The 243,793-nt window shown below is 41.8% G+C and overlaps 5 protein-coding genes and 2 long non-coding RNA genes across 18 annotated transcripts; 1 reads left to right on the plus strand and 6 right to left on the minus strand.

Moving 5' to 3' along the window:
• Positions 1–21,885: 21,885 nt before the first annotated feature.
• il1rap (interleukin 1 receptor accessory protein) lies at positions 21,886–69,388 on the minus strand. Of its 2 annotated transcripts, none has more exons than XM_084019947.1 (12): positions 68,838–69,388; positions 64,093–64,181; positions 40,210–40,405; positions 39,829–39,912; positions 37,482–37,689; positions 37,137–37,305; positions 36,897–36,968; positions 33,044–33,173; positions 32,692–32,840; positions 31,684–31,827; positions 27,621–27,764; positions 21,886–22,654 (listed from the first exon to the last, which is right to left on the minus strand). In XM_084019947.1, coding segments are annotated over exons 1-12 (2,121 nt in total). In that variant the 5' UTR covers positions 68,840–69,388; the 3' UTR covers positions 21,886–21,920. The 2 variants fall into 2 exon arrangements, with proteins under 2 accessions (XP_083876073.1, XP_083876074.1); XM_084019948.1 differs by lacking the exon at positions 21,886–22,654 and adding an exon at positions 23,606–26,496 and having other exon boundaries at positions 68,838–69,380.
• A 10,245-nt stretch (positions 69,389–79,633) lies between these two features.
• Positions 79,634–142,991, minus strand: LOC311020128 (fibroblast growth factor 12-like). Of its 3 annotated transcripts, none has more exons than XM_084020001.1 (5): positions 113,128–113,359; positions 87,806–87,913; positions 84,569–84,672; positions 82,080–82,278; positions 79,634–81,141 (listed from the first exon to the last, which is right to left on the minus strand). In XM_084020001.1, the coding sequence occupies exons 1-5, from the start codon at positions 113,231–113,233 to the stop codon at positions 80,993–80,995; spliced, it is 666 nt and encodes a 221-aa protein (XP_083876127.1). In that variant the 5' UTR covers positions 113,234–113,359; the 3' UTR covers positions 79,634–80,992. The 3 variants fall into 3 exon arrangements, with proteins under 3 accessions (XP_083876127.1, XP_083876129.1, XP_083876128.1); XM_084020003.1 differs by lacking the exon at positions 113,128–113,359 and adding an exon at positions 100,469–100,732; XM_084020002.1 differs by lacking the exon at positions 113,128–113,359 and adding an exon at positions 142,952–142,991 and having other exon boundaries at positions 80,811–81,141.
• Positions 132,531–132,868, minus strand: LOC311019960. The gene is made up of 2 exons (XR_014597848.1): positions 132,653–132,868; positions 132,531–132,621 (listed from the first exon to the last, which is right to left on the minus strand). It is a non-coding gene; the product is annotated as an uncharacterized lncRNA (long non-coding RNA).
• A 4,954-nt stretch (positions 142,992–147,945) lies between the features above and the next one.
• LOC311019810 (nucleotidyltransferase MB21D2) lies at positions 147,946–159,361 on the minus strand. The gene is made up of 2 exons (XM_084019407.1): positions 159,053–159,361; positions 147,946–155,332 (listed from the first exon to the last, which is right to left on the minus strand). The coding sequence occupies exons 1-2, from the start codon at positions 159,294–159,296 to the stop codon at positions 154,068–154,070; spliced, it is 1,509 nt and encodes a 502-aa protein (XP_083875533.1). The 5' UTR covers positions 159,297–159,361; the 3' UTR covers positions 147,946–154,067.
• Positions 159,362–160,480: 1,119 nt separating this feature from the next.
• Positions 160,481–213,415, minus strand: LOC311020099 (exocyst complex component 3-like protein 2). Of its 2 annotated transcripts, none has more exons than XM_084019936.1 (15): positions 213,052–213,415; positions 191,998–192,495; positions 191,077–191,315; positions 171,299–171,576; positions 170,884–171,150; positions 170,564–170,682; positions 170,070–170,184; positions 167,868–167,978; positions 166,568–166,668; positions 166,036–166,152; positions 165,494–165,629; positions 164,835–164,957; positions 164,359–164,514; positions 164,000–164,121; positions 160,481–163,626 (listed from the first exon to the last, which is right to left on the minus strand). In XM_084019936.1, the coding sequence occupies exons 2-15, from the start codon at positions 192,465–192,467 to the stop codon at positions 163,311–163,313; spliced, it is 2,670 nt and encodes an 889-aa protein (XP_083876062.1). In that variant the 5' UTR covers positions 192,468–192,495; positions 213,052–213,415; the 3' UTR covers positions 160,481–163,310. The 2 variants fall into 2 exon arrangements, with proteins under 2 accessions (XP_083876062.1, XP_083876061.1); XM_084019935.1 differs by lacking the exon at positions 213,052–213,415 and adding an exon at positions 206,458–206,596.
• On the plus strand, positions 205,198–207,491 carry LOC311020143. Its single transcript, XR_014597877.1, has 3 exons — positions 205,198–205,332; positions 206,439–206,981; positions 207,423–207,491. It is a non-coding gene; the product is annotated as an uncharacterized lncRNA (long non-coding RNA).
• A 1,414-nt stretch (positions 213,416–214,829) lies between the features above and the next one.
• Positions 214,830–243,561, minus strand: LOC311020080 (papilin-like). Of its 8 annotated transcripts, XM_084019889.1 has the most exons (46): positions 243,164–243,561; positions 242,989–243,039; positions 242,419–242,592; positions 240,065–240,271; positions 239,458–239,484; positions 239,283–239,315; positions 239,159–239,191; positions 238,024–238,041; positions 237,459–237,677; positions 236,854–236,880; positions 236,675–236,707; positions 236,551–236,583; positions 235,416–235,433; positions 234,851–235,069; positions 234,245–234,271; positions 234,068–234,100; positions 233,944–233,976; positions 232,870–232,887; positions 232,305–232,523; positions 231,713–231,739; positions 231,538–231,570; positions 231,414–231,446; positions 230,955–230,972; positions 230,390–230,608; positions 229,797–229,823; positions 229,622–229,654; positions 229,498–229,530; positions 228,354–228,371; positions 227,789–228,007; positions 227,194–227,220; positions 227,019–227,051; positions 226,895–226,927; positions 225,751–225,768; positions 225,186–225,404; positions 224,591–224,617; positions 224,416–224,448; positions 224,292–224,324; positions 223,149–223,166; positions 222,584–222,802; positions 221,688–221,714; positions 221,552–221,584; positions 221,428–221,460; positions 220,912–220,965; positions 219,076–219,093; positions 218,518–218,735; positions 214,830–215,603 (listed from the first exon to the last, which is right to left on the minus strand). In XM_084019889.1, the coding sequence occupies exons 3-46, from the start codon at positions 242,573–242,575 to the stop codon at positions 215,580–215,582; spliced, it is 3,081 nt and encodes a 1,026-aa protein (XP_083876015.1). In that variant the 5' UTR covers positions 242,576–242,592; positions 242,989–243,039; positions 243,164–243,561; the 3' UTR covers positions 214,830–215,579. The 8 variants fall into 8 exon arrangements, with proteins under 8 accessions (XP_083876015.1, XP_083876016.1, XP_083876017.1 ...); XM_084019890.1 differs by lacking the exon at positions 239,458–239,484; XM_084019891.1 differs by lacking the exon at positions 236,854–236,880.
• Between the last annotated feature and the right edge of the window lie 232 nt (positions 243,562–243,793).

Raw genomic sequence — 243,793 nt, forward strand, 5'->3', positions numbered from 1 at the left:
TAAAACAAGCAATGAAAAAAACACTAATTCAAGATTAAATTACTCAAAATTAGAATTTAAGTCTCTTTACTAATTTAAGAAATTACACCTTAATCTGGGATTGATAATGAGCATAAAAGTAGTTAAAATAAGACATAATTTCTTAAAACAGCATAACAAATATAAAAGTGATGTCTTAAATCAAGATACCAAAACTTTCTCAGTTTTTTTTTTTTTTTTTTTTATGGCTGGAGTACCATGCAAGCCTTTTTTATTTTTATTATGAGAGAGACAGTGGGGAAGGGGAGATAGAGGGGGAAGACATGCACGAAGGAGATTGCCGGGCCGGGAGTCGAACCACTGATCTCCGCGTCGAGGCTGAGCCTCCGTACATGGGGCGGCTGCCTTATCCACTGCGCCACCGACCGCCCCAGTTAATTTTTTTTATTAACTTTGCAATACAATTGCTCAATTCAACATCCAAAAAAAAAAGGGCACTTCTGCATTCCAGATCCATCATAATCAAACAGATTGAAAAGCCAGTTTTGATTTGAACCTCACTATCAAAATAATAATACATCAGTTATTGTAGCAGCATAGCAACTAAACATCATGTTGCAGCTGGTTTGCAGCATAATATCCCATATGGTTTTCAATCTCACCAAGCAACTGTCCTGTAATGAAAATGAAAATATTAATAATAAACTTTTGTCCTTGTTTCATGGCATTCTTGAATTGAGATGTTGTGCAAATGGTCTTACTCTTAAAATAAGGCAAATAATCTTGGTGCCCCGCTGGGTTTGATCGTAAAACATTTTTATACTCTTTTTCTGGTTCATTCTAGCTCAAAATTAGCTGGAATATCTTATCAAGAAAAAGTAAGGCATACTTTTCTTAAAATGAGATATTTTTTCTAATGCAAAACTTGCTTGACAAGATTAATATTCTTTTTGGACAAAAAATAAGACTTATTTTCTTGATACAAGGCTTTTTTTACTTTCTTGAAATTCCATTTTTGCAGTGTACCTAAGTTGATTGTGTTGTTTCTGGTTGGTCAGCAGGTAAATATCAATAAAATAAATACACAAATAAATAAACACAGGGGATTGCCAAGCGGACAGCACAGGAGCCAGAGAGGCCATTAAGAAATACCAAATAGAAGGGTTAAGGGTTCCAATATCACTCGTGAACACACGGGAACTTCACGTCACTCTGATAAACTTGATTTAAAGACTTAAAATTCACACACGGGAACTTCACGTCACTCTGATAAACTTGATTTAAAGACTAAAGGCTGGATTATGCTTCCGTGTCGACACAACGCAAGGGGGCTTGCGGACCCCTTACGTCCTTGCGGACCCCCCTTACGTCAACGCAAGGGCCTGATGTGTGCCTCCCAAAAATCCTAGACGCGCGTCGAGGCGACGCAACAGCAACGCAACACCAACGCAGCGGCATCGGCTGTGATTGGTCCGCTAACTACATCCGCTGGAGACCGCTATCCGGTTTCCACTCATAAACTCCGCCATTTAAACTTTTAAAAGGCTACTTTTATTGTTTTCACCTCGTTTTATTGTTTGCACATTGTCGCTTTTGCACAAAGAAATAAAACACCAAGTTCTGAAAAATTGTGGACGTTTAAAGCCGGAAAGTAAACAAATACGCTATAACGAGGCTACGACGATATACGCCAAGAGTCTCGGTCGGTTGGTCAGTCTTTACAAAAACCAACGCGCCCTTTCCCGGTGTGGCATTGAATTGCATTTCGACACGTAAACCCAACGCAGAACCATCACGGTCTCCCAGCAACTGCGTGGCCGTTGCGTCGCCGTTGCGTTATCACTACGCGGAAGCATAATCAGGGCTTTAGAATTCACACACTGGAACTAGGAAAAGTGCCTTCTAAAAGGATCCCATAGCTACTCTGGCTCCACCACCACCGAGGCTGGCTACACGAAGGGGAGGGGGGCAAACAAAGAAATAAAGAAAATGGCAAAAAAGAAACCACTCTAGCCTGTGATGTACAATGCACTCTCACTACAATAACAGTTACGATCAACAGGCTAGAGGAAAACAAACGTACATTTACGCTATGAGCAACACCACAATCATACCGTGTAGAGAACAGTAACCGACAGCCAGTTGTAGCTTAACACATCTAAAAACAAACACACAATCAGCATGGGTTAGTCACATTTCATTGTCAATACGAGTCAGGATTCTAGTTGCAGTCAATAAACATTTATCAGGGCAAGGAGAACGTGAGCTACACAACTATGGACATAAATGAAGACATACCTGTCATACACAACACAGTTGGGGAAGGTACTCCACTGCAGCCACCGTAGACAGCGGGTGCTGTACCTGTTAATGGTTACGTGAACACGGGCTCGTAAGTGCTAGACCGCCACGATTGGTCAGCGTCTGCTCCCCCCACACACATGCTAAGCATTTCATGACGGCACTCGCATCGTCACTTCCCCACACCAGCGCCAGCAATAGAGTGACAACGAAACCGGAGTAAGGTCCCCAGGTGTCTATATATAAGCCTGCCCTTATGACATTCAGGTGGCCTACTAGATGCCCACTCCATCCCCCCAATTAGTGACGTGATTGGCACTGGAAGAGAGCGTGCAGAAAGAAGAAACTAAAGCACCCTAATCCTAACCTGATGCACAGGCTACAGTTGTATGAGTAAGGCCGAGGTGTTATCCTTTTACTACCTGAATCATAGACACAGTACACATTTATGTATGGGATACAACTAGGTTCGGGTAACCTACACCTAGCCCGATCATTCATTCAGTGCCATTTAAGTCCTGTGTGATCTGTACACCTTCCGGGTAAGCATACATGAACAAGTCATGTATTGCCCTGCTTACACTTGGCTTGGCTCTCCCGCGCTGGCACTACCTGTCAATTCAGGTGCGGCTATCTAAATACATAAATTACTAGCTAATTGATGAGGGGCTGTTAGACAGCATTTGGGACACTAAACTTAGCTATACTATTACAACTAGTCAAGAACTACAGTCTAGGTAAAACTAGATCAGCTGACACTGAACCCCATGCTGAGTTCCACAGCAGTGAAGTCACCAGTGTGCCCTAGATATGTAATGAAGTTCACTCTATTAAACAAAACCTTCCTTAACACATTACATTGAGCTCTGACAGAAATGGTGGCCATCTTGAAAATGGTCGCCATCTTGAATTTTTGAGTGGCACACACCTTTTTCCATGAGAATGTTCCTTTACGAACATTTGTACGTCTTGATAATAGCATCACCTTTTGATGAAGTGAAGTAAGGATTTAAGAGAAATGGCGGCCATCTTGAAAAAATGGTTGTCATCTTGATTTTTTTCAGAAACAAGCACTGTTCTCCAAAAAACATTCTTAAGAGAGTATTTTCACAAAATGTTATGCCTACATCACAGTTTGAAAGATCGGCTTAATGAGCATTTGACCCGCCATTTCGAATCTTTGGGTGGCTAACGACTTTTTCCCAAAAAGTGACCCTTGAGAGAGTATCTGTACCAAATGTCATGCTTTTATACCAAAATGAACGATTCTCTTGAAATTTGCAATTAATCTGCTGAATTATAAAGCTGGGACACAGCAGCAGCTCCCTCTTCTGGTGTCTGCAGGTATTCAATAACGAGCATCATCTCTCAAAATGCCTCAACAAGATAATAGATTATAGCAGGTAGGTGATGAACATCTGCTCCAGTCGCAAAAACTCGCCGACTGTGCGAATGCATTAGTCAATAGTGGTTTTAATATGACTGCTCCATCTTTTTTTTTTTTTTAAAGATTATTTTTTTTGGCTAGAGTGCCATGCAAGCCTTTTTATTGTTTTTTGTAGAGAGAGACAGTGTGGAAAGGGGAGATAGGGGGAAGACATGCGCGAAAGAGATCGCCGGGCCGGAAGTCGAACCCCTGATCTCCGCGCCGAGGCCGAGCCTCCGTACATGGGGCGGCTGCCTTATCCACTTCGCCACCTACCGCCCCGACTGCTCCATCTTAAGACCACTACTAGATCTGATTGATTCAATGAATGTCATTAGTGTGCTAATAGCTCAGTGGAAGAGTAACTGCCCCATGTACTGAGGCTCACTGCAGCGGTTGTAGATTTGAATCCGCCCTGCAGCCCTCTTTTAAATGATGTTGTCCCGCTCACTTTCATGCTGCCCCCCACAATAGAAGGCCAACAATATAACTTTAAACAAATGAATGTTTTACTGAGATGTATTTTCATGCTATATTTGATATGTTGCTGTTTTCATGCTAAAAGCTGAGGACCCCCCCTCCAAATTGTTGGGAGACCCACCCCTCACCAAAGAATATTAAGATGCTGGTATCAGTGCATCCCTATTCATATTGCTTATATGACACGTCCGATACTACCACGCCGATACTTTACGGCAGCGTCATCAGGTAGGCGGCGGAGCAGGAGCATTGGCAGCTGTGACGTGATCCATAGATAGCTGTAGCGGCATCTAATGCTCTCTGTTGCTAATGTCGGGGCTAACTGCTAGATTCACAGCTGTAACGCGTTACACACTCTTTCTTTAAAGGTACAATATGTAAGAAATCTAAAGCAACTGGCCGTAAAATCATCCTAATATGTCATAGAGACTCAGGAATAATGATCATATAACATACTGAACTCACCAACAACAACAGTACAGCCAAAATATTCGCATTTAAAAAAATCTTTTGTGGACCGCAAATCATGTTTATGTTTTGAAAACATGTTTTGGCACGTTGCGCCACCCACTGGCGTCTACAAATCATTGCAGTCAGTAGAGTCTCAGCTGCCGAGCAACCACGGGTTGCCAGTTTCGACTGAGCTACAATGGCGCAACAAAACCCAAAAGAGCTCGTTATGATTCACAAAAACGCCAAGATAAAAACCGAGGCAAAGCGAGGGTCTATAGGGGATGCATTTGAACGGTGGAGACAGTAGAAAGCTGAGAGGAAATTGAAATCGGATGCAGGATTGGCTACTCTTCTTCTTGACAGGTAAATTGAGCTTGGCTAACTAAGTTAGCATCATAGCTTGACGGGGATGGACATTTCGAATACTTTGAACTGTCGAGTAACAATGTTATTAATTTCGATCCCCCTCCCATCCGCCCCCCATCAGCCTCCCCGCGGCATCCGAGCGCTCTTTCCCAGCCTTGCGCAGGTTGAAAACCTGGCTGCGCAACACTAGGAAGCAGGAAAGACTTACGCATTACGTTAATCATAACTCTACACTATGTTAATTGATCGCTGTTGTTAGCTGTTGTTGTGAGCTGGACACCGACTCACGGAGCGGTTCCCGGGCGGTCAGAGCGCGGACCCCGGCACACCGAGGATCAACAGCTGAGAGGCGGCAGCGCTGAGGCGGAGGCTCCGCTTTTATGTCCGCGTCATAACGCTTTTGGTGCGTGTTTAAAACAGTAGGTTTACTTCAAAACGCGAGCATCAGACGCTGTCAGAGCATTTATGAACAGTGTTTCAGAGCTCCTCCTAAATGTCTCAAAGTAGGCTTTCAGGTAATTTTGCGGCATAACAGCGCCTTCCGGGTAAATAAGACGTAGCCTACGGCAAAATCTGGAATAAAAAATGTCACTGTTATTTAATCCCCGAATCCCATTCATTAACACAATATCTAATATCAGTTAACGAGTCGTTTTCCGGTTTTACAACAAATAACGGGATACGAGTCATTTTACAGTCGGATTTCAGCAACGTAGCCTACACGGACCGTTTATCCACTTAATCATTGTGTGCGTCTCTTCCCTGGCCGCCGTCCAGCTTGCTGAAGGAGGATACACCAACAGCTCTGGCAACCTCGAGTCTGGAGGGGAGGGGGTGGAGGGGGAGGCGGATACGACTCGCCGCAGTGTTTTGAATTTGAGTGTCGTACCGTTTTTGGCCACATTCTTACATATGGCGCCTTTAAGTGCTGCTGACTTCATACTCACCGTCATGCTCTCTCTCTCACTCTCTCTTTCTCTCTTTCAAAGTAATTATAAGAACTGTTATGGCATTATTAAGTACGCATATTGGTACTTGGCATCGGCAAGTACCCAAATCTAAGTTCTTGTTCTTGGTCTGAACAAAAGTGGTATCGGGGCAAACGAACAAAACATAACAAGAAACAAATGCTTAGTCCACCTTTCACCATAAAAGTCCTCAGCTAGGGTCAAGCATGCTGAAATAAGATATTATATTTAGCTCACCTTGATTCTCTGAAGTTTCTTCTGTGTTCTGTTCTGTTCACAGTAATCACTATTGGTATGTCACACCTGGTTTGTAGAGGGTGAGGACCAGACAATATGATGCAATCCATGGGGCAACCAGCTCTTAACTCACACATGACAGCAGCCATTGGGCCAGCTCGCAGGCCCAACACACCAAACCTTGCCCTTTCCCCTGGGAGATCAAGGTTCAATTCCCGGCATCAACAAACCCTGATGTAGTAGCCCCAAAGTCAGTGTAACAATTTGATTTTTTCATCAGTTAAGGCTTGGCCTCTGACATCAAAGACCTTTCTTTATCACTGAACTTTTGTGCAGCTTCACAACTTGACTAAGCCAGTAAGCAGGGTACAGCAGCCATGGGATGAGGCAGATCATGGAAAAGTATGAGGAGGAGACCAGTGGTGGACAGTAACGGAGTAAATTTACTTAAGTACTGTACTTAAGTACATATCCAGAGGATTTGTACTTTACTTGAGTGTTAGATTTCTTTGGTACTTTAGTTAATTTTAAGTTAAGTTAATTTCTAAAAAGGCTGAAAAGTACTTGTTACTTTCAGGTCTGGTCTTTTTGTTTTCTTTCTTTTTTTTAAGTACTATTGGACACAAGCTGTTTGTCAAAGAAGGAAACCTATCACAGTGCATGCTCTCCACTGGGATCTACGTAAAAGCGGAAATACGTAATCCCTCCCCATAAGGATACATGGGGAGACAGAGTTTGTTGTGCTCCTATATTGTCCTTCCTGTAAAGACAAGTGACCTCAACATTGAGTTATTGAAAGCAGAGATGTAGTTTTTTGTAAAACAATGATTCTCAACCAGTGGTGTGGGGACAACATTGGTCTTTGAGGGGGTTCCAGTTCCCAATGATAGAGAGTTAGTTGGACGGTGCAGGTTCATTTGATTACATCTTCAATGATTGTTAATAAACATCTGCATCTGCAACATCTGCTGTAGTCCTGTGATCCCATTCATTTTATTTGAAATTTACTATTACTCTTACTTTTACTTAAAGTAAATTTAAAAGCATGTACTTTTGGATACCTAAGTACCTTTAAAAGCAAGTACTTTTTTACTCTTACTCGAGTACCATGTCGACTGAGCTACTTTTACTTGTAACAGAGTAAATTTTGACCAGTAGTATTTGTACTCTTACTCAAGTACTGGGGTCGAGTACTCTGTCCATCTCTGGAGGAGACAAATACATGAGTAAAATTGTCTGTAAAATAAGTGTTTAATATTTTTCAAATTGTCTGTCACTAATCCACACATCACCTCAGTAGGCATTAACATGGTCACTCTGCATCAACCAGGCCTTGAACTCACAACTTCAAATTGTATCTCTAGATCACGTGACTTGTAACAAACTTTCAAAAGCCTTTGTCCAGTGAGTAGTATAGCTCACTTAGATGCCCCAGAAAGAGGGGTTATATCCTTGCTGTAGGGACCCAGGGTTCAATTCCCCTGGCTGCTTCTTTGCTGTGTGTCAATTTCCTCCTGAAGAAGGGGGTAGTGTAACTAAACTTTAAAAAATAAACACAATTATAGCTGCTGCGCAGCAATGGGTCGGGTCCGGACTATTTTTGGCAACTTTAGGCAATTCTGAGCAACTAACAGGAGAATAGGAAGGCAAGACAGTTGACATTATAATGTTCATTTTGCACCAGTTGAGGCTGAAATCCACAATTTCTGGAACCAAAGACCATTGTCTATCACACTGAGCTAATTGGCAAATGGCAACTCAACTGTGGCTTCACAAATTAAGTAAGCCATTCACTGTCGCGCAGGCAGATTTCAAACCACTGTAAAAAAAAAAATCAGTTTTTGGGTTAAAAATTCTGATATGTTTTTGTCAAACATCATCTACCATGACTCTAAAAATGTGTACATTTGTTTCACAAAGACTAGAAGGTATTTTGATGTATTACCATTATCAACCTTGCTGGGGTTTGAACCCACATCGTCTGGCACCAAGAACCAGCTCCTAGCCAACTGAGCTAATTGTCTGGAAGAGCAATCAGTAAGGTATGATATCTGTCAACATGGGAATTGAACCTGTGACCTAAAAGCAGAAGTTACACATTATACAGGCAGAGCTAAACAGTCTGACCAGACATGAAGGAGCTGTCAACCTGGCTGTGCGAGCGAGTGTGGCGAGTCAGAGGAGTCCCTGCTCTACACGTTCTGCTGGATAGCTCAGTGGGTAATGGTACAGACTTGAAATTGGAGGGTGGGGGTTAAAATCCCAGTCACAGCTAATCTTTGCCTGGGTCAACAAGATTGGCTGATGAAGGTCTTGCTTTCTTATAATTAATGGTTGTGAAAATAAATTGGTAACAGAACATTTCAGTTTCAGGACTGCCATTATTTGTATGTCTGATCAGAATGTGTAAGGTGATAGACTAGTATGGTGGACTTGATGACTCAACCCAGCTAGCAGGTTAGCTCAGTCACTATTGCCAGTGACTTTAGACTGGGTGGCAGGTGTTCAAATCGCAAGATGGGCAATTATGTTGCAGTTTGATCAACAGGATCTGGAGAAGAACAAATAAACAAAAAAATGGATATGAAAAGTATTTGTATCAGTAGTCACAAGGAATTGTATTTTGCACCATTATTGGTAAGTGTTATCAGGAAGTATGTTGGTTCCAGGTAGAACCTTAGCCCTTGTAAAATAACCCTATTGGAACCCTTTTTTCTAAGAGTGTAGTGTCATATGTTACTTTCATTGGTTTCAAAGTTGGCAGCTGCTCTTTTCAATGAGCGAGCCTGGGATTTTTTTAAAGGGATAGTTTAGAATTTTGGACATAAGAGCTATTTTCCAAGTGAGCCGGTGTGTTAGAGACGTCTGGAGACGTTTCCAAGAAATTTCATTCAGTTCTTCTAGTTGCCGAGTTCGCTTATGCTATGGCTAGCGCGAGTCAATGGTTCTTAGCTAGCCTGGCATTAAAAACATTCTTGCCCACTCCACAGTGCACCCGAGGCAAATCCATTGTAACGGCAGACTATCGATGTACATATGTGTTGATAGAATGTTTGAAATAAAACCAACCTTGCATTTTTAAGGATTTATGTCTCAGCAGCAGCGGCAGCAGCAGCGTGTCATACTTCCTAGTAAGCTATGGCAGCGGCGGTGTGATATCACCTAGCACTTATAAGTTACTGGTTCTATAATAGTTTGTTTACCTGCTGTCATTGCTACAGACGCAGAGTAGCCTGCAGTGCTAGTTTCTTCAATCTCACAGAAATGGCCACTTTTGGAGAATATACTGAAACTTTTGAAAACTCTGATGAGGAGTTTTTTTCCACCCAAACCCAACCGTACCTGTACGAGCCTGAATATACAGAGGAAGAATTGCGCGAGAGGGATGCTCAAAGGGCAGAACGTGAACGAGCATCTGTGGAGACCGAGATAGCCCCCGCTGGAGCTGAGAACCGGGACCGAACAAACGGAGACTGGTGGTGCCAGGAGGGAATCCCCCGCAACGCGTCCGAGGGTTTACGGGTCTACGGATGGAGCAGAGGTCCGGGTTCGCGGTGTGTAATTGTGGGTTCGCGTGGCCGTGGGCTGCCCGGTGTTTGCGTGAGGTCCAAGCGCTTTTCACCCAGGTCTGGGGGCATGAGGCCCGACAATTCGTCCCGGTTCGATTGCCTATTGACGGGCAGTATTTCGGGCAGTTTTACAATTTTGTGGGGCCGCTGACGAGCAATGCCTAGACTGACTCATAGTTTGTAAACTCCAACAGGTAGCTGCAGCGACGATGAGTTTAGGTGGATAAATTCAGATGTGGAGTATGATAGATCCATAGTCAAGTGCAATGCAATGAGGAAGCCGCAAATGCAAATAATCCACAGTTTCCATAAGAAGGACCGGGAAGTTGATAGAGACGTCATGCATCATTTCCAGTATTCCATGGAGCTCTAAGCCAGCAAAACACACAACCAAATTGGAAACCTTGTTAGCCAGCTGCCTACTGATACACAGACCAGTGCCGCTGGATTTCCTGAATTGTTTTGTTTTGTGTATCAGGATGAAATTTCGATTTGTGGAGAAACATGTCAGTCATGGCAGGTCATTTGGGGTTGTTTTTGAGCTGAAAAATGGATCGGATTCAGAGCAGATAAACGTGGTAGCAGAATGGCCAATCCCTGAGAACCTTAAGCAAGTCCAATGCTCTCTGGGATTCTTTTGTACAGTAGCTTCATTCGAGACTTCGGCAGAGTTGCTTCCCCCCATAACAATTTAACCTCCACCTCCATTAAGTTTTCTTGGTCTGGACCTGTTCACCTTTGTGTCACCCCAGTGTTTTTTTCTCTCCTCTCTCTCTCCAGATTCAGCCTTCCCCTTCCTTACCTCTCAGTGGATCACACCTGAATCCACTCCCAAACTAAGATAGAGCTCTTGTTGTGTGCCGTGAAGTGTACTCCTTTGTTGATGACAAGGTTTTTATTGGTCTTTGATTTGTGATTTAGCTTAATTTAATTTTGCCTGGCTTTAGGTTTACCTGCCTCTTCCTCTAAGAAGTTGGCTTTCTGTTTGAACCGCTGATCTTCTGTATATTATGAATAACTTCCTTGTTTTACTATACATCCCTATACATTTCACCCACTTCGTTTTCCTCTGGTTTATTTTATTTTGTCACTCCATATATCACCTGGATTCCTCTTGAGACGTAACACTCAGCAACCCTATACTGGGAAATTTAGTTTGTGGTCAGAGAAACTCAGCGACTCCAGCCCGATCCAGGTAGTGGCCCCCTAAATCGTTGCTTGTACCTGCCTGTCCATTTGCAGGTTCTGCAGTGGGCCCACACATCCCACCTCACCTGTGAGTATGTCTCTGCCTGTTCTGTCAGTGGCCAGGGGAAGTCATCCCATCAAGGTCAATGACACTTCAGCAATTCCTGCACAAATGCTTCACATTAAAGCCTTCCAAAGTCTGTCTCTTTACTAAGTACAATACTATAGTCTGTTTGTTTTTGGTTTAGTAAGCACACACACACACACACACACACACACACACACACACACACACACACACACACACACACACAATAACAAGCTGTTATTGATCCTTTGATGTTGCATGCACACATTGTAAGTGCTTTAATCAACCGCCATTTTCTTATTGATCTAAAGACACCACACACACACACACACACACACACACACACACACATAGAGCAGCAGCAGCAGCTATGAACAGAGATGATGGATGATGTTTGAAGAGCTTTGATTGATTACAGTTTGTAGCTCAGATCGTTTCTCTTAATGTTTTGTGTGTTTTTTTTTTTTATAATAACCATTATCAATAATGGTAAATTGATCAAATTTATTTTAACATACGTTTTTTTTACTATTAAGAAATTAAGAAATGAATCTATGAATGAAATTAAGGTTCACTAATTATGAGTAATGCTATAATTTATAGTTATTTTAACAGTTTATTGTTTCACACATTAGGAGATTTTTGAATGATAACCAGATGATTTGTAAAACATCTTGAAACATAACATGAAGATATTATGATTTAATTCATTTAAGTGGTCAGGGGACAAACACCATTTTTATATGTTTTTGGGTGGATGACTGCTGGCGGGCTTTCTAATGATTCACTGAGACTCCCTCTGTCTCTGTGTGCGTTTCCCGGAGTCCCTGTGCTTTCTCATCCTGCAGGTTTCCCTGGACCGTGGTTGAACCCAATCCTGACTGCACCACCGTGGTCCTGTTTGACGCTTACTCCTAGTATTATTATAGCAGATGAGTATTGATTAAAGAAATGGATTAAAATCTGCATCTCCGTTATTAACTCCTCCGGGAGCCATCTAAACGTGGCTGTGCCTGCCACCATGGAAGACAACTTGTAATATTACTACCAACCAGGGGCGCCCATCGCAGACAAAAGCCTGGCCACTCCGATTTGCCATGCAGAAAAATAAATAACATTTCCTGTGCCACCCAAATGTGAGCAATGGTCTCAGCCTGGTCACCCCTATACAAATGTTCTGGCTCCGCCACTGCTACCAAATACAAATGGAACCCAAGGGCCTGGTCTGCTCGAGATTTCTGGCTAGTTTGTTAAGGCCGTCTTTTCTTGCTGCTGTCACTCCTGGATGATATGGGAACTTTGAATTTCATTGACTTTGAAAATCATGTGTGTTCTAGTCCTACTCTATGTGTGAGTCCTGAGATGACTTCTGTTGGTATATGACACTATAAATCGAATGAAATTGCTTTTAAACCATTTAAAAACATTATTTAATATTACTGTAAAGTTGTTGATGAACAATACTTAGGAGAGTAGAGTTTAGCTCAGGAGGTAGAGCGGATGGCTGGCAACCACAAGACTGCCGGTTCGATTATATATATATACCCTTATTGCTCCTGACGAGCTGGCTGTCGCCCTGCGTGGTTGACTCCGCCGTCGGTGTGTGAATGGGTGAATGTCAGTCATTGTTGTAAAGCGCTTTGGAGAAAAGCTATATAAATGAGGCCATTTACCATTTCAATCAAATTTGTTTTATTTAACTTTTGGTTGACAAATTGTTGGTGTTAAAATCAAGTGTCAAAACACAGTGTCATAAAACCGTCACTGTGTCACTGCAGTAACATTGACTCTGAACTTGTTCGTCTAAACCCGGCGGTGACACTCTTCGTGTTAGTTCACCCCTCCCTCATCGTCCTACACACCCGACAGCTCCGGTCTCTCGTCTGTTACATCGTTCAGTTAGTAAATTAAGATCTGTGTACGTTAAGTCATGTATTCATATTGACATTTCTCTTCTTACACCTGTTTTTTATGCTTAGCCACCGTTACAATGCTATGTTGCTGCCACCACACTGTTAGCTAACGTTACTAAATAAGCCACCCTAATCGCAGACACCTTCGGTAACACTAGCTTATTCATGTCATTCACACTACAGAAAGGATCCAGCCTCTTGACATTACTGGAGAAAGTTGATGCAAGATGCATTTGTTTGTGGTGCATAATTTAAAATAAATGTGTTATAACAAAACATGGTCTTGTGATTTTCAAAGTAATGGTTTTCAAGTGTTACAAGTGATAACAAGAAAGGCTATGACTCGATACCACAATGCTTGGAACTGTACCAACAGGACACCAAGAGTCTTCATAAAGAACTCAATGATCACTAAGATGTGAAGTGAACGATATCAAGCTGATGACTCACTGATGCACATCCCCAGGATCTAGAGGCAAGATGATCACCACAGAAGGGGTTGAATTACCAGAAGGCAACACAGCAGATGTGCAGGACCTTTTCAAATATCTTGGACCTTGAAACCATGAAGAAGCCGCAGGAAGGTTAGCCAGTCCTCAGCCGGTCCTCGCTGGTATAAAGCCTGGCCAAAAGAAGAGAGAGAGGCCACTGATATCAAGCCAAGAAAGCTCCTCACCGTGCATGGAGGGTTTCACCCCAAGTGAATATCTCAGACAGAAGAAACCCGATGATTAGGAGGAGAAACAAGAGGGGGAACCATCATGGAAGGACAAGCCCCTGCACGGTATGTACTGCCTACAGATAGAAGAAGTAAGAGAATGTCCCACTCTGGCCACTTTCAAGAGCCACGCTAGGCGTGCCTTAGAGCTAATCAAACATGCAACCACCTCTAAACATAGTAATGAATTGTCCTGTTTTTTCTTTTTCTTTTTTTTCTTCTGTTTATTGCTGTTTTGTATAGCTAGTTTTACTATGTATGTCTTCTGTTTTTTCTGTACATCAACATCAACCTGCCTAATTTGGACTACAGATGGAAATTAGCGCCTGGGCTATAATCTGGCACATTTACGTGTACTTTTGTATATGTTCATTAATGTGCATTGTCCTGAAATTAAAAAAAATAAAAAAGTGGCTGATATGGAGAAATCATACCAGTGGTTAGAAAAGGCTGGTCTGAAGGACAGCACAGAAACACTAATCATGGCAGCACAAGATCAGTTGAGGCTGGGGTCTTCCACATCAGACAGGACCCCAGATGCAAGCCAGGGTCTACCACATCAGACAGGACCCCAGATACAAGCCAGGGTCTACCACACCAGACAGGACCCCAGATGCAGGCCGGGGTCTACCACACCAGACAGGACCCTAAGTGCAGGCCGGGGTCTACCACACCAGACAGGACCCTAATTGCAGGCAGGGGTCTACCACACCACACCTACTACTGCTCTGATTACGTGTATCATTTCTGTCATATGGATTGACTATGTTGGAATATTTTATTATCTTATTCTGTATACACAACATATATTGCACGTCTGTCCATCCTGGGAGACAGATCCTTCCTCAGTTGCTCCACCTGAGGTTACTTCCCCTTTTTTCACCTGTTAAAGGGTTCGATGGAGGGTCCAAGGAAAGACAATGTTATATAGCCTACTGTATTGTAAAACTCTCTGAGGCGAATTTCTGATTTGAGGCTTTATAAATAGAATTGAACTTTTCACCACCTGCTCAGAAATCGGTTCTAAATGTTTCCACACGATCATGAACCAAAGTCCTACAGAGACTGGTGGAGAACTACAATCTCAACAAGACATAAACGGACAATCCAGCTTCTGTAGCTAACAGTCCAACCAAGAGGACCAGTACAATCTCCCCCTAAATCCTTAAGTCCTGAACCCTCAGGGACTATCTGACATCACCTGAAAATGATTGAGAGAGGCTGCAAGGTCTTAAAATAATCAATAAATATGAACGGCACATCACTTTGTGTTGACATGTCACGTTGCCTTGATGACCCAAAAACACATTATTTACAATTAGGGTTATATTGCTACCTGATTTGAACATTTTCTGGGCTCTTTTCTCACCAAACGATTTAATTATTTTGTCAAAATGGCTTCAAAACGAAAAATTAAAATAACAGGTTGATGAAGAAAGCAGGTGTGTAATACAGCCTCTGCTTGCATTCCTCTGATTTCATCTTATATCTTACAGTCCCAGTGAAACAGAAGTCTTCTGTACTGTGAGTAAGCAGTGAAAAAGAATATTTGAGCCTTGTACATCTAGACCTCTCAGATCGTCTGCGACAGGTCTGCTCTGTGTCCCCAGAGTACCAAACATGGAGAGGCAGCCTTCAGTTCTTACGCACCACATATCTGGAACCAACTTCCAGAAAGCTGCAGGTCTGCTGCAAATCTCAGCTCTTTTAAATCAAGACTGAAGACTTTTCTGTTTGCCGCTGCCTTTCAGTAAACAATATCTGTGAACTTCTTATGCTGCACTGTATTTTCTATTCCTTGATATTCTTGTTTGTATTGATTTATTTTTATTTTATTTTATTATTATTCAATTTTAAACTTTATTTTATTATTGGCATGTTTTAATGCTTTTTTTTCCTCCAATGCTTTTCTGTAATGCATTTTAATTTTGCCTTAATTTTCTTTTAATTCTTCTACTTTTTTCACTTTATTGTATGACATGTTATGATGTGAAGCACTTTGAGACTGCCTTGTGTATGAAATGTGCTTTACAAATAAAGTTGCCTTGCCTTGCCTTGCCTTGCCTTACAGTAGAGGGATCTAAATAAAATCCTTTGCATTTGACTGGACCGCTAAGACTGGCTTAGAATGTGGGATCGATGGATGTCAAATAATTATTGAAATTGGTTAGTACAAGCTTATGTAAGCACATGTCATCCATCCATCCATTGTGCTGTCATTGGGCAAAGGCAGGGTACACCCTGGACAGGACACCAGTCTATCACAGGGCCGAAATGTAGACACAAACAACCATTCACACTCACATTCACACCTACGGGCAATTTAGAGTTATCAATGAACCTATCCCCATCCTGCATGTCTTTGGACTGTGGGAGGAAGCTGGAGAACCCGGAGAGAACCCACGCGTACACGGGGAGAACATGCAAACTCCGACCTGGGAATCGAACCTGGGACCCTCTCGCTGTGAGGCGACAGTGCTACCCACAGTGGGTAGCCCGGCTAAGAAGGCATTTCTCCTGTCATCTCAACTTTAATGTTAATATTTCTGTGTTCATTTAATATATCAGTCTGAACACACGTGTCGTCCTCTTTGTTGACCTTTTTTTTATATTATCCCTCCAGTCTTCCACTGATAACCTCCTGTTGAACGTCACAACGAAATTAATTGTGGGTAATTCCCTCAGGCATGTCTGTATTTATGATTATTTGATACATGTTTTAAATGTTAGTTCTCTTTTTTCTTTTTATCTTTACTCTCACTTTTATTCTCATTAGCATACACTCAATGTGGCAGATAAAACCTTTGAATCATGAATATGAAAGACCAAAGCGTAAACATTATTTTATGATTAGACATCAGTCATTCTGGGTTTTTTTTTTTTTTTTTTTTTAAGTGAGTAACGCAGGTTTTCTGTTGATTCATGTGTTCCGTCTCTGATGAATAAATACACACTGTAAATAGTTAAGTAACATGAATGTAACTGTATGGTATGATCTAATGTCCTCACAGAGACAGAGGAACAGACACACACTCAGAGTTGAGTAGACAAACGGTGACACCTGCTGACTCATTCAGTCACCGTCATGTTCCTGTCACATGTCACACACTAACTCTGGGTTTAGATTCCTAAGTGATCCTAAGGTGGTTCACTTCTTATCAGGGTAGGTCACCATGGTAACTGGTGCAGCTGTAACTGACCTGCTCTGGATACTGAGTTGATATCCACCATTCTCGACCGGCAATTAACCCTGCGGAATCACAGTTGTCAGGGTAGTAAAACCAAATCACCAAAAGATAGCCTAGGTATGTTGACTTTGTAGTACCACTGGTAGAGTCTGAACCTCCTGCATCGTTTGTTAACAGTCTGTCATCATCGGCAGGGATCAGCAGGAGGAAAAAATCAAATGCTCCCTCACAGTCAATAAAAAAGAAGCCTTAAGAACCTCCACGTCAACACCATAAAATCAGGTTCACAGCTTTAAATGAAATATCTACTTACATTTGTCGATTGGTCTGTTTGTTACAGAGTCACCATCCCAACCTGTGATCTAATTTTGCAGTGGATTGTGGGATACGCTTCACACTGGAAGGAAGTAAACAAGGGAGTGAGTTACTGTTCTGGATTTAACAGTCATCAGCTCTTTGTTTATGTCATCAAACAAGACTGATTCATTATTAATTATATATTCATATCATGATTTATATTAGTAATATAGTGTCATGTTTGTCTTTGTATCCATTGAGCTGCATTGCTTTACAAACACTCATCTGTTTTAACTGCTAAAAATAATGTTCTGCTCATTTAGTCACATAAGCAAAAATGTCTCATATTATAGTATATTTATTTTCTTCATGAATGCTGATTCTTTACCTAATTTTATGTGTTTTTTAATATTTATTTTTTTTTCTTCATTAAATTGGGATAAACTCCCTGACCACAATCAAAGTAGCATCAGTTGTTCAGACATGAGATCAGGAGGGCGCCGTTTTTGGAGCCAGGCGCCGCAGTTGTCCTCCACCGATTGCAAGACCCAGAGCATGATGGGAAACGCCTGGCCGTCGCCTCATCTAAGAGCTGATTGGCTCCAAATGTTACATTAAACACTGCATTTAGTAGAAAATTGAAAATGTATGTGTATTTCTAATATTCAACACTAGATTATTACTTTTATTATATTGTGGAACATCTGCAGGAAGTGCAGATTAAACAGAGCGGAACAGACAGGCTGTCAATCCGCAAATGGACTCACCTGTGACATGTTGACCAGCGGCCGGTCCAGGATCCCCCTCAACTTTGACCCACGAGACTCTCGAGCATCCCGAGAGACATTCAAGAAATACTGACTGTAATTTATATTTTTGCGGTTTTACGTAGCTCCATTAACAGTATGTACACACAAAACGGTCCAAATTTAACAAGGTTCAATAAATATATCATTGGTCTGTACAAAATATTAAATACATAGTTAGTATTACATAATACATTTTACAATTTAAAAAACGGTACAAGAAAACAATATTAAGCAATATAGAGAGGAGACAACTGAGTCTGATTATTGATCAAACAAAATCACAGAGAAATATTTTAGGTAAATTATAAATTTGTACTGTTAATGTATTTAAGCATACATATATTTTTTTTAATGACATGATGTAACGTAGGGGCAGGATTTTATAAGCATTTTGCTTCTGTCTGCTCCTTCTCAATGTATTACATTACTGAATTAATTTGATTTATGTTTGTATTTCTTTTTCTTTTACAGTATATTGAATCCTTGAGATAAAACTAAATAAATAAGTAAATATTAATTTATTTTTATTATCAATATTTATAATCGTGGTGCCATATTGATAACATCCTTGATTAAAAAAAATCCCAAATTTGTTTTGGAGTCCACCAATCTCTTCTTGTGAATGTGGAATTTCCCCAAAAGTAAAATTACCAGCACAAATAATATAAATTTTCTCATTACCTTCAAAACATAGAATATGTATTTGATTGTATATGTATTTTTCCTGAAATGTAATTGTTACCTTTTTTCCTTTCTTAAATAATGTTGGACACACTTGAGACTTGCCTTGACAACATGGTTCAACTGTTAAATCACTGAAAATCTGGTAACAGTTATTATTGCATGACTGATGTTACTCTGTGTAACATTAGCCTGAATCAATTTAAAGGCTAAATACAGTTGTTTACCTTTAAAGGAAAGTTTTCATTGTGGGTTTTTCCATATTGCATTGCAATATTTAAGGGATCACACAGAACCAAAAGAGACTTGACTTAAAAAAAAATGACTTGTGTTTCCTCCCAAGATTTTGTGTAAGGTGGATTCACTGTGAGAAACCTGAAATACAAATCTGTATTTATCAAAAACTTCAGAGCAGACGTCAGGCAGCATATTTTCTAATCAGACTAGAAAATGATTTTGAAAAAGGATATATCTCACTTAGATTTTTCAGTCACATTTTTTTTTTAATAGTTTTGTTGTTGTAAAAATACTGCTACAAGTAAAAGTCCTGCATTGGAAATTCTACTTGAATACAAGAAGCCGTACACAAGTAAAATGCATTTAAATTATTAAAAGTAGGCAGGTGAGTTGTCATGAAATCCTGATCATACCTGCTCCCCAGAGGATGAACCATGTGTTAAGACCGTGAAACTGGATGCCAAGATGGCATCTATTCAGTCCAATGAGAATAGCCCAGTGCATAGCCTACCCCAAATAAATGTTTCTGTCGTCCTTGTTTACTTCCGGGGTATGTGGCCCTCTGTTTCTGCCACTGGACGCGTCCACAAGTTCCTGCTTGACAAAGGTCTTTAAGCCAATTTTCCCACCTCGAGGACATTTTTACAAGAATAAAACCTACCTCAAAAAATCAATCAGTATTGATGTTTGCAGTTCGAGGCGTCCTCTACGATGATATATGAGAAAAAATTCTTTTTAGGCTGCAATGGGGTTATTTGCTGCAATACCAGGAGTAGCCAGGCTGAGCAGTGGCGCTGTGACCAGTTGTTATTGTACTGTACATCCATGAGATGAACCCTTCACATTTAAATGACATGACCTTTCCTCTAGCACCACACTCACGACATTAGATCAATCACCAGGATGGCTGTAATTAAGGATTCTGCATGAGTTTATTTCTGGATGAATTTGAAATAATAATATTATTATATCTTAGTGAGCTGCATGGTAGTGTGGTCGCCTTACAGCGAGAGGGTCCCCGGTTCGATTCTCAGGTTGGGTTTGTGTTCCTTCCTTTGTGGAGTTTGCACGTTCTCCCCGTGTCAGTGTGGGTTCATTCCAGGTACTCCAGCTTCCTCCCACAGTTCAAAGTCCTGTCTGTCTCTACATGTCAGCCCTGTGATAGACTGGTTACCCGTCTGTCTCTATATGTCAGCCCTCTGATAGACTGATTACCTGTCTGTCTCTACATGTCAGCCCTGTGATAGACTGGTTACCTGTCTGTCTCTAATGTCAGCCCTGTGATAGACTGGTTACCTGTCCAGAGTGTACTCTGCCTTCGCGCAATGTTAGCTGGGATAGGCGACCCTGAATACAGGATAAGTGGTAGACAATGGATGGATTATATCTTAGCTTTATATTCCAAAGGAATAGCAGCAATCTGAAAAATACATACAAAGATTCAGGCTACGCAATATTTTGTCTTTTATGACATGACTTCATGTTAGTCCCTGACCAATCAAAGTTTGCCGTCTTCCACAACATGCATGATGTCATCCAAAAGAAGAACCAACTTCCAGGAACAAGAATGTAAACAACGAGAGAAGAACAGTTCCACCAGCAGCACCAACATCATTCCCCCTACGCTTTGCCATGATGACAGCTGAGTGCCAACTGAAGAGAGCTCTGCGCTCCTATTGGTCAATGTCACAGAAGGTGGATCACTCAACTGTATAGTTTTTGTTCCGCTTTTCCTTTAACCTGTACATCATTTGCACATTATTATCACAATACCTCATTTCTATTTAACTCAAAACAAAACAGCAGCATATTTTGCACACAGCCTGATGTATATTGTATATAATATGTTAGTTATACTGTAGTTTTCTGGTATATTTATATATATATTGTGATGTGTAAATGCACTGTATATTTACATTTGCTGGCAACTGGCTGCTGTAACCAAATCATTTCTCAGTTTGGGATTAATAAAGTCCATATGTCCGGTCATCTGTCTGTTCATCCATCCACTAAGACTAAACTTAATGAGATAAAATGATGGATTGTCATCTACTGGGCTATAAGCAGCTCATATTGTGTAGCCTGAACCCACCACTGGAATCTAGCCTCAGTTAATCAAAGGCTCAGTTTGGTTTTAGCTTCAGGGTGCAGCTTCTGGGACATTGGGTGCAGTCGAATAGTCTTTTTTGCTTAGGAAGGTTTCTAACTGAAGAAGTGACCCGGAAGTAAACAAGTGGCCGCCATGATAAGAGCTGTTCGAATTCTCTAAATGCAAAGGAAAGGAGCTCCAATGCTTCCTTTCAGAGCTCCTTTAGCATAGGATGCAACGGACCTTCCTATACGAAAGGAAAGGAGATTACGCCGACCCACAATTCTTTGCGAGAGCAACATTTAAAGTGCCACACACCTCGGCCGTTCATGAAAACAAACAATATGCCTATTTGCATATTTAACAATTACTTTAAAGCAGACATATAGTAATTGGAATAGTGATGATAAATGTGTGGACAGTGATAATTGAATGGTATTTTTTTTAATTATTATTTCAATCATGTTACAAATGTTTGACAAAAACGAAACTAAAACCACAAATGAAACGTAAATAAAGCAACAGGAAGGAGGAGCTGCTGGACCTGAAGCCGGTCAGTGAACCAGCTGCTTATAAAACCAACATGGGGAGAAGTGGACGATGCGCTTTTTGTAGTCCATTATTGTAGTTTCTCCAGCGCAGACGCACGTCAATCGCCGGTGCCAATCATCAGCTGTCAATCATCAGCGGCCGCGTTATAATGACGTAGTTTAGTGAAAGTCTGGTCGGATTCTCTGAGCACCGCGGTCGACTTTTCCTAAGTCCTTTTGAGTTCTCCTATCGCCTTTCCTTAACCCCGTGACGTTTTCCCCAGAGGTCAAGGAATAGGAGTTAGGAATAGGAGTTAGGACCTTATTTTTTGACTATTCGACTGCACCCACTGTAGCTGATTAGTGCTCTTTTAACATCAAGCCCTGCCCTCTTTTCCTTTCTTCACTCAGACCTGGGTCCAATCATCTGCTGGCAGGTGGGGAGGGCGGAGTCAGGGGCAAAGTCTGAGACAGGCTCGTGGTTGGAGTCTGGCATTGGAGTAGGTTCTGTTTCAGGGACAGGGTCTGAACGAGTCTCACTTCTTTCGTGTGACAACTGCTGCATCTCTGTTTGTACTGTTAGCCCCACCCCCCTGCCCTCCACCTGACCAACAAACCCAGCACACCCGGAGCAGCTGGTTCTGTGCTGAGACAAGCCCCCCCTGCTCTTCACTCTGTCCCTTCCTCTGGGTGGGGCCAGCCTGTTTCTGCGGTTATGACTTGCTCTCTCTGTCCAGTTGTGGTTCTGGATCCATTGGACTCTCTGCAGCGCTAGGGCGGCGAGGTCCGAATGGGATGAGGTGCTGTCAATCAACCTCCTGCCCAGAGCGAGTGGCCTGACAGGCAGCGCCAGCCTCAGTCTCAGCCAGAAGCGTGATTGCCGCGGTTCCGATCGACTCCCTCGCCACGTCACGATGGTGGCGGCGGCCTGTCGGAGCTGCGCCGCCTCCACACATGGCAGTTTACTGATGGAGCGATAAACTATAGCCACGACGGAGGCCTGGTGGCCATGTCGGAGGTACAGACTCAAACGACACTCCAGGAGGCTGAAGCTCTTTTCTGCCAGGAAGTTGGGGCTGAGGATGAGTAGGAGGCGGCGGCTTCGCTGCATCGAGTGCAGGATGGCCTCTGATAGGTCTGACAAAAGACAAACAGGAAGTCAGGAAGAGCTAAGAGAGGAAACACACCATATACAGTGTACTAATGGCCTTTTTTCCAGAGTGAAACAGTATACTTATGTTATTGTTCTCTTTCTCATGTGGAATGGGCCTTCTATTACTAGTACTACTACGACTACGTCAGCTTCCCTTGAATAAGCATACGAGATATCTTCCACCTGGCAGAATGTACTTGTTAAATTTTGACCAATGTGGCCATGGCTAGTTGTAACATTAAACAAATACAATATTAACTGTGATATGACTGAATAAACTTATTTCAAAGGGATTAACTGTTTTCTACTGAAAAATAATTTAGGGTATTTATATCTGGTCTGCTGGTGAAAGAGGTTCAGATGAGGTTAGAGGAGTCACCCCCTAATGGCCAGTAGAGAGAATGCAAATTTAAGGCACTTCTGGGTTGGCTTCACTTTTTTAAACTGGAGGTTGCCACCTTGGAGTAAGTAGTTATTATTAATAATATTAATAATACCTAATAACAGCACATAGATTCTTCACTTGAATCATCTCATTCGTCCCAAACACAGCTAGTGATCCACTGACTCTTTGTCAAACACTAACAGGACATGTTAGCATGCTATTGTCCATATCATTGAAATATAATAATAAAATGGACAATTACAATATTTACATTATAAGAAAATGGTGATTGTTGTTAGTTGTTATGGTGACAACACAGATGGGATGGGGAATGTGTTGTTGCATCTCAAATGAATGTGAATTTTATGGACAAGGAAGTTGAGTTTTAGACATCTGGAGACTGTGAGCTCATGTAAAACTTCTGTACAAATTATATTTTCATCCATATGTGCATTATGATTTCAACTACATGCATGTGTGTATCAGTGGAAATGGGAGTCATGAAAAGAAAAACATTAGAATGAATGATGAAGGTGACAAATCATTAGATTAACAATTCATTTATTTGAAAAAAATATAGATGAAATACTGAAAACAGCTAAAAACAACATTCAGAGCATAAAAAAGTGCAGGATGCATTCTCCCATTACAATCATGTTATTAAGTGTTAAAGATGATATATTATACATATACAGAACTAATACAATTGGAAAACAGAGATGAATAAAAAAAATACTTGACTGTTACTTTAAAATGTTGCAATTACTCTGAACACTTTCTAAGTTTTACTCTGTAAATACCTTGTTGAATAATATTTCAAACATTGCAGTACGGACATGTAACATTTTATAGCTGCGGTGTTTATAAAGGATATTGCATATTATTGAAAATCTCCCTCTACGTAGATGACACCCAACCTTATCTGTGTTTACTTGGTTTTAAATGGAGACCCCAAGATATCCTCAAGAAAAAAAAATATAACAAAAGTTAAGCAACCACCACAGCTGAGTGTTGAAGTGTATTAAAATGCAGTTCATATAATGGCCACTAGGTATTGCTGATAGAAAAACATATCTGATTGTACTGAGGTGAATGAGACAACCAACTTTTCTACCATAGAATTATTTTTATTTTTTTTGTCTTCAGAAAAATAGGTCCATTAAATTCTGGACCAAGGAATTGGAGATATCGAATGAATGACCATGTGATGTTTTACTCTCGCAAACCTAATTAATTTGCTCTTTTGTAATTTGAATAACTCTCCTAAAAATAAATAATAAAATAAACATTGCGAGACAGGGCATGGTTTGGTGGAGGTCTGTGCTCTCAAGAGTGGCCTTCTAGAAGCGTCTATGATGAGATATCTCATGATATGATGATTCGTTTCACCCTTAGCTGTTATATGATATACAACAAATACTGATAATATATGCTACTGTTCTCGGTGGACAAGTACAACTGAGGTCATCTAGATGAATCTGAGTTCTTTGAAAGGTTTGTCTTACTTCAGATCAGTGCACTTCACCTCATAAATGTGTAAGAAGATGTATATATTGACAGGTGTCTCAGACCATCAGCTGCTGTGTTTGGTTGCTTTTTCTAGAAAAAAAGTAAGAGGTAAACAAACAGAAACAACCAAACCAGACTTCTAAAACAATGTTCTGTAATCTGGACAAACACTACAGTAAATATAAAATACCCTGTGGTAATAATGGATAGTGTGCAGATTAAATGAATGATGTGATATATGGGGATGATGCTGATAATGAGAGGACGACTAACACCGAAGCTTGCTTCCTTCTCTTTGTCTCCAGAACTGCTGATGAATGTTTCTAAATGAAAGGTCGAATGTGAATGAAATGAAACAGACCGAAACAGACTACAGGACAAAGACTATATTGCCAAGAGTATTCACTCATCCATCCAAATAATTATATGAAAATATATGAAATAAAAATAATCAGGTGTTCCAATCACTTCCATGGCCACAGGTGAATAAAGCAAGCACCTAGGCATACAGACTGTTTCTACAAACATCTGTGAAAGAAGTCCAGTCCTGAAATTTCCTCGCTCCTAAATATTCCACAGTCAACTGTCAGTGGGATTATAACAAAGTGGAAGCGATTGGGAACGACAGCAATTTAGCCAAGAAGTGGTAGGCCACGTAAAATGATGGAGCGGGGTCAGCGGATGCTGAGGCACATAGTGCACAGAGGTCACCACCTTTCTGCAGAGTCAATCACTACAGACCTCCAGACTTCATGTGGCCTTCAGATTAGCTCAAGAACAGTGTAGAGAGCTTCATGGAATGGGTTTCCATGGTGATCAGCTGCATCCAAGCCATACATCAGCAAGTGCAATGCAAAGCATGGGATGCAGTGGTGTAAAGCACGCCGCCACTGGACTCTAGAGCAGTGGAGACGTTCTCTGGAGGGACCAATCACACTTCTCCGTCTGGCAATCTGGCGGTTGCCAGGACAACGGTACTTGTCTGACTGGGGATGACCCCTTCCTGTTCCAACATGACTGTGCACCAGTGCACAAAGCAAGGTCCATAAAGACATGGATGAGAGAGTTTGGTGTGGATGAACTTGACTGGCCTGCACAGAGTCCTGACCTCAACCAGATAGAACACCTTTGGGATGAATTAGAGTGGAGACTGAGAGGCAGGCCTTCCCTTCTAACATCAGTGTGTGACCTCACAAATACACTTCTGGAAGAATGGTCAAAGGTTCCCATAAACACACTCCTAAACCTTGTGAAAAGCCTTCCAGAAGAGTTGAAGCTGTTATAGCTGCAAAGGACCAACGTCATATTAAACCCTATGTATATTATATTAATAATGGGATGTCACTTAAGTTCATATGCGAGTCAAGGCATGTAAGCGAATACTTTTGGCACTATAGTGTATCTGTGGGCTCAGTCCGAACTAAGTGATATTATGTAACATGTCTGTCCAGCTCTGTCGACACTGAGACAGACGTTGTCCTGGCTATGTTGCAGAGTTGAGGACTTTCTGCGGGTCTTTGATGGTGTTGCTGATGAGGCCAGTTTGGGAGTTTGTGCTGTTCTGACTGTGCAGCCTCATCAGGGCCACCTCCTTACTGCTTCCCTCTCCCTCCCTGCTGTCGACCCTCCTCACAGGTAACTCCACCCTCAGCCTCTTCCAGAAGCGGGACGTCAGCTCCCTGGACTTGTCCCCCTGCCATCGGACCAGTGCCAGGGCCAAGCGGGCCCTCCTCAGCTCCCTCACCCAGCCCTGCCTCCTGACCGGCTTGTACTGGACCAGGATCACCCGCAGGTGCCCGCCACGGGCCATGCCGTCGATGCCCGCCTGCAACTCCAGCAGGGCCTGGGAGCCCCGGGAGGCGTAGCCCGGGCTAAGGACCACCAGGAGGCGCCGGCTACGAGCCACGAAACTCAGAGTCTCATCTGTGATGGCTGCAGGGGAGAGACGGGGTAAATGAAGGGAGGACGTGGCTTTCTTACAGGGAACAGCAGAAGGAGTAAAGGGAGGAGCAGCAGGAACAAGTACCAGAAGTAGAAGTAGAAGACAGTCCGAGTAATGTCCCATTGTATGTGGAAGAGCCTGCAGATAATCTGGATTAAGGTGCTGGATTTGATCAATCAGATTATTGGTGGAGCTCTCCCTTAATCTTAAATCAGGCATTTTTTAAAATGTACCCAGATGATTGATTTTGTAACTTCAAAATTACTTCAAATGTGTTTAGTATTGTTTTTTGGAGGTTAACGATGCATCAACCGCTCTTGGAAGAAACAAACAAACCAGCTCCTGAAAGGAATGAGTTCTGGACTTTTAAACCATTTTACAAAAAACAAACATGATTCATTTTGGAAAATTTGGAATGTCTTTTACAATTTCCTGGAGCATAATGACATTCGATGAACAGAATGAGGAACTAATCTGACCATTGTTGCTGTGATTATTATTATTATTATTCTAATCATCATGAAAATATATTTTTATTATTGTTTTTTATCATCTTATGTTTCATCTTTGCTTTTCTTGTTGCACATTATTATTTGCAATGTTCTGCAAGGTATTGCGCGTTATTTTGTTGATGCCCTCTCCATTATTGTCTCCCTTTTCATGAAAGACAATAAAGAGATGTTGAAAAGTATAAATATAAAATAATATAAAAACAAGTAACGTTCCAGATCTAAGATCAGCTCACGTTATTTAATGCAGACTAAACTGTCAACTGGAAGGAACTGTCTACTAAGAAGTCGAAGAGGTAGCAGCAACAACACTGAAGTGCAAATATCAAGAGTACTAGGAGTAATACTAGTAGTTGAAGTAGCAGCAGTAGTAGTAATACTGCTAATAGTAGTAGCAATGGTAGTAATAGTAGTAGTTGTTATAGTAGTAGTAGTAGTAGTAGAAGGAGCAGCTTATCAGTAGTAAGAGTTGTAGAGTGATTATTAGTAATCAACAGTAGTAGAAGTAGCAAGACTACTAGCAGTAATACTACTAGTAGTAGCAAGGAGTAGTATCACCAGTATCAGGAATTCTAGCAGTATAACCAGTACATGTGAGTACTCACTCCCTCCCGGCAGACTGTCTCTGTCAAAGATGCACACGGAGTACCCGAGCTCGTTCTCCAGCACGCTGCGCAGCGTCGACAGCACAAACTGCTCCTCCTCGCTGTTCCTCGCATACGAGATGTACACGTCATACTGCTTATCATCTACACACACACACACACACACACATACACACACACACACACACACACACAATTGATTATAGATAAGGAGACTTCCGTTATCTGCACAGGAAGCCAAGTCAGAACATTTGCGATGTAAATGTCAGAAAAACTCTGATCTGAACTCTGATCCGATGCGGAGGAAGAACATCGGTCAGGGTTTTAGTTTGAGTTTTAAACCATTCAGATCTCATTCAGATCTCACACAAAGGATTTCAAACGTGACAGTGTGTCCACGGAGACGCCAGCATCTGATTCAATCAAAGAATAACTCGTAAATATGGGTGAAAAATGTGAAGCCCCCAAAGTGGCTAAAGAGGATCAAATTATTAGACATGCATAATCATTTGTGTTCACTCATTTGTGTTCACATCCATTTGCGTGTGCACACAAGATGTAAATTTGCACTCACAAGATCATTTCTGTACACAAATTAAAAACCTCCATGCATAGGATAATTACTTATGCAAAGAAAGTGCTTTGAAAGCTTTCAAGCACAAGAGAATTATTCACTATGCTTCTATGCTACTCACAGCATAGAAAGATAATAATAATAAACTTATAGTATTCTCAAAGACTCACAAATCTCGAACCTCAGAGCGGATAATTTTCCTGCTACAAGGTTTGAAAACCAGTCTGGGAATCTTTGTCAGGTTATACATTTACACTACATTTACATTTAGCAGATGCTTTTGTCCAAAGAGACTTACAATAAGTACATTTGTCGAAAGAAAGAAACCACAACATATCATTGCCAATTATGTTATGGTTATGTGTTGTTTGTCTTTCAGTGTGAACAGCTTTGACATAAATGTTCTGGTGGCTCCACGGTGTCTTACTGTTTGAGGGAATGATCAATTAAATCTGGCAACGTGACGAACAAGTTACATAAGTTTAATAATCGAAATGCTCCGGCTGCAGCCAGACAGAAGGAATTTAGTGTCAGGACATAAAAAAACGACGTGGTGGAGGTGAGGCCGCAAAAACAAATCTGCAGTTTTATGACTTGGTTTTTCTGTCTGCTGGTGTGTTTTTCACATCGGAGGGTTCATCATGACACTGAATGATAATATAGAACAGAATGAGAGAAGACTACTGGGTTGTTACAAGTGACATTGTTAGGCCTATTTAAGGGGGCTGGAGCTACCCTAAATTGTTCCCAAGCCCCCCCAAATAATTTGGCTTTTTTATTGAGTTTGAGGATTAAAGCATCGTAGTCTGTAGAAAGAATATACTTTAGGAAGCAGTGTTGCGAGTAAGGCGTTACAAAAGTAATGCATTACTGTAATGCATTACGTTTTGCTGTAACGCGGTAATGTAAGGCATTACAACAAAAAAAAAACTAGTAATATTTTACTCGGTACAAATCTCAGTAACGCGCGTTACAATGCATTTTAAACCCAAAATCAATTGACTCTACATTCGCGATCGTGAGATGGGCATACGCTCCACTTTTGGAAAAGTGTGAAAGCCGGTCCGTGTAACTCTTACACTATGTTAATTAAGCGCTGTTGTTAGCAGGCTCCATGAGCTGGACACCGACTCACGGAGCGGCTCCCGGTCGGTCAGAGCGCAGCCGACCTGGCACACCGAGGATCAACAGCTGAGGGGTGGCGGCGAAAAGGCGGAGGCTCCGATTCTCCCCGTCGGTTTTGAACCGCTTCTATGTCCGCGTCATAACGCTTTAGGTGCGAGTTTAAAACAGTAGGTTTACTTCAAAACGCGAGCGTCAGACGCTGTCAGAGCGTTTATGAACAGTGTTTTAGAGCTCCCCTAAATGTCTCAGGTAGGCTTTCAGGTAATTTCGCAGCAGAAAAATGGCACTGTTATTTCATCCCCGAATCCCATTCATGAACACAATATCTAATATCAGTTAACGAGTCGTTTTCCGTTTTTTAAACGAATAACGGGATACGAGTCATTTTCCGTTCTTTTATTTTGAAGCGAAAAACATCACATCCTGCTGTGTAATGAGCTGCATTGAACACAAGAAGATCTATTGAGAACAAAAAATCCATATTTCCTTTTATTTTGGCGAAAAGTAATGCAAAAGTAATGTAAAGGTAGTGTAATGCCTTACAATTCAAAGACAGTAATATTTTAATGTAACTAATTACTTTGAAATTACAGTAACAAGTAATAAATAATGCATTACGCTTTTGAAGTAACTTGCCCAACACTGTGAGGAAGAAACATTTCTGTAAAACCAATTGTCTTTTTGTTTTTTTTCTACACACTGTATCCTCATTTTGTTGAAATTAACACAGAATAAATAAATACAAAATACAGTTATTTTATGTTATAACTGTCTTTAAAATCAGTCTTGGTTTATTCTACTTTATGACAGAAACATGACTGAGCAGAATCCCACTCTGATTGAGGGGCCGTCCAGACGAAGCCAAACAAACTTTTTTTCTCCGTTTTGCCTTGGCGTCGTTTCAAGAAATTCTGCGTCCAGACGAATCCACTGAAAACGACTCAGCGCGCTGTAGTACATATTCCAGGCCCTTATGCGGCGCTGTTTCTGCTACAAAAATGCAGAAGAAGAGACGGAGCATGACCGGATGTTTGCCGTTGCTGTGGCAACACGTGAGAGCTACGGCTAATCTCCGCCCGACCACCCGATCAATAAACACCCATAATATGACAATTTGGCCCGTATAAATAAAACCAACAATAAGCACCAACAGCCGTCACCCTAAGGACCTTGACGAGGCGTTGTCACACGTTGGGATGGATTATTTAAATAAATGCCTACATTCATGGGAAGTTAGCTAGCAGTTGTTTGTTAGCATCGTAATAAAGTAGCATATCTGCAACTTTTTTCCCGGAATATTGCCCCCCTCTCTCGGCTATGTTTTTTTTCATACAGTGGCCCTGATACCCCTGATAAGAAGTCAGGCTCGAGAGTCGAGGGGCAGGCCGATGACGTCAGCGTATTCGTTTTCGCCGTCTACACAAAAACGAACACGAAACGGAGGGGTGCCGTTTTTTTCTTTTGCACCCTGAGAGCTGGTTTCAAAAAAGTGCGTTTTCACGCCGCGAAAACGCCGGATTCCTATGGACGGCAGGGCGAAACGCACAAGACTTCTGCGTTTACGCACTGAAAACGTTTTCGTGTGGACAGGCCCTGAACCTACAGGACAGTAACTGGTGTAATTAAAGTCCATTCTTTAGACCTGCAGCTTATCTAATGGAGAGAGGAATTAGATACGCTATCACTTTAAGACACATTTACATAATCAGGTTCTAAGCATGCAGCTTTAATGTGTCTAAAAGTTAACATGACAGTAACTCTTGTTCAACACAAGAGAATGGAGGAAGACCTTGTCTGTTGCTTTTTATATGTTACTAGCTTCTCCTGGGGGCTAAGCCCCCTGTCTTTAAAGCCTAGTGACGTCCCTGGTTGTTGCTATTAGATGGACAGAAAACACATCTGCTTTCTCTATTAAGGGCTGTCTACTCTGCAACACGTTGCCAACTGGAATCAAATTAATTCCCGATATAAAACTGTTATATAACAACAAAAGTTAAGTGTTGGCTAAAAGAAAAACAAAGATCAAGTCTTCGTGTTCTGGTGTTATATTTAATAATATACAGGCATGATTATATTAGTGTCCTGTGTAATGTAGGTTTTATATCCCATTATGCGGATTATACATATGCATTTTATTAATGTGTAATTAATGTGTAAGTTTTAGCATGTTGATCATTTCTATAATTTTGTTGCTGATTATGATGTTCATGTACAAGCCCAACTAGGGGAGTTGAAAGAGTTGAAATTAGCAATAGCTGTAAATTCTCTGCACAGCACATCAGTTGCATTCTTTGTATTGGAACTTTGTTTAACTGTATCGTGTAATTCTATTCTATTCTATCCGGGGTGTCACCTGTCACTCACCTGTGTGTCTCTCATCTGTGCCGAACCAGGACCGGTAGAACAACAGCAGCTCCAGCCAGAAGATGTGATAAACCACGAAGAGGAGCAGCATGAGGACCAGAGTCACGCCGAAACCACAACCCAGCTCCACCAATGGCAGCGACACTGACACGGAACAAACACACTCAAATGTCAACAGCAGATACAGGAAGAACAGTAAGATAGGATAAAGGATATTTTATAAAAAGTGATCTTTGTCTGGGAAAGATGGTCTTTGCCTTCATTAAATCTTTTTAGTTCTTTAATACACCTTGCGGTGCAACCTGGACACATCAGAGATGGACCCAGGGTCATCAGGTCTTTCGGGTCTTAGCATCAGAAACCCTCAATTTGGGGTGATCAAGCCCCGACACACATGAACCCTCTTCATCCAGACCCAGCATGAAGACTTTTCAGAGGCTTCCAAGATTTTCCCAGAGTTTCTTGTGGCTCTTCTTCATTGCAGTCCACTTATGCCTAAGAGCCCCAACATTCCTGGCAGTCCTGCAAAGCCCCTGCAGCCCACTTTGATAGACTCACAGTGGGCCTTCTAACTCCTTCCCTCTGACAATCTGCCACCAGCTCAGCCTATTTTTCTCTCTTTCGATCTTGTGCCTCGTCCAAGAGACAGTAAGTTCCAACATCACCACTTGCTTTGCCCCGAGTGGCCATCAGGACGATGTTCTTGCAGGAGCCACCTGCATCCGGCACCAACGTTGCCGTGACCATAATGTCATGTATAAATGCACTGATCGGGGGTTGTCTGGTACCAGGACCTCTGTACGAATGACAACTGGCGGGAAAGAATGGTTTTGCAGGCAATGTGGTTCTCATTATGTTGTGTTCGGCTCCTGACAATTAAAACAAATTTAAATTCGTGTCCATGTACACAAATCACTAGATTTCCATTTTCATGAGACTGTTGCTATTCTAGTAACTGACTGAATATGTTCATATGCCGGTGCAGCAGAGCGGACGGGAAACTCTCACCCTCCTCCACCAGCTGAGCTCGGCGGGTATCGTCGCCCCTCTCGTTCCTCACAGAGCAGTTAAACTCCCTTTTCAGGTCTTCAGACTGGAAGTCCTGGATCAGCAGTACACTCTCCATCGTCCGGTCCCCATGGTCGTCCTTCACCTGCCTGCACACAAATCATACATCTCACTTTAAAACACAGACTGCCTGAATATTTAGTATCCCAAAATCCAGTATGTTTGAACATGATTTAGTGGACAATCATATTGTTTGACTGTTTGTTTGAGGTCAGTTCATGTTTAGGGACAGTTACAATTATCTACAAGACTTCTATTTAACAGATTACTGAGCAGAGCAGATGTATTCCACCTCTTGGTTTGGGAGAACCGTAGATGGTCGGCCTGTTTATCCAGCGTCTTTCCATCAACCGTCCACCAGATGTCCCATGAGGAGTTCAAGTAGGGGAACTGAGCTGTGCAGACAAGCCGAGCCTCCGTGTCTGAGAAAGAGGACAATAATACAGGAAAACTTCATTTAAAACAGATGACATCAGTAGAGCTGAACCTGAAAATTAGAGCTGGTATAAACATCATGATATGAGGAAAATCCTGTGTATTTAGTCTCATCAAATCATTAACACAAGCACAATCCTGAAACACTGGTCTGCTGCCACAAACACGTATGTCTTTTGTACTAATTTGCGCCTCTTTGCGGTCGTTGGTGTCTGTTTGTGTTTCCGTGTGTCACAGTCCTTACGAAATGAAGCTCTGGTCCAGGGGTCCCATGTGCCCGGTTCATGGACACTTCTGAATTTGGACAGGAGGCGCTCTAATGAATGTCCTACTACTATTCTGTTATAAAACAGACGAGTTAACATGATGTTCCACAGCTTTAGAAACGCTTGATCCTTTCGCTTTTGATCAGCAGACTGTTGTCAATGAGAATAATGCATCAAACAGTGAAGCTGATGAATGTTTAAATTGCAATCCTGCTGTTGACAAACTGCTTCTTCTATCTGCTTTCAAGGTCACATATTATACTGTTTTCATCAATTTCACACAGCTGTCAGAGTTCCAACAACACTGTATTCGATATGCATTGCCCCAAACCCATCTGTGGTCCTGAATTTCAGCTGTCTAAAAGTTGCTCAAATGAGCTCTACTGAGAACATGCTGCTTCTGTGTCTGCACCTTTAAATGCTAATGAGCTCCGTCTGTCATGCCTACCTGGAGAGGAGACGACGCCGCTTGCGCTACGCGGCAGCATGCGGCAATGTTTACGTGGATGTATCTGGAGCTATGGCTTGCCTATGTGGCTCAGGTGAAGTTGCTGGGGCCCATATTGTGGGGACAGATCCTTTTACTAGGGTCAGTGTCGAGGCAAAGCCAGCTTTGTACTGACCCTCGTTACTGAAGCAGCCCGATGTGAAGTGGTTAGCACACACATAGAAGCTAACACGGACCGTAGCCGTAACAATGAAACGCAAGAGACCAGACCCGGACCGCCGTGCACGGCGCTCTGTCGGACACACGCCCCCGGGTTCCGTCCGACCGGAGGCAGCAGAAGACGCACCAGAGCGCGTGAGACAGAGGGAGGAGTGTCTCCAGCTTCACCTGCACAGGGATTTATTCACGGAGCACCAGCCGGATCACCCAGTGCCATGACAGGTAAGTTGGGCTGCACTCTCCGTGCACGCTGTGGGTCCGTGCGCGCTGTCTGCCCGTGCTCTCCGTGCCGCTCTCGTGCGTGCTCTCAGTGCACGCTATGGGTCTGTCGGTCGCGCTCTCCCGCGCTGTCTGTCCGTGATGTTGGTCCACACTCTCCATGCTTGCTGTGGGTCTGCGCGTGCTGTGGGTGCGTGCGTGCTGTCGGTCAGTGTAGGTCCGTGCTGCTGTCAGGCTGGGCTGTCAGTCCTGCTGTCGGTCTGTCCATGCTCTCGTCAGCGCTCTACATGGATCTGTCTGCTTGCCGCTGTCTGTCCGCTTTCTCCGTCCGCGCTGTCGACTCTCAGCGCTGTGTTGCGAAACGCCGCCCTTTCGGATCCCCTATCATCATGCAGAGGAGTTCGGGCTTATGCAAATGACTCCATTTGTTACGTAACGAAAGGAGCTAAATCTGAACAGCCTGTAGGAGCACCGTTTTACCAGAGGGTGGGCTTCAGAGACCATGCAGGAATTGCTTGTTTTCCTCATCCTGGGAGTTGGCTCAGGGAGGACCAGTTTATAGGTGTAGAGACCAGAGAAAACCTGTTTTTCATAATATGGCCCCTTTCAAGAGTTTCCACCTTGATTTTTTTCTATGCTACAGTATATAAAGTGTCAATGAGAACTCTGATATAAATCTGATGTAATATAACATGTGACGTGTCTTTGATGACGAGTACATACTCGCTGTCAGTGGCTTGTTCTGTTTTATTGGATGAGCTCCCGCAGCCTCCACTCATCCTGTACGGGCAATTAACTTTGTGAATGTTGAAGCCCCTTTCGAGCTGCGTTCAGGAAAACCAATTTAAAAGACGTTGTTGGCAGGGAAGTTGCTGCCTCTCCATCACTGATGGATCTGCTTTATGTACTGGGAGTCCAGCTGAAGGTGGATGAGCTGACAGAGGTCCATAAAAACCCTGTAAACACGACCGGAGCACAGGCTATGAAGCTCCGGCTGCATTCACACTGTTTGAGCATCCACCTCTATCAAAAAAGCAGACTAAATATGGACGTAGTCTCCAAGAGGTCGCACATGGGTTTCTGAAAGGGTTGTGAAGCTCAGACTGGGCAACTCTGGTCATCGCCATTTTAGCAGCGACAACACAGTTGAACTCTCAAAATGGGCAAAGAGGGGAAGGAGCAGAGGAGAATGCTAGCAGCCAGGATCCAGCAGCTAACATCCAACAGCTAGCAACCAGCAGCTAACATCCAACAGCTAGCAACCAGCAGCTAGCATCCAACAGCTAGCAACCAGCAGCCAGGATCCAGTAGCTAGCATCAAACAGCTAGCAACCAGTAGCCAGGATCCATTAGCTAGCATCCAACAGCTAGCAACCAGCAGCCAGAATCCAGTAGCTAGCATCCAACAAATAGCAACCAGTAGCTAGCATACAGCAGCCAGAATCCAGCAGCCTGCGGCTAGCATCCAGTAGCTAGCAGCTAGCATCCAACAGCGAGCAACTAGCTTTTCTGAGACGAGGGCTGTATCCGAAACCGCATACAATACTGCTAGTACGTACTGATTTGGCCAAAATGTAGTATGCAGTATGCAGTATGCAAACAAAAGCAAAATCTGCAGTATGCGAAAAGTTCCCGGATGTCGTACTGATTCGGAGAATATTTCCAGTATGCATCCGACCAGTCTACTCTGCCTACTGTTTCCCACAATGCAATGCGCTGGAGCCTGGATAAATCGAGTAATGACGGAGCAAGAGAGCGTTTCCAGGGGAATACAAACGCCGAAGCTGGGACGAAAAAAAAAAAAAAAAAAAAGAAACGCCGGAGCAGTACGGCGTTTATATTTGTTTACATAAGTACAGTGCATAGGCTACTTGATTATTGTGACGAACGCTATATATAGGTACAATAGAAATCCAGGCTGTTGTACATATGAAATGAAAAAAAGTACTCTGTTAATTCAAACTTTTTTTTATTAATATTTGGTGATTTCTGTACATGCAGAGCTCCCGAGACTATACTGTATACTGTCCACTACAAACAGCGGTTAAGATAACTAGCTTGCTGTCTCCCCCGGGACGACAACGCATGTTGGCCGGCGGAACACCTCTGGAGACGGGCAGCTGCCTCTGAGACGACCCGCTCCTTCCGGAGCTTCACTTCCCCGAAAACATCGAGGCAAATTACTAAACAGCCGTCATTTGGGTAAACTAACCGCACATTGGGGATCTAAACGGTTACTTTCTCGCATGAAAAAATATTAAAATGTAATAAAGTGACATAATAACAGCGCTACAGCGGGAAATAAAACAGCTTTGCGCCTGTTTTACAACTGCTGCTGCCGGTCGCCACGAAATGCATTGTGGGAAACTTGCATACTACATACTTCGGTGTGAACGGCGTCGGTCTGCTGAAGTAGCATACTGAATCCCACATTCAGTACGCAGTATACAGTATATACTAACGCAGTATGTAGTAGGCAGTACGGTAGTAGGCAGTACGGTAGTATGCGGTTTCAAATACAGCCACAGTTGATGCAGTGGTGGTCATTGTTCACTCACCCTGTTTTAAGGTGAAGACCTGGTCTTTACCGGGGTGGAGGATGCTGGGTAGTTTAGGCAAATGAGGCGGATCTGAGAGAATAAAACAGTGTTACATCCATTAATGCAGCACTACTGTACTCATGGTAGTAATAGCAGTAGTAGTGGTAGTATAGGTAGTATTAGATGAGTACTATCAGTATTATCAGTAGTAGCAACAGTAGTACTAGTATTTTGTCAGTAGTACTGTGGTTGTCTCACAGACGCCGCTGACGTTGATGCTCCTGGTGAAGTTCAGTACTTTCCCTCTCCTCTCGTACTGGACCGTACAGAAATATAAACCCTGGTAATGACTCAACATGACGTGAACCTGCAGACGGACTCCTTTCTCCTGCCGGTCGGTGTTCCAGAATGGGTAGCGTTGGCACCTCTGAGACAAAGACACATGGGACAGACAGAGAGACGGGACAGCATTTTGTGATTTACATGTCTGTTGCTCCTGAGAGGTGAATAGACATGTCTAAAAATCCCAACCCTCACGTCCAACATGTCTTAGCTACTTGCTGTAACTATCTATTTAACCATTAGACACATGATTGGTCTCACATGGTACCAGGTGACCGTTGTCTTTCCCTCAGCCATCTTGCCCGCTTCTTGCAGGTCCGGACAGTCCAGCATCTTCCCGGTCTGGAAAGGGATGACCTCCTGGCTGGTTGCGACAGCAACTGGAGGCTCGCAGTCGGCGCTGCGGACCACCTCGTCAGGTCGCAACACCTTTAGGCCCATGGCGATCTTACTGCAGGATGACTTGTTACTAAGAAGACAGGAAAGAAACTAGTCAACTACAAATCTGCAGATCAAACCGCCATCAAGGACACCATTTTCAGCTTTCATCTCCAACATCTCCTGGAAAGCAGGGTCATGAATGTGTCTCAATCTGTTTTTCTGAGAAGGTAATCAGACAGGAAGCAGGATGTGACCCAACCACGCCGGAAAATAAAAGTAGGTCACGTCACTGCTGTTAGTAACAGTTGTGTTGTCAATAACCATCAGAGGCGCTTTACAGAAGTTGGTAATCTTCTGCTGCAGGAATATAAATCAAATGAAAAAGCAAATATGAGAATGAAGTATTTTTTCTTTTGCATTAGTAGAAAACCTCCTGCTGATCATCAGGCTGCATATCAGATAACATCTCTGGGAATTTTAGTTGGAACAGTAATGCACTCCCTGGCAGAGACTGAAGACGGATCTCCATTGAACATTAAAAGACTGACAGTGTGTGTGTGTGTGTGGGTGTGTGTGTGTCTTATTCATGTACTACATGAAGAGTGTCAGTTCAGACTGATTTCTCTGAGACACCTCTCAGTCACCCTGCAGCTTTCAGTTTCAGGACAGTGGAAGTTAAACTGGAACTTAACGGATGAAGGAAAATACTCTCATTGAAACTGTGTGTAAAAATCAAAACAAATCTGCCAATGCTAAAATCTGGCTGCCTACTGTTGGCACTAACGTGGAGTGTAAGCAGATAGTAGTGATCTGGATTAAACATGCAAAACGACTGCTCCTTTAAAAGTGTGTCGTTAGGGTTGCTGTTAGTTACGGCACGATGACGAACCAAAACAATGCAAGAAACAACATGAATATATCAAGTCAAGCGAGAAATGCGTGCATCACTGTATCTTGAAAGACGATCAGCATTGAGGTTATCTTCCTCCTGCCACTGACGTCCTGACGTTCCTGCATCAGAAATGGAGGAAACTAATGTTGCGTTTGTGGTCTCCCGCAGTCTACGATAGCAGCTCATTTAGTCCAGAGACCAGACCAGACTATGTGTAGAAATGTATGTGTAGAAACCAGAGACTGTCTGTGGGGCAAACAACAACACCGCTCCCATATCTATGTCTAGATGTCCGTATGTTGAGTGTTGATGGAGCAGCTACAATGTTAGCGTAGCCTAGCACCCATCAACCAGACTTCATTTAGAAAACAAGCATTTCAATGGTTGTGATTCTCGTGTTGGTGGAGAGTGTTGAAAGAATGTGACATGAAGCAAAGATACTCCGTTATCTTTACATCAAACAAACGTCTGCTCACTGACCCCCGAATGAAACAGACATAAACAACCAAAACATAAACATAGAATATGTTCACGTTCAGGAGAAGGGCTCCGCGATATATTGTTTCATATACCTTTAAAGAGAGCACACACTTGTTTATATATCTAGACTCCTTAAAGACAGAAAAAGTACAGGCATTTTCTGTATTTCCTATGTTGCAATATATTGCAGGAAAAAAAATGCAATGCCAGTTTTGTTCCAATATGGTGGAGCTCTACTCAGGAGCATTACAAAGTGAACAGCATAAAGCTTGGAACAGCCTAAAGATATATGATGTGATGAGAAATCAGGTTTCTCAAGCAAGTTTACCATCTGTGTTCACTGTAAATCAGACTGCAGCTGATGCAGAAGATGCTACACTGGTCACATGACTCATCATGCCCATTTGTCCCTGGACTTCGGCCAACACACTCACTAGCTGACTGAAGATGTGTGTTTGTGTTGGATCAGGTCCCCAAAGAACCCTGCACAGACCAGAACCCTGCAGCCATTAAAGCTCTTGTGACCTGCAGACCTCGAAATCTCAGGAAGTGGACCGATCCTGTTGGGTTTCACGTGCGCGTCTGGACCGCCGCCAGCTGATGGGTCAGATCTGAGCCTCCAAGCTGCACAGCAGATCTTTAGGACCCTCTCAGAGTCACTTTAGCTGATTAAGTGTTGGAAGCTGAGAGCAGCAAATGATTTTATCTGAAGGATCTGATTACTGAGCTGCTGCATGGACCTGACCAATGTTTCAAATCATAAATATCAGCATATCTTTAATATGAGAAGACACATTTATTTTCTAAAACAAGGTAAATGCTGAATATGAAGATTATTCACATTCAAACTCTTACCTCAGCATACAGATGTACTGTCCAGTGTCGGCGGCGGCGGCCGGCTGCAGCCACAGTCTGTCTCTGTCTCTGCTGAGCCGCGAGCTGCGGATGACAATCACATTAGACTCTGAACGGACGTAAACCAGATCCAATTAGAACAACATTAGAATGAAAGTCCTCTTAATTCTGGTGGCAGTAATCGAGCTGCTCGCCTCCACAACACCATGCATCCCGTCTGGAAGGGAAATCATTACGACGCACTTCATCAGTCAGCTACACTCAAAGTGTCTCAATTAGTTAGGATGAGTCCAGACTGCTTGTTAAAGGCGAGTCCATGTATCCCTCCATGATGGAGCACCTGAGGTAAAGAAGGGTTCGGATGAGAACTTGCTGGTGTACCTGTAGGGGATTGGCTGCTCCAGGTCTTGGCCCTCGGGGATGCGGTACCAAAAGAGGTTGTGTCCGGCGCTCTGCATGGACGTGTAGTTGTAGACAGAGGGATGAGAAAAAAGAGGGCAGGAGAGCCAACCGACCTGCCCCTCCAGGACCGACACTGCCCCCTCACTGGACTCCCCCCAGTCATAACACATGGGCTCTGAGGGACAGAGGTTCACAAGTTCAGCATCCGTCCGCTCAACATCTACTGAACCCAACTGTTTGTCAAGACAATAGTAAATAGTTCACTTCTATTTGTGTCCAGACTTAACAAACCAGACACGAGTAAAGGCGATGAGTGAAAACGTGGTGCTGCTGTTCTGAATTTCTTCATACCCTCATTATTTCATAATGACTGATTGGACAGAGAGGAGTGGAGGGACATCTGTCTCTCTCTCTGGCTCTGGTCCAGTCAGTCCAGCTGTGATTTAGTGGTTTTATGTGAGAATCAAACAGAGCTTAGTGGATGTTCTTCGTTAACTGGCCTTGTTAAAGGAACAACGTTATTACACTTCCGTCTCATTTAAAGGATTACAAGCAGATGCCAGCTGCTGCGTTAAAACACTCAAACTCATCTAGGCTGAGCACGACACACTTTAATAGAACATAATTCAGAGATGGAGGACTTTTATCTTTTTTTAAACCTCCTTTCTTCTTGCAGAAATTACCAAACAGTGCACAGTTGAAGAACATGTCAACAGACGTGCATTTATGAAGCTGAAGATACGTGGACGGTTTGCTGACCCTGACACTGACCCTTCATTTCCCACACTTGTGATTTATTTTTATCATCCTGGGAAAGACTCAGAATTCAATGGAACATCTACATCTGACTATTGACCTGTGGGCATCTCACCAGAGCTTTAGCTTAATTTGGCTCTGTTGATCTGACAGATCACATGTCCTGTTGTGTATCTTACCTCATGTATCTATTTTATCTATTGTTTAGTTTTTAGTTATTTATTTTTTTTGCTTTGTTTGTTCTTTTATAAATCTTCTCCTCGAGGGACTACAGGTGGAAAATAGCAATTTGCTACAACCTGGCATAATGCATCTTTTCTTGTTGTACAAGATTAATGTCTTATTGTGCATTGTCCCTGTCTTGAAATAAAAAAAATACAATAACGAAGCTGCCAGGGTTTGCCTTTTATATTGATTTTTGCACCATTCCCTAAGTTTACATGTTGTGTTGCCAAAAAACATATATTTCAACAGTTTACAGTTTAAAGTTTTGTTTGGTAAATAGTCATCTTAATGAATGATGGTTTTGACGTTTTACAACAGAACAGACAAATGCTGAATTTAGGAAAGTCATCTAGAAGGCAGAACATTAACAGTGTTTAGACTGTGCTGGTGATTCCTCCTGTGAATATGCTGAAGAAATTACACCGAGATTCCACTTTTGACCACAGATGGGAGGAAACAATGACACATAATAAATACAGTCACCTTATAACCAGGGGCCCGTTGCACAAAAATAGGATTAAGACATCCAGGATAAGTGACTGAGCTGAGCTCAATCGATCCAAAACAAGTCCAAGTAAGCGTCCAGGCTTAATTGGTTAAGACCAAGCCAGGATGAGCAGACACGGATTCATCAAGCCAGGTGAAACCAATCCTGGATAGGTGCGCGCTCACGGCTCCCTCAAATAGACCCCGCCGCCGATCACAGATTCACTGATTCACCATGGCAAATAGAGCGGCATACTTTTCCCCGCCGAAGGCAGAAATCCTCATGGAGGCATACGAGGAGGTCAGGTTGCTCTCACTCAGCTTTCGTACTGAAAAGTAAAGCACAATATTTTCGTATGCTTTCCTACGTATTACACAGAGCCGTGGTCACGTTATGCTGGTTATGAGAGAGCATCAGACGTAAATCTAGACCTAAACCTAACCATAACCCTTGGGGGGTTTAGCTCAGGAGGTATGGCGGGTTCACTGGCAACTGCAAGATTGCTGGTTCGATCCCCGGCTCCTCCTAGTTAGCATTTACCTAACCTTAACTCTAACCCTAACCAACGAAAGATCATATACATTCACTGAAGGAATAATATGAGAACAAAATGCAGTTTTTTTGCTAGGAATGTCATCAAAACATACTTTAATACTCTCCTCTAAAACAACGGGTTACAATATTATGACTTTATTCTCGTAAATTTATGACTTTATTCTCGAAGTCTGTGAATTTTTATTTTTTCTCTGTGGCTCTAATATTCCGTCATTTCATATATAGCCGTATAGTCTATGGGAAACTGTAAATTAATGATAGCAACATCATCTAAAATCATAATTTATCCAAAATGATTGAAATTAATGAACACAAATGTTTAAGTAATGACAGTCTAGTTATATGTTATAATGTGTAGTGGCAGTGGAATAACTATTGGTTTCCGTTTGTGCCGACTGAGATAAGGGATGAGATTAAATAGATCCTGGAATTTAGCCTGGTCTGGAGCAGGCTCACTCCACAGAATAAATCTCCATGGTAACTTATACCATAACATATCCTACTGCCCCCTATCTCGCTTTTGTGCAACCGGATCACGGATAAGTTGAACTAGGATAACCAAGATATCCCGGCTTAATCCCTTATCCTAGTTTTGTGCAATGGGCCCCAGGTGCTGGAAACATCCCTCATACAATTTTGCTATTTCACAATCAAATGGAAGTTTTACAAAACGTCTCAATAGTGCATAGATACAGATTGACCACGGTTGAGTATGAAACAAAACACGTTCCCTCTTCAGACTTGAGATTTCCAGGTCATAATAAAACCCATAAACAGTTATCAATATATAGATATACTGTTTTACTTATTTTTAAGTGAAAAAGATTCTGGCTGAGCAGAAAGACTGTTTACATGCAAGAATAATTCAAGCGTACAGTGTCTGCACATCTTTAGTGACAGTGCTCAATGGGGCAAAAGAGACTAGGAGAGAAGTCAACTACTTTTCCCAGAGAGCAGTGCTGTAAGAAACGTCAGTTTCCTAAACACTTTGGATACCTTTTTTTTTTAACAATCTCATTCTTCCGAATATCATAAACCCGTCAATGCAGAGCTCTTTTTTCAATGGTCTGCTGAGGCTCATAGGTACTGTGGTATTTATAACCTTTCCATATACCAATATATTTATAGGGAGAGGAGACAAAACACTTCTAGCTGATGAAAAAATTAAAAAAGAGAGAAAATCCTCACCTAGGCTAATTTCCTGCTAATTGATTGAATTGTCTAATGTTTTCAGCACCGAAGTATTTTCTTTGGTTAATCAATCAATCAATCAAATCAGAGACACACATACTCCGCCAGGTCTTCGATCACCTCATTTATAATGGATGAGCAAATTAGTTGGAGGACAAAGACGATGACTGTTCAATACGTTGTGATCATAATAGTGATGACTAATGTGTTCTTTACACACAGGCCTCAACGGCACAGACTCCCTAATCAGTGATATTGCTAGGTACACGTCCTTTGTCTGATGGTAAGGTATTTAAATTCCTAAAAGTTAGGATTTTTCCTCATTTGTTTAATTGAGGCATTAAGATCAATTCACAAAAGATGATTTTTTATTCCTCTTTAGCATAACTTAGGCATGGGGTGCCTAAACTTATGTTACTAGGGCTGTAACGATACACCAATCACGATTCGGTTTGTATCACGATTTGACCCACGGTTCGATACAAACCTCAATTTTTTTGTTAGTGGGGGGGTGTGATAAGAAGAGAGATTTTTTTTTTTTAATTAAACATTTTATTTATGTAACATTTCAATAACTTGCAACACTAGAAGTATAGAACAGTTGAAAACCTTTCTAAAGATTAAGAACAATATTATCGTCTCAAGTATGGTTATAAATATAAAATATAACATACAAATAAAATACTATAAAAATAGAACATTTTAAAATCTTTATAAACTGGACAGATTTGAACACTTAAGATTAAGAACAGTATTATGGTCTCAAGTAAGGTCTCAATAACATGAGCAAAAAAACTTGAACCCATCATTTTCCACCACCGAAAAGGGGCGCATGTCCAGAGCCATGAATGTTGCAATTGCCCGTGTAATCTTTTGAGCCCTGATTGACAGGCGCTCTCTTTCAAACAATCACGCGCACACTTCATGGCTGCACCTGATTGGACGATTGCTTTCACAGCTGTCCTGTCTGCTCCGGAGTTCACGCAGACCAACATGGCGGCTCGTTTGGAAACTTTCTCTTATTTTACGAATATAGTTCACCGAAAGGTGTTTCTGATAACAGTTTCAAGCGAGAAATAAGCTATGCAGTTGCTGAATCTGTCTTTATTTTAGATCAACAACATTCAGTTTAGAAGATTTTCGCGACCGTCCGCGAGCGTTCCCGAGGCGGCAAGTCGAGCCCGGCGCCTCTGATTAGCATAAAGTAGATTCACTTCAACTTTATGCAAATGAGGAGCGGCCAACTCGCGCGCCGTCTCTCGACATTCGCCGCGACGCTACCAGAATGCATTGCACGGCTTTTCACATAGACGATGAATGGGACGCGGGGAAACACCGCTGCCTGTGGACACGTACCTTGATAGTTGGAAGTTGTGTCGTGATTCTGCCTTCTCGCACCGCGAGACAGGTTCGTGGATCAGAGTGTCGCGATTTCAGTTTCGATACGTGTGTCGTTACAGCCCTAATATATACATATATATAGTAAGAAAGAAGGGACAGACACATTAGTTAACAGCAAAACTGAGGAAAGGTGGCTTGTTTTGGCTTCAGAGCCCAAAGTGATCCTGGTTCCTGGACCACTGAATCCTGGATTAATATAGGCTCTCTACACCTTCTGTACAGTGTGTGTGTGTGTGTGTGTGTGTGTGTGTGTGTGTGTGTGTGTGTGTTAGTAATTGCCCTGTCAGGTTTTCCTGCCCGGTGTATTAGTCTTTCTATTAAAATCCTCTCCAACATCTATCCACCTCCTTCTCCTCCTCCTTCACTATGCATCCATCCCAATCCCACCCCCACCCCTCCCATCCCCCCTTACCTCCTAACACACACAATATCCATCCATCTGTAACACACCGCTCCAATATTCAAAAGCAGGTTTTAATGCTGTATAAAAAGGCCACACGTGCTGTATGATAAACGTTTTGGATATTGAACTGAAAATATGAGACGCTGTAAACAAAAAATTGTAAGTGAACACTTTTACTGTCTTGTGTTTGTCTTGCAGTTTAAGACCTGAACATGCCATAATAATTCTCTACATGTACAACCGTCTCTCTCATGCTGGGTTCACACCAAACGTGAAGCACAAATTTTCACATGGTACAACTGCACAGTAAGTCAATGCAAGGACGCAAATTTCCCAAATTTGTGTTTGAGTTATAAACCAGAGACTGTGTATGGTATAAACAACAACGTTGCTGCTGTACTCATGTCTGGATGACGTTATTTTGAGTGTTCATAGCAGCAGCTACAATGTTAGCATAGCACCCATCAATCCGAACTCCAGTCAGAAAACAAGACCTACGACTTGTCACAGATCAGTAATCATCTGTTTATTGCAATTAAATCACAGCTAAATAATTAGTTTTTGTTTCATACAGCTGTGGTAAACCAGCCTACGTGAGTCTTGCTAAATCCACTGTTACCAGCTTGGTGAAATGCACTGAGCATCTCTGGATCATGTTATGAACTCAGAGAGGAGGCGATTGGTTTCCCAGCGTATCTGTGACTTCACAATACACATATACAAAGCAGCAACAGTGGCTATTTCAGCCATGACTGATGAAACGTTGATGGTGTCTACATGGAGGTAGACATCAATAATGTTGTCTGCCTGAACTAGCTCGCATGGTGTCCAGATATGGCGTCTAGATATAGTTGCGAGATATGTGTAGTGCCTTGAGTAGCTAGTTATCTAGAATGGCGCTATATAAATACCGGTCCATTTACCATATAGTTGCTAGTTATGGCTTCTATTGTTGCTAGATATGGTGTCTAGATATGGGGCCCTAGTTTCGTGGCGCAGTGCAAGGTGGCGCAGGGTGGTGGAGCCGGCGTAATGCAAGTTTCGACCAGCGCAGCCCTGCACACGGTCAGTTTGGCAGTTTGGTGGATCGCCTGCGCCAAGATGGGTGTGGCGGTGCAGCAGGGGGAGGCGTCACAGATTCAGCTTGGCGCAGCAGAAGTTTCGTGGCCAAAAGCCTCGCCAAGACTGCGCCGAAAGCCCACTAGCTCCAACCTAGTCTACTCTTGGCATAAAGCGAATTACAGCTGGCGGAGTGGCAGTTTGGCTGACCGGCGCGCAGTGCGTACACGTCACCAAGACCTCACAGGCAGGTTTCCACAGTTCCAGGCACATTTAAATGCAATAAATAATCACAACAAACCCGCCGTTCTGGTGTTGGACGGGGAATCCGGTGCAGCTGTGGAGTGCAGATGATGAAGACGGTGATGATGATGATGAATGGCCCGGCCAGCTCGTGCAATCACCGGGTTCTCGCCACCATTATGTCTACTGCTGTGTGCCCTGACCCTGTTTTGTGATAGACATGCCTAAAATGTGCCTAAAATTTCTATAGTGATATAATATCGGCATTATAATTATTATAACTATACGCACGCACAGCGCGTGATGAGCGTGGTGGGAGCGGCGGCGCTGCTTCTGTCATTGGGTTGTCAAGTTACGAAACTTGCACTGAACCTCGCCTGGCGCATTAAAGGTGAGGAGAGGAGCTCATTTGATTGGTGAAGATCTGAATCGGCTTTGTTAATCTTGCTCCACGCCTCGTCTCCTCCTCGTCTCCCACTCACGCCTTCTTCTCCTCCCTCTTTCCCACTTGCGTGGGTGGGAGTGACGGGAGGATCATATTCACAAAAGCCGACACTATGCTCCGATAGAACAACATAAATCATCCGGTTTTAGTGCCTCTATGTGCACGTAGAGCCTGTTGTTTGTTTTGCAAGAAATCAACAGATCCAGGCTCATCCTTTCAAATCAGCACGCAGGGCTGTGTTCGTGCACACACAGAGCCCCTCTTCCCTCGGGTCGTACCACCCACTATCACAGGGGGGAGGCAGAGGGAAGTAGCAATAATCTTCTAAAATAATTTTAGTGTGAAATTTTGTGTTTTTGTCGTTTTTAATGTGAAACTTTAAATGTTTGTATGCTGCCTTCTTGGCCAGGACTCTCTTGAAAAAGAGATTTTGAATCTCAATGAGAATATTCCTGGAAAAATAAAGGTTAATAAAAAAAAATAAATAAAAATAAAAATCTTCCAATTCCTCGGTTAAAAACCGAAACAAGGAGGTCCAAAACAACCAAGGACAAACACCGGTGGAAAAGAAGGAAAAAAAGAAAGATTGCGACGGTGCCTGTGATAAAACCAGAGTCAACATCGCACCGCGTTTCAAAGGTGGCATGATCTAAGGGATTTCAAAGGGCACGAAGTCGAGGGGAAGGAGCACGGTGGTCGTGGGGGAGGAGCGCGAGAGTTGTAAACACGTCACAAATCTGACAGAGTGCCCTTGATCTGCCGGACTTTCTATCTGCAGCACTACTTGGCTGTCATTATTGTGCAAAGATAAAAAAAAAAATCTCTTGTAGGCCATCCCTGAAAAAACTTGTAAAATGAAATAATAAATAATAATATGTAGCCCAGGTGTAAAAAAGCAGGGATTCAAATAAATTAGTTCCTAAATAAGTGCAGTAATAAATCCTTAAGATAGCTAAACTAAAAGTATATATATATATATATATATATATAAATAAATAAAATTTGTTATCAATTTAATCAGAAATCCCCCAGCCCTAGTGTCTAGATATGGTGTCTAGATATAGTGTAGCCTGTCAGCTTTGTTGCTCAGTTGTCCCAGTGATCTGTCCGGGTACTGCAACAGGAAAATCAAAGTTGGAGACATGGCATTTGCATTGTGCAATTTTTAACCCTGTGTTTTATATTTGCAGCAAACACAAGTGCAAGTTACCAGCTTAATGTAAAGCTACCAGACATTAAACACATCTAGATGTCCGGCCTGTATTACAGCAGTTTCCCCAAAGGACTCATTCAGGTTTCATCTCATTTCATTTCGACCCTCCCACTATCTGCTCCCCTCCTCACTCCACATCCTTCCATCCATCCTCCTCCAAACCCACCTGCCACTGTCCTCCCCCACCTCCCCCCAGACAGTGTTACAAATGACCTTCCTCTCTGCAGCCATCCATTCCTCGTCCTGCTGGGCAAGAGCTTCAGTTTTTAATTAACCCTGCCACTGCAGAGTTGCACCATATGAACAAGAGAGATATTTTACCTCTTATGCAGCACACAATGTGTAAGGTTTAAAAAGAAAGAAAAACAATATACACTGTAAATTCTCCACTACTATCACTACTACTACCATTACTACCACTACCACTATGACTACCTTCACTACGCATGGAAGGTTATGAAAATTTCATGTCACGATTATCCAAAATAATTCACAACATTTCCTGGTAATCATTGAAATATGATAAAAACACTTGGAACAATAGCAGTAAAACATACTGGTACATTCCATTTTGTGAAGAAACATTTTTATACTGAACATCCTTTTTAGTGAAAAACTATCAAATTATTATGAATCATGAGCATGCATAAATACTAAATACACTGTAAACCCGAACAGTTAAAGCTTGTTAAAGAAAATGGGTTCTGTTCACTCAAACATTTAAAAAAGTTAATTCACCTCTATTTTTCTGAGTCATTAAAACAGGTTTGTAATTTTAAGTTTAAAGTGCTCAACTACTTTAATTCATTTTGTCATTGTACTCAAATTGTTTTACAGTACTCCCTCTGACATCACGAACGTGTGTACGTGCTTATTCAGCGAGTCCGTTGAAAAGTCCGCCATTGCTGCTGCTCGCGGTGGAAGAGAAACGCGAGAAGATTGTAACTACACCTGTGAACAACTAAGTATATTTCCAATTTTAATCAGAACGTTGATACGTTGGAACATTTACCGTGGGACTGCCAGTGAAGATATGAGGGAATACGTGCTGTGGCATGAAGCAATTCTCTCAGCCTGACAAGCTAACTCTCGCCACTGTGCTGACCGCACTGACCGCCATTATATCGATCTTCTCTTTGGGCGCACTAATTTGGTGAGTAATGTTTTTTTTTTATTATTTAAAACCATATTGTTGTGTGGTTATTAGTTTCTGCATCAAATGCATTTAGTCTGTCAGCAGTTATTTCATGTAAGCTTCGAGGGGTGTGGCATGTGGACAGCAATAACAGGGTTCGACAATAACGGTTGCCCGATTGCCCGGGGCAAGTAAAAATAACCGGCGGGCAGGTAGAACCTGTTCAGACTTGCCCGGTCGGGCAAGCACAAACTCCGACAAATTCGTATCATCTGTCTGCTGCTGTGGCGGCGGCAGTTGCAGTGTGCTGCTTTTTTTTTTTTTTTTTTTTGTGTGTGCTTCGATTGGCTAATGGTACAGACACCAACTCCGGCAGCGACGCAACGGACCGTCGAACGCACCCGCGAGTGGGCAGTTCTGTGTTCAAGTTGGATCAATTGGATAGACGTCCTGCGAAGTGGGCGGGACTTGAGTTTTGCTCTGCCGTTTCCAACATGGCGGCCGGGCCACAAACGATCTCATTTTACAGTTAAACTACACGCTAAAGCATGTTTCTGAAAACATTTGAGGCGGGAAATCTGTAGTGCAGTAACAGAATCTGGATTCATATTTGATCAACACTGCCTAGTTTGATAGTTTGAACAAAGTTTCTGGAGCCGGCGGCACTGCGTTGGACGGACGGCATTTGCATAAAGTTCAATCCATCGAACTTTATGCAAATTCACGTACGGCGACAGGGCCGCCAATTCGACGTGCCGTATCCATCATGCGGAGCTCCTGCTCTACATAGACAATGAATGGGATCCGTTGACTTGACGTCTGCTGCCGGAGTTGGTGTGTCTGTACGAGCCTCTGTGCTGACGTGCTGACGTACCGACGCAGACGTACGGTGACGTTGTTTCACTTCCGCGGGAACGACAGCTATCGCAAACAAAATTTAGACAGCCATAGCAAGTCACTTCCTCACCTGGCCTGCGTACAGGCTAAAAAACACAGAAATGTTCCCGGACCGATGGACCGTTGTGTCCAAAGACTCTACCTGGAGAGCCACAACCAGATAAAAAAATGTCTAACGACAGCTTATCATGTCGCCAAAACGGAGCAGCCGTTCACGCAGTATGCATCTCTTCTAAATCTCCAGACGACAAATGGAGTGGACGTTGGGTCAAGATACAATGTCACAACATTTCTTTCATTGGTTGGAAGAGAGCAGGGAGAAGTTTCATATGAAATGTAATGACAAATGAAAAATAAAAACAGCTTTCTGACAGAAGAAGTGTTGTGTAGTGTCGTCTACAGTCAACAGATAATGGATTTTAGTAAGATATAAGTCTTGAAGAAAATTTGCACAACACCGCGGCGCCACAAAAAGAACCTCTTAGGCAGGGCAAGTAAGAATTTAGGCAGGGCAAGTAGATTTGAAAAGTACTTGCCCGACGGGCAAGTAGGAAAAAACCTTAACGTCGGACCCTGAATAATGTTTCATCATTGGTGGCTGAAATAAACATATTCCTGCTTTGTACATATTGTGGAAGTCCCAGACACACCGGGAAACTAAACGGCATCCTGCCTGAGTTTATAACTTTACCCGGGATCGGTGAATCTCATCGTGCTCTGAATAGCAATCCAGAGACCGGCTGGATGTTGTAATTTAACTGCAATAAACAGATAAAGAGTATGCCGAAGTAAAAACAATTGTTTAAAAAGTCAGAAGTCATGGTTTGTTAAGTTTATCCGCTCAGACGATAGCACATTACTTGTAAAATGCTTGTTTTGGCAATGGCTTTTGACTCGCTCAGAGCTAAACGAGGCCAACAACGCTGCTCTGTTAAAGTGGTGGTTCGGAGTAAAATGCACCCTAAGTAATTTCCACCATGACATCCAGCCAAACACCCCCTCGGAAGCATTTTTAGCGATGGTCAGCATTGGTCAAGATAGGGCGATCAGCCGAATGGCTTAGTACTAGCGCGATGGTGCATAGTGTATATCTCGTAAATTATCCCCACTAACAATGCATGGAATGTTACTAAACTTCTGCAGTAGTACACATAGGGTCTGTACTCACAAAACGAGGCATTTTAAAGTTTGTAAGTACATAAGGAGTTTATTTAAAAGAACACTTGCCTGATAGCTTCTACTAGTGCTGTGCGATATGGACAAAATTTTATATCCCGATATAGCTAATTTTATATCCCGATAACGATATATATCCCGATATAGTATTTTTTCTTAGAATTATATATATATATATATATATATATATATATATATATATATATATATAAATAAATCAATCACATCTCAGCACTATTTTTGATAACCATGTGAATGAAAGGCAAATGAATGGCACTTTCTTCTTTCCTTTTATTCGTGACTTTTTGCAACGAAAACTATTACAAGCTTTTATGTAAATATAAAAATATAAATATCTTGTTCAGGTTAGGATAGCCAGTAGGCCTCGCAGCTGGACCTATAAAAACCAATCAAGTGGACAAATACCATTCAAAATATCTGGTAGTGCAGTCATTTTCAAGTAATGCAATAAAGTGCAAAGAAATAAAATAAATACAATAACAATAACAAAGTGCTTGAAGTAACATTCAAGTATGCCTACTTTTTAACAAGTAAAATTACTAATAAATGAATTGTTTCAGAGGTTGAGATTTAGGAACACAAATGTCATTCCGACATTGAGTTGTGGTTTACACAGCGTATTAAATCACAACCGTAGTGTACGTTAACGATGCCCAATTTCCACTGCATGCGTCTCCGCTGCGGTGCGTCTCCGATCCGGCTTCGGTCCGCCGTCCGCTGTCCGCCGTCCGCCAATCCCCACAGGATGCGTTTGAGTCCGCCACGGCACAGTCCGTCGTTCGCGATAAATATGTAATCGCGCGCTGCAGTTAAAGATATGTGTAAACACAGCAACCAAGCGATACAAAGGTCATTGTTCCCAAGGAAGGAGTACAATACTTTTTTTGACGTAGTCAAGTGGTTTTATTAACGCAAGTGTTTTATTTTGAAAAGTTTTATTGTTGAGTATGTACCGAACTTCCTGTTTCGCTATATTTGCCCTGTGCTGAATTGCTGCACCGTGGTCCGGCATCCGCCAGAAATAGAAGTCCGTATTTGTTGCGGAGAGCTGCGGACTGCCAGAGCTGAGACGCAGCGGACACGCAGCGCAGCGGACCTGGTGGGGATTGACCCATAGACTAAAGTGAAACGTATCTGCTCCGCTGGCGTGGCGGAGACGCAACGCAGCGGAGACGCATGCAGTGGAAATGCGTGTAGCAACAGTGCTAAACAAGTAGCCTACACGTTAAAATTACGATATAAACGACAGAGGGTTATATCCTACGGTAGACATTTTTATATCGTACTACGATATATATCGTAATATCGCACAGCTCTAGCTTCTACTGCTAAAGCTACCGCTGTTGTGTAGACGGCACTTCCGTGTTTACCCAGCTTCTTCTTCTTCTTCGTTGGTGTTCACGAGTTTCACGCGAGAGTATGAAAAAGTTTCGCTTAATTTTTTTTTATAAATGCTTCCATTATCAGGTCGACAAGTGTTGACATGATAATACAAGCATTTATAAAAAATCAGTGAAACTTTTTCATACTCTGGCGTGAAACTCGCGTCACGGAAACAGCTGGGTAAACGGCGACTGCCATTAAACACCAAGTGGGGAAATTTACGAGATATACACTATGCACCATCGCGCTATTACTAAGCCATTTGGCTGATCGCCCTATCTTGACCAATGCTGACCATCGCTAAAAATGCTGTTTGGCTGGATGTCATGGTGGAAATTACCTAGGGTGCATTTTACTCCGCACCATCACTTTAACACTGAACATAACGTCGTCTCGGCATAAATACGGCTGCGACCTTGTTGTTTGTACCATGGACAGTTGGCTTGGTCTCTGTATGAAACGTACTATCTCACGGCGCCGGGAGACCACAGACCGCTATGCTGTGTTTGCCGCTGATTGGCTTCGCGTCAGAGCACGAATTGGGTTTTTTTTTGCAAATGTTACCACTAAATGTCGGCTAGACATGTCTGTGCATGTTTTAGGAGAGTTAGTTAGTCTTGTTAGTTTGCAAAGAGGTTTTAATGTTACATTAATTTCATGAAATAACATTACCATTGTGCTCTGTATTTTTGAAGGCAAGTTAACGATATAATGTAGGCTTGTAAAGTGTGGGAAATAACATGAAATAACATGATCACAGTCGGCGAAGTCGAATGTCCCCAGTCCGTACATTGTAAGGATTAAGGACTTAAACATTTGAAAATAATATTAAGTTTAAAAATAAATAAATTAAGGACTCTTCTCAATCCAAGAGAGCCTTTTGTTTATAGCTTTCTTTATTGATAAAAGGACATTTGGAAGATTTTTTTGTTTCTATCGATAGCTAAGGATTTTATCTGGTCACAGAGGTTAAAAGCATTCATGTTAATTAGCTTGCTTAACTAGTTTGGAATATAGCAAAGCTTCAGGAAGACATGCATTAGCTGCCTGCTCTCTGTCACACTTCATAATATGCCTGCAATGTTAGCTACATTTTAAGTGTTATATGCTTACAACCAGGGCTGTAAACTAGCGGTCGCCACTCGCCAAATGAAACTAAAATATTCCCCTGGCGACTTAATTTTGGAGGGATACATGCCACTGGGGCGGGTAAATGTTTGTCCCGATGGTCGTGCTCTCGCAATAAATTATGCATGATATAACAAAACATTGTAGTAGCTGTAAACTGATAAATTATGACGGTAGCAAACGTCAAGCTAAACCGGTGATTTGTTATGTGTCACACTGAAGTAGCTCCCCCGACGTCACCGCTGTAGAAAACAGTTCCCCCGTAGCAACGTAGCGTGCGCGTCACCGCTCTTTAAAAGTTTGGCGCAGTGAGTGAGACTCGAGCGCAGCAATGTGGCAGCATATTCCCGGTGTGACTGAACCAAAGAGGAAAAATACAGAGGAGATAGGGAGAGCTCAGTTAGAAGCAGACGGCCTGACTATATGGATGGTGGTGCAAAGAGGGTGTCTGAGAGAGTGTCTGCTGAAGACAGTGATGAGGAGTTCTGATTAGAGATGCATACTAGATCGGATTGGTCCCATCTGTAGTTCTGATGAGTAATTAATGAGTGTTTCCTTTGTCACAGTTTTGCACTGTTAAAGTTTTCAATTTGCAATGTTTGAGATGAAATGAATGAAATTCAATTAATAATATTAAAATGTATAATACTTTGGCCTCTTTTCTAAGCATGTACTGCTCTATAATACTGTTATCTCAATGAAAAGTACTGAAACAGATGTATATGCAACAAAAAGAGGTAATTTATTATTTGGCCAGTAAAAAATTAACTTGGCCGGTAGATTCTTTCATCTACCGGTCCCCTTGGCAGGTGAGCCAAAAAGTTAGTTTACAGCCCTGATCGGTGGGACCCGATGGGTAGGACACCTCCTACGCGCCCTGGACTACTTCCTGCAGGGCTTTCAGGGGATTGTCCAACATCTGGAACAGGTAGTGGCATTATTAATATATCAAAGGAATGTGTGACTGTGATGGTGTCTGTCGATGTTCTGATAAGTGTTTTTGAAAAGCTAGTAATTTTGTTGTATCTGTTTGTTCTTGATGTGTTTCAGATTCAGTCTTGTGATGCTGACAATGTCAGAGGAGTCCAACAGGCCAAAGCCAGGAAGTACTATTCTACTGCCAGGGAGGCTGTCTTCATCCGCTTCTGTGGATTCCTTCATGACACACTAACACACCTGAGCAGCCTGTCCGTCTCGCTCCAGAGGTCTACCATCACCATCACCGAGGCTCACAGCTGCTTGAGCGCAACACAGGCAGTCCTCAAGAAGTATAAAACCAGGTATGGTCATTTAAGAAGTAATAGGAAATAACTGACTCTGAACTTTATTAATAACAATGATTCCAACAAGAGAGGGGTAGAATGTGTGAATGTGTTGTACAATGATTCCAACAAGAGAGGGGTAGAATGTGTGAATGTGTTGTAAAGGTTTATTCTGATAGGATAGTAAAAATTTGCCTTTTTTTTCCACCAGAGAAGGGCCCATGCAGGCAGTGACAAAAGCTATGAGAGACAACAACAACAGCTATGAGGGAATTTCACTGACAAGCAGTGACAGCCAGACCCTCGTCGCCTCACGGGTTAAACTGCTTGACAGGCTAGTCGAGAGTATGACCAACAGGTTCCAGGATGTCAGTGTAGGTGTGCTGTGTGCCACTAAGCTCGTCAGCTTTGCCAACTGGCCAGAGTCAGGAGATGCAGCAGCAGGTGTTTTTAAATTAAGTACTACAGCACTTAAGTTCAGGGTCATGATGATTATATTTTAATTTTGAGAAATAAAACATGCATTATGCTTGTTGTAATGTAGACCTATGTGTACAACTCTTCTAGATTTTGGTGACACTGAAGTGGAGACACTGGTGAACCACTTCAGGCCTGTGCTGGAGACCTGTGGCATCCATGCTGAGAATGTGATGGACCAGTGGACTGTCTTGAAGTCCTTGATGTACCAAGAGCCACAGTTCCTGTCACACCCACACGTGTCCTGGGCCACTGTGAACAGGAGCCATCAGCACTCCTGCCCTGACCTGCTGGCTGTCATCGACCTGGTCCTGTCCCTTCCTGCCTCCACTGCGGACTGTGAAAGGGGTTTTAGCACCATGAAGATGGTGAAAAGTGATTGGAGGTCCAGCCTTCTGTCTGACACTCTGTCAGATCTTCTGATTCTTCAACTCTGCTCCCCAGACATAAAAGACTTTGATCCGAGCACAGCTATGATGCTGTGGCACGAGAGCTCAGTTAGAAGCAGACGGCCTGACTATATGGATGGTGGTGCAAAGAGGGTGTCTGAGATGGTGTCTGCTGAAGACAGTGATGAGGAGTTCTGATTAGAGATGCATACTGGATCGGATTGGTCCCATCTGTAGTTCTGATGATTAATTAATGAGTGTTTCCTTTGTCACTGTTTTCAATTTGCAATGTTTGAGATGAAATGAATGAAATTCAATTAATAATATTAAAATGTATTTCTAAATAATACGTTGGCCTCTTTTCTAAGCATGTACTGCTCTATAATACTGTTATCTTAACGAAAAGTACTGAAACAGATGTATATGCAACAAAAAGAGGCAATTTATTATTTGGCCGGTAAAAAATGTACTTGGCCGGTAGATTATTTCATCTACCGGTCCCCTTGGCAGGTGAGCCAAAAAGTTAGTTTACAGCCCTGCTTGTAGAGATTCTTGGCCAAGAAAACCAAAATGTCTAGGTGTTCCTCACTCAATCTAGAACGCCTTGGACTACAGATATTTCCAGATGTGCTGAAGACACGTTCTGATGCACAGCTTGATGCTGGAATGCACATATATTGTTGTGCAAACTGAGCCAGGATGGGAAGATCAGCCTCATGTTGACCCCACCAGGCTAGGGGGTCCAGTGCAGCACTTACATCTCTTAACTGTTCATAGTCAGTCATTTCACGGTTTAGTTTGTCTTTAGGTGTTGTCAGTGTGGATGAATCTTGTCCTGTTGAACTGTCTGCTCCCTTCTTTTCGGAGGTGATGGTGCAGAGCAGGCTTTTTAGATCACTTCTTTTTTTTTTTGCTACAGCACCTGCTGGTTGGTGCTCCGAGCCTGAGTCTTCTTGTTGCTCTGCTCTCTGCTCCTCTGGAAGCAGAACTGTGTGAGCTTTTAGGAGCAGTTCCTCTTTAACTTCTTCTTCCATTGCAACAAATGTGCTTTTAAATCTGGGGTCTAGGTAGGTGCAGATGTTCAGTGCCATCTTTATATTGTGCTCATCATATCTCTTTTCAAAGTCTTCTCTACATTTCTTCGTCATTTCCAGTGCCAGTGGACTGTCATTTCCCTCATCTTTCAGACAGGCTTTAATTTTCCACAGGAGTGGCAGGACTGATGAGAGAGTTGTTTCTTTCTCTCCACTAAGGGCATCTGTGAAATCACTGAGTGGAGCCACGACATCCCTCACTGTTTCCAAAGTTGTCATGTCTGTGTCTTTCGGCATCAGAAACCATTTTTTTCTGTCATCAGCTAAAACAGCAGAGACTGCTTGCTGCTGCTCACAAAAGCGTTCCACCATATCATAGGTGGATCCCCAGCGTGTAGGCTAATCATGAATTAGCTTGTGTTGTGGTAGCTTTAAAGAATTTTGTTTTTCCATCAGCTGCCTTGACATTTTATTCGATCTTGAGAAGCCTGGCACTGTCTTACATAGCCGGGACAGACAGCTCGCCACACGATCAATTTCTATAGCCTTTTTTACTGCCAAATGCAAATTGTGGCCAAAACAGGGAATCCAGAGGTGGTTGGAAAATGCCTTGCGGTTGTTTGTTGCATTGTCTGTTGTGATTCCAGACATTTTTGCCATATCAAGGCCCCAGGAGTCCATGATGACATCTTCCAGGACCTCTTTCAGAGTGTCTGCTGTGTGGTCAGACTGCAAAGCAGAGCATCCCATGCACCAGGACTGCATTTCCCAGGATGCTGTAATGAACTGCAGAGTTACAGCCATGTAGGAACTCACAGCTCTGCTTGTCCAGATGTCTGTAGTGCAGGAGAAGAATGGTTTGTCTGCCAGCTGTGCAGTAATTATTGACCTTGTCTCTTCATATATTTTTGGAATTTCGTTGTACGTGAAGAAATTCCTTGAGGGGAGGTATCGTTTGTCTAGCTGCTGAATGAGGTTTCTGAACCCAGCCTTTTCAACTGTATAAACTGGCACTTGGTCCATGCAGATGTATTCGGCGACTGCTCTGTTCAGCCTTTTAGCATCTTTTGAGTCTTTTGCATATTTTGTATGCTGCTCAAAAACAGCCCGAAGAGTAGGTTGCCTCTGAGTGGGGGCACTGGGTGGGGTCACTCTATCCGGACCAGAAGCACCAGACCTCTGCAGTGAAAAATAAAATTAAGGTGATACATTTGTCATACAAGCTGAGACCTTGATTAGGTTGAGATACACAACCTAAAAATATTTTCATTAGATATAGCCTGTCTTAAGTAGGACCAATGTCTTTGAATGTTATGTTACTAGTCTTTATAACATATTAAATGGCTAAATGTATATGTAAAAGTTAACAAACTTTTACATATACATACTTTATAAAGATCATGCATGCATTTTACAGCATGTACATGTATGGCAAAAAGTTTAAAAATCACTGTGAAAACATAAATATAATAATATAATATAAATATAATGATATAAATAAGCTTTCTTCCAGAGCTACTTTTGTTAAGAGTGAAGGGGGGTGGCGCTTGCTTTTAGCACTGAATGTGGCTTTTTTTCATGAGTAAATAACCCTGAGCGTTCCCTGAGCTCAGTTCCCTGAGCTCAGTGTGCAGGTCTGGCTGCTTGTCCTTGAGATGTTTTGCTAAGTTGGAGGTGTTTCCACCCTTAGCCAAGCACGTTTTCAAACACTGTTACATAGTGATGCATCGGCGTTAATTGCCTCGCCTTGCTCATTTGTTTCAAGGCCAAAGTACTGCCATATTGCACTTCGCGCCCCTGGTTTCGCCACAAGTTGCGGCGCGGTGACGGGTGCAGCAGCCATTCTCCTCTCCGTGCTCGTCTCTCCCTCTCTCTCTCTCCCCAAGCTTTCCTCCTGCTTCGTTTGTTGTCCACGCTGCTCGCTCGTTTGCTAGCTGTTTCTTCCGGCTTGCTTTTTTTTTTTCTTTTTTTCTCCCCAAGGTCCGGCTCACGTCCTCTCAGCTCTAGCTATAACGCGGTGACGTCACGTGGCAAGTTCGCTGCGCTGTTGCGGGCGCTGCCGGCGGCGCTGCAAGTACCGGCGGCGCTGCAAGTACCGGCCCCGTCCCAATGCAATATAGTACCGTTTTAAATGCCTCAGTACCCCGGTACCAAATTAGTACCGGTATACCGTGCAACCCTAGTGCGCCATCACTTTTCAGACCCCATACACAAGCCTCAAGTGTCACCTCTGTCCAAGTTTCCACACTGCCTCAAGTGGCAAAATACTTCATAGAGACAAATACAGATAGCCAAAATATATACAGTACATCAAAGGTCTCCATTAATGGCACAGAGTACGCAAATGGAATGTTTGTTTCTGCAGGCCACACTGGAGGACTTCCAAAATTCAGCAGGATTGAGCACATACTGCTCGTCAATAATTCTGTTTCCTTTCTTTGCAGGAGCTACGAGTGCTTGTACAGTCATTTAAGGTCATTTAAATTGACATTGTCAGATAACTTCTCTGTGCATCAGCTGTCACAGCTTAATGACACATTGGGCCCTAGTTTCGTAGACCAGGCGCAGTCAGCTTTCAGCGCACCTGCGCCGCGCTGACGGGGTGTGTCCGCCTGGACTTTGCAAGTTTCGTGCACCACGTAGGCTCGCGCAGGCACACCTCCCGTCACTCCCACCCGCGCAAGTGGGAAAGAGGGAGGAGAAGAAGGCGTGAGTGGGAGACGAGGAGGAGACGAGGCGTGGACTGGGATTAATACAGCCGATTCAGATCTTCACCAATCAAATGAGCTCCTCTCCTCACCTTTAATGCGTTAGGGGAGGTTCAGTGCAAGTTCCGTCACTTGACAACCCGATGACAGAAGCAGCGCCGCCTCTCCCACCACGCGCATCACGCGCTGTGCGCGCGTATCATAATAATAACAATGTCGATATTATAAAAAACAGGAGAGAGAGAGGGAGATGTTTTGGTCAGAGAGGCTGAATTTCCGTTACGCGTGCCATCCGCCTTTGAGCTGACGTCAGATGTGACGGGACAATCTATATAGATATAAATTCACGTGTTGATTCAATTAGTTGCATTAAATAGTGTTTGTTGTGATTATTTATTGCATTTAAATGTGCCTGGAACTGTGGAAACCTGCCTGTGAGGTCTCGGTGACGTGTGCGCACTGCGCGCAGTCAGCCAAACTTCCACTCCGCCAGCTGTGATTCGCATTGAATGAATGGACTTTATTTACGCCTTGCGCCTTGCGCCGAAAGTAGACCAGGTTGGAGCTGGCGAGCTTTCAGCGCAGTCTCGGCGAGGCTTTTTGCCACGAAACTTCCGCTACGCCAAGCTGAATCTGTGACGCCTCCCCCTGCTGCGCCGCCACACCCATCTTGGCGCAGGCGATCCACCAAACTGCCAAACTGACCGTGCGCAAGGCTGCGCGGGTCGAAAATTGCATTGCGCCGGCTCCGTCACCCTGCGCCGCCCTGCGCTGCGCCACGAAACTAGGGCCCATTAAGTCTCCCAGCATACCATATTGATGGGCATTTGATATTGACACAAAAAAGATGTATTTCTATCAGAGATGTAGAGGATTGACATGTTTTTGTGGGGACCTGTAGTCACATTGAGCGTCGTGAAGAAAGTTAACACGGATGTAATATCACAATCAATGTGCCATTAGTGACTCTGCCAAACATGACAAGCTAGAAAGACTGATTAACTGTTTGCATTTGAGGTTAATGATACTTAATTCGAAGCAATACTATTTTTCATCTAAAATTACTGAATTTGTTTTGAACAAATCCCAATGATTGTTCTTCATTTATTCATTCTCTTGCATAGGACATGGCAGCTCAAAATTTCCTACTTAATGTCCATACCTCCATGGACGATGTCAGGAAGATGACTTTATCTTCAAGCCCAGAATCTGTGGATGAGCTAAAAACAACGATAAAAGAAAAGTTTAAGCTAGACTTTGACTTTAGCCTATCATACCAAGATCCAGACTTTGACGGGCAGTTATGTTCCCTTGTAGACATTGACGAGCTTCCACAGAAGGCTGTACTAAAAGTTCTTAGGTCTGAGAGTGATGCCAGTTCAGTAGCATCAGATGACACAATAATATTGCCCCATGCCATGACTCCAGACAGGACTGAGAGATGGCCTGATGTTTTTCCAGTGCCCGTTTTTTCCTATGAGGTAGAACTCATACTTGGTGATGGAAATGTTACAGAGAAAACTCTTAAGTTATCTAGGGGACAAAAGCATGACATACTTGAGACCATAGCAGTCAAAATGCATAGCTTCAAAGCATTCCCCAATGATAATGACTTTTCACTGGTAGCCGAAGCCCTTGTCTCGAAGCATCCTTGTCTTAAAGGAGTCATCACCTGGAAATCGCAATTTCTCTTGTTAAAACATGCATATCTGTGTTTGACCTCAGTTGAAACTTGCCTGAAAGGCTGGAGTTTGAAAGTGGCGCCGTTTTTTCGCTTCTGCTCTTTTTCCGAACAGGAATAGCACACAAGGGTGTGCATTCCTAAAGCACGAGATTTTGATTCTGCGCCTTCGGTGACGTCACCGTGGCGGCTACTTGCATAAGCCCACCCCTCTTTCACCACCCAACCCCGCCCCGTCCGCTACCTGAAATCGCCGAAGCGCCGCCATTATGTTTTGGAGTCTGCATGCAGGCAAGCCCCCCCGGCTCTGTCCTTCCTGCGGCGAATCAACGCGCGCCTCATTACATATTATACAATGCACATCCGGACCAGTCAAAACCTCGCGCGTAATCTCGCGTGATAAAATCGCGGTACGAAAAAGGGTCAGAACAAGCTCAATGTTTGATTAAATTTTTTTTTTTTTTTCTAATAAGTTTTACGAATTGATCCAAAGCGATCCAAGGGGGGCTGGATACGTATAAAACCAGGTGATGACTCCTTTAAAGAGCCAGGATCTCGGACAGGATGGTATGGTTGGAAAAATAGTGAAAAGTGAAGATGGTGAAGATGGTGCAAGCCTTGAGCAATTGAGACTACAAATTGTAGATGATTCGTTGTTGCTGTGATGGGGAAAATTGATTTGAAAGCACCATTTTTTTTGCATTATGCTAAATGCTGAACTTGAAGCAACATTGAAGATAAACATGAGTTTTCAATTATATTTTTTATGGACATACACATTTGACCTCTAAAACAAATTACATTCATCAAAAGTGATTGCTTTTTTTTAGGGTTCTCTTTTAATGTCATCTGATATATCACTGATGCGTTTTTCAGCAAACAGATTCTTGAGAAAGCTTTGCCAATCTGGGTTAACAGTTCTCTTCTTGTCTTCAGGTGTCACAGTCTGATGAACCAAACATTGACAACCTACCGGTCGGGCTCCTGTTGGTCAGTGCCAATTCATCAGATGCCACATTCTTCTGCCCAGAGAGGACTGCGGTTGTGCTTGAGGGTAACATAGTTATGGATTTCCCCACATTTGCTGATGCATTTGTCATGCTTATTGCACTGATTTATGCCTTGCATCTAAGTTACCCAAAGGACTTGGCCAACACATTTGACTTTACCCAGAAAGTCTTGATGGGCCTGGAAGATGGGAAGTTGAAACCCAGGGTGCTGAGCCTTAAAAATGACCTGATGGAAGTGGAGTAATCTTAACATGTGAACAAAGCTAACAACTTTGGTCCTTTTTTTTTTACTTGACTTTTCATATTCATATGTGCTACTATCATTTTGGCATAACTATGGCAGGAGTCGGTTTGTTTTTTTATTTGTTTTTTTAACATCTTATAGATGTGTTGAGAAGTATTACTGTTCAACTTTAAATGTTTTATGCAGGGTTTTTATGGTATGGATGTGTATGGAAAACATTTTGCCACTGTGTATACTGCAATACCCATATCTTTGTTATTCAACTACGGTGTTCATAGGCCATGTTGAGTTGAGCAACAGAAGATTTTTTTTTTATCATTGTCCATTTCTAAATGTGATGCTTTAAGAAAGACTTTCCCCAGGCCAGTTTTTTTAGGTCTTGAACTATTTTTGAAATACTCTGTTACATGATTACACTGATGTCACTGTTTGAAGTTTTGTGGATAAGTGTTTTATGTGCCGAAGTGATTAGTTCAGTGATATAATGTCTATCCTGTTGAGCATGCACTGAGGATTTTGTCTGAATTGTCCACTTCTCAGGAGGCCATTTCTTTGAACTTAAAAAAAATTATGTTATCTGTTTAAAAAAAAAATGTAAGTACCCTAATACAATATTTAAGTTTACTACTTGACTTAATTTGTAGTGCTAAAACTAAATACCAAGTGAAAAGTACTTGATCAGGAATGTTTGTGTAACTTACACATTTAAGTTTGTATCACTTAAAATAACCTAGTTAGGACTACTTACTTTATAAGGTTTGTTTAACTTATAAAATTAATTTTGTGCATCTTAGATAACCTAGTTAGAACTACTTAATTTAGAGTGTTTTGTGTAACTTATATAATTGAGTAAGTGAACTTAAAATTGTAATCTGTTTCACCGAATTTTTGGAGTTATATTAACTTATCGGGTTTTACAGTGAACAATGTATTTTTGTGCAACTTATTGTGTCTTATATCGTGATATTATCCGCTATGGTCCTATCCCTGGACTCCTCTACTGCCACACTTGGTTCATGTGGAATTTTGACGACTGCGGTTTTTTGTTCAAAATGAAGAGAAACACTGTCCACATTCATATCTCAGCCTTTGCTCTTTTGTGCTTCTCGTGGGTGAGCTGTTTTTTTTCTTTGATTTATTTGTTTTTAATGTATTCTTCCATATATTGTTATCCTTATTATTAAGTGTTTTGCATCGGAATGTTTTGAAGGTGCATCTCTTTGTTTACTCTATTTTATATTATATTAAAGAAAGGAAAAAGCTAAAAAGAACTGGTGTCGTTGAGCCGTGTCCTCTAATGAGCACCAATCACAATGCGGCTGTCTCAGCCGTCGCCTACCTGACGCGTCTCTGGCCTGGCTGACAGCTGGTGTGATCCCGCCCACCACGATGAAGAGGAGGTTGAGGAGGGTGTAGACGAAGGTCGCCCTGCAGAGAAGGAGAATAGCAGTGGATGAGAGCAGTGGAACTCACATCTTTTACACCTTAAGTAAAAGTACTAATACCACAGTGAAGATATACTTTGTAGTGAAAATTTAAATTGTTACTTGAGTAAAATTATAAAAGTATCAGCATCAAATTATAGTTCAAGCTCTGAAAGTAAAAGTGCTCATTAAGACTAATCAATATTACAGTACTATGATTATTGATGGATTAATGTGTTAATCTCCAGTTGATTACTTATATGAAGACAGTTACTTTTTTTTAATTAAATGTTATGTTTAAATATGTTAATGAGGCATTAACTGAACCTAAAAAGTTTGTTTGTTTTGTCTGGAGTGTCTCCCCTTAATAGAAGAAAACTTATAGATGAAGAAGTACAAGAAAACAAATATATATATATATATATATATATATATATATATATATTGTTTATCATAAAGATCTTCTCTTTGTTCGGAGATACCAGCAGTTGGTGATTCACAGTTACGGGATGTCTGTTCTTGGCCAAACGTTTCAGCAAAAAACTACTTTTAAGGTTTTATCTACAAATATCTGGCCAGAATCCACATTTTGACACATTATGCTATAATAATAATAATGATAATAATAATAATAATAATAATAATAATAATAATAATAATAATAATAATAATAAAGATATTTAAAAACCAAACTAAATAGAAATCACAATAAACAAGAAAATAATTCATTGTAAAATAATCCAAAATGATTAATACAAAATTATTTTTTAATTTAATTATTTAAATGAATAAACAATTTGTATGTACTTATTTTTCTATTGGTGTGCATTTTTTTTTTTTTCACATAAACTTGGATTTTATTTTGACATTGATTTTTTGGAATGGCAAGTTGAGTCCTGGATATTACAGGACAACGTTTTGAATCATTCTCCTTCATGCAGGTGTGAGTGTTCCCGGAGCCTGTACTACGAAGCGAGTTCAACATACCCAGGGTATCTTTCAGAGATCCAGCTTAAGTAACCCTAACAAAGGCAATCGGAGATAAGCGGTCATACGAAGCTGGTTATCAACTCGTTAAGTCAACCCAGGGTTTACCTGTCCAGCTATGAGCGCGTGCACATGAAAGAGGCGGGGTTTGCAGCATTTGACCAATCACAAACATGGATCAGTCTATGGCAGCAGAGCGGCGTATTTCACGTACAAGGAGTGAACCATAATCTTACAGAAATACGAAGAAGTTAAACATATAATACAAGCAAAAAGCAACAGTTTCATCTGCCAAATGCAGAAAGGACAGCTGGCAAAAACTTGCCGTATTAATAGTATTAATAGTCGTATAATATGACTGCCCATCATAAGGCCACAAGTGGTAGAGTTACCACCCCATGTACTGAGGCTTCCTGTAGCGGTCCGAGGTTTGAATCCGTCCTGCGTTTTGCTTTTTTAAATCACGTCGTCCCTCTCTCGCCCCTTTAACTCTCAAGATGTCCTCCCGCAATAAAAAGCTGAAAAAAAAAACCTTTAAACAAAAGTTTTGCTGAGATGTATTGCGTGGTGTATGACAATATCAGCCTCATTCTTCCAGCTGCAAAACAGACTTGGAAGCAGATAAATACATATAAAAACATAATTCAAAGTGGTCAGTAGGCTGTACGCTGACACACAGAAGTCATGCCATCCGATGAGAATCTGGATCTCTCATATAAAACACCGTCAGGGAAAGCAAACGGGTTTTGCCGGTCTCTGAACACACTAGTTCTCCTCAGAGACCTGATCCACCGAGCTTCCTTATTTTATTTACCAAGATAGCTGATTGGTCAGTAGGTGGTGTTTTTTCTCCACGTTGATCTCTTATCAGGAACATAACCTGCTCCGGAGCAGGTTAGCTCTGCAGCGTAAGTTACCATGGCGATCTACCCCGGTAAGAAGTGAACCAGTAGGACGGAAAACCCAGAGTTAACGCTCAAGTTACCTCGCTAAGCACAAATTCTGCTTCCTAGTACAGGCCCCCAGTTGCATCAACATTTCCTTGTTCCTCTGAAAACACGGCAGCTGCATGTTAGTGAATGTACGCTCATTTTCTGCTCAGATCGGAGGTTTATGGTATGATGCAACGTCATCTTTATCACGTTAACCACGACGTTAAGAAATTAATGAGACGATGACTCCGAGACGCGTTGAGCTTCCTGCTGCAGAAGAACTTCTCTGAACGGTGTGACCGACCGAAGGAAGAGCCAACAGGAAGTTGTATTACACAAACAGTTTGTCGCAATAAACTAGAGTCGCCATAATCTCCTGAATGGAAATATCAAAACAGTCCAGATGAGACAGACAGCAGACCTCGTTTCAGTGTCTCACATCATCTTAGTGTCTCACATCATCTCAGTGTCTCACATCGTCTCAGTGTCTCACATCATCTCAGTGTCTCACATCGTCTCAGTGTCTCACATCATCTCAGTGTCTCATAGTGTCTCACATCGTCTCAGTGTCTCACAGCGTCTCAGACTCTCACATCATCTCAGTGTCTCACATCGTCTCAGACTCTCACATCATCTCAGTGTCTCACATCGTCTCAGACTCTCACATCATCTCAGTGTCTCACATTGTCTCACATCGTCTCAGTGTCTCACATCGTCTCAGTGTCTCACATCGTCTCACATCATCTCAGTGTCTCACATTGTCTTACAGTGTCTCACATCATCTCACAGTGTCTCAAATCGTCTCACACATTTCAGTATTTCCAAAGAAACATCTAGGGGAGGTGAAGGGAAGTTGGAAGAGACAGACGGAGAGACAACGTGTCACGCTGGAGGATCAGCTAGTGGATCCCAGGAGGGACATACAGAACCAGAGCTGCTGCACAACAGCATCCATCACACACACACACATACACACACGCACACACACACACAGCACACACACACGCACGCACACACACACAGTACACACACATGCACACACACGCACACACACACACACACACACGCGCACACACACACACGCACACACACACACGCACACACACACAGCACACACACACACACAGCACACACACACACACAGCACACACACATGCACACGCACACACGCATGCACACACACACACAGCACACACACACATGCACACACACGCACACACACGCACACCACACATGCACACGCAAAACACACACACACGCACAGCACACACACACATGCACACACACACACACGCACACCACACATGCACACGCAAAACACATGCACACGCAAAACAAACATGCACGGACGCACACTGCTGGACAAATGTAGCTCAATAACTCCTCCCATGTGTGTGTGTGTGTGTGTGTGTGTGTGTGTTTATTTAAGCATGTAATATGCTACAGGTACACAGATGATAATAACTACCCCAGCCCCTTGCCCCAGAGGATTCTGGGTAGTTCATCAGTCATTTGCAGGAGCTGCTTCACATAAAACAAAAAAACACTCAGCAGTTTCTCCTGCACTAAAAAACACCTTTCACATTTACAAACACAGTGAAGGATGCAAGATAATAGGACTTATATCACAGGTCCCCATCAAAAACACTGACAATAAGATGATCGTGGGGAATTTCCATTATCATTTTTAAATGTATTTCTCCTAGATTATTATTTCTGATCATAAATGTGGTGCTGAGGCTGGTTCCAGCTCCGTCCAGTGGTTCACATTCAGTTTTACATGTACGAACGTGAAATCACCAACGTGTTCACTCTCTGCTGGTTGTGAATGTTTCCGTCGGTTTCACAGTGGGAAAGAAACTAATAAAACCAGGAGGGTTGAGCATCCTGGTGGTCCGAGGGGGATTTAGGACTCTGAATATCTGAATGTCCCCATCTGATGAAGAATAGAAACACCTTTAGTAGAAATTTATTTTTCCATCACTGCAATATGTGATGCACGGTTGATGATGATGGCGACGATGATGATGATGATGGTGATGATGATGGCTGACTGCAGCGTTCCTGTGTTTCTGCTGATCCCTGCAGAATACTGAAACGGATGCGATTGACAATAATCTGATTATCAGACTGGATCGACTGCTGAACAGCCAGCCTGCCTTGTGTGGGGAAGATTCTACCTTCAAAAGTGTTCATTTCAAAATGCCTTCATCATCTCAACAAACTGAACCAAATATGTTTACAAATTTGAAGAGCTCTTACAAATCATATTATTATTGTCCATTCTGCTTATAAATCGCAACGCAAGCAACACTTTCCTCCAACAGAAGTAAACTTTTTGGTGACTAAGCGTCCGTCGTGGTGGATTTGTGAATATTGGATTGACTGAAGTTGTTACCCTGTTGATTTGAGCGCAGCGTGTGTATAAACCGAAACATAGAGTACTTCCAACGGATTGACCGCAACGTGTAGCCGTTCTCCCAGTTTGTAATACTGGTGACAATAACAGAGAAAACTGTAAAGTCGGAGGTTTTTCAATGGCAGTTCCTCACGCAGGAATCTATGCGAAAAACACGTTGTGGGTGTTCGGTCCTCGGGGTCCGTGTTCAAAGCGGTTTCAACCACAGAAGTGCCTCCGGTTGTCACAATCATCATGACTACCACAACAACACGGGCCGTGCCAGACTCCATGGTCAAAACGATTTAATTAGAGAATAAAAGACGGCAGCAGGTTGACTTACATTGGCAGCAGGTCTCGAAGGTCTGCCCGCTGTTAGCCGGTTCGGGATCGACCGGTGGAGGTTATACAGCTGGTGGGCGGGTCCAGGTTGGAGGATCGGGATATCCCGGGTCTTTACGCGTTTACTGCTGCCGTCTCTCTCTCTTTCTCTCTCTCACTGACACACACACACTGTCTCTCTCGGTTAGCACCGGCAGCAGCGGGGCTCTGATGATTAACGGCCCCGTGTCAGGGCTCGGTGGCCGCTGTAAATCTCCAGGAGTAGCGGCGCCGGCTCCGCCGTTGTCCGGGTAGTCTTCTAGCTGAGCGGTAACGAACCCCGGTTAAAGCCGCATATGAATTAGTTTAACTTTTAATTAGTTTAACTAATAAAATAATGTTGTCATGTGTCGCTACAGGAACCAAAACAGAGAAGTGAGAAACAGACAGAGAGACAGTCAGACAGACAGACTGAAGTTTAGACAAACGGACGGAAGCAGCGACACTTTCTGGTTTCAAATCTGTGTCAAACACGATAAAAGACCCGTTAAAGGCGGCCGTGAGCGCCGTTCGTCTGCGTGTATAGGAAGTAGAAGTTGAGTGTATTCCGGTTGACGCTCCTCCTCTTCAGACAGGTTGCGACATCGATTTCCCAACAGCACGAGACGTCCAATCACACCGGACGTATCAGGTCAGACTCAGTCACTTCAATACAAACATTTCAATCAAATACAAAATAAAACATATTCACACATTTAAATAATAAACACCAAAACCAAAAGTAGTCATTATGCAGAATAATATTTTATTGGATTGTAATTACAGGCACATTGCCAAAGGGATCAATACAGTTGTATCTTTATCCATAATAATAATACTAAAATGTTTTTGTTTGTTATTTTTTGTATTGTTAATCTGATACTATATAAATGAAACCCTTATGTCTATATAATGTTTATTTACATATTTCATAGAAACGTTAAATCTATTCCTGGTGTAATGTCTCCCCCTTGTGGCATCAGTTTGTAACTACAGGTGAAGAAAAGAGCAGAGACACCTGACACGCTGGAAGGTTATAATCAGTGCTGATATCTAGTGTACTATAATTTGATTAATTTCATACAAAAAACTCAGATGTAGTGTTTCCAGAGCTGTAAATAATTAATGACTACAAAATTCTCCATTCAGTTAAATTATAATTATTTGAATCTGCTCAAAAGATAGATTGCTTACTCTCACAAACAGATCAGAAAAGCTGGTCCATGCATTCATATCTAAACTAGATTTTTGTTATCCACTTTTTGCTGGACAAAACATTTAAACATGTTACTCCTATTTGAACTTCACTTCACTGACATGCTCACTGAATTCACACCCTCACTCTCCTCGCTATACCGAGATTCACTTCTAAAAATAACAACAATACATACTCGATTCAGTTTTTTTTTTTTACCACATTCATGTCATGTATTTGTCATATGTTATGTTTTTATATGTAATAACCTACTATCTTACATGTTCGTATCTATTGTGTTTTTAGCATGCATTATCTTTGCATATTATTTTCTACTTACTATCCTATAGCACATTGAGTGTACTTACTTACAATAATAATAATAATAATACATTTGGCGAAAGAAAGAAACCACAACATATCATTGCCGATAAAGTAAATAACACACAATAAAAGTCCTATAGCTACTTCACAATAAAAGTCCTAAAGCTGCTTCACAATAAAAGTCCCAAATCTGCTTCACAATAAAAGTCCTAAAGCTGCTTCACAATAAAAGTCCTAAAGCTGCTTCAAAATAAAAGTCCTAGAGCTGCTTCACAATAAAAGTCCTGAAGCTGCTTCACAATAAAAGATCTAAAGCTGGCCCACGGTAAGCCCTAAAAGAAGTCGTGCTAAAAGCAATGTCATGATAACAACACATGAAGCATTCAGGTGTCACATTGAGGATTATAATGTGAAGCAGCTGCAGAGATGATGTCTGGGATGCTGAATAGTTGATAACAGTAAGGTCTCAATACTAATTTGCATATTTCCAATGTCTTTAACACAATCTGGTTGGTGTGGGTCAGTTTGTCTGTCCAGTCATCCCAGTCTCCACAGAGACAGGAATAAAGACAGGTCTTTTTCTTGTCTTTCTTCCAGCTCTTCTTGTCTTTGTGATGTCATCTGAGGTTTGAGCATCGTTCTGCAGCAGCAGAGTCGTGTTTTTGTGTCGCTCCTCGTTCATATTGGATGAAGCTCTTAAGACACCGGAGCATTAGACAGAGTTGTGTGTAAAGTGAAAACCAGTTGCAGAGTGTATTTATACTACAGCCGAGTGGACGGACGCTCATGAGCTTGTAATCCGGACTTTGTTTTTTGCACTTCCCTTCAGGCATAACAGAGAGAAGAGAAACGAGACACAAACTCGTTATTCTAGTCTTCAAACAGGGATTTTATTTTGAAATTGACACTGAAGGGAACAATGAAAGAAAAGAACCAGGTTACCATTCTTCACAAATATCTATCAATTTAGTCGATTGTTGTTTATCTATTTCAGTGGATCACTATGCACATTTTTGTTCTTTCCATAAAACAGAACTTTACTGAATTAAATGTTAATAAGAAAGGAAAAGATGAAGGAGCTGCGCGCAGAAAGCTCCTAAAACTTTAATGACATTACATTTAAAGCTTCAGTTCTTCGTCAGGCAAACCATCATGTGACCTCTCTGATGTTATGTAGGGATCACTTACACTGAATATGTCAGACTTCTGAGACCTGACTTTAAATGTGCATCAATGTTAAAATATCCCTCTGCTAGATAAGCATAACATCACATAGAGCTGAATTTAAACTGATACATGTATTATACAAAAAAGGGAACACTTAATGGAAACCAAAAAAATCAACTCATTAAAGGTAGCCTACAATATGTAAGAAATCTAAAGCAACTGGCCGTAAAATCATCCTAATATGTCACAGAGACTCAGGAATAATGATCATATAACACACTGAACTCACCAACAACAACAGTACAGCCAAAATATTCGCATTTAAAAAAATATTTTGCGGACGGCAAATCATGTTTATGTTTTGAAAACATGTTTTGGCACGTGGCGCCACCCACTGGCGTCTACAAATCATTGCAGTCAGTAGAGTCTCAGCTGCCGAGCAACCACGGGTTGCCAGTTTCGACTGAGCTACAATGGCGCAACAAAACCCAAAAGAGCTCGTTATGATTCACAAAAATTCACTCCCATCCGCCCCCCATCAGCCTCCCCGCGGCATCCGAGCGCTCTTTCCCAGCCTTGCGCAGGTTGAAAACCTGGCTGCGCAACACTAGGAAGCAGGAAAGACTTACGCATTACGCTAATCATAACTCTACACTATGTTAATTAATCGCTGTTGTTAGCTGTTGTTGTGAGCTGGACACCGACTCACGGAGCGGCTCCCGGGCGGTCAGAGCGCGGACCCCGGCACACCGAGGATCAACAGCTGAGTGGCGGCGGCGCTGAGGCGGAGGCTCCGCTTTTATGTCCGCGTCATAACGCTTTTGGTGCGTGTTTAAAACAGTAGGTTTACTTCAAAACGCGAGCGTCAGACGCTGTCAGAGCGGTTATGAACAGTGTTTCAGAGCTCCCCCTAAATGTCTCAGAGTAGGCTTTCAGGTAATTTCGCGGCATAACAGCGCCTTCCGGGTAAATAAGACGTAGCCTACGGCAAAATCTGGAATAAAAAATGGCACTGTTATTTAATCCCCGAATCCCATTCATGAACACAATATCTAATATCAGTTAACGAGTCGTTTTCCGGTTTTACAACGAATAACGGGATACGAGTCATTTTTCCGTTTTTCGTTCTTTTATTTTGAAGCGAAAAACGGGAAACGACTCGTTATCCGTTTTGCGATTGTTGACTTCAGGAACCCAGGACCCACTGCACCAGGAGGAACCCAGGACCCATTGTACCTGGAGGAACCCAGGACCCATTGTACCTGGAGGAACCCAGGACCCACTGTTCCAGGAGGAACCCAGGACCCACTGTTCCAGGGGTAACCCAGGACCAGAGATGGACAGAGTACTCAACCCCAGTACTTGAGTAAGAGTACAAAAAGTACAAAGTCAAAATTTACTCCGTTACAAGTAAAAGTAGCTCAGTCGACATGGTACTCGAGTAAGAGTAAAAAAGTACTTGCTTTTAAAGGTACTTAAGTATCCAAAAGTACATGCTTTTAAATTTACTTTAAGTAAAAGTAAGAGTAAGAGTAAATTTCAAATAAAATGAATGGTTCTAGGCTTAACATAGTTAATAAATATTTGTTTAAAAAAGTCTTTGGGGGTTCATGTCTTCCTGCACCACCAGTAAATACCAACCACTGCTATGAGCTATACAGTCACACACGATAAGTAAAATATAATACAATACATATACCGTTAACTAGTATGACTAGATTAACATAATGTATCTTACAGTGTTATATTGCCAAGGAAACTGCACTGTCGTAGCTATGTTCGATGCTGCATCGAACATAGCTCTAACATTTTCTGAAAGTTCCTCCGGATCATTATCACACTCAGTCTGAGACTCAGCCATTGTCGCGGTTTTGTGTTGACAAACACAGTAGAGAGCGTGGCTACTTTGGCGGTATCCTTATGGGGAGGGATTAGGTATTTCCGCTTTTACGTAGATCCCAGTGGAGAGCATGCACTGTGATAGGTTTCCTTCTTTGACAAACACAGCTTGTGTCCAATAGTATTTTTAAAAAAAAGAAAGAAAAAAAAGAGCAGACCTGAAAGTAACGAGTACTTTTCAGCCTTTCTAGAAATTAACTCGAGTAAAAGTAAAAGTATTTGTCTTGGAAATGTATTGAAGTAAGAGTAATAAGTACCAAAGAAATCTAATACTCAAGTAAAGTACAAATCCTCTGGATATGTACTTAAGTACAGTACTTAAGTACATTTACTTGAAACTTTACGTTACTGTCCACCACTGCCCAGGACCCACTGTACCAGGAGGAACCCAGGATCCTCTCATGCCGGTCCCTAACAGCAGTCTGGGTATCCGTGTCCTTTCAACACGTTGCCGCAGGATGGACAGGTACGTTCTTTATGAGTGCCCTGGTTGATGCCAGCTGTGCCCCCGTCCCTCGCAGCTGGTCCAGGATTAAGATGCAGGTCTCCAGCAGAGCAGGAGTGAGACTCACGTACCCAGTACATTTCCACAAACATTGGCAGATTGGTTGATAGTCTTATGCTTAACAGGTGTTTATATTGTTGTTCCAGACTTTGTGAGGTAACGATATAGATTGTAATCCATGTGGTCATCGTCCATGTGGCAGATTGCCTCTGAAAGCGTACCGTAGTAGGGTAGTATTGCTGTCGCAGAGACAGATTTTGATAGCTGAAAGGCAGCGTAGCAGCACCTGTCTTACCGCACGCCGCCATGTCTTCTACTACTAAATGCCGTGATTGCGATTATTTTCTCTCGCTTTTACACCGGTCACATGTGCTCAGTGTGAACCTGCTCTTATCTGTGAAGAGAACGGGCTCCAGTGGTGGACCTGCCAATTGTGGTGTTCTCTGGCGAATGCCAATGGAGCTGCATGGTGCTGGGCTGTGAGACCAAGTCCCACTAGAGGACGTCAGGCCTCATGGAGTCTGTTTCTGTTTGGTCAGAAACATGGACACCAGTAGCCTGCAGGTGGTCATGTTGTAGTGCTCTGCCAGTGCTCCACCTGGTCCTCCTCCATTAAGTATCAGATACTGGTCCTGCTGCTGGGTTGATGCCCTTCTCCAGCCCTGTCTCCTGGGATCTCCTCCATGCTTGTGAGACTCCTTCTTGCAACCTCATGTATGGATGTGCCATCCTGGAGGAGCTGGACTACCTGTGAACATGATTGGGATGCAGGTACCAGCTCATGTTACAAGCAGTGACAAGACCACTAGCAGACCCAGAACTAGAGAAGAATCAGTCAGGAAGGAGAAGGAGAGAGCAACTGTCTGTGTCCATCACATCAACACCATTCCCTGGTAGGGAGTTGTCTTGCTTAGATATATTTATATATATATCCCTGAAGTTTAACTGACTTGGTGTTATACTGTGATGATGAAGTGTCTGCTTCATGTTTTTCAGCAGTGTTTACATACATCTATCTTATGAGGAAGCATTCAATTATTTGACAATAATTTAAAAAGTGATGCCTGTAACACCGATTATTTTGTTTAACAAAACCACATAGTTAGGTTTAGGAAATAGAGCTTGGTTGACAATAATTTGACTGACTAAGGAATTACGTGACTATTATAATATCTAACTATAATATAAGTCAGTATACAAAATGTTTAGTTTGACAAGGGAAACAAAATGGTCTGGTGGAATAAAATTCTATGTTTTTTCTTTGACCCATCAACCTCCATGTGTGGACAATTTCTCTCTGTATACTACGTTTGTTCTTTGACCCATAATGCAACACTCACATGCTGAATGAGTGTCAGTGTCAGACGCCAAGGTGCTCTGACAGATGCATTATGTAACGCCTCGGCAGTGATGGCAGGTTGCAGGATTCATGACCAAGACTTCAGACTTAATCATGACTATCCCACCGCTGATCGTCTCACAGCGTCCCACAAACCACGATGGCGATGGACAAAAACCAAGATGACGACTGCCAAAACCCAAGTTGGCATCAAACAAATAAAAAAGTCCAAGCATCCCACTCTGAACAATTGGATTGATATTTAAGATCAAATCCTTTAGGTCAAAAACATCAAATTTATCAGGAATATATGGAAAAAAACGGCGCGGACACTGGAGCTTTTCTATCATTTTTTATTTTTTCAATCATCTTTTTTTCATCCTGCTGCATATTTGCGATGACTGTTTTCTAGTATATGATGCGTTATATGACGGTGTCTCAGAAAAGGTGCAAACATCAGCAAACACAAAGAAAGACTGAGAGACCGGAGGCTCGACAGAGACGTTTCAACATGGTGTCATCCTCTCTGATCCACTGCCAGAGGGCTTCTGTCGCTTGGTAATGACATCATCATTTTGGCTCGGCGGACTTCACTATGCAACAGCGGCCGCCCGGCTCTCACTTCGTTTTTGGATACAGTGGCGGCGAGAGTCGAGCAGGTCGACTCTTCTGAACGTCTATGTGGTCCGAAATATTAAACGTGGTTTGTAAAAGTCAACCTGCTGTTCTCTCTTTAACTGCTGTCTACTCGACTTCTGAGGACACATTTAAATCCCGACGCTGCCTTCAGGTGATGTCATGTTGACCGGCAATCCAAGTTGCCACGTTCAGGTTATGCAGAAATGTCTGTAATTCCATGATTCTGACCATTAAATCAACAACTGTGTGGTTTAATGGTCAAAGTCTTAGTTCCGATATATCTTTAATATATCTAATTATGTTGTTAATCACTAAGAGCTTGTGGAATTATTCTGTCTGAATAAAGCTTGTGCTTAAATGATGTTCATCAGCAGAGAGATGAGAACAATAAGTTTGACGGGTTAATTAAAAAGTGACAAACTGATGGTCTCACTATCAGACTGTGTTCATCATCATCAAATCATATCAAAAATATTTTTTACATTATTGAAATTCAATGGCGTGATTTTCAAAAACGATTTGAATTTTTCACAGGTTTCACGTTTTCATAAAACATTTTAAAATGTTCACTTTTCTTAATTTAAACCTCAACAGAGGTATTTTTCCCCTCGTTGTTGGTATCTGACATTTTTTTCATCACAAAACTATATTTTGTGATGAAAAAAAATAAACACAATAAAATGACGATTGATTAAAAAGAAAAACTTGTTAACAGTTGCATTATAACAATTTACTTCATAGATTGAATATGGTGGGGTTTTTTTTCCATTAAACCAATTCCAATGATTTGGGATGCAAAAATTAAGTGTTTCCTTAAATTCCAAATTTGTAATTTCATTCTCTGATTTCTCCTTAAAAAAAAAAAAAAAAAAAAAGTTTATGTGATTTTCTGACATAACGTGAAGGCAGCACTGCTGTATTGACTTTACAACATGAAGTTCTGACCCTGAAGGAGGCGTAGAAGTAGACAAGATAGAAAATATTTCCACATTCCTGTCGAGTGTTTTGGTTTCACAAACATGAAAACAACACTCAGTAACATTTAAGGAGCCTTTGGACCGAGAGTTTCTGTTTGTCAATGATCCTTCGACCCCAAACCCGAAACTGGAAGACTTTCTCCGAGGCAGTACGGTGGATTGTGATTGGTTCATTCCTTTCCCTCAATCAATTCACTAACAACCAACAAAATCAGAACTCTCAAAAAGAAAAGACCCGCCTGCAGCAACTACTAAGAGTCGACCTTTGTAACTCCCCCCCCTCATTTCATCACCTTAAACTGAGTTCCAAATGGTGGCAGAAAAAGCAGCGTGTTCAATAATGGAGCATGCAAATAATGATTGTGATTACTTTTGAGTCCACATGCAAAAACTTAAAACTGTTATACTGTGTAACGTCACAAAAAAAAGAAAATAAATGGAATTAATAGCCTCTGATGTTTCTGTCTTTAATTCTGGAGGGTTTGTGTGTCGGCTGAGGAGAAGACCTAGTTTCCCAAAAATCATCTTTGCATAAATGTAAAATATTCACCGTTTTGCTTATTAACACACTGAACATATTTGATTTTATTCTTGTTTCACATAATAATAACTAATTTCAACATCTTATCAGTTAAACACTTTTTTCCCAGGTTTTTCTTGGTCATCCATAACACAAGATATGAATCTCACTCACAATACCATTCTTGATTTGAGACGCTGAGACGTGTCAAACTTTTACCTGATGACCGAAAAGTATGAAAAATGCTAAAATTACTTCTGATAAAATCATCACGGTTCAATTTCGGCAATTATTCTAAAGACATTACCATTATTACCATTAGTACGAAGGTAGTGATTATATAACTGTATGTGAACGCGTCTCATGAAACAGGAAGTGGAGGTCGACTGGTCATAAACTGGGAAACATTCAAGATGCTTTCAGGGAAACTGTGTAAATTGTGAGACGAGTTAAAGGTCTGAGATCAGGGAAGAAGAAATGTACTGCAGGTCTGATGGCTGGGCAGTGCGGTGACTCGTCTCGTCATCATTCTTTCACACAACTATTTACAGGAACAAACCAATAGAAAATCAATAGAAAAACGGATCAAAATCATCTGCAGGGACCGTTAAGTCAGCAGCAGTCTGTCCTGATGTCTAAAGTCATGCAAAAATAACGATGACTTGTTTTTGTGACATTTTGCGCTGAGACGAGGTTAAAGAGATACAGCTCACAGTTTTCAGGGCAGTGCTTTTTCATCTAAACCAGGGCAGTGTTATACACGTCACCAAATATCCTCCCCTCAGCCGACACCTGAACACAACACCAGAGCGGGAAGACGGAGAGGACGCTGATGGAGGATCAACACGTTTAATTTGGTTTTAGTTACATTCACATGTTGAGAATAATCTGCATGAGGTGATGCTGCGGGAACATCGTTAGGACTTCTTTACTTTAGAAACATCACTTTAACTTGAACGTCCAGTCTCTAAAAATAAACTAACGCTCACCGGCCTTCACTTAATCTCAGTCAATCATCATGTTTTGGTGATAACTTTTTTTCTATCACGATGTCAGCATCCTCTCGGGCTCAGAGTCAGAGAACATCCCGATTACCAGGTTTCTTCAACACATCACAGGGAGAAAGTCTGCAGACGTGTAGCAGCTTGTACAGGCTGCATGATGAATGCAACAGGAAACACCTTTACGGCACGTTACAGATATGAGGAGTCGGTCGCCTGCAGGCTGAAGAGTTCTCTTACGTTTGTTTCAATGATTGAATATTTGATTCGTGTGCAGATTTAAATGAAACATTGATCTGTCATTAATAAAAGGGAACCATTCACGTCGTCTGCTTGTAAAGCATTGTTCACATAAAATGTGCACAACCAACCCCCCCCCCCCATCCCTTTAAAATTAAAAGTGCACCAATCAGAGCGCAGCATGCCTGATTGCATCACAACAACATGTTGGTCTGCAGTACTGCAGAAACATAAAAAAAATGTACAATCGTGTTCAAAGAAGGACGAAGTGTGAACGCTTTGAATAAATGCTGAGTCATTTATCAGCAGATTAATATCCCTCAGCAGGTTCTAGCATATATCATGTCTCATAGACCTGGACAGACCAGATCCCAGAGCAGCTTCCTACTCAGACCGGATCATAGTTACACAACAGCTCTTAGTGTCTCCATTAATCATTCAAACCCCTCAAACATCTGCATGGGAGCACTTTTGAAAAAAAAAAAACCATCATGCAATATTTCTGTCCGCCGCTTCCCTCATAACGTCGTGAAACATTCAGACCCTGAACGCAGCACGACGACAGAACGAGGAGGCTTTTTCGTTCTGTTTTAGTCCTGAGTTCTTCACATTCCTGATCATCATCAGAGTTTACATCCAGCTGCTTCCCGCCAGAGATAATCCACCACATCAGTGCTTAGTCAACGTTTTTGATGTATCATCACTCGTCTCTTTCACTACGTTTTTAGAAAAAACTTCTGTCTTTAAAGTAGACTTATTCATTTATGGCAAAATAGTTTCACATCTGAATCACCTTTAATCAACATTATCTCTCAACAACTAAACTACCAGCAGCAGTGAGGGGTCATGGCGCACCCCCCCCCCCCCCCCCCCCCCCTTCACTCTCACGCTGCTCTCTCGCCAAAATAAAGAAAACAATAAAATAGGGATGCACTAAAACTGATGTGAATTATTGAGCTGATTCCAATCAAACAGCTGGATCAGTTATCATTCATTCAGTTCTATGTGTGTTATTATGTCAGCAGCAGGCCGGTCGCCCTCACGGCTGAAATGATGACAAACACCTCCCTTTTGGAGAGGTTTCATAGCAACCAGCTCTACAGTCACTGCCAAGTACAACAACACACGTAGTCAAGCAGCTTCATCAACAGATGGTCAGGGAATCTCTAAAGAATCAGCAAGGTGTTTGCACCTTCTAATAATCTTAATTGTTTCATATGGTAGCACTTTTCTAAAAATAGAAAAAACGTTGATCGCAATATTATATTATTTTCTGAATGCACTGAATGCAGTATAATTGTCCATTTACGTGTGAATTTATTCTAGAAACCAAACCTCTGGATGGATTATCTCAGTGAAGCAGATTTCAAGTGTTTTTTCAGAGAAAGTAACTGAAAATGTTTTTTTTTGTGTAAAAACCCGATAGATCGGTCTAAAGACAGGAATGTGAAGTTCATGCAGAGAAGTTTGTAGAAACAACGCAAGCTCTCAGGACTCTGCACCTGGGCATTTCTAGAAACCAGTGGGCTGAATTGAAATCACAAAACATGAACCGGATCACTTGCCAGACCTGCTCCTCCGGTCCCAGCGGAACAGGAAGTCTTTCAGCGGTCCTTCCTCTCTGAAGCTTTTTATCGGCAGTGTCAGCAACCAAAACCCCACGACTCAGCGAGAAACAAATAGGTTGTGGCGACTGAAGAACAGAAAACACTCTTCTCTCTGATTGGACAGAACAACACGCAGGAGGAGAAGAAGAAGAAGAAGAAGAAGAAGAAGAAGAAGAAGAAGAAGAAGAGGAAGAAGAAGAAGAAGAAGAAGAAGAAGAGGAAGAAGAAGAAGAAGAAGCGCAGCATGTTGAAAGTGCGAAAGTTTTTGCATTCATTAAGAAATGAAAGGAAGTGAAGTTTCTACATGGCTTAAAGCTTCAGAGTTCTCAGCGCACGCTCAGCTCGGAAAACATTTTTGTCACTGTGACGATGATGATGATGATTACAACGTGGCGATGAAGAAAAGGTGTGATAGCCTCCGGACGCCGTACCAGCAGGGCTTTTTGCATAAAATGTAAATCACCATCATCAACATCCTGATTTTTTTCATTTTCAAACACCCCCCCTTCCCCTCCCCCTTTAAATATTTCAACATGAGCAAGAAGATTTTTCCCGTTTTTATGATTTTTTTGTTTGTTTGTTTTTCTTTGTTTTCGTTGTTTTTTTTTTGTTATCGTCGTCATGGCGGGTTGTCGTTGGTGTGGTTGTAGTTGCTGAACAGAGAGGGAGTGTTAAAATGGGAGTTCGCCGCCTCCTCCTCCTCCTCCTGTGGGGGGCGCTGCAGGCTATGATCTGTCCTGCTCTGTGCAGTCCTCCTGCTGCTCTTCCTGCGGCTCCAGGCCCCTCCGCTCCTCGCTGTTCATCGTCGGGCTCCGCGACGACTTCAGCAGCTTCTCCTCGAGCTCGTGCAGCGACGGCTCCTTATACATGCAGACTGCAGGGGGGGAGGGGGAGGAAGAGGGGGGAGAGAGGGGGAGGAAGAGGGGGAGACGTCACTCAAGTAACATTACAACAGTCTGAGGTTAAAATACTAAAAACTAGAAACTAATCAACAAAGACGAGGCAAATGAGAACCATTTAGAAGAAAAGGGAGAGAGGTTAAAGGACGTGGAGGAAGAGGAGGAGATGGACAGATGGAGAGGAGGAAGGGGAAGGTAATTGTTGACAGATATTTTTAAATGAAGATGGGGGAGGAGGGGGAGACAGAGCAGCTGAAAGCAGAGACGGAGCTTCATGTTCCCTGTTAAACCTCCATCTGTGATATTAGAGCTTCAGCTTGTCCTCAGACTTCCTGCAGGACGACCTCTGCTGCTCCACCTCATCACCATCAACATGACCATCTTCCCGCGGTGAGTTCAGGTGCTGCAGCCAATCAACTCGCGGTGAGTTCAGGTGCTGCAGCCAATCAACTCGCGGTGAGTTCAGGTGCTGCAGCCAATCAACTCGCGGTGAGTTCAGGTACTGCAGCCAATCAACTCGCGGTGAGTTCAGGTGCTGCAGCCAATCAACTAGCGGTGAGTTCAGGTGCTGCAGCCAATCAACTCGCGGTGAGTTCAGGTGCTGCAGCCAATCAACTCGCGGTGAGTTCAGGTACTGCAGCCAATCAACTCGCGGTGAGTTCAGGTACTGCAGCCAATCAACTCGCGGTGAGTTCAGGTACTGCAGCAAATCAACTCGCGGTGAGTTCAGATGCTTGATTCTTTTCTGAAAGGAGGACTGTGATTGGTCTAACCGTAGTCACATATTCTTTCTACTTGTTAGCTCTCAGTAACTGTATTTGTCAGTTTTTTTCTCTCTCTTTTAATGCTAAGCTGTTTTGCAGTATTCAAGCTAAGCTAGGCTAACCAGGGACAGAGACAGTAGGCGTCTCACCTTCGATGGGTCTGGGGACGAAGTGTGAGCAGGGTTTGGTCTTCTTCACCCGGTTCCCCTTCATGATGACTCCGTCCTTGTTAAGACCCAGGAACCAGGCCCGGCCCGACTCATGCTGCCGGTACAGCGTGGACGAGTAGATGACGTAGTAGTTCTCAAACACCGACTCCTTGAACTTACACTCGGCTGTGAACACATCCTGACACGCACACACACCAAGAAAACGCCTCGTATTTTAATTTGAATACTTCACATGGTCCAATAAGTTTAAGAAAAGCAACTCCCATAGAGTATAATAGCAAACATGAATATAGTTATTTTCATTAGACTGGGAAACAGCTTGGTAGGAATATTGTGTTTTCCAGAATATTTCATGTGTGGAAACGTAGTGAGTGTTGCCTCACTGGAGAGAAATCAGCTGTTAGCACTGAAACTCACGTCCATGCAAACTTAAAAGGAAATTTGGCACATTGAACAGGTGTGTGTTTGTGTGTATGTGTGTGTGTGTGTGTGTGTGTGTGTGTGTGTGTGTGTGTGTGTGTGTGTGTGTGTGTGTGTGTGTGTGTGTGTGCACTCTGGATATAGCAGGTGCTCAAGGAGGAGCTGAGAGCCAATCAGAGCAGAACAAACCCACACAAAGCAGAGAACATGCTCTGACATTTAACATTCAGTTTAGGTTTTAAAGTATAAAAGAACAATCTAACAATGATAATGATGATGATATTCAGATGTCTTAAGCCACACATGACCATTGTGTTACGTCATAATCAAGACCTAATAAAAGATAGAATTGTGTTTAGTCAGAATCAGAATCAGAATTCCTTTATTGTCCCTCAACGGGGAAATTTGTTTGCCACAGCAGCTACAACGAGCAGGCTACACAAAAAAATGGCTGCCCTTCTGAGCATCTTGCTACGTTGACTTGGATGGGAATGTGCCTTCTACTCATTATTTATCATGTCATCACAACTTCCCATTCTTCCATTGTGCTACAGGGCCACCTCACTAGTCCAGGTCCTGTATGTTAACACTGGATTCAGAACATTTCATGGTTGTGGTCACATTTGAACCGTAGCTTCCTGTTAGCACAGATCTACTGTATCATCTCCATCATCACTCTCTCCCCCCATCACTCCATCTCATTCTCTATGCTGCGCACACGGCAACTGAAGAATTGCATTTTAAAGTTTTATGGAAGGAGAGGACATGATTTATGCATGAAGGATGGACTCGGTGAGGCGAAGCGGGGACTAGCAGTCTAAACTGCAGGCTGATCCTGTTCATTATTACCATTAATAACTATTATTGTTTGTTTCTAAACTGCACATTAAAATTGAGCAACCAATATGTGACGGTACTCATTCCAGGGTTGTTTTTTTTTATTATTTATAAAGTAAAAATGTTTGCTTAAGAAGCAGCACAATAATGCAATACAGGCGAACATGGTCTAATAATTATTCAATTGTAAAAATACCACTGCCCGCAACCCTGAATACAGATAAGCGGTAGAAAATGGATGGATGGATGGAATACCTCTGCAAACTGAAAATACTGATTTACAAATATCAAATATCTCAGTTACTAAAATCAATCAATCTGCATCAAGATGAATATCTTCCATCTTCTTTAACTTGAAAAGGTTTGTCACACACAGGTTTTCAGTTCCACTGTTAAAGTTTTCAGTTTAAAGTTTGTGATATGACATTGTAAATTAAATTGAATCATTAAATTGTTAAAGTTTTTAGTCTGCTTAGATGTAAAAAACCATCTAGCTGCTTCTAGTCCATCATCCATCCATCCATCCATTTTCTACCGCTTATCCTGTATTCAGGGTCGCGGGGGGGCTGGAGCCCATCCCAGCTGTCATTGGGCGAAGGCAGGGTACACCCTGGACAGGTCACCAGTCCATCGCAGGGCCGACATGTAGAGACAGACAACCATTCACACTCACATTCACACCTACGGGCAATTTAGAGTCTTCAATGAACCTATCCCCATCCTGCATGTCTTTGGACTGTGGGAGGAAGCCGGAGAACCCGGAGAGAACCCACGCTCACACGGGGAGAACATGCAATAGTCCTTCATCAGTTTATGGGAAAAGATTGCGTGGCTGCTTCACAGGAAAATCTCTTCAGCTGGTTCAGATAAACATTGTGTCACATGGGAAAGCTGCTGGCCACCTTCTTCACAGTTCAAGCCCCCCAATCCCAAACAAAGAGTCAACACTGCTTCACTACGAAGCAGCTGCAGTCTGGAGATGTATACGTTTAGGAGTTATCCTAGTTTTCATCTGGTTAACAAGAAATTACTGGATGTCTACATAATAAAACATTTATTTTCTAGTATATTCAAGTAGTTGCTTCCTGTTTTAGCACAAGATCCTAGAATCACACGTTGTATATTTTCTGGACTCTGCTTGCAGCTTGAGATGATTTCAAAGCCGGAGAACAAACTAAATGATTAACTGAAGAAAAGAGAGCTTTTCTTACTGATGTGTAGAGGAACCCCTCTGCGTTCATGGCCACGTAGAGTGCAGCCTTCACTCCCTGGATGGCCACAACCCTCAAACCTACTGGGATCAGGTTAAACAGAGCTGCAGGGCGAGAGACAGAGAGACAGCTAGTTATTTATTTAACCCCAAAACATATTCTTGTGTCAGAGATTGATTGAACAATAGCGACGATATAATCATATAAAACAACTGAGTAATAAATACAAAGTGTTTAAGAAGTAACACCCGTGCAAAATAGACCAGCAGTAAGAGTCATTTCAATTCAGTAAAATAAAAAAGTAAAGTCGAAGAAGTGAACTGCAACAACATAAGACTAAAAACAAATAAGAGTAAAATATGAAGTGAATTTGCTGTATAAATCAAATGGCTTTTTATTAATATCCATTTTGGAATCGTTTGTCACTTTCTGTTATTCATCATCCCTATTTTTTAATGATTTTTACATTAATTGTATTTCTTTTTTCTGTTTAATACCTGTGTTGTTTGTTTTTTGTATGTTATGCAATGAAAGGTACTATATCAATAAGTGTATTATTATTACTATTATACAGTTAGTTACTAAAAGATAAATGCAGTATAATAAGTAAACCAAAATAGAAAAATAATATTGGCAATGATAATAACAAAAGGAAGAAAAAGCTTTATTGTAGACGATATTGAAATGAAATATTGTATGATGTTGAAAAAGCAATATTGCAAATGCTATGGAACTCATTCCTCTCAGTGTTTAAGCTGTAATTCCTGCAGGAGGAGGAGGAGTTAAACAGTGTGATGGCCGCTGGCATAAACCCTTCTGTGGTGTTCTGTGGTTCACCTCGGTGGAGGAAGCCACTGAAATGAATTCACGTCAGAATTCATCTCGAACAAAAATGTCCATTTTCTTTCAAACTAATGAAACTAATCTCGCATTCTCCTAAAGAAAACTCAAATATGTTCTACATATGTGTAAATCTGCTCGTTAAAACCCTGCTTCGTGTGACGCCTCCAGCCGATAAGGTGAGAGAACTGACGGTAAAGAAACCAGAGAGAGGGAGGAAGTGATGAGGGTGATTTTAATCCTCGGGGACAGAGAGCTGCAGTGTGGGTGAGGATGAAGAGGAGGAGATGGAGGAGGAAGAGGCCTGTGGCAATGGCTGCTGCTAATCCTCCTTTATTTAACTCAGACACAGAGATGATCTGAGAGAGAAAGAGAGAGAGAAAGAGAGAGGGGGGGGGGGATCCAAAACGTCTCCTCCTCCTCCTCCTCTTCTTCTTGTTCTCTTTCTGCTTCTCGTTTCCAAACCATAGGATTTAAAAGATGCAGAATCTATAATCCTGAGCTCATCCAGCCGCTCGCAGAGCTCCAACAGAAACAAACAGATACATATTTTTAATATTCACATTCATTACTGACGTGTCATCAAACGTCTGCTCAGATTCATCCCCATGTTTACTTCTTCTATGGTCACATACTTCCCCATTTAAATCCTGACAATTATGTTGCGATGCAACACGCAGAAAGCGTTTCCCATGAATGTTTCCCAAGGACACTGAAGAGGAAATGCACGTCAACGCTGTTTTTTTTAATACAAGTTTAACTATTTTAAATATCTTGGCATATTTAGCTGTCTATACACTTTGAATTGTGTAAAAATGTCAACGTGAAGCTTTCATCTTGCCGTTACTCTAGTTTACGATCAACGTTGTTAGACCTATTTAAGGGGGGCTGGAGCTCCCCTTAATTGTTCCCAAGCCAAATGATTTGGCTTTTTATTTATTTTTGAAAAATGTACTTATTTCGTCTTAATTTAGGAATAATCTGATAGTGATGAAAGGGTATACATAGAGTTTTAGGATTATAGCATCATAGTCTGTAGAAATAATATACTTTAGAAAGAAGCATTTCTGTCAAACCTATTTGTCTTTTTGTTTTTGATTTTTTTTTTACACACTGTTTCCTCATTTTGCCGGAACAAATCTATAATGAATACATACAAAATACAGTTATTTGGGTAAAGTTCATATTGATGTTGTCAGATTTCACTGTGACCTTTAAAACCAGTCTTGGTTTATTCTACTGTGTTCTTTATGACAGAAACATTACTGAACAGAATCCCACTCTGATTGGACCAATCTACAGGACAGTAACTGGTGTAATTAAAGTCCATTCTTTAGACCTGCAGCTTCTCTAATGGAGAGAGGAATTAGATACGCTATCACTTTAAGACACATTTACATCATCAGGTTCTAAGTATGCAGCTTTAATGTGTCTAAAAGTTAACATGACAGTAACTCTTGTTCAACACAAGAGAATGGAAGAAGACCATGTCTATTGCTTTTAACTGGTTATAGCTTGACTTCTTCACTGGTTGTAGTTCTAATAAAAAGATGCTTCTCCTGGGGGCTAAGCCCCCCTGTCTTTAAAGCCTAGTGACGTCCCTGGTTCAAGGTAATTCCAAAACTTAAATTAAACCTCAAATCCAGCGGCGACGGTACTCGTAAGCTCCATGAATATTCATTACGAATGTGACTCTGTCATCACACGCATACAGGAAGGTGAGGAAAAAATGCATCGAATGGAATTAAAAAAGGCTAATTGTAGAAACGATCCTGCTCTTAAAGGAGCACCAACAAGTGAATATACATTTCAAATGATGACAACAGCAGACTCTTCATCAAACACTGAAGATGATGAAGACGAAGATGGCAACCCCTTATCATGATCTTATAAGCAACCCCGTTCCTTCCCCTCCTTTACGAAGACCATGCCCACACGTACCAAAACCATCATTTTTTCACGGTTTTCTGGTCAGGACAATCTACTCATGTAATTCCAAACACTTCCAGACGAGGTGGGTGGAGAAGTGAACACGCCATGACCACACCCAGGGGCACCTTAATAGCACTTGAGGCCCCTGGGCTATGGAGATTTTTGAGGCCCCCCTCTACCCCCTCTTTTCCTTTTCTGGATGTGAACACTCTTTCTCAACGCACCTCCGACCGTCTCCTCGACCGACTCGATTCCCCTCTATCATCATCATTATTGTTAATATTATTATTATTAAGAGGCCCCTGATTGATCGAGGACCCTGGCTGAAGCCCAGGTATGCCCATGCATTAAGGTGCCTCTGACCACACCCATTCAGGGGACAGGAAGTGTATTCTACTGGTAAACTTGTAATGGGTCCTCTTTCCTATAGAGCATCTTTGGTTCGGGCTTGTGTTGTTGACTCACTGTAGTCGCTGTTCTCGTCCTTGTTTCCACTGATGGCTCCATCAGGCTGCATCTGCAGGAAGAATCCCTGCTCGCTGAAGAGACGCGTCACGATGCCCTTCAGCTGCTCTGAAACACAGCAACAACACACACTTTATTAAGCACGCACAGCAGCTCGACTGGGATCAGTCCACTCCTCACACATTCATTATTGAGACGGTGTTACTCTTCTTCTCTGTCTTCATGCTTTTCCTGTTCCCCTATGTTCATATCTGTAACTACTGATATCACGCTTCATCTCCTTTATCTTCACTAATTATCTCCTCTATTTATATCATCTCATCTATTTTCATCTATTTGTATTATATAGAATACCATTCCTATATCATTTTATAAATCTTCCCCCATTTAAACTCTTGTATCCTTTCATGTCATCTCATATCCTCTAATCTCATTTTATCTCCTTCACCTGTAATCTAATTTTATCTGACCTTACTTGATTCTAAACTAATCCGCTCCCATCTGCACTCTCATTTTAAATCATCTCATTCATCTACTCTATCTTTTCTCATATTAATAGTAATTTAATCTCTATAATCTTTTCTTTGATTGTGTCTAATATCCTTTCTGGTGTTATGTCTTTTGACATTATTAATATTATGATTATTATTTATATGTAATAATACACTGCTCAAAGAAAGAGGAAACAGTGGCATGGATACAAAACGTCCCATAGGTCCCAATTGGATTGAGGTCAGGGGAACGTGAGGACCAGTGAATGGCATGCCACATGAGGCCAGGCTACTCACAGCACCAGGAGGAACTAGAGCTTAGATCAGGCCCAAAAAATCCAGCCCGACCCTACCCAAGCCACATTCTGTCCAAGCCCGGCCCGGCCCATTATAGGAATACTTCAGCCATTTGCATTAAGCTTTGTATGGTTAGAAACCCGGTAGAATGTTTAAATGGTCGTTCATCATTCCCACATTTTCCCAGAGACAGAGATCTCCATGCTTCTATTCTGAAAAAGAGCCTCCGATGATGCAAATATCCTCATGTTGCATCATCGGAGGCTCTTTGGTTAGAGGGATGGGGACTACAAAACTAGTTCCTCATGTTTTCAACCCGCCTAAAGGGAGCAGCACCCATTGAGACAACAGACCTGTTACAGATCAGCGGTGGGACCCACTGAGACTACAGACCTGTTACAGACCAGTGGTGGGACCCACTGAGACTACAGACCCATTACAGACCAGTGGTGGGACATACTGAGACTACAGACCTGTTACAGACCAGTGGTGGGACATACTGAGACTACAGACCTATTACAGACCAGTGGTGGGACCCACTTAGACTACAGACCTATAACAGACCAGCGGTGGAACCCACTCAGACTAAAGACCTGTTACAGACCAGTGGTGGGACCCACTGAGACTAGACCCGTTACAGACCAGTGGTGGGACCCACTGAGACTACAGACCTGTTACAGACCGGTGGTTGGACCCACTGAGAGGACCAGACTTGACGCTGTGTGACAGAGTTAGAAATAACCTGTTATGAATTTCTACAAAATAGACATGCTTGTCTTATAAACACGTATACTGTGATTTTGGAGCCACCTGGTGGGTTAATAGCGCAATTGCACAGTCAGATTCCTCTTTACGTGCCGTGCAGTACGTGCCTCTGTAGAGTAAAATACTCCCGAGCTGGAGGTGGGTACATGTGCGCGATGCTGCATTCAATGTTTCTGTCTATAATGTTCGAAGGGGTTTGAAACCATGAGTAGCATGTATTTTTCTACTAGGACTACTAGCATGTAAACTGAAAGTTATAGACGTTTTTGTGCCGAAATAGTAACTTTATGAACGAGTAATTTACACGTGCCGCTAATGCTACTTAGCTAGCCATGCGCTTGCTAGCTTGCTCCCGGTGCAATATTCCGTTGTTATTACTTATTAATTTTTCTACTTCTCATCACACAGATCTGAATGTTTGCAGCTGCATAATATTGTGGATACTGACTGTGTTTTGCTGATTTCTGTACTAGGTAGGCTTTGTTAAATGTGATTTTTATTATCTCAATGTAAGGTTTCTGTACCAGGTGAGCTTTGTTAACAAAAACCTGTTGCATTATATAGTACAACAAAATTTTCTGTTCATTGTCTATGGACAAAATGTGTATTTACATGTTTCTGAGGTCTTTATTGTAAATGTAAAAGAGAAAAGCTCTCATTGGCAGAGAATAGTCAGATGACAGTCATACATATCATTACCACTATACGATCACGTTTGTTTATACTGAAGAGTATGGAATTAGACTGTTATAATACTGAATTGTATTTTATATGAGTCTTTTGTAATGGAAGAGGAAAATACTCCTGAGCTGGAGATCTGAATGTTTGCAGCTGCATAACATTGTGGATATTGACTGTGTTTTGCTGATTTCTGTACCAGTAAAAGGGAACCAGACTGGGAGCAAATCCTGTGTGGCTGTCGTCCTTCCTGCACCATAGACAAGAAAGAGGGTACATCCACCGTAGAACCACGCAAATACGCAACCCGTTACAGCTGCACCAGCGTCAAGTCTCACAATTGCTTTGAGGATTTCTTCCTGGTACCTAACAGCAGTCCGAGTCTCCACATTTTGTCTGGAGAAAGGAAGGAAGCTGCTTTGTATCTTGTTGGTAAGTCAGAAACTAATTTTAGATTTGGGGTTAGGCATTCTGTGAGCTAGTTGTAACATTTAGTCTTGTCTAGATATCCTGTTGTTTACATTGTTGTGAAGCTGATATTACTGAGTGGGCAATCACCTAGTTTCAGCCAGTAGCCAACTGTAGTGAATAAACTTATTGGAGGGAGGGGTCTCAATCTGCGCATGAGGTAAACTGAGCACTGTTACTACAGCGTCAGCTGCAGCGTCAGGACAGCAGAACGAAGACAAGGGAGTCTATCTGTGGTAGTCCATCGAGGAAGTCCATTGAGGTAGGCATAACATCTCAACCCCCTCCCATCACAGCCATGTGTCCTATCCCAGTCAGGACATCAAACTGGAGAAGATTTTACCAGAGACCCTTCGCTCGAGGCTGTAACCCATCCAATCTCTGCTACCCACCATTCTCCACTGGTACGGAACTTGAAGTACTAGGGGGGCTTTGGAACTGCCAGTCCGCAGTCAAGAAGGCGGACACCATTTCAGCGTATGCCTCCCTGCAGTCTCTCCACTTCCTGGCCCTCACGGAGACCTGGATCACCCCAGAAAACACTGCCACTCCAGCTGCTCTTTCACCTGCCTACTCATTTTCACACTCCCCAAGACAAACAGGGCGAGGAGGAGGAACTGGGCTCCTCATCTCACCCAGGTGGTCCTACCAGGTCCTTCCTCTGGACCACCAACCCTGATCTACACTTGAATTCCACGTCGTCTCTGTCATCCTTCCTTTCAAGCTCAACATCATAGTGATCTATCGCCCACCCGGTCCTTTCGGTGACTTTTTAGATGAGATGGATGCCCTCCTGAGCTGCTCCCCTGATGATGGTACACCACTCGTCGTCCTCGGTGACTTCAACATCCACCCAGGAAAGCTGCACTCATCTGAATTGCTTGACTTCTTCTCCACATTTGACCTCACACTCTCCCCCTCTCCACCCACTCACCGGGCCGGGAACCAACTTGACCTTGTCTTCACAAGATCCTGTGGCATCTCGGCACTCTCTGTTACCCCCCTCACCGTGTCTGACCACCACTTTGTGACTTTCTCCCTCCCCATGAAGCCCACCACATCCCTCCCCTTTACGCCTCGAACTGTCACTAGCCGTCGCAACCTGAAACCTGAACCTTGCTTTTCCCTCTCCATTGCACCTGTATGTTTCAGATTGCTATCCCTGTTTATCCGACTTGGTGTTAAACTGTTCTGATTAAGTGTTCCCTTCATTTTTTGAGAATTTTTTTTATCATAATTGAATCACTCGTACCTTCTCATTTTATCTCCCGTCCCCTGTAATCCGATTTCATCTGAATTTATCTAATCGCTGTATCATCGTATTTGATCTCATATCATTGCATCGGCCCTCTTTTCTCATGTTGTGTCATTTCACCTTTAATTTCACTAATCTTATCTTACCTCCCTTTTTATCATCTCATTCCATGCCACTGTGTCACTTCTCCTGTAATCCTTCTCTCCTCTCTCTCCTTCTCCAGTCATCTAACATCTCATCTAGTGTCACCTCATCTCGTAATTTCTCAGATCTTCTCTAATTTCCTTTTCTTGAGTTCTCACCTCAGCTATGCCCAGGTCTGAGGATGTAAACATGATGGAGAGATGCTCCAGAAGACAATGTGATAGAACTCAACTCTGGCAGAAATAGACCAAAGCACAGAGGCTGTGGAGCAGCCTGCTGTGCTACTCAACATTCACGTTGATAGACAGGCAGACAACTGACAATAAGACAAGACAACAGTTTACACATTTTTTACCTCAAGTTCTCATCTCCAATCGATTGAGTCGTTACATTGCAAATATAAATATCCCAGCTGGACTCTTCTTTGCTGCTGTTGCAAGCTGCATTTCTCCTCTGTTAGCTAGGCTAGCGGTTTCCCTCTGCTTCCAGCCTTTATGCTAAGCTAGGCTAAACACATCCTGAAGTGACTCAGTAGAAGATAACAGACAAAAAACAAGATGGCGAAGGCCAAAAATCAAGATTTTTTTTCCAAGCATAGAAAAACACAGCTCCACTCCAAGAAAGTGAGGGACGTTGTCCTCCAGAGGACTTTTGTTCCTCTGAGACTATTAAATGTAGGGTCGTCAAAAAAATTGATACTCAATAAATAATCAGTACTAAAAATTAGTAACGGATTCAATCAGATTCAACCAACACCACGGTCTTTATGGGGACTTCAGAGAGTCAGTAAAGCTCCTGTTTCAATAATATTGAAGTTTTAAATTATCCGATCTGATGAGTTATCCTAATGCTAGCAGCTAACGGCTAAAAACAGTAGGCCTAACGTAATGACGCAGCTAGGCAGCTTACGTCATCAGTCCTTCCCGTCTCACATTGAGACATTCATTTAACAGGATAACGCAATAATGTGTGTCTGAAAAGTCAACCAGCTACCAGACAGAACCAGTACCACCCTGCTCTACCAACTCTATTAGACCAGCAATGAAAATATGGTGCCAAGTCACCAGAAACACAGGAAATTAACAGACTGTAGCTTAATACATATAATATAAATAACAACAAGACAACATGAGCTTCACACAACCATACCAAGGAGGAACATGGCGGTTGAGGAAAAGGTAGCAACTCTCAAAGCAACAGAGGTGAAAATACTGTACTTTGTACCAAAAAATAAAGCAGAATTGGCAGACAACCGTTTGGTTCCCATAGCTGATCTCCACCAAGACCCTCCAGCTTTGAAGTCAGGGGACATTGGTTGGATGGCAGGATGGGCTATCAAGAGTTACAACGCCACATTTGAACATCCCAACTGGAATGGCTTCATGAAATCCATACATCAAACTGAATGCAAGAAAAAGTCCCTCATTGAGTTTCTTCCAATCATTGAGGGTGACCCAAACGAGTACAGAACCATCTACACTACTCTAATGGAGTGCCTACGCAGTCTCCTGCCGTCATCACGATTGACATGCCAATATGGCTGAAAGCAACTCAGATACTGTAGTTCTCCAGTCTGACTTGCTCATCATCACTAGACTAGGAGGGTTTCATCTCCTGAAAAGCTTCCTAGGCTCTATCGGGGTTATTATGGCAGACTCAGGGCTGCAAGAGCTGATACAGCTAGTTTACCCAGGCAGCAACACTGCAGAACACATTTTCTCAGGCAGCGCTTATGCTAAGGCCATCCGGTTTCACCTTCTTGCATCAGCGGCAATTACCAAGTTTGTGCTGAAAGATGTTGCGTTCAGCGAGCAGGACTATGAAGACATGGAGAACTTCATCAGGACTGCAAAAGAAATGAAAAGAGGTAATTTGACATTTCCCTAATCTGTGTCTCAAACTATCTCAGAGTATGCAGAATTATATTTTATCTTGTTATGTAGTAATACAATTAAAACTGTCTATCGCTAACAGGTTCCATGGACACACCAAGGATAGTCACTGTGTTCAAGGAGAGGATGGAGGAGAGGTTGAAAACTTTGTCTAAGGCTGGAAGGACACCTGCACTCTGGGTCTGGTACTATGACAGAATCGATCTAATCAAGGTATTTATCAGGAGTGAGCATGTCCCAGAGCACACAGGTCACCTCAGCTGCATCATTGGAATGCTGAACACCTTTGCAGCAGCAGGGCACCATCAGTACGCAAAGGGAGCAAGGCTCTATGTACAACTAATGCAGCAGTGACAGGACTGTCCCATGTTCCAGGAAACTCAAGTTCACTGTGTATGGCAACCATGTAGTCCGGTTCTCAGACTATGAGTGGTCAGGCACATAGACTGACATCACAATAGAAACCACACTCATGTGTAAGGCCAAATCCTCAGGCGGTTTAAGCAGAGGGCAGTTCCGGAACAAATCTGCTTACAAGTGTTGGGTTCAGACTCTCAACCACTTCTCATTCATTCATTAGGAGCTTGAAGGAGTAATGAACAAACGTGGGGTACCTATGCACACAGACATTACAAGAGCCCAGATGGAGAAAGACAATGACTCTGTTAATGCCATAGTTGGATGGTTGGAGGAAGTCAACCCCTTTGATTCCATACGGGACAGGAAGACCCTGGTATCTTTCTCAACGGGGTTCAGCAGCACTCCCGGGGACTCAGTCAATGCTGATCAGGCAGAGGAGGTTGGCAGAGCCATACAGGCCAACATGGATGGGAAAACTGTTCTGGATACAATGGAAACCAAGCACAAGGTCAAGTCATTGGCAAGCCTCAGATCTTCTCCTAAAATCAATGGAGAGAAGCTAATCACTGACTCACTCAAGCTCTTCAACCGCCTCATCATTAGTGAGCGTGAAGTCAAGACCAAAGTAGCTTTGCGCTTTGAGTTGACGCCAACACCAATGTCTCTATTTCACAAGAATCAGAAGTTGCGAAACCCAGACAAGGCTGCCCTAGCAAAGTTCCTGAAGGCTTTTGTAAGGCTGTTGAAAAAAAAAACCTGCACAAGCCTGGTGGTTGATGGCGGTTGGCTCCTGCACAGCGTCAAATGGGAGGCTAACCTCACGTGGAAGGACATCACTGAGAGCTACCTCCGGTTTGTGATGTCCATGGGTAGCCAGCACCTCCGGATCACTGTGGTCTTTGATGGATATGATAGCTCCACCAAGGACCATGACCACCTGAGACGAACCAAGAATGCATGCAGTGACATTCAGATTCGTCCAGACTTAAAAAACATTGTTCCACGGGAAAGGTTTCTTTCAAGAACAAGAACAACAAGGCCCAGCTCATTCTGCTCCTTGCTGAGACCTTCCAAAGAGCTAGGATCAGTGTTCAACCATGCTCTGATGATGCTGACACCTCCATCGTGTCTGCAGTGCTAAATTAGGCAATAGAGTCCTCTGTTGAGGTGAGGGCTGAGGACACAGACATCCTGGTTATGCTCGTCCATCATAGGGCAAACCACCCGGTCTTCCTCACGACAGCTAAAGATACATGTTATGATGTCAGAAAGATTCGAGAGGCACTCCTGGAGAGGTACCGTAAATACCTTATATTCCTACATAGCTTCTCTGGCTGTGATATTGTATCAGCAATTTCTGGGTTTAGCAAACCAACGTTGCTCAGCAAGCTCTGCCAGACTGACAAATCAGAGCGGGCCATGGATGTGTTCAGTGACATCAGAGCCAAGAAAAGTGACATCATCGAAGCTGGCTGTGAACTGTTAAAGAACATATTCCGCGGAAATCCATCTGAAGATTTGGAAGACTTAAGATTTGATATCTTCAGCAAGCGGGCTGCAGCTGGGAGCATCAAGCCTGATAAACTGCCTCCAACTACAGGATCTGCAGCACAGCACTCTCTGCAGGCATATCTCCAGACCAGAGATTGGCTAATGTTACAAAGTCCATCACTGGATGTCCTTGAGTATGGATGGAAAAAAGGAAAACAAGGTTAGGAACCAGTCCCTACAACAGATCCCATGGCACTCTTCTGAAGTTAGTCAGCTGCAACTGTGCAGGTGACTGTGGCACTCTCAGGTGCTGCTGTAAAAAGCAAGGAGTCAAATGTATTTCTGCTTGTGGGAACTGTCATGGTAACTCTTGCCAGAACATCAACCAGCCAGATGATAATAGTAGTGAGGGAGATGCAGGGGAGTTGGATGAGGTTTGTTAAAATGTCAACTCATAACACAAGTTTTGATTTGTAATTGTTCAATAAAACCACTTTTTATGGATTGTTTATGGATTTGGAGTCATTTTTACTCAAAACTAATGACAGGGACAGATTCAGCACCCCTAAAAACCCCTAGTTAGACATCTCAAAAGTCACTTTTGGTAGAAAACAATGTTTCACTATTTTTACCCAGGCCCTCTGGGCACCCCAACTTTGATTGGCTCCCAAGGCGATTCCCAGAGGATTTGGCTGTGGATAAATTGGAAGGTGTTACTAGACACCTATAGGAACACATGGTAAAAAAAAAAGCTATTGGTAACAAATTATTTCACGATATGGCAAAAAAATACCTAACTTTCCCTAACTAAAATTATACACACCCCAAGTTATGTTACCATGTTTTCCTCTTTTTTTTTTTACATAGATGAGGATTTTTCTAATCTTTATTTAAAAAATATGCCTCTTAATTTGTATTAATTTTCTCCCTGTGGTATCAAAAATAGTATCAAGTATTTTCCTGAGTATCGGTATTGACTTTCAAATTCTAGTATTGTGACAACCGCATTACATGTCGAGACAGTTCCTATGAATGAAGTATGGATCATGTAAACAGCCATGTATAGATTGTGTTGTCGATCAATAACAGACAGTCACAGTGAGTCAGCAGGATACAAACAGCTGCTTCACTACACCGCATTCCAAATTATTATGCAATTGATATTTTTCTCAGATTTTCCTAAATAGCCGATGCAAATGACAGTCAGTATAATGTTCAAGTCATCAACCGTAAGAGTATAATTCAAATTTTATTGAACAAATCTCCTAATGATAACAGATTTTTTTTTTTTAATAAAAAACTCAAAATGCACTGTTCCAAATTATTATGCACAACAGAGATCAAAACATTTAAAGGTTGTAAAGATAACTAAAATGGTAATTTGTTGAATTTGAAGCATCAGGAGATCGTATTTACAAAAATCAAAAGCTATTTCAATTAAAAAAAATGTAACAGGCCAAGTTACATGTTAACACAGGACCCCTTCTTTGATATCACCTTCACAATTCTTGCATCCATTGAACTTGTGAGTTGTTGGAGAGTTTCTGCTTGAATATCTTTGCTGGATGTCAGAACTGCCTCCCACCAAGAAAAGCAAGAAGAGGAGCCCGCACACATCAGCTCCCTTATGTGCAGATGTATTAGCACATCAATAGTAACATTTCGAGCTCATAGCTCTTCATCAGACTAACTCATACACATCAGACGCCCCATTTTTAAGCCTGCCCCTCCCACCCTCATAGATCTTTTGCTTTAGGATGCTCCAAAGGTTCTCAACAGGGTTGAGGTCAGGGGAAGATGGGGGCCACACCATAAGTTTCTCTCCTTTTATGCCCATAGCAGCCAATGACACAGAGGTATTCTTTGCAGCATGAGATGGTGCATTGTCATCCATGAAGATAATTTTTCTATGGAAGACAGGGTTCTTCTTTTTGTACCACGGAAGAAAGTGGTCAGTCAGAAACTCTACATACTTTGCAAAAGTTATTTTCACACCGTCGGGGACCCTAAAGGGGCCTACCAGCTCTCTCCCCATGACTCCAGCCCAAAACATGAGATAGCCACCTCCTTGCTGATGTCGCAGCCTTGTTGGGACATGGTGGCCATTCACCAACCATCCACTACTCCATCCATCTGGACCATCCAGGGTTGCACGGCATTCATCAGTAAACAACACTGTTTGAAAATTAATCTTCATGTATTTCTGAGCCCACTGCAACCGTTTCTGCTTGTGAGCATTGTTTAGGGGTATAATAGGTATTTATTTATAATAGGGTTGATGCACACTTGCAAACTTATGGAGGATCCTACACCTTGTGGTTCGTGGGATTCCAGAGGCACCAGTGGCTTCAAAAACCTGTTTGCTGCTTTTCAATGGCATTTTAGCAGCTGCTCTTCTAATCCTACAAATTTTTCTGGCAGAAACCTTCCTCAGTATTCCTTTATCTGCACGAACCCGTTTGTGCTCTGAATCAGCCACAAATCTCTTCACAGTATGATGATCACGCTTACGTTTTCTTGAAATATCCAATGTTTTCATACCTTGTCCAAGGTATTGCACTATTTCACGCTTTTCGGCAGCAGAGAGATCTTTTTTCTTTCCCATATTGCTTGAAACCTGTGGCCTGTTTAATAATGTGAAACATCCTTCTTAAGTAGTTTTTCTTTGATTGGGCTCACCTGGCAAACTAATTATCACAGGTGTCTGAGATTGATTTCAATGATCCAAAGAGCCCTGAGACACAATACCATCCATGAGTTTAATTAAAAAACTAAAAATTAAATGTTTATGACACTTAAATCCAATGTGCATAATAATTTGGAATGGGGTGTAAAAGCAATGATTATTATTATGATTGTTATATATATATATATATATATATATATATATATATATATATATATAATGATAATATTTATATAATTGTTTATTTATACTGTTCATCCTCAAAAAAACACTGGTAGATGTCCAGGATTTTATTAATACTTTCCTCTGTTTCACTAATAATCTCCACATTCACAAATCATTTCCTGTCACTTCTTACTTTGCAGTTTTTGTCATTGCAAAGTGACAATGAAACTCAACATTTATAGAACATTTAAAAGGTGAACAGGAAAGGTGATGATGGACAAAAGCAATGGAAAAAAAAACAAGATGGCCATAACCAGAATCCATCAATCCACCTAAACGCCATGTTTACACTCAAGTCCAGAGACCGCTGCTCGCCTCCCATTTTGGAGAGCGACTTCCGTCTTCACCGGAGACTCTGTAATGATATAAGATGAAAAACAAAAGTGCTGATGTTGAAGTGATTCAGCGATTGAGAGACTCCTTTAATAAGTGACTCTGTCCTACTGGACAACTTAATAAAGATGTCTCTGGACTGAAGTGTGAGGCAGCTGATCAATCAGAAGATCTGTATGTTTGGTTTACGAAGCGGTTTGTTGCTTTGCCAAGAAATATGAAACAGTTCGTAGCAGCAGGGTGTCGACTAATGAGACACGCAGCTCATGAACGTGTTGGTTAAAAAAAAAAATCTGTCCAACATGCTGGGATGTTTCCTTTCTGTCTACTGATGTTACATTTTAAAAACCGTTGGTGGAAACTATGCAAAGTTTAATACAACTACTGTATCTATTCCACTTAGGAGACAAGAGATGATACTGATGCTGCAACAATTAAAGCTCAAAAATGACACCAAAGAAACACTTTACTTTACTGGAGGAAGAGTGAAGTTAAGTTTTCAGTCCCTCCAGGAGTTTGCAATCTTTCTGGGGGATTATTGCAGATTAAGAATGTCTGATTTCACGGCAGCTTTTTAAACAAAAGAATTGCGATGCATGTGGTGATGTCTTTAGGCATTGTTTTGCAATGAAGCTAGTGAAAATTGTGAAACTAGTTGCAACTCATTAAAACGGAAAGGCAACGTGTTCCAGTGAGAGGATTACAAACCCTAAATCTGCTTGAATAGGAAATGAAGAAGGTGACCTGGGTAGTATAGAGAGGTGAAGTCATGTCCCTGCTTTGCAGTCAATGAATGCACTACATGACGGGAGTCACACAATGTCACTTGATGAATTGAATCTCCATCTCCTGTCGGCTGACACTTTTTTTTTTAGGATATTTGCAGAATAGTTATCAGACATATTGCACATAATTCACAGGGATTGTTTGAATGTGAGTTTGCTGATGGGATTGCAACATCGCCCCTTTCTGGAGGGGCTGGATATATGACCGATGAGCTGACGTCCATGCTAGCAGCTCCATGCTTTGACACGCTAATAGTTAGCAGGTTTACCAGGTTCGGTTACATTAGCATTATCAGTAAGCCAGCTGAGGATGATGAATATCTTTAGTTCTGCATGTATTTAAAAAAAAACTATTAACATGTTGACAAGATGATGGCGCTATGAAAAATCAGAGGATCAATAAAGTCATTACAGTTCATCACACTAAACATCATCACCTCCATCCTCCAAGGTTTGGTTTCGGTAACAAAAGCTCTTAGTTAGCTTTAGGAAAAATATTCAGGTTGGGCTTAAAATAACTAAATACAGTTAAGTTTAGGCAACAAATCCAACAATAGGTTTAGGAAAATAAAACGCGTCACATCACAAACAACTTGTGGTGTGCAATTGCGATCGCAAAGAGACTGGCTTGTAAAGTTATTATGGTTCATCATGAGGGGAACATGGATAATGTACCACATTTCCTGGCATCCATCAAACAGCAGTTGAGATGTTTAGACCACCAACCGCACTGCTTAATTTTAAATGTTAACTGTGTGAAGGTTATTATTTTCCGTTGCGAGTCCGGACCCACCTGGTTTCCGTCGTACTGGTCTTTTCTTCCCACTGCAGAAGCGAACTTTGCTGAAGACACTAAAGATGTGCCTCTCGCACAGAGACCTCGGGTCTTTACTGGGACTCGTGTGTCTCTTGTTAGTGGCGACCTTGTCGCTGTTGGACTCGCGGGCCTGCCGCTTCTGCCGGATCAGGGAGCTGGCGATGGCCGCTGCCATCTCCCTGAGAGGTGGGCGGTGCCACCGACAAACAAATACCTGCTCCTGATCTGGCTGTTGAGACTGAGGATGCTGGTGTTTTAGTCCCAAACAGGACACATCTCTGAATGCTAGAATGTCTCACCAGTCTGTTGGTCTCATGTTTGATCCGTCAATGGAAGCTGATTGATTTCAGATCCACTTCGAGAAGCTGATATTTACATGTCCAGAATGCTTCAAAACTGAAGATGTCTTCCTCGATGTCACCTCGTAGACATCATTTCTGTCCAACGGATGTCTTTTGACGATAAGACATATCAGAGGACAAAGACTGATAAATAGAGGTGATATGAGTTCACATCCTGTAGCTTTTGTTTATGACAGCGGTGGTGAGAAAGCGTCAGTCATGATGACTCATCATCAATCACAAGAAACTTTAAAATCAGTGTCAGACATTTTCATCAGCTGGAGAATTATTGAATATGATGAAAAATAATTCATAACTGTGTTATTTTAACTGATTTCATGACAATATGTAGAAGTGCAGAAAGTTTGAGCCTCTATAGATTAATGGACCCTTTACTTATCAATTTTATATCAATTAATCACAATGAGTTTGCGAGATGAAACCTTTCAAAAAGCCACGATTCCTTGTTTTAAAAACAATGAACATGTGAGTGAAAAATCCTCAATGCATGCTGGGTAATTCATGCGCATCTCAGCCTTTTAGATCCTCCGATAGAAGCAAATGTCTGCAGGAGCTGCTGGGAGTTTTTCGGTCTCGGTGATGTGTCCACGGACTGAGAAACGAAGCGTTGAATCAACTCACTGCGGCATCAACACGTCTCTCAGGATGTTGAGGTTTGTCCTCAGTTCACACGTCCAGTTCGTCAACAACTTTAAGACAATCAGCAGCAGTGACGCCGAAACAACGTCCAACAAACCCAACAAAGTCCAAAAATAATCCCAGAGAGAGAATCCACAGAGAAGAGATGCTTACACACAGCGAGTCTATTCTGCTCTGTTTTACTCCACTGCTGTCTACTCCTCCTCCTCTTCTCTGAGAGCTGCTGAATGTGATGAGAGGCTGAGAGAGGAGAGAGAGTGATGGAGAGGCAGAGACGGTCGGTGGAAGAAGAAGCTCCTAAAAATATTCTGCCTGATGTTTCAGTTCACTTCATCCTCCTGACGATTGTTTTTTCTGTTAGCTGCTTTCATTCTGGATCCAGTTCAGGTTCGTAAAACAACAGGATCCATTTAACTCTGGACCAGTTTCCTCTCCTCAGTTCAAGAGTCTGGAATCCAGATCAAATCCAGAGTCTTTCAGTCACATCACTGCTTCTGTTGGTCAGATTATAAATCTGATAATGTATTCTGGGAAGCTTGGTGTCCTAAAATGTATGTTCCCACTAGTAGTGCTGCACGATATATTGTTTAAGCATCGACATTGAGATGCAAAATATTCACATCACAGGACATGTGATGTTGGCAAATTAAAACATGTCACAACCATTTTGCTGCTTGATTCAAAAGGAAACTTCCATGATTCTTATTTTCTATGATTGATGACCTACAGTCTCAGTCGGACCGCCATGTTTTGGTTGGTTGCCAGAAACTATTTTCTGAACACTATTTTTACACTTTTTACACCGGCCGCTCTGTGTGGGAGGAGCCTCTCCCGAGCAAGATCATGTGCCCTACAATCGGCTATATTAGGTCGGTTTGGAAAGGCGCAGGTTGAGGTGGCTCCTTGGCCCGACCATGAGTTACATCGCCTCCCCCTTGACCTTGTCGCTTCCTTAGTACTCCCTTCACCCTCTCTCCCTGCAGGGAGGAACTGGGCTCCAGGCGGGAATGTCAACCAGGCGAGACTGTCCAGATTTAGCTCTCAAAGTGCATCAAATTAGTGCATTTAACTTAAAAATGTAAATGTAAGTATTTTTACATCTGGCAATTTATATCGCAGAAAAAATAAATACAATATTGTGCTGGCTTAGTTCCCACATGATGAAATTGCATACATTTTGAGGGAAACTTATTTTGTGGTGAATTATGTTTACTTTTGATATGACACTATGGGCCCTAGTTTCGTAGACCAGGCGCAGTCAGCTTTCAGCGCACCTGCGCCGCGCCAACGGGGTGTGTCCGCCTGGACTTTGCAAGTTTCGTGCACCGCGCAGGCTCGCGCAGGCACACCTCCCGTCTCGCCCACCGGCGCAAGTGGGAAAGTGGGAGGAGAAGAAGGCGTGAGTGGGAGACGAGGAGGAGACGAGGCATGGACTGGGATTAATACAGCCGATTCAGATCTTCACCAATCAAATGAGCTCCTCTCCTCACCTTTAATGCGTTAGGGGAGGTTCAGTGCAAGTTCCCTCATTTGACAACCAGATGACAGAAGCAGCGCCGCCGCTCCCACCACGCTCATCACGCGCTGTGCGCGCATATCATAATAATAACAATGCCCATATTATAAAAAACAGGAGAGAGAGAGGGAGATGTTTTGGTCCGAGAGGCTGAGTTTCCGTTACGAGTGCCATCCGCCTTTGATCTGACGTCAGATGTGACGGGACAATCTATAAATTCACGTGTTGATTCAATTAGTTGCATTAAATAGTGTTTGTTGTGATTATGTATTGCATTTAAATGTGCCTGGAACTGTGGAAACCTGCCTGTGAGGTCTCGGTGACGTGTGCGCACTGCGCGCAGTCAGCCAAACTTCCACTCCGCCAGCTGTGATTCGCATTGAATGAATGGACTTTATTTACGCCTTGCGCCGAAAGTAGACCAGGTTGGAGCTGGCGAGCTTTCAGCGCAGTCTCGGCGAGGCTTTTTGCCACGAAACTTCCGCTACGCCAAGCTGAATCTGTGACGCCTCCCCCAGCTGCGCCGCCACACCCATCTTGGCGCAGGCGATCCACCAAACTGCCAAACTGAAGGTGCGCAAGGCTGCGCGGGTCGAAACTTGCATTGCGCCGGCTCCGCCACCCTGCGCCGCCCTGCGCTGCGCCACGAAACTAGGGCCCTATATGTTTCAAATGAGTCTGCAGAAGTTGGAGGAATGCCAGTTTAAGTATCGGTTCCTGCAATCCCTCTTCCATGGATTGTTACGTCCACTCAGTGGTACAGTGCTCTCTGGCTCTGTGTGATTTTCGCCCCTGAAAAAAACGTTTTAATGATCTTGGTTGTTGCTTGCCTCTCTATTAATTATTACCTGTGCTCTGTTCGTCTCCAGATCCTGTCCGCCAGCCGCTAAACTCCTCTCCAGCCTGCTCACTCACCTGTCTCCACAAGTCCAGGCACAGACTCAGCCACTGACCTTCCTCCAATGTCTTCCCTGGAATCCCTGTCCTTCACGGAACCCCCAATCACTCCCTGTTTAATTCAATATGAGTTTTTCTTTGTCTGCATTTTGGGCCAACCTCTTGGTAAAATCACAACTGGCCAATCCAGCCAGTAATGGACCCAGCAGACTCAGACAATCTCTTGCAGATCACAGTCCAATTCCACTAAGCCCTTACTGGCCAAGGCGACCTGCTCGTACATTACCACACCAGGAAGTAATGGACTCTTTCTAAGGATTTACAGCCAGTATCTTCCAAATCGATCATCCCCACACCTGCTCCGTTACCCACCTGTAGTGGGTCCCCGGAAGTGCTTGTTCATTCGCCTGAATGCCTTCTTAGGTATTTGCTGGTCATTTTTCCTCCTGTGTAGCCTCGGGTTTGAAAAGCAGGCTTATACCTTTGCTTCCAACAGATCACAAATAGCCTACATATTCGGGTTATTGACATTTCAGAGTTGTATTTCTTTGTGAGTTTTGGACCACCCTGTAAGTGGTAAAGATGCCAGTCAGCACCTCTTTGCTTTAAGGCAAGGCTCATGTAGAGTAGCGGACTTCTCCATAGAATTCTGAACATTAGCCAGAGAAGCTGTGCGGAATGAGGGGCCCTTCAGGGAGTTTTCTTGAGTGAGGCTATAAAGCATGAATTAGCTACATACTACGAGATGACCAGCCTATATGCTCTAATCTCCCTAGCTATTAGACTAGACAATAGAATAAATCAGAATAGAATAGAAAGAATCAGTTCACTCCTTTTACCTCACCCACAATTCAGTATAGCCACAGCTCTGAACCCACTTCCCCTTCCAAGCATAAATTCAATCCCCACCAGCTGGCTGAAAAAGCCAAGGAGCTAGGACACAACTTCCTATCTACTGAACTACTGAAGGCGGACAGGGGCTTGTAAGTACTGTGGCACGTTGTTCATGAGGTTTGTTTCATGACATATGAACCAAAGACGCAAGATGTCTTCACTATGATGAACATGTGAGCTAGAAATGTGGTTTCCTGTTCTAGTTTTTAGGATCCAGAATCAAGTCGATCCCGAACCAGTATGACCTGATGAAAAACATTGTGATTAATGTGAATATTTCAGCTGTGCAGTCATGTAACGTGTGAAGACTTTGATGCTGTTGAAACTAATCCTCCACATCTAATCAGGTTGTCTCTTGGCCCCGAGGCTGATGGCACCGCCAGACTCCACCAAACTGAAACTGAACATCATCATGCTGGAGCACGTGGAGAACGTGTCAGTGAATGCACCGCCGTGCTGAATGTAGGCCTGCAGAAAAAACCAGGTCAGTGTCTTTAATTACTATTTGCGTCCTCGTATCTGCAGGCTGGGACTGAGAAGAGGATCATCATCATCATCTTCCTCATTCACTCTGATCATGAGCTGTATCCTGTCAGTCTGTCCAGCTTTAAAGGTATACTTCACCTCAAAATGACCGTCAGCCCATGTTACCTTGAATTCTTGAAGAAAAACTTTTGATTTACTCTTCATCCAGACATATCTTCACTTAAACCTGACTATTCAAACCACTTCCTCCACTACCATGTCATGCACCAACACAGTCGCAAAGCAGTTTGTGAAATAGCTACACTTTCAAACTAATTTATTTCAGTTGGGAGTATCATTTGTGTCTGCATTTTATTTTATGTCAAATGAAATTATGCTTCAAAACCAACGCTAGGTTTAGACAAGAAAACCAACAAAAATATCTTAGGTTTAGGAAAGCCACAGACACGTCACTTCACAAACACACTTTGGGATATGTGGTATCCAACACTGGTTTCATGGTTGAAAGCTAGGGGTGTGACGATACACTCTGCTCACGAGATGAGACACGATATTGGGTTCACGAGAACGAGACGAGACGAGATTTTAAGAAAACTACAATGACAAAATATATGACTGGACTAACAGACTTTAATTTAACAGAGTTGCACATGCATTTTGAAATATTTTTTTATAACTCTTTACATGCATGATGTAAGCATGATCTTTTAATAAACTTCTTCTTTCACAAATTTAAACTGAAACTAAAATTTATAAAAGTTAAAATAAAATAAATAAAATAAAATATTTCTTTTTCCCAAGTGTAAATATGTGCAAAACCAAATCCAAGTTCTACTTTGTCAATACAGAGTGCAAATAGTGCAAACGGAGCCTGATCAAGTATGTCATGAACAACATGCTGCAACTACAGCATCTTCAGCATCTCTGACATCGCAGCTGTCAAGTGTATCAATGCTTCTGGAGTTTTGTCTTATCTCTGGGCTGGTGATGCTGCTATGGCAGCTTGCTGCTCAAGGTAACGAGCCAGCATATCCAACGTGCCCGTCATTAACTTGTGTGATGGCAATTGTAGCCGTTTCTGCTTGGACATTTTCACCGCGGTAGCCGCTGAACTATGATGAAAAAAAGCAGTCACACGTCTCACCCGCCCGAGTAAACGAGCGACGCGGGGAACACCGAGGCAAGCTTGGGTTGCAAGATTTATAGTGTGCGCAAAACAGATGTGCGACTTCAATCCCGCGTCGCGCACGGCCACGTCCATATTACATGCATTGTCGGTAACAATAAACGATGCCGTGGTTGGGTTTTTTAAGGTCCCAGTCAGTAACAGCTGTCTGTCTTGGTTGGTTTTGTTCTTACCTTTTTAACAGAACTTGTGCGGTCGCCATAGGCAACCACTCATCCTCTACAACCCAAATAGCCTATGGTGTAGCGCAAGGTTCCATTTTAGGTCCAATTTTATTTTCTGTTTATATGCTCCCACTCGGCCAAATTATCCAGCGGCACAATGTTTCCTTCCATTGCTATGCTGACGACACACAGATATACCTCCCGCTGAAACCCAATGATCCGAGAAGCCTGGATGCTGTTTTAGACTGTCTGAAAGATGTGAACCGCTGGATGGCCCATAACTTTCTCCAACTCAACAACTCCAAATCAGAAATAATACTGTTTAACCCGCCAAACTCCATCTCCAGTCCCATCAGTCTTGGTCCGTTAACCGGTAACATCAAGCCCACTGCCAGAAACCTAGGTATCCTCCTCGACTCAGACTTCACCTTCATCCCTCACATCAACAAAGTTGTTCAGTCCTGCTTCCTCCACATCAGAACCATCTCCAAAATCAAAAATATTCTATCACAGTCTGATCTAGAAAAAGTAGTCCACGCCCTCATATTTTCCCGTCTAGATTACTGTAACTCCCTCCTAACTGGCATCAATAACAAATCACTTTTCGCCTCCAGCTGGTTCAAAACTCAGCAGCCAGGCTTCTCACTGGTTTTAACAGACGGCATCACATCACTCCAATTTTAGCCTCACTCCACTGGCTCCCAGTACGTTTTAGAATTGATTTTAAGATTTTACTGATCACTTTTAAGGCTCGTCAAGGTCTAGCCCCAGAATACATCGCAGACATGCTGACCTGTTCGCAGCCTTAGATCCGCGGGCGGGTCTCTCTTAACGGTTCCAAGGCCGAGGCTCAAGACCAGAGGTGACCGTGCCTTCTCCGTCAGAGCGCCTCGGCTTTGGAATGACCTGCCCGCGGAGATAAGGCTTGCTGAATCAGTGTCATCTTTTAAATCACTTCTTAAAACTCATTTTTACAGACTTGCCTTCCTGTGATGCCGTCTTTTTATCTTTTTATCCCTTTATCCCATTGTTTTTCTTTCCTTGCAAGCACCTTTTTAATCAAGCTAACAATAATTTCCTCTTATGTCCTCTGTACATTTTATACAATGATGCTTTTTACTGTATTTGTGTGTGTTGTGATTCTAGCCATGTCAAAGCACTTTGTTAACTGCTGTTTTTAAAGGTGCTATACAAATAAAGTTATTATTATTATTATTATTATTATTATTATTAAAACCTCAGCTATGTATAGCTCACAAATCTCGCGAGACAGATTTTTAACGCGACGAGAAATATCGTCGACTTTAATCTTGCGAGATCTCGTGGTACGAGAACTCGTCACACCCCTATTGAAAGCCCTACGTTTTTGGACCCAACCCCTTTTAATATTATTGGTTTATTTGAGACACCAATTGTTTTTGGTATTTTTGTATTGTGTCAATCAACAGGTCCAACAACACTGGATTCAATATGCATTGCCTCAAACCCATCCATGGTCCTGAATTTCAGCTGTCTAAAAGTTGCTCAAATGAGCTCTGCTGAGAACAGGCTGTTTCTGTGTCTGCACCTTTAAATGCTAATGAGCTCCGTCTGTCATCGCCCACTTGGAGAGTGAGGAGGGATACAGCTTATGCTAACGGAAGCATGCGCCAATGTTTACGTGGATGTATGGCTATGGCTCGCCTATGTGGTTCAGGTGAAGTTGCTGGGTCCAGTATGGTTGGGACAGATCCTTTTTACGAGGGTCAGTGTCGAGGCAAAGCCAGCTTTGTACTGACCCTCGTTACTGAAGCAGTCCGATGTGAAGTGGTTAGCACACAAATACAAGCTAACACGGACCGTAGCCGGCACATTGTCATTAAAAATGAAACGCAACCACTGTCTCTTCTGTTCTTCTGTAGCTGGGACCGAATATAAGCACTTATGTTGGTTTGTACAACCAACAACAGAGCAATCTGCGTGTCTAGCTCTGAGCGATGACATCGTGAAACAACGCTATCTCACTACTGTGTCACCGCAGGACAAACCGAACTTCACCTCCGTGATGAACGCCCCCTCTCGGATATCTCCTATCATCAGAGGAGTTCGGTCTATGCAAATGACTCCCTTTGTTTCGTAACGACAGGAGCTGAATCTGAACAGCCTGCAGCGCTGTTGTACCAGTGGGGGGGGGGGCTGCTGAGACCATGCAGGAGTCGCTTGTTCTCCAGTTTATAAGTCTCCAGGACCAGTTTATAAGTGTAGAGACCAGAGAAAACCTGTTTGTCATATTATGGGACCTTTAAGTAACAGATGCCATTCAGTCATGTATTTAATCAGCTGATCTGTCTCTGATTTCAGATTATAATTCACAACATTCACAGATCTTATCAGTTTTAAGATTTGACACCATGAATCACAGCTTCAGGCTTTTTATTTATATCAACACAGTGTTTTATCTCTCATCTGTTTTATTATTATTGTTGTTCTTATTATCATTATTATTATTTTGAGACAGGAGACCATGATGCTATGCACATAATCAGTCTTATAGTCCAGGACTGCTGAATAATGTCAGTCTGATCATTTCATATCTACACACACACACGCAGACACACACACACACAAACACACACTTGCTTGGTGTTAATGAGCGAGGATCGATTACGGTGCTGCCACAGTGGATTTCCTGTCCTTCAGTCCAGTGTGTGTGTGTGTATATGTGTGTGTGTGTGTGTTTCAGGTATGTTTCCTGATCAATAGACAAACTGCCTCATCAGAGGATGGCAGAATGTCACCAGGACACTTAAAGGTCCATGAAACCATCAAACCACCACAGACTGAGGACCCGTCCACACACACCAAAACAATCTTTTTTTCTCCGTTTTTCCTTGGAGTGGTTTCAAGAAAATCTGCATCCACACGAATCCACTGTAAATGACTCTGTAGTGTATATCGTACATATATGTGGTGCTGTTTCTGCTACAAAAATACATTACAAATGGAAAGAAAAGAGGAGAAGTCAAGTTCTGATCATGAAGTTTGACGATTTCAATGAATACAATTACCTGTTTGTTTGATAAAGACTACAAATAATTTGAGTTGTAATTAATTTACTTTTATCTTCATCTAGTTTTGTATTACACATTTGTGCAAAATATGAATTACCGCCAGACTTGTCCTTTAAAAACAGCTGATTTAAACACAAATTCCTAACCTAAACACAGATGCGTTGCAGCCGGTTGTACCAGATTTGACATGTTCTATACATTCATTCAGCTTATGAACACACACACACACACACACACACACACACACACACACACACACACACTGCAGCTAAACCCTAAAAGATGACTATAAATGGAGGAGACAGAAGAAGCAGCGGTGTGGGCGGCGAAGAGGACAGCAGCTGGATGTTCAACTGTGCATTGTTCCACTGTCTATTGTTGTGAGACAAACACAATATATATTTTTACATCACTTTTCTGCTGATGACTCATCTCACACAACGAATGTACTGAATGATCACATGAATCCTGCAGGTTTTCCTGCTTCCAATCCAACACGATGTGTCATAAAATAGATGCGAGGAGGAGTTCAGTCCGATGTTCCTCTTTAGTTCTTGCACTTTCATCATCGCATGTAAAAAAAAAAGGCTGCAGATCACAAACAAACATGCTTTATTATTTTCTATTTCCAACCATCGTTACAAAGCTGCGCTGGTGGGATTTTAAAATGGCATTTACTGCTCTTTGTTATGTCTTATGCATTTGTGATGTCAACATAACTGTGAGGGAGTATAAACGTTCCTCTTGCAGGTTTCACTGTACTAAACTCAACTGCAGCCTCTCATTAAACCACCGAAGAGTGAAGATACAGCACCCCCTGCTGGACACCAGTACTACTGCAGGTTAAACAAATTGATACAACTTCTGCCAATACTACTACCTGTTAATACTACTAAATCACAGTGTCTATAATGGACCAATAAACCACTGAAGACACCAGCACTACTGGCTTAAAGCAGTAACACTACAGGTACTGCTTCTACTAATATTGCTTATACTACTATTGCTAATACTACGAGAGGTGCTGCTAATACTAATACTGCTGAAACTACTACTGCTAACTTCAATGTACTTTTCTTAAAATAGTTAAAATATCTACACTGTCTTGAATATTATGATTAGTTTTCTTATAATCATTATCACTATTATTATGATTATTGTAATTACCATCATTAATGCTATTTTTGTTATTATTACAGACATGTACTGTAACAGATTGTTGTACTGTGTGGTATTAGTACCTTTACTGCAGTAAACTATCTGTAAAGTACTGTGCGTTACAGTGCTTGCAATGATAACCAATGATAACTGGCAGCATAATGACACAGTACACTGCTATAAAATAGAATATATGATGATGATTATTTATAAAAATTGTATTTATTAAGACATTTTCACATGGACTGTTTAGTCATTGAATTATGGCAGCTACCAGTGACCACCAGAGGGAGGCAGAGAGACGTTTTATGTCTTTGGGATGTTTATTATAGTTGTTTTGGGTTTGGTAACATCAATGTAAGTCATTATCTTAATATTCCTGTAGATGTTTTTGCCAATTCATCTGACATTATTGTTGCTGTTAGACGGTTTATTGCTCCACAGGACTGGTTGTTGTTATTCTGGGAGCATACTGTATGCTCGGCTGTTACATGTTTTTCACTGAAATGTAGTTATTAAATAACCGTGAACCATTTGTGAGAGCCGGTTTTTGTTATTACATAAGTGTCTGGATCCAGAAGATGATTTACGTATGAAACATTTCTCTCCTGCCTTCATGTGAAGTGATGCTGCGGAGATACGAGGTGCTGAGAGACCTGAGGAAACACACAGCTGCTCAGACAGAAATACATGATACTGTAAATATAACTGAGATATCACTGTCAAGGTCTCACACACACACACACACACACGCACACGGTGTTGGAGGTAATTTTAGTTGTGCTGTTTGTTTTTAGGCTACGGAGCTAAAAAATACTGCTTTCACTGTGTTTTTTTCGTTGACGCCAGAAAAACTAAACTAAACTAAACTAGACCATCAATAAGAGAGCTGCTATCTGAAACAAACCTACTTAAAGATGAGACTTATGTTGTAAATGCATTTCATGTGTTAAAACAATCCTACAATAAGAGAGGATAAAAGTTCTGTCATTAAAGTGCAAGTTAAATGAGTTTGTAATGCATAGACAGCAGAAGGCTCTGAGTGACGGAAACAGCGTTGCCTGTATGACAGATGGATGAGTGAAGATGTTTGGGAAGTGAGAAGTGTCGGCTGAGAGCCGACCGAGGTGTAAGATAGTGTGAGCTGATCAGAGATGTTCACACTGATATTAATACTCATACAACCAGCTGACACGACAGGAGAGGAGAATATAATATCATATATACACCAATAAAATCTACGTGTACCTTTACATCAGTCAACATGCTGTACAAACATCTCAATCTCTCTCAACATCTTTTGTCTGGATCAATCTGCATTTACAACTGTATTTACATTTGTACATGTGTGTACTTATACACTATAAACTGTGTGTGTATATATATATATATATATATATGTGTGTGTGTGTGTGTGTGTGTGTGTGTGTGTGTGTGTGTGTGTGTGTGTGTGTGTGTGTGTCTTTAGCCTTATGTAGTACATTACATTAATATAGTCTGCATGTCTTTATATTAGTCTGGAAATCTTCATATAAACTATATGTCTTTATATTCAGGATGTGTTAATACAATCTGTATATGTCTTTATACAGTCTGAATGTCTTTTATAGTCTGTAAATACATTTTATAGTCTGTATTACTACACAAAAAGTCACTATACATCTGGTAAATACATCTAAGGCAGTGCACACAAACACACACAGACACAAACTGAGGCACACACGCACACAACTTTACACTGAGTTGAAACTATGCAGGTGTATTTACATGTTTTTGAATATTATTTGCATGTTCTTCACTGTAAAAGAAAAACCAAACCCTGTATGAACAACATAACCTGAATGATACACACTGAGGCCAGTGTGTATCTGCCATAGTACAGTTCATCTAGTTTTATACTTACATGTTGCTAAATAACGCTTATCAATAAAAATACATTAAACACACTTGAGTTTAAATAAAAGTTGCGTCATAAAACACCATGCTGCTCATTCATATCAAACAAAGTGCATCGAGTATGTGTGCTTCTATTTGTCCTCGGAGCTGTCCATCAGTCAAATCACTACAATGTGTCACACGTTTGTCAAATAAACTGGATTCTAAATCAGATTTTTCTTTGACAACACTGTGTTTGGAGACAGACAACAAACAAAACTCTAGCAGGACATGAGGCACCTGAGTCCAGCTGCCAACTTTTGACAACAGCAACTTTCTCCAGCAGGTAGACTTCCACAAGTCACGTCTACTACAGTGATTACAGCTCAGTGTTGAGCGTCTGCTCACCCTGCTGGCCGCTCTCCCTGTTAGCGCTGCCCTCCTCCTCGTCTTCCTCCTCTGCCTTACTCTCACCGGACAGCAGGCGCCGAAACAGGCTGCAGTAACGGGTCATCACTCACAGAGACCTGCAGTCGAAACCTGCAGCAGAAACCTGCAGCAGCTCACAGAGGCGACTCAGACTACTGACGGAGGAGATTAAAGCAGTCCACGGACTAATCGATCCGGATCAATGAGTCGGGCACTTCAGCTGACACCTTTAAAGTCACTCAGAGCACTCATTACAGCCCGTCTGTCTGTCTGTAACAACCCTCCAGTAGCTCACACCTCCATGTGACGACACACCGCTCAGCTGCTGCTACATTAATACCGTCACTCTCCGGCAGCTCTAGAGCTTAATATCTCTGTTTTTTTTTACTTTCATGAAGAAAACACTGAGTTCTGATTTAGTCGTCGATGGTATTAAAACGCAGCGCTTTCATTTACATTTCGGGCATTTAGCGGACACTTTTGTCCAAAATGACTTACAATAAGTACATTTGTCAAAAGAAAGACAACATATCTTTGCCGATAAAGTAAGAGGTAAAAAATAGAAACAAGTGTTAGGTCCTCGTCTGAGTAAAGTAGTAGCTATTCAGCAAACACACCTTAAGAAAAACAGTGCTATGATCAAAGTGCTACAGGTAAGAACATAGAAGTACATTTATTTTTGGGAGGGGGCGGGGGGGGGGGGGGGGGGGGTTGTTAGTGGGTCATGCTATGCAGAATCGAGGTGAAGTCTGAACAGGTGAGTCTTGAGCTTTTTTCAGAAGATGGCAAATGACTCTGCTGTCCTGACATTGGTCGGGAGTTCGTTCCACCACTGAGGCGCCAGAACAGAGAAGAGTCTAGACTTTGCTGAGCGACATTTGTTTGGTTTCAGCGATGGTGGTACCAGCCGGCCAGCTGAAGTAGAGGAGGTGCTCGTGTCAGGGCATGTGGTTTGACCAGTGTTTGAAGGTAGATGGGTGCCGTTCCATTGATGGCCTTGAAGGCCAGTGTCATCATCTTGAATTGGATGCGTGCTGCAACAGGGAGCCAGTGGAGGTCACGGAGGAGGGGGGTCACATGGCAGAATTTGGGTAGATTGAAGACAAGGCGTGCTGCAGCGTTCTGGATACGCTGCAATGGTTTAGTCGCCAAGGCCGGGAGTCCAGCCAGGAGAGAGTTGCAGTAGTCAAGGCGGGAGATGCTTGGACCAGGAGTTGCATTGCATTCTTTGTGAGGAAAGTCCGAATCCTGTGGATATTGTAGAGGGCAAATCTGCAGGATGGGGCCACAGCAGTGATGTTGGGGGTGCAGGATAGGAGGTCATCGAGGATTACACCCAGGCTCCTCACAGTTGACGAATTGACATTTAAACACTAAGTGTTCCTATTGTGGTAAAAAAAAAAATATGATTTTCTGTTTGGATGTGAAGTTATGTTCAGACTCACTGTTTGCTTCTGTTTGTGTAAAAATAACCCTGCTAACACGTTGTGGGGTTAAGAAAAAAAAATTTGTTTGTGGGCACAGAAAAAACTACAGCTCCCATGAAAAAACTACAAGTGCCTACTTCATCCATAAATTGAATCAACCTCACTTCTGTAGTTTTACTACAAGTTTTACTACAGACACCACTACCACTGTCCTACTGCTATTAAAGACACCTGAACTAACCAGACACTTGACTGTCCCGCTGCTATTAAAGACACCTGAACTGGACTGGGTTGAGATCTGGGTCCAGGTCTGTCTTGAGGTTTAACGTGGGGCTTTGTTTTTTGGGACTGTGCTCCGGTCTAATGTGATTCCCTGTGTCCAGGTCTGTTATCAGATCTAGCATGGTGCTCTGGGTCACGGTCTGGGTCCAGGTCTGTGTTGAGGTCTAACTTAGTGCTATGGGTCCAGGTATGTGTTCAGGTCTCTGTTGAGGTCTAACGTGGTGTTCTGGGTCCAGATCTGTCATCAGATCTAACATGGTGCTCTGGGTCCAGGTCTGTGTTCAGAAGAGGTGGGAATCTCTTGGCCACTCACGATTCGATTTGATTATGATTCAGAGGTCAACGATTCGATTATAAACCGATTATCGATGCATCATTTGAGTACATTTCTACGCATGAATTTCTACGAAAAAATCTGTGTTTGCTACTCAGAGTTTGCTAGTCACTTCCTACTTGTGTGATGACCAGTAAAGAAAATCAACAGGTTAATTATCTTCCCTAATATTTAATTAAAGAAAAGGCTTTTCTTTGTTACAAGTAGATATGACTTCCTATGAACACAAAGTCCTCCTGTTACAGGCGATGAGCATATCCATGAGAGAAAAACAGTGTACTGTAGCCTAAAAATAAAAAGCTTTCAATGCAATAATCAATGCAGCTTGCATTTCAACACACCACAGCGTAACTGTCTGTGGTCTCCCGGTGCCGTGGGGTAGTATCTTACGTTTCATACAGAGACCAAACAAAAAAGTAAAACCAGAGACTGTCCGTGGAACAAACAACAGGGTTGCTGCCGTATTTATGCCGAGACGATGTTATGTTCAGTGTTCACGTAGCTGCTTCCGTGTTAGCCTAGCTTAGCTCTGAGCGAGCCAAACACCAAAACAAGCATTTTTAAAGTTATTTGCGTATCGTCTTAACGGACAGACTTAACAAACCATGACTTCGGACTTTTTACTCATCGTCGTTACTTCGGCATACTCTTTATCCGTGAATTGTAATTCAATCACATGTTTTTTGATAGCGACTGCTGCTGTGAATGTAGCTCTATGAGATTCACCGATCCCCCTCCGGGTAAAGGTATAAACTCAGACAGGACAGCATTTAGTTTCCTGAGGCCTGTACTACGAAGCAGGATTTGTTACAAGTGTAGGTGCATACCGTAAATCCTCTAATATAGGCCTGTATTTTGTATTACTGGCCGGGTCCCTAACAATGGCCAGTCTAGCTGTTGGCGAAATAAAGGTCGGTCTCTAATGGAGGCTATTATTAGAACCAACGGTTTTCTGGGCAGGCCTCAACATTATGCTTTGAGTAGCATGCAGTACCACAGGGGTGCAATGTTTGCTAACAAATCCAAGCCATAGCTACGGCAGGGCTCTCAAGTTTTTAACTTAGTTCAGCGTGAGATTTTGGCTGAGGGTAAGTGTTCACAGGCAGCGTAGAGTTTTGAGTCCGACAGAGCAAAGTAAAATTCCGCTGCTGCTGAGAAACTAGTCCCTCAAAAAATGGATGATTCATGCGATGCAAGGTTAGTTTTGTTTCAAATATTATTCTGTCAACACAGATATGTACATCGACAGTCTAGTGTTTTAATTGATTTGCCTCGGGTGCACTGTGGAGTCGGTATGAGTGTTTTTAATGCCATGCTAGCTAGAACGATTGACTTGCGCTAGCCATAGCACAAGCAAACTCGGCAACTAGAAGAACTGAATACATTTCTTGAAAACGTCTCCAGACGTCTTGAACACACCGGCTGACTTGGAAAATAGGTCTTATGTCCAAAATTCCGAACTATCCCTTAAAAGCTCCATATTCACATGTGGCAGCTCTCCCTCAGTCTTGTGACAAAAGAATCTACAGGTTCTCCTTCCTCTTGTTTAAGGTTGCCAAAAACATATCTCTCAAAGATGACATTTCTGGTGGGTGTAAATTATTGTCGCAGTTTGTTGAGTATGGCGCCCGTGTCTTTCCGCTCTTCCACTGTGAGTCGCAGGTTGTGCTTGTAAACATGATGGCGGTCCTTCCTCATTAGCCTCCTGAACGTTGCTGCCTGCACCGGTTTCTCTGCCTTGTCGATCCCGGTTGCAAGCAAATAATCCTCAAACTCAGAGCAAAAGTTAACCCAGTTGCTGGGAACATCCCCGGTCATCTTCATGGGCTCCGGTGGCGGAATGTTGGAAGCCATCGTCTTGACGTGATGCTAATGCTAGCAGGCTAACTGAAACTTCTAATAAGCCTATCAAAACAAATAAACGCACGCTGTCAGGCAAAGTCACACTCACTCTGGGTTCCAGTACAGCTTCTGACACCATGTTACAAGTGTAGGTGCATAAATAACAGACAGAGTCGAGCTGTGTCTCTCAGTAACGTGTATTCACAGGCTGTGCACATAACAGGACTGAGGCATGTTACCTGAAGCAAGTACACTTCTGTGCCACCAGGGGGGGCTGTAGGCTGCATAACACCGCCCTACAATAGCTTAGCTTAGGGAGGTAACTTCAGGGTTAACTCTGGGTTTTCCGTCCTACGACGCTGGTTCTCTTCTTACCAGGCTAGATCGCCATGGTAACTTACGCTGCAGAGCTAACCTCCTCCAGAGCAGGTTATGTTCCTGATAAAAGATCAACGTGGAGAAAAACACAGCCTACTGACCAATAAGATCACTTTCTCTGTTCAGAGACCGGCAAAACCCTTTTGTCTGTCCCTGATGATGTTTTATATGAGAGATACAGATTATCATCGTAGGGCATGACTGATCTGTGTCAGCATACAGCCTACTGACCACTTTGAATTATGTTTTTATATTTATTTTATTTGCTCCCAAGTCCGTTTTACACCATCGGGATTGCAGCTGAAAGAATTAGGCTGATATTGTCATATAACATGCCATAAGAATACATCTCAGCAAATGTTTAAAGTTTGTTTAAAGTTATATTTTTCGGCTTTATTGTGGGAGGACAGCATGAGAGTTCAAGGGATGAGAGAGAGGAACGACATGCTTTAAAAGAGAACCGCAGGAGGGATTCGAACCTGGGACCACTGCAGGGAGCCTCAGTACATGGGGTGGTAACTCTACAACTGAGCTATCAGCGCACTTAACACATTAATTTAATCAATCAGATCTAGTAGTTCCTTTATGATGGGGCAGTCATATTACACAACTATTAATACTATTAATACGACTTACGCATTCACACAGTCGGCAAGTTTTTGCCAGCTGTCCTTCCTGCATTTGGCAGATGAAATTGTTGCTTTTTGACTGTATTATATTAACTTCTTCGTATTTCTGTAAGATTATGGTTTGCTCCTCGTACGTGAAATATGCCGCTCTGCTGCCCGTAGACTGGTCCATGTTGTGATTGGTCAAATGCTGCAAACCCCGCCTCTTTCATGTGCATGCGCTCATAGCTGGACAGGTAAACCCTGGGTTGACTTAACGAGTTGATAACCAGTTTCGTGTGACCGCTTATCTCCGATTGCCTTTGTTAGGGTTACTTAAGCTGGATAACTGAAAGATACCCTGGGTATGTTGAACTCGCTTCGTAGTATAGGCCCCGGGTGTGTCTGGGACTTCCACAACATGTACAAAGCAGTAATAGTGTTTATTTCGGCCATGAATAATGAAACATTATCGGTGTAAATGCAGCGGGTGCCTGTCGGATTTCTCTCTCAGCCGTGCCTCTGTTATGTGCAACGCCACAGACTGTCCGGGTGCTGCATATCCGAGTTCTGCCTTTTGCGTTCCATAAACAATACAGAATAAATATAATTGATTTTTGACATTTGTGAATCGATTCAGAATCGTCCACGTATGCATCGAGATGCATTTAAGAATACTTTTTTTTTCTAGTGTTCAGGTCTCTGTTGAGGTCTAACGTAGTGCTCTAGGTCCAGGTCTGTGCTGAGGTCTAACATGGTGCTCTGGGTCCAGGTCTGTGTTGAGGTCTAACATGGTGCTCTGGGTCCAGGTCTGTGTTGAGGTCTAACATGGTGCTCTGGGTCCAGGTCTATGTTCAGGTCTGTGTTGAGGTCTAACATGGTGCTTTGGGTCCAGGTCTGTCGGTCCATGTGTCGCTGCAGTAACAGGAGACTTCAGTTATTCTCAGAGTGTCAACAGGACTATTTATAGCTCTACGCTCTAGAGTCCCTGCAGCTTGACTCATAAAGCCAAAGGTTAAAGTGTACTTATTAAAGAGCATTTCCCCAATATCATGACATGCTGCCACAGTTTTAGCAGGTTAAATTGTTGTTTCAGGTCTAATGTTTTTCTTTAGTTTAGTATTGATTTAGTTTTAGTTAATTTGCTGTAAATCAGATTTCTTTGGCACTTCAAAGAGTCATGATTGTTTAACCCTTAAATGCAGCTCTGCTTTGAAATGATCCGATTAATACATTACACAAAACAAATTCCTCATCATCGTCATCATCATGATCATCATCATCACCAGCTTCTTAGGAAGCTCCTTCATCAGTGTGACTGTATCACAGTAACAGTGAGAATACAGCGCCACCATGAGGCGAAACACAACATGATCTGCTGTCATACAGCACACTGAGACTAAAGCATGAATTATAATAAAAATAATAATATTAATAATTAGACATTAAAGGGGAACTATATCAGATGAAAACAAATGACAAAATTATAAGATGTCAAGAGACTTTCTTCAACATCTACAACAATGAGCTTCAGTTATTTTGGTTTGTTTCGGTAGTCAGATATGTTCGGTTGGGTTATATAATTATTCAGTTTTACAGTGCACCAACTAACCAATCAAAAACATTAATTTATTATGGAGCAGATTCAATTTTATGTCTAGAGAGGCGTCGTGTCTGATGAGTGCAGCTAGTGCTGTGCGATATGGACAAAATGTTATATCCCGATATAGCTAATTTTATATCCCGATAACGATATATATCCCGATATAGTATTTTTTCTTAGAATTATATATATATATATATATATATAAATCAATCACATCTCAGCACTATTTTTGATAACCATGTGAATGAAAGGCAAATTAATGGCACTTTCTTCTTTCCTTTTATTCGTGACTTTTTGCAACGAAAACTATTACAAGCTTTTATGTAAATATAAAAAAATAAATATCTTATTCAGGTTAGGACAGCCAGTAGGCTTTTTTTGACGTAGTCAAGTGGTTTTATTAACACAAGTGTTTTATTTTGAAAAGTTTTATTGTTGAGTATGTACCGAACTTCCTGTTTCGCTATATTTGCCCTGTGCTGAATTGCTGCGCCGTGGTCCGGCATCCACCAGAAATAGAAGTCCGTATTTGTTGCGGAGAGCTGCGGACTGCCGGAGCTGAGACGCAGCGGACACGCAGCGCAGCGGACACGCAGCGCAGCGGACCTGGTGGGGATTGACCCATAGACTAAAGTGAAACGTATCTGCTCCGCTGGCGTGGCGGAGACGCAACGCAGCGGAGACGCATGCAGTGGAAATGCATGTAGCAACAGTGCTAAACAAGTAGCCTACACGTTAAAATTACGATATAAACGACAGAGGGTTATATCCTACGGTAGACATTTTTATATCGTACTACGATATATATCGTAATATCGCACAGCTCTAAGTGCAGCCTTTGAAATATAGATGTGAAATGTATCTGTCATGACTTTATAAACCATGTTCATGGTCTTTATTCAGAATGCCGTCTCTCTGACTCGTGATGTCATCTTAACTTGACAATACTTGATACCTACCCCCAAAGAAAAAGTACATCACCTAGAAACAATTCACTCCCAGAACCTCCAGAATCTATTCAGTTCATCTTTGAGTCCGGGGCTGCAGTCGAATAGTCTTTTTTTCTTCGGAAGGTTCCTAACTGAAGAAGTGACCCGGAAGTAAACAAGTAGCCGCCATGATAAGAGGCATTCAAATTCTCTAAATGCAAAGGAAAGGAGCTCCAATGCTTCCTTACAGATCTCCTTTAGCATAGGATACAACGAACCTTCCTTCCTATGAAAGAAGAGGAGATGACGCCAACCAAAAATTCCTTGCAAGAGCAACATTTAAAGCGCTGCACACCTCTGCTTTCATGAAAACAAACGATATGCGTTGTTGGGACCTCACCAAATGGGGACACAGAGAGCGGCCTAGATGGTGGCCAAAAGCCTTCACATGCGGTCAGAACAAAGGAACAAAGGAGATAAAAGAACTACAACCCCCAAAAACCTCCATCTTGTTCTACCTCTCACCGAGGTGTGAAATGTGACGTCACACAAATGGTGCCCTATTGGCTGACAACACAGGGACCCCAGGGGGTCCCCGGGATCAGCCGTGGGATATATAAACCAGCGCCACCTTAAAACTTTTTCTTCCACCGCGACACGCCGTTGCAACAGGAGGTGAGCTCCTCCACCGCAGCACACCGCTGCAACAGGAGGTGAACTTTTAACGTCTGCAGCGTTTTCCTTTGTCCTAGGTCGCAGTTTTTCCCCCAAACTCGCTGGACGAGAGACGGACTGTTTTCCCTCCTTTTTCCCTACTAGCCTTTTTCTTTTTTTTTATTATTATTTTGGATCCTGAGAAGATCGCTGCACACGCAACTCTTTGTTTGCCTGCAGAAGGAAGAACGCAACGGTTTCTTCAGTCAAGTTGATCAGCGAGAAGGATAAGCCCCGCTCTCGTCTGGATTCAACCGACTCGTCGCACCCTCCTGCCGCACGAGGACTTGCGAACCACAGCCTGTCGCCACCGCCGCCGCGTCAAGAAGCGCGGCCACCGCATAGGACGGACTCAAGCACATCGACAAAAGTAAGAGGCTATTTGTCTGGGCAGAGGCAGAGATTCGATAGTGTAGGATATGCTTGTAATTCTTGTTAACGTGTTTTAAGTTTTGATCAAGGACCGCCAAGTCCGTTACTTTCTGTATTGTTGTATTCGAATGCTGATTGTGTACCCACGCCGCTGGGTTTATTTCTGTAACAGTGTGTGGCCTAACCTCGGCCACATTCACGAGCTCAGTAAGCGACCTACTATCAGTTAAAGGACCGGGCTCCCGCCGAACAAACACCAGTCTATTCACGAGCTCCCGTGTGATGGTAATAGCTTACTGACCCTTCGTGTTTTACGCACGCATTCCCTGCTCTCTCTTTGTTCCGGCTAACACACATGTGCACACCCGTATCCCGTATCCTACATCAGCTGTTTCTGTCTCTGGACGCTAGGGAAAGAGCTCCACCTGGTGGCTGCGCCCGGCCATCTCTCTCTCTCTCTCTCTTTTTCTCTCTCGCTATTTTATCCTACGTCAGCGGTTCCGCCTCTGAACGCTGTGAGGAATAGCTCCACCTGGTGGCTGCGTCTGGCCATCTCTCTCTCTCTTTCCCTCTCGCTATTCTATCTTACGTCAGCGGTTCCGCCTCTGAACGCTGTGAGGAATAGCTCCGCCTAGTGGCTGGCCCCGCCATCTCTCGCTCGTCACCTTTCCTCCCCCCCACACACACACATACACACACACACACACACACTTCACGTGTGTCTCTTCCTTTGTTTAGCTTAGCTTTGTGTGTATTTAGGTAATTAGGTAATAAGGCTTTGTTAATTGCAGTGTTATTGATTGTGATCATTATTACTGATTTTAATAAATATTATCATATCATAACTAGCGGTCTCTTGTGCTTGTTGTGTATATGTCACTGGATAACAGCAGGTTGTGAAGGCTAGTGTTCGGCTTTCACGCCTTCTAATTGCTCGATTGTTTTTACTTCATGCCAATGATCACGATGATTGGCATGTGAGTATAAAACCTTTATATTCAGACTGAATACAGTTTTCGGTTATCTTTTCCCTGATTTCAGGGATGGTGCCCCGTACATTTATGATCATATCATAATAATATATTAAATATAATCATTCATATTGATAATTATATTGACATTAATAATTATCTTTTGATAACCAAATCTGCTCCTGCTACTTCCCCAACAGCGTATTTGCATATTTAACAATTACTGCAGACATAAAGTAATAGTATAGTAATTGGAATTGTGTTGATAAATGTGTGACAGTGATAATAATTTAATGGTATTTTTATTTATTTCAATCATGTTACAAATTTGACAAAAACGAAACTAAAACCACAAATGAAATGTATATACGGTCAAACAGGAAGGAGGAGCTACTGGAACTGAAGCCGGTCAGTGAACCAGCTGCTTATAAAACCAACAACATGGAGAGAAGTGGACGACGCGTTTTTTGTAGTCCATTATTGTAGTTTCTCCACGGCAGACCCACGTCAATCACCGGTGTCGATCTCCTTCCAACTTTCCTTAACCCCGTGACGTTTTCCCCTGAGGTCAAGGAACAGGAGTTAGGAATAGGAGTTTGGACCTAAGTTTTTGACTATTCGGCCGCAGCCCGGGTGGAAGATTTTAACAAAGAGATGTCATGTTCACTGGAATCAAACCGGATGGATGGATGATCTGAAGACATAACATCTCCATCATGGACCCTTTAAATCACACATTTTAATGTGTTGCATTAATGAAACAGAACCAGACAACGCTGCTAGTGCTAGAGAGATGTGTTTAGAGACAATGCAGCTAATGAAGCTGAAGGATGTCCATCACATGCATGTGCAGGTCAAGTGTTTATCAACAAAGTCACTCATGACAGGGGTGACGTATGCCCCCGCCCCGGTACTTAAGGTACGCTCACCCCGGAAACGACCTCTTGAAATCTCATGTGGAAGCAGGTTTGTTGGAGTGAAAACATATTATGTGGACAAACGCTGGTGTCTTTTCAAACCAAATGATTGGAACTGTGATTTTTCTCGCAATCTTATAAGACTGCGATTTGTCTACGTGACTTTCTATCATGATTGGTAAGTACACTTTCCTTTATTTTTTTTTTAAAGATAATTTCTTTGGCTAGAGCACCGTTCAAGCCTTTTATTACAGACAGTGTGGAAACAGGGAGAGAGAGGGAGAAGACATTGCGGGAAACTGATCCCTGGCCGGGAGACGAACCCGGGATCGCCGCATCAAGGACGTTGAGCCTCTGTACGTGGGGCGGCTGCCCTAACCACTGCGCCACTGGCCACCCCACACTACTTTCCTTTATTAATGCCGTTACGAGTGGGCTCGCTCTACTGCGGCAACTAGGCTAGCGCTTGCTGTTATGTGGAGTCGTTTCTGCGCTTTCGCCTTCTGGCGATCCAATGTATAGTGCAGTACCTTCAAGACAGTTTTCGATGACATGCTTTCGCGGTCTCGCGGGCTTATTCAGTTTGATGATTGATCTTATGTTTTCCGCGCCATCTTCCTACAAGTGAGTTAGAACTCAAGCGAATTCCGCTTTTGTTTCGAAGTGCTCATTTCACGTTTACAATATTTTTTGTTCGTGTTGGCAAACACTCTCTTCTCTTTTCCCGGCTAGTGAGCTGGTTTCAGTTAATATTCCTATACACTAGGCAGCGCGGTGAGAGTGTGTTCGCTCCTTATTTGCGCATATTTATTTTGCCTAATTTGTTTGATAGCCTCCCTGAGCTGATGTTGATGATTTGAGTGGACTGCTGGACCCCTCTGGAGACGGAGGATGGCCACGATAAATGTCCAAGCTGTCTAGGCGTGGAACACTTAAGGCAGGGGTTGACAGAACAGGCTTGCATGAAGCAGTTTGAATGAGCATATCCGCACAGGCTGCTAGGCTAGCTCAACTAGAGAGGGGGTTGAACCCCCAAACACCCACTGCAAATAACTGCTTAGGGTCTTAGACTCACGGGAGGTCCCCACTAAGAGGAGGCTTAAACTCCCAAGGCCACCCTGGCATCGGAGTTTGCTTAGATTAAGGCGATGCTCCTTAATCTACAATGGCTGGGAGCTGGCGATTACGCAGCAGATGCTTCAAGGTCTTCATCAGAGCAGCCCCCTGTGCTGTCCCGGGCTGGGAATGCTCGAGAGGAGGATGTGCTCTCAATCAGGGCCTCGGAGAGCCTGGTAAGGGTTGATGAGTGGAAGGGGGATCAGGGAGATGCAGAGTCTAATGGCTCTTACACCCAGGAGCACAGCTCACAGAGGGGCTCAGTTGCTAGCCAAACATCAGCGATGAAACCCGCAATGAAGGGTTGGTGGCGCTGGGCTTAGATGCGCCACCAGCGCAGGTAAATAGGTAGGCCCCTTCTACAGAGTCTTTTAATGTTCTTCCTTAGGCTCCCTTCATTGAGGAGTTGCAGAGATGCTGGGCAGACCCCAGACGTTTCTCCCATCTCCCCAGTGACGGCAGAACCCTGGCTAGTATGCAGGATGCCGCCAGTCATGGTCGAGACCGCATGCCTTGTATAGAGCCGGCACTCGCCGCCCTTATTCTCTCACCTGATGAGGCATTGAGGCCAGATGCATGTTGTCCCCAGCCAGTGTCGCCTGACCACCAAGCTAATTGGGGGAGCGATATGACTCGGCGGCGTGAGTGGTGCACATAGGCAACTCCATGTCGCACCTCATACTGTCCCTATCACAGACCCTCCAGACCTCTGGAACAGACTAGTCAGCGGAAGTCCTAAGTGAGGCCTCGCTGAAGGCATTTGCCTATTTGACAGGAGAGCTAGGGAGACTAATGTCGGAGACTAGTGACGTCTACAGTCCGGCTGTCAGACGATTCAAGAGAGAACAGCTCAATTACTGACTGGGAGGACAGACCCCTGGGTGGTGTCAACCTTGTCAAGGGGGTACGGCATTCAATTCAAGCGCCGACCGCCGGAATTTCAAGGGGTCAAGATGACCGTGATGAAGGACCAGGGCAAGGCTCTGGCCCTACGCCAAGAGGTCACGGCCCTCCTGGAAAAGGGGACCATCGAGCAATTAGGGCCACCATCGCAAGACAGTGGGTTCTATTCCACATATTTTTAATTCCAAAGAAGGGGGGTGGACTTCGCCCAATACTGGATCTAAGGCCGTTGAACAGCCACCTAAAGGGATGGACTGTCAGAGGATGAGGGCAACCCCATCTCGGCAGCGGGTAGACGAGATTCTCCTCCGCATAGTGCTATTCAGGAGAGGCAGAGCTCTGATGCTCACGTCCTTCCAGGTGCTGCTGGGCCTTCTTTCTTTGAGGCCTCTCCAAATTTGGATCAACAGGCTTGGGCTGCATCTGAAACACCACAGGCACAAGCTGGTAACAGTCACCAGTTGCCTAAAAGGGTTACAGCCATGGGAGAAGCAGTCATTCCTGACTGCCGGGGTTCGTTTAGGGTCCATTCCTTCTCACAGAGAAGTGGTAACGGCCGATGCATCCCTGGCCAGATGGGGGGCTGTGTGGGAGTGCAGAACTGCCCAAGGCTCATGGGACCCTCGACAGGGGGAGCAACACATAAACGTGTTGGAGCTACAGGTAGCCGCTCTTGCTCTCAAGCATTTCCTGCCAGTCCTAGCAGGGACCCACGTCCTTTTAAGGATGGACAACATGTCAGTGGTTTACCATATAAACCACCAGGGGAGCACAAGGTCTCTAGCATCACTAGCATCAGCAGCTACTCTCATGGGCCTACCCTCGGCTATTGAGCCTGAGGGCAATGCACATCCCAGGCACACAGAATGTCATGGCGGACTTCTTGTCCAGACAACACCCCAATCAAGGCAAATGGAGGCTGAACCTGGAAGTGGCACCAATATGGAAGAGCAGAGGTGGATCTTTTCACCTCTCAAGCCACGACACACTGCCCCCTCTGGATCTCACTCAGGGATCAACAAGCCCCTTGGGCCAGTATGCACTGGCGCATGGGAGGCCCCAGCAGCTCCTTTATGCATTCCCCCTAATCCCTCTCATACTACCCACTCTAGAGAGGATTCTCCAGGAGGGCCAAAGGGTGCATCTAGTAACCCCCAGATGGCCAGGGAGAGTCTGGTTCCTGGTGCTATACAGCTCGCTGGACGGACAGCCACGGCGTCATGGTTTGACGACAGCCCTGCAGCATCCACTATCAGGGTGTATGTAGCTGCCGTATCTACCAGGTATAACAGGGTTGAAGGGGTTACAGTGGGATCCCATCGTCTGGTGACCCGCTTTCTTAAGGGTGCTCAGCGACTGAGGCCCCCTCAAAGAAGGATAATATCTTCCTAGGACTTGCCTCTGGTACTGAAGGCACTGTGTCAGCACCCGTTCGACCCTCTTGGGGGGATCAGAACTAAAATGGTTGTCTTTGAAGACTGCGTTTCTCCTAGCCATGTCATCGGCAAAAAGAGTGGGGGAGCTACATGCTCTGTCTGTCGGCCGGGAGTGCCTGCAGTGGAGTCCCGACGGCACAGGGTAACCTTGTGGCCAAGCCCGTCATTCTTGCCCAAGACCTTATCCGCAACGTATGCTAACCAGCCGCTCAGTCTGAGAGCCTTTCAGCCCCCAACCCAAGGAGAGGAACTGGGGTAGGGTGATATTCGCCTATGCCCAGTCCGACTATTGAAAGCATATGTTAAAATGGCCGCTGGATTCCGGCAGTTGGATTCATTATTTTTCTGCCACACAGGACAAGCACGAGGCCAGGCTTTGTCCAGGCAACGGCTATCCTAGTGGATTGTGGAGGCCATCAGGTATGCCTACTCTAATAGTGGCCTTCCAAGTCCAACTTGCGTTTGTAGTCACTCAACTCAGTGTAGCTGCGTCATGGGCAGTCCTACACAGAGTCCCACTTACCAACATATGTGTAGCGGCATCATGGGCATCGACTTGCACATTTCCAAGGTTTTATAGGGTCAATGTGGCCACGAACCCTGTTGCGACAGCCACCCTCTCAAGCCATTAAAAAGGGGCAAGTCGATCTTCCTCGTGACCCTATTGGCATTTGTCATCCAGGTGCTGAACATTCAGATTGGAGTGTTCTCTGTGTGGAAACACAGCCATGCACCTCCACAGGGGGTCTTTTCCCCCACCCCCATCTGCCTGCAGGCCTGTGTCATTCTGATTGGTCAACTTCAGTGGAAGTTGGCTTCCTACCAAGCAGTTACATACGTAACCATCGTTCAAATGACAAAGAACCAGATGAAACTGAAAGTAAATCTGTAAAGTCTTGGAGACGATAACACAGTAAATCATTTAGCTTATGAGTGAAATGCAGTATTTTTATGTGTTATTTGTTTATGTGTTTACATGTTCATCATTTAGCTGACGTAGGACTGCAAAGACTCTTCATTACTCTAAATACATGGTGACTTAAAACGGCCAACACATATTTGTAGTTGCCTGGCAACCACTTTTACAAGTTAATGTTTGAGATGTTCTGGGTGTACAGACGTGACCTTGGTTGTGTCTGTCAAATGAGACAGCTGGAACGAGACATTCAAACCAAACCCTGTAGATCATTCTACACTATAAATTAAGAAAATAATAACAATGAAATTGGATGAAACATCATGTGTGACCTTACTGTTGAGCCTCTTTGTTTCAGACACCATGAGGTGTTTGTGTTCTCAGTGAAACCAGCAGGGGGCAGACAGGGATGGACCAAAAGCTCCATGTGTCTCCTCATGTCTCAACGAAGACTTCGTCTTTGTGTCAGCAGTGTCCCTGTTTATGAACATCAACTGGTTCTATCGTCAGATCAAATAATCATCTGTTTATGATATTTTAAACTTCCTGTCTGAAGATTTGAGGCTGCAGTATCAGTCATTAAATACATATTTATTATCCATTATAACGAGCACTGCCTTCACTTCCAGCATGTCTTATCTGTTATTTTTGTATTATTTTAATAGTCAGATTTGATTTTTGTATAATTTTTATTTTTTCAGAATTTTGCCTCATTGCCTCCTCAAATGCTTCACTCATGGTTCAACCATGTAAAACACATTGTGACTGGGGTTTGAGAAGTGCTGTGTAGAAGTTTCAATCAGAGCAACTTAAATTAACCAAAAAAATCAGGTCAGCCATGTTGACTACCCAACTTCAAAGTTCAACTGAGACAATGTGATTTTTCTTGTCTACAGTCTTTACTGATGCTCATAAAGAAAGGTTTTACAGCAGAAACAGTTGAAACTTGTTCATTAATCAATAAACTGAAAGTTAACCCCGATAATCATTAAAGTCATTGTTTAAAGAGAACATGATGATCTTCAGCCTTTTTCATTTCATCATGAATATGTTTGAATCAAAACAAGACATTTTAATAAGTTACATTGGACTTTTTATACTATTTACCTATAAATGATGAGAACAAATCTTCTGTCAGCATATAATATCAGATCGGAAGTTAAAAAAAGGTTCAGTCAGTGAGATGAGCATTAATAATGTTGTGATAATAGTAAAAGTAAAATGAATAAAAATGATGATCGAGTATTACGGTGCATACAGTAATTTGTCTTTTATTTTAACCCGGTGTTTAGATGGTACTGCTCGACCTTCTGCTTGACCTTCGACACCTGCAGACGCTACTCAGGGATGTAAAAACACCCACAACTCTGATGCACGTTTTCCAGAAAACATTAATAATTTATTATTTATAGTAAAATATAATATTGAATATGAGTCAAAGATGAGGTAGTAAAGCATAGAAACAATATACATTTTTCATTAGGTATAAATAATGGAAAACGTCTAAGTGATGTTAGTGAATTAATAATAACACTGAAACTTAAAGCTATGGTCTACATTCTGAAAATCAGTTGAGCCTCCGAGACAGATTTGAAAAAAGCATCCCCCCCCCACTTCAACCAAACCCCTCCCCTCAGTGTTCCATGATTCGACGATGACAAGGAGCAGGGGAGACGAGGGTATTGGATGGAGCAATTGGAAGGCTCCCATTGGTCAATTTCTAGGCAGGCCTACGGCTGATAGACTGAATGGATTTTTTTTTATTCCAAATCGTAGACCATAGCTTTAATATCAAATTACGATTCGTTTGGAAGGTTTGAAACAGATTTTGAAAACTCAATCCATAATATGCTATATTGCTATTTTGCTAGACTGAACTATTTGAAGAAAATACTGCAAATATTCATCCACAGTGGAAAGTAGTCCCAACAAAGTCACTATTTCCTCATTTGGTAGATTAATGATCAAAGTATGTATATTTGTGTTTTCAAAGATTTACATATTCAGTAGGAACCAATGAGACAGACAGGAAGTAAGACATGTCGACATGGTGTGCCACGTTAATTGGTGTTACCATGGTTACATGGTGTTCGGGCATACTAAGGGATGCTAGATACCAGAAATTTAGTAGCAGTGAAATTCCATGATTCATGAACTCTGGGTCATGACCGAAAGAACAAGATCCCGGATACAAGCGGCCGAAATGAGCTTCCTCCGCAGGGTGGCGGGGCGCTCCCTTAGAGATAGGGTGAGGAGCTCCGTCACACGGGAGGAGCTCGGAGTAGAGGTGCTGCTCCTCCACATCGAGAGGAGCCAGTTGAGGTGGCTCGGGCATCTGCATCGGATGCCCCCTGGACGCCTCCCTCGGGAGGTGTTCCAGGCATGCCCCACCGGGAGGAGACCCCGAGGAAGACCCAGGACACGCTGGAGTGACTATGTCACCCGGCTGGCCTGGGAACGCCTTGGGGTCCTCCCGGAGGAGCAGGGGGAAGTGTCTGGGGAGAGGGAAGTCTGGGCGTCCCTGCTCAGGCAGCTGCCCCCGCGACCCGGTCCCGGATAAGCGGAAGAAAATGGATGGATGGATGGATGGAAATTCCATGATTTAGATTTAGAAGATACCAATTCAATACAGAGGTAGAAAGATTGTTAGAGAAGATGTTCAACAGTCATAATTAATCTCCAATAATTATTTGATATTGTGTGAAAACATCTTCTGGATTTATTCACATCTCTCAACAAAAACTCTTTAACATACAATGATAGCGTTATAATTGACCTTGACCCAATACAAATTTTTACTGAATAGAGCTTGAACACATCATGAAGTAACTTCTGTTAAGGTTAGCTGTTAGCTACCGTCATTGAGCCGAGCAGGTCAGTGCTGCTAGCAGGTAGCCAACAGCTAACATAGAAATAAAATTGCAGGGGACATTCCCATTCAAATCAACCTAGCAGGATGGTCAGAGCAGCGACCATTTTTATGTGTACTGTTGCCATAGTGACCGTTGTAGCTATGCTAACATCAACTAGCTCTCTTGTACTCGAAAGGTCCCTCAGCCACCGATTACACAGCAATGACATTAAATGGTAAATGGCCTCATTTATATAGCGGTTTTCTCCAAAGCGCTTTACAGTAATGACTGACATTCACCCATTCACGCACACATTCACACACCGACGGCGGAGTCAACCACGCAAACCATGTGTTGTTTCAGATTTAAAATGCTTCAGATGCTGAGCGTCATGGACACATATCTTGATGAATATCATGATGGGTAACATTTGAACTCGGGGAGGAAGTCCTCGCCGTGGCTTCTCCAGTCTGCACATTATTAAATTTGTTTCATGTAAAGAACAAATAGGTAGAGGCTTAAGATCAGGACTCTTACTTTCGCGAGGTAAAGTGTAGTAAGTGGTTGGTTACCGTGTGTGTGTCTTTAGGTGAAGCCAGGGCTTATGGGAGATTGAATGCAGCGCTGCAGCACTCAGACATCCTTCCTGTTCATCTGCTTCAGCCACATAGCCGCATTACATTAGGGTGTGTGCGTGTGTGTGTGTGTGTGTGTCTGTGTTTGTTGCAGAAGAACCTCATAAATAATTGAGACGTGTGCTGACTCTCTCTCTCTCTCTCCCTCCCTCTCCGTCCCTGCATGACGATACACTTTAAGGTGATGCTCGCTCGCTCGCCTCCTCCCTTATTCTCTCCTCCTCCTCTCTCAGCTCTTCTCGCCATCTCTATGGCAACGCCCTTAAAGGAACATGCCGTGCTTTTTGCAGCCGGTCCTTTTCGTCAACACTATTGGAGGATGAAAACATCATCATCCATCGCTGCGTCCATTAGCGTCACGCTAACACTTACGCATCGATTGTGTTGAGTGATATCCTGCTGATCCAGCAGATCCCAGTGCATCACATATCCCCCATATCCCCTATTAAACTTTAGAAACACAAACAAACGGATCATGAATCCGAACAATGAGGAGCTTATCAAGCTGCTGTTCTGGGGTCCGTTTCACAAAGCAGGTTTAGTAAAAACCTTGAGTTAGTTAACCCTGAGATGAGGGAAACTCTGGTTTTTCGGTTTCACAAAGCCAGTTCAGCATAAATCTGAGTCAGTTACCCGGGTAACATACTCCGTGAACCTAACCTGCTCGCTAGCAGGTTTGCTTCAACAAACCCTGAGTTTCTCCCTAGATGTCTCCGCCTTTTTCCGGAATCTGAACCAACTCTGAAAAAATGTGCCGTCCTTTCATCGTCAACCTAATCGATATGGAAATAAAAGTGATTCCAGCAGCTTTGCGTCGGGAGAGGATTTTGATTACCTTTCCTTCCAATCACATTAGATATTATCCAAACAATATTCTCCGACATTTTCAACATTTCATATTGCGGACATAATCCGCAACCAGATTCTTTGCGGAGCTAGCTTTTTTGCGAACGGGAGATTTATGAAATGTTTAAGTACATTCCTGTGTTGAAATACCTGCTTATATTTACTGTTTAATATGTGAAATATGATTAAAATCATATGCTTTAGTCAAAGTATTTGCGCAATATTCTTATGCTTAATTTTCAACTGAAGCCACTTTCTTTCTGTGCCTGGGGGGATTACACTTAATGAAAATGATGACTTATTCATTGCGCTACTTTGTGAACTACGGGAATTGAACCGCTGTCGCCTGCACCATAGGCAGCATTGCTAACCATTACACCACAGTGTCGCTCTTGAAAGCTGAAAATGAACAGTTATAACCTTTAGATCAATCGACTGTTTCATTCAGTTATACACATTAGATCGGGCAGTAATTGTCTGCCACGCCAACTATCGCTACTTTGCTGCAGTTACGGTGCTCCGCTTTCTCAGGATGAGCTCGTTTTCTACATAAACACTCGGTAATATCTAATAACGCTCTCCCGGTTGCCATGGTGAATGGTAGTATCGGAGCTCCATTGATGATGGCTTTGTAGAGTCGGCAGGCACGCGCGTAACTCAGAGTTTACATACTCAGAGTTGACTGAACTAATTAAAAACCGCTGTTCTGAAACCGAAAACTCAGAGTTGCCCATCTCAGGGTTGGTCAACTCAGAGTTCAGTGTTAGGTTCAGAGTTTGTTGAACCTGCTTTGTGAAACGGGCCCCTGTTCTCTGATCGACGTTGTGATTTAAATCAGCTTGTGATTGTTTGAAACGGGAAACGCAGGACTTCCTGATGACTTACGATGGCAGCTTGGTTTCTGCCCCCCGACGATTTAGTAAAATAACCCTAAAAACATTTTAGATAACCATCACTGCCAAGTTAGAGAGCTACAGAGCAAAAATCGAGTGATCTGTAAAGCTTCCTCTACAACAGGGGTGTCAAACTCATTTTATCTTTTTATATTTTAGTTCAGGGGCCACATACAGCCAAATGTTATTTTTATTTTATTTAAGTGAGCCAGATCAGTAAAATCCTGGCCTATAAACCTATAAATAACGACAACTTCATATGTTCCCCTTTGTTTTAGTGCAAAAAAGTACTACATTCAGAAAATGTTCACATTTAAGGAACAATCTTTTACATTTTTAACAACCTGACATGTTAAGAAAAATGTGTGCAATTTCAACAATATAATATATGAGGGTGACACAGAGTGACAGAAGAGCACGTCCAAAAAAACGCTGCAGCAGAACCCATCAGTTGAGCCAGAAATAAGCATGGCGAGACAGGAAGTCAAATGCCGAAAGAAAAATAAAGACATCTGGTTATTTTCAGAATAAAACTGGGGCATTCGTGGTCTGCAGGCCGTAAGATTGACAACACCTACTTCTACATGGGCCACCATTAACTCCAACCTACAATCCTAAAGAAGCCTGTTGAATACAGTGAGGTGAAGAAAATATTAAAAGAAAAAAAAAAGACTACGGACTTTCTACAGTGACGACACCTGCCTGTATCATAGTGCAGATGAGGTGACAGAAGTCGCTACAGCTTTTTTGCTACTTGATACAAAAGGAAAACCAGAGTCACTTGTTCATGGGTGAGGTCCGAGTCTGCCCAGGGATTCAACTCGATGGTCAGAGACGAGACGGCCCGTCTGTGTGGGAGGATCCTCCCTCCAACTATCATTTCACCGTTGCGGTGCCATGACCGGCTGTATTAGGTCATAAGAGTATTTAAATGACCTGCTCCTGAACGCCTCTTTGGGACATTGAACCAGATTATGGAAGTTCTTACGCTGAACATTGTACATTATATTACTGGTTAACTTGACTTAATTTAAGATTTCTAGGACTCCTTATACTAACTTTATTATGTATTTTTTAGAACAAGTGAGCAACAGACTGTGAGTAATGTAATGGAACCATACAGCGCTGGTTAGACTGGTCATATGCTGTCACTACAGTGTTGCCATGACTTGATGTGATCAGCTGTTTGGTGAGGTCACCGTCAACACACAAGATGATAAATCACAGATTCAAAAACATGAAGTCACTATGAATCATATACAGGTTGTTTTCCTTTAAATAAAGAAAATTAGATACTATGAAGAGATGAGAGCTGCTGGGAACGAAGGAGGCCAGAGAAACCAGTAAGGAGAATAGACATAAGCCTCTTTTAGACAGATGATTCCGCTGTAATGGTCGAAAGGCGAGTCAAAATATGGCGTGACCTGTTGCGTTTGGATAGAACTTTGTATGCAGCGCTTAGATAGCACCCCGGCTTTGCAGAACGAGTGAGACGTCCCACAGCGCGGCTGCGGTCCTCGTCTATGGACTCATCGGCCATGTGACGTATTCAATGAGTGTCGTAAATCTGATTAGCTCAATGCATCAAAACAACTACGAAAGGTGAACTTTTGCCCGTCTTGCATATTTACAAGTCTCTTCAACCGCAGGTGAAGTTGCTGCATCATAAACATACGTATAACGGCAGGATCGTATGAGCAACTACCATCCTATTATCTGCTTCGGATCTACGCTTTGAGCTTGTTAAATCCGCCGGCAGCGTGTCGCCTTGGTAACACGTCTTCACTACGTCACGCCTTTTCCTCCTCGGGTGCTCGGAGGGTTTAGATAGAACGCCGTATAGACTCGTCTCGCCTCTGATGCGGCTCTGTGACGACCTCTGTTGCCTTCTCAGAGGCATTCAATTCTGTTAGGCCTTTCCGCCTCCGTGAGCGTTTAGACTGACGACGGGGCGGAATAACGGCAGAATACTCTGTGAAAGGGGCTTTTGCAATAAAACAGGGAGGGGCACACACACACACACACCCACACACGAAAACACACACACACACACACACACACACTCCCATCCTCCACTGTGGTATGAACATTAACAGCACAAGATGCTGAGCTCAGCACAAACAGGCTGATGCATGTAGGTGTGTGTGTTTTACTGGCCCCAAACCCCAAACATCTTGAAAACACCAGTGTGTGGCATCAAGGTACGTATATGGTGGTATATGATGGTACATGATGGTATATGATGGTATATGATGGTATATGATGGCATATAACGGTATAAAATAATAATATTAATAATAATAATAATAATAATAATAATAATAATAATAATAATAATAATAAATAATAATAATACATAATATATATAAATGATACTAAAAATAATAGCAATAAAAAAGCAATAAATAAAAATAAATACCCAGTCTACATGCACTCAGACTGTCCTCCCTGCAGCTTGCTTCCTACAAACTTGGCTTGGCTTCAGTGATGAATGAATAATAGCAATACCAATGTAAAAACAATAAATACAAATAAATAACCACAATCTACATGCACAGCACTCCTGCAAAACTTGCAACATGGAAAAAACACTAATAACAGCCAAAAACAAAACCCAAACTACTCTTTAACGTCTTATACTAAAAATACTCGGCAGTGGAGACATCTTTTTAACATCAGCGCAGCGCAACATTTACCATTTAAAGCAGGCAGTGCAACTCTGCTGAAGTGTTTGCGTGATGACAACATGTACCGCTTGTCCAAAGTCTTGACCAGTGTCTTGAAGCCTGGTTGCTAACTGTTCTGATGTCTGATGTCCTCAGCTAGCATGAATGTCACAGCCTATGTATATGACAGTATATGATGGTATATGGTGGTATATGATGGTATATGGTGGTATATTATAGTATATGACGGTATATGATGGTATATGACGGTATATGATGGTATATGGTATATGATGGTATATGATGGTATATGACAGTAAATGATGGTACATGGTATATGGCGGTATATGATGGTATATGGTATATGATGGTATATGACAGTAAATGATGGTACATGGTATATGACGGTATATGATGGTATATGGTATATGACGGTATATGATGGTATATGGTGGTATATGATGGTATATGACAGTAAATGATGGTATATGGTATATGACGGTATATGATGGTATATGGTATATGATGGTATATGGTGGTATATGATTGTATATGACAGTAAATGATGGTATGGTATATGATGGTATATGACGGTATATGATGGTATATGGTATATGACGGTATATGATGGTATATGGTAAATGATGGTATATGATGGTATATGGTATATGACCTATTAAGGTTGTCACGATACTAGAATTTCAAACTCAATACTGATACCCAGGAAAATACAGAATTTAAAAAATAAAGATCAGAACAAATGTTTGTCCGACGTAGTGCAAAAAAACCTGGTAACAACTGTATGGTACATATATGACAACCTTTTTTTTGCAGATAGCTCAGGGATCTCTGTGAACATAAAGAGAATATGGTTTCTCAATGCTAATGGATCAGCTAAATTCCTGTTTATCTTCTGTGTTTCCAGTGACTTGGCACCATGTTTTCATCGCTGATCAAATAGATTTGGTAGGGCAGGCTGATACTGTTTCTGCCTCGTTGCTGGTGGACTTTTTTCAGCTTCAATCTGGGACTTTAAGAGTTTGGCCGCAGGATCAGTTGTGTTTATTTGCGTCGCCCGGGCTGGACATGGTGGAGAGGAGGGGGCTTAACTCTGTGTAGACACTGACAATGTTTCATCAATCATGGCTGAAATTACCACTTTTCCTGCTCTGTACATTTTGTGAAGTCCCAGAAACACCGGCTAATCAAATGGTGTCCTGTCCCCCAGAGCTGCTCGGTGAATCTCAATGAGCTGTATTCAGTGTGAATAACAAGCCACATATCGCCTGGTACGCGCCCCAAATGAAACAAGATTTTTGTAATATAACTGCAGTAAACAGCTAAAAAATGATGCTGAAGTAAAGACATACTGAAGTCGTGGTTTGCTAAGTTTGTCTGCAAAACGATAAGCAAATAACTTTTAAAATGCTTGTTGTCCGAATGGAGTTCGGATCGATCAGAGCTACGCTATGCTAAAGCTGTAGCTGCTCCATAAACACTCACAAAAATGTCATCTAAGCATAAATACAGCCCCCACCTTGTCGTTTGTACATAGAATAGGTCTCTGGTTAGTACTCATAGCTTTGCTCGGTCTCTGTATGAAATAGAAGGTACTAAGGGCTGGGAGCATTTTCAAATGATCGGCATCGGCCAATGCCTGCGCCCACAAGAGCTACTTACGGACTGGACGCCATTTTTGTAATAAAAGGACCGGTCCAGTTCCGCTCATACCCCGAGTCTGTAGTAGGTACTAAGTAGACCTGTAATAGGTCTGTAGCGTCAGTGGGTCCCGCCCCCTATAATTCATTTGTATTTTATCAGATGCAAAAAAACAAACAAGGTTCAAGGTTCTTTATTTATCACATGCTTGAAACATGATAACAGAAAAAACAAGATATCAGCATTATAGATGGGCCATCGACCGCCCTGCTCTCTATATATCTGCATCGGCCAATAAAAAACCCATATCGGTCGACCACTAGTTTGGTATGAACACACTTTATGATGACAACACATGTCAGTTGTGCCGTAAACTGTTGTCATATTTCACCAGGAAGAGAGAGGACACAGTTCTGGAGATGGATGTGTGGCTGGTAAGCTAGGTAGCTAGTTAGCTCAGTATCTTGTCCTTCTCTAGAGTGGTAGAGACCAGTCATCTGCTAGGCTCATTTTCGGTCACCAATGTAGCATTTAAACATGACAGTTTTTTTTTAATTCATGTATTTGTTTGTTCATTTGTTCAACTTAATAATAATGCTGCTGATAGTCACCTGCACTTTCTTTGTTATGGTCATGTTGAAAGGTTCTGAGAATTAAACAAATGCCTTAAAGTGGCAGTCTGTATCTATTTAATTGTCTTTGAAGTTCCTAGCTATCAAAGAGTGAGTTAAAACAATGGTGGTGATCATGTGACCCACTAATGAATTTGCTTGTACTTGCTGCTTGGCCCAGAAATAGGTCTGTTGCGACATTACCGCGCTAAATTCTCAATGACTGATGTTTTTTCCGTCACTCAGCAGCAGTTGGTCTGCCCAGGTGGAGCTACTCACGAAAGTATGCTGCGTTTTACTTGGAATGGGAAATCGGTAACTTCCAACTGCTGAGTCAGGCTCCCTCTAGTCTAAAGTGTTTGACAAGGTACATTTCATTACTGCTGACTCACAATGGAGGATCAAAAGGCAGAGAAAGAAGACCATTCAACTTCCAGTCCCAAGAAAAAGAAACAACAAACTAATGGAAGTAGGGCTGGGCGATTTGGCCTAAAAGTAAAATCTCTTTTTTATTTTTCAAACTAATGCACAATTTTCGATTTAAACTTTGATTTTTTTTCTGTTTTTCTCTAAACAAACTAAAAAGACCAAGGCACAATTTAAATACATATTTTCTTTACTAACACAATCAAAATAAATGAGATTACGAGTCTAGGCCTATGTGAAAATTTTTTTTTAAATCAAATTGAAAAAAATGTCTCTTGTAGGCCACCCCTGAAAGAAGTTGTAAAATGAAATATAAACAGTAATATGAAGCCCGGGTGTAGAAAGCAGGGATTCAAATAAACAAGTTCCTAAATAAGTGCAGTAATAAATCCGTAAAATAGCTAAACTAAAAGTAATTTGGTTTAATTCAGAGATTAAGACAAATTGAGTAAATTATTGTAAATGTTTGTAACAGTAAGGTAAACTGTGGAAAAATAGAGACTGTGCCTTTATTCTAAGTGTAAATTGATTCACTGCATGTATCTGTAACCAGGCGGGTAACCGGGAGGGGCAGGGCTCAAGGAGGATGGGCGGGAAGACGCAGAGGGAAGAGAGAAGATAGATAGGATAGCGCCAAGGAGCAGGAAACGGAGATCGCAAACTTTTGGAAATGTTCTCGTTAATTGGTAAAAGGACATTTGAGTTGGTGGACATTTTTATGGTCCGTCTGTCGGGGCGGTGAATGTGGTTGTATGTGGCTGACTTTTGAGCGCGTTCTGGAAAGTGAGAGAGTCGGCTACTACTGAGTCCCTTAAAGCAAAACAAATCTGCGGAGTCTAGAACTGTTTTTTAAATCTCGATTTTGCGGTTCAGCCATTTCAAAAACAGTAGGAAAGTAAAAATGCTAGATCTAAAAAATTGGCCAGCCCTAAAAGGAAGCGAAGAAAGAAAGTCATCAAGGAGCAAAGTGACTGCCAACGAGGGAAAACCATGGACCTCCTTTCAGTGTGGAGCATTTGAAGGCATCACGCAGATGAGGGGAGTCGAAATTCGACATTTTTTTTAATTTACATTTTATTGATAAGTATTATTCAACCCCTATGTTACACCCAAGCAGGTACGTCAGTTAACGGTTAACTGTCATCGGCTACACATGTCAGCCTAGATGCTAATTTAACTTTTAGCACCGAAAAGGCAGCTTGGGTCTTCCCAGCTGAACTTTGTGCCGAGATCATCAGCAGGCTCTTCAACAGCAGGGAAGGTTGGAGGTTCAAAGTAACCCAGAATGACTGTAAAGTTTGAGTTCAAACTGCTACAGTTTGAATATTTAATTCACTCAATTCAAAGAGTGACAGGTCAGTATGAGCAGGAGCAGACACCGGTATTTGTTGTGGATTCCTGTCAGACATCCAGAATCAGTGAAGATACAGTGAGACAGGAGACGGACAATGTTTGGGTGTTTCTCAGCTGATCAGCAGAAACAAACAGAAATCGACCTGAAATACACACCTCCTATGGGACGATGTGTGTGCGTGTGTGTGTGTGTGTGTGTGTGTGTGTGTGTGTGTGTGTGTGTGTGTGTATCAGGTTCTCTGCTCTGGGCAGCAGGTCACTACGTTGTGGATCTGATCCCAGAATAAATACGAACACGCTGATCCATCTCCAAACAAACTCACGATGAGACCTCGTTTTACCTCCAGATATACAAACACACCGCTGGTCCTCCATAGGCCGCGCCTTCATAGGCCCCGCCTCCTGTCAATCACAAACCAGCTGACCCAATAGACACACCAGTGTTATTAGACTAATTAATAGGGAAAATTCAAAACCTTCAGGATGTCCAATCAAATTGAAGGTCATTGAGGTGCATCTGAACTGACTTGCAGCGATCACTATCTCATCCGGAAACAAAATGGCTAACAACTGAAATGTTTTTTTCAAGCAGGGTGGTGGAATACACAGAGCTACGTGGAGAAAACACATTCCTCGACATATCAACCTGAAATTGTGTTAAATTGTCACAATTAGCATATTAATGATTGCGTTGTGTCACAGTGACCTTTGACCTCCATATAGTCAGTTCTTTTTTTAGTCCAATTTGAATAGAGGGACAGCCCGGAGACATAAATAATACCAAATTCAACCTGTACCCGACAAAATAAAAGTCTCTCTTTAAGCTACATAAGGTTTAGCAGGGTCTGTTAGCATCAAACTAGCACACAAAGCCAAGCTAACAGTGGTAGCTTTATATTATCTGTCCACCGCAGACTGTTAACTATCACAGCTGACTGCTGATGTCACACAATGTTCATTTTATGAGCTAACATCACAGACAGACAGACAAGTCAGTCCAACCTGCTAGTTATTTACAGATCTTCTTGATCTGTCTCCAGTGATCAGATATCTGATCTGAAAACAGCCAAGTTAAAACCCTCTGGAGGTTTGACAGGTTGAAAAAAACATTTCTTTCTGTCTGTCTGTCTCTCTGCATGTCTGTCTGTCTCTCTGCCTTCCTTTTTTTCTCTATACCTGCCTGCCGGTATATCTACCAGGCCTTTAAATGTCCCTGATGGTCTTAAGTGTGGTCTCAATGTGTGTGTCATTTTTGTTTTTTGTTTTTTTTTGTAATATTTTTGTTCACTGAACTGTACAGCACTTTGGTCAACCTTGGTTGTTTTTAAATGTGCTTTACAAATAAATTGATTTGATTTGTATCTCTGCTTGTTTGTCTCTCTACCTGTCTGCCTGTATCTCTGCCTGCCTGTGCCTCTACCTGTCTGTCTCTTTGCCTGTCTGCCTGTATCTCTGCCTGTCTATTTCCCTGCCTGTCTCTATGCTTTTATCTCCCAACTCCCCTGTAAGTCTCAGGTCTGACGCTATACACTCTTACCTGTCTCTCTACCTTCTCCTCCTCCCTCCCTAAGGCCTCATAGCTGTCTCTCTTCTCTCCTGTCTGTCTCTCAGTTTGTTGAGCATTTGTCAACTTCCCTGTCTGTCTCTCTACTATACCTATCCTCCCGTCTCTCTGTCAGTCATGATGTCTCCCTGCATCTCCTGTGTCTCCCAGCTTCCTAACTGTCTCTCTGTCCAAGTGTGATGTCCATATATCCACCTAGTTGTCTGTCTATTTACCATCTCTCTGCACTCCTGTCCGTCTCTCTGCTTCCTCAATAACTGTATAATCTGTCTGTCTGTCTGCCTCTGCCTTGTTATCTGTTCCCCTTCTTGTCCATATCTTTTGTATGTCTTTCTCTTAAGTCTCTCCCTCATCAAAGCTGTCTGTCTCACTCCAACCTCTTATCTGTCCCTCTTCTCCTTGTGTCCTTTGGCATTTGTAAACTTTCCTGTCTGCCTCTCTATTAAACGTTATGTCTGTCTCTCTGACTTCCTGTCTATCTCTCTGTCCCCCTCCTTTCCAAGTATTCTGTCAGTCTCTCCAACTTGTTTTGTTTCTTTACGCTTCCACCTGTCTGCCTGCAACATCCTGTCTTTTTACTCTGTCCATCTCACCACCTGTCTCTCTCTCTCTCTCTCTCTTGAGTCTCTCACTCATCCACTTCTGTCTCTCTTCTCTCCAGTCTGTCTCTACACCCTTTGACCATCCATAAACTTTCCTGACTGTCTCTCTATCAGACCTTACATCTGTCTGTCTGTCCTGTTGTCTGTCCCCCTTCCTATCCACATCTTTTGACAGTCATTTTGTCTATTCATGCTTTCACTTGTCTTTCTTCCCATCCTGCTATCTGTCTGTCTCCCCACCTGTTTCTCTCTCTCTCCATCATCCAACCTGTCTGTCTCTCTCCAACCTCCTATCTGTCACTCTGCTCTCCGGTCTGTCTCTACTTCCTCAAACCTTCCCGCCTGTCTCTCTTTTCTAGTCTCTCAGCCCTCCTGTCTGTCTTCCGTCCTTATCTGCCCCCCCTTCTCTTTACATATTTTGCCAGTCTCACTGCCACATTTTGTTAAGCCTTCACCTGTCTGCCTGCAACATCCTGTGATTTCTTTCTGTCCATCTCACCACCCGTCTCTCTATCTTCAGCCTCCTGTCCTTCCCTCATCCAATCCATCTGTCTCACTGTCCTGTTATGCGTCCCCCTTCACGTCTCTTGGCCATCTCACTGTCACGTTTTGTCTATCTGTGCTTTCCCGTCTTTCTTCCTGTCCTGTTATCTGCCCATCTCACCAGCGGTCTGTCTCTGTGTGTTTTGCTGCATCAGGCTTCTCTCAGCCGTTTGCTTGAAAACAAACTCACACACACACACACTGCACCCCATCCCATAATAACCACACCTAAAAGCTCCAGTGCAGCTGAATTCAGGATGTGAGCAGCAGGCAGGATACCGCAGTACACTTCTACCCAACATGCATCTCTCCCTCTACCACCCATCCACCCATCATCCATCCAGCCATCATCCGCCCTCACTCCGGGGGTAAACTTCCATCATCCCCCGCCCTCCATCCTACCTGGTGCCTTCTCTTTGCCCTCCATCTCCCGGTGCTGCTGCTCGAGGTGCTGAGGTGAGGTGCTCCTCTTCCTCGTCACAAACCCACGCGCCTACTTTCCTACCTTTCTTCCTAAAATCGGTCAACAAGCGTCGAGCCAGAGGGGAGAGAATCTGACCGGGAATCTGCCGCTGAGTGATCGATACTGGCGGGAGAGAGGAGGAGGAGGAGGAGGACGAGGAGGAAGGAGGGAGGCACCGGAAACAAACCGCAGTGTTTTTCTCTTCAACCCTCCACGCAGCGGGGTTTCCTGCTTCTTCTCTTCTTCTTCGCGGATTGTTTTTCCCTCTTGCGGACGTTGAAGCTCGTGCGTTTACCTGTGCCGTGTCCGCGCGCAGCTCTCTCTCTCTCTCTCTCTCTCTCTCTCTCTCTCTCTCTCTCTCTCTCTCTCTCTCTCTCCCTCTTCTCGCGCAGTGTTGCTGCAGCTCACGTGACGTCAGCGCCGGACGAATTTTTAAGGTGACATGATGATGATGATGTGAGGAGGGAACCTTATACCACACAATAAAAATACTCTGTTACATTAAAAATAATAATACCACACAGTAAAAATATTCTGTTACAGTAAAATTACTGATACCACACAGTAAAAATACTATGTTACAGTAAGAGTACTAATACCACACTGTAAAATGCTATTACACTAAAAGTACTAATACCACACAGTAAAAATACTATGTTACAGTAAATGTACAAATACAACACAATATAATACTCTGTTACAGTAAAAGCACAAATACCACACTATTTAGGGTCGCGGGGGGCTGGAGCCGATCCCAGCTGTCATTGGGCGAAGGCTGGGTACACCCTGGACAGGACACCAGTCACAGGGCTAACATGTAGAGACAGACAGGTAACCAGTCTATCACAGGGCTAACATGTAGAGACAGACAGGTAACCAGTCTATCACAGGGCTAACATGTAGAGACAGACAGGTAACCAGTCTATCACAGGGCTAACATGTAGAGACAGACAGGTAACCAGTCTATCACAGGGAGACATGTAGAGACAGACAGGTAACCAGTCTATCACAGGGCTGACATGTAGAGACAGACAGGTAACCAGTCTATCACAGGGCCGACATGTAGAGACAGACAGGTAACCAGTCTATCACAGGGCTGACATGTAGAGACAGACAGGTAACCAGTCTATCACAGGGCCGACATGTAGAGACAGACAGGTTACCAGTCTATCACAGGGCCGACATGTAGAGACAGACAGGTAACCAGTCTATCACAGGGCTGACATGTAGAGACAGACAGGTAACCAGTCTATCACAGGGCTGACATGTAGAGACAGACAGGTAACCAGTCTATCACAGGGCCGACATGTAGAGACAGACAGGTAACCAGTCTATCACAGGGCTGACATGTAGAGACAGACAGGTTACTAGTCTATCACAGGGAGACATGTAGAGACAGACAGGTAACCAGTCTATCACATGGCTGACATGTAGAGACAGACAGGTTACTAGTCTATCACAGGGAGACATGTAGAGACAGACAGGTAACCAGTCTATCACATGGCTGACATGTAGAGACAGACAGGTAACCAGTCTATCACAGGGCTGACATGTAGAGACAGACAGGTAACCAGTCTATCACAGGGCTGACATGTAGAGACAGACAGGTAACCAGTCTATCACAGGGCCAACATGTAGAGACAGACAGGTAACCAGTCTATCACAGGGCTGACATGTAGAGACAGACAGGTAACCAGTCTATCACAGGGCCAACATGTAGAGACAGACAGGTAACCAGTCTATCACAGGGAGACATGTAGAGACAGACAGGTAACCAGTCTATCACAGGGCCAACATGTAGAGACAGACAGGTAACCAGTCTATCACAGGGCTGACATGTAGAGACAGACAGGTAACCAGTCTATCACAGGGCTGACATGTAGAGACAGACAGGTAACCAGTCTATCACAGGGCTGACATGTAGAGACAGACAGGTAACCAGTCTATCACAGGGCTGACATTTAGAGACAGACAGGTAACCAGTCTATCACAGGGCCAACATGTAGAGACAGACAGGTAACCAGTCTATCACAGGGAGACATGTAGAGACAGACAGGTAACCAGTCTATCACAGGGCCAACATGTAGAGACAGACAGGTAACCAGTCTATCACAGGGCTGACATGTAGAGACAGACAGGTAACCAGTCTATCACAGGGCTGACATGTAGAGACAGACAGGTAACCAGTCTATCACAGGGCTGACATGTAGAGACAGACAGGTAACCAGTCTATCACAGGGCCAACATGTAGAGACAGACAGGTAACCAGTCTATCACAGGGAGACATGTAGAGACAGACAGGTAACCAGTCTATCACAGGGCCAACATGTAGAGACAGACAGGTAACCAGTCTATCACAGGGCTGACATGTAGAGACAGACAGGTAACCACTCTATCACAGGGCTGACATGTAGAGACAGACAGGTAACCAGTCTATCACAGGGCTGACATGTAGAGACAGACAACCATTCACTCTCACATTCACACCTACGGGCAATTTAGAGTCACCAATTTACCTATCCCCATCCTGCATGTCTTTGGACTGTGGGAGGAAGCCAGAGAACCCGTAGAAAACCCACGCTTACACGGGAGAACATGCAAACTCCACACAGAAGGAACCCGGGCCCGACCCGGGAATCGAACCCGGGACCCCCTTCCTGAGAGGCGACAGTGCTACCCACTACACCAATAAAAATGCTCCGTTAAAGTAAATGTACAAACACCACAGAGTAAAAATACTCTTTTACCGTAAATGTACTAATGCCACACAATACAAATTCTATCTTACAGTAAAAAATAATAATAATACGACACAGTAAAAATACAAGTAAACTACCATTAATTCTTTTGTACTGTTTGCTGTGTGGTATTAGTACTTTTACAATATATTTAAAGGTCGGTTTCTCTTAATGCATTTTTTTTTTGTAAACACATACATACATACATACATATGCCCTTGCGTGTGCACATTGGCAGTATTTTCTGGATGGGAGTGATACAAAGAGATATCCTAAACTCTTGACTTGAAATGAGCTTCAGGATAAAAAGGAGGGAGGTTAGAGGAGCTCAAGGTAATATCATATCAATAATCTCCTGCGTGCTGAACATAACTGTGAGTGTTTTTTGACTATGGATGAATAATTGATGTGAGGATATGTGAGGTTCAGGTCAGATAATGTATTACCAACAGCCAGAGAGTAGACTCTATTAAAACACATCCTGTAGTACTTCCATCATGTATCTGACTCCAGTTATCTTGCTGGTGTGACATTACATCACCAACGGATTAGAACAGCAGCTGCATCACATTCAATGTAATCTATTAGCAGGAAGTGTTGTTGAGTAACTTCACAAAGAACAAGCACTTAGAAATAATCAGCAGTAGAATGTAACTGAACACATTTACTCAAGTACTGCACAATATACTTGCATATTAATATACAAGGTACTCATACTTTACTTGACTATTTCTATTTTGTGGTACTTTATACTTCTCCACTACATCTCACCAAACATTGTACTTTTTACTGCACTATGTGTAAGCACATAAAAGGCTGAATACACAACTTAACTACATTGTGGTATTACTACTTTTATTGAGTTAACAGGTGATATATACAGCTGAGTCCACCTGAGACACGGAGAGGACTGTTGGTATGGGTCTCATCTCCTTTCTCCTCTCCTCCCCTATTCTCCAATCCTACCTGTCCTCTCCTTGTTAATTCTCCTGATTCCTCTCCTCCAGTCTTCTCCTAGTTTCCTTTCTTTATCTCCTCTCTCCTCATCTCTTCCATTCTCATCTCCTCTCATCTCTGTGGTCTTCTTCAGCTTCCTCCTGTCCTCCACCTGTCCTCCACCTGTCCTCCAAAGGCTCTTCTTTCTTCTCGTCTCTTCTCCTCGTCTTTCATTTGCTTCTTGCTGTGTCTTCTTCTTCTTCTTCCTCGTCGTCATCAGAGCTGTCACCGTGCCAACCTGAAACCATCCATTAGCCTCCAAATAGAAACACAACATATGGTGTCATGAAGAGATGATGTAGTTGGTTAGTTAGTACTGCTGGTCAGGACCCAACAGCAAAAACAACATGTTGCCAATGCTGTCTCCTCTCCTTGTTTCTGACACACACACACACACACACACACACACACACACACACACACACACACAGCTGGTCAGGACACAAAGCTGTCGTCCCTCCTTGTTTCCTTGTATCCGACACACACATGCTGCTGGACAAGGCGAGGAGCGGAAATGATGAGAAGAACGCTGCATTTCAGACAACCTGGACATGTCAAAATATTATATTATATACTTCCTCATGAAAGTGTGAAAACAGATTGAAGAAAAATGAAAATCTTGACTTCACCAAGGAACAGTCCTGCGTTTTCGTCATATCTTCTTAAACTAAAAATGAATGATCATGTTGCATAGTGATGATCTGTCTCACTTAACAGGAAGTCTACAGGGTTTGTTCCGCCTCCTGCTGAACACAACAACCATTCAGGTATTGTATTACTAAATCAAGATGTTGAACTAAATATTAAAGTTTGACTAATAACAAATACTTTTGTTTTACATGAGTGTTTATATTGTAATTGTAATAAGTGTCTTTGTTCATCACAAAACTATTTGTTTTACTGTTGAATGTAAAAAAAAAAAAAAGACCCTCTCATTAAAATACATTGTTGTTCAGCTCCTTTTTATACATTAATGTTGCAAATAGTTGAATGAAAAATGAATAGTCAACTTGTGGTGTGATGTTTGTGGTGGGCCCACAAACATCACAACAAGGTGATTGTATAGTCTGTATTTTGTTGCCAGTCTAGTTAACATCAGGATGTAAAGAGGATTCTATAGATTTTCATCCCTGAATACTGAATCAAATGTACAGGATGTGAAGTGGACCGAGGATCAAAAGAAGGACCAGACAGGAGTTTGAGTTATTTTACCAAGTGTTATTTACAACAGCAGTTCCAGATTACAGGAGCAGATAAAGTCACTGTGTTTGTACAGACAGCAGCCGTTCAGACGACAGCTCCCTCCTCAAAAAATCACACCAACATCATCCTCTTCTTCGGCACAAACATACTTCTGACAGTACAATGTGACAAAAAAAGAAAAGCATGTCTAAAGGTGGATTTTAACCAAATATTATTAAAATGTTAGCTTGTAAATCTCTTAGCTAAACCTCTGGAAATGTCTAAACACTGTTTTATCATCAGGGAATTTGACTGACAATATAACATTTTAACATTAATATCTAATATATTCTAATGACAGGACTGCTGCAATGAGCCTCCTGTCTCTGGGTAAAGTCACAGTGGCTGAAGTCAGTTATGGCTGGTCCCAAACTATGGCTATTGTGGTCTTGATCCTGATTTTGGGCACAAGAAATCTGCATTCAAGCACTTCATTTATTGAGGAGACACTTTCATTTCCATCTCGTGAATTAGGAATGTATAGTTGGAGTAAGTGAAAAGCTTTAGAAAATGCTTGCTCAGGATCATCATTTTGCTAACAATTATAAACGTGAGCGGAGTTTCACAGGGTTCGATTCTGGGGCCTCTGTTGTTCAACAAATTAGATTTAAACTGCATTTCCTTTAGCTGGATGGCAACAATAGTGAAATCACAGTCCATACTTAAAGTCAGTCCAGTATTATTAACCCTTCAACCAATTAAGATATGCTGTAAAAGAAATTCACCGAGGACAGACTTAGAGACTACAGTGACTACCCTACAGTGAATTCTAGTGGACGAAGGAGGAGCTGCCGTCTGAAGGGTTAACCCATCAGAGTCAACATTGCATAAAGAAATCCATCATCATCAGAACAAAGTAGAGCAGCAAGATACAGAGAAAATCATAAAGAAAACTCACAGTTAGAAGGTTCTGAACAGAGAGAGGAGTAAGGTCAAAGGTCATGGAGCTCATAAGAACTACACACCGATTACATTTCCACTGAGCTGGAGTGTGTGTGTGTGTGTTTTAAGTGTCCTATGGGCTGTTTGTGTCTCCATTAAAACCAGCAGTGTTTTAGTGTGTAGTCATAATGCTGCAGGATGTATGTTGGAGTGTGTATGTGTGTACTTGCAGTGAGTGTATTTTCACTAATTGCACTTGAGGATGAGGTCATGGAGATCACGTTATCGGTCAGATGTCCGTTTTTTGGGCATTTTTCTGGAAATGTTTCGGGTCAGTTGAAAACACACAAAAAATGGGGCTGACTTGCCTTCAACTCAACCAGCTCAACTACAACTCCCATGATTCCCAGAGACAGCCAAAGCCATGTTGGTAGCTACAACTGTTGAATGGCACAAATATATTTAACATTGTTAAAGTTAAACGATTATCACATCGGATCAGTTGGTACGAACACACGTTTATCTTCATCGTTTTTAGAATCACTGGCAAAGTTCATTTTACATCCAGTTTAGGGTTCCTTCTCCCATTCATGGTGAAATAGTAATGGTGACTATGGGTGGGACAATAAGCTGATCGTAGTGAATTAACATTATTGGGATAATCATAAACACAGTCACATGAGTGAATTGAAAAAGCTGTCTGGTTTGCTATAATGGTAGAGGTGAAAACATTTTCTCTGATTTAAAAATGATCAGAAGGATCAGACTCACACAACATTGCTATTTTTAACATTTTATTCATACATTATGTCCCTTGTGATCTTCACTAAAAAAAGTTGTGTTCCATTTAAATGCAATACATATTTGTTTCTAAACAAAATGTAAAGGGTTACCAGTGTGTTTTAGTGCAAGAGTTTTAAGCATGTTTTGATAACTATCGGGATAATATTGTGAATCACAATTATTTTGGCCAGGGTAATCGTGAATTTCTGTTTCCCTACCATCCCATGCATAACACTGACAGCCATGTTGTTGTTGTGAGCTTGTTGTATTGAACAAGAGTCGAACCCGCGACGTTAACTAAAAGTCACAAATACAGCAGCTGGACAGAAAACGATTATTAGAGGTCGTACAGATACAGTGAAGCTCGTTGAAAGGTCCAATTAAAACAAAATGAAGTGACAGGAACAAGTGGAGAGAGATGCCAGTGATATCATGTGACACTGTATCCGATAATGGTCATAGAGCAGCACATTAGCCTGACTGTTAAACAGGCTGTTTGCACACAGTGATGCTGTCACCTCGGTTACAAATACAGGACTGTTTCATGTTCAGCACATGATCCACACGCCATGCTCTGATTGGCTGGTTATGTTCTGATGTTACAGTTTTTCTCAGTCGCTTTGGTGCTTTTCACAGATCAGAATGAAAATTCTCCTAACTATTAGTCCAACCTCCACAACATTTAGTAATGTGCACACCATAGTAGCAATTTCTCCTTCCTCTGAACAAATTGCAAATGCTTTTGGACATGTATCAGTTGCTTTCATACAATTCTCTGCTGTTTTATAACATTATCATTTGCTTGTCACGTCAGTCAAAATGAACTATACTTATGGATGCTGAATAGTCGTTCCCAATAAAACTAAGTTTTCATTTCATTGCTTGAGTCATTACATACAAAATTGTTGAACTAGTTATCAAATTCTGTCAAGATTATTTTATACCTTTATTTATCACTTTTTCCTGGAAATGTCTCCTAAATTGAATAATTGCTCTCAGGTGAACTTCAGCTTTCACTCAGGAGGAGGTGTGTGAAGTATTAGTTGTAACCAATGACAAGCCACTTGTTGACAGTCATTCAGGGATGAATCCCATGAACCCTCACTTGGCAAGCATAAACTGAGCAGGACATAGTGTGGACCATTTCTACAAAACAGGGGAAGAGGGAGAAGAGGCCAAATACATAGGCAGATTCCTAATGAAATTAGGGCTACAGTTGTGGACCATGTTGTCAATCACAGCCTCACAATGGCTGAGGCTGGTCGGAGGGTGAAACCAAATGTTGGAAGAACCACTGTGAATTGAAGCTCTACCAGAAGAGTGTTTCTTATGTTTGTTCTAAATAAGTGACTGTAGTGTATTTTTCTTTTGCACAATGCTGTAGAATTGGAAAGAGCATATACAGTAAAAATTTGAAAAATACGTATTCAGTGTCTTGTACTCACTTACTCCCCTAACTACGGCAATGTGTAACTTTACTGTAGTTTTCAAATGGCTGTACAAGTAGTGTATACTGCTGTCTTGAGCATTTTCAGGTAGTGTCACCGAGTTCTGACTTTTTTTTCCATTGGAAAAAAGAGAATAAACTGTCATAATGAAAACATGACAAATCCATTTCACTATGTTGTTCATAAATGATGGTGTCGAGACTTCTCATTTTGATGACACTGGCAGTTTCATTGACATGAATACTTGCTTTTGAGGAATGGACTATCCATGTTGAGCAAGTGATGTGCTTTTGCAGGTTATCCACTAGGTTTTGCAGTTTGCACTAATTGTCGTGAGAAATGCACTGATGTTAATAGTGATGTGCGAAAAGCACCAAAGTGACTGAGAAAAACTGTAAAGAGACAGTTGAGCCCCAAATCCCCTTACCTGTATAGCTATTTATCAATCTAGATTGTTGGTTTTAGTTTGATCAATGTTCTTTCCTACGGTGTGATAAGGGTGAATGGACGAATTAAGTTGTCAAATTTTATTAATTTAGTCGACTCTCTACGTTTCGTAATGCACTCCACTTATTGTCGTTGCAAAACCGCCCCAATTAAAAATGGCTAGCGTTCTTATTTTACTTCTATGAGTTACAGCTCTAAACAGCCAATAGGATGAAATCTTACACTAATGTAACATATTAGGTGAACCAATAATGAATGAGTTAAAACAATGTAAAAACTTAATATCATGGCATGGTTACTCAAGATATTCCTCAGACCTCGTTTCATGGAGGAACTAATTTCTTTCTACCCAGCTGTCACCAGAGTGGACGCACACTTCCTTCTGCAAGGTGATATGGTTGCTGGGTGAAATTAGGCAGAAGGAAAATAGTTGCTACACCAGATGTCTCACAACAATGTCCAAGGATTATCTCGGGTAACAAAGGTTGAGAGGTAAATGACATATGGTTCCATTATATTGGAGTGAAGGCAGGCATCTCTACTGTTAATATCTCCAACACTTGACAACTCACTCTAGACTGATATCTAGACTGATACATATCACGACAGGTGAGAGGAAGCAGAACCACCAACTTGTGGTTGTATCCCTCCACCAAGCCAGTTGAAACATGTCATTGAGGGCTAAAAAAAGAAAAGAAAAACAGAATCAAACATGCTCGACTTTCCATGGGGACGTTGTGGGGGGACGATGGAGCGCAGGCCGTGGTCTGCTATGACACCCATACACGGTATGGGTGTCATAGCAGACCAAAAAAAGCACCATCAGTAACGCACTCACTATTCGGACGTTGGGATAATCATTCACTCCCTATGATGATGTCATGTAGTGGGAGCCTGGCATTACAACGTTTCGTTTAGAAGGAATGGCGTCGGTCTCCAGGGTTGTGTGATTCTGTATGTGTGAACGAGGCGCAACAGACCAATTCATACAAACATCACCGTCACTCGCCGTCCACAGCTTCTGGTCACACTGGACCTGAAAAGACTTTACTAGTCGCCAGATCGACATTTCAGACTCCATCTGTTTAAGTACTACTGCAGTATCACTGTGTACTCGGTGCTATCTCACCGCTCTAATATACACACTTAAAACGTGCAGTACAACCATTTCTCAGCAGTGTCACTACTGATAATATACATCATTCAGGCGAACACAATGTCCACCATCAAGAGGAAACGTGGTGATTCTTTTAACATTCTGTGCAAAATTAGACGAAAAGTAGTCCACATATCATCATCATCATCAGTCTATTATCTCAGTGTTCAGTCAGTCTACTTCTATTTACAGTTAGTTTCTATGACGTTAGTACCATCGTCCCCCAGAGGGACTAAGACATTCCTCAAAGGGACAAAATCCACCTTCCAACAGAACTCTGCCGTTTTCACTCCTGGGTTCGAGACTTCTGTACGTGCCATTTGGCATCCCCAACTCCTGAATGTGTATACAATCTTAAACAGAACAGTCTTGTTCAACAATCTTGTTGCTGTACGAGGCTTGGTGTGAAATCATGAACGATGCCGAGCTGCTGCGGACGGAGCAACTCTGATATCTGGTTTCATTTTATTCTCATCTCATAAGTCTGACTCTGAATGTCATCATGATATCATCTGAGGTCCTATTATTTCCTTTATTATGACAATGGTTGACATAATGTCATAACTATGAGTATAAGCGATTTTCATAATCATGGAAACGTCATAATAAATGACTATCATTATGAAAAACTGTATCGATTATAAGAGAATAAGAATGGTATACAAGATAGTATCTCATAAGACATGACATCATATTTATGAGAAACTATTTTTAAAACCAAGATCAAAGTCTTTTAATGACAACATATGAAACTGAAACTGTCAAAACTGTAATCAAAGTTTTGTTCGATGAGCACTGAAGATTTAGTGTCATTGTTGCATGTCTTGCATCAGCTATAGCTCAACGTAATAACATTTAGTGTTATCAATGATAGTTACCTTAAAATGCATCATATTATTACCTTCCGGTTACCCAATTACTGCCGCCTGCTACCTAGATCAGTGAATATACTTTGAACAAGCTTCTGTGACGTTTTCAGGAGTTGTGGATTTCGTCTCGTTTCCAGGATCCCTGATAATTAAACTAGTGTAACGTTGGACCAGCAGGTCCATGTCAAAGGTGGATTTTTGCCTCGTTCTGAAGTTTTTAAAAACACCTGCTGCTATTCAGCTGTCTATTTAAAAGGCATTCAGCAGGTAAAAAACACAGGGCACACAGTGAAAGAGGAGGGAAGAGGGGAAGGGGAATAGAAAAATAAAAATAAAAAAATAAAAAACTTGTGGCAGACACAACTAGACGATCACCTCACTTCACTCTGTGGCAGAGAAACATAAAAAAAATGTATAAAATAAAGTTTCAGAGGAGGTGGGGCACCGGGGCGAGGAGGAGGAAGGCAGAGAGAAAGGAGGAAGAGGCGTCAGTCTCAGAAGAACTTGTCGTCAATGCGGAAGTGCGGTCTCGTGACGTCGTCCGGGTTGATGAAGACTGAGATGGATTTCCCAGGATTCTCCGTGACGAGCTGCTGGAGCTTCTTGGCCAGCCGGTCATCAGGCTGGTTCTCTCCGCCCGCATCGGACTGCGGCGACGGCAAGTTGTTGGCGCTGCCTCGCCACTGCAGTTCCACGGTCAGCCTGTTGGCGGCCTTGGCGTGCTCGATGGTGGTGCGAAGGTGCTCGGCTGGGTCGGAGCGCACCGAGGAGAGTTTGCGGGCGTGCAGCATGGCCGTCTCGTCTGAAAGGTGCTCCAGCATGTTGCACTGCGGGATGAAGTAGTTGGGACACATCTTGTTGACGAGGCAGTGCTGCAGGTCGTCGATCAGGCCCAGAAGGAAGTGGGCGGAGAAGTCGTCCTGGCCCAGGTAGTTTGTGGGGAGGCGGTCGCAGGCCCACAGCATGATGCTGCGGAGGTGGTAGGGGCTGATGGCTTTGGGGCGCGACAGCAACTTGATGATGATGGCTTTGCAGGCCTGGTACGCCTGCATCAGGCTGGACGAGATACACTTCTTCAGCTGCACCTCACTGCGCGCGAATGACAGACGCCACTCGTTCTCCTTGCGGCCTTTGTAGGAAGAGGCAGGGACGAGGTAGAAGCCACTAATCACCTCCTCCTCTGTGATCTTCCCATCCCAGAAGTGGTTCTCCATCAGCCAGCTCTGGGCAACGGCTGGCCAGCCTTTAAACGACACCACCGGGACGATATCGTACAGCATCCGACTGCTGCCAACGCCAAGGATGACCGAGATAATGGTGCCGTTCCTCTCCACCTTCTCCACCCTCGGCATCCCACGCTGCGGCTTCTTCTGCACCTCCAGCAAAACCAGCGAGATGGATTGGTAGAACCAGTCGGCCACCAGTGTCGGAGAGAAGAAGTAGTTGGTGGTGCCGTTAATGTGGTCCACGATGGTGCAGCAGTCCTTCCACTTGGTGATGGTACCTTCGTCAAAGAGGCGGAGGCTGAGCCAGGAGTGGCCCAGCGCCGAGTGCCTCATGTCAAGGGTCACCGGCTGGTTGCGGTCGTGGAGTTTGAGCGCCGGGACCAGCAGGGTGAAGTCCATGTCGTAATCTGTGCCACGAGCATAGACACTCAGCTCATCCAGATCCATGTCCACCACTCCCTCTCGGACGCCTCCTGAGAGGAGGAGGTACTCGTTGGCGACCGGGAGCTTCTGGTCCAACTTCTGGACCATTCCTGAGGGACAGACAAAGAATGATCGGAAGAGTTAGAGATCACAGTGCATATTTACGTTTACCGTGTTGTGTTCACCTGACGCAAAGAAAACTCACAGTGCAATCGCAAACAAAGACGATACAAAGATGGAATTGGAAGCAAATACGTGCCAGAGGATGCGAATGACGCAACACAAATTAGAGCCAAAAGGCAAAATGTGTAATTTGTGTATTCACGCAAGTTGAAATATTGCAACAAAAAATTCATGTGACCATTTGTTTTGAAAGCCAACAAGAGATTCTCCTCCTGTTGTCTTGACGTCTTGACTTTGCTGAATTAGAAATGGAGGAAACAAATCCTGTATCAGTCTGTGGTCCCCCAGAGATCTAGTAGCTCATATTAGTCCAGAGACCAGACCAGACTCTGTGGAGAAATGTATGTGACTGTCTATGGTCCAGACAACATCGCTGCCATATTTTTTTTTCTAGATGACCTTATTTTAAGTGTTGATGGAGCAGCTACAATGTTAGCATAGCCTACCTCCATTCAAAAACAAGCATTTTAAAAAGTTGTTTGTTGTCATGGAGACAGACCTAACAAAGCATGACTTTAGATTTTTTTTACAAATCCCCATCATTGTGTAGCTAACGACACAGGGCTACGAGTTTCTGGGAGACATGCTTGTGAACATTGATTCAACGTAGTTTCTATTCATTTTGCTTTCATAGCCCATCACCCAATAACAGGTAACTAATCGAGTCAAACGACAAATTGACTTAAAATCCCTGTTTACTCCTGCGCCCTATTGATTCAATAAGCTTTACACATTTGAAAGTGTTAATTCCATCCAGTTTTAATGTTTTGTGTTGTAAATGTCTTTTATTTTGTGTTGGCTTGGCTAGAGTTCATTGACGCAATTTGACCAGGTTCCAGGTGCAGGTTACAATTATTGTTATAGTTGTAGTTTGATCATTTGGTCTCTTTAATCAGATGATCGATTCTGAATTGAAACGTTTTCAATACTCAATTTGTCTGCTTTCAAGCCTGCTCTTTAATGCTCAGCCACACCGGACCAACTACGGGGAGCTCCATGATGCTGGACCCCCAACTGTACACACAAGCCGGCTCCATCACAGGCACAACATGCTCGGCATTACAGAGCTCCATCACGCCTGAAATCACCACTATTGCTGCTTTACATGTTGAAGTCCAGATACGCCGTGAAACCAAACGCCATCCTGTCTGGGTTCATGACATCACCCAGAGGTGCTTGTAGATTTCATCAAGCTGGATTCACTGGATCTGGAAAGACCCTCATCTGCTGGTTTAGCAGCTGTATGAGCCCAGCTGTGATTAAATTGCAATAAAAAGGATACTGAATTAGTAACACGTGGGAGGTTAACACAATGAGCTTGTTGTCATGACAATTTCCACTTCAATAGAACACCATGGAAAATATCTTGAAAGTCATTCAACATGTTCAATACCACGGGGAACATGGACACATTGGTGTCATCACAGTATTTTCCATACTTCCAACAACAGTCTACTGGTTCATCGTGTAAACTTAATGGTCAGTTATGTTGAAATTGGGTCCGTCACCATCATCAGGGTGTTGTCCTTTCAGCTGCATTGCAAAATGTTGTGTCAGCACGAGGGTTGGACCGATTTACGGTTTAACTGGTCCGGTTCGGTGTATGGCGACGCACCACATAGCATTTAACAAGCTGTGAACATAGATCCAAAGAAGATAAAAAGCTGCTAGTTGCTCAAACGAGGCCGCCGTTGTATCATCAACATGAATATGATGCACAGCAACTTCGCTGTTAAAGAGGCGTGTAAATATGCAAGACGAGCAAAAATTCACCTCTTAGTTGTTTTAAAGCCTCGAGCTAATCATAATTCCAACACTCATTAAATACGTCAGGCTGCCTTTGGCGCCGAGACACCATGTTATTAATAAACGGTACGATCGCTGCATATTTTTGACTCTCCTTTCCGTGATTACGGCGCCTAGTGGGAATGGTCGGTATAACCGGTTCGGTCTGGTCTTTGGTTTTGTATCAGAACAGTTTGAAAATATTTAAAGCGACCCAAGCCTAGTCAGCACCTTCTGTTAGCATCCTTTGCTTCAAACTAGCGATGTCAGGTTGCTTTAATTTGGCTTTCCTAGCCCGGCACCCATTAACTGGTAACTTTTTTAGGCAAAAAAATGAAAAAATGTAATAAAAAAGAGATCCTATTGACTTAACGAACTTTGTGCCACATTTTGAGGCCATGTAACCATCCAGTTCAATGTGTATTGTTTTATTTGCTGAAGTTAACTGCTGCATTCCGATCAGGTTACACACACACACACACACACACACACACGCACACACACACACACACACACACACACACACACACACACACACACACACACACACACACAAACTGTTATTTAAATAAGCGTCAATTCATTAGATTTATATGTGTTACATTTTGTTTTACAATGTTTAAAAAGCAATGTTTGAGTCGAGCCTGATGTTTCACACACAAATAATGATCCCAGTCTTATTGATTAAAGACTAATACCTGATCGGTACTCAGTATCGGCTGATAAACAAGGATCAGGTATGTTGCCTCCCAACAAATCATTATATTCAACCAGAGTGAGCAAGACGAGAAGGAGCCATGTGTCAACACTGTAACAGGTGTATCTGAAGGGCAGAAAATTAGTATTTAAACCATTTCAAATTCAGAATCAAGATATCAATCTTTCTGACAACAAATACAACAAGCTGATCAGCTGATTGGGAGTCAATCACACTATGGCAAGAGCAAATCTAGGCCGAGCAGGTAGCAGGAAGTCCCGCCTGCTGCTTCCTGTCAGCTACAACAACAGGGAGAGTTGCCCTCAGAGAAAGTGTTTGAGAGGCTCCTTATTTTATAATGAAAATTGTTTATTAAAGTTGCCAAATGTCCCCTCAGGCCCCAGCAGGAGGACTGTGTCTGTCTTTTTGGTCTACTGTCTGAAATAAATTCATGAAAACAAACGGATCTCTATGAATTAATATTCCTGCAGTGATTTGTTAATTGCCTGATTTGTACCATTCCCCCACTGATCTTTCTGACGAGAGAAAAATATAATAACTGCTGGAGTTAAATCTAGAGTTGTATAATCCGGCCTCATAATACCCTAAACCTCCCTGCAGGGTTTTTGTGTTTGATGATGCTTAATGGATCTGATTTCATTGCTTGTAAAGGTGGAGCTCATTGTAATGACTGTATATACTGCTGGTAGTTTAATCTTTAACAATACATCATCATGGATATAATTCCTTCCAGTGCTTGACTGATTAGAACTATGTGGCGTTTCTCGCTATAAATAAAGAGCAGGTGGATGTAAAGGCTGGAAGCCCTTGAACGCATCAGCGTGCTGCTGTCTGCGGGTCTGGTTCCAGGTAGACCAGCCTCAGCGGCTCCGACACAAACACCAACATCCCGAGGATTAAATATGCATCATTGCTGCTCTTTAACATTTAAAGTCACGCATCGTCGATCTGCCTCCACACCTCAACCGGAAACTCAAACGAACCCGTTCGTGATTCTGTTTAAAATAAAGCATCCTCTGTGTTTGAGGGCAGGTGGACTCTGAGGGATCATCCTTGTACCAGTAGACCCCTTTCCAAACACGGTGTAAAGCCCCGCAGCCCGGTGTCTGGTGTCCCTTTAGATAACGGTGTTATTGTTCCTCACCCAACATTGAGAAGATGAAGTCCTTGGCCGTGTGGATCTCCAGAGCCCGCTGGTCGTCGTACTCCCGCTGGTCGTGCTTACTATACTCCTGGATGAGCCGGTTCAGGTCCTCCATGCGGGCCGCCGACCTGAAGTCGAGCTCGGGCCCGACGCCGCCGTGCGGGAGTCTCCCAGCGGCCATGGTGGGGCTGTTCCCGAGGCTGCCCGCCGAGCCAGCTCGGCTGGAGAGAGCAGGGGCCGCCATCTTTCCTCCGCGGTCACACACAGGTTTACTACGGGTGAGAGTACCGCCGCTGGTCCGTTCTGAGCCGAGCCTTGGCAGACCACACCAAACACCACCACCGGAAACTACGGCTACACTTCCGCTGCTCGACGCCTTCAAAATAAACGTGCTGTGTTGCTCAGGACGGAGGATGTTTTCAACGTGTTACAAAATGTGATTCCACTAGAAACGTTTTATTATGATAATTCAAACGACTTGATTCTGATGACCAAATATTGTTTGCACTCCTCTCATCTTTTTAAATCATCTATTAAGACCCACACTGACCCGTTTTGTTAAAGGAGACTACGGGTCTTCATGGGGAGACGGCAGGTCGGCAGTAGATGCACTAGCCAGCAGAATTTTAAAAAGAGCTCTCAGAATGTTCAAGACATTTAAAATGAACGTTGGTTAATTATTGACACAAATGTCAAACTATAATGTTACACTATAATTATGATCATGAACTACTGGCGGTCCTCCCCCAGAAAATTCTGAATTTTGTAGATGTGATTTCCTGTATTAATGTGCATTTTGGGGACATCCAGCTGGAGAATGGCAATACCTAAATTCGCTCAGATTCAGAGCCTAAAATTCTTCACACACAACAATAATCACATTATATAAATACACCCTTTTATAATAGGAGAAAATAACTTAATAATGATGAAGTAACATTCATGGGATTATTATGATGAAGTGTCCTCGATTAAGAATCCATTCAAACGGGTCTACATGACACCCTAATAGTGAGTATGTTTATTTTTGTTAATTTATTTCTAATTATTTTATTTTTCAGCATTCAATTAAGTAGTATATTGTTATTTAAAACACATTATCTGTGTTAATTCTGTCCTAAATATCATTGAAATCGAAATGTAACAGTGTACAAATTAATATAGGTGTATTATTTATTTATAAATAAGAAAACAACAATCAGTTTCTGTTTTCAAGGGGAAAATAAAAATTAGATAAATAAATAACTTCAAAATGAATGTTTTCTGTCCAAGTATTAATCTCTTCTTTCAAACCAAATCTGGTAAAAAAAAAAACAATAAAACTAGAGACTGTTATACATTTTAAAATAATTACTCTAGTTGTCCATAACATTAAAATGTCATCAGACAAATGAAAACCTGCAGGAGACATATTCAAGGCACACAGTCTGTGATCTGATCTGTTTTATTTTCATTAAAAGCTGACTTCTGTACAGGAGGATCATTTCATACATCCACATTTACAACAGACAAAATGATAAAAGAGTGTTTCTAATCTGAAATGTGTCTTAGATGAAACAGAAAATACAAACATAGAGACGCTGTCCACTGGTTGTTAGACCCTGAAAGTCTCTCTTTATTTTGAAAATGTTGACAGGAAGTGCCAGTAAGCTGTTGAACCTGCCTTTACACTTTGTGCAGTCATTGTGTGACTGAATATGAAATGTTAAATTGTTGACATGAAGTTTATCTTTGGTTGTTTTATTTTGATAGGTGAGCTCTTGAGCATCCTTGAACGCACAAATGATGCAACTTTAAACTGCATCAGCACATGAAACCAAAAAAAGGTTAGCTCATCAATAATCAATGAAAAACTGATTAGAATGATCAGCAGGAAATTAAATGTCAAGTTAAGAGATACAAAATTAAATGTGGAAGTGAAGAATAAACTGAAGAATAAACTATTAAAATCTGAAGTTAAATCTCAATCTGTAGTTCAGTCCCTCAAATGTCAACAGAGTGAGCCCTCTCTTATATTCTTTAACATCCAAACTTTGAATCAACAGGATTATATGTTAAAAGTCAGAATTATCCTACCATCAAAAAGAAGGAATATTTATTCCACATATAATAATAATAATAACAATGATAATAATAATAATAATAATAATAATAAGAAGAAGAAAAACAATGGACCTCACCACACCAAAGAGCTTGAAATATAATCATATATCATCATCTAGTACCTTTGATTAAAATAGAATACAAGTCCTGGGATTATAAACTCAACTCCAAATTTATTATTTGATAGTGATGATTGTATTTAAGACCTCAGCAGGATCCTCTGAAGGGTCAGAGACCCCCTAACAAATCCTGAATTTCATCCAGAACCCCGATGACAGCATGAGATTCTGAGGTCACATGATCCACAGCTGCTGGTCCTCAGTCCACGATCCAAATTATTGATCCTGCATGGGGGTCAACTCATTCTGCTTCAGTCCTCCTGTCCCACAATGCACTTCAGTCCAGAGTCCACCTCAGCACAGAGACCTGGCTCTCTTCCATTGATCCTTTACGAGATGTCTTCCAGCTCAAATTCCAAAAGTCCAACAGGACACTCTCCTGAAGTCAAGCAGCTACAGAACAGGAAGTGGCACATTTAAATCTAAAGAAATTATTTATAATCAATCACAAATAAAAAAGTACGGAAGCCCATGAGGCTAATGAGAAAAAAACAACTTTTTCTAAATAGTTTTCTCTCTTTTTTATGACTTAACAACAGAGGGAGTTTCGCCAGGTGATTTGATTTCTCTCTGTTTTTTGTTTTTTGCTATTTTAATACTGATGTCAGCCACAAGAGGCAGCAGCGCACCACTATCAAATGGGACTCTAATATTCAGGTTTTCTTTTTTAATCTCCATAACCTGCTAGTGTTTGTACCTGTTGTGTTTCAATGAACCAGAAGATCATGTTCTTAAAGGGCCAGTGTGTAGCTTTTTTAAATTGCTGGAGTATAATATCATGTCAGTGTCTTAATTCAAATATAATCATCTGAAAGTAAGAATTGTTGTATTTTCATTCATTTAGAATAAATTATTTTTCCACAGTCGTCCAGAAGAGTTGACACGGTTGTGAAACTGCTTCTCTGTCTGATGATGTTCCATTTTTTTCTTTTTTTTGGACAGAACGATTTTAAACAAAACAAAAAAACACAACAAAAGCGACACCGTTTGGTTTATGAAACAAAAACACTCGGTTAGATTGGCTCGACTTAGAATGAAATATAACAAAAACACTTCCCCTCGACTCGCATAGCTTGACTCACTTCCATCCCCATCACCCCACCCCCCAAAAAAATGCCTATAGCACTTCATCATAGCACTGTTGTTCTTAAGGTATGTTTGCTGAAGAGCTACTACTATACTCAGACGAGGACCTAGCTGAGCTAAATGCCCTAAATGTAAATGTGAATGTAAAACACAACAAAAGTACTTGGTTCTAACGGGACCCTGACATCAGCCTCCTGGGGAAAACCCTATGCTTTCTGACCGGTCCGCCACCCAGACCTCCTCCCTACGTGGTCTTCCACAGACTCCTTTGAAACTAATTTGTAATAAACGTGATACGTAATCCAGCACACAATGAGTTCCCCATGAAACCTAATTCACAATGCAGTTCAGTTGTGTGGGAACGTCATTTTTAGGAGATCAGATTGAAAACTTTTTTTTAGTTTTTTCTCCTCGTCCAACAGCAGACCAACAGCAAGAGTTCCCCGTCTGCTTGAATCCACATTTGATCACCTAGTTGATCAGGCAACCGTTAGATGGCGCTAAATCCTACTCACTGTCCGTTTAAGTCACACAAGAGAAAACTATTTAGAACGGATCACTAGAAACGTGTTTTTCTCTCCGGGCTTCGGTAGGAAAGTGCATTTTTTATATCTAACAGAATTTTCTGATTTCAAATAAATTTGTGGTGTTTGAATACAAAATTGATTATGAAGATCTGTGGTTCTCGTTATCTGGTCTGGTGTCACCCAAGTCCACCAGGGAACTCTGTCTTCTTTCTCAGGAAGTCACACTTTTTCATGAAACTGAAATCAAAGAGTCAAAATGATTAAACGTAGATGTGATGTTAGTCTCAACGTCTCCGCTGGACGAATGTCTGCAGAGTGTCCTGACATGTCCTTGGTGGATTCCTTTAAAGCAGCAGCCCGACAGAAACTTTGAAACGAGTCGATAATAAAAAAGACTGATGTGACTCTGGTGGCTTCGGCGGTTCAGAGGACGTCGTCGGGGTTTTCTTGGACAGGCGTCCTGGTTTTGCGTGGACGCGGTCGCAGCATACTGAAGCAGGACGAGGCGGTGAGGGCGATGCGGCTCAGGCCGACGTTCAGGCAGTGGACCTCAGAGGTGACGGGCACCTCGGAGAAGAGGGCGCGGTCTCTGGTCAGCCGGGCCGAGCTGCTGGCGCTGCTGCTGCCGGCGGCGCCCGCGTCGCTGCTTTCGATGTCTTTGACAATGTTGAGGATCTCCTGGCGCTCCGCCTGCCGAGTCATCCCGCGGATGTTCAAAATGGCCGACACGTGCTTCTTCCTGCACACACACAGAGGACAAATGTGCAGATCTAAACTTAATTTGATGAAGTAAAGCAATATTTTAAAAAGCAGTGATGACTGGTATTTGTTTATAGTTTTAGATATTTGAAAATTAACTTAAGAGGAGCTTGTAAACTACCAGAAATCCACACATAAATACATGATTTATGCATTAGAATCATTGTCAGAGAGGTGTGCAGCTTTGAAATGTACCATGATGTGGCTGAAGCCAATTATTCCTAAAATGATCATATGTAGTCCTGAGATAAACATGTTGTTTATTAATATAACATAATATAATGTCGGTGTCAGAGAGGAAGGAAATGTGTTTATGCGTCGTCTTTAGTCAAGAAGAAGAAAAATAAGAATACCTGACATCTGGAAACTCTCGGACCAGAACCCCGACCTCCATCTGGATGGAGGGGACATCCTCTAGCTGGAGGATCTCTGAGATGTGGGACAGGGCGCTGTCCAACCAGCTGGACGGAGACTCCTGAGAGACGGACACAAATATAAGCTCTCTTGCTACTCTACTGGTCCGCCCCATGTTTGCCTCTACGCTGTGCTGCTTGTAACTGTGCTACGTTGGCCAGGTCTCACTGGGAAAGAAGACATTTGAAGCTGAAGGGACTACAATGAACGGTCAAATACGAATAAACAAATAAATAGACAAAGACCAAAGCCTTGTGTGGGCGAGCGTTTCGGTACATTTCCGTTTTTGGACACTGACCAGGTCTTTGAAGAGAGCTTTGATCTGGCTGCCTTCATCTCGGAGGCGGCCAGCCATCCTCTTCCTCATCTTCATGGAAGTGCAGATGATTCTGCCTCTCATGACGGAGCGGAGGTACTCCATCACCACCCGCCGGTGCACCTCCGCTGCCAGCAGCTGACACACACACACACACAGTGATATAATGTTTTATTATCTCGGAATTCACAGTGTAGTGGGGACTATTATTATTACCGTTATTATTATTATTATTATTATTATTATTATTATTATTATTATTATTATTATTATTATCATCCTACTGCTAGATAACATGTTGGTGGTGAACATAAATTAATTAGAATCTTCACAGCCTCACGTCTACCTGCATTATAATTAACAATGTCCACGACTCTGGGATGGTACGGTATGAGTACCCAGTATATGAGTACACAGTATTTGAGTACACGCTGTATGAGTGTATGGTGTATTAGTACCTGGTACGGAGGACTGTCCATCCTGTGATATTTCTTGAAGTGGTCTTTGATGAGAGCTTCGATCTGATCGAACGGCTCCGTGTTGCTCAACCACTTCCTCTTTACCAGACGCTCAAAGAACGGCTGACAGACAGACAGACAGAGAGACAGACAGAGAGACATACCAAGACAGACGGACAGAGAGAGAAGATTATTAGGTAAAACTTTCTATGAAGGTATATGGTACATGTATTTAATCCATCATAAGCACATATATAACACATAAAAGTCGTTATAAATGTTTATATGACACCTTATAACAAGGGTTATTAACAGACATGTATCTGTGTGTCTCTGTGTGTGTCTCTCTGTGTCTCTCTGTGTGTCTCTCTGTGTCTCTGTGTGTCTGTGTCTCTCTGTGTGTCTCTGTGTGTGTCTCTCTGTGTCTCTCTGTGTGTCTCTGTGTGTCTCTCTGTCGACTCTGAGTGTTTTTGCAAACGCTGCCAGAATGAACGAAGGTTAAACATTAAATAGAATTTAAAAAGCGGCGTTGATACAGAGACAACAGGGGCGTGGCCTTGACACAGCACAGAGAGAACTGGACTTAAGGCAAACACTTGAGTGTTACCATGTTTGTGTATTCTGTGTATTCTGTGTGTTGTGTGTGTGTGTGCTGGTACCCTGATGTGCAGGTAGAGCCGCTCAGATAAGACTCTGACTCCCTGCTGGACGATGTGATCCAGAGCTTTGTTGGCTCGACGCAGAGATTCTTCGCTGACCGACGGATCACACTGAGCACAGCGCTGCACGAATCCTCTGAACACACACACACACACACACGACTAAATGAGGACCATAATCATACGTCTACCGAGTGGGGACCACGGTCTACAAACATTTACAAATAGGCAAAACCAAAAAAGCAAGGATTTGTCATTTCTGTAAATGAACACACACCCAATCAAGTGAGGACGTTAACAAATGGAATAAATAACAAAATAAAATGTCGTTTGAATAAAAGCAAAAGTGAATTTGTAATTCTCGGGTGGAACTAATAACATCATGGATGATTGCATGACAGAGCCCTTGTTAATGTGACAGGTAAACATGTGAGAATGAAGGTAAAAGACATAAACACAGAGGATGAAAAGACAATTCAGTACATGAGTTCAGATTAATTAATTAATTAACACAGCAACAGTTTATCTTCATTAGTTTGTACCTAAACGGAGGGCAACAGTTGACCAGAGCGATGGTTTTGGACACGTATCCGTCCTCGTTGTCTCCAAACATACCGCTCTGCATCCCCTCATGGAACATCTCAACTTTACGCTGGAAACTAAAACAAACACAAGCATCATAATCCCGATCATTACCAACCTCTACAGCTTTAAAGTGGCCGTAACATTTTCATCTATTTAATTGTCTTTTAAGTTCCTATCCATCAAAGAGTGAGTTAAAACAATGGTGGTTGATCATGTGACCACTAATGAAAGTGTTTGTACTTGCTGCTTTGTCCAGAAATAGGATCTCCGTGTCTGTGGCCACATTCCTGCTAAATTCTAAATGAGTTTGATCTTTTTCCGCAAAGTGACCGCCAATGAGGGAAAAACACGGACACTGTTGGGTGAGGAAGATGAGTCCCAGAGGCTCGCCTTCCATCTACCGCCAGAGAGGCCGCTAGAAGCAGCACATCTCCAATCTTACAGACTGCCACTTTAAAAAAAAACACACATTTATAAAACTGTGTGTACCTGTACAGGAAGTCAGCCAGGCCATTGAGGCTGCACTGAGCCACTCTGGAGCCCAAACTCCTATTGATGGAGGCAGAACGCTCCAGATCCACCTGCAGCCTCTGAAATAACAAACACATTCACAGAGTTGTACATATTAAAATATATCTCTAGATATTTAAAACATTTTTTGAAACAAAAAGTTGACAAATTATACATACAAAAGGTGTCACAGTAAAATACATGCAGGAAGTGACAAATGACGTGTTAAACGTCATATATTGTAAGTATGTGTGCGTTAGTGTGGCATATATTCATACTGTGTGTTAATAGTCCAGAGGCATGTGCAGGGGGAAGGATGGGGAGGACAGATGCATGTTTAAATACATGTTAATTAACACTGCCTTTAACCGTTAAAGCTTACTAACCACATAAATAGTTAAAATGCTAATATAATTACAAAATTAATTGAAGGAGAAGATAAAAAAAACAAATAACAATAACAATAATAATCCAGTAAAAATAAATGAGGGAATAAATCCGTGGATTAATAATGAGAGGTTTGTTGAATACACAGACAATTGGAATTTGGAAAGTGGATCATAATAAATATCATAGAATTTAGAGACAGAACTTGTAACTCTTGTTCTTTTCTATGTTTTTAAAAGAAAATCAAATATATACTGTGAATTTTCCAATAGAAACAGCAAAACAAAAGACAATAATAATAAGAATAAAAACATAGTTAACAACAATAATCAAGTAAAGTTCTATGTCGTAATTGTCAAATAAAAGCAGTTTTCACTAATGATGTAGTCATTCAGTCCACTTTTTCATTCACTTGGAGACCAGCAGGCAGATGCATTATATCTGTGGAGCTTTTATTGTGAAACATCTTTTTGTGACTTAAACATCCGATCAAAGTGACTTCACTCTCATTTCATCAACCCTGCCGGCGCTCGTTACTCTTGTTATACTTTCTTTGGGCACTAGAGGACAGCAGCTGAATCAATGAGAATGAATGATATGTTAAAGTGTGTTTGTTTGTTCATGTGTGTGTGTGTGTGTGTGTGTGTGTGTGAGAGAGAGAGAGAGAGAGAGAGAGAGCGAGAGAGAGAGAGAGAGATCAGGAAGTGCTCCATGTTGACGTTGGCTGCAGCAAACAATCAGCATATAACAACAGTGGAATCCACCTTTATGTAACACTTTACCCTTGATTCAATAAACTTTATTGAAAACAGACAGGAAACGCTGATCAGAGCCATTCACACACACACACACACACACACACACCCACAGTATCCATGGTAACCGACAGTACCTGTATGACGGTCTTGGCAAGAGTGATGTGATACTCTTCGATGTGCAGCGTCTCCATCCACCTCTTCTCCTCGTCGTCCAGGACCTGGCTCAGCTCTGTGGTCACTTTGGCCTGCACAGGGAGGAGCCGGGGGTCAAAACAAACGCATCTCTGCTTTACCACAGGCTGCAGGAATCTCCTCTCAGACAGTCAAATAATCAAAAGTTGATCGTGGCTCAACTCTTAGAGCAGTGTTGGCGTTGCGTTCACCGACTGATTCTAAAAAACAAATGAGCATTTCTTCATGAAGGAGGAAAATACATTTTAGCAACATTTGAAACAATATTTGATAAACACCTTCCAACGCTACAAGCAAAGTGTTTGGTCCCTTGAACATTTCCAAAACATGTTATCTGCTCATTTGCACACAGTGGCGGCTCCAGAGATTTTCTGTTGCAGGTGCTATGGGGATGCTCAACACTTAAGAGAAGGTGCTTTGAATTTCGGGGCATTTCATTATGGCGGTCGCATCGGACCACCCTTGGTATATATAGCTACATACGCGTACATGCCCGCATTAACTATACTCGTTCCGCGACTATATGTGTGCATATATGTAAAAGTATTCAACACAAGGGCTATAGATACAACATACATGATCAAGGACGAAATTTTGATTTCAGAGGTGGGGGGGACACAAGTATTTTTAATAAAACTCTAACTCTTTCAGTTCACTGTGTTTTCTAGTAGTTCTTCTAGTTTTCTATTGCTACTTTTAAGTCTACTGTTCCCTTTTTTGGTTTGACTGGTTGTAAATCATGTAGCAAAACATTATCACCCAATTCTAATCCAATAGTAATGATAACAACAATAATAATAATACATTTTACTGATCAGATTATTGAGAGCTTTGTAAATGATGAGGAGTCCCCCGTGCCCCCCCCCCCCCAAATTACGTCCGTGCATGACATTAAAATATAAATATAAAAAAATTACAGACATTTCTTGGGGGTGCTGGGCGGGTGCTATGGCTATTATAGGGGGAGCTACAGCACCACCTAGCTCCTCCCTGGCGCCGCCACTGTTTGCACACACTGCTGGAGTTTGACAAACAAATAATAAATCAGGCAGATGAATGAAGCTTCATCGATGAATCAGCCTTGCATTGTCTCCAAAAAGTCTTTCGTCCAAACATGTTCATATAATCACTTTGACTGAAAACACACTTTCATTGTCTCCTCAGCCTCTCTGTTGTCTCATTGTTTAAAGCACTGTCTAAATTAGGGATGGGTAAAAATATCGATTCAGCAATGCATTGCAATTCTTTCCCCCGCAATTCAATATCAATTCAGCAATCTTCTGAATCGATTCAAGCCCCTGGCCAGTGGGGGCGCTGTGACCGACACCCTCGTGTGATTCGCGCTGTATGGACGGGGGCCGCACTAGACCAAACCATTACAATATGGCGATCGGAGTGAGTACCGGCCGCGGAAGCACCGCGAATAGGCGCGTAGCGGAGCCCGCTTCCTTTCGGCGTCTTTGTTAAGCGATAGTGTAGTTCACACCAGACGCGGAGCGCCGCGAATAGGCACGGCCGTCCGGCGCCCCGAAGCGATCGTTTCGGCGTCTGCTCTATTTTTTGCGCGTGCCGCGAGCGAACACGTCAATTCTGGCAGGAAATCACACAAAGAAACACGAGACAATCCGGTCAATTTTCAAAATAAAAGCAATTTTCAAAATAAAAGCAATTTTCAAAATAAAATACCGCGATTGACAAATGCGATCATATTTGTGAATCTCAACTCGCACTGGGAAACAGGAAGAGAAAATACATTTAATAAATGTGAAGAGTAGATAAACAAATATGTGCATTTCAACAGTATATCTGCACTACTACTGTCTACTTCCATAGCTTCCGCGGCCGGTGTGAACCCGTTACATGCACTGTAGTTCAGTGTTTAAGCAGTGTCCTGTTTTATCATGCTATGAGTTATACCACGGCTGTTCATAAGGCATGAAACTAAATAAATTATTTGAAAAAATGATCTGGTACTCTTACTTGTGTATTTCTACTCGATACAGAATCGATATCGAAGCATTTCAATCAATATCGAATCGAATCGATATTGAATCGAATCGTGACCCAACGAATCGAAATCGAATCGAATCGTGAGATTCTAAACAATACCCAGCCCTAGTCTAAATAAAGTCCAAGTGTCTCACCCTGACAGAGTTGAGACAGTCCAGCTCCAGTCTGTCCACCGTCTCCGAAGGCAGCAGAGGACTCAGCTGAGAGCGGCTGAAGGGACTCGTGATGCAGATGGTCCCCAGAACGTCCCTGAAACCAGACACGGACACACACAGATGTGCACATATTCAGAGGAATAAGAACGTTTGAAATAACCAGAGGAACTGGGAGATGAATATAGTTCCTGGAGGGATGATCTCAGGTGTAATACGTTTGACTGTGAGAGCATCTGTTTTCATTCACGTCACTCTCACTAGACGTGTCAGATAGGAAGGGGGAGGGGAGCTGACCTCCATGTAGACGCCAACAACATTTCACACATTATTATTCATTAGTCTTCATTATTATTTCCAGCACACGTCATGGTGAATACTGAGGATGTGTATAAGCTGAGTCTTCTGTGGTCTAGCCCAGATAAAAACACACAGTTTCTCTCAGTTACCTGCATGTGTGTACTATGTGTGTGTACCTGTTGTATATGTTGTGCAGCCAGTCCAGCAGGGAGTAGATGTCAGTGATCTCCAGCTGGTTATCAGTGATGACCTCCAGTCGCCTAGCAACCGCCTGGTGGTAGCTCTGCACGTACATCTGTCGGGGGAAAGGTCAAAGGGCATTTTCAGGTGAACTTTTCTTTCGTTTTAAGTAGAAATAAAAAGTAATCAAAATATTTTATATATATATATAGTATAGTATTTAATTAAAAAGACGAAAAAACATCTCAGTATAGTATGTCATGGAAAAACATAAACAAATTTAGTGATATGTCTTTCGTTCCAGGTGTGGTCTCACCTGGAACGGCTGGTACTCTTCAGGGTAGATGGACACCACGTTCCTGTTGGCAGCCCCCAAGTCCTCCACCACACGGGCCCGGAGCCGGTCCAGGTACCCGTCCAGCTCTCCAGCCGTGAACTCGGCCCTCTGAGGCAGAGAGCCGGCAGCTGCCTCCTCCACCGCCTCCTTCCACCGCTGTTTCAGACGGCGGGGCCTCGGGCCCCCGGGGGCCGCCGTCTCACTGAGGGCCCAGTCTTTATCCACCTGCTCTTCCTGCTGCAGCACCTGTACAGACAGATGGACTCAGATAGTCAGCAGGTATCAGCGCTGACCTCACCTGTCCATGTGAACACTTTCTACTTCTCCTTGATTAAATCATTTCAGTGCTATCATACTCCATCCCTGCTGTTGCCATGTCGGCATCGGCCCTCACCTGCACCACCAGGCCCAGGTTTGGTCCAGCCGTCGGCGAGCGCAGAGACTCCCTGACGACGGCCCACAGCTCTTTCTGCAGCTCCTCGTACAGCAGCTCCACGTCCTTGGCCTTCCTCCGCCCGCCATCCTTGACGCTGGGGCTAGCGGCGTCCTCCGGCTGCGCCACCGCGCCGCGCTCGGCCATGGGGGGCTCGTTACACTCCTGCTCCAGCTCCAGGATGTGAGAGTCGGCCAACAGGAGGTCCCGCTTCTTCACCAGCTGCAGGATCTCCAGAACTGAAGGAAACACAAACAGACATTAAATGCAGCATGCATCGATTTATCAAGGCGTCTCTCCATCAATGACAATGAAACCTCTGTGTTCTGACTGATTAGCATCAACGGCTGCTAATCAGGGGAAAACATCGGCACCCACACTGTACTCGAGAGGGGGCGGGTTCGTTTGATTTGAACATCAAAGCAGCCCTCAGAGGGACAGATAGATAGAGGGATGAGGGTTCCCACAGAATCTCTGATCAGTTCCTCCTCCGGGGGCCCAACACGCACAGACCACATTCATATTCCTGACACTGAACTCACTGGAAACATCAGAAATACTTTGAACGCAGGATCCACAGCAGCTGCTCGACATTCTGATCACTTCCTGTATGTCGAGAGCAGGAAGACAAACATTTACACAGATACCTCACTTATTGTTATTCGCAAGAGTTCACTGAGGTCAAGTGTGGGGTTGTTTTCTTTCTATCTCATGCTCAGAGCAGGCTGTCACAAAATGTGTGATGTCATCTAGAAGGAGGAGCTTGACGCCGGGCTTCCAGGAAGTAGAGCGTGAACAGCAGGGTGTCGGTGGGATCCTGTCAGCCCAACACAACCGGAGACAGACTGAGGTCATTCAGGGAGGATGTGCTCCGTCTGTCAGGGCTGTGATGTCAGCAGATAATGTCACAGTGGCACAGCAGGGCCGTGTGATGACATCATCCAGACTGAGAGAAGACAGCTGTTCACAGTGATGTCACAGGTTTAAGAGATCAAAACCCAACAACGTTCCTATTTCAACACCCAGAGACAGGAAGTCACCAACCACATGTACTCAAGTGCTTTACTTGGTGTAAATATGAGGTACTTGTACTCTACTTTAATATTATCTTTTCAATTTTCTACTTTACAACAGTTTAAAGACAGCTTTACTTTACAAACCAAACAATCAATTGATTAATAGAGAGAGTATATTTGTACTGAGTGGTACTTTAACATGTATGCATGAGTACTAATGATCTAATGATGGAATATCTAATAATAGAACTAGGGGTGTTGTGGTACATGTATTCATACTGGAAATTTGTGATCCAAAGAGACAGAAATTCTGGAGCTTGATGTACAAAGTCCATTATTATTATTATTATTATTATTATTATTATTATTATTATTATTATTATATTTTACTTTGGAAGACAATGTGTGTCAACTCTTTCAAAATATATGAACACTAAAAGAAAAAGGTTAATTTCTGTGTTTTCTTTGTTTTCCCTATTGTACCGGAAACGTACCGAACCCAAACACTGAGATACCGGACTGTGAAGTTTCTGTATATCCAGTACAGTTAAACCCCTAAATACTTCCACGATGTCCTCACAACACAGTCAATCACATCTTGACCAAAAACACAGAACACCATGACTTCAATAAATAAAGTTGAGTCAAACCAGAAACAGACGCAGGATAATCAGACAGGAAATATGACTCAGTTATTCATCACAGCATAATATTGCAGCAGCCAGATAATACACACACTGTCACTGCAGGAAACACACACACACAAAACACACAAACAAATACACACACACAAACACACACACACACACACACACACACACACACACACACACACACACACACACAAAACACACAAACAAATACACACACACAAACACACACACACACACACACACACACACACACCTAAAATAGACACACAAACAAAAACACACAAACAAATACATGCACACAAACACACAAACACACACACACACACACACACACACACACACACACACACACACACACACACACACACAACACAACAGAGCAGAGGGCTTCTCTTTCAAAATAAAAGCCCACACATGGCAATTAATGCAAGGATGTGAGGCGTCCAGATGTTACCTCGTTCATCCACCTCAGTGCCAATGGAGGAAAACACACACACACATACACACACACACACACACACACACACACACACACACACACACACACACACACACACACACACACAGTGCCCAGAGGAAGATCATCTCTCTAAACAGAACAATGTGAGGGAATTTTCAGCTTTGAACTCAACATTTCGACTCTTTCATGTTAAGTGTTTTGCTCCTGCAGCAGTGAAAAGCTCAGAGGTCAGAGTTCACAGGTCCACGTGAGTTGAGTTAAAGCTGGCTGTGGTGACAGGAAGTGTGTGTTCATCCTTTCCTACCACTCTTTGGTTTGATGTTTATCTGTCCGAAGAATTGAAACATGATGGAAGAAGCAGTGCTAACCGTAACACTGACAGATTGATTGTTTAACAGCAGTTAATGGGACAAAGGTAAGTCAGGAAGAGACGGCAGGACCTTGTTCCCCATAGAGATGAAATCCAGTTGACTCCACTGCCATTTATCTCAGGACGACTACATGTGGGTCACGTCTTGAACACAACTTTCTTCCAACTTGATTCTTTGACGTCTCTACTGGGATCATGTGTGTCCAGACGGGCGGTTCAATTTAACATGCACACACACACACACACACACACACACACACACACACACACACACACACACACACACACACACACACACACACACACACACACACACTCACATACACACACACACACACACACACACACAGGGTGTGACCCCACTGTAAAGTGATATGTCAGCACTTAGAGCACCTTTAAACCAGACGACACTTGAGCTTGTAAAACACAGCTATAACAACACACACACACACACACACACACATATGCACACACACTTCTACATATACTGTATATATATATATATATATATATATATATATATACAGTATATGTATTAAATGTACACACACACCTACCACTCTTACACAGATCATGTGACGATCCACACAGAAACACAGCTCTTATTGTTCAGCTTCAGCCTTCAGAGGAAATCTGTTCCAGCTGAATGGATGAAGCCCCGCCCACCTACACCCTCATACCTAACACTACCCCCACCCTCATAGCACCATATTCGCCCCCCACCATCAACACTACCTGCTGTACAGAGGTGGTGTATCAGCTTTTACATTCCTGAACGCTCTGTGCCCATTTGAGTCCTTGAACGCCCCTTTTAGTTCAAATTTTTTTACTGCTGGTTGAAATAATGACCCAGCTTTTGTATTCAATACCTACTGATGATGGTGGGTAACCCGTACGTAGACAGACATGTTAAAGGTCACATATTATACTGTTTTCATCAATTTCACACAGCTGTCAGAGGTCCAACAACACTGGATTCGATATGCATTGCCCCAAACCCATCTGTGGTCCTGAATTTCAGCTGTCTAAAACTTGCTCAAATGAGCTCTACTGAGAACATGCTGCTTCTGTGTCTGCACCTTTAAATGCTTATGAGCTCCGTCTGTCATTGCCTACTCGGAGAGAGACAGGACGCTGTTTGTCCTACGCGGCAGCATGCGGCAATGTTTACGTTGATGTACCGCTATGGCTCGCCTATGTGGCTCAGGTGAAGTTGCTGAGGCCCGTATTGTGGGGACAGATCCTTTTTTACTGAAGCAGCCCGATGTGAAGTGGTTAGCACACACATAGAAGCTAACACGGACCGTAGCCGTAAAAATGAAATGAATGGGTCCGTGTGTGCTCTCCGTGCACGCTATGGGTCTGCGCTCTCCCTCGCTGTCTGTCCGTGATGTCGGTCCACATTCTCCGTGCGTGCTGTTGGTCCGTGCTGCTGTCGGCCTGGGCTGTCAGTCCTGCTGTCGGTCTGTCCATGCTCTCGTCAGCGCTCTCCGTGGGTCTCTCTGCTTGGCGCCGTCTGTCCGCTTTCTCCGTCCGTGCTGTCGGCTCTCAGCGCTGTGTTGCGAAACGCCCCCCTTTCGGATCTCCTATCATCGTGCAGAGGAGTTCGGTCTATGCAAATGACTCCTTTCGTTACGTAACGAAAGGAGCTGAATCTGAACAGCCTGTAGGAGCACCGTTTTACCAGAGGGTGGGCTGCAGAGACCATGCAGGAATTGCTTGTTTTCCTCATCCTGGGAGTTGGCTCAGGGAGGACCAGTTTATAGGTGTAGAGACCAGAGAAAACCTGTTTTTCATAATATGGCCCCTTTAATACACTGCTGTCCATTCCCATCTTCAGTCTGACACTGCCTCCACTCCAACTGATTGCTGACTGACCCCAACCAATCACAGGACACCAAGATACAGGCCTGAATCTGATGCCATTGTTGTTATTATTCCTCTTGGTTCCATGCAAAGCCTGACAACACTTGACAACAGCCTGATAACCAGTGGACAACAGCCTGACAGCAGCCTGACAATAGCCTGGAAATGTTTGACAAAAGCGTAACCATTCATGTAGTAGGCAGTATGCAGGCAGAGGTGGGAAGGGTAACCAAAAACTGGACTCAAGCAAGAGTAGTGTTACTTTAGACTCATTTTACTCAAGTAGAAGTAAAACGCAGTCATCCAAATAGTTACTTGAGTAAGAGTAAGAAAGTAAATAAGTTCTGATTTACTGTTTCAATAATCAGAGCACAAATGGAAAATAGACACGATATCAACATGCAAATTCAGATATTGCCAAACAATATCCCTGTAACTAAAACAATTATACATTCAAAGTAATGGTTTCACAAAAGTCAGGGTCTCCGGGTCTATGGCCAGGTTTTGCCTCTTCTGATCCTGAATCACATGCTGTTGTTTCAGCCATGGTCCTCTCCGGTGAGCTCAACGTGCTGCTGTGTGTTTAACCGGTGTGCTGTCATGTGACCGTCTGGCTGCTTTTGATTGGTGGAACGGAGTTATGTCTTGCCTTTGGCGGAAGTCTCGTACAGAAATAAACAGATTGTGCATTGAATAAAAAACGGGTTAAAAAGTGAAAGTAACGAGCGGAACGTAGCCCAATGTAGCGCAGTAAAAGTTGGGTTTCTTCTTCACAAATATACTCAAGTAAAAGTAAAAAGTAGGTTGTATTTAAACTACTCTTACAAGTACAATTCATCCAAAAAGTTACTTAGGTAAATTGCTACCTCTGTGTGCATGCATGACAGACAACACATCCATCCATTACAGATATGATGATCCCCAATATGATCTCTTCTAACTCCATATTCTGGATAACATCCATCTCTTCAACTTCCAGTTTCCACAGATGTGACATTTTTAAATTTATATTTTTGTTGATCAGACACAAAATATTTACTGCTTTTTGCTGGATGAACCAGAAACCAGTGAACTCTGTGACCGAAACCTGAAGCTGCTGAGTCAGACTTTACCTGCTCCGATGCAGCAGGAGGACACAGAGGCTTTAGTTAGTCACTTTAATTTGATCTGAGAAGATAAATTCACTATATATATATATATATATATATATGCATACACAAATAGGCCTACGCAATATGTGCGTGTGTGCATATGTATGTGTGTATGTGTGTGTGTGTATGTGTGTGTTTGCATGTGCAAATGTGTATGTGTGTGTGCACATGTGTGTGTGCGTGTGTGTGTGTGTGCGTGTGTGTGCATGTGTGCACATGTGTGTGTGCGTGTGTGTGTGTGCGTGTGTGTGTAGACTGTAATCTTATCTCTGCTTAGACATTTTTCTGCTCTCTGGTCGTCTGTTCCTCCATACAAACTCTTACTAAAGATTCATGACTCAGCAGTAATTGATTAAATCATATGGTGATTACATTAATGTTACAGCTGGTAAAGGTGGAGCTCATTGTAATGACTTTAGTGCCATACAGTGGAAGTACTCAAGAAAGGTACCTCGTTATTGTACTTAAGTAGAGTACTTGAGTAATATGTAGTTACGTTCCACCACGTTGTCACAGTGATGTACAGCTACTTATTATATTCACTTTTAAGCTAAACTGATTACTCCTTGACATTTTCAAAAAACGATCAAATATACTTTCTGTAAATTAGCGGCTGTCTCTCTCTCACAGAATATGGAATAGGTGGAGTATGGTCTGGCTCCTCTCCATCAGATATATTGGAGTCTTTTTCCTTCAGTCTTCACTTCAACTCTTCATCTGCTTCCACAGACAGAAGTACCTACACTTCATATCTCTCTGTAATGGACACACTTCTTTTCAAATATGAAGTCAATCCAGTTTGTTCCCACACTAATATAAAATATATTAAATTATCCATCCATCCATTGTCTTCCACTTATCCGGGGCCGGGTCACATGCTTAGGAGGACATTCCAGAAGTCCTTCTCCCCAGCAACTCTTTCCAGCTCCTTCTGTGGGACCCCGAGGCGTGGCCAAGCTGGATGGTCTATAGTCCCTCCAGCCTTTTCTGGGTCTACACCTGGGCTGCTTCCCAGTTGGACATGCCTGGAACACCTCATCCAGGAGGCGCACTGATTACATGCCCGAACCACCTCGACTGGCTACTTTCAACGTGAAGGAGCAGCTGCTCGACTCCAAGCTCCTTCTGGATGTCTGAGCTCCTACACACCCTACAGAGGAAGCACATTTCAGCCGCTTGTAACCGCAACCTCATTCTTTCGGTCACTACCCAAAGCTCATGACCATGCAGGGGTGAGGGTTTGAACGGAGAAGAACGGGTAAATTGAGGGCTTTGTCTTTCTACACAGCTCCCTCTTCACAATGGTCCGGTACAACGCCTGCATCACAGCTGGTGATCATTCAGCTACAATGATGAAGCTATTCCATTTAGTCAAATTGTACAATTCTACATGGTTGTTGTTCCTAAAAATTGGATGTTGTATTGAATTCTTGAATACTTTCTACAAAAACATGAACATAACATTTCGTAACTGGTCCCATCTACAGTCAAACAGACCATGTGGTGACGGCCAAAAAATAAGATTGCGACAGTGGTGATGGCAACGTTTATATGAGTGGATTCCTAAAAGGACTTTATTGGTGTTTTATACTGTAATGTGTTTTGACTTTGTCGCTTATTAAGTAACTTTGTTATTTAATCCCTAACCAAGTAGTTTCTTGTTCAGACAAGATTATTTTGAAAAGACTGCATGCATGTAAAGAGCGGAAATTGATGCTGGATATTAATAGGAGAAAATGAGGGCTAACTTTTCGTAAGATATTATATGAAGTGTTCTTTTGATGAAACACTGTTAGAAGATTAAGTTTCATGCAGCCTCGTCCATGATTATAACGTATAATATCCATGTGAAGCTCCATGCCGAGTGGGTTTTTACTTTAAAAGTGTCATTTAAGTGATTATCAGCATCTGACAGGAAATCCTCCAGCAGCAGATGGTTGCTCAGCAACAAGTTTTATGTTTCAGACCTCCATCAGCTGCTACTCTTTGACTGCTGCTGAACATGAGCCTTTTATTAACACTCAACTGTGGAGTGAAAGAACAACTCCTGTTAGAAGAACAGAGATGAGGGTGAACGATTTGACGTCTGAAAGGGTTTTTCGTCATTTGTTTGATGTCATCGGCTGTTTTGTGTAATGTATTCAGAAAATCGGGCTTCGGTGCATTAAAAGAAAGATATGACATGTTGATTACTCACTGACTTTTACACCATAACTGTGAAGCTAATCAGTTACTGATCTGACATGAATCAGACTGACCGCTCTGTTGGTTTGTTGGATTTCAAAGACATTGATGATGAATTCACAAACACAAACTGACAGTAACATGAATTGTGAATCACTTGTAACCACGATCGGCCCGTCTCAAAGTCTGATTCTATGGACGTTTTTATTGGACTTCATTATCTGTAAAAGCACAGCAATGTTGTAAATCCACAGACTACTATGTGTACCATGATTCACACATATTTCACTATCCACAAACACGTATTCTCTAACTTGCAAATATGTATAACTTACTCTGAAAATAGTCATATTTACGCATTTACGGATCCATTTTTGCATACTTGTGGATCGCTTCCTGCGAGTTTGTGAGCAACATTTTTGACTTCTTTCTTATTTATTTGCATAAAAGTCCATTCCATTTGTGAATCGTATTCTGCAGATTTATAACATTGTTGTGGTTTTACAGATAATAAAGTCCAATAAAAACATCCACATCACAAAGGCGCACATAAACTTCTGTAGCTGAGTGCAATTTTACATTTTTTCTATTGACCAATCTGAACTGGGCACACAAACCTGAGTGAGTCTTTAAAGTGGACTTCCTGTTTCATATTACATCTTCTACCTGAATCTCACAGCAACACACTCCAAACCTGTGGAGCTGCTGCTGGAATGAGCTGACTCGGTGGTAATATGATCAGAGATTAATTAAACAAACACACACACACACACACACACACACACACACACACACACACACACACACACACACACACACACACACAGAGAAGCAGGAGTTTGTACATTTCTCAGTTTATAACAGTAGGTTTTTCATCAATCCTTCCTAGAGAAAATCTAAAGGTCAAAGTAAGTCCAGTCATTCATTTATCCAGAGGGTCAATTAGAAAAAAAAGTCTGCTTTTAATGGTAGCGAGTAGTTAATTAAGTAATATAATTCTGGATTAACATAAAATATATCACGAATCTACAATTTAAATTCAGTGGTTGATGAGATGATGAGAATGGCTTTAAAAAAGTCACACAAACAAAATGTTGGGTCCTCAGTGGATCTTTGGCAAGGGGTGAGGTGCTACTACATACTGTATACTAAGCTACTGCTGCACATGACCAACTATCCTGCAACCCCAACATCACTGCTGTGGCCCGATCCTGAAGATTTGCCGTCTTCAATCTACCCAAATTCTCCCATGTGACCCCCCTCCTCCGTTCCTGTTGCAGCACGCATCCAATTCAAGATGATGGCACTGGCCTTCAAGGCTAATGTTCTCAACGGGCCTGACAATTACGACCCGACCCGACCCAGCCCGTGACTTTTAAAGCCCGGACCCGATGTAACCCAAAACATCAACATGGATTATCTTGCCCGAAGCCGCCCGCCTCCCACCCCTTCTTTTTTCTTTCTCGTGCACGTATTATCATGACCAGAAGACGGCGATGGTGAATTCACCCACGGCAAGTTTACTTTTCTCCATCTACTTCTCCAGGCTAAAGGCGTACACGCAGCGGCGTCAGGTCTGCCCCCGCCCCTCTCCATGATGCACGTTACACGCAGCAGCCAGACTTTACGGTGAACAGCAGCGATGTTTAATACTTTTTCTTTTTTTTTCACTGAGCTGAAAAAAATTAAGCCCGAGGTCCGACCCGACCCGTGTCACTTGCTTATATTTAACGCCTGGTTCACACTGGACGTTCAGACCAGACGCGTATTTCTCCGCGGCGGTCGACAAGCGCTTCTGCTCAGCTGTTGTACATTCAAAGCTATTTTTTTCCATTAAACCCCATAAAATTAATACGCCATGTTTCTGTAACCAAGAAGTTTGTACACTTCTTGTATTTATCCGTTCTCTCTCTCTCTCTGAGAGAGAAAGAGCGAGAGAGAGAGAGAGAGAGAGAGAGAGGGACACACACACAGACAGAGAGTGTGTATGGTAGTTAGAGGTAAGATCTTAAGCCCGAGCCCGAGCCCGACCCGACCCGAATTTCGGGTCGGGTCGGGTATAAAATGTTAATCATTACGTTCGGGTCGGGTCGGGCCGGGCTTCTCTCTCGCTGACTTTTTTTTTATTTTTTATTTTTTTATTTATTTATTTTTAATATATGTTTATAGAAATGTATAAACGATGTGTGGAGAATAAGATACTAAACTGAGGAATAAGTCTGCGCGCTCTCTCTCTCTGCGCGCTCTCTCTCTCTCCCTCTCCCCGTCTCTCTCTCTGCGCTCTCTCTCTCTCCCTCTCCCCGTCTCTCTCTCTGCGCTCTCTCTCTCTCTCTCTCTCTCTCTCTTAAAGTGCCGCGCTAGATTCTTAAGGACGTACTCTGAGTCCTCACAAATAAAATATGAAATTTCGGGTTTGGTTCGGGCTCGGGCCTGCAAATCAAGTTAATTGCTCGGGTTCGGGCCGGGTCGGGCTTTAATCCCGCGGGCCTGGGTCGGGTCGGGCTGGATTTTTTAGGCCCGATCTTACCTCTAATGGTAGTAGACAGTAGTAGTGCAGATATACCGTTGAAATACACATATTTTTTTATCTACTCTTCACATTTATTAAATGTATTGTCTCTTCCTGTTTCCCAGTGCGAGTTTAGATACACAAATATGATCGCGTTTGTCAATCGCGGTATTTTATTTTGAAAAGTGCTTTTATTTTGAAAATTTACCGGATTGTCTCGTGTTCCTCTGTGTGATTTCCTGCCAGAATTGACGCGTTTGCTCGCGGCACGCGCAATAAATAGAGCAGACGCCGAAACGATCGCTTCACGGCGCGGGAGCCTTTTCGCGGCGCTCCGCGTCTGGTGTGAACGACACCATAGCATAACAGGGGCGGCGAATGGAAGCGGGCTCCGCTACGCCTCTATTCGCGGCGCTTCCGCGTCCAGTGTGAACCAGGCGTTAGACCCCCGAACCCGGCCCGAACCCGCGGGTCCCGTCGTGTTTGTCGGGCCGACCCAACCCGTTGAGAACTCTATTCAAGGCCATCAATCGAACGGCACCCATCTACCTTCAAACACTGGTCAAACCACACGCCCCGACGCGAGCACTTCGCTCCTCTACTTCAGCTGGCCGGCTGGTACCACCATCGCTGAAATCAAACAAATGTCGCTCAGCAAAGTCCAGACTCTTCTCTGTTCTGGCGCCTCAGTGGTGGAACGAACTCCCGACCAATGTCAGGACAGTAGAGTAATTTGCCATCTTCCGAAAAAGGCTCAAGACTCACCTGTTCAGACTTCACCTCGACTCTACATATCATGACCCACTAACAACCCCCCACCCCCTCACGTCTGAAAATAAAATAGCACTTCTATGTTCTTACCTATAGTTCTTTGATCATAGCACTATTGTTCCTAAGGTATGTTTGCTGTACAGCTACTACTTTACTCAGACGAGGACCTAACACTTGTTTCTATTTTTTAGCTCTTACTTTATCAACAATGACATGTTGTGGTTTCTTTCTTTCGACAAATGTTCTTATTGTAAGTCGCTTTGGACAAAAGCATCTACTAAATGCCCTAAATGTAAATGTAAATGTAAATGTAAAAAAAACAAAAAACATTTCAAGACCTTGTATGGTTCTTTCGAGGTTCTCTACTGTTTTTTTTCCCAGTAAACTAAGCTACCCAAAGGTGGATAACAACCTAACCATATAGAACCATTTCACAAAGCTGCTGTATTGCACCTTGAAAGATGGGTTCTATATAGCACCATAAATATGGTTCCCCTATGATTAACAGCCAAAGAACCCCTTAAGGGTAGTGTTTAGCACCATTTTAGTTTAGAGTGTTTTAACTGAACTTGGCTCAAGTGGTTGTATGTCTAAAAATGTTCTCCAAGAGGGAAAACAACAAAACCAGCCCAGTCTTGTGGCATGTTGTGAAATAGTCATGAAATGCTATCCATTGTATTATTATTGTTTCCCATGTCTCTCAGCACCAAAACAATGTCAATGGAGTTTTTCATGGTGGACACATGAATTAAACAAATCCATGTGACTATGCAACATCTAGTGACGTAGTATTACATTTAGAGAAAGACTACTTATAGTGGGCGGGTGGGGAGATGGATGGGTCAACAACTCAGGACTTTTCAACCACGAGACCAGTGTTGGACATCGCATGCCCCGAAGTGTTGTGAATGGGATGCCTTTATGATGTTTTTCCTAACTAAGGGACTGTACGTTATTTATTTTACGACAATTTATCAACTCAATGTGTCACTTCACAAATATTGAGTGACGGATGGTCAGTTATTCATATTTCTTATGAAAAACATTGTGTGACAAACATCTGCTCCAGTCGTAAAAAGTTAATAGTCGTATAATAGCACCCCACCATAAGAGCAAGCCCTCTGATAGACTGGCGACCTGTCCAGGGTGTTCCCCGCCTTCGCCCAATGACAGCTGGGATCGGCTGCAGCCCCCCCACGACCCTGAATACAGGATAAGCGGTAGACATGGATGGATGGATGGATCATAAGAGCACTACCAGATCTGAAAGGAGGGAGGATATGCAGGTGAACTCTGAACAAGTGAGTCTTGAGTCTCTTGCGGTAGCTGGTGAGCGACTTTGCAGTCCTGACATCAGCAGGGAGATCGTTCCACCATTGTGGTGCCAAACTTTGTTGTGCAACCTTTGCTTGCTCTTAGTTTCATTGTATGAAAAAAATGTATGTCCTTGTACACAAATCAGTAGATTTCAATTTCATGATTGTGTTGGCAATACACATGCATGTGTTTCTTTAAAAAAATATATAAAACAATGTCACCGGGGACAATGTGGATCATCTTCTATAGGATACATTTGAAAGTCGGTCTTTTGACTCCACCTCGGTGAACACCAGCTGAAGGGTATTGTCAAAACCAAACCTCTATAATAATACCAACGTGCTTTATGAAACTGGAGGAGTTCCATTTGATATCCTCGAGCCGGTGTTGGAGAGGTGAACCCCAGAGCAGCTGCTACACACTGAAGAATGCAACCCAATCTACGTTGGAGAGGCGGATCACTTCTGGGGGAAACACTGTGAGAGGGACTTCAAACCCTCCAAACTTCAGGAGTACAAATCATGAAAATGGGGCTAACTGCTAGCTTGTCAGAGATGACACTTTTTTTGGTCCCCTGTGGTTCTAATTCAAAGGGGTTGGTACCTGGTCAGCATCTTCTAACAGTCGCTATTCTTTCCTTCTTCAGTTCAACTCTTCATCTGCTTCCACAGACAGAAGTACTTACACTTTATATCTCTCTATAACAAACACACTTGTTTACGAATATGAATTTAATCCAGTTTCTTCCCAGCAGTCTTTTACTTTACCAAACTGTGTGTTTCTGTTGTGGGTATGACGGTGTTGCTGGTTTTTAAAACATACTTGCTATAATACCAAAAGTTGGTTTTGATCTTGTGCAGTTTCCAAATTATATAATAAGAATAATTATTGTTATTATGAATTAATTTTTCTATTGGTTTTGAAGTGTAGTGGAATATAAATCAGACTGACTGTGGGTTGCTTAAAAACTGTAAAAACAAAACAAAAACAAAAAAATTGTGATACAGGATACCCCATTCAGTTTGTGGGCTGTCAAGATCAGAACAGGTGTGATTCAACAAGCCAGTCAGATTTAACACTTATTTTGTCTCCCTGTGGTTATTATTGGAGGGGTTGGATACTGGTCAGCGTGTTCTAAGGATTACTTTACATGAAAGCACCGGGGGCCCGTTTCACAAAGCAGGTTCAACAAACTCTGAACCTAACCCTGAATTCTGAGTTAAACTCTGAGATTGTCAACTCTGAGTTTTCAGTTTCAGAACAGCGGTTTTAAATTAGTTCCATCAACTCTGAGTATGTAAACTCTGAGTTACGCGCGTGCCTGCCGACTCTAAAAAGCCATCATCAATGGAGCTCCGATACTACGATTCACCATGGCAGCTGGGAGAGCGTTATTAGATATTACTGAGTGTTTATGTAGAAAACGAGCTCATCCTGAGAAAGCGGAGCAACGTAACTGCAGCAAAGTAGCGATAGTTAGCGTGGCAGACAATTACTGCCCGATCTAATGTGTATAACTGAATGAAACAGTCGATTGATCTAAAGGTAATAAGTCTTTATTTTCAGGCTTGCACAGCGACACTGTGGTGTAATGGTTAGCAACGCCGCCCACGGCGCAGGCGACAGGGGTTCAACTCCTGTAGTTCACAAAGTAGCGCACTGAATGAATTATCATTTTCATTGGGTGTAATCCCCCCAGGCACAGAAAGAAAGTGGCATCAGTTGAAAATTAAGCATAAGAATATTGCGCAAATAGGTTGACTAAGGCATATGATTTTAATCATATTTCACATATTAAACAGTAAATATAAGCAGATATTTCAACACAGAAATGTACTTAAACATTTCATAAATCTCCCGTTCCCAAAAACACTACCTCCGCAAAGAATCTGGTTGCAGATTATGTCCGCGATATGAAATGTTGAAAATGTCGGAGAATATTGTTTAGATAATATCTAATGTGATTGAAAGGAAAGGTAATCAAAATCCTCTCCCAACGCAAAGCTGCTAGAATCACTTTTATTTCCATATGGATTAGGTTGACGATGAAAGGACGGCACATTTTTTTCAGAGGTGGTTCAGATTCCGGAAAAAGGCGGAGACATGTAGGGAGAAACTCAGGGTTTGTTGAAGCAAACCTGCTAACGAGCAGGTTAGGTTCACAGAGTATGTTACCCGGATAACTGACTCAGATTTATGCTGAACTGGCTTTGTGAAACCGAAAAACCAGAGTTTCCCTCATCTCAGGGTTAACTAACTCAAGGTTTTTACTAAACCTGCTTTGTGAAACGGACCCCTGGTCAACACAGTAGCGACCAAAACTGACAACACATACTAACAGGGAATTGAGCGGCCACAAACTAATGAGAACAGTTGCATGGGAAATGTGAAATACAGTATTAAGTTAAATTGTGTAATTTCCCCACCTAATACCGCCACTACATCCTTCTATCAATCTACTGTACTGTACCTTGTCTGTTATTTGCAACCAGCTTAAAGTAATGCAACACTATGTGGCGCTGCAGTAAACCAGTTTTGGTGGACATTCATAATTTTAGATGTGTTATGATGCCGATGATGAACCTTCATCTGATTATGACTTTCCCTTTGCAGCCGAGTCCTAAGCCTCACAATTTGCAGCATCACTACTAACAGCGCTTACAAATGTGTACAGATGTGTGCTGGTACAAAGATGCATTCGATCATTATCAGACACATAAACACAGAGGTCAGATGGAGAGAACACAGTTTTTCTCTAAACAGAAGCTTGGACAAATATTTCATTTCGTAATCACCCTCTTCTTCTCTACGTGGGTCTAAACCACAGAACATTCCAGCTGTTTCAAAAGCACACACAACAGATGTTTGATCAAATGTAGGTGCAACAATACATTCTTACTTCCTGTGTACACAGGAAGTTAATATGACAAAATATTATATATATATAAGTATATAAGTTCATAAGTTCTTTCATTATTTTGAAAACATTTCCAACATTTTAACGGGACAATGACCCTTGTATTTATATTATTGTTTCAGTTCAATGTGTGAGAGGAGAGAAACCCAGTGACCAGAAGAAATGTTGGCTTTGTTAATTTTTTTGCATATTATCCTCTTAACAGTATAAAATGAGCTACCATAGAAGTACGTCCAGTCTGAGATATCACTTGCAAGCCACTTCACTTTAATTGTTTCTGATATATTCTTATAGCCATGTTTTGATCCCATGTTTTGGTAAGGGGATATTTGAAGAGTTAAATAAACATTTTCATAAATCAAGTATATTTGCCCTTATGTTGTTAAAAGTATTAAGAATATGAAAAAAATACATTAAGGTACATTTAGAAGAAAACAAATGTGCCAAAAAAAATGTGATTAATTTGCGATTAATAATAAAAAAATCAATCTTTTGACAGCCCTAATATATATATATATATATATATATATATATATATATATATATATATATATATATATATTTTATCTCAACAAGTGACGAGAAGCAGTGATTTGTTTGATCCCATCTGAATTGTACCATGAATTACACATATATCATATGTGTAATTCATGGCACAATTTAAGTTTGTCAACTTAAAAGAAGTTTTGAAATTCAAGAAAGTCGTGACAGAGCAGGGACACCAGAAGGGGACGGACTTAGATTCTCTCTGTCTACCGTGAACACTGACGATTCTGGATTCTGATTGATTGAAGTGTGCGGATTAAGGTTTAATGTATAGGGAGAACATCAGCCTCCATCACTGAACATGTGATGGAGTGTTTGCTTGTGTTTAATTGAAATGTAACAGTAGTCAATGTCTTCTTCATGCAACGTCTGCAATAGTGCTACGTGACAGAAAACAAAGCTTTTTTCTGGACTTTTGAATAAGAAGCGTTACATGTGATGATTCCTTTAACCCAGACACATAGTGAATGGTAAATGTTATAATCATTTTATCAGAGCTCTCTGGTGGATGAACTCTTACATATCTAAAGTATCTACTTAACTGTTACTGATCAGATCACAGACTATAAGTCTGTGATGACATAAGAGCAGCTAATCATATTGTCCATCTCCGTCCTTTAATCATTAAGAATTCTAAAGTTCCTGAGTAAGTCTGATGGAACTAGTTATATATATAAAATAATATTTTACCTGTTCACCTGTACCACCAGACCAATGGAATGTTTCAATGTGAAAAATGAACCTTTTAAAAGTAGTGATATTCTGTTTAAATAACAAGCACACTGTTCTGTAAAGAGAAACTTCTGGATGTTCAGATGAAGACTTGTTTTCAGATGCTGCAGAACCGCGATTTCAGCACAAAAAGTGTGTGTGTGTGTGTGTGTGTTCTCTGTGTCACTACTAAACAGCAGTAAAGCAGTCAGAGCTGTTTGTACCTGCATCAGTGTTATGTACCGTTTACACAAAGGGACCTGTCTTGTTGGCGTTTGATTGCTTTTCATTGGTTCGTGGGCATCTTGTTACCTCGGCAAAGGGGGTTATGTTGTTGGTTCCTGTTTTTAGTCTATAAGCTATGAAACAAAAATGGACAATTCACGTCGCTCAGCACAAAACCAATTCATTACCAGTCATTAGGAAACTAATATTTGTGTCAGCTGTAAGTTTTTGGTCTGAGATTAAGCTATAAAGTTTCTCCTCAGTCTGAGAGTTAGAGCTGCTAACGGTCCCTACTGAGTCTCATCAAATCAGTGTTTTGTTAAAATATAATGATAATTAACTTCAATATAGGGGATAGGTAAATTGGTGACTCTAAATTGCCCGTAGGTGTGAATGTGAGTGTGAATGGTTGTTTGTCTCTACATGTCGGCCCTGCGATAGACTGGCGTCCTGTCCAGGGTGTACCCTGCCTTCGCCCAATGACAGCTGGGATCGGCTCCAGCCCCCCCGCGACCCTGAATACTGGATACGCGGTAGAAAATGGATGGATGGAACTTCAATATATATTTTGATGGCAGCCAGTGAATAAGGACTAAATCTGCTCAGAAATTAGAAACTACTCTGAAGGAATTATTGAACAACTAACATGCACACCACTTTTTTACCTAAGTTGCATGTACAAAAAATCCCCAACTGCACTACCTGCATACATAAAGTAGGTCATTGCTTCTCTTTGCACCACTTGAAATGACCTCATTTTGACACTGCTGCTGCTGATTGTTGTTTCATGCATTCTGGCTTTTTATGTCAGCATGTCCATCTGAGACCTGAGCTGATAAGCTGCTCTTCACCGAAGGAATGTAGCAGAACATCAAATATCTTCGGCACAAACATCGTTAACGCGTTGTTAACGCTTTATTAACGCGTTAATAAAGCTTTGACAGCCCTAATATATATACATACATATAGTGGCTTAATATATTCGTCATTTAATTGACTAGCCTATCAATAGAAGATTATTTGACAAAATTATAGTTCCAGTGTGAATTTTTCTTTTCTGTGGCTGTGATATATATATACTGTATGTGTTTGTGTGTGTGTGTGTGTGTGTGTGTGTGTGTGTGTGTGTGTGTGTGTTCAGTCAGAGTAGGAGTTATACAAGTGCTTTAACATGTAAACAAGGGTGTGGAGGAATTGACACACACACACACACACACACACTTGAATCATTCTATACTAAATAGCAGAGTAAACAGGGTGCGATAAACAATAGACGCCCTTTGAAAGTTTCCAGTTTCCAGGACCGGCCCAATACTTATGATATCACAAACACACACACACACACACACACACACACACTCATACACACACACACAGAGTCAGAGAGAGAGAGAGAGAGAGAGAGAGAATGAATCATGTTTCCATCACTTTTCGGGACGTTACATTTACTTATATAAATGTGCTGAAGACGAGTCCCCAGAGTGTGATTGTATGAGCGGATTTATGTCCCCACAACATGAGTAATACACGCCGACACACTCACACACACACACACACACACACACACACACACACACACCCACCGTCGCTGTGGAAAGCCAGAGGATTACAGCATCTCAGTGTCACCTTCACTAACGTGTCTGTCTCCAAGTCTGCCTCTGTGCACTGTTCATTGTCACGTCTAAAATAGCTGCAGGCTGTCGGCAGATCTTGATAAGATCAGTCAGGGTGGTATGAAAACAAACTGGACGACGACTTTAACAGACAGACAGACAGACAGACAAACAGACAGACAGAGACAGACCTGTAACTCTGTCAGCTGACCTTCCAACTGAAGCTCACATCAGATTGCCCTTTTGTGTAAAAATCACAAAAATAATTTGCTAAGTTCACTCATCACACATAAGTGAAATAACACCTCGGCCTCACAGCAGTTCATGTAATAGTAACAACATTTAAATCTACTGATTCATTGTCATTGTAAACAACTTTAAAATAATTATAATAATTTTAACTGGAAGTATCATTCATGCTTGCACCACTTTTTCTTCATGCGACAAAACCAACGTTGGGTTTAGGCAACAAAACCCCCCAAGTTGAGGAAAACATCATGGTTTGGCTAAAAACAACTACCTACAGTTCGAGTTAGGTTTAGGAAAACCATCACCAACACATCACTTCATATCAATAATTGACCGTGCGGCATCCAACAACAGCCTCTTTGTAGAAAGTCTGTGTTGTTAGACCGATCCATCTCCCCATCCCCCACTATAAGTAGTCTTTCTCAATATGCATTGTCACTAGCTGTGGACGTTGCATAGTCAGGTGGATGCATTTCATCTCTGTGTTCACCACAAAAAGGAATCCTAATTAACTTTCCATTGACGTTGTGTTGATGCTGAAGGCACATTTATAACACATAATGCATTTATAATGCTTTATAAAAGTTGTTATAAATGTTTATAATTAGGGATACTCCGATCAGCATTTTTGGGGGCCGATCCAATCACCGATCACAGGAATCATAAATCTGCCGATACCGATCACAGAATGGATGGGAGAATAATAATAATAATAATTCTCAATGTCCTGTATTTACAATCTAGCCTTGTGCACCACTTAAAGTGGTAAAACCATTTGTACTAAAATAGTACATTTTGTCCTAATTAGCATATTCATTATTTAGTTATGGACGGAGACCTTTTTATGTGAGGTTACAGTGACCTTTGATGGCCAACATCTAAGCAGTTAATTCTGAGTCTAAGTGGATGTTTGTGCCAAAGTTGAAGACATTCCCTACAGGCATTCCTGAAATATCGTGCTAAGGAGGACGGACGGATGGACAAACAGGAAACATAATACATGTGTCTGGCCAGGACTGTCTTCTTGGAAGGAGCAAAAACAAGGCAATACGGATCAGCAAGACACCATCATCCTCAAAGTTAAACCCTAAACGTTTCCACTGGTAACAGACCAACAACAAGCTATTATTGTCACTGCTGACATAGAAGACTTGTGCCTCCTCATTGGTGACGTTTCTTACCTGACAATGGCTCTCTGGGTTTGACCTCTTCCGGTGCCTCCTCCTGCACCGGCTGCTCCTCTGGGCCCTGGGATGAGTGGTCATTCATGGACTCCCTTTTCAGCTTCCCCAGACCCACCATCTTCATGAAGGACAGGCGGCGGCTGGTGGAGTCGCACTCGCTCTCCGAGCAGTTCAGCTCGCCGTTGGTGAGAGACTCCTTACGGGAGCCGAGGGTGTCGCGGTATTTCCCAGCAAACCTGGGAGGGACGGGAAGGACGGAACCCTTTCTTCACTCTCTTAATCCCTTATTGGCTTCACATTTAAAATCCAACCATACTTTGTCCCTCTTCAACAAACTTTCTTCACCCTTAACCTTAACGCCCTGCATCCCCCTTCACTCTGAAAGATTGGATCCCTTCTACCTGGATCCCTCTATACCATGACAAACTCCCATCATCCCTCTTCACCTCAAATCCTTGACTTGAAAAATCTATCAAAACATCTATCCCAATTTAGAGCCTTTGCTTGTCCTTCTTTACTTCAACAAATCTTCTGTCAGATTATAATTGAATTGTAAATATTTTGGAGAGGAAAGGCCCTGTTCCTGATGGCACAACACAGCTTCAAGGCAGTTTGTGAAACAGACATTATTAAACAACAGCATTCGCTTTAGGCAACAAAATATCTTAGTTAGGTTTGGGAAAGCCATCACCAATGTGTCACTTTACAAAAACACACATACCCACTATCCATTTTTAGTGGTGGTTACAGTTTTAAACAGAACCAAACAAAAATCGTAAAAACTCACATAGTTAGTTTTAGGCAACAAAGAGGATATCTCTCTTGACCTTTACATACTCTCTTCACTGCATTTTAGCTTTAGGTATTTTCATCCCAAACTCTCCTAATCCTCTTAAAACTGCAATCATCCCACTTTACCTCAACAGACTTCCCTCAGAGCTCCTTCTCCCCCTCTTCTTCTTCTCTGCAGGTGAAGGCGTTCCTTGCAGCGACTCCTGTGGTGAAGGCGTGTCACTTCCTTTGCTCCTCCCCGACAGTCTCAGGTTCTTACCCAGCTTCCCCAGAGTCTTCAGTGGGGACATGAACTTGAACGAGGCCTTCACCGAACCTCCAACTCTGCTTCCCTTCTTCCCCTCGTTGGCCTCATTCTCGTCCTCCTCATCCTCAAATGGGTTGCGGTCCCTCGGCACATCGCCATCGAGCAGCGAGCTGCCGGGGGACCAGTGGTCGCTGTGGCCGCCATTGCCGTGGATGCCATCATCGTCATTGTCGAAGGGGTTGTGATGGCGGGGGGTGATGTTGAGGCTCATCCTGCGTAGGATCAAAGCGTTGTGTAGAGTTGGACCGCCGCCTTTCAGGCGCACTGGGAGGTTTTTGAAGACGGGCATGATGGAGCTGGGGGAGCGGGGGAGGGACCTGGGTAGGAAGTGAGATTAATCAATCAATCAATCAATCAAAGAGCGGAAAACTAACTTAAAAATGTTCCTTAAAAATAAAGCCACTGACAAAATCAGATTTAATTAGATTTAAGTATGCTGCCAATAACTGTGGCAACTGTGCCAATATGTCTGAAGAAGTTATCTGTAAAGTGATTATATCCTCAACAAATATTATAATGTACTGAAGATATAAGTGCCCTGGAAAACACTAGTAAGTGGACCATGATTTAAAGCGATTTTATCTAATTTCTTGCCCCAACAACCAGACCACCAACTCCCATACAAGACTGGTGGACCAACTTATTTTAACATGAATACCGTTTATGAATAAATAGGGGTGTGACGAGATCTCGTACCACGAGATCTCGCGAGATTAAAGTCGACGATATTTCTCGTCGCATTAAAAATCTGTCTCGCGAGATTTGTGAGCTATACATAGCTGAGGTTTTACAGACAGCTGTTACTGACTGGGAGCTTAAAAAACCCAACCACGGCATCGCTTATTGTTACCGACAATGCACGTAATATGGACGTGGCCGTCCGCGACGCGGGATTGAACATCTGTTTTGCGCACACTATAAATCTTGCAACCCAAGCTGGCCTCGGTGTTCCCCGCGTCGCTCATTTACTCGGGCGGGTGAGACATGTGACTGCTTTTTTTCATCGTAGTTCAGCGGCTACCGCGGTGAAAATGTCCAAGCAGAAACGGCTACAATTGCCATCACACAAGTTAATCACGGGCACGTTGGATATGCTGGCTCGTTACCTTGAGTAGCAAGCTGCCATAGCAGCATCACCAGCCCAGAGATGAGACAAAACTCCCGAAGCATTGATACACTTGACAGCTGCGATGTCAGAGATGCTGAAGATGCTGTAGTTGCAGCATGTTGTTCATGATCAGGCTCCGTTTGCACTATTTGCACTCTGTATTGACAAAGTAGAACTTTGATTTGGTTTTGTACATATTTACACTTGGGAAAAATAAATATTTTATTTTATTTTAACTTTTATAAATTTTAGTTTTAGTTTAAATTTGTGAAAGAAGAAGTTTATTAAAAGATCATGCTTACATCATGCATGTAAAGAGTTATAATAAAATATTTTAAAATGCACGTGCAACTATATTTTGTCATTTTAGTTTTCTTAAAATCTCGTCTCGTCTCGTTCTCGTGAACCCAATATCGTGTCTCGTCTCGTCTCGTGAGCGGAGTGTATCGTCACACCCCTATGAATAAACTATTACCTAATAACTGTCTGTTACAATGGCAGTTTATGAATTTACTCCAAATAAGGGAGGGAATAAATAAAATTGATTGATGTATTAATATATAAATTAGTTAATTAATACATTATTCTGTACATGTTTTAATCTGGAAAAAAGTGTGCTTAGGCATTAAAGGGGGAATATGAATAAAAGTAATATGATTTAAAACATTGATTACATTTGTTTATTCATTAAATTTAAAATTCCCTTCTTTTTTGAAGTAGATTTGTTCTTCATTCATCTGATTTCTGTTTTATGAATTTAGTTTTGATAAAGTATTAATTCATTTACCTTTTTTTTTACATTTTCTTAAACGATGAAAGTGATTGCTTTATTCTTTATCATTCTCTAACAGTTTTCTGGTCTTCAAGTATACATGTGTTGTTTTACAGTAAAGCAGTACAGCAGTACTAACAGTACTATAAAGAGTACTTTGCCTGTGAGACCACCCGGTTGTGTTCAGACTTTGAGGAAAGTTGCTGATAAGGCTGATTAGACTCCTCCCTCACGGAGACAGTCAGTTACACTTTATAACAAGTGACGCACGGCCACCATGGCAACACATCCTCCTCATCCTCCTCCTTGTCCTGAAAGACGTCCGGGTCAGTTCAGGATGAGGACTCACAAGATCTCAGATTGACCTCTTCAGTCACAGCATCTTCAGCAGCTTTAGTGATGTGATGTATTTTCATCATTTGATTTGAATTAAATCCTTTAGATGTGATTGGATCGTTCAAAAAGAGTAAAGAGTGTTATTCACCTGTCTCACCTGTATTTGAGATTAATATCAATACTAATCACATTCTCTGTCAAATGGTTGGAAAGTAACAAAGTAGGCTACATTAACTCAAGTGCTGTGTGTGACTTTCTACTTCTACTGCAGTACATCTTACTGTTATTTTACAGACTCAGATTATTGAAATCAGATCAGAGGAGTCACTCTACAATATTTACTGAGATAATAATTTAAGTGAAAAGTGGGGTCATTTTCTCATAGACTTCCATGCAATCAGACTCTATTTGGCCAACAAATAAAATACACGTTTAAGGCACTCTTGGTTTGGCTTCACTTTTCAGAACCGGAGGTTGCCGCCTTTGCCTAACGGTCCCTTTGCCTCACTGCTATGTACTAATATAATTAGCTAACTAGAAACTAGCTAACTTGGCTAACAACCGTACAACTATACTGTGAAAACACGTTCAGGCCCGACTGACGTGTTGTCACCATAAAAAACTAACCACACTATTTTCTTTTGGATTGAACACTGAAAACAGTTCAATGTCACATTTCACTTCATTTCTATGAGTTAGACTGAAGTGAGCAGAAGTCTGTGCATCAGTAAAGCTCAATCACAGATCGAATGTTGAAGGGTCTTGAATACATCGTCTGTGGTAATGGTAATGCTTTCAGGTACATATCCTGGTTCTTGTTGTTGCGTCACCTTTACATGAAAACACCCAAACTGAGCTGTAAAAGTATAGTCAACCTGCATTCACACATAACCACAGTGAATAAAGTTGAACTGCTCTGGAATTCAACACCTGATGTCAAAGCCATGGCAACAGAAAACACACATTTCTGATTGGTTGGCAGACACGGTCAAGGACTTTTGGAACATGTCGCCTCATGGACTCTTTTTAAGGACACATTTGACCTCCTCAAGAACTCTTTTTAAGGACTCATTCGACCTCCTCAAGGACTCTCAATCACAATCAGGGTCTACAGTGTCACCTTCGTTTTAAACGGGCTCAGGGTGTATTAAACCACAGGTGAACGGGTCGACAGATCCGCCCCGTTATAAAGCAGCTGATGTCACACGTTCCCATAGCGATAAATGGTTAAGACATAAAGTCATCGAACATTAACCGATGGCAGAGATTAGAACGCTGTAATGATTAATGGAAAACTTCTTAATGATTAAATAGAAGCCTTCAGCTGCAAATCAGCTCTTTGTTTTGAAAGGTTTGTTTTATCACGTTTTTAATGTGCACACACTGATAAAACATGAAATAATTGCTGGATAGAGTAGCTATAGATAGAGTTACCCATCTTAGAGGATTTATATCAAACTACCTGAGAAAGTAGTGAACAGTCTGACCTGAGTTTATACAGCACTTTTCTTGTCTTCTGACCACTCAAAGCGCTTTAGTCTACATGTCTACATTCACCCTTTCACACACACATTGATGCCCTGATGACAGACGCTGCCATCCTTCTAGTTCAGTATCTTGCCCAAGGGCACTTGGTCATGTGGACTGGAGGAGCCAGGGATCAATCTAAATCTAACTATACAATACTATATAATAGAAAAATGTTACTTAATATAGTATATTTATGTATGTAAAAATATTTTTATAAATCAATCGCCGTGTGTGTGTGTGTGTGTGTGTGTGTGTGTGTGTGTGTGTGTGTGTGTGTGTGTGTGTGTGTGAGACTGGGAGAGGATGTTGTTCATGTTGGTTTTGCAGTCTCACCAGCTCAGGACACACTGCTGCTGCCAAAAATAGACACACACAAACACACACACACACGCACACACACACACACAGACGCGAACACTGAGGAAGCCACACATGCACACAAACATTAGTGAGGGTGAAGTGGGAAGTGATTCAGCGGTGTTGGTTCCATAAATACCCAGCAGCCCCGGCAGTGGGCTCAGGAAACCCACGCGGAGCCCGGCGGCGCTCACACACAACCTGTTTTCTTCAAGAGGGTCGTAGGGCATCACGGAAGCTCCTGGACACAAACAATGGGAGCGGAAAGGACGGCGATAGTGTCACGGACAGAGGCAAGGACTCCTGGGTCTCCCATCGCTCACCGCTGGGTGTGGTCCGGTCAAAACCACCACAAACACCAGAACCAGGGTGGCGGGCCGACCAGGCACCAGATCCTTCCTCTTTAAAAAAAAGGGGTCAGACCTGAAGACTAACTGAAGTCAACAGAGTCTGAACCAGAGGTTTGTGAGGCGCCTCCTCTGGTGACGTGAGGCGACTGTGTGAGGCGACAGGGACAGGTGTGTGCAGGTGTTCTCACAACAACAGGAAGCCAGTTATTGTAGTCGGTCAGCAGAGAGATCATAAAACACGAAACACTTCTCTGACTCATAACTTCAACAAACGCACGATACACACGTCTACTCTTCCCAAGGATTTCGTTCCACCCCTGCCTGAGCGGGAACAAACATCCATAAATCCTCTTATGCTTTGCTGTAACCAAAGTTGTTGCTCATCTGACAATATCCAGGTTGAGTGTTCACACCAGTCTCAAACTCAAATGGTCTCAGGGCCGCTGATGGTCTTGTCATCTCACAGGAGTTCCATGTCAACATTGTCCTCTCCTTCTACTTCTCATCCTGCTCTCCTTGTTTAGACCAGTAATGGCATTTGACATTGTATTCCTTTAGAACCGCCACTTTTTCCTGACATGTCAGTGCAACTCCGTCTTTCTGTTCCCAGTCCACCTTTCTTTTCTGCTGAAAAACGACATGTTTGCTGTTTGTGGCAGAACGCGACAGCCCAGCACACTTTATGGAAAAACGCTGCTGTCAAGGCTGGACATGCGCAGCACCATGACCTCTGACCTCTGCCATTGTATTGCGTAATACTTTTTATTTACTTTTTTAAACAAATGTAATTGGGTTTTTATTACAAGGGGTAGTTTAAATTGATATGAAACAAGTAAAATAATAAAATAACTTTATAAACGTAATATTTTTGACATCAGGGGGGATGGGCCGGATGGAGAGGGGGGGTTGACTGGATGTGGCCCGTGGACCACCAGTTTGAGACCGCTGGTGTAGATCAAGCATTAAGTTGAATTGATTGAAGTGTTGAGTTTTTACACTTAAAGATGGCCGCCGCTCTGCTCACCCTGCTACGTTGATCTGAATGAGAATGTCACTTCTACTCCTATTTCATTTCCTTGCATTTCCAAACAAACAACAAAGAATATGATGATGTTGCTCCATCAGTATATTTGTGATCACTGAGGTTCTGGATGTTGAGACAGTTGGCCCAAGTCATAAAACATAGACTAGTCATGAATAGTAGCCGTAACATTATGTCGGTGTTGTGATCGTAGCCACATGGGGACACGGAGACTGGTAGAGACTGGTGGAGACTGGTGAAGACTGGTGAAGACTGGTGGGGACTGGTGGGGACTGGTCAGTGGGGAATGGTGAAGACTGGTGGGGACTGGTCTGGTGGGGACTGGTGAAGACTGGCGAAGACTGGTGGAGACTGGTAGAGACTGGTGGGAACTGGTGAAGACTGGCGAAGACTGGTGGAGACTGGTAGAGACTGGTGGGAACTGGTGAAGACTGGCGAAGACTGGTGGAGACTGGTAGAGACTGGTGGGAACTGGTGAAGACTGGCGAAGACTGGTGGGGACTGGTGGAGACTGGTCTGGTGGGGACTGGTGGAGACTGTTAGAGACTGGTGGGGACTGGTGAAGACTGGTGGGGACTGGTCTGGTGGGGACTGGTGAAGACTGGCGAAGACTGGTGGAGACTGTTAGAGACTGGTGGGGACTGGTGGAGACTGGTCTGGTGGGGACTGGTGAAGACTGGTAGAGACTGGTGGGGACTGGTGGACCGCCGGACGTTACTGCCTTGTTTTGACGTCCTGTTTTTTCTTCTTTCTTTTGTTTGTTAACCAACATGTTTCATAAACAACGGGAAACGTAATTGAGAGTGAAGTGTAGTTGTGAAAGTCATATTGCAGGAAACGGGGTTGCATTATCTTCACAAGCACTTCACATGACTTTGGGCCATTTGGATCAAATGTTCTGCTCTAAACATGAATATAAACCAACAGAAGCGATTCAGAGGTTGTAGGTTTGAGTCCGACCAGACTGGTGCGTCAATTAAGAGTTCATCTAAACTGACTTTAGTCGTTTCCCAACACCATTAAACATTTAGCTCATCTTTTACACAAAAATGTAAAATATTGAATGGCTCCAGTATCTCATCTGTTCTCTAGATACACCCAGCTTCTTGTCAAAACAACAGTTTGAAATGAAAAAAAAAAATACAAACATTTTATCAAAGTATTAAAGAATCCACCGCACAATCGTCATGGCAACTCACCGCAGGGACACTGCATTGAGTTTATATGTAAACTGACTGTTTACATATAAATAACAAACAAAACAAACAACACCGATGGGGCACTTAAATGTCACGTGAAGGTGAAGAGGTCTGCAACCTTTCAAAACGTCACAAACAGGAAACCAGGAGGAGAAGCAGATATCCAATCAGACAGAGGCGTGGACCTCGGCCTTGACCTTCAGTGTGTGTGTGTTTCGTGACTAATGGCTGTATGGATAATCAGCTGATGTATGTGAGCTGAAGGAAACAGTGGGAACAGTCAGTACATTCAAAATAAAAACAGGAATGTCATTAAATAAAAATGACTTCCTGCTCAAACTTTATCTTTATTCCTGTTTTTAACTTGAAATCCTGTCCTGTTTCTTTATTTCATTAAACTGTATGACAACAGGATTAACTTCAGACAAGAGCTGACGTCTGCTTAAACAAACATTATTATGTCTCTAAAATGTAGAATCTCGATACTTGTGCATAACTTGTATATTTCCTTTTCATATCACTTTCTACCTTAAAATCACTTATCTGAAAGCTTTGTTTACGTTACTTTTAATTAAAAAATAATATTTTTACTGTGTGGTACTAGTACCTTCACTGTATCATAGTCATTTTACAGCCTGGTATTAGGACTTTTAGTGTAACAGAGTATTTTTACTGTGTGATATTAGAACTTTAACTGTAACAGAGTATTTTTTGCATTGAGAAACGTAAGTTACTGCCTTTCTGTCTTACATTTGTGTGATAGTTCTCTCTAGTTTGCTGGATGCAGTTGAACTTCTGCCACTTCTGTTCTGTTTTATTCCCAGAAGCTAAACCCAGAAAGGTGAGCCGACGTGACCAGGTTAAAAATCAATGGTCTACACACACATAGCTTAATACCAATGCAGGTAATTTGTTTCACTTGATTTAGCAGAATTAGAATTAACATTAAATAACTTTTTACTTTATTTAGTGAAGCTATAAAAATGTTATTTATTCCACTTAAATGACACTTGAGGCAAAGAGAAGGAGACACATGAGTGAAAAGAAAGTCAGGTGATTCCCCTAAGCCAATAGATTCTTATGAATCATCAGTATATTCTGCTAACTGGATTTCTAGTCTTGCATTTCTATTTACTCAAACAAGTGCAAATTCAACTGTATTTTGTGAGCTCAAAACAAGTCTTAGAAAGATGTTTCTATCAACAGGAAACAGAACAGCTGTGGAATCAGGAGATTCTGCAGATGAGCCAGTGGAGTGGAAGTCGAGGCTTGACGGGAGGAGTGACTGGTCCAACGCTGCAATGTTAGCCTCATTCAGGGAGGTGGCAAGCTACGTATGCATGGTATTATATTGCTGTTGTTATTTGTGTCATTTTTAAAATGCGGTGTGTTTTGAGTGTTGTCTTAATACCACACATCGTGTCTGTTCATTTACAAGGTGACCCTACTCTGGTGAATAAAATGCTTCTATAGTTAAACGTGCCTCACCTTTTACTGCAGTTAAGTATCTGAATATTTCCTGTACCTCATGTAGCTCAGGCTAAAGCTAACTAGCCTAGCAGGGTTTTGACTCAATTCAATTCAACACACAGACACAAACACACACACACACACACACACACACACACACACGCACACACACAGATGGTCTGTGTTGTGTTCACTGTCTGTCAGGAGATGTGGACTTTAGCTGTAATGATAAGTCGGTGAGACGCTTTGATGTAACAACGTCAGTGTGGCTGCAGATTCACCCGTCAGCTGAGTTGGCCACAAACAGATCAAAAAGATCCAGAAACACTACAGTCCTACAATTCCCATAATGCAACTGGAGATTGTCTTTCATCAGAGAATCCCGGCCTGCTAAACAGACATGTTTTTTTTTGCAAAATTCAGCTCTTGAGTGTTAGTTTGGCACGCACATTCAGGGATGATCAAATGTAACGACTCCAACTTTTCTTTTAGCAAATATGATATAATAAGACATAAGGCATAAAAAGACTGGAATCAGGGGGAAACAGCTAGCATGTCTAAAGCTCAGAAACACAACACACCTCTGAAGCTCACTCACACAATTAAACGGATCTGGGACTATTTCTTGGTCCACTGTGAATGGTCACACTGAACCCTGTATCCGTCCGCCCAGTACGTTGGTGTGTTTTCCCAAAATGTTGAAACTTTAAACAACATATTTTGTGTGAAGAAGCGAAAGGCAGAAGAAGAAAATCTGTCACGTCCCATATCACACAAGATGATTCTGCAGACGAACACTACGGATCTCTACAATTGCCATGTTGCAAAATAAAAGCACAAGAAACAAAGAAACGCTTATCACGTTATGACACTGACCATAAAGTCCCAATATCAGACTGTGTTTCTAGTGAACAGTAGACGACTGTCGAGAGCCGAGCTGCTCTGATAAAAAAGAACTGTAATGGCTCCAAAGTCCCATCAACCACCTCTCTGGCGTCTCCTGGAGCTGATCCATGGTGATTGATTGTCTGTTCCACATCAACGACATCTATGAAACTCAAGTGTTTGTAAAAAACGTGTCTAACACTATAATCCGCATTACAATGTATTAATGACAAATCTCTCCATCATGCCGAGAACTTTTATCATCAGGAAAATAAACAGTTTCACCATAACCCAATCAGAAACACCCCACATTTGTTTTCAGCTGAAAACCAGTAAGTAGTGTTGTTGATTTATTCAGGTCCAAATCTTGACATTTTAGTGCACATAAATAGAATGTTACAAATCTGCCCTACTGGTTGAAACTATTGACGGTGATTGTTGCTATTACTGATCTGGAGCCAGGTGCAAGTACATGGATTCCGCTTTAGTCGAAAACTGTCGCCAACAAACCTGCGAGTCCCTTGTGCTAATTGCTAATACTGATGCTAATACAGAGCATACATGTCAGGCAAGCACATTCCTATCACTAGATATAAGTCAACGGCACTGATTCAACAGATTTGATTTTAATTTCAAAAAGGTTTCATTTCAATGTAAAGTCCACAGTAAAGTGGGAAAGGGCCTGTGCTGTGAGTGTAAGGATACTCTGAACCAACGACAGATGTGGCTGGATGTGTCTCCCCTACTTTGGACATGTTGATACTTTTTTTCACCTTTGAGAGGCATTTTTTAAATTTTCCAGCCAAGAGGCCCTTCAGTCAAAACTCTTTAGTCACTCTTTAAAATCATAGTCATTACAGACAGACAGACAGACAGACAGACAGACAGACAGACAGACAGAGGGTCAGACAGACCGATGGAGACAGATGGACAGACAGTAATAATAATAGTTGTTCTGCAAACAGACTGATGTGGGTACCAGCAGAAACACGGCAACTTTAAAGGTTATGTAATATAATGAAACACATCACACTCTGCTCTCAGTGAGGCCACAGCTACCCACAATGCATCTGACTCTCATTCAGTACAAATTGCTCTCTCAACATCACCTGTGGGGCAAAATAATATTATTTGTCCCTGCGGAGAGGACTAGTTGGGTAAATGTCTCTGAGGACATGAGACTCACAAGCTGAACATCACTAACTCTGATTTATTCCATCTCTTTGTCCACAAGATGAAATGTTTTTTTTATTGAGCAGCTCTCCGGGAGACAAAACACTTACATTGGTTTGGATTAAAAGTACGTTTTCAGTTGAAAAAATGGACAGACTTTGTCCCAGTTTCCTCATCTTTGTCTTCGTCTCAACAACATGACACCTGAACTTCAACCATCAGCAGCTGTAAAGTCACCAACACACGTCACTGACGTTGGTGAACCAGATTACGGATTACACGACAGAACGTGCATTTAAAACATCTGTCTTCATACTGGAACCAATAATATCTACTATATTTGGCAATAAACCACAGCTGCAATGATTCATCAGTTAGTTATTATTAAATTAATCCCCAACTATTTTGAGAATCAATCAATCAGTTTGACAATTTGTTTTAAGAACAGAAGTCAATAATATTAATATTGTTGTTGTCTGAACTGAATATCTTTGAGATGTGGACAAAACGAGACATTTGTGGACGCTGTTTTGGACTATGAAAAAACACTTGACATTATTTTTACATTTTATTGAAAGACTAATCTAGAAAACCATCGTCAGATGAATCCTTTGTAAAAAAAAGAATCACTAGTTGCAGCATTACAATAAAACATAATTAAGGTTTTTATGTTTATGTTCAAGTGTGGACATCAAACCACTTCATTATGTTCAGAGAACGTAGAGAAAGCATTGGTTTCCGGTTTCAAAACGAAACCCTCATTACCAGTGTGTCCTGTCCTTGTCTCTGTATGTCCACAGAAGACAGGACCAGTTGATCATCTGGGTCCTTGTTGACTGGAAGGAGCAGATGTTGAAGTCTAACATACAAGCCATCAACTCTGATTCACCTTTGGTTGTACGATCTTGAATAATATAAACAGACTTGAGATGATGCATTTAGGGACTCAGCAGAGTGCAGGCCATTTGTGTTTTGATACCAATCGGAAACGCAATCATGGAAGAAATCAGATTTTGTTTCTCGTCACTAAATTCAACAGAATGTGAATGAGGTTTGGTTTGTGTGTGAGTTCTGGTTTTATAAAAAGTGAGATGGAAAAACGTCCTCGTCATGCTGATAAGAACCATCATTCAGTTTTATGGGGGCCACTAAACGTCTCTCTGCAGGTACATGAAGGTGTGTCTGTGTGCTTTATTACAGCTGATGAGTTGAACTGCTCGACGTCTGGATTATCTTGCTCGATCTCACTTCCTGTTTCATGACAAAAAAACTGAAACTTCTCTCAGTAGATTCATTTATTCTGTTTGTTTTACTGGTAATAGAATACATTCAAGGATCATAAAGTCCATAACGTCCACTGAATCAATGATTTTTTAACAGAGAACATCAACTGTCTGTTTTATCATCATGTGACCTTTTTAATTCACTTAAAAACGTCACATATTGTATGAACATCATGCTTTACGTTTCTGTCAGGTCACATGACTAAACGGTGATGTGTTCAGGTAAAACGTCAAAGTAGGACGCCAACATGACAGGTCACAAACAGAGCAAAGATCAAAGGTCAACAAAAGACAAGCACGGAAAGTGAAGATGTGATGGGTTGTTTCTGAATTTCATTCATTCATTCATTCTTCTGCTCGTTTGACTTCACATCCAGCTTTTTTTCAGTCAGGAGGAGGAAGAGGAGGAGAGAGAGGGGAGGAGAAAGAACTTCTACATACTGAGATTGGAAAAAGCATTCTCAGAGTCCACGGGAACACCGGCAACCATGCATCCACCGAGCTGAACTCGGCCAATTTCCCCTTTTCATTAGAAAACAAATGAATCAAAGTCAACAATCCTCTTAAAACAAGTGAGTCCGGCTCCTCCCATTACCTCCCTCCATTGCCAGGAAGGGGAGATGGAGAGGAGGAGATGCAGAGCAGGAGATGGACAGGAGTCCCCTCATCCAGCTGGTGTGGAGGCTCACCAACTAACAGGACACAGAGACGTGGAGACACTTGCCCTGCTGTTGTTAAACGACCGTGTGACAACAACGTCCTGCAGAGATGAAATGTGATCTCCAAGATCTTGATCCGCTCTCCGACCAGAGATAAAATGCAACATCTACTTGGAGAAAACGGCGTCAACGCCACAGAAGCAGCGATATATATCTGTACATGTCTCAACCGAGAGACACAACATCACAGAACAGCTGGAGCTCACTCTCTAACCAACCTCTCTACTTCATCTTTGTGTTCTCTTCTGTTTTATGTTGACATTTAATACTAACAATGTTGTATTATTATATTGTTATAAGCTAGCTTTTACATGCAGTAGACTTACAGTAAACACACACACACACACACACCTACAGGAGGAAGAGAGAGACAGAAGAGGTGGGGCAGAGAGTGGAGAGAAAGGAGAGAGGGAGAAGAGAGAGGGGGAAGAAGAGAAAAGAGAGAAGGAGAAGGAGGAAAAAGAAGGAGGACAGAGGAGAGAGAAAGACGAGCGAGAGGAGAGAGAGAGGAGAGAGGAGGAGAAAGAAAGGGGGGAGGAGAGGGAGGGAGAGAGATGAGGGGGAGAGAGGGAGGAGAGAGAAAGACGAGCGGGTGGAGAGACGGGGAGGAGAGAGAGAGAGGGAGCAGAGCGAGAAAGAGACGAGCAAGAGCAGGAGAGAGAGAGGAGAGAGCAGGGGGATAGAGAGAGGAGGGGGAGAAAGGAGAGAGAGGAGCAGAGAGGGAGAGAGATGAGGAGAGGGGGAGAGACTTTGGGAGAGAGGAAGAGGGAGAGGGAGTTGGAGCAGACAGAGAAAGAGAAGAGAGGAGAAAGACCGGAGGAGGAGGTGGTAAAGAAATGAGACAGAAAGGAGAGACAGATGAAAAAACAAATACTTTGATGGCTCTACATTCTTCACACACGCTGACTCAGCAGGCTGCACATTTATACGGTATGTAGAAACCTCAGAGAATGTGTCAGTGAACGCATCGCTGGACACATCACTGTCTCTGTAGACAACAAGCTCTCTCTGTGGACAACGCTGTGGACAACACACTGTCTGTGAACACACCATGTCTGTGGACAACACACTGTCTCTCTGGACAACACACTGTCTGTGAACACACCATGTCTGTGGACAACACACTGTCTGTGAACACACCATGTCTGTGGACAACACACTGTCTGTGAACACACCATGTCTGTGGACAACACACCATGTCTGTGGACAACACACTGTCTGTGAACACACCATGTCTGTGGACAACACACTGTCTCTAGAAAACACACTGTCTCTGGACAACACACTGTCTCTAGAAAACACACTGTCTCTGGACAACACACTGTCTCTGGAAAACACACTGTCTCTGGACAACACACTGTCTCTCTGGACAACACACTGTCTCTGGACAACACACTGTCTCTCTGGACAACACACTGTCTCTGGACAACACACTGTCTCTAACGACAGGACAAATCATTTTTCATAATTTTATCAGTGACATTTCTTGCTGCCTCAAACTAACCGTCTCCACTAGACAAAGTCACAAAAACGGAGTCAATCAAACTGTTTTATACAAAATTAGATGTTTTTTTCTTAGAATATTTTAGGATGAAATCTTTCATGATTCAACAGACAGTTGACCTTTGATCTTCTGACAATATAACATCTAACCTGTCAGAACAATCTTCAACTGAATCACTAATGATCTACAAATGTTCCAGTAAAGTCCTCCTGATATTACATGAGTGGGCTACTTCATTTATGCTTGAAAACGTCTCAGCTTTGGTCTCGTTATTGTTGATATATTTCTCTTTTGTGTCACCTGAACGTGTCACCTTGAGCTTCAGAAAAGACACTTTCACATATTTGACTCGAGAATATAAACCCGTTGTATAACTGTTATTGTAGTTGCAATCATGTTTTCTTCATAAAAAACATGAACTCATGTTAGTTATTCTTCATTTTCAACATTTGAACTGCTTTGACCAAAAAAATAAAGCCGTTTCATTAAAAGATATATTTCTACTTTTATGAAACTTTTGTTGCATCAGCAGCCGGTGTTTGTCTACTCACAGCGGGGAGTCATGGCGGCGGATCGGCGGCTCACTCTCTCATCAAAAGCCGGCTGCAGCGTCAGAAGAGACGGCCACCTTCGTGAGATGTTCCCGGAGACGAGCAGCTTCAGATCAGCGGTCTCAGCAGCGTCTGCGTGTCCAACTGATCCGCAGCGACTCAAATCCACTGACACACTGAACGCAGCCTTTACCATGCTGCGTTCAAATGCGCTGGGAAATGTTGCAATCAAAGAGGCAGAGACGCAAGGAGAAACGATATATTGAGAGTGGGTTCAACTGCAGTGGGACATTTAAGCCTCTCTTCTAACAGTTTAATGTCCACAGAGACAGTGTGTCTGTCCACATAAACAGTGTGTCTGTCCCACATAGACAGTATGTCTGTCCACATAAACAGTGTGTCTGTCCCACATAGACAGTATGTCTGTCCACATAAACAGTGTGTCTGTCCCACATAGACAGTATGTCTGTCCACATAAACAGTGTGTCTGTCCCACATAGACAGTGTGTCTGTCCACATGGACAGTGTGTCTGTCCACATAAACAGTGTGTCTGTCCCACAGAGACAGTGTGTCTGTCCACATAGACAGTGTGTCTGTCACAGAGACAGTGTGTCTGTCCACATAGACAGTGTGTCTGTCCCACAGAGACAGTATGTCTGTCCCACATAGAGTGTGTCTGTCCACATGGCAGTGTGTCTGTCCCACAGAGACAGTATGTCTGTCCCACATAGACAGTGTGTCAGTCCACATGGACAGTGTGTCTGTCCCACAGAGACAGTATGTCTGTCCCACATAGAGTGTGTCTGTCCACATGGACAGTGTGTCTGTCCCACAGAGACAGTATGTCTGTCCCACATAGACAGTGTGTCAGTCCACGTGGCAGTGTGTCAGTCCACATGGCAGTGTGTCTGTCCACATGGACAGTGTGTCTGTCACAGAGACAGTGTGTCTGTCCACATGGCAGTGTGTCTGTCCCACAGAGTCAGTGTATGTGTCTGTGTTTTGACTGCAAGTGTATCTGGTCCACAGAAACACTTTTATTTTTTTCATTTTTTCATTTGATAAAGACATGTCATTAATAATCCAAGGTTTTTAAATAAAACAATTTCATTTCTACAATAGTATTTTTTCTTGAAGAATACTTTTTCTTCTTGTTTGAACATGAAGCGTAGCGGCTATAATTTCAGACCTCAGCCCTCCTCTGACTCCAGTATTGTCTGTAAATGGACACCTGAGAGGTTTCTGCAGACCAACAGAAAACAGAGGGCCCCTCCTGGGTCCTGGGTCCATCTGGTTCAGGTCACACCCTGACTCTCTTTCAATGTCAAACTGCTTCCTGTCTCTTGTCTCCAAATCATTTCCCCGAGCAGAAAAAAATCTGTCACTTTTCATTCAGCAAGGACGTTATTACAATGTGTGTGTGTGTGTGTGTGTGTGTGTGTGTGTGTGTGTGTGTGTGTGTGTGTGTGTGTGTGTGTGTGTGTGTGTGTGGACATTCCTGTAGCTGGGAGTCATCAGTCAGTCAGCTGGTAAACACACACACACCTCATAAAAGAGCTGACACAAGACTCATTAACTCTGCTTTCATCACAGGTCACCACACACACACACACACACACACACACACACACACACACACACCACACACACACACAGAGCGACTATCATTTACTACAAACTGCAGCAAAACGACCTGTCAAACAGGTTGTTTCCAACATGGCTGCCTGTGTGTCTCTGACTTTATCTTCCTCACTAATCACAGAGGACACACACACACACACACGTCATAATGTCATAACAGAAGTTGTGTTCATTACATGTTCATATAATATTTCTTCATAAAAACATCAATCTGACGAAGACAAAGTTGCTGAAGCTTTCAGTAAATGAGTTGCCATGTTGACTTCAGTATTCAGTCAACAGATTCATTCAGCTTAAAGCCACAGACGTTCTCCTTCTAGTTGATGTCCTCATATGCAAAACTGAGAAACACAACAACAAAAACAAGAAAATGAAAAAGTTGAGGAGACTTGACAGATTTGAATACAAGTCAATTCCGATATCACTTTTAACCTTAGCAGGCTCCAGCGTGTCCAGAACTCAGCTGCCAGGGTTCTAACCAACACCAAGCCCTGGCAGAATATCACTCCCATCCTCCAACAGCTCCACTGGTTGCCAGTCAAGTCACGCATCACCTACAAGATCCTCCTGCTCACCTACAAAGCTCTCCATGGACTCTCACCACAATACCTCAAAGATCTCCTCCACCCCTACACTCAGTCACGCTCCCTGCGGTCCTCTGACAAGGACCTGCTGGCAATACCCCGCACAAGGTTGCGAACATTTGGGGACAGGGCTTTCTCTGCCTATGCTCCTACAAACTGGAATAGTCTCCCACTCCACATCCGCTCTGCCCCATCCCTGCCCATGTTCAAAAAGCACCTCAAAACATTTCTTTGCGCTAAGTCCTTTGATCCCCTCCCACCCACACACACACACTTTTTGTGAAGCGACCTTGAGTACTATGAAAGGCGCTATATAAGTCCAAGTTATTATTATTTTAAAGCCAGACTCTGTTGTAAAAAGGAATATGAGTAGCCTAATACTAATAATGATTGGTTTCATAATCAGAGAAGTGTCTGACAGTAAACTGTGTCTGAGCCTGGTGAGATGAAAGTTTCTGAGTTGGCAGATATATAAGTGTTTATCAGGTCAGTGTGTCAAAGAAAGAGAAGTTCATGCAGATGTTTTGCTGCTGTCACTGGTTTCATACGACACCAAAACGAAACACAAAACTTAGCAGAGGACAGTGGAGAAACTCAGTAGAGGACAGTAGAGACATGCAGTAGAGGACAGTAAAGAAACACAGTAGAGGACATTAGAGACATGCAGTAGAGGACAGTAGAGAAACACAGTAGAGGACAGTAGAGACATGCAGTAGAGGACAGTAGAGAAACACAGTAGAGGACAGTAAAGACATGCAGTAGAGGACAGTAAAGAAACACAGTAGAGGGCAGTAAAGAAACACAGTAGAGGACAGTAGAGAAACACAGTAGAGGACAGTAAAGGAACACCATAGAGGACAGTAGAGATACACAGTAGAGGACAGTAATGGAACACAGTAGAGGACAGTAGAAAAACACTGTAGAGGACAGTAGAGAAAAACAGTAGAGGACAGTAAAGGAACACCATAGAGGACAGTAGAGAAACACAGTAGAGGACAGTAAAGGAACACCATAGAGGACAGTAGAGTAACACAGTAGAGGACAGTAGAGAAACACAGTAGAGGACAGTAGAGAAACACAGTAGAGGACAGTAGGGAAACACAGTAGAGGACAGTAAAGGAACACAGTAGAGGACAGTAGAGAAACACAGTAGAGGACAGTAAAGGAACACAGAAGAGAACAGTAAAGGAACACAGTAGGGCACCCTTCACAGTCGGAAACAGGAAGTTGTGTCTAATTGTATGGATTACATCATAACTACATCATAATTACTCTCCCCCAGCATGCACTGGGGCTCAACTCACACACAGAGAGGAAGGTATCTGTCACCACATACACACCCATGTGAGGAAACAGAGGTAACAGTAGAAACTCACTGTACTGAGCAGGAAGTCCCACTGCTGTTCAGATCAGTAACAGTGTGAGTCTGTTTAGCCGAGTTCAGCATTATACAACTATCAGCATACTTTACACCCGTTTGAATACGTCAACATTAGACATCCAATCTCATAAAATATAAGTCATTTTACACTGTTCTTTTCTCTCTGTGCTCACAATTCTATAAAGATGAAAAAGTGCATTTGTGATTATTTACTGTCAACAATGACAGATTAATTAAGAGGAGGTATTTCTGAAATAAATCAACCTTTTCATTTGATTCATCACACTATAATGAACTCACAGTTATAGTATTATAATAACAAAATATATATTTGTGACTGATATAATGCTGTTTATGAAAAGGCACACTGACCCACCATCACATACATACACCAAACATCCCACAATCCCACTGATTGTTTCTTCTTTGATTCTGGTGCGATATTAAACCAGAGACATGGGATCACTTTGTGCTAGCGTGAATATAAATGAAATTCATGAAATGAAAATATCTGGACACCGGTGCCAAAATCATCGGTTTCACTGATTGTTGACAGCAAACACGCCCTTCTACACTTGTGAGGACCCTTATTGACATAATGAATTCCCTAATCGATAGAAATAGAATAGGTGTAGAACAGGCATTGGACCAGCTTCAGAGGTCATTTGACTGGTACAAAAATAAAAATAAAATTGTTGTTGATTGGTGACAACCAGAGATGTCACTAAGATTTAAAGACAGGGGGGCTTAGCCCCCAGGTGAAGCATCTTTTTGGTACTGAATTAGAACTACAACCAGTGAAGAAGTCAAACTAGTAACAAGTTAAAATCAACACACATGGTCTTCTTCCATTCTCTTGTGTTGAACAAGAGTTACTGTCATGTTAACTTTTAGACACATTAAAGCTGCATGCTTAGAACCTGATGATGTAAATGTGTCTTAAAGTGATAGCGTATCTAATTCCTCTCTCCATTAGAGAAGCTGCAGGTCTAAAGAATGGACTTTAATTACACCAGTTACTGTCCTGTAGATTGGTCCAATCAGAGTGGGATTCTGCTCAGTAATGTGTCTGTATACAGTAGAATAAACCAAGACTGGTTTTAAAGGTCACAGTGAAATCGGACAACATACACATGAACTTTATCCAAATAATTGTGTTTTGTATGTATTTATTCTGTATTTGTTCCAGCAAAATGAGGATACAGTGAAAAACAAAAAGACAAATAGGTTTTACAGAAGTGCTTCTTTCTAAAGTAGATTCTTTGTACAGACTATGATGCTATAATCCTAAACTCTATGTATACCCTTTAATCACTATCAGATTATTCTGAAAATAAAGCCTAAAAAGATAATACATTTATGAATAAATAACCATAGATATTCAGATGACACAACCTATGGGGGCGGGGGGAGTATCCGGGTATCGAACCACCGATCTTCTGATTGAAGGACAACATGCTGTACCACTATATCTCAGTGCCACAGCCACCCCACAGGCCAGTGTTGATGGAGCAGCTACATTGTTAGCATGGCCTGGCAAATCCAAACTCCACCCAGAAAACAAGCATTTTCAGAGCTATTTTTTTCTTGCAGACGAACCGAACAAAACACGACTTCAGACTTTATGTCACAGATCGCCCTCATAGTGTCGTTAATTCAGCCTCCTTGTATCTGTCCATTGCAATAAAAATAAAAAAAAAACTAGTATATTTTGGTTTCATCCAGCTGTCGTTAACCAGCCGACATGTGAATACAGCTCGATGAACTCCACCACCGAAGCACCTCTGGGTGATGTCATGAACCCAGACAACATGACGTAGCAGGGGGAGTGTCAGAGGGGTATGCAGCAACAATCCCCCCCCCCCCCCCCCGAAATAAATAAGTGTGCCGTTATCATCACGTATGGGCTTCCATGCTTTCTCCATCTTGTTCCACAGACGACAACTCACTACTACTCGTACCTGCTTGCTCACCAAGCCCCGCCCCCTCTTCCATGTCAAAATTCTATGATGGAATCTTATGAGATAGGCCGCCTAATCCAGCCTGTTAGTCCTCTGAAATGTTATATAACATTAAGGGAGTGCAGGAATGATTTAGAAACGAACAACAGCTAAATATAGAAAATACCAATGCCATCACTTTAGCAACCTGCATATACTGCATACCCACTTTTTGTGCCACTACAAAGCAGCAAGGATGGTGAATTCAGGCCTGACTGATCAAACCTTGTTGGCGTCTACATGGAGGTAAGCCCCGCCTCCTCTTTGATGCATCTAGCAGAGTGATGGGATTAAACACACACGATCCTGCGGTCAAACTTGTGCGAATAAAAAAATGGAAATTAAAAAATTCGCTTTGCGTTTGGTGTGAACACAGCATCAGAACGTCCCAATTCTACTATAAGAGAGCTTTCGGTTTGAATGTAATTACATGTCGAACCCTAAAATATGACGTTGTGGGGACCAGCTGTTTGTCCCCCAAAAACAGAGAATGCGTCCCTACAATGTCTTTAAGTCTTTATTAGCTCCTGTGTGGACAACGTACACTATAAGATAAATATCAAATCGTCAAACATCGTAATATTTATTAGGATAACAACGGTGTGTCGGTTGATGAAAGATATGTCTTCTCTGGTTGTATCATGCAAACCACAGTTTTATTCATTTCCTTTGATTCAATATTAAATTAATACTGTATTTCACTTCCCTGATTATTGTCTCCTGATTTGGTGAACTCATTTTAGATTTTGCTAAATGATGTTTTATTTATTAGCTTAGCATTTTTCTTTTTCTCAAATCTACTGCATTATCTTCTGTTGTATTTCTATTATCTGAGTGTATGCTGTTATATATACTCTACGTGCAACAAATACTAAACAAACATATTGTTTCTTCCCTTCTAAGTTACATGACAATAAAGAAAGAAAGAAATGTCCCCATAAAATTAGAAATGACACACAGACAAAGATTTTAGAAAGCATTTCTTACCTTTTTCTTGTTTTTTAAAAAGAATAAAAAATTCCAGGACTCAAGACTGTGACATGTCTGACAGTGTGTGCGTGTGTGTGTGTGTGTGTGTGTGTGAGTGGGAGAGAGGGTGTGTGTGTGTCTGTGTGTGTTTCAGTGAGTCCAGGCCAGCAGCTGGTAGCCAGTCGTTTTTACTCCACAGTGAGTTGCAGTCTTGGTTTTTACTATTTTACTCTTATTTATACTGCATTTATTCCTGATCTTCCCAAAGAGAGTTCTACTGGGTTCTACTGTCCTGAGGTCAGCTCTATTTACTGGTCTTTACTCTCCTGCAGCTTCCTATCTCCTCTGCCTCACTTTAGTTTGATGTTCTGTTTGCTGATTTCTATTGGTTTCTACTGTCCCTCTGAGGTCGCCTCTCCGTGATTCTCCCTGACTCTACTGGTCTCCACTCACTCGCCGTTGAGCTCTGCTCCTAGTTTCCTGTTTGTTTTATTTTCTAGCTGCAGCAGGAAATGGTCATCTTTTCCTCTTCCTCCTCCCACTGAGGACCCCCAGCATACACACACACACACACACACACACACACACACACACACACACACACACACACACACACACACACACACACACACACAATTGCGGCCTGAATGATTCATCGACTACAGCAGCAGCACCCCCTGGTGGAGGTTTAATGTGTGCTGCCTCGCTCAGAGATACAACAGCATTTGTTGTCATCTGCCAACCGTGCTGAATGTAAACAAACACACACACACACACACACACACACACACCCGGGGCCTATACTACTCAGCAAGTTCAACATACCCAGGGTATCTTTCAGAGATCCAGCTTAAGTAACCCTAACAAAGGCAATCGGAGATAAGCGGTCACACGAGGCTTATCAAGCTTATCAAGCTTATCAAGGTTATCAAGTCGGTAAGTCAACCCAGGGTTTACCTGTCCAGCTATGAGCGCGTGCACATAAAAGAGGCGGCGTTTGCAGCATTTGACCAATCACATACATGGATCAGTCTACGGCAGCGGAGCGGCGTATTTCACGTACGAGGAGCGAACCATAATCTTACAGAAATATGAAGTTAAACATACAGGTAAAAGGCAACAGTTTCATCTGCCAAATACAGGAAGGACAGCTGGCAAAACTTGCCAACTGTGTGAATGCGTAAGTCGTATTAATAGTATTAGTGGTAGTATAATATGACCCCATCATAAGGACACTACTAAATCTGATTGATTAAATGATGTTTTAAGTGTGCTGATAGCTCAGTGGTAGAGTTACCCCCCCCCCCCCCCCCCCCCATGTACTGAGGCTTCCTGCAGCAGTCCTGGGTTCGAATCCACCCAGCGGGCCTCTTTTAAATCATGTCGTCGCTTTCTCTCGCCCCTTTAACTCTCACGCTGTCCTTCCGCAATAAAAGGCCAAAAATATAACTTTAAAATAATGAATGTGTTGCTTACATGTATTCTTATAATGTGGTGTATGACAATATCAGCCTAATTCTTTCAGCTGCAATCCCGGCTGTGTAAAACAAAATAAAATATATATAGAAACATAATTCAAAGTGGTCAGTAGGCTGTATGCTGACACAGATAAGTCATGCCCTCTGATGAGAATCTGTATCTCTCATATAAATCAGGGACAGACAGGGTTTTGCCGGTCTCTGAACACTCTAGTTCTGATTTTCTCTACTCTGCAGAATCATTCAACAACGCATCTTGTTAAAATAATTTTTCCGTAAACGAATAAATTCACCCAAGGAGGAGATCGGAGACATAAGTAAAGTCGACGTCTGACTTTAATCTTGTACAAGAGGAGCAGTTACAATGCAACAACGTGTGGGGATGCTACAGAGGAAGTGCTCAAATCACTGTTGTGACTTGAGTCTTTTAAAGGAACAGGAGATAATACGTCACTGAAAGTTAACCTTCATGTAGAACTAGACATCATGACTACCAGGCCTCTGATAACATTTAGGTCAGCAATGGGGATACTAAAGTAATAAACAGTTCAACACATAAAGCTGTAACCTGAACAAAGAAAACTTTAAGACATGAGGTTATACAAAATTCTTATAACACATCTCAATGCATCATAGAATCGATTATTTCTCCCACCTTAATACTGTTTCTTTTATAAGTATTAATGTTATGTATAAGTAATTATGTTAATTAATAAGTAATATTGATAACATGGATGTTATTATTAATAATGTGAATATATAATATGTTTAATGTATTAGTAATAATGTTAATAATGTCAATGTTATTAGTAATAATGTTAATGTTAATGTTAATGATATTTATTGATTATATATTTATATACCATAAATGAACCAATGTCAACAGGTTGATTGGTGATGAAACTAAACCCTAACAAAACAAAGCCCCAAAAATAGAACTGCCGAACCCATCAAACAAAACAAAACAAAAAAACAGTAAACAAACATCAGTCAAAGAAAGCAAACTGCTGCTGCTAATGATGCTGCTGCTGGCAGGTGGAAGGGACCCCACCGGAATCCCTTCCCCCCTTAATCCGGACCGAGCAGATTAACCTGCAGGAACAAAAAGGCAAGGCGTGAGAATCACAATATATGCAACAAGATATGAGCAGATCACATAGCTAGTCTGATAAAAGGGAGGGAGTATGTAACAGTTATTAGTAATTATGTTAATGTTAATATAGAAGTTAGTATTAGTAATAATATTATTAACGTTACTGTATTACTAATGTTAATGAATGTATTAGTAATAATGTTGATAATGTAATGTATTAATAATAATGTTAATCATGTTATTAATGTTAATATAATTATGATAATAATGTTACTGTATAAGTAATAATGTTAGTAATGTTAATGTATTAGTAATGAATATCTGCAGAAGCTGGCAGACAACAAGACAGGAACTAAGTGTGTCTAGTTGTAGCATTTATTCAGCCATGGAAGTATCTGGTAAAGAGTTAGTGATGTTTAATCTTTAATCTCTAGTGATCCATCCATCCATCCATTGTCAATCCTGTATGTTATCCTGTATTCAGGGTCGCGGGGGGGCTGTTGCCAATCCCAGCTGTCATTGGGCGAAGGCAGGGTTCACCCTGGACAGGACGCCAGTCTATTTACAGGGCTGACATGTAGAGACAGACAACCATTCACACTCACATTCACACCTACGGGCAATTTAGAGTCACCAATGAACCTATCCCCATCCTGCATGTCTTTGGACTGTGGGAGGAAGCCGGAGAACCCGGAGAGAACCCACGCTTACACGGGGAGAACATGCAAACTCCACACAGAAGGAACCCGGGGCCGACCCGGGGATCGAACCCGGGACCCTCTTGCTGTGAGGCGAGAGTGCTATCTCTAGTGATGTTATTGTTAATAATGTAAAAGTTATTAAATAATAACAATAATGTAATACTAATGTTAATACAGTGAATGCATTAGTAATAATCAAATCAAATCAAACTTTATTTATACAGCACTTTTCATACACCGGGTGTGCAGCACAAAGTGTTTTACACGAGAAAGATAAAACAATAAAGAAAATCCCTCCCTCCCACCGTCCATATTACATACACGCACATACAGACACACACACACGCACACATGCACACACACGCACACATGCACACACACGCACACACGCACACACACTATGGCGTCAGAATCGTTTCATATTACTTGCGCAACTATCAACTGAACGCGTCACACCCGCGTGCTTTGACGCCTGTGCAGCACACAGCGCCTGACGTGTAATGTAGTTTCCTCATTGACTTATAATGGTCACGCGTTCACGCGCACGTTCACGCGTGATGGCTGCTGCACGCCTGTGATCACATTACGCGGAGTAACTACGCGTAACATTCATGCGTTTTTTAGCGAACGCACGCATTAACACTTGCATGAAGATAATTGAACATTTTTGTCAGGCGCTCACATGTACGCGGAAACGACGTGCGCAGACTCTGTCACGCGTAACAAGAAGCTGCGTACATATGAAGCAGCGTGCATGTACGCAGCTTCTTGTTACGCGTGACATACAATCTGCGCGCAACAACGCACGCACGCACGCATAACAAAGTAATCATGCGTTCACACACGCTGCTGCGCGTCTTTCTAAGTGTTTTGACATCGATTTACCTTCATACACACACACACACACACACACACACACACACACACACACACACACACACACACACACACACACACACACACACACACACACACGCATCTGCACACTTACTACCGACAATAGGGAGCCATTGCAAGGCACTGAGGATTGAGGAAACGCTGTCGTTGGGGCCATCCACGCTGGGAGGAGTCACAGGCCGTGCCACGGGGGGCACCAGTGCCCAGGCCCTCCGACCCTGACAGACAACAGCTGGTCGGGCCGAAGGGATCCAAGGACAGCACCCCCAGCAGCAGCCCAGACTCTGCTCCCAGCGTGGAGGACCCCCCTGAGGAAACTCTGGAGTTAAACCGTAAAAACTAAAGACATAAGATAGGTTAAAAACCTTGACAAAAGATAAATAAATGGAGTGAACGGTTAAAAGGATAAGAATACATAATATAATAAATAAAATAAAATTGTACCATAGGTAAATAAAACAAATAAAATGATTTAAGATTAATATTGTCTTAAAGAGCAAGCTAGAAGGAACAACATAAAATATGATAGAACCACATAAGAATGGAATAAAAATGTAATTAGTTAAAAGCCTGATTAAAAAGGTGTGTCTTTAACCTGCCTTTGTTGTAATGTTAATAATGTCATTTATGTTAATGTATGATCATGTTAATAATGTCAATGCATTAATATTTATAATAATGTTCCTGTATAAGTAATGACAGTAGAAATGTTAATGAAATAGTAATCATTTGAATAATGATAATGTAATTAGTAATAATATTAATGTATTCGTTATAATGTTGAAGTTTAGATACACAACCATTGTGAAGGAGTCACTTTAAGCTCTCGGTCATTGTGACACCATTTCTCAGTATTTCCTCTATTTCCATCCATCCATCCATTTTCTACCGCTTATCCTGTATTTTAGGGTCACGGGGGGGCTGGAGCCGATCCCAGCTGTCATTGGGCGAAGGCAGGGTACACCCTGGACAGGACGCCAGTCTATCACAGGGAGACATGTAGAGACAAACAACCATTCACGCTCACATTCACACCTACGGGCAATTTAGAGTCACCAATGAACCTATCCCCATCCTGCATGTCTTTGGACTGTGGGAGGAAGCCGGAGAACCCGGAGAGAACCCACGCTTACACGGGGAGAACATGCAAACTCCACACAGAAGGAACCCGGGCCGACCCGGGAATCGAACCCAGGACCCTCTTGCTGTGAGGCGAGAGTGCTACCCACTACACCACCGTGCAGCCCTATTTCCTCTATTTAAAAAAAAAAATCAAATAATGATTCGATCATTAACGTTTAAAGAGGTTTGTTACCTTAATGCCCCCACAGAGACTCTGACACTCCTCCACAGTCCTAAAGATGTTCCCATTGGACACACTGCCTCTGAAGTGAAATCCCTCACACTTCCCACTCGACACGTTGTAAAAGATGAAGTTGTGAATGCTTTCGTCCGGCTTGTCTGTGTTGGAACCGTAGTTTGAAAAACGCACTGGAGGTCTTACACCTTGATCCATAGGCCGATAGCAACGGTCTGCAGGGACAAAGACGGATGGAATAAATTCATGTTTTTTAACAGAAGTATTCGCTCCACACCTCCAGCAATGAAACCGCTTTGTTAGGTTTAAGAAAAACATCAGCAAGTAAAATATCGACGTAAACAACATAACATAAATATGGAAAACATGTAAAAAAAAATGCCACCAATCTAACTTAAAAACAACAACAACAAAAACAACACTTCTTGACTCTGGTCTTCAATACTCTCCTGGTTGGAAATCCTGTGTTTGTTTGAATTGTTAAAATTAGAAATATAGATTTGTGATAAGTGTAAAAGTACTGTAATAATTAAGAATTAAATAAAGTATAGTTACCTGTTTCCTTGGCAATATCTGCAGAAGCAAAAAAAAAAAAAAAAAAGAGGACAAAAAAATATTCAAATTTGTGGACACTGGAGTACATTCACTCAAGTACTACACTTAACCATAGAACACTCACGTAACCGTAATAATAGTAGTAATACCATCACAAAAGTCGGGTATATTTTACCCTATATATTATATCCCCAAAAAATACTTCTTATCAAAATATATTAAAGTACAACAATACATGGAAAATATTAACAGCTGCTTTTAGGTTTAGGCAACAAAACTGCTTTGTTAGGTTTAGGAAAAACATCAGTAAGTAAACACATCACCAATATAACTTAAAGTCCGGTTAAAGTAAGAATAAATATGTGTTCTAAGTTTGGAGTACCACAGACAGTGTGTTGTTATTCATGTAATCTATTGCCAAATATATGAAATTAGGTCTCAAAGTCATGAAAAAACAAGCACTTCTGTCTTCTCTCAAACCCTGTCAGGCGCTGGAACCCCGCACACGTGCATGGGGGACTACCAGTAGAATGAATAAAAACGATATTTTGTGTCTATTTGAACCTATAAAATACTAGGTTAATTTATTGAAAAAGTCTCCTCTTTGGCTCCGCAGCTGCCATATTACGGTAAACAACGTTTAGCGCTTGCCAGTATTGCACGCTTGGTGGGCTGCCACTAGGAGGATGATTGACAGCCGCTCTCCTTCATACAATCACGCGCAGACTTCATGGCTGCACCTGATTGGACGATCGCTTTAACGGCTGTGCTGTACCAAAATGTGTTTCTGAAAACATTTTAATGCGAGAAATAAGCTATGCAGTTGCTGAATCTGTCTTTATTTTAGATCGACAACAGTCAGTTTAAAAGATTTTCGAGAGCTTGCAGGAGGTGTTGACACTCGCCATCAGGCGAATGCATTGCAGGGCTTCTTACATACCATAAATCCTCTAATATAGCTTCAGCCAAAATCTCCATGACACGAAGTCATTGCAGGCTGACAATGAATGGGAAGCATGGAAATAACGCTTCCATTAGAGACCGGCCGTTATTTACCTCCGCCGACAGCGAGACCGGACCGGTAATAGAATACAGGCCAGTATTAGAGGATTTACGGTATTTGAAACTATCCGAGCTGAAAACCACTGAAGTTAATGCGCCAAAGTATTTATACAGCAGGGGAGGGCTTATGCTAACTACAATAGCGATACGTAACACCAAAGTGATTTCAGACCCGCCCATTAAATCCAAGACAGAAACGTTTCAGAAGCCTAGCTCCACAATTACATAGTATATGGTTGAATGGCTTTTTACATGTGTTAAGGAAACATGTAATGACCCATTTAACGTGTTTAGAAGAAAATGACTGATTTTGGTTTACCCGGACTTTAAAAACAAAAACACTTTACGACACTGGTCTTCAATACCCTCCTGGTTCAAAATCCTGTGTTCATTTGAATTGTTCAAATCAGAAATATTGATTTCTAAACAGTGTAGTACTGTAAGAATAAATAAGTACAGTAAGAAGTATAGTTCCATGTGTTTGGGGCCAGAACAATATCTGCAGAAGCTGGCTGAAACAAGACAGGAACTTATCGTGTGTCTTGTTGTAGAATAAGTAATAGTGTTATTGTTAATAATGTAAAAGTTATTAAATAATAACGTTAATGTTATACTAATGTAAATACAGTGAATGTATTAGTAAAAATGTTAAAAATGGTATAACTGTTAATGTACTGATCATGTTAATAATGTTACTGCATTAATAATGATAATAAGGTTACTGTATATATTATAATGTTAGAAGTGTTAATGTATTAGTAATCATTTTGTTACCTGTAAAGCCCACACATATACTCGCACACTGCTCCACTCTTCCAACGCTGTCCCCTATGAAAAAGTTATAAAATTTGTGCAAATTAGGGAATTGTACACGTTATTATTTTCACACACAAAACATATAAAATCAGAGACTCCTAAACAGTTGATACAAATACACCAGGCACTCAGCTAGGAGGAGCCGGGGATCTCACCGGCAATCTTGCGGTTGCCAGCCAAACGCTCTGCCTCCTGAGCTAAACCCCCCCTGTAATATATTATCAATCATGATGTAAATGTTATAAGTAATAATGTATAATACTAATGTATTAGTAATAATAACAATAATGTAAATGTTATTAGTAATGTTCTTAAGTATAAGTAACAATGTTAATGTATTAGCAATAATAATAACAGTGTTATTAATGATGTTAATGTATAACCTGTATCTATGAATTATTTACATGCTTTAACTCTCAGGTAGTAAAGACGTACAGAAAGTAATGTGTAACAATACTAAGACAATACCAATACCTGCAACATGAGTGGTTACAGGAGGTGGGGCACCTGGTTGAAATGAAGAATCTTAATTAACACCATAGAATGAATGTGATACAAATCAAATACAAGTGAATATAATATTAAGTCACAAACTAACCTGTGGTCTTTGTAGGAACAGCCACGGTAGTATCTGGTAAGGAGTAAGAAATGTTGTCATCACACTTTGTTGTCCATCACATAGTGACAACATGAAACAAAAACAATCAAACTATCGCACAAATAAATAACTATACCTGAATCCACTGCAGGTTGACTGGTTACTGTTTTTAAACAAACAGAAGACATCAAATCAAATCAAACTTTATTTATATGGCACTTTTCATACTTAAAAGTAGCACAAAGTGCCTCACAGAAAATAAAAGCGAACAAAACAAAAACGAAAAAAGATATGAACAACAAAGAACACCATGAAACCCAAGCCTCCCACCCCCACAAATATATACACACATGTCTCTGTGTACAGAGATACACAGAGACATACACACTCAAGCACACACATAGCCATATGCACAGACATACACACCCACACACACAAACATACACATTCCCACGCACACCCACACACATACACTAGCTGTATGTGTGTGGGTAACAACACATGATACCTTAACAGCTGCAGTTAGGTTTAGACAACGAGACTGCTTTGTTAGGTTTAGGAAAAACATCTGTAAGTAAATGTCACCAATGTAATTTATAAACAAGAACACTTTACAAAATAAATGTGTACATTCATGGGAAGTTAATTAGCATATAGACCAGTTGTTAGCATTGTATAAGGTAGCAACTTTGCTAATTTTTTTCTCTGAATATTGCCCACCTTTTTTTCCTACAGTGGCCCTAATACAGCGTCGTAGGTCTTCAATACTCTCCTGGTTGAAAATCCTGTATTCATTTGAATTGTTCTCATCAAATATATTGATTCGTAAAAACCGTAATGCTTTAATAATAACAACAAATTAGTATAGTTAAATGTGTTTTTGGCAAGAACAATATCTGCAGAAGCTGGATGACAACAAGACACAGGAACTTAGCTTGTGTCTGGTTGTAGCATTTATTCACCGACAAACAAACTCAGCCATGGAAGTATCTGGTAAAGAGTTAGTGATGTTTGATCATTGAGGTTTGTTACCTTTAATGCCCCCACAGAGACTCTGACACTCCTCCACAGTCCTAAAGATGTTCCCATTGGACACCCAGCCTCTGAAGTGAAATCCCTCACACTTCTCACTCGACACGTTGTAAAAGATGAAGTTGTGAATGCTTTCGTCCGGCTTGTCTGTGTTGGAACCGTAGTTTGAAAAACGCACTGGAGGTCTTACACCTTGATCCATAGGCCGATAGCAACGGTCTGCAGGGACAAAGACGGATGGAATAAATTCATGTTTTTTAACAGAGGTATTTGCTCCACACCTCCAGCAATGAAACCGCTTTGTTAGGTTTAAGAAAAACATCAGCAAGTAAAATATCGACGTAAACAACATAACATAAATATGGAAAACATGTCCAAAAATGCCACCAATCTAACTTAAAAACAACAACAACAAAAACAACACTTCTTGACTCTGGTCTTCAATACTCTCCTGGTTGGAAATCCTGTGTTCGTTAGAATTGTTCAAATTAGAAATATAGATTTGTGAAAAGTGTAAAAGTACTGTAATAATAAAGAATTAAATATAAAATGTAAGTATAGTTACCTGTTTCCTTGGCAATAACTGCAGAAGCAAAAAAAAAAAGAGGACAAAAAAATAATAAAAATTGTTGGCATTGGAGTACATTCACTCAATACTACACTTAAACCTAGAACACTAAGGTAACTGTTAGTTACACCATCACTAACGTCGGGTATATTTTACCCTATATAATATACCCGAAAAAAAAACTTCTCTTCAAAATATATTAAAGTACAACAATACATGAAACATTGAAATACTCGTCTTTTATTTCCCCCTATGCAACATCTTACGAAATGAAAAAAAGAAAAGAAAATGGCATCATGGGGGACCCTATAAAAAGGCTCTAAAATTTGTGAAAAATAGGGAATTGTTTACGAAACATTCCTAAAGTCGGGTGAAAATCACCCAAACACATGCCTGTTAATAAAAACAGGGATGGGAGCAGGGAAAGACGCCGACCTGTGACGATATCAGTGAGCATACTGAAGCTATCCAAGGACCCATGCAACTCAGACAGCAGCAACATGATGAAATTCATGTGACAACAATCGCGTGGGTGAAAATCACCTGGCGTTTAGTGTTCTATGGTCCAAATCTAAGGTAATTGTCCTTTTCTTTTCATGATTTACTTTTCTACTCCACTACATTTATCTGACAGCTTTAGTTACTGTACACATTATTATTTACTGACTCCTAAACAGTTCATACAAATACTGCTGAAACCATAAGTCTATTAATCAACGAGTCAATGAATGAATAAGTCAATTGACAGACAATGAATGTGAAGCCATTTTGATTTCTGACCTCATCGCTCCTGTAAAACCATGTGCTGGTTCCAGATATAGTAATGTTAATGTATAAGTCATCATTTTAATAATATTCATGTATTTGTAATAATAACAATAATGCTCATACTATTAGTCATTATATAAATGTTATTAGTAATAATGTTAATGTATTAGAAATAATAACAATGATGTAAATGTTATTAGTAATGTTGTTAATGTGTAAGTAACAATGTTAATGTATTAGCAATAATAACAACAGTGTTATTAATGATGTTAATGTATAACCTGTATCTATGAATTATTTACATGCTTTAACTCTCAGGTAGTAAAGATGTACAGAAAGTAATGTGTAACAATACTAAGACAATACCAATACCTGCAACATGAGTGGTTACAGGAGGTGGGGCACCTGGTTGAAATGAAGAATCTTAATTAACACCATAGAATGAATGTGATACAAATCAAAAACAAGTGAATATAATATTAAGTCACAAACTAACCTGTGGTCTTTGTAGGAACAGCCACGGTAGTATCTGGTAAGGAGTAAGAAATGTTGTCATCACACTTTGTTGTCCATCACATAGTGACAACATAAAAACAGACCCATGAAAGACTCATGAAAACGGAATTGGATTAAAAAAACAATCAAACAATCGCACAAATATGTAACAATACCTGAATCCACTGCAGGTTGACTGGTTACTGTTTTTAAACAAACAGAAGACATGATACGTTAACGGCTGCAGTTAGGTTTAGACAACAAGACTGCTTTGTTAGTTTCAGGAAAAACATCTGTAAGTAAATGTCACCAATGTAATTTAAAAACAAAAACACTTTACAAAATAAATGCGTACATTCATGGGATGTTAACTAACATAAAGACCAGTTGTTAGCATTGTATAAGGTAGCAACTTTGCAACGTTTTTTTCTCTGAATATTGCCCACCTCTGTCTGCTCCATTTTTTTTTTTTTTTTTTCCTACAGTGGCCCTAATACGGCGTCGTAGGTCTTCAATACTCTCCTGGTTGAAAATCCTGTATTCATTTGAATTGTTCTCATCAAATATATTGATTCGTAAAAACCGTAATGCTTTAATAATAACTACAAATTAGATAAAGTATAGTTAAATGTGTTTTGCAGAAGCTGGTTGACAACAATACACCGGAACTTAGCTTGTGTCTGGTTGTAGCATTTATTCACCGACAAACAAACTCGGCCATGAAAGTATCTGGTAAAGAGTTAGTGATGTTTGATCATTGAGGTTTGTTACCTTTAATGCCCCCACAGAGACTCTGACACTCCTCCACAGTCCAAAAGATGTTCCCATTGGACACACTGCCTCTGAAGTGAAATCCCTCACACTTCCCACTCGACACGTTGTAAAAGATGAAGTTGTGAATGCTTTCGTCCGGCTTGTCTGTGTTGGAACCGTAGTTTGAAAAACGCAATGGAGGTCTTTCACCTTGATCCATAGGCCGATAGCAACGGTCTGCAGGGACAAAGACGGATGGAATAAATTCATGTTTTTTAACAGAAGTATTCGCTCCGCACCTCCAGCAATGAAACCGCTTTGTTGGGTTTAAGAAAAACATCAGCAAGTAAAATATCGACGTAAACAACATAACATAAATATGGAAAACATGTCCAAAAACGCCATCAATCTAACTTAAAAACAACAACAACAAAAACAACACTTCTTGACTCTGGTCTTCAATACTCTCCTGGTTGGAAATCCTGTGTTCGTTAGAATTGTTTAAATTAGAAATATAGATTTGTGAAAAGTGTAAAAGTACTGTAATAATAAAGAATTAAATATAAAATGTAAGTATAGTTACCTGTTTCCTTGGCAATAACTGCAGAAGCAAAAAAAAAAGAGGACAAAAAAATAATAAAAATTGTTGGCATTGGAGTACATTCACTCAAGTACTACACTTAAACCTAGAACACTAAGGTAACTGTTAGTTACACCATCACTAACGTCGGGTATATTTTACCCTATATAATATACCCGAAAAAAAAAACTTCTCTTCAAAATATATTAAAGTACAACAATACATGAAACATTGAAATACTCGTATTTTATTTCCCCCTATGCAACATCTTATAAAATGAAAAAAAGAAAAGAAAATGGCATCATGGGGGACCCTATAAAAAGGCTCTAAAATTTGTGAAAAATAGGGAATTGTTTACGAAACATTCCTAAAGTCGAGTGAAAATCACCCAAACACATGCCTGTTAATAAAAACAGGGATGGGAGCAGGGAAAGACGCCGACCTGTGACGATATCAGTGAGCATACTGAAGCTATCCAAGGACCCATGCAACTCAGACAGCAGCAACATGATGAAATTCACGTGACAACAATCGCGTGGGTGAAAATCACCTGGCGTTTAGTGTTCTATGGTCCAAATCTAAGGTAATTGTCCTTTTCTTTTCATGATTTACTTTTCTACTCCACTACATTTATCTGACAGCTTTAGTTACTGTACACATTATTATTTACTGACTCCTAAACAGTTCATACAAATACTGCTGAAACCATAAGTCTATTAATCAACGAGTCAATGAATGAATAAGTCAATTGACAGACAATGAATGTGAAGCCATTTTGATTTCTGACCTCATCGCTCCTGTAAAACCATGTGCTGGTTCCAGATATAGTAATGTTAATGTATAAGTCATCATTTTAATAATATTCATGTATTTGTAATAATAACAATAATGCTCATACTATTAGTCATTATATAAATGTTATTAGTAATAATGTTAATGTATTAGAAATAATAACAATGATGTAAATGTTATTAGTAATGTTGTTAATGTGTAAGTAACAATGTTAATGTATTAGCAATAATAACAACAGTGTTATTAATGATGTTAATGTATAACCTGTATCTATGAATTATTTACATGCTTTAACTCTCAGGTAGTAAAGATGTACAGAAAGTAATGTGTAACAATACTAAGACAATACCAATACCTGCAACATGAGTGGTTACAGGAGGTGGGGCACCTGGTTGAAATGAAGAATCTTAATTAACACCATAGAATGAATGTGATACAAATCAAAAACAAGTGAATATAATATTAAGTCACAAACTAACCTGTGGTCTTTGTAGGAACAGCCACGGTAGTATCTGGTAAGGAGTAAGAAATGTTGTCATCACACTTTGTTGTCCATCACATAGTGACAACATAAAAACAGACCCATGAAAGACTCATGAAAACGGAATTGGATTAAAAAAACAATCAAACAATCGCACAAATATGTAACAATACCTGAATCCACTGCAGGTTGACTGGTTACTGTTTTTAAACAAACAGAAGACATGATACGTTAACGGCTGCAGTTAGGTTTAGACAACAAGACTGCTTTGTTAGTTTCAGGAAAAACATCTGTAAGTAAATGTCACCAATGTAATTTAAAAACAAAAACACTTTACAAAATAAATGCGTACATTCATGGGATGTTAACTAACATAAAGACCAGTTGTTAGCATTGTATAAGGTAGCAACTTTGCAACGTTTTTTTCTCTGAATATTGCCCACCTCTGTCTGCTCCATTTTTTTTTTTTTTTTTTCCTACAGTGGCCCTAATACGGCGTCGTAGGTCTTCAATACTCTCCTGGTTGAAAATCCTGTATTCATTTGAATTGTTCTCATCAAATATATTGATTCGTAAAAACCGTAATGCTTTAATAATAACTACAAATTAGATAAAGTATAGTTAAATGTGTTTTGCAGAAGCTGGTTGACAACAATACACCGGAACTTAGCTTGTGTCTGGTTGTAGCATTTATTCACCGACAAACAAACTCGGCCATGAAAGTATCTGGTAAAGAGTTAGTGATGTTTGATCATTGAGGTTTGTTACCTTTAATGCCCCCACAGAGACTCTGACACTCCTCCACAGTCCAAAAGATGTTCCCATTGGACACACTGCCTCTGAAGTGAAATCCCTCACACTTCTCACTCGACACGTTGTAAAAGATGAAGTTGTGAATGCTTTCGTCCGGCTTGTCTGTGTTGGAACCGTAGTTTGAAAAACGCAATGGAGGTCTTTCACCTTGATCCATAGGCCGATAGCAACGGTCTGCAGGGACAAAGACGGATGGAATAAATTCATGTTTTTTAACAGAAGTATTCGCTCCGCACCTCCAGCAATGAAACCGCTTTGTTGGGTTTAAGAAAAACATCAGCAAGTAAAATATCGACGTAAACAACATAACATAAATATGGAAAACATGTCCAAAAACGCCATCAATCTAACTTAAAAACAACAACAACAAAAACAACACTTCTTGACTCTGGTCTTCAATACTCTCCTGGTTGGAAATCCTGTGTTCGTTAGAATTGTTTAAATTAGAAATATAGATTTGTGAAAAGTGTAAAAGTACTGTAATAATAAAGAATTAAATATAAAATGTAAGTATAGTTACCTGTTTCCTTGGCAATAACTGCAGAAGCAAAAAAAAAAGAGGACAAAAAAATAATAAAAATTGTTGGCATTGGAGTACATTCACTCAAGTACTACACTTAAACCTAGAACACTAAGGTAACTGTTAGTTACACCATCACTAACGTCGGGTATATTTTACCCTATATAATATACCCGAAAAAAAAAACTTCTCTTCAAAATATATTAAAGTACAACAATACATGAAACATTGAAATACTCGTATTTTATTTCCCCCTATGCAACATCTTATAAAATGAAAAAAAGAAAAGAAAATGGCATCATGGGGGACCCTATAAAAAGGCTCTAAAATTTGTGAAAAATAGGGAATTGTTTACGAAACATTCCTAAAGTCGAGTGAAAATCACCCAAACACATGCCTGTTAATAAAAACAGGGATGGGAGCAGGGAAAGACGCCGACCTGTGACGATATCAGTGAGCATACTGAAGCTATCCAAGGACCCATGCAACTCAGACAGCAGCAACATGATGAAATTCACGTGACAACAATCGCGTGGGTGAAAATCACCTGGCGTTTAGTGTTCTATGGTCCAAATCTAAGGTAATTGTCCTTTTCTTTTCATGATTTACTTTTCTACTCCACTACATTTATCTGACAGCTTTAGTTACTGTACACATTATTATTTACTGACTCCTAAACAGTTCATACAAATACTGCTGAAACCATAAGTCTATTAATCAACGAGTCAATGAATGAATAAGTCAATTGACAGACAATGAATGTGAAGCCATTTTGATTTCTGACCTCATCGCTCCTGTAAAACCATGTGCTGGTTCCAGATATAGTAATGTTAATGTATAAGTCATCATTTTAATAATATTCATGTATTTGTAATAATAACAATAATGCTCATACTATTAGTCATTATATAAATGTTATTAGTAATAATGTTAATGTATTAGAAATAATAACAATGATGTAAATGTTATTAGTAATGTTGTTAATGTGTAAGTAACAATGTTAATGTATTAGCAATAATAACAACAGTGTTATTAATGATGTTAATGTATAACCTGTATCTATGAATTATTTACATGCTTTAACTCTCAGGTAGTAAAGATGTACAGAAAGTAATGTGTAACAATACTAAGACAATACCAATACCTGCCACATGAGTGGTTACAGGAGGTGGGGCACCTGGTTGAAATGAAGAATCTTAATTAACACCATAGAATGAATGTGATACAAATCAAAAACAAGTGAATATAATATTAAGTCACAAACTTACCTGTGGTCTTTGTAGGAACAGCCACAGTAGTATCTGGTAAGGAGTAAGAAATGTTGTCATCACACTTTGTTGTCCATCACATAGTGACAACATAAAAACAGACCCATGAAAGACTCATGAAAACAGAATTGGATTAAAAAAACAATCAAACAATCGCACAAATATGTAAAAATACCTGAATCCACTGCAGGTTGACTGGTTACTGTTTTTAAACAAACAGAAGACATGATACGTTAACGGCTGCAGTTAGGTTTAGACAACAAGACTGCTTTGTTAGTTTCAGGAAAAACATCTGTAAGTAAATGTCACCAATGTAATTTAAAAACAACAACACTTTACAAAATAAATGCGTACATTCATGGGAAGTTAACTAGCATAAAGACCAGTTGTTAGCATTGTATAAGGTAGCAACTTTGCAACGTTTTTTTCTCTGAATATTGCCCACCTCTGTCTGCTCCATTTTTTTTTTTTTTTTCCGACAGTGGCCCTAATACGGCGTCGTAGGTCTTCAATACTCTCCTGGTTGAAAATCCTGTATTCATTTGAATTGTTCTCATCAAATATATTGATTCGTAAAAACCGTAATGCTTTAATAATAACTACAAATTAGATAAAGTATAGTTAAATGTGTTTTGCAGAAGCTGGTTGACAACAATACACCGGAACTTAGCTTGTGTCTGGTTGTAGCATTTATTCACCGACAAACAAACTCGGCCATGGAAGTATCTGGTAAAGAGTTAGTGATGTTTGATCATTGAGGTTTGTTACCTTTAATGCCCCCACAGAGACTCTGACACTCCTCCACAGTCCTAAAGATGTTCCCATTGGACACACTGCCTCTGAAGTGAAATCCCTCACACTTCTCACTCGACACGTTGTAAAAGATGAAGTTGTGAATGCTTTCGTCCGGCTTGTCTGTGTTGGAACCGTAGTTTGAAAAACGCAATGGAGGTCTTTCACCTTGATCCATAGGTCGATAGCAACGGTCTGCAGGGACAAAGACGGATGGAATAAATTCATGTTTTTTAACAGAAGTATTCGCTCCGCACCTCCAGCAATGAAACCGCTTTGTTGGGTTTAAGAAAAACATCAGCAAGTAAAATATCGACGTAAACAACATAACATAAATATGGAAAACATGTCCAAAAATGCCACCAATCTAACTTAAAAACAACAACAACAAAAACAACACTTCTTAACTCTGGTCTTCAATACTCTCCTGGTTGGAAATCCTGTGTTCGTTAGAATTGTTCAAATTAGAAATATAGATTTGTGAAAAGTGTAAAAGTACTATAATAATAAAGAATTAAATATAAAATGTAAGTATAGTTACCTGTTTCCTTGGCAATAACTGCAGAAGCAAAAAAAAAAAGAGGACAAAAAAAAAAAAATGTTGGCATTGGAGTACATTCACTCAAGTACTACACTTAAACATAGAACACTAAGGTAACTGTTAGTTACACCATCACTAACGTCGGGTATATTTTACCCTATATAATATACCCGGAAAAAAAAACTTCTCTTCAAAATATATTAAAGTACAACAATACATGAAACATTGAAATACTCGTCTTTTATTTCCCCCTATGCAACATGATGAAATTATGTAAATGTTATTAGTAATGTTGTTAATGTGTAAGTAACAATGTTAATGTATTAGCAATAATAACAACAGTGTTATTAATGATGTTAATGTATAACCTGTATCTATGAATTATTTACATGCTTTAACTCTCAGGTAGTAAAGATGTACAGAAAGTAATGTGTAACAATACTAAGACAATACCAATACCTGCAACATGAGTGGTTACAGGAGGTGGGGCACCTGGTTGAAATGAAGAATCTTAATTAACACCATAGAATGAATGTGATACAAATCAAAAACAAGTGAATATAACATTAAGTCACAAACTTACCTGTGGTCTTTGTAGGAACAGCCATGGTAGTATCTGGTAAGGAGTAAGAAATGTTGTCATCACACTTTGTTGTCCATCACATAGTGACAACATAAAAACAGACCCATGAAAGACTCATGAAAACAGAATTGGATTAAAAAAACAATCAAACAATCGCATAAATATGGAATAAAACCTGAATCCACTGCAGGTTGACTGGTTACTGTTTTATACAAACAGAAGACATGATACGTTAACGGCTGCAGTTAGGTTTAGACAACAAGACTGCTTTGTTAGTTTCAGGAAAAACATCTGTAAGTAAATGTCACCAATGTAATTTAAAAACAACAACACTTTACAAAATAAATGCGTACATTCATGGGATGTTAACTAGCATAAAGACCAGTTGTTAGCATTGTATAAGGTAGCAACTTTGCAACGTTTTTTTCTCTGAATATTGCCCACCTCTGTCTGCTCCATTTTTTTTTTTTTTTTCCTACAGTGGCCATAATACGGCGTCGTAGGTCTTCAATACTCTCCTGGTTGAAAATCCTGTATTCATTTGAATTGTTCTCATCAAATATATTGATTCGTAAAAACCGTAATGCTTTAATAATAACTACAAATTAGATAAAGTATAGTTAAATGTGTTTTGCAGAAGCTGGTTGACAACAATACACCGGAACTTAGCTTGTGTCTGGTTGTAGCATTTATTCACCGACAAACAAACTCGGCCATGGAAGTATCTGGTAAAGAGTTAGTGATGTTTGATCATTGAGGTTTGTTACCTTTAATGCCCCCACAGAGACTCTGACACTCCTCCACAGTCCTAAAGATGTTCCCATTGGACACACTGCCTCTGAAGTGAAATCCCTCACACTTCTCACTCGACACGTTGTAAAAGATGAAGTTGTGAATGCTTTCGTCCGGCTTGTCTGTGTTGGAACCGTAATTTGAAAAACGCAATGGAGGTCTTTCACCTTGATCCATAGGCCGATAGCAACGGTCTGCAGGGACAAAGACGGATGGATTAAATTCATGTTTTTTAACAGAAGTATTCGCTCCGCACCTCCAGCAATGAAACCGCTTTGTTGGGTTTAAGAAAAACATCAGCAAGTAAAATATCGACGTAAACAACATAACATAAATATGGAAAACATGTCCAAAAATGCCACCAATCTAACTTAAAAACAACAACAACAAAAACAACACTTCTTGACTCTGGTCTTCAATACTCTCCTGGTTGGAAATCCTGTGTTCGTTAGAATTGTTCAAATTAGAAATATAGATTTGTGAAAAGTGTAAAAGTACTGTAATAATAAAGAATTAAATATAAAATGTAAGTATAGTTACCTGTTTCCTTGGCAATAACTGCAGAAGCAAAAAAAAAAAGAGGACAAAAAAATAATAAAAATTGTTGGCATTGGAGTACATTCACTCAAGTACTACACTTAAACCTAGAACACTAAGGTAACTGTTAGTTACACCATCACTAACGTCGGGTATATTTTACCCTATATAATATACCCGGAAAAAAAACTTCTCTTCAAAATATATTAAAGTACAACAATACATGAAACATTGAAATACTCGTCTTTTATTTCCCCCTATGCAACATCTTATAAAATGAAAAAAAGAAAAGAAAATGGCATCATGGGGGACCCTATAAAAAGGCTCTAAAATTTGTGAAAAATAGGGAATTGTTTACGAAACATTCCTAAAGTCGGGTGAAAATCACCCAAACACATGCCTGTTAATAAAAACAGGGATGGGAGCAGGGAAAGACGCCGACCTGTGACGATATCAGTGAGCATACTGAAGTTATCCAAGGACCCATGCAACTCAGACAGCAGCAACATGATGAAATTCACGTGACAACAATCGTGTGGGTGAAAATCACCTGGCGTTTAGTGTTCTATGGTCCAAATCTAAGGTAATTGTTCTTTTCTTTTCATGATTTACTTTTCTACTCCACTACATTTATCTGACAGCTTTAGTTACTGTACACATTATTATTTACTGACTCCTAAACAGTTCATACAAATACTGCTGAAACCATAAGTCTATTAATCAATGAGTCAATGAATGAATAAGTCAATTGACAGACAATGAATGTGAAGCCATTTTGATTTCTGACGTCATCGTTCCTGTAAAACCATGTGCTGGTTCCAGATATAGTAATGTTAATGTATAAGTCATCATTTTAATAATATTCATGTATTTGTAATAATAACAATAATGCTCATACTATTAGTCATTATATAAATGTTATTAGTAATAATGTTAATGTATTAGCAATAATAACAACAGTGTTATTAATGATGTTAATGTATAACCTGTATCTATGAATTATTTACATGCTTTAACTCTCAGGTAGTAAAGATGTACAGAAAGTAATGTGTAATAATACTAAGACAATACCAATACCTGCAACATGAGTGGTTACAGGAGGTGGGGCACCTGGTTGAAAAGAAGAATCTTAATTAACACCATAGAATGAATGTGATACAAATCAAATACAAGTGAATATAATATTAAGTCACAAACTAACCTGTGGTCTTTGTAGGAACAGCCACGGTAGTATCTGGTAAGGAGTAAGAAATGTTGTCATCACACTTTGTTGTCCATCACATAGTGACAACATAAAAACAGACCCGTGAAAGACTCATGAAAATGGAATTGGATTTAAAAAAAACAATCAAACAATCGCACAAATATATAACAATACCTGAATCCACTGCAGGTTGACTGGTTACTGTTTTTAAACAAACAGAAGACATGATACGTTAACGGCTGCAGTTAGGTTTAGACAACGAGACTGTTTTGTTAGGTTTAAGAAAAACATCTGTAAGTAAATGTCACCAATGTAATTTAAAAACAACAACACTTTACAAAATAAATGCATACATTCATGGGAAGTTAACTAGCATAAAGACCAGTTGTTAGCATTGTATAAGGTAGCAAATTTGCTAATTCTTTTCTCTGAATATTGCCCACCTCTCTCTGCTCCATTTTTTTTTTTTTCCTACAGTGGCCCTAATACAGCGTCACAGGTCTTCAATACTCTCCTGGTTAAAAATCCTGTATGCATTTGAATTGTTCTCATCAAATATATTGATTTGTAAAAACGGTAATGCTTTAATAATAACAACAAATTAGATAAAGTATAGTTAAATGTGTTTTTGGCAAGAACAATGTCTGCAGAAGCTGGTTGACAACAAGACACAGGACCTTAGCTTGTGTCTAGTTGTAGCATTTCTTCACCGACAAACAAAATCCACCATGGAAGTATCTGGTAAAGAGTTAGTGATGTTTGATCATTGAGGTTTGTTACCTTTAATGCCCCCACAGAGACTCTGACACTCCTCCACAGTCCAAAAGATGTTCCCATTGGACCCACTGCCTCTGAAGTAAAATCCCTCACACTTCCCACTCGACACGTTGTAAAAGATGAAGTTGTGAATGCTTTCGCCCGGCTTGTCTGTGTTGGAACCGTAGTTTGAAAAACGCATTGGAGGTCTTGCACCTTGAGCCATAGGCCGATAGCAACGGTCTGCAGGGACAAAGACGGATGGAATAAATTCATGTTTTTTAACAGAAGTATTCGCTCCACACCTCCAGCAATGAAACCGCTTTGTTAGGTTTAAGAAAAACATCAGCAAGTAAAATATCGACGTAAACAACATAACATAAATATGGAAAACATGTCCAAAAACGCCATCAATCTAACTTAAAAACAACAACAACAAAAACAACACTTCTTGACTCTGGTCTTCAATACTCTCCTGGTTGGAAATCCTGTGTTCGTTAGAATTGTTCAAATTAGAAATATAGATTTGTGAAAAGTGTAAAAGTACTGTAATTATAAAGAATTAAATATAAAATGTAAGTATAGTTACCTGTTTCCTTGGCAATAACTGCAGAAGCAAAAAAAAAAAGAGGACAAAAAATAATAAAAATTGTTGGCATTGGAGTACATTCACTCAAGTACTACACTTAAACCTAGAACACTAAGGTAACTGTTAGTTACACCATCACTAACGTCGCGTATATTTTACCCTATATAATATACCCGAAAAAAAAACTTCTCTTCAAAATATATTAAAGTACAACAATACATGAAACATTGAAATACTCGTCTTTTATTTCCCCCTATGCAAATTCTCTTAAAAGAAAAAAAAGAAAAAAAAAATGGCATCATGGGGGACCCTATAAAAAGGCTCTAAAATTTGTGAAAAATAGGGAATTGTTTACGAAACATTCCTAAAGTCGGGTGAAAATCACCCAAACACATGCCTGTTAATAAAAACAGGGATGGGAGGAGGGAAAGATGCCAACCTGTGACGATATCAGTGAGCATACTGAAGTTATCCAAGGACCCACGCAACTCAGACAGCAGCAACATGATGAAATTCACGTGACAACAATCGTGTGGGTGAAAATCACCTGGCGTTTAGTGTTCTATGGTCCAAATCTGAGGTAATTTTCCTTTTCTTTTCATGATTTACTTTTCTACTCCACTACATTTATCCGACAGCTTTAGTTACTGTACACATTATTATTTACTGACTCCTAAACAGTTCATACAAATACTGCTGAAACCATAATCAACGAGTCAATGAATGAATAAGTCAATTGACAGACAATGAATGTGAAGCCATCTTGATTTCTGACGTCATCGTTCCTGTAAAACCATGTGCTGGTTCCAGATATAGTAATGTTAATGTATAAGTCATCATTTTAATAATATTCATGTATTTGTAATAATAACAATAATGTTCATACTATTAGTCATTATATAAATGTTATTAGTAATAATGTTAATGTATTAGTAATAATAACAATGATGTAAATGTTATTAGTAATGTTGTTAATGTGTAAGTAACAATGTTAATGAATAAGCAATAATAACAACAGGGTTATTAATGATGTTAATGTATAACCTGTATCTATGAATTATTTACATGCTTTAATTCTCAGGTAGTAAAGATGTACAGAAAGTAATGTGTAACAATACTAAGACAATACCAATACCTGCAACATGAGTGGTTACAGGAGGTGGGGCACCTGGTTGAAATGAAGAATCTTAATTAACACCATAGAATGAATGTGATACAAATCAAATACAAGTGAATATAATATTAAGTCACAAACTAACCTGTGGTCTTTGTAGGAACAGCCACGGTAGTATCTGGTAAGGAGTAAGAAATGTTGTCATCACACTTTGTTGTCCATCACATAGTGACAACATAAAAACAGACCCATGAAAGACTCATGAAAATGGAATTGGATTAAAAAAAAAAACAATCAAACAATCGCACAAATATATAACAATACCTGAATCCACTGCAGGTTGACTGGTTACTGTTTTTAAACAAACAGAAGACATGATACGTTAACGGCTGCAGTTAGGTTTAGACAACGAGACTGTTTTGTTAGGTTTAAGAAAAACATCTGTAAGTAAATGTCACCAATGTAATTTAAAAAAAACAACACTTTACAAAATAAATGCGTACATTCATGGGAAGTTAACTAGCATAAAGACCAGTTGTTAGCATTGTATAAGGTAGCAAATTTGCTAATTCTTTTCTCTGAATATTGCCCACCTCTCTCTGCTCCATTTTTTTTTTTTCCTACAGTGGCCCTAATACAGCGTCACAGGTCTTCAATACTCTCCTGGTTAAAAATCCTGTATTCATTTGAATTGTTCTCATCAAATATATTGATTTGTAAAAACGGTAATGCTTTAATAATAACAACAAATTAGATAAAGTATAGTTAAATGTGTTTTTGGCAAGAACAATGTCTGCAGAAGCTGGTTGACAACAAGACACAGGACCTTAGCTTGTGTCTAGTTGTAGCATTTCTTCACCGACAAACAAAATCCACCATGGAAGTATCTGGTAAAGAGTTAGTGATGTTTGATCATTGAGGTTTGTTACCTTTAATGCCCCCACAGAGACTCTGACACTCCTCCACAGTCCTAAAGATGTTCCCATTGGACCCACTGCCTCTGAAGTAAAATCCCTCACACTTCCCACTCGACACGTTGTAAAAGATGAAGTTGTGAATGCTTTCGCCCGGCTTGTCTGTGTTGGAACCGTAGTTTGAAAAACGCATTGGAGGTCTTGCACCTTGATCCATAGGCCGATAGCAACGGTCTGCAGGGACAAAGACGGATGGAATAAATTCATGTTTTTGAACAGAGGTATTCGCTCCACACCTCCAGCAATGGAACCGCTTTGTTAGGTTTAAGAAAAACATCAGCAAGTAAAATATCAACGTAAACAACATAACATAAATATGGAAAACATGTCCAAAAACGCCATCAATCTAACTTAAAAACAACAACAACAAAAACAACACTTCTTGACTCTGGTCTTAAATACTCTCCTGGTTGGAAATCCTGTGTTCGTTAGAATTGTTCAAATTAGAAATATAGATTCGTGAAAAGTGTAAAAGTACTGTAATAATAAAGAATTAAATATAAAATGTAAGTATAGTTACCTGTTTCCTTGGCAATAACTGCAGAAGCAAAAAAAAAAGAGGACAAAAAATAATAAAAATTGTTGGCATTGGAGTACATTCACTCAAGTACTACACTTAAACCTAGAACACTAAGGTAACTGTTAGTTACACCATCACTAACGTCGCATATATTTTACCCTATATAATATACCCGAAAAAAAAACTTCTCTTCAAAATATATTAAAGTACAACAATACATGAAACATTGAAATACTCGTCTTTTATTTCCCCCTATGCAAATTCTCTTAAAATAAAAACATAAAAAAAAAAAATGGCATCATGGGGGACCCTATAAAAAGGCTCTAAAATTTGTGAAAAATAGGGAATTGTTTACGAAACATTCCTAAAGTCGGGTGAAAATCACCCAAACACATGCCTGTTAATAAAAACAGGGATGGGAGCAGGGAAAGACGCCGACCTGTGACGATATCAGTGAGCATACTAAAGTTATCCAAGGACCCACGCAACTCAGACAGCAGCAACATGATGAAATTCACGTGACAACAATCGTGTGGGTGAAAATCACCTGGCGTTTAGTGTTCTATGGTCCAAATCTGAGGTAATTTTCCTTTTCTTTTCATGATTTACTTTTCTACTCCACTACATTTATCCGACAGCTTTAGTTACTGTACACATTATTATTTACTGACTCCTAAACAGTTCATACAAATACTGCTGAAACCATAATCAACGAGTCAATGAATGAATAAGTCAATTGACAGACAATGAATGTGAAGCCATCTTGATTTCTGACGTCATCGTTCCTGTAAAACCATGTGCTGGTTCCAGATATAGTAATGTTAATGTATAAGTCATCATTTTAATAATATTCATGTATTTGTAATAATAACAATAATGTTCATACTATTAGTCATTATATAAATGTTATTAGTAATAATGTTAATGTATTAGTAATAATAACAATGATGTAAATGTTATTAGTAATGTTGTTAATGTGTAAGTAACAATGTTAATTTATAAGCAATAATAACAACAGTGTTATTAATGATGTTAATGTATAACCTGTATCTATGAATTATTTACATGCTTTAACTCTCAGGTAGTAAAGATGTACAGAAAGTAATGTGTAACAATACTAAGACAATACCAATACCTGCAACATGAGTGGTTACAGGAGGTGGGGCACCTGGTTGAAAAGAAGAATCTTAATTAACACCATAGAATGAATGTGATACAAATCAAATACAAGTGAATATAATATTAAGTCACAAACTAACCTGTGGTCTTTGTAGGAACAGCCACGGTAGTATCTGGTAAGGAGTAAGAAATGTTGTCATCACACTTTGTTGTCCATCACATAGTGACAACATAAAAACAGACCCATGAAAGACTCATGAAAACGGAATTGGATTAAAAAAATAATCAAACAATCGCACAAATATGTAACAATACCTGAATCCACTGCAGGTTGACTGGTTACTGTTTTTAAACAAACAGAAGACATGATACGTTAACGGCTGCAGTTAGGTTTAGACAACAAGACTGCTTTGTTAGTTTTAGGAAAAACATCTGTAAGTAAATGTCACCAATGTAATTTAAAAACAACAACACTTTACAAAATAAATGCGTAAATTCATGGGAAGTAAACTAGCATAAAGACCAGTTGTAAGCATTGTATAAGGTAGCAAATTTGCAATTTTTTTCCCCTGAATATTGCCCACCTCTCTCTGCTCCATTTTCTTTTTTTTTCCTACAGTTGCCCTAATACAGCGTCGTAGGTCTTCAATACTCTCCTGGTTGAAAATCCTGTATTCATTTGAATTGCTCTCATCAAATATATTGATTTGTAAAAACTGTAATGCTTTAATAATAACAACAAATTAGATAAAGTATAGTTATATGTGTTTTTGGCAAGAACAATGTCTGCAGAAGCTGTTTGACAACAAGACACAGGAACTTAGCTTGTGTCTAGTTGTAGCATTTCTTCACCGACAAACAAAATCCACCATGGAAGTATCTGGTAAAGAGTTAGTGATGTTTGATCATTGAGGTTTGTTACCTTTAATGCCCCCACAGAGACTCTGACACTCCTCCACAGTCCTAAAGATGTTCCCATTGGACCCACTGCCTCTGAAGTAAAATCCCTCACATTTCCCACTCGACACGTTGTGAAAGAAGAAGTTGTGAATGATTTCATCCGGCTTGTTTGTGTTTGAAAAACGCATTGGAGGTCTTGCACCTTGATCCATAGGTCGATAGCAACGGTCTGCAGAGACAAAGACGGATGGAATAAATTCATGTTTTTTAACAGAAGGGAAAGGTCACTCATACACAGTCAACATGAATACTTTTCCCCATGTGCTGGCTCATAATTAAGGTCTTAACAATATATGTCAAAGACACATTTTTTCTTTTGGGAACTCAAGCACAAAATACAATGAATATGTACTTCAAATAATATTTCTATTGTTTCTGTCCTTACAACAACTTTGGTTACACCACCTAGGTGTTCTCTGACAGTAACATGTGTCCCTAGTCCGTCTACTAACCCCCCAGAAATGAGAAATGTCCATCCTCTCCCTCTTTCGCTTTCTCCCCCTTCAGAATCTGTGTGCTCACAAGCAGTGACGGCGCGGGGGGGGCAAGCACTCCTGTCAAAGGCTGCGTCCCCTCTTTTGCCCCCCCTCCCCTCAAAATATTTATGGATTAAAAACTAGAACAAATATAGAACAAATTAAGACACTGAGACATTAACAATCAATCATCTGAAGAAATATTGTTTATAACGTTCCTATGGTGATTGGGTTTTTTTTTTTTCCTGTGTCGTGCGATTTGCTTGGCTGGTTTGCAAACGGCAGGCTGAATTTGACATTTGTGATTTGTGATAGCCAAAAAGCGAATAAGAGTGGACGATGGTGGTGGTGATTTACGGACGAAGGACAGAGTGATGACGGACTTGGAGGATGAGGATGAAAGCGAGGATGACGAAGGGGCGGTAGTAGGTGAGGAGAATAGAGAAAGGAGGAGGAGGGGAGAAGAGAAGAGAGAAAGACAGCATTGGAGAGCGAGTGAAGCAGAGTTTAGAGGACAAGAAGGGAGGAAGAGGAGAGGAAGACAGGAGTGGGGAGTGAGTGAGGAGGAGTTTAGAGGAGAAGAAGACTTGAGTGGAGAGTGAGTGAGGAGGAGTTTAGAGGAGAGGAAGACAGGAGTTGAGAGTGAGTGAGGAGGAGGAGAAGAAGGGAGGAAGAGGAGAGGAAGACAGGAGTGGAGAGTGAGGAGGAGGATTTTAGAGGAGAGGAAGACAGGAGTGGAGAGTGAGGAGGAGGAGTTTAGAGGAGAGGAAGACAGGAGTGGAGAGTGAGGAGGAGGAGTTTAGAGGAGAGGAAGACAGGAGTGGAGAGTGAGGAGGAGGAGTTTAGAGGAGAGGAAGAGAGGAGTTGAGAGTGAATGAGGAGGAGTTTAGAGGAGTAGAAGAGGAGGAAGACAGGAGTGGAGAGTGAGGAGGAGGAGTTTAGAGGAGAGGAAGACAGGAGTTGAGAGTGAATGAGGAGGAGTTTAGAGGAGTAGAAGAGGAGGAAGACAGGAGTGGAGAGTGAGGAGGAGGAGTTTAGAGGAGAGGAAGATGAGGAAGACAGGAGTGGAGAGTGAAGGAGAGGAGAACAGAAGGAGAGAGAAAACATATTTAGTGAGTTAAGAGACAGTTGTAAGAGTATACTGTATACAACTATACACTGTGCTACAATTCTCAGTTACACTCTTGTAAATCCACAGATGTTCTCTTTGGTGGATTTGTATTGTTTTTTGTGCTTGTTGTTTGGCACTTCATTTCATTAAAAGTAGTTAAATATGCTTGTGTTTGTTTTATGATAAACGTTTAGTAACATGCATTCGACAATATGTAGTGTATCAGCACGGCCACGGGAACAGTACATCTATATCTATTATAGTATTATTTGTTGGTGTCAGAATTCACTAGCACCTCCTATAAACAATCAGACCCCCTCATTGCCCCCCAATAATAATTTTCTGGTGCCGCCGCTGCTCACAAGGGCCAATCAGGAGATACATGACCTCATGAGATAGATCCTCCTGCAGGTGGGAGACGTTCCCTCAGCTAAGTGCTCACTCCACACCTCCACCAACTGGCCACATCCTCTCCCAGGGAGGGGCCTGGTCAGACACAGCTCATTATCACTATTATTATTATTATTATTATTATTATTATTATTATTTACATCTGCAGACACAGAAGCAGCCTGTTGAAAAAGAAGGATTTCTTGAAATCCAGGCTCTAAGTGTTTTTTTTGAGCAACCACCTGTTACCTCTGAGACCTAAGGAGAATAATATGGGAGCCACATCCTTTAAAGCCATATCCAGCATGAAGTAAATACATTGACCACATGGACACTTACACTTTTCATTGCAGAGAGCTTCACAGCCCTCCCGGGTATTGAATGTGTTCCTGTTGGAGCCACAGCCAGTTAAGAACCGCTCACACCTGTAACTGGTACTATTGTAGAAGAACCTGGGAACCCCCGACTGGCAGCTGCTGTATGAATCCATATTCATGAGGTCATGACATCATACTGTAGGGAGAAGGAGAGGGAACAACTGGAAATATTTTCATTTGCAGTGATTTTACATGAATCAGTCGTGTTTTGTGGGAAGGACCCCCACCTTTGTTACTGTTGCTATACAGTTTATGTATTAGGGCTGTAAAAATGAACGCCTTAATATGGAGTGATTAACTTGATGACGAAGATTTTTTTTTACGCATAAATGCTGTTGGCCCGCTGGATGGGACGTTCATGTATAAAAAACAAAGATAGACCAATTAATAAACACGCAGCCTCATAAAAATACTACAACTGCACCGACACCACTGCAGAAATATGACGTTTATATATAATATATATAAATGTTAACATTACATTCATACAAATGAGTGATGAATATTTTGAATTGAATAAATTTGTCCTTACATGTCTCCTCAGCTGAGCCATATGCACCTTCCAGGAAATGCTTTTCTTGTTCTGTGGAGGAGAAATATTTCATATTTAGAATCATGAATTCATCATGCTGAGTTTTCTGCTAACAAACAACCACTAGAGGTCAAACTCTGAACAGAATACTGTAGAAACTATGGATCCATCTCACCGACATCCATGGTGCTCTTGGGGTAAACAGAGATCTTTGTGCTGGGGTCGCGGGGGACTTGTGGGTTCTGGTCCAGACAGTTGACCAGCAGACACTGGTCGAAGCCTGTAAGTGGCTTGGTCACCACGGCCATGTGGCAGTCTGGATCTGTAACACAATCCCTCCAGCAGCTCATCCCGTTGCTGTTCACGGGCTGTCTGATCAGACTGTACCTCCCAGAGACGAGACACTGGGCTGGATCGGGGACCCGAGCTACACCAGGTTGGACCAGGAAACACACCGCCAGCAGGCAGAACCAGAGCCCAAACAAACCGTTCCGAATCATGGTCTCAGATGAACAATCTTTGAGAAAATGTCTTTCTGCTGATGGCTGATGGAGGCTGATGGTGTGGATACACCTGCTGGTTTACTGGGTTTTTGTTTGAGTCCCACACCACACCTTCCTCTTTAACACACCTCCATTCACAAACATCACCCAACAATGCTGTCATCGTTAAGTGGGAGTTGTCTCTTTGTTTCCCTTTAGAGGTTATAATTCAACTCCTGTAGTCATAACTTTCATGTTCCTGTCAAGGTGGACTAACCTGAATCTGAACAAATGAAACATGACGTCCACAGTGGTGACATCTT

The sequence above is a fragment of the Eutrigla gurnardus genome (assembly GCF_963514095.1).
Source record: "Eutrigla gurnardus genome assembly, chromosome: 10".
NCBI lineage: Eukaryota > Metazoa > Chordata > Actinopteri > Perciformes > Triglidae > Eutrigla > Eutrigla gurnardus.

Excerpts from the sequence above, each read along its gene's own strand:
- il1rap (XM_084019947.1), bottom strand. Across the intron at positions 32,841-33,043 it reads CGGTTCTCCCAAACCAAGAG|GCAGGTGAAGGACGACCATG; the intron begins GTGGAATACATC and ends ATTTGTGTGCAG. Across the intron at positions 27,765-31,683 it reads CACAGATGAGAGACACACAG|ATGATAAGCAGTATGACGTG; the intron begins GTGAGTGACAGG and ends GTGTGTGTGTAG.
- LOC311020128 (XM_084020003.1), bottom strand. The coding sequence starts at position 100,667 with ATGGCAGCGGCCATCGCCAGCTCCCTGATCCGGCAGAAGCGGCAGGCC. Across the intron at positions 84,673-87,805 it reads GGACGAGAACAGCGACTACA|CTCTGTTTAACCTGATCCCA; the intron begins GTGAGTCAACAA and ends CTCGCCCTGCAG. Across the intron at positions 81,142-82,079 it reads CGTCCCCAGACCCATCGAAG|TCTGCATGTATAAGGAGCCG; the intron begins GTGAGACGCCTA and ends CCCCCCCTGCAG.
- LOC311019810 (XM_084019407.1), bottom strand. The coding sequence starts at position 159,296 with ATGGCGGCCCCTGCTCTCTCCAGCCGAGCTGGCTCGGCGGGCAGCCTC. Across the intron at positions 155,333-159,052 it reads CTTCATCTTCTCAATGTTGG|GAATGGTCCAGAAGTTGGAC; the intron begins GTGAGGAACAAT and ends TCTGTCCCTCAG.
- LOC311020099 (XM_084019936.1), bottom strand. The coding sequence starts at position 192,467 with ATGCCCGTCTTCAAAAACCTCCCAGTGCGCCTGAAAGGCGGCGGTCCA. Across the intron at positions 191,316-191,997 it reads TCTGAGGGAAGTCTGTTGAG|GTTTGCTGGGAAATACCGCG; the intron begins GTAAAGTGGGAT and ends CGTCCCTCCCAG. Across the intron at positions 163,627-163,999 it reads CGAGAGTTTCCAGATGTCAG|GAAGAAGCACGTGTCGGCCA; the intron begins GTATTCTTATTT and ends GTGTGTGTGCAG.
- LOC311020080 (XM_084019889.1), bottom strand. The coding sequence starts at position 242,575 with ATGAATATGGATTCATACAGCAGCTGCCAGTCGGGGGTTCCCAGGTTC. Across the intron at positions 231,740-232,304 it reads TCTCTGTGGGGGCATTAAAG|TAACCAGTCAACCTGCAGTG; the intron begins GTAACAAACCTC and ends TGTATAAAACAG. Across the intron at positions 221,585-221,687 it reads TCAACCTGCAGTGGATTCAG|ATACTACCGTGGCTGTTCCT; the intron begins GTATAGTTATTT and ends ACTCCTTACCAG.